The 288358-nt window shown below is 44.7% G+C and overlaps 1 pseudogene; it reads right to left on the bottom strand.

Annotated features, from left to right (window-relative positions):
* Positions 1 to 14666: 14666 nt before the first annotated feature.
* On the bottom strand, positions 14667 to 232543 carry LOC132086128 (protein patched homolog 1-like; annotated as a pseudogene).
* Positions 232544 to 288358: the final 55815 nt, after the last annotated feature.

Below are 288358 nucleotides of genomic sequence, written 5' to 3' on the forward strand. Positions count from 1 at the left end.
GATTGAAGAAGTGAAAATAATTGGAAACTCAAGGCAATGTAAAGCTAATTTTCTTTATCTGCCTAACTTAGAAAAAAGTTTGTTAGGAAGGGATCTGCAAGTCCATTTGGGGGTTGGGATTGTTCCAAGGGAAGGGAGAATGGTAGTACAAGTGATGAAGCTGTCTCAAGGAGATGTTGCAGAAATAAATCCTGAGGTATGGGCTGAGGGGGGAAAGAGAGGCTTATTAGACATTCCACCGATAACAATAAAAATGCAGGATGATACCTCACCCATACGGGTTAAACAGTATCCGATTTCCCTAGAAGGGAAGAAGGGGCTTGCTATAGTCATCGAGCAACTGTTGCAGGAGGGAATTTTAGAACCCTGCATGTCACCACATAATACCCCTATACTGGCAGTTAAAAAGGCTGAAGGGAAATATAGGCTGGTACAAGATTTGAGGGAAGACAACAAAAGAACCATTGCCAGACATCCAGTTGTGCCCAACCCATATAGTCTCCTAAGCAGAATTCCAAGAGAACATGCTTGGTTCACTGTCATAGATTTGAAGGATGCTTTCTGGGCGTGTCCTCTGGCAACAGAATGTAGGGATTGGTTTGCCTTTGAATGGGAGGACCCGAGTACGAAAAGGAGGCAACAGCTAAGTTGGACCCGATTACCACAGGGGTTCACTGAATCCCCCAATCTCTTTGGACAAGCTTTAGAGAGTTTGTTGGAACAATTTGTCCCTGAACAAGAAGTGCAGATCTTGCAGTATGTTGATGACCTGATGGTATCAGGAAAGGAAAAAGATCAGGTCAGACAAACTAGTATTAAACTTTTGAATTTTCTGGGGGAGAAAGGACTAAAAGTTTCCCAAGGGAAACTACAATTTGTGCAATCAGAAGTAACATACTTGGGGCACATAATAGGGGGAGGGTATAAGAAACTAAGCCCTGACAGGATTTCAGGTATTTTAGCTCTCCCAGCCCCAAAAACGAAAAGAGATGTGAAAAAAACTCCTGGGCTTGTTTGGATATTGTAAGTTATGGTTGGATCAATACACACAGAGTGTGAAATTTCTGTATAATAAACTAGTAGATCCAGAACCCCTAATTTGGACAGATGAAGATGATCAACAATTGGAAAACTTAAAAAACAAATTGTCTTCTGCCCCGGTCCTAAGCTTACCAGACCTCAGGAAGGGCTTTGACCTGTTTGTGAGTGCAGAAGGAGGTATAGCCTATGGAGTATTAACTCAGGAGTGGGGAGGGTGCAGGAAACCCGTGGCATACATCTCCAAATTGTTAGATCCAGTGGCTAGAGGCTGGCCAGTTTGTATACAGGCAGTAGCAGCAACTGCAATCCTGATAGAGGAGACTCAAAAATTGACCTTACAGGGAAAAATTAAAGTGCATACTCCTCATGATCTTAAGGCAGTACTGAGACAGAGAGCTCCGCAGTGGTTAACCGATGCTAGAATATTAAAATATGAGATAATACTAATGAATACAGAGGACTTAGAATTTATCACATCAAATGCCCTCAATCCAGCACAATTCTTAATGGGAGAGCCTATAGAGAATTTAGAACATGACTGTCTAGAATTGGTTTATCTCCAAACAAAAGTAAGAGAAGATTTGGAAGATCAGCCTCTAGCAACTGGAAGAAGCTTATTCATAGATGGCTCTTCGAGGGTAGTAAATGGAAAAAGAGCTTCAGGTTATGCCATTATAGATGGAGAAACATTACAAATTGCAGAAAAAGGGAAACTATCCCCAAGCTGGTCAGCCCAAAGTTGTGAAATATATGCCCTGAAAAGGGGACTGGACTTACTGGAGGGGGACCGGGGAACCATTTATACGGACTCCCAATATGCATATGGGACAGTTCATACATTTGGGAAAATATGGGAGGAACGTGGGTATTTAAGTTCAAAGGGAAAGGGCTTAGCCCATGAGAACCTAGTCCGATCAGTACTAGAGGCCCTACAAAAACCTATAGAAATAGCAGTGGTCCATATAAAGGGGCACCAAAGAGGAGACAGTTTAGAAGTTAAAGGAAACCGACTGGCTGATCAGATAGCCAAAGAAGCAGCTCTAGAACCAGGAGATCCAGTAAAAATTTTGAAGACAAAAATGACACCTGAAAAAGGGGAGGAACCTATATTTAGTGAAGAATTAGAAGCAATAAAAGATTTAAAGTTACATCAAGGACAACAGGGAGAGTGGTTAACCTCAGATGGACGGGTGTTTTTGAATAAAGCACTGGCTCAGACAGTGCTAACAGAACTACATAAATTAACTCACTGGGGAGTCCAAGGACTATGTGATCATTTCCTAAGAAATAACCTATGCATCGGGGTATATAGCCTGGCTAAAGCTGTTACCAGAGGGTTTATCATTTGTCAAAAAGTGAACCAGAAAGTTATGAGAAAAGTAGCACCTGGAGGAAGAGAATTAGCCTTGAGACCCTTCCAAAGCATACAGATAGATTTCACTGAAATGCCCCCAGTGCAAGGGTACAGATATTTACTGGTTATAGTTGATCATCTCACACACTGGGTAGAAGCCTTCCCGACCAGGAGGGAAACAGCTCAAGTCATGGCAAAAGCAATCCTAGAGAATATTATCCCCAGATATGGTATTGTGAACACCATAGACTCAGACCGAGGTCCACATTTTGTGTCCCAAACATTACAAAATATAATTGAGGCTTTAGGAATGAAATGGAGGTTGCATACTCCGTGGCACCCCCAGAGTTCTGGGAGGGTGGAGCGAATGAACAAAACTCTCAAAAATGTATTAACTAAATTGATTGAAGAAACAAAGATGAATTGGCTGAAGTGTTTGCCCCTAGCGCTGTTGCGCATCAGAACAAGACCTCGGGCTGACATAAGAATTTCACCTTATGAAATGATGTTTGGGCTGCCATTCTTGTTAACACCTTATAGCACAGGAGACTATCTGGAAGGGGAAGAAGCTACCAGAAAGTATTTAGAGATAATTGGAAGAACTCTGGAGGGACTTAGAAAGAAAGGATACCTTCCTCAAACTTCCCCTCTCGACACAAAAGTTCACAACATTAGTCCAGGAGATTGGGTTTTGATAAAATCATGGACTACGGGAACATTAATGCCTAAATTTGAAGGCCCCTTCCAGGTGCTCCTGATCACAAATTCAGCTGTGCGGACCAAAGAAAAAGGTTGGACTCATATCACAAGAATAAAAGGGCCAGTCTCACCCCCAGGTACGGGACCAGATCCAACATCAGCTTCCCCCTCTGGCATTGGACCAGAGTCCACACCACTCTCACCCCCCGGCGCTGGACAAGATTCATCTGCTTCACAAGCTAAATCACCTGAGTACACTGTGGTAAAAGGACCAAAAGATTTAAAGTTGACTCTCAGAAGGAAGAGTCAAAAAGACTGAACTGTATGAAAAAAATTGTTTGTTAAGAGTTCTAATATTGCTTAAAATGTTTTAAGACCGTTCTGTGTAAACTATGTTGGTAAAAAGTTTAAGACTGTAAATAAGTAGTTCTGGTTAAGTTCTCCAATTTATTTCTAAAGACTCCAGGTTAATCCTCTACAGGACACTCCCCTGGGAGGGGAAGCCAAAATTGGCGGGGAGCAGACCAAGAGAGGTTTAACCAGAGAAACGGGTAGAAGGGACTCTAAAGAGCTTGGAAGCTTTTCCTCAGTAAAAATTCCCCAAGAGGCAAGGCCGGGTGGGCAGGAAGATGGCCCATACCGGACTCTTGGGAAGGGTAGTAATGATGGCTCTGATTGCTGGTGGTGCTCAGGGGAGCCCAGCTGAGCCGTGCAATGAATGCTACCAACCCCTCTGTGAGGAGGAAGTGAGCTCCTTGTTGAGAGTCCACATCAGTTCTAACCCTGATTGTGTTAACCTCTCCCAATTGGTCCTTTATCAGAAAAATAAGAGAGTGTATTGGATAGCATACAATACTGCCACTTTTAGGCAGCCACTCCTAGGAGAGTGCCCTATAGGGGAAGCCTGGTTGTGCTTTGAATGGGATACTGCTGAAACAAGCTCAGCAGATCTAGTAAAAAGCAAAGAAATGGTGAAAATGGTAAGAAAAATTGTTTCTTACAAGTATTTATATGAGTGTACTGGAAAAGAGATAAACCCCTTTTGGAACACATTTCAGGGGAGCCTTAAACCCCTAGATTTGATCTCATCTGGCAGCTGCACCGCTAGAGTGATAAAACCAATTTTCTTATTACCCAAAGAAACTGGATCAAGTTTGGGAGTTCCTATATATAATGATTTGGGAGAAATTAAACAGAACAAGCAAAGTGGAATAGAAATTGAGAAAATCCAAGACTGTAAAAGCCAAATTCGGACCCCAATATCCATGTTAAACAAAGTTATCCGGCTCCAGGCAGTATTAAAAATAAAGAATTCAATTATTAAGAACATTTCAAACGAAATAAAAAGGTTAGCATGTGTAAATAATGAAGATCAAACTCCTACACTTGATCCCAGTGGGTGGGAGAACCTGGAGATTTTCAAAAAGGATGTGTGGGAAAAGGTAGTTTTTCTCGCTGTGTGTGTACTTGGAGGATTGCTATTTTTACTATGCTTATTTATGTGTTTCAGTAAAATAGTGTTTGCCGTGACGACAAACCTGAAGAAACCAAGGAAAGTAACAAGGTTAAGTAACCATGATTACCAAAGTGCACAAGAGATTTATAGTAGATTCAAAACAAAAATCGGGAGTTGATGCGAGCTTAAAATTTAAGCTCGATCAAAGAAAAAGAGGGGGGACTGTTATGAACAAAAATTCGGTTTATTTTTTTTTTTTGTGAGAAAAGGTTACAAAAAGGCAGCCAGATCACTGTCGCTGCCGAAGTTCTGCGTGTTTTGTTATTGTAATCACGGGTCGTTGTCGTTGATGGTTGTTTTTGTATTAGTAAAAGCCCTGGCTGGGGCGAGTTAATGGCCCTTCTCCTGAGACTGTAACGGGTGGGGACCTTCCCGAGGCTAAGTTGTACCTTTCTCATAGTGAAGACACCTGAGAAGGTAGGGGGGGGGTTATGCAAAGTGACTCCAAGACCACAATGCAGCATGGGTCCCCCACTGCACGGAGAAAACCCCAAAAACAACGAGCCAAATAAGAGTTGAGAGACTGGAGTGATGTCTGGATGTGAGGAGCAGGGCGCTGGGCCTGCAGAGATGCGGGAAACCTTCGTCGTTCCTCACCCTGTTCTCGAGATCCCCCGGGCCAGGACTGGGAGGTCTGGAGACCCGGACCGAACTAACATCTGACGGGGACATCCCTAAAGGCTCCCACGAGGACCGAATTCCCCTAGCTCTGCCCCAGGTGGACAGAGCTGCGCATATCCTCCTCCTCTGAGTCGCCCTGGGAGACGACGGGACGCTGCAGACCCGCCGAGCCGCCCAATCCTGAGCTGATCACTTTTAATAAAGGCATTAAAAAGGAGAAGAAGTCTCCTAGCCCTTGTTTATTTCAGGCTTCTGCAACTGCATCTCCGCAGCTAACTCCAGAGCCAGAGGCAGAAGACGCTGCCAACCCCGTGCTGTGCCTGCTGCCACTCCCGGAGCCAGGTGAGACAGCAGCGGTGTGTTCCCGCGCATCCCCGCCGCCTCAAGCCGAGCCATTGCCTGTTTGGGATGATGCTGAATATGGCGCCGAACCTGTGGGACCCTCAGGGTAGCCTGCGGTGGCTCCTGTATCCAGCGTGGCTTCCCCCCGGAGTTTTTCGGGTTGTCCCGGGGCTGCCCCTGCGGGGGGAAGCTGGGACAGGGGAAGAGGGCACCGGTCTCTCCTTCCAGGGAGGCGTGGCTCGCCAGCTGGCTGTGGGTGCAGCCCGTCTGTCAGCTTTCAAGATCAGCATTCTCAGCGGGTTGGGGGGTGTTTGGTCACTTGCTTCCCCTTGGAGGTTGCCATCTCTGCTGCCCCTCGTGCGCCCCAGCGGCGAGGGGCAGGTGGGTCCCAAAAGTTCTGCCTTTGGTCCCCAGCCCGGAGGGGGTGGTACCATGAGGCAGATGGGAGACACACGTGTTGCATTTGCATTGCAGAGGCAGAGGGAACAGCAGGAAGAGATCATGGCTTGCTTGCTGTGGGGAAGAAACATTCCTAGACCGGAGATGAGGGCTTTTGGGGCTGCTTCTATTCACTCACTGCTGGCATGCTTCAGTGATTTTGGGGAAAGGAAGCATCTCACCACCCATGCTGCGATTGTGGCAGCAGGGTGCAGGCCTGTGGGAATGCAGAGCCTGCCTCGGGGGCTGGGCCTGGGCTGTTGGGCACAGGCCCCTCGGACAGGGCCACCGCCCAGCCTCCTGATGGCTTTGGGGGTTTTGCTTTCCCCTACTGGTCCTGACCTGCCTTTTGTGGGGGTTCCTGGTCCGTCCATGGGCCAGGGCCCCCCAGGGCCTTTCTCTGGCTCTGCTCTGCTGCTCTTTTCGATCACAAAAAAAAAAAAAAATTAATTAAATAAAAAGACTTGAAATAGCTGGCAGCAGCTCTGAAGTGTTGAAAGGCCAAAAAAGGACATTCCAGAACTTTTTTCAAATTGTGTGAAATTGTTTGAAATTGTTTGATGACTGTCAATGGCTTTTGATAACTATTGATGGACTTTTCTGCAGCAAGCCGGTTTCAGGACCAAAAAGGACTTTCAGATATGTCCAACAGGAACATCTTCAGTCCATGGATTTTTCCTGAAGCTCAGCTGCTTGGACTTCAATTTTCTTTACACTGTTTTTTGCATTTTCTTAGACTGTAAGATTGTTTTAGTGATATGTTGGTATTGTATGTTCTACAGGTGAAGAAATTCCCTGTTCATTCCACACCAGCACTTGATTGAGATTTGGATTGGCAACAGATAACCTGTCAGGTGTTTGTTCTTTCCTCTGCATGTGCCCAGCAGAGAAAATTACAAACATTTTTCTTTCTAATTTAATTAAATAAAAAAGGGTGATATGTCACAGACATCTTTTCATAAAAATCCTTTCTTTAGGATTTTTCCCCCTTCTGTGAAGCTGTGGCCTCAGCAACAAAATGTAAACAATGGTTATCTGCTGCTGTGGAATGCAACAGGTGGATGCCTGATTGGTCTTGGGTGAATGTTTGGATTTACTGACCACTCACAGCAGAGCTGGGTCTCACTCTGAGCTGAGACACAGACCTTTGTTTATTCATTCCTTTTCTATTCTTAGCTTAGCTAGTTTCTGAGAACTTTTCCTTCTATTTCTTTTTAGGGTAGTTATAATGTAATATATATCATAAAATAATAAATCAAGCCTTCTGAACATGAGGTCAACATTCTCGCCTCTCTCTTCACCCTGAAAAACCCTTGCAAGTGCTGTAACATATCCCCATTCATGTGTTCTGTTTATGCTGGATATTATGTTCTGTGCCTTCAAGCCTGGCTCTGAAGAGTGAAAGTTTTGTTTGAGTTTTCTTATCAGCCTGGCGGGACACAGAGACGGGCAGTACATAGTGGTGCTTTTGATTTTTTGCTATTTTGCTTTTGCTTTTTGCTTTGCTCTCTCGCTCTTGCTTCTGCTCATTAGCTAGTTTACCTAAACAGTCCAAATTTCTTAGTGGACTGTTTCTCCTTCCTTTTTTTTTTTTTTGACCATCTTGAACCTGCGCTGGACTGGGACCTGGGAACACCGAGAGTTTGCACCTTGTGGCCTGCAGCAGCTGCTCCAGCGCCGGTGGGACTGATAACAGAGCGACCACCCGCGAGAGAGACTTTCTGAATTTGTCATCTTTTTCAGAGTGGTGTCATCCGGTATTGTTCATTTTGTGTGCCGGGGGGTGCTTTGCCTGTTAAATAAACATGTTTTTTTCCACTTCTCTCTGAAGAATTCTTCCTGAACCGGTTGGGGGGAGGGGCTGTGTAGGTTTTCTTTCTGGAGGGGCCCTCCTTTGGAAATTCTCTACCAATTTTGCCCTAAACCTGGGCAAAACCATTCCACCTCTTATCCCCGTAGCATCAACATAGTACCACACATCATGCATTTATTCACACAAAATTTCCATCTGTTCCCCCAAAATTTACAAGCAGTACCCATCATGCCCTCATCACGTCCCCACAATGGACCACTGAATCCAGGCCCTATACTACAGAGCTGCAGGATTCCCCCCTTTCACTTTACTCACTCAAAGCTCCATCTATCACTTGCTCAGATATTCGACACTTGCACATTTCCTTCTCCATCTTCCACTTGCTCAGACCTTTGACATTTACACATTTCCTTCTTTCTCATGTCTGTATGGTTTAATGTACAGACAATGGCAGTAACATCCGATGAACAGTGATATTTGCATATCATTCTCACCCCACAATCAGATCTCCCTGAGGTACACATCGTGTTGTTCCATCTCTTTGCATTATCCACCATGTGCAACTTGGTCTCTGAGCAAAGACAACCCCAAGAATGGGTTTGTCTGTACTCAAGGCAGAATTGATACACACGGACTTCCCTAGCAAACCTCTGACATGTACCACTGGGACTTTATCTCCATCTGTTATATTCAGGGACTCAGACTGGGAAGGACCTGCTCGGTTGGTGGAACCTCGAGTGTTAACTAACCAAGTAACCTTTGCTAAATGCTGCTCCCAATTTTTGAAAGATCCCCCACCCAAAGCTTTCAGCTGGGATTTTAGTAGTCCATTGTACCTCTCTACTTTTCCTGCAGCTGGTGCATGGTAGGGGATATGGTACACCCACTCAATGCCATGTTCCCTAGCCCAGGTGTTGATAAGGCTGTTCATGACATGAGTCCCATTGTCTGACTCAATCCTCTCAGGGGTACCATGCCTCCAAAGGACCTGCTTTTCAAGGCCCAGGATGGTGTTCCGGGCAGTAGCATGAGATACAGGGTAGATTTTCCACCATCCAGTGCTGGCTTCAACCATGGTCAGCACGTAGCGCTTGCCCTGGCGTGTCTGGGGCAGTGTGATGTAGTCAATCTGCCAGGCCTCCCCATACTTGAACTTGGGCCACCGCCCACCGTACCACAGGGGCTTCACTCGCTTGGCCTGCTTGATGGCAGCACACATCTCACAGTCATGGATGACGTGTGAAATACTGTCCATGGTTAGATCCACCCCTCGGTCTCATGCCCACTTATAGGTGGCATCCCTGCCCTGATGGCCTGAGGCATCATGGGCCCATCAAGCTAGGAATAACTCTCTCTTGTGTTCCCAAACTAGGTCTATCTTGGACACCCCTATCTTTGCAGCCTGGTCTACCTGCTCATTGTTTTGGTGCTCCTCATTAGCTCTACTCTTGTGGACTTGGGCATCTACATGGCGGACTTTCACAGGTAGCCTCCCTACCCTGGTAGCAATGTCTTTCCACTCATCAGCAGCCCAAATTGGTTTTCCTCTATGCTGCCAGTTAGCCTTTTTCCACCTCTCCAGCCATCCCCACAGAGCATTGGCTACCATCCATGAATCAGTGTAGAGGTAGAGCTTTTGCCATTTTTCTCTTTCTGCAATGTCCAGGGCCAGTTGAATGGCTTTCAGTTCCGCAAGTTGACTTGATCCACCTTCTCCTTTGGTAGTTGTGCAACCTGTCGTGTGGGGCTCCATACAGACGCTTTCCACTTCTGGTTCATCCCTACGATGAGACAGGAACCGTCAGTGAAAAGAGCGTAGCGTGTTTCCTCTGGGGGCAGTTGGTTATATGGAGGAGCCTCTTCAGCCCATGTCACTGGTTCTTGTTCTTCATCTGTGACACCAAAATTCTCACCTTCGGGCCAATTTGTAATGACCTCCAAATTCCCAGGGTGATTCAGTTTACCTATACAGGCGTGCTGAATGATAAGAGCAATCCACTTGCTCCATGTAGCACTGGTGGCATGGTGAGTGGAAGGAACCTTGCCTTTGAACATTCTCCCCAGCACCGGTAGTCGGGGTGCTAGGAGGAGTTGTGCTTCTGTACCAATCACCTCTGAAGCGGCTTGGACTCCTTCATAGGCAGACAAGATTTCCTTCTCTGTTGGAATGTAGTTGGCTTCAGACCCTCTGTAGCTTCGACTCCAAAATCCCAGTGGTCGACCCTGAGCCTCCCCAGGCACCTTCTGCCAAAGGCTCCAGGACAAGCCATTGTTCCCAGCTGCAGAGTAGAGCATGTTCTTCAAATCTGGTCCCGTCCTGACCGGGCCAAGGGCTACTGCATGAGCGATCTCCTGCTTAATCTGAACAAAGCCTTGTTGCTAATCAGGGCCCCACTGGAAATTCTTCTCCTTGCGGGTGACCAGGTAAAGAGGGCTCACGATCTGACTATACTCAGGAATGTGCATCCTCCAAAAGTCTATGGCACCTAGGAAAGCTTGTGTCTCCTTCTTATTGGTGCATGGAGACATTGCTGTGATCTTGTTGATAACATCTGAAGGAATCTGACACCGTCCATCTTGCCACTTCACTCCTAGGAACTGAATCTCACGAGCTGGTCCCTTTACTTTGCTCTTTTTAATGGCGAAACCAGCTCCCAGGAGGATTTGGATGATTTTCTTTCCTTCCTCAAACACTTGCGCAGCTGTGTTCCCCCACACGATGATGTCATCAATATACTGCAGATGTTCTGGAGCCTCACCCTTTTCTAGTGCACTCTGGAGCAGTCCATGGAAGATGGTAGAACTGTGCTTCCACCCCTGGGGCAGTCAGTTCCAGGTGTACTGCACTCCCCTCCATGTGAAAGCAAACTGAGGTCTGCATTCTGCTGCCAGAGGAATGGAGAAAAATGCATTGGCAATGTCTATAGTGGCGTACCACCTCGCTGCCTTGGACTCAAGCTCGTACTGGAGCTCTAATGTGTCTGGCACGGCAGCACTCAGTGGTGGAGTCACTTCATTGAATGCACGGTAGTCCACAGTCAATCTCCATTCTCCTTCAGATTTATGCACAGGCCAAATGGGGCTGTTGAAGGGTGAGTGGGTCTTGCTGACCACCCCTTGGTTCTCCAGCTCTCAGATCATCTTATGGATGGGAATCACAGCATCTCGAGTGGTTCTATACTGTCGTCAATGCACTGTGGAAGTGGCAATTGGCACCTGTTGCTCTTCTCCTGTCAGACGTCCTACTGCAGATGGATTCTCAGACAGTCCAGGCAAGGTATTCAACTGCTGGATGGCCTCTGTCACTACAGCTGCTATCCCAAATGCCCACCTGAGCCCCTTTGGGTCTTTGAAATACCCACTTTGAAGGTAGTCTATGCCCAAAACACATGGGGCCTCTGGGCCAGTCACAATAGGATGTTTCTTCCATTCATTCCCAGTCAGGCTCACATCAGCTTCCACCAGAGTGAAATCCTGTGATCCCCCTGTCACACCGGCAATGGCGACAGACTCTGTCCCCACATGTCTCTACGGAATTAATGTACATTGCGCACCAGTGTCAACCAAAGCTTTGTATTCTTGTGGTTCCGATGTGCCAGGCCAACGAATCCACACAGACCAGAAAACACGATTTTCCCTGGCCTCTACCTGGCTAGAGGCAGGGCCCCTCCAAGCCTGGTTATCCTTCTTTCCCTGGGCATATGTCTTGGAGGTTCCTTCAAGGGGATCAGACATGTCATCATCATCATACCTGGCCGTTCAGCTACGGGCTACTGGAGCTGCTTTCCTTTTGGTGGAACTCCCTCTCTCAGCCCTCTCTTCCTTCAATTCACACACCCGTTGTGCCTGAACATCAGTAGGTTTTCCATCTCACCTCCTCATGTTTTCTCCACAATCACGCAGGTAGAACCACAGCTCATTTCGTGGGGTGTACCTTCTCTCATCATCTGGGAAACGTCTGCCTTGGATACCAGAACCTCTGATCTGTACTGCCGAGATTGGGAAAAGATCTTCTTTAATCTCCTCTCTGAGCTTCTTGTGGTTCTCCTCTATCTTATCCTTTAATTTCTGCAGACATGTTTCTACTGCTGCAATTCTGGCATGTGTTGGACCATCCACAGCATCTGCATATGCTCAGAGCTTCCTTGCTATATCCAGCACAGTCTCATCCCTCTCATCCCTCTTCATTATGGCTAAGGCAGAAGCATATTCATTTGGTCCAAGTCGCAAAAGTTTTCGCCACATCACAGATGTGCATGGTACCGTCTGCGTTCCTAGTTGTTACATCATCTGAGAAGATTATCTCTGCCACTGCCATTTCTCTCAGGCGTTGAATCTCTTGCTCGATGGTCTTCCACTATGTTTGCTGCATATAAAGATCATCTGCACACAGGTATCTTTGTGCAACACTTTCTAAGACCCATGCCCAGAGGCTGTGAGAGTTAGCCCTCCTCATCATTCCTTGGTCGATGACAGGATCATGTGACAGGGATCCCAAATGCCTGGCTTCAGTGCCATCCAGAATTGTAGCCTCACCTGCAGTATCCCAGAGACGGACTAACCAACTAATTATGGATTCATCAGGTCATCGGATGTAATCCTTCCGTAAGCCATGAAGGTCCTTCAGGGAAAAGGACTCAATATTTGCATCTGATCTTGCACCTGCTGCTTTGACTCCTGATTTTATGTCAGGAGGCATTGAGGTTCCTTCTCCTGCATCATCATCATCATCATCATCATCATCATCATCATCATCATCATCATCCACTGGTTGATTAGTCTTGTCCGTGCATTTCTCGCTTCTAGTGCTGGTAGCAACAGCCATTGGTTTAGCTGATGGCTTAGGCTCACTATCTGGTTTGGCTGCTGGCTTCGAGCCTGGGGTGTTGGCTGTAGCCTGAGTGACTGGGATAGCTGCTGATTTATCTCCCTGCCCCCCTGCCTCTGTCTGCTGCCCTACAGTCTCCAACAGAGTGCAATAAGCATATGCCAAGGCCCAGCTCACTGCAATGATCTTCCTCTCCTTAGGCTCATCCTGGTACTTTCAAATATTTCCCCACCTCAGCTGGGTTCTGAATTTGTTCATGGGGAAAATCCCAGACTATAGGGTCAGAGAATTCCTTCAGGATTTGGCCCATATCCTCCCATTTCCCACACCACTTAGGATTTTCCACACCTGGGTCTTCTGAGTCAAGGGTCTCATCAGCCCATCTAGAAATCTCAGCCCTCATTCAAGAGAAACAGCAGACTGTATAGAGGAGGGTTACCGGAAGGAATACCAGAAAGATGGTTTCTTTAACATTCAGGGGAAACTGAACATTCTCCAATAGCAATGTAACAGATTCATAGGAGAAGAAGGAAAGCAAAGGCTGAAAAGCCTTATCCCGTGCTCCTCCTCTAACAAACTGGATGCATAACCATAGCCACGAACCATTCATACCTGGAGCAGACCCCAGCATGTTTATAAATTTCTTACAAATCATTGCCACCAAGCCCAGCAGGAGAGCTATTCTGGTCACTGCCCCTCTGCTATAAAAACTATGTATTAGGGACAATACTAGAGCTATTTCTGGATAAGGAAATAAACCTAGGGACCATAGAGGTATTAAAATCTCAAAAAACCCTAGGGACCAGAAATGTATGCATGCCTTCACCCCAATAGACATTATGAATTCAAAAAGCATGGCTATTAACTGCTTTAAACAAACACAGAATAATGGCGACCAAAATGCACTCAAAAAAGGGTTTTTCCACTCTCTCTCCCACCCCACGTGTTGGGCGCCAAGGTTTTGTCCTGGTTTAGGGCAAAATTGGTTGAGAATCTCCAAAGAAGGGCCCCTCCAGAAAGCAAACCCATATGGCCCCTCCCCCCAACCGGTTCGGGAAGAATTCCTCAGAGAGAAGTGAAATAACCTTTTTATTTAACAGGCAAAGCACCCCCCGGCACACAAAATGAACAATACTGGATGACACCACTCTGAAAAAGATGACAAATTCAGAAAGTCTCCTTCACGGGTGCTTGCTCTGTTATCAGTCCCTCTGGCGCTGGGGCAGCTGCTGCAGACCACAAGGTGCAAACTCTCAGTGTTCCCAGGTCCCAGTCCAGCGCAGGTTCAAGATGGTCAAAAAAAAAAAGGAAGGAGAAACAGTCCAGGAAGAAATTTGGACTGTTTAGGTAAACTAGCTAATGAGCAGAAGCAAGAGCAAGCAGAAGCGAAGCAGAAGCAAGAGCGAGAGAGCAAAGCAAAAAGCAAAAGCAAAATAGCAAAAAAGCAAAAGCAGCACTATGTACTGCCCGTCTCTGTGTCCCGCCAGGCTCATAAGAAAACCAAAACAAAACTTTCACTCTTCAGAGCCAGTCTTAAAGGCACAGAACATAATATCCAGCATAAACAGAACACATGAATGGGGATACAAGCATCATAACGTCACCCTAGGACAGACCTTATTGTGACCTTCAAGTACCTAAAGGGAGCCTACAAGAAAGATGGAGAGGGACTTTTTACAAGCCCATGTAGTGACAGGACAAGGGGGAATGGCTTTAAACTAAAAGAGAGTAGGTTTAGATTGGCTATTAGGCAGAAATTCTTTACTCAGAGCGTGGTGAGGCACTGGCACAGGTTGCTCAGAGATGTGGCTGCCCCATCCCCGGAAGTGATCACGGACATGTTGGGTAGGGTCCCGAGCAACCTGGTTGTCCTGGGTTGACTGTATGATGCTTTTATCTCCAATCGTCTCATTCTGTTATGCTGAATAATAAGTTTTGTACCTTTAAGACTTGTTGCAGAGAGTGAAGGGGGGAGACAAGTGCACAGTTTAGTTTTTTTTTTCAGACACTGCTCTCATTCCTCCTCCCGGACTGTTGTTCTCTGCGGATAGACAAACAGCAGGACAGAGCTCTCATTTGCTTTTAGATAGTTTAGCTAGCTGAGGCAAAGAAGTTCCCTGGACTGTGTTTTTTTTTCCTTTTCTTTGGACCTCTTGAAACCTGCTCTGGACTGAACACCTAGGGGATCACCGGCAGCTCACATCTCTGTCCCACTGGTCCGGGCCTGGCCTGCAACATTTCCAGCATCGGAGGGACTGATAAGAAACTGAGTGAGCTGAGCTGCAACCTGGGGATGGGGTTTTCTCAGTTTTTCATCTCTTTTGGAGTGGCAAGGGGTCTTATTGTTTAATATTGTTTAGGTTTTATTGTTTAATAAACATTTTTTTTCCACCTTTCTCCAAGGAGGTATTTTCTCCCAGACCGGTTGGGGGGAGGGGCTGATTGAATCTGCTTTTCCTAGAGGAACCCCTTTGGGGATTCTCTGCCAAATTTGCCCTAAACCAGGACACTGGTCTAATGTAAGGTGTCCCTGCCCATGGCAGAAGCGGTGGAACTAGGTGACCTTTATGGTTCCTTCCTACCCAAACTGCTCTGATTCTATGATTTTAGATGTTTGGGGAAGACAAAAGATGTTTGTTTATTTTCTTTGAAAAATAATTGATTTATTTTATGGGGAATGCTTTAAAGGAGAGGCATAAATTGACTTTTTTATTCCTAAAGCTTTCTGGGGCTTGTGGTTGAAAACTGATTTCATTATTTTAACTACTTTTTTCTTCCTCATTTGAGGGGAAAATGCAGGTGTTAAATCCTTACTTAGCTCTCGGTCCCTATTTTCTTGCTCTGCTTTTCACAGCTTTTCAGTGGCGGACACTAGTTTGACCTAAGCAAGGCATTTAATTTTGATTGCGGAAATATTTTACAAACACATATGCAGATTTACACGCATATATGTGCAGAATTTTGATGGAAATTTTTTTATGATTCCTGATAAAACCACCTTCTGATTTATAAAACTTCTCTCCAAACATCTCAAAGAGCAAATAAACCTGAATTCATTTATACTCAGAGTCTAGGAATATAGTAAGTGATAGTATCCTCAGAATAAGGAAATGTTTGGGCTCAGATTTTCCAAGCTGAAAAGCAGACAAATATGAAAATCTTAACTGTGTCCGGTATCAGATACAGCTTTTTTCTCTTTGACGTTTCCATTGGTTTTGACTGAATTTGTGGCATTCAGAAATCAAGGCATTTAAATCTTTTTTGATTGGCATCAGGATTTGTTACCAGGAAGTCCATGACTGAGGGAAGAAGAGTCCACACTGCCTGACTGCTAACTGTAACCACAAGAATAATGAAATAAGTGTTGGATTAGCTTGATTTGTTTCTTTTTCTTGAACTTTAATTAATGTTTGGATTTTTTTCAGTTGTTCAAGGGACTGGTGGATGGGACCCCCTGGGAAACTGCTCTCAGGGATAAAAGAGCTGAACAGAGCTGGAAGCTATTTAAAGACATTTTTTTATGAGAGCACAAGAACTATCAATTCCCATATGCAAGAAATCAGGCAAGGAAGGCAGGAGTAAGGCATGTCTGAGTAAAGACGTCCTGGTCAAACTGAAACACAAGAGGGAAATGCACAAGCAGTGGAATCAGGGACACACATCCAAGAAAGAATATAGGGATGCTGCCCAGATGTGTAGAGATGGGATCAGGAATCCTTCACAGCTGGAGATAAATCTGGCAAGGGATATGAATAATAATAATAAGGGCTTCTACAGGTATGTTAGTCAGAAAAGGAAGGGAAAATAAATTGTATCTCCCCTGATAAAATAGGAGATCTGGGGACAATCCACATGGAGGAGGCTGAGGGTCTCAACTTTTTTGCTTCTGTTTTCAATGGCAATCTCTCTTCCCACATCTCTCAAGTCTCTTAATCTCAAGGCAGTGACTGAGGGAAGGAAGTCCTACCCATTGTAGGAGACAATCAGGTTTAAGACTACCTGAGGAACCTGAACATGTACGAGTCCATGGGACGCGGTGAGATGCATCCCAGGGTCCTTAGGGAATTAACTGATGTAGTTGTCAAGCCACACATATTTGAAAAGCCATGGCAGTCAGGCAAAGTCCCCAGTGACTGGAAAAAGAGAAACATCATGCCTCACTGCTAACTGTGACCACAAGAATCACAAAATGAGTGTTGAGATAGCTTGATTTCTTTCATTTTCTTGAACTTTAGTTAATGTTTTGATATTTTTCCTCTGTATTTGTAAAGGGTAATAACTGAAGCAAAGAAGAGGCCAAAGATGGAAAGGGGTACAGCTTAAAGAGAAGTACTACTCAAAGTTGTGAGAAAGGACATGCTGCATCAGGACAACAATTCAGTGTTACTGCAACCTATTGTATTATTTTGTAAAATATTTCCATAAATATTTAAAGAGGTACACATATACAATATACAAAAGAACACTGTAAAGCAGTATAATCTGGACTCATTTGCCTCCACTTAATAGAGTGAGGACAATATTGGGTTTGCTCTGTACTTCTTGTACTTTCATATCTTTGCCACAACATTATCTAGTTCTAAATTTCAGCTTAAGTCTCTGCTGCTTAAATATTGTTTGATTTACTTGTATAATTCAATGAAAATATTGCTTATGTAATAGGGTTTTTTCTGTAAAGGTACATATTTGTTTAAAATATTTTAAATTGGCATATCACAAACTGTCGTAGTATGAAATGTTACTGTTAATTTTCAAACACACTATGCACAATATTTTTTTAAAAATAAGCAGATATGAAGTAAAATATGTCAGTCTTGGAGAATTAAATAGTTTTAGCTGTGTACAGGTTTTGTTTTGCTGTGTGTATTGATGTGTGCATCTCAAAGTGTGTCTGTCAGTGTGTGTATGTTCCCAGTGTACTGTAGTTTCTCTTTTACTGTATGGTAACCCTTAATGGACTTATGAACCCACTGATGCTGGTGTGAGTCTGCCTTTCCCTGTTAATAGGCACTAATGAAAACCGCACTGGTGTTAACTAACATGTACCATAGACTACCATTATCAAAGGGGCAACATAAAATAGAAGACAGGAAGTCAGAGTTTGGGAGTGTGGTTCAGTTTCCCACTTGATTAATGACTTGGTACACATGATTTTGGTCAAGTCATGCAACTGCCCTGTGCCTCAGTTTCTCAGTCAGTAAAATGGGCATAATTGTACTTATCCACTTCCCAGGAGAGTTAGTTGCAAGGCTTAATTACTGTTTGCAAGTGTTTTGACATTTTTCATAAACAGTGCCAAGTGTGTGCAAACACTATAATCATTATTTTTTCACTTCAAAATGTGCTGAACATTGAGAGGTGCTGGTGGTTATAGAAATTCAAAGAGCATATGCCTTATTTTGATATTGATACTGTTAACTGAGTGGCATTAGAAGCTAAATAATGTAATTTTTTTCTTGGTAAGCCACAGCTCAGCTGTCTCCTTATAACATTCAAAGCAGTAACCTCTGTCACCTTATTTTAATTGCAGGGAAGAAGTTAATAAGAAGTGAGAAAAATCAAATGGAAGAATTTAAAATAACCCTTTTATTTTTACTTATTAAATATGAATGACTTTCTGTTGGATCCAGGACTAATGAGTGCCACTTTTCCTCTGTTGTTTTGATTGGTTTTCCCATGCTGCATTGGCACTTTTAATTGAAACAGTTAAATTGGGATGTCTTTGTGAAACTAATTTATCTTTTTTTTTTTTTTGTTATGTTTTAGTCTAAAGATTAATTGCTGCAAGTGAAGGTGATGCCTTAGGTTTTAGCCTTTATATTTTTCAGATTCTGTACTGCTTTGGTGTGTAGTTCTAAGCTTCGTATTAAGGGATGGTAAGATCTCTTCACAGAGTAGCTAGACAAAACAATTCCTTTTCTAGCATGGGACCAAGGACAACTGATCCAAATTTCAGGCCCAAGAGCATAAACAACGTGGACTGAAGAGAGAAAAACAAGAAGGATGGGACTTCATAACCTAAAGCTATAATTGGACAATTAACTTCAATATGCTAATGGACCAGAACTTATAAAAGTGAGAGACCTTGTGATCAGTCAACCATTTTGTGTCTATTTTGGTTCATCTTGGGTGTAGCCCTGGCTGGGCTCTTGTACTGCCCAAGATGTATCCATTGAGGCCTTTTAATAAATACCTAGTTTATTCTTTAACTCCGTCTAGCCTCTGTTCTAAGTCAGCCTTCACGAGGCATCAAAGGGGCTGAAAAAATGCTTCAATCTCTGTATTCTGTTTGAAACCAAACCATAAGGATGGAGAACCTTAACTTAAAATACTAGAACAGAAGTTCTCATTATTCCTCTCTTCATCTTTCTCCATCATTTTTCTGCCCCTGCCCAATTCCTCGTCCTGCATGTCATGTGCAGGTGACCTGTCTGCTGCTTCACACTTCAATAGTCACATTGACAAAGAGAGAACTTGGTGGCTGACAACATTTATTTTGGTTTGCTTTGGGGATTTTTAAAACTTTTTAAATTGTGAATGATATTTATATTTTTGTATCATAAGAATGCTTTCTTACAGTATTTGTCATGACAGTTTATACCAAACAAAATGCAGGGACCTTATTTCTATTGCAAACACTATGAGAGCTATGTTTTTTCCTTTTAAATGCATTTTTATTTGCATAGAATGCTCATTAATGTTAAATAGGAAAGAGTATATAACACATTAAAGGTTCATCATACCTTTCAGCATAAGGAGGTAAAAGAAAAAAATATTCAAGATGGGTCTCATCACCTGTCTATTTTGATTAGAAGTAGGTTTTTGTCTGTCTTGGGGTGCCTGTACAATACTGTATCCCCTATCATCTGCTTTATGCCCAGGAATGGGTCCTGTAACTTTAAGCTAGGTCAGAGAGAGGGAAGAGGTGAAGCAGGTGGAATTCTTTCTGCGTGGTTTTCACACATCCTCCCCCGGGTTTACTCAGCTGTGTTGTCAGCACGGACAGAGGAAGTACATCTTTGCTTTTTAGCTAGCTTCTTGTTTGTTAGCTAAGGCAATAAGTTTTCCTGGGACTGTGGCTTCTTCTGGAACTGTTCAGCTTTGCTCCAGTCCAAAAAAACAGACCATCACCGGGAGGCCCACGCAACAGCCCAGCAGGGGGAGGCTTCAGGGACACCACATCCTGGCTCCAGAACTCGGGAGAAGCAGAGCATGACTCTAAAAATTCACCAGCTTTCTCTGCAACGAGAAGCTTTATTATCTAACATTATTCTTTCTCTTTTCCTGTGCCTGTGGGCACTCTGCTTGTTAAATAAACAGATTTTTTCACTTTCCTACAAGAAATTCCTTTTGAACCTGTTGGGGACAAGCTGCCAAAACCTACCTTTCTTTAGAGGAGACACCCTTTCAGGACGTTTCCTTCTAATTTGTCTCAAAGCAAGACAGTGTCATTTCAGTTACAAAGATAAAATTATGACATATAATTTATGTGAAAACTTATTTTTATAGTGTACATAGAAGTCAATCAGTCTTTTGACAGAAATATATTTTTTAAGAGTTTATATGCAATGATGATAGCATTATGTTTTAGAACACTGCTGAAATGTGATTATAGTGCATGCTTTTCCTTGAATGCCCCATGGCAGAAAAGAAAGTGTGAAACAGCATTAAGAGAGAAAGAGAGTGTGAATATTCATACAATTCTGGACTGTCATTTAGCTACCATTTGTGATCTGGAGTGGTTCTCAGTTAAGCCTTGAAAAGAAATACTACAAACCCTCTAAATATTAATGCATGGTGTTTCACCTGGGTTAGAGCAATCCCCAATACTGATACAGCCTGGTGGATGAATGGATTGAAAACAGACCTGCAGAGAAGGACTCAGGGATACTGGTGGATGAAAAATTTGATATGTACTGGCAGTGTGCACTTGCAGCCCAGAAACCAAATCATATCCTGGGCTGCATCAAAAGAGGAGTGGCCAGCAGGTCGAGGGTGATTATTCTGCCTCTCTACTCTGTTCTTTTGGGACCCCACCTGGAGTACTGCATCCAGCTCTAGGGTCCCCAGCACAGGAAAGTCATGGACCTGTTAAAGTAGGTCCAGAAGAGGGCCACAAACATGGTCAGAGGGTTGGAATGCATTTCTGATAAAGACAGGCTGAGAGAGTTGGGGTTGTTCAGCCAGGAAAACAGAAGGCTCCAGGGCGGCCTTGTGGCCTTTCAGTATATAAAGGGGGCCTATAAGAAAGATTAAGAGAGACTTTCTAACAAGGTCTGTTGTGACAGGACAAGGGGGAAGCATTTTAAACTGAAAGAGGGTAGATCTGAATTGTGTATAAAGAGAAATGCTTTATGATGAGGGTGATGAGACACTGGAACAGGTTGATTAGAGAAGTTGTGGATGCCCCATCCTGGGAAGTTTTCAAGGTCAGGTTGGAAAGGGCTTTTAGCAACCTAATCTAGTGAAAGAAGTCTGCCCATGGCAGGGAAGTTGGACTCAATGATCATTAGAGGATTATTTTAGTATAACTTAGCCTTAGTAGCTAAATTTTCTGAAGCCTTAGGCTGCAAGACTAGATACCCTGAACTTTTACCTAGTTTAGTAAAAGGAGGTCTCAGAGCCAGTTCACAATGAAAGATAAGGAAGCAAGGAAGGCCACTACCCCTTCAGCAGAATCTGCAACCTCACAGATAAGAAAAGAAATGGCCTTCCTAGAGACAATTAAGAGAACCAATGAAGAACAAGAAGACCCCAGACCTAAATATTATTATTGGACCAAACTGTCATGTGAGGGCTGGGAAACTTAGACTGTAAGGGTATAACAGCCCAGGTATTTCTTTGTTCAGGGTCCCTCTCTGGAGGCACCTAGTTTGAGCTGTTTCTACTGCTGTACCACTCAAATAAATTACCTTTCCATATTTAAAGCTTGAGACTGCTACAAGATACCTAGGGTAGAGAAGTATTAACAGTTTGGAGACCCAAATCAGACCCTAGGCTACCACTTTTGGATCCTCTCATCTTCAAACATCCAACTGCTGGCAAGAATGTGATTTCAGCTGGAATCCTTTACATGGGAGGCATCAAAAGGTAAGTGTTAAAACTCCCTGAGCTGATTTGGTGTAAATACTGAAGTGGGTTTGAGTTCCACTCAGTATTGGGTTGGGTTCAAGTCCCTCCCCTATTATGTTCCAAATATTTGGCCATCACCAGTGTGCTTGGATTCCTTTTAATTATCAGCTCCTTTTCACTGTTACAAGAGCCTCTCAATAGTCTACCCATCCTCCTGCTGAGTCTAAAAGTTCTATTAAATCTCCATCCAATCTCTCAATTTCTCACCCCATTTTTCAGTCCCCTCCTTTCATTTTTTTTTGATTGCTATGATACCAATATACCACAGAATATAGTAGGCTCCAAACGTCTTTTTCTTGAGCTGATATTATATTGACTAGACTCATCCATTCTTACCTTTTAATATGGTAAGATTCAAATCCATAAAGACAATGACATTCTTAAATAACATTCTTCTGGAAAATGGATTAGAAGAGTCTTACAGAAAAAGGATTTATGTTGAGTGTGTGAAGAGACCTTTCCCTATGTAATGTTGAGAGTTCTGAGATATAACACTACTAAGAACAAATAAATGGAAAATGTTTTAAAACATAGGTAGCTTTTCATTTGTAGTATATAAACATTTAAATTCTGAAATTCCCTAATTTCTAAGAAAATGTCTGAATCCTCCAACTTAGTATAAAAATTGCTTAATTGACAGAAAAAAGAAATAAGGCCTTAGTCTAAACTTATCCTTAACATCAGTGCTTCCAGTGTCAAATGTGAACACAGAAAAATAGCCCTTTATTCCATCCAGTCTTGGTTGCCAAATAAAGCAGGAGTTTTGCATAACAAACATCCAAAACTACTCTCATGCAAGAAAACTGTCATTTTTCTGCACTTCTGTATATCAGGTTGACTAAGTTGGATGATTAGGTGCACTCTAGATTTGAGCACCCTAACTTTGAAATTGTTGAAAATGTTTATATAAAACATTCAAGCATTTATTCCTCTCTGCTTTTCTTTATTACATTTGAAAACTCTTTCCCTACAGATTGCACATTTGAGCTCATTATTAACAGCTGCTGGGTTTTGAAAAGAAGGTGATTTTTAAATGAAGAATTAAAAACATTCAAATTTTAGTGTTCCAGAGAAATTAAATGAAATTATATCATTCTGAATATCTCCCTTTGAAGGTTTCTTTACCACAAGATACAGAATCTACACACAAGAGGGCATAAAGAACTACATAGCACTGAGAGTCAACAGCAAGGCTGCAGAAGGTGAATGAGTGTGGCCTAAAAGAATGAATATTAAGAGTTCTGCTTTGTCTACATATTTGTGTCTCACACAATCAGATACCACATTTACCCATAATCTTATTAAATCAGTCTTAAAAAAGCATTATTAATATTAAAATATTGTTATCTGTTCCCTCTTATCTTCTAGGAGACTGACTCAACAGTTAGGAACATTTTCTTCAGATCAGATATACTCTACCATGACAATCCAAATGGCACAAAGAACTTTGTGGTAAGTTTGACTGATACTTTTCTGAAAATTATGCCACTGACTTAGGAGTTTAGGTAAGGATTTGGAATTATAATAGTTACCATTTTATTTTTAAATACTTTGAAAATGTTTTCCAGTTTTACATACCAAAGCAGTATGAACAGTGAATTCCACACCAATGCCAACAGAAGCAACCAGGATAACCACAAGCACTGCACTCAGCTTTATTCCAGTTAGACCCATCATACCAAACAGCTCCACAGTCATCAGAGCCAGAACCACCACTTAGATGATTTCAAACAGCTGTTAGTAACTTCTCATACTCAAGACAAATTTCAAACAGCTGTTAGTAACTTCTCATACTCAAGACAAATGAAGAAGAATATTATAAAACAATATGGGGACTATAAAATATATTCCTCACATCAGTCCTTCTCTTATCCTCAAAGACAAGCCATTTTTCTTTGTTTCATTGTGTTCAATGGCAATGACCCTCTAAAGTGTCAACTGAAATTATTATCCCAAGAACCATTTAAGAGATCAAGCATCACTTTTCTATTGGTAACAATTTATCAATGTGATTTAAAAAATAGTTTTTTCTGTAAGGTTTTTCAGGGAAATGGGTGAAAAAGAGAAAAATAATGTTCCAGTGAATATCCATGAGAAAGAAGAAAAAAATTAACTTTCAAATAACTGCATTGGAATTATTTTTGTAGTACTCCAAATGTGAGGATGACTCCAGAAGAGGTTTAAAGCTCAGAAGAGGGTGAATGTCATAATTAGCTGATGAGTCTCGAGTTACAGGGGGCCTTTGAGCTTTAAAGATACTTGAAGGGATTCATATGGACAATGCAAATAGATAAATATAAGAGAAAGCTTTTATTTTTCTTTCATCTACCTTGTAAAAAACAATAAAGGAGGGGAGGAAATCCATGGACTCAACTTCAAAGTTTCTAAAGCCAAGCAGGAAAAAGAGACAAAAAGCAATGTTAGACTCTGAAAATAAGCCACCTTTCCAAGGGATAAAAGCATGCACTGTAATAAACTATTTTATAAGCTAACAAATCAAGAAAAACAAAGTAAATTGCTTGATTCAGTGCTATGAAAAGTATTCTAGACTAAACATTTACCTTTTAACATACTTGTTATATAAATGTACAATACAAAAACTAGCAACTATTTTACATTTTTGTAAGCCACGCAACATTTATGAAACCATACACATAAACCATATAACAGTTTATGGAATGTAAACATAGGAACATCATAATCCAGTTTAACTTGAATGTTTACTATGAGGCTTAGGGTACCTTGCAGAAAGCTTGAAGGAGTATTCTCTTCACTTTATGATTTTATAAGTCTTTTTCCTCAGTAGCCCAGTTACACTCTTTTCTCAGTGTGTATTGTACAACCAAACCATTTCAGTCCTTCCAGAAAGACTGCATTCAGAAACCAGTCGGTAAATATAACGGCAAGTTAGTCACAAGCAACTGCCTTGAAAACCAACACTGATAAAAAAGAAGGAAAAACTAAATAGAAATAACTTTAATATTTAATAACATTCTAAATTTTCCTAAGTATCTTTATTTCTCATGTTAATGGGCATCTGAACAACGATAAAAATTCATGTATCCTTATAACAAAACCTTTCAATCTGCAAAAAGTTGGACAAAGGACAAAGGTTATTAAAGTGGACAAAGGTTATAAAGGTTTGTATCTTTAGCATGAACTCTACCCCTTCAAGCTGAATGAAAATATAATGGATGATGCTATATACATACTCTATTAGATGCCCAGACATAATCACAACCTTCCTGATTATAGCAAGAGCTATGCTGAAAGGAATTTGACTTCAACAAAGACCGCTATAATAAACTTACAATGATGCCACATGTCCAAGGGTTCAGGAGGAAGGGGGCACACATCAGAAATGTGCAAGCCAAAACCACACTAATGGATAAGAGAAGCCAGTGACAAAGTCCACTATACTGCTCCCAAAATAGAAATGGATAACCATTTCGGTAGCTAGCAATCCCCATACCAGCATAGTTATTACATATAGCTCACACTTTCTTGATTGCTTCCACAAAGTCAGAAGTTTCATGCAATCCATTGAGGTAGAAAGGAAACTGAGCATATTGCATGGGCTCAGCTGCTGGAACTAGGAAAAGTATGGCAATGTTTTAACATGTTTGGGAAGGAGATACACAGACAGCATGGTTAACAAGACACTTGTTCTCTATAGCAGAATGCTTAAAGGTGTTGAATTTAAATTTTTGCATCTTTGGAACAATTGACACTTTAAAAACTCCAAATAAAGGAAATTACTATTTTTCTGATAAACACAGTCTTTATCAAGTCCCCAAACAATTCTATATCATTTAACAACTACAGATTTCAATATATGTATGCAATCTTCACCAGCTTTTTACTGAATATCCATCCTAGGATTTGGATACATTGAAGCACAGCTAGCTTGTTACCCACTCACATTTTCAAGAGTACCAGTCCTCCCCCACTATTAGAATTAATACTAATATAGCCGGACGGGACGTGCCTGGGCTTGTCCGGCCCTTGCTGCTTGACCAAAAGGCAGCAAGAGTGGTGTTTTCACCTCAGAGACACCTTTGGCAAAGCTGGATGCTGCAGCTGGGCACTAGAGACAAGTCCAGACATGCAGGAGCTCAGGTTTAGCTCTGTTGGAGAAGCTTTAAGGTGGGGTGAAGTAAAAGGAGTCGGGTTCTGCTGGAGGATTTCGATCCAGAGCTTTATTCCTGGCCCACAGGCCTCTGAATCCAGTAACTGCTCTAACAGAACCTCCCAAACCACGTGGTTGTTGTTCCTTTTAACCCTGGGGAGAGGGGTAGGGAAGGGGTAGGGATCTCACCAACCAGGTAGGGGAGGGGAAGTCTCAGGGGACAAATGACACCTGGATGGCCCAATGTCCTCCGGGGCTGAAAGACATCTTTTGAACTCTGCCAATCACTTGACGCCCTTCTGGAATGCCAGGACTGACAGACAGCACTCAACAAGGGTCAGGGTGGGGGAAAGGAGAGGTGATTGACAGACCTGGGGAAGAAATCTACAGGGAGAAACCTGAGGTATCTGACGCAAACCATGACATCACACCGCAACACCCCACATGTATGCTCCCATTCTCCACTGGTGTCCAACTAGCAGTCCACCCAATAAATTACTGAAGTGAAGCAAGGTGAACCAACATTGCTGCTCAGGATGCAAAACAGTGAAGAGCACAGAGTGGGAGGGACAGAAGGAGAACACCCACTCACACAGATTCCTCCCCATAATGGCTCTTGTACCATATTGGTGTTGGTATCTTATACATATGAGCTAACTTGATGAAATTTCCTTACATATCAAAAATTGAGGTTAACATGATGAAATTCAGGAATTTAATGCAATCTCCAGGTTTCTCTTGCATACAGAACTATCCAGTGACATTAAGAACAATACTCCTTATAAGTTCATAGAGCTTTGCTAGAAACTGTTATAAAACTCATTTTTCAACATGATAAAACCCTTCAGTGGTGCCACATTACACTAGATTCAACAACTGCATTTGTATCCTGCGTCTACAGAGTAGCACAATATATTGTTCTGTTTATGCTTCTGAGCCCTATACAATATCACCCAACTATAGTTGCCAGGTCTTAAAGGAAAGAGTGAGACTGTGACAGTGGTCACAAGGGTTGCAGGATGAAGAGAGAGACGAGAATGTTGACCTCATGTTCAGAAGGCTTGATTTATTATTTTATGATATATATTACATTATGACTATACTAATAGGAATAGAAGGAAAAGTTCTCAGAAGGCTAGCTAAGCTAAGAATAGAAAAGAATGAATAACAAAGGTCTGTGTCCCGGCAGAAAGCGAGAACAGCTCTGCAGTGAGTGGTGAGTAAATCCAAACATCCACAGGAGACCAACCACGGATCCACTTGTTGCATTCCACAGCAGCAGATAACCATTGTTTACACTTTGGTGCTGAAACTTCTCAGCTTCAGCAGGAAAAATCCTAACGAAAGGATTTTAATGAAAATATGTCTGTGACAGTGAGACCACATATATAAACTATAAGACATTAAGATTAAATGTTACTTACTTCTCAGCCTTGTTTCTGCCATATAGTCTGCTGTCGAGGGAGGGAGACCAGGACACCAGATGGTCATCAACAGGTCCCGTTTATTGAAGAAAGCATCAAACACTTATACAGCAAGTAATAAGCTTATGAATATTCTGTAAGCCAAGCGATCTATTGGTTAAACTATACCATCAACTCTTCCTCATTCCTTTGGGCCTACATTCTCTACTTCTCACGTCTCTCTGTCCACTTCGTTATCATACTCAGCTAGGCCCAAGGACACGCTATCTTGCAGGTGAAGGACTTGGAATTAGCCACGGCCTTGTACTTTCCCAGTCTCTAGTCAGCTAAAATCCCAACAGTCTGCTTTGTCATAGACCCATTCTGGGTGGAGAGGCCAGATGTTGGCTTGTGAGGCAGCATAGGCCATAGGGTCATTACTAACCCAGGCTGTCGGGTAGATATAAAAAGCGTTTGGGTTAATGATTCCATCTGCATCCACCAGACATTGTTTAGTCAACTGCAAAATGGAAAGATTAGAAGCCATTCAGAATGAGTTTTGCTTTCAGGGCTCTTGCTGCAAAGCTTATGAAGCTTATGACAAAAAGCCTAGAGATGCAACACACACATATAGGAGGGGGAAAGAAAAAGACAAATAGCATTAACTTTCACTTGAAGTGGCTTACCAGCAAGCTGTTGTTTGAGAATGAAGAAAAAAATCCAAACAACTACAGCAACAGTGGAAACTGGTTATTGATAAACTAATATTTATATAATTTTCATAACACCCACTATATCAGCAGATGGTTCCAGAACAAACGGAACAATTGAAATACAAATTCAAAAACACTATCTGTAACTGAGGGCGAACAACAACAGAATTGAAGAAATGTATGTTAAGGAAAGGGAAAAAAATTGGCAAGAGTGCCTATACATGCCTGTGTGCAGTTAAACTCTGTTGTTAACTTTGAAGAACATGCTACCAAGTAAATGGAGAGCTATAAAAATAAAACAATGTCTGTATAAACTTTTCTAACACTTGTCTCCCATGATCTATGTGTTTCAGAAAATGCCCAGTGCAAAAAAAAGCCAGACAAGTGCACTGTGTTATTTGGATCACTGTTGGCAAATGTATCTATGGGGTAAAAAGCAGTGGTATGCCTCTAGGGTTCTTCAGCCAAATACTGCACAGCTAGAGCTATGACAGAGAACTCTGGATTAAACATGTTACTGTGGAGTTTCTCTGTTTGATTTGTTTATTTAAAACTCTGACTTAGATACAGTTTCAGGTCCTTTTAATGAAATGAAGAACATTACTGACAGCAGTTAAAAAAAGTCAACCTTTCTCTCCCTCAAAAAAAATCCCACACCCCTCAACTAGATTCCAAGGATCTGGATTCAGTTAATCCCCAAGATATGCATCAACTGTATGTCTTTAAGATGTCTTTGGAATTGTATGGTACAGTACTCAGCCCTTGTGGGTGCACCACATTTTTCTCCCTCCCAGGTACAGGAAATTGTATCAACAGCTGTAGTCTGATCACATTTGTTCTGCAGTGTATGTGGCAGACACTGCTAAACAAAATCTCATAAAGGTTTTCTCTTTGGCTGCCTGTCTTTGCTTAATTCATAGCTAAAGCATCATTCAAACCTGACAGCATGCTGCATGCTGCCATACTGCCACATAGCAATGTATTTTACACACCATAGTAACTGAACAGTGCAATCCATAAATTTGTCACCTTTAATGTCAGAAAAAAAATGAAAATAAGCAGATCTACTGAGAAACTCAAAACTCACTGAAGAGAGTATTTTCTGCCTGAAAGCACTGAGTCAATGATTCTAGGAGAGAAGAAACTAGGATACTGCACGATTTTTTCTTAAAAGGGTTAAAATAAAATTTTGGCATAAGGAGTTAAACCCAGCATATTTCACCTACCTATGTGATACTAAAGAGCAGCAAAAGCAGTCATATGCTGTGATAACCTCGTGAAAGAAGCTAGGATGCATTTATTTAGGCAGCTCAACCAACTGCCATTCTGCATTCTACTACCGTATATCTATATTTAGTAATGACAGTACAACAATATTGTACAGCATATAGTTATTTCAGTACCCTTCCATTCACTATCATTTGTAAACACCTTTCTTTAAAATGTGTGTGTTGAATAAATTCGTAGGAACTAACCAAATAATTGCGAATGCTAGATTCAAAGCCACAGCAGAAGGCTGAACAAAGGTCATCCCTATATAAAAATCTGATTCAAATCAGAAATGATGCCACTTAGGGCAACAAGACTAACACTGACTTTATGTCATGCACCCATTTCCACCTACCTAAGGATGCAGAGTAGCATCTTCCATACCAGTTGCAGAGGAAACTGTGTGTGCATGTGTATATGAGACAGGAACAGCATTTAACCCATGCCAGCCAATAATCATGAAGGACAGGCATTCTTGGTATTGATTTTAAAATACTTCTCAACACAGGCCAGACTCTGCAGCTAACATGCAGCTCAAAGTCAGTGAGACTATGCAATTAGGTACAACTCAGAAATTTCAATTCATCAAGATTGAAAAAGGAACAATGGCATTTTTCTTGCATCTGTCCCAACTCCTGATGGAATTGTGTGTTCCTGTATAAACCACTATGGACTCTTATACAGTACCTGGCTGATGTCAATGGGCTTTGCTTGGTTGCCTGTTTGTACCAAGAGTTTGTAAGCCAGAACAGCATAATCATATCTATTTTTATAATTGTTGTAAGTGATTTTCCCAGCTTCCCAGTCACTGTCAAATGCATGCTGAAGTCCTAAAGAGTTCAGGAAAGTGCAAGGAAGATAGAACAAGAAAATGAGAAAATGATCTTTGAAACAAATTTCAGTGGGAAGAAACTGGGGAAAAAAATATTTTTAATATGAAGTATGATTATAGCTGAAGCAGTGTCCTGGTTTAAGCTGGAATAGAGTTAATTTTCTTCCTAGTAGCTGGCACAGTGCTGTGGTTTGGATTCAGTAGATTAATGCTGATAACACACTGATGTTTTGGTTGTTGCTGAGCATTGCTTACCCTGAGTCAAGGGCTTTTCAGTGTCTCAGGCTCTGCCAGAGAGGAGCTGCACAAGAAGCCAGGAGGAAGCATGGCTGGGACAGCTGACCTGAACTGGCCAAAGGGATATTCCACAACACAGAACGTCATGCCAAGTATATAAACTGAGGGGAGTTATCCAGAAGGTGGGTTTGCTGCTTGGGGACAGTCTGGGTATCAGTTAACGGGTGGTGAACACCTGTATTGTGCATTGTGGGAAAGACATTTCTGTGCTGTTCTTGTGAGCCAGCGAAGGCTTCCTGAAGATAAGGAAAGCCTCATATCTCTCTCAGGGAATTTATCAAGGCCATCACCATGACAACTCGAGGAATGAGAGAGAAAAAAGTGTAAGCAAGAAGATCTGGACTTTGGTTGGCTTACGCAGTGGCGTGGTTCCTTTCACCTATTGAAAGTTTTGTTTCTTCTTTATGACCAATGGGTAGTGTATGTGTTCATTAAGTAAATGTAAACATCTTGTAAAACTATAAAAGAAACATGCTGCTTTAATAAATAAGTCTAAACAGCCTTCTGACTGAGCCCTGGTGCGTTGCGCCGTGTGGGGCTCAATAGCGACAGCGCATAATTTGTTTTCCTTGGGTTTTATTCCTCTCCCTTTCTCCTTTTCAGTACAATTATTATTTTTTTTATTATTACTTTTACTTTGTTTAAATTAATAAACTGTTCTAATCTCAACACGAGTTTTTACTTTTTTTCTGATTCTCCTCCCCAGGGAGGTGGGGGTGAGTGAATGATTGTATGTGGTACTTAGTGCTGACTGGAGTAGACAGTCTTTTTTGGTGCCTGATGTAGGGCATGAAGGGTTGAGATAATGACAGATTTTACCAAAGCATGTTAAAACAAATTTGTTATAGGCTTTTATTGTATTGGTTTAATAGTCACTGGTCGCAATGTTGATTTATTTTCTCAGAGCTGTTGCGCTTGTTCTCAGAGTTACATTATGTACCTACGTACTTGCAGCGTTTGCTCCTTTGGTATTTGTCGTCTCTGGGGCCTGGGCTAAGTTTCTTGTTTTGTTGTACTTTGTAATACTGGCTTGTGATATGATAGGATTGCTGGTATGTCTACTCAGCATTGCTGTCACCTCTATACTTTGGGAGTCATTTATTGGGATTTGTCCTGGGGTGACTGTATGTTCTGGTATCCGGTAGTCTGCTCAGAAATGGGTCCTGTAGCTTTAAGCTAGGCCCAGAGAGAGGGCGAAGGGGGAGAGGGTGGGGGGGGTGGAGAAGCACCTCGCAGTTTGTCTGCAGAAGCTTCACTTTACTCCCCCAGAATTTCTCTCTCTCAGGGACTGTGCTGCCTAGCCCAGACAGCAAGAGAGAGATAAGACTCAATGCTCTCCTGGTTCTCATCTTTTGCAGAGAGAGAGAGACAGGGAGTTTTTCTTTGCTTTTTTCGCTGGTTTTCCTCGTTAGCTACTGCAAGAAAGGTTTTCCCAGGACTGTTTTTTTTTCTGGAACCATTCAGCCCTGCTCCGGACTGAAAACCCAGAATAACACTGGGAGCTCATGCCTGTGGCCCATCAGAGGTCTGGAAAGGTGCATCCCTGTCGCAGACATTTCTCCACAGAAATCCTTCCTTTTGGATTTCTGTGTCTTCGGGAGGCCAGAGGCCTCTGAAGACAAGGTAAACAATTATTATCAGCTGCTGTGGAATGCAATAGGATTCACCTTGATTGGCTCATTTTCTATGTTTATAATTAAGAGCCAATCATCAGTTCAAGCCAGGGGACTGAGTCCTTGGCCACAACTTTGTTGTGGGTTCTTTTTCTATCTCTTCTTAGCTTAGCTAGCTGCTCTGCAAAACCTCTCTCTATATTCTTTTTAGTATAACTATAATGTATTATATCATATATTAATAAATCAAGCCTTCTGATTCAAGAAACAAGATTCACCGTCTCTCTCTCACCAGCTGCGGCCCACTCAGGTCGCAGTAATATCTGGTGACCCCTCGTGTAAGAGCAAAAAATTAATCTGATAAGACCAGAGGAGCAAAATTGCTGCACTGGGTAAGAATCCTGTATGTGTGGCATTTGATGGTTGCTCTGAAGTGATCAGAAAGTGGATTCAAGCCAGGAGCTGAAGAACTGAAGATTTGGACAGAGTTCACAGCCAAGGCTGACCACAAAGAGAACTTTCTTCTGGAAAACCATCAGGAAAGATGATGGAAAAGAGCAGCAGACCTGTGGAGCTGGCCCGAGCAAGCTGGACTCTTTCAAAAGGTACTGTTCACTTTTCTATCCCTGATGAACCAGCCCTTCGTAGCTTGTGGCTGTTCGTATGGCAGACACATGCCTTGCCAGAAGAGATTCAATTCTCCCCTTCAGAGGAAAAACTCATAGCCCTCTGGAAATATTGGTGCAGAGAAGATGGTTGCTTTTTGTCAGAAACAGATATCTATGAATTCTTTCGATGGGCAAAGCTTTTTGGGTTCTTTACTGATATTCTGTATGCTTTGGATGCTTTTGTCTGGGAGTGCATGGACTCCATTATCCAGCGCGTCTACATTGAGGGACGTGTCCTGCCTTCTATCTACCCAGCATTTATAAAGCTTTTCCCTGTCCTGAAGCGCAGAGCAGCTTGTTTTCAATGGATTTCTAACTGTTATGGCCAAGCTCCGTTTCCACCACCTTTGGCAGAAGACGCGGTGGGGGAGGACATTTTTCTTCCCAGCCCCCCCTGCTTCACGGCGGGGGGGGGGGCAAAACTTCGCGGCGCGAAGAAGTTTTTTTTACTCTTTCTCCGGAGCATGCTCAGATGGAGCCTTCTCCTCCCCCCCCTTCTCTCTCTCCGGGGGGATGGGAGCGGCCGCTCAAGCCAGCGCCGGCCTCTCAGACTCCGCCTTCAGAAATGGGGGCGGCACCGGTCTCTGAGGTTTCCTCCACGCCCCTGCTAGAGCTGTCACTCCAGGAGATCCCGCCCCCGCCAGAGCCTGTGTCGGAGAAGGCCGAAGAGACAGCACCTTCGGCGATTGACCTGTTGCTAAGCAACAGCGACGCTCCGCCGCTCCTCCCAGCTCCGCTGGTGCCCGTGCCGTGTCTGCCACCGCTTTCAGAGCCAAGGGACGCAGCAACAGCGTGTTCCCGCGCGTCCCCGCCGCCTCCGCAGCGGACCCCAGAGTCAGCAGCAGAAAACGGAGTTGAGCCCACGGGACCCTCGGAGCAGCCCGCGGCGGATCCCACGCTCAGCGCGGTTCCCCCCCCGGTTCCGGCTCCCTCCCCGATGCTTCCACCGGACGTCCCAGCAGTCGCTCCGGCGGGGGGTCTCTCCTTCTGTGGAGCGTGGGCTGCCCGCCAGCTCACTGTTGCGGCAGTCCAGCTGCCGGCTTTCAAGCTCGGCAGTTTGGGGGGTGGTGTTTCGGTTGATGTCCCATGGAGGCTGCCATCTCTGCCGCCCCTCTTGTGCCCTAGCGGCGAGGGGGAGGGGGCTCCTGAAAGTTTTGCCTTTGGTCCCCAGCCCAGTGGGGGTGGTGCCGTGATGCTGTGGGAAACAAACATTCCCAGACCCGAGATGAAGATTCTCGGGGCAGCTTCTATTTCCCTGCTGCTGGCATGCCTCAGTGGTTTAGGGGAAAGGAAGCGTCTCACTACCCGTGCTGCCATTGTGCTGGCAGCAGGGTTCAGGCTTGTGGGAATGCAGAGCCTTCCTCATGAGTTTGGCCTGGGATGCTGGGCTCAGGAGGTTCCTGGGCCAGGGCCATCATTTGGCCTCCTTGTGTTTCTAGGGGTTCTGGTTTGTCCTAGCGGTCCGGGTCCCCCTGTGTGAGCCAGTTTTGGGGTTCCTGGTCCAGTATGGGCCAGGGCCCCCAGGGCCTTTCCTTCTCTGGCATTGCTCTGCTCTGCTGCTGCTCTTTTGCTTTTCGATCAAAAAAAAAAAAAAAAAAAAAAAAAAAAAAATTAAAAATTAAATAAAAAATATTGAAAATAGAGGGCAGCAGCTCTGAAGCGCTGAAAGCACTGAAGGGCCAGAAAAGGACATTCTAAAAATTGTTCAAATTGTTTCAAATTGTTTAAAATTGTGTTATGCTGTTTCAGGACAAAAAGGACTCTAAGGACTCTCAGATGTCCAAAAGAAACAACTTCAGCTGATGGACTGTTCCTGAAAGTCAGCTGCATGGACTCAAATTCTCTTTACATTGTATTTTGCAATTTTCTTATATTGTAGGATTGTTTTAGTGAATTATTAGTCTTCTATATTTATAGGTGAAGGAATTTCCTGTTCATTCCACATCAGCATTTTTCTTTTATTTTTATACAATTTAGAAAGGTGAGATGTCGCAGACATTTCTCCACAGAAATCCTTCCTTTTGGATTTCTGTGTCTTCGGGAGGCCAGAGGCCTCTGAAGACAAGGTAAACAATTATTATCAGCTGCTGTGGAATGCAATAGGATTCACCTTGATTGGCTCATTTTCTATGTTTATAATTAAGAGCCAATCATCAGTTCAAGCCAGGGGACTGAGTCCTTGGCCAAAACTTTGTTGTGGGTTCTTTTTCTATCTCTTCTTAGCTTAGCTAGCAGCTCTGCAAACCTCTCTTTATATTCTTTTAGTATAACTATAATGTATTATATATCATATATTAATAAATAAGCCTTCTGATCAAGATACAAGATTCACCGTCTCTCTCTCATCAGCAGTGACCCACACAGGTCGCTGTAATACATCCCAGCCCCGGAAGGACAGAGAGAGGCTGAAGAGACCAAGACACACTCACAGAAGACTCTCTCTCTGAACCACAGAAGAACTCTCTGAGTTTGCCATCTTGTCAGAGCAAAGAGAGGTTTTATTGTTTAATATTATTCATTTTCCCATGTTTGTGAGTACTTTGCTTGTGAAATAAACAGCTTATTCCACTTTTCTCCAAGAAGATTATCTCCCGAATCAGTTGGGGGAGGGGCTGCTGAAATTTGTTGTCTTAGGTTGGAAATAGGGGTGTGTATTCTATTCCTATCTGTTAGAAGTGGGGCAGTTATCTTCTGTTAATTGGGCAGTTTTCTTTATCTCTTCCACAACCAATCCTCCCTCTGGGGAGATATCTTCTGTTAATGGGCCATTGAGTCTCACTGCATGACTGATAAAGTTACATCATCCCATTTTGAGATGCTCTGCCCAGAGGAAGCTATCCTACCTGGATATAATCAGAGATTTGGAAGACCACAGCCAGCCTTCTCCACTGGACTCCCAGAGGAAGACAAGGGCCATTTACACCACCACTGGACCTTCAGAGGAAGACTACACCCTTCTACAGGATCACTGCTTAAATGGAACCACATTTGTCACTCCGGGAGGACTGCAGCCACCATTTAATCAGACTGCTACCAACACCCTGACCAACAGGGTGTCAGGTCACATTATGACTCTGTCAGTGTTGTTTTGTATTACTGCATTGTGTATTTTATTTTTTTATTTTCTTCCCTAATAAAGAGCTGTTATTCCTGCTCCCATATTTTTGCCTGAGAGCCCCCCTTAATTTCAAAATTATAAGAATTCAGAGGGAAGGGGTTTACATTTTCCATTCCAGGGGAGGCTCCTGCCTTCCTTAGCAGACACCTGTCTTTTTCAAACCAAGACATTTGCTTTCTAGAGACCTCTTTGCAGAGTTTCCTCCTAAATTTTGTCTCAAACTGGGACAAATAATTAATTATTTGTCAAATTAATTCTTTTACAAAAATATTTATTTCTAATTAATAATATAAATTACATTCATAATTAATAATTACACCTTTTGCCTTTTCTCCTTAGAGAATTGACCCATGGGGAAGACATCTTCTTACATCTTCCCTTTCTCCTCCAGGCTAATTCCAGAACTGTCTGAGAATTTTGACAGTTTTTTAAATCCCTGGAATGTTGAAACTAGGCTATTTCTGGTCCTGGTCCTATTGCTAAGAATGCTGAATGTGCTTCAGATCTTGTTTCAGGTTAAGCAACTACCTGTGGCTATACCAACCCCCGCAACAGGCCCTGCAGCTACTCAGACCCTGGGGATGAATGATGCAGCTGAAGCAAAGAACCAACCCTTGTTGGTATCATTTGCCCGTACACGCAAGAAGAAATGGACACAAAAAGTGTGAAAAATGCATATGTTATGATTGGCTTTTCGCAAATATTAAAATTAATAGTATATATGTTATGTTAGAAAGTTATGCTGTATTCATTTTCTTAAGTAGTGTGTTAAATATAGTTTTAGGTTATAAAAAATGTTAAAATAGAAACTATGCTATGTAGGATACTTTTTTTAAAAAGAGAGGAATGAGGTACTCCCACCGAGATAGCAGCCACAGGACACCTAAATCTTTCAGAGAAAGAGAATTTATTGCTCGCTTACCAGAAGAAATGAACTTCTTCCTGCCTCGCTCAGCCCTGAAGATGCTGTCAGGATTAAGAGGAAGAAGCTGACACTGACCAGCTGGACTCCTTTGTTTGAATGGAATTTATGCATCATGTATGAGATGTATGAATATTCAACGGGCTATTGCTTTTAAGGGTTAATCCTCTGTTAATGTGTGTCCTTTTCCCTGGCTTATTTTGCCCAGAAAGAGGTATCCGGACTGTCCATAACTCTTTGTTTTTATTGTCTCGTATTGTCCTAATCCTAATTGTCCAAATTTTTATTACTCTAATTATATTACTATTTTTATAACCATTTTATTACTATTAAACTTTTAAAATTTTAAAAACAATTGATTTGCATTGTTCACAAAAAGCATCTCATTTAATAAAGGAGGACAAAGGAGAGCCAGCACAGGAATAGGAGGAAGAGACAGAATAAGAGGTAACCACTCAATCCCTATCCCTGAGTGAGCTGCAGGATATGCAAAAGGATTTCAGATCTTGTCAGCTGAGCATGTTATCACCTGGCTGTTCCAATGCTGAGACAACAGGGCTAGCAGTTTAAAATTAGAAGGTAAAAAAGGCAAGCAGCTGGGATCACTTTCTACAGAACATGATTGGAAAAGGGACACAGGTCTTTGGCCTCTGGAGCTGACTCCTGCTATAAGTGTGAAGGAAAGGTACCCCTTCAAGAAAGATGTGTTGCCCAGGTAAATAGACTGTAGTAGAGGCGGGGGGAGTTAGTCATGCTAGAGATGATTTGACTCAAATAATGTGCAGTCACCCACAGATCCAAAGTCCAGTGCATACAACCCATGGGGCAGAAATTTGTTCAGAGCGCATCATTGTCATATGCCAACTCACTGGCAGTAATGACCTGGAGAGACGAAGAGGCACCAACAGTGGATGAAGTTGCTCACCAACTCCAGGAGTACAAAGAAAATGACTCTTCCTCTCTTGTCTAGGCTGTGAAAAAACTGTCCAAGGAGTTACAGAAATTCAAAGAGAATATGTTCTACTCCTCACCTGTATGGACTCACAGCTAAATGTACTTTTGCATAAGAGGGAGAATATACTGGGTATACACCTTGGGGTACCCTGTGGTTTTACCTGCAGGACCATGGAAAGGACATGAGTAATTGGAATGGAAAATTTACCTCAACCCTAGAGGCACAGGTATGTGAATTGCAAAGATAATCCCAAATGGGGTTTCTTCCAGGAAAGTTGCCACTCAAGTGTCCATTGGGTCGTTCCCCAGGCCGAGTGAAAGGACTGATCCTACTCCTGATCCTATGGAAAGGTATTCTAATCTATTTCTACAAGAAGTAAATGGAGAATCCTATGACCAGGACTAGAGGGGCCCTACCTCCAGCCAGATGGAAGAGAGGGACAACTAGGTTTACTGTGTGGTGTGAATTCAATGGCCTGGCACGTCAGACCCACAGGAGTACAAGTCTCTAGTAGACACTGGTGAACAGTGTACCCGAATGCTATCAAGCTATACAGGGGCAGAACCCATTTGTATTTCTTTAGTGACAGGGGGATCCAAACAGCTGACTATTGGAAGCTGGATTAGCCTGACTGGGAATGAATGGCAAAAGCACCCCATTGTGACTGGCCAGAGGCTCTGTGCATCCTTGGCATAGACTATTTCAGGAGAGGGGATTTCAAAGACCCCAAAGGGTACCAGTGGGCTTTCAGTACAGCTGTCCTGGAGATGGAGGAAAATAAACAGTTGTCTACCTTGCCTTGTCTCTTGGAGGACCCTTCTATTTGTGGAGTTCCTGAGGGTTTAAGAACAACAAGTGCCAATTGCTACCACAGCAGTGGCAATACCAGACCAACTGAGACTCCCTGATTCTCATCCATGAACTAATTTGTTGACGGGAGAGCCAAGGAGTGACCAACAGGACCTGCTCACCCTTTAACAACCCCATATGGCCAGTGATAAAGTCTAACAGAGAATGGAGGCTTACAGGAGACTATCATGGCCTGAATGAAGTCATGCCACCTCTGAGTGCTGCTGTACAGGACATGTTGGAATTTCAAGATGAACTGGAGTCAAAAGCAGACAAATGATGCCACAACTAATATCACTAATGCATTTTTCTCAATCCCTCTGGCAGCAGAGTGCAGGCCACAGTTTGCTTTCACTTAGAGGAGTGTCCAATATACCTGGAATCAACTGTCTCAGGGGTGGAAACACAGCCCAGCCATCTGCCATGGACTGATCAAAACTCAATTATTAAATTGTCAATCTCAACCCAAGAGTTTCCTCACTTTTACTCATCTGATTCTCTCTTCCATCCCACCAGGGGTGGTGGGGGGAGTGGATTATCACCCTGACATAGATGGTACCAAAACAGAAGGGGCTGAGTTCAGCCCTGATTGAACCTCACTGGTTACCATGGAGTTAAAACCAGGAAGAGATTTAGTCCATTACCCAGAAGAGAAATACACTGTCCATACTCCCTCCTCTCTCACCAACAGCACATTAAACCACAGAAGGGGAAACACCCCACTGATTAACTGTCTGAGGCTACTGCAGAGCACTGAGACAATAATTTCTATGATAAAATCAGAAATTCTACCACAAGGGAAAAAAGCCCATCACACTCAAACTTTCAGCTTCAAACAGACACTCAGCTGCTTCTTGAGTACAGTGTGAGAGCTAAATTTATTCCATCTGTTCAAATAGTATACCAAATATGTGAAAAATGCGTATTTTATGATTGGCTTTTCGCAAATATTAAAATGAATATTATATGTGCTTGTGTTAGAAAGTAATGCTGTATTAATTTTCTTAAGTAGTGTGTTAAATATAGTTTTAGGTTATAAATAATGTTAAAATAGAAACTATGCTATGTAGGATACTTTTTTTAAAGAAAGGACTTGCAGCAAGATAGCTGCCAAAGGACACCTAAAATCTTTCACAGAAAAAGAATTTATTGCCCTCTTATCAGAAAAAACGGACTTCTTCCTGCCTGGCTGAGGATTGAAGGCGCCTTAGGATTAGGAGGAAGAAGTTGACCGATGACCAGACAGAATCCTTTGTTTGAATGGAATTTATGCATCATGTATGAGACATATGAATATGCAACAGATTATTGTTTTTAAGGGTTAATCCTTTGTTAACAGGTGTCCTTTTTCAGGCTTGTGCTGCCCAGAAAAAGGTACCCAGACGTCCGTAACTCTTTGTTTCTATTGTCTCATATTGTCCTAATTCAAATTGTCCAAATTATTATTACTCTAATTGTAATACTATTTTTATAACCATTTTATTACTATTAAACTTTTAACATTTTAAAAGCAAGTGATTGGCGTTTTTCACAATTATGGTAGCAGAGGATGGTTAACACCTCGCTGCCGGTACTTTAGGAGAATCAGAGTGGGGAAGGCGTGCCCTGCCCTATTTGGCAGCCTCGCTCTGTTTCCCCTGGGGTGACCGACAGGCGCAGGTTACAATCGGTGGACAAAGGGAGGCAATAGAACAAAGAGAAGGAAAAAAGGCTCCCTACAACCGCAGTAATTGGCCCCCTAAGACTAGTAGTGTGCACAAAGAACCCGGGAAGGAAAAGGGAAGTACTTCTCGGGAGGGCAGTGGGGGGAGATGAATGTGTGTGAATGAGAGGCGGGCTGGTTGTCCCACACCTGCCAAGTGAGTGCTGGAGTCTGCCATGCTGCGTTTTCAGCTTTTTGCAAGAAAAGCGGCCAGTAAAGAGATGAAGACAGTGATAAAAGGAGTGAAAGAATCCCCCGGGGTAACTGGGACTGGGTCTCAGGGAGGGGTTGGACCCCTCCGAGGTAGGGAGCAATGTTTCCTAGCCCAATCCACTAGGAAATGGGACAGGAGGGGCCCCTAAAACAACCTGCTGGGTTGCGGGATTAACATTCCAATAGCATTCAGGGTTGAGCAGAAATCTGCCAGAGTGAGGATATGCCCAAGAACATCCAGGGTTGGAAAATACAGCTAGATTGAGGGATAAAAATTTTATCCAACAGCATCCGGGGTTAGATGACACAGCTAGATTAAGGGATAAAAAATGCCCCAAAACATCCAGGGTTGGACAACACAGCCAAAAAAAAATTAAATGCCCAAGAGCATCTGTAGTTGTACCACACCACTGGGTTGAGGGACAGAAAAATGCCCAAGAGCATCTGGGCTTGGACAACACAGCTGGATTGAGGTAAAAATGCCCAAGAGCATCTGGGCTTGGACAACACAGCAGGACTGAGGTAAAAATGCCCAAGAGCATCTGGGCTTGGACAACACAGCAGGACTGAGGGAAAAATTGCCTAAGAGCATATGGGGTTGGACAACACAGCTGGGTTGAGGGATATCCAATAGCACTGGGACTGGCCAGTAACACCTAAACTTGTAATAGGTGATGTGAAAGTAAAAGGTACCTTATAATTGTCTTGTTGTGTGTGTGAGAGTGAGTCACACACAAAATCAGCCTCAACTTCCTGGGTGGGTGGGAAGGGGGGGCAGTGGAAAAGGAGTGTGTGACCCACAAAATAAGCCATTGTTTCCCTGGGCAGGTGGGAGGCTGTGGCATAAGGTGTAGGTGACCCACAAACAGGCTATTGTTCCCCCAGGCATGTGAAGGGGCCGTAGCTGAAGAGTGTGAGTGACACGCAGACAGCCTCACAGGTGAACGTGCACCGGAGGCGATCAGAGTCAGGGCCCTTCCAGGAGGCCCGGAGATACTGAGACCCAGAGGCCAACCCCAAGGCAAGGGGGGGCCACAGGGACCCGTGATTTTCTAGCGATAGGGATCCACTTTGTGTCTTGAGGGTGTGAGGGAATGTGTGAAAGTGAATGAGGAATAAAAGTGAGTGAATGTAGACAAATGGAAGCATATGTAATGTAGAAGCTTTACCATATCTCCTCAGAGGGAGGTGTATTGTATTGAAAAGTAGTGTGAGAAAAAGGTTATTTATTTTTGGGTGTGAGTAGTTGAAAGAAAAGTGGTATTTAAGCTGTTAGTGAAATTGAGAAACAGAGGCAGGGGATGAATACATAAGATCTTGAAAATGGAACAGAAAACCAGTAAGTTGGATACAGGGAAAAAGAAGGGAATAAAAGCATACTAGAAGAGATACCCCCAAGGTAGCCCTTTAGGAGTTATGTTAGCTAACAGAAATACAACTCCTTCTAAAATAGAGGGTATGCAGAAGTTGATGAGAAAAACATGCAAACTATGGAAAAAGGGAAATTAACCTTAGGCTAGAAGTCTCAAACTTGTGAATAATATACTTTAAAAAGAGCAGTAGAATATTTAAGACAAAAGAAAGGAGTTATATATTGATTCAAGGTATGCCTTTAGAGTAGTGCATACCTTAAGAAAAATTTTAAAAGGGAGTTTACTTAATTCAAGAGGAAAAGTATGAGTACACGCGAAACTTATTTTAGAGGTTTTAGAGGCATTAAAATTACCTGAGAGATAGCTATAGTACATATTAAGGGACACCAAAAGGTAAAGACCCCAGAAATAAGAGGAAATAATTTGTCAGATCAGGAAGCTAAAGATGCAGCAGAAAACAGAGCTGAAAGAGTTAATATTAACTCCAAATGAAGAAAAATTGGAAATTCCAAAGTTTAGGGAAGCAGAGAAAAAAAGAATTAAAACAAGATAGGTGGTGAATAAGATAAATCAGGGAAATAGAAACATCTTGATGGAAGACAATTAGTTAATAAAATGCTGACTAGGGAATATTAGAAGACATGCATCAGAAAACCCAGTGGGATACTGAGGCTTTGTGTGATCATTTTTTAAAGGAACTATGGGTGTGTAATATGTTATGAAATAATTCATGCTTATAGAGAAAATGTATTTTATAATTTATTATAAAATTTATTATTATATTTATAAGATTGTGAAATCCAAACGAGCCTCTGACCACAAGCAGCCCAGGGACAGATGTCTACTTCAGAATGTCAAAATTCCTGGAGGCAACAGGAGAACAATACCCCGTTCACCTATGAATAGATGAGGCCTCCGCTGATGCGATCAACACCAGCTACCGCTCAGGAAACAGCGATTGTCCAGCTCTGCACAGTGAATGAAACTGTCTTGAATATGCAGAGCTACAAAAGAAATTGGGACTCCTCTGCATCAGGCATAAAAAACTGTATAAAATAGCCCCGCAAGAAGAGGCATTCATGAACAGAGGGAGATATGAGGTGATAGAGGTCAGATCTAGGTTCACCCAGCGCCCATCCCGGGCTCTACGCTGTCTCTTTGGCTGTGGGGATTTGAGGACCATATTTTAGTCGCGGAAAAATAAAAAAATAAAATCTTTTTCGCATTTTGATACATTTGGCATTTCGATTGATCATTTATAACAATTCTGGTGATCCCCGACGTGATCTAAATTTGGAGTTTGGCGACCCCACTCCGGTCAGGAGGCGCCCCGCTGATTTCTGTGGCCTGAAAGGATTGAGAGTAAACAAAACAAATCAGACACCGAACCAAAGACAGAACCACAGCCAAAGAGGGATAAAACGGGGCCAGAGCTCTCGGGAAACTCAAAGTGATCCAGAGAGGGCTCTCCGAGGCCATGGTGCTTTTTCACTCAGAAAATCGACGTGCACAAAGAATCCACACAGGAAAAGGAACCGTGAGTACCGTGTGGTTGAGTCAGGTGTGATCGAGAGTGTGTGAGTGAGACGTGATTCTAACACGAAGCAAGTGTGGACCCCAAAATTGCAGTTCCACTCTGCCGCGAGGGAAGTGGTCGCAGGGGAAGCGTGTGCTTTGGCTTGCCACACACGTGGGACCTGAGACTCGTATGGAGTTCGGGAGGGTCGATCACAGGTTTGGATCAGGAGGGAAAGGACATTCCCAAAGAGATCAAACCAGTACCAGATAAGAGACTCTGGATTTGTGCCGAGAATCCCAGCCAAAAAGGACTTGAGATAAGGAAAATATTGAAAGGGGTTTTTTTCTAAAGATGAGACTGAAAAAGAGTAAGTGACAGAGAAAGCCCCAGGGAAACCCTCCCCAGGTTACCGAAAAGGTTTTGCCAGAAAGCCCAAGGGGAAGCCCGTTGGGGTGGATATTAGAACATTGGGAAGACAGCCCCAGGAGGGTGAGGAAATCCATGGAAAAGATGATTCATTTTTGTATGGAAAAGTGGGGAGGAAAGGAGATCACAAAATACGTGGTCTGGCTGGTTTTTTGGTGCAGCGATGACTGGCCGGAGACCCTGTGACCTGGCTAGCTGAGAAGGTGGCCAACAGTCCCACTGCAGCAGGGGGTGTCAGCCCCGGTGGCAAGGCCCCAGGGCTGGCAGCTTCAAGCACCCCTCGGCAGTAATAGCCTTGGGCTGTGCCTGCAGGACGAGGTCTCGGGGTAGAGCTGCTGAATAGGGCGGAGCAGAAAAGAGCCGGACACTCTCTGGGGTCAAACGAGTTTAATGTCCCGGGGGGCGACCAGCAGGGAGTGACCGCGCGAGAAAAAAAAGTTGGGCATGGGATTATAAAGGGAGGTGGTAACTGGAGGTGGGATTTACAAAAAACCAATCAGGGGAAGTCAGGGGACGTGCTTAACATAATAGACTGTAAGGGAGAACTAATCGATACATTATAAAGGAGGGGCCCCGGGACCTCAGCCAATCACTACTCCCACTGAGAGGAACATTCTGGAAGACTGGGAGTGGTGGGGAGTGATTGACTGGGCCCAGGGAGGAGGGAAAATAATACATATTAGGAGATACAGGGTGGGGAAATTACATGACATGGGGGCGACCATAGCAACTAAGTAATAGACAGAAACTAGGGTGGGGAAAACTGGGAGGACAGAACCATCGTAACAAAGGGGGGGAAGAAACAGAACATACCAACACACCACAACATCTCCCCGTTTTTTGTTAAATAAAATTGAAAAGAACGGAAAAATCTGTACTAAAAGGTTCAAAAGGCTGGATTCCGGGGCTGATCAGTCCAGGCGTCTTCTTCTTCGAAACACAGCTCCTGGTGGTATAAGGGAGGCGCAGCGAGCTCTTCTTCATCTGCGGTTTCCTCTGCCTCCGAAGGATAGGTGTCTCCCTCTGCAGATTCTCCCGCTACCACCTGGTTGACACTTGGAGCTGTGATCTTATTAACAAGTCTTTGGACCAGCCCACGGACCAGCGAAAAGCAAATCAAAAGTAAAAATAAAACTAAAACAACTTTCATAACCGATTCTAGAACAGAACTGGCCCAACTGCCCAAGCCCCAGCCCTTAAAAATGTCCCTCAGCCAATCTGATGTTTCTTGCTCCATCCGATGGACTTGGTCTTTCATCTTCAGGATGGTGTGTCTGACGTTCTCAGCTCTTGATGACAAATTCATGCAGCAGAGGCCCTCAAACTCCTCACATTGATGATGATGGAGCAGCAATAGGAAATCTATTGCTGCCCTGTTCTGGAGTGTCGCCTTCCTTGTTATTTCCTCGTCTGTGAGGAGGTCGTATATAGCAGCCGAAGTCAAATTGGCTTGCTTAACCACCCAACACTCTAGGCGGCCCAATTCACCTAGAGACTTCGCCACTGATACCCACGGCAACAGAATGGTAAAAGCGACGGTTTTGGAATGGGACCAATGTGTAATTTCATCATCACAGTCTTCTGGGAGATCTTTAAGATCTCTTTTGGACCTGGCCAATTCTGCTGTGATGTTAGTCTTCTTCCAATTCACAATTTGAGTCATGTTGGGGGTAAACAGCGTCAGCTTGCCTAATGTGCACGGCCCTCCGATCAGACCAGAGGGGATGCCTGCCCACGCTCGGTCGCCACAAATTAAGAATGCTCCCCTGGGAAGGGCGTATGGGGTGCGGCCCGTGGTGGTGGGGCCGCTGATCTTTAAAATGGCCTTGCACCACTGGTAGGCTTGATATTCAGCTTTATTCTGTTGCACCACCTCACTGCCCTTCTCAATAGAGGAAAAGGTATACTCAAATTGAAAACAAATAGAGGAATTGGCGGAACCGAGCAGGTGGAGTTCAGTGGGCTCGGAGGGCAAAGGATCCAGCTTTACCACTCCGTCTCTCCAAGCGTTGCTGGAATCAAAACTAGGAAGGATAGTAAGACTCCGTGCCAAAATCGGGGAAAGGGCTGACTGAAAAGCGGAGGGGAATTCACCTGGAGAGAAAGGGATCCCCACAAGGCACGACGACATCGGGTCCTCTGCTGATGCTGCGTCGAGGCAGATATGATCTTGCCCTAACGCCTGAGCCAAGGTACGCCAGACATTCACCTTTGGCTGAGGGACGATCCACGCTGCCCAGGGTGGAAGGAGGAGGCAGAAAATCAGGAGATGTAAAGGAGCGCTTGGGCGCTGCCACAGTTGAGGGCTGAGCTGGGCCATTCTGGCGTGGTGTGGGCCAGGCAAAGGGAGACAAACTGAAAAAACAAAACAAGCATGGTTATAACTTAAATATTTTCTTAAAGAGATGGTTCTGTCTCAAAAAGTAAATTAAGTTCGGGGGAAGAATCTGAGACAGGGGAGGAAGGTCGGGAATCAAGAACGACTCGAAAAGGGGCGCGAATCAATGGTGGAGAGGAAGGGGACCCGGTCGGAGGGAACCTGTGGAGAAAATAAAGGTGAGAGAAAGTGAGAGGTTTCCTCCTCCGCTGCCAACATGCCTCCTGCACCTGTGGCACAGTCTCGGATGTTTTTGCCTGCTTGGGGAGGAAGGGCTTGACCCATTTTGATGGTATCCATTTCGGCCCTGAGGGAGTGGACACGCAAGCGTATCCCCTCCCCCAGGTAACCAGGTCATATGGCCCTTCCATCCGCCAGGTCTCCGGATCCCTTATCAGAACCGGAGGCCTGGCCTTCGGCTGCAGCTGTTGGTGACTGCCGAAGTGCCGGACAACTGGAGGATTCAGATTGTCAAAAGAACAGTTTAGGAAGTTTAAGGTGTACAAAGCTCTCGACAACCGGACGTGGGGGGTCTCCACCTTCACTGCCGCACGTTGTTTCTCCAAGATCCTTTTCAGGCTCTGGTGGGCCCTCTCCACCATGGCTTGGCCTGTCGGGGAATAGGGGATGCCGGTCTTATGCTCTATTCCCCATTGTTGCAGGAAGCTCCGCAGCTCCTTGGAGGTATACGCTGGGCCGTTGTCAGTTTTTAAAGCCCTAGGGATGCCCAGGACAGCGAATGCCAGAAGCAAGTGCTTCTGGACATCCGCCGCCCTCTCACCTGTGTGGGCAGAGGCAAAGATAGCTCCTGAGAAGGTATCGATGGAGACATGGACGTAACACAACCTCCCAAAGGATGGGATGTGTGTCACGTCCATCTGCCACACTTCACAGCTCGCCAAGCCCCTGGGGTTTGCCCCAGCTGCGATGGTAGGCATTTGATGGGCTTGGCATTGGGGACATGTGGCCACAATCGCCTTGGCCTGATCCTGCGTGAGATGGAATTGCCTGACCAGGCCTGGTGCATTTTGGTGAAAGAGCTGATGGCTGATCTTAGCCTGGCCAAACACATCTGGGAGCGGGCCCACCGTGACAGCAGCCGCAGCCAAAGAATCAGCCCGACGGTTGCCCTCAGCGATGAACCCTGGCAGATCAGTGTGTGATCTTACATGCATTATAAAAAACGGATGCTCTCGGTGGGAGACTAATTCTACGAGTTTTGAGAGCAAATTAAACAATTTTTGGTTAGAGACCTCCTGCAGAACTGCTGATTCCGCTCTAGATACTACACCAGCCACATATGCGGAATCTGTGACCAAATTGAAGGGACCAGGAAACCTCTCAAATGCTCGGACGACTGCGTCTAATTCAGCTACTTGTGGAGAGGCCTCCACAATGGCAACATCAGCCTTCCACCGCTGAGTCTGAGGATCCCTCCAAGTCATTACAGACTTGTGGGATGCCCCGGACGCGTCGGTAAATATTGTCAGAGCATCTAGAGGCTTCTTACTCTGAATTCCCTTGATTGATAATTTAAACTCCGAATTAAAAAGTTTATGGGCCGGCCGATCGACCGCAACGCGGCCAGTGTAGCTGTCTAATGCGAATTGAAGCATTTCATTGGTTTCCAGCAGTTCATTAAAGGTCTTTAATTTGAGTTGGCCCGAAACCAATTGAATTGGAAGGTGAATGCATGCAAAATCACAGCCTGCCAGCTCCCTGATCCGAGATCTTGCCTTTCGGATCAGTTCGGCCATCAGCTCTTGTGGCCTTGTCATCCTTTTGGACCTGTGGTGGCTGAGGAACACCCACTCTATGATTAAGAGGGGGTCGCCCAGACCCTGGTCCTTTAAACTCTTGTCCCACTGATGGATCAAGCCGTGAAGATGTGGCAGCTTCCCCAGAATAATGAATTTAAATGGCAGGCCCGGATGGTAGCGGTGGGCCTGCCTGGCCGAAATGATTTTCTGAACCTTCTCCAGGGCTACCTGAGCCTCTGGGGTGAGTTCCCTAGGAGAACTCAGCTCCTCTCCCCCTTTCAATAAATTGAAAAGGGGGGCTAGGTCTTCTGTTGGTATACCTAACCAGGGTCTCACCCAATTTAAAGACCCACACAGTTGGTGAACATCCGCTAGGGTCTGGACTTTCGTCCGGATGGCCAATTTCTGCGGAACAATGGTCCGCTTGGTGATTTCAAGGCCCAGGTACCTCCAAGGTGGCATCCTTTGAATTTTTTCTGCTTGGAGCTCGAACCCTGCAGCAACCAACGCACTGGTTGTCAGGTCAAGCGCATGGGCAAGTAGATCATCTGTTGGGGCACAGATGAGGATGTCATCCATATAGTGATGTAACAGGACGACATCCCCGAGGGCTGTACGGACAGGAGACAGCAGCGAAGCAACATACCACTGGCAGATCACAGGACTATTCTTTAATCCTTGCGGAAGAACTCTCCAGTGATAGCGCTTGGCCGGGGACTCACGGTTGATGGAGGGAACCGTGAACGCAAAACGCGGGGCATCATCAGGATGCAGAGGAATTTGGAAAAAACAATCTTTTATGTCGATTATAGCCAAATTCCAATTTTGGGGGAGCATTGTAGGGGATGGCATCCCTGGTTGGAGGGGACCCATGTCAATTATTTGTTCATTAATTTGGCGGAGATCGGTCAGGAGCCGCCACTTGTCTTTATTAGGTTTTTTGATAACAAACACTGGGGAGTTCCAAGGTGACATGGTCTCCACCAGGTTGCCTTTGAGCAGCTGCTCCTGAACGAGCTCATTGAGCGCCTTCAATTTTTGTTTATTAAGTGGCCACTGCACTACCTGTACTGGCTCATCTGATCGCCAGTCCAGCTTCCAGGTAGGGCGCTCCTCAGTGGCCACTGCCCGAAAAACCTGGGGAGCCTTTGGGAGGTCAATTCTGGCTCCCCATTGGGCTAGCAGGTCCCTTCCCCACAGGGGCTCGGTGTAATCTAAAACAAATGGGCGTACAGAAGCCAATTGCCCATCTGGCCCCGTAATTTGTACAATGCTCTTTGACTGCTTCGCCAATTTTAGACCCCCTACACCTTGTATGTGTCCGGCTGCGTTTTGCAAATCCCAATGTGACGGCCAATCCCTAGAGGGAATGATCGTCACATCTGCCCCTGTGTCCAGTAACCCCCGCACGATTTTACGGTCTGAGCCCAGGGACAGTTGACATGTCAGCCTGGGCTTTTCTCTTCCCACAACTTGGGCCCAAGCAACCGTTGGAGGTGAGGACCCCTTAGATGACTGGGAATCCTGTACCTCCTCCGGCACTGGAATGGCTTGGGCGATGATTTGGCCCTTGGGGAGAGAAAGCGGGGGCTGGACGCAGTACAGCCCTAATGCAAATCTGTCCCGGTCAGTTGTTACTAACCCCGGGACTATGTGAAGATTGAATGGTGTGTGTTTGGTGTCCCCAACAATGATCCACCTGCTACGTCCAAGTCTCCTCCAGCTGCCGGGATGTTGAATGTCGGCAGTCACCAGGTGGAAATCAGTGTCCGGGAGATGTATTTCGCGGGTCAGCTGCAGCCTAAAGGGAGAAAACGAAGAGGTGGTGGTTAAAGCAGGTTGAGGCTGAGGCCAACAGGTACAGTAAGTCAAGTCCGGTAAGGAAAAGTCAAGTCCAGTAGAGGCATGTGGCGGGCTTCTCCCTGTTCCCTCCTCCCTGCCTGGTGCAACCTTGCCCGCCTTATTTGTATCATGGCGCAGGGAGGGGCTGCGCTCGCTTTCTAGTTTTTTTGTTGTTTTACTTCCTGCTTCCCAGCAGGACACTCCTTCCTTTTAAATGTTAAAAATTCTTGCCGCAGTGGGCAGTCAGGCATCCAGTGCCCCGTTTTTCCACATAGATGACACGGGTGGGTCTCTGGATGTCTCCTTGCAGCTCCTGGGGTAGACGTTCCAGCTGCTGCCGCGCTGTAATCCTCCTCATCGGCGCTGGAGGTCGACGCGAACGCCACTGAGTTCCTCTTGTTCTTCAGCTTGGAGTCAGGCGCTCCTGGCAGTGGGACTTCTCGTGCCACGACCTCCATCATTTGCTCGATGGTAGGTCGTGGACTACGGGGGAGGGTTCGGATGGCTCTCCGGCATTCAGAGTTTGCGTTCTTGAACGCCATCCGCTGCAACAGGTTTTCTCTTTCTCCCTCCTCGGAAGCTTGAGTCTCCACGTATCTGTAAAGTCTTTCTAAAAAACGTAAATAGGACTCGTGTGGCCCCTGCTGGGGCTCTTCCTCGTCTTGCTGAGAGAAGACCGCTGGGAGCTTGAAAAAGGCCCTCTCTGCAGCCCGACAGGACTCGGTGATCTGCGTCGGGAAGAGCACCCGCGCCTGAATCGCCCCACTGGCCCATGCCCCTGTACCCACCAGATGATTCGTGGATATCAGTTGGCCATCTGCGTCATGTGCAGTCGCTTGGTTCTCCCAGAGAGCTGGGAGAACTTCCGCGACTTCCCTCCCCCACTCTACCGCCCAGGCCCTAAACTCCATAGGTCCTAAAAGGCTGGAAAAGAGAGCTCTCAGGTCAGCAGGGATCAGATCTCCCGGTGCAAGGGCCGAACAGAGAAGTCCCCGGAAATACTCCGATTCCCGGGAGTACTCTCTCTGGGCCTTGCACAGATCTTTGATCCGATCTTGTGCAATTGGCACCCACTGAGCCTGGGAGCTCCCCTCCCCGCTCAGGCGGTAGGTAACCGGGGCAGCTTCAAAAACAGGGGCTCGCCCTGGCTTCCAGTTACCCACACCCCCCCCCCCGGAACACAAAGCGTGGGAACCAGAAGGGAAGGCGTGGGAACCGGAAAGGAGGGAGGCAGAGGCGGGGCCTGGCATCTGGGAGGGGCCAGCTGATGGGCATGGTGGAACTGGAGGTGGCAGCTGGGTTTTCTCCGCCTCCAAAGTGGAGTCCGGAGGCGGGGCGGAGACAGGAGGCAGGGTGAAGGAGGAGCTATTGAGGGGTGGAGCGCAGGGAGGAACAGAGGGTGGAGGCAGGGGAGGAAAGGGTGGATCTTGGGATAGGAAAGGATTTGACTGAGGGGTGAAGGGATTATGGGAAGGAGAAGAAAAATCGGCGGGAAAATGCACGTGGCCGCCCCCATCTTGGGCTCCATAGGAGCCATCTTGTGGAGGCGGTGGGACATTAACCGGGGGGACATTAAACAGAACACTCTTGGGAACGTCAACCGGGTACTGGGGAGGTTGGGAAAAGGGGTAGGAAAACCTGCTCCGAGGAGTCTGGCCAGGATCTCCTCGGAGTCCTCCTTTTGGAGGGCCAGGTCGGACCGATCGAGAGGGGGCAGAGGGAAGATGGAGCCTCTGCTGTGGGTTGGCCTTGAGGACCCCCCTCAAGGGCTCCGACCGAGGGACACGGGGTGAGGTAGACGGGGTAGGGACAACAGAACCGGGGGAACTGGGATTCAACCGCGACACTGATGAATTTTTTCGCAGTTCCCTCTGCTGAGACAACAATTGCAAAACTTTACCCGCCCAGTAAGCGGCCGGGTAAAGCTTTGCCTCCCCAGAGCTGACCTCTTGATCTAATTTTGCTAAAACAGCTTTCCAATAGAGAGGGTCTCTAATTTGCTCTGGGGTAGTGTTGGGGAACTGAGAAAAAATCCACTTTACTAAACTCTTTAAAGCAACCTTCGGGGGATCTAAACCTCCCCCAAGCAACAAACTTCTAACCTGGTGAAAGGCTCTTTTTAGAGGGGAGCTCTGACGCGCACCCATCGCGTAAATTAAAAGAAAACGACAGAGAAAGTAAAGAAAAGAGCACTCCTCTGATGACACTGACTGCCTAAACCGAAGTAAAAAAAACAACTAAAACAAGAACTGCCCGTCCGCCCGCTCCCACGCTGCCGCTTGCCTAGAAGACTGGTCCCAGAGCAGGCATGAGCCCCCAACAGCAAGACAGCAGGAAAGTGAAGGAAAAGAGGGGTTGGGAGCTGTCCCCAAAGCAGGGCTCAGGTCCCGGGAAGATTAAAAAGGTGGGAGGGAAGACCCCCAAGGCAGGGGCTTACCAATCAGACGAACGGCGAAAAGAAGATCCGGTAGAGGCAGAACTCCGCCCTCGGAGCTCTCCTTGGGTGAGAGGAGTTGTAGCTCCGGGTCCACCGGGAGCGCTGCTCCTATAATGGAGCCTGCTGCGACCGGTGGTAGATTAGTGTCCAGAGGTCCGATGACCTCGTCCACGGGGTCCGAGCAAGGGCCACGCGGTGGGCGCCAATCTGCAGCGATGACTGGCCGGAGACCCTGTGACCTGGCTAGCTGAGAAGGTGGCCAACAGTCCCACTGCAGCAGGGGGTGTCAGCCCCGGTGGCAAGGCCCCAGGGCTGGCAGCTTCAAGCACCCCTCGGCAGTAATAGCCTTGGGCTGTGCCTGCAGGACGAGGTCTCGGGGTAGAGCTGCTGAATAGGGCGGAGCAGAAAAGAGCCGGACACTCTCTGGGGTCAAACGAGTTTAATGTCCCGGGGGGCGACCAGCAGGGAGTGACCGCGCGAGAAAAAAAAGTTGGGCATGGGATTATAAAGGGAGGTGGTAACTGGAGGTGGGATTTACAAAAAACCAATCAGGGGAAGTCAGGGGACGTGCTTAACATAATAGACTGTAAGGGAGAACTAATCGATACATTATAAAGGAGGGGCCCCGGGACCTCAGCCAATCACTACTCCCACTGAGAGGAACATTCTGGAAGACTGGGAGTGGTGGGGAGTGATTGACTGGGCCCAGGGAGGAGGGAAAATAATACATATTAGGAGATACAGGGTGGGGAAATTACATGACATGGGGGCGACCATAGCAACTAAGTAATAGACAGAAACTAGGGTGGGGAAAACTGGGAGGACAGAACCATCGTAACAAAGGGGGGGAAGAAACAGAACATACCAACACACCACAACATTTTGGCACCTTCAAAATGTGGACGTGAGAGACCCTGTATGACCATGTAGTCGATCAGTACCCACAGAATTTTGAAAGGGATTGAGTATCCTGAGATGTGGAAAGTTGCTTGCTTGGAATTGTACCCGATCAGAGCCCACAGGCGCTCAGCAACCTGGGGCAGGGAATGGGAACCACTGGAAAACCTTCCACCTCCCTATCTAGTCCCTCCGCCCCAGCCCGCACAAGCCCAAGTACCTCAGGTATCCGCGCTGCTCCCAGAGGCATCGCTCCTGCAGGGACAGGCTTTGTCACCTCCGCTCTCACCGGAGCTAGCCGTGGTGCCTCTGAGTCCACCGGAGCAGGCCATAGCGCCTTCCCTCCCACGTGAACAGGCATCGGTGCCTCCGCTCCCATGCGAGCAGCCCCAGACCCCGCCACCGCCCAAATTTGACGAGAAAGAGATCCTTCCCACGAACAAAGCTAACTCTCCTCCAGCCCATCAAACGAGGTGAAGGACGAGGAAAGTGACCACTGGCGGTAGTGGAGATGAGGAGGAAAAGCCCAATCTCTTCCCTTAAAGGGACGTACCAACAACTCCAGGAGTCATCGGCTTTGTACACGCGCCGATCGACACTGGAGATGTGAGGGCTTTCAAGAAAGAAATGGGAAAACTGATGGACGATCCATTGGGGGTGGCAGAAAGATTAGACAAGTTCCTAGGGACCAGCATCTACACTTACGAGGATCTCAATGCAATCTTGAGATCGCTGTTCAACAACGAAGAAAGGGAAATGATCAGGCAAGCCGCGATCAGAGACTGGGAACACAGGAACCTGCAGGGGGAGTGAGGGGATCAGAGGTGGCCAGACCAGAAGCCGTCGTGGAATGCCCAGATGGAAGAAGGTAGACAGAAAATTATAAATCTTAGAAATATGATGATACAAGGTATTCGGGAGGCGGTGCCAAAAGGGCAAAATATAAGCAAGGTGCTCAGAGAATGCCAGGGAAAGGACGAGACACCCACAGAGTGGCTGGAAAGGCTCTGGAAAAGCCTCAGAATATATTCTGGGAAGGTCCCTGAATCCCCGATTGGGGCGGTCTTGTTGAAAACCCAATTTGTGGCAAAATCATAGGAAGACATAAGGAAGAAATAAGAAAAGATAGATAGATGGCAGGATAGAGAATTTCAGGAATTGCTCCGGGAAGCCCAGAAAAAAAAAGCAGAAAATGCAGGCGAAAGTGCTAGTGGCTGCAGTGAGGGAGGCACAGAAACAGAAGCAGGTCCAGGACTCAGCAAAGTCAGCGCTGTCGAAGAAACAGATCCCTTCCCAAGGCAAGGGCTGAAACAATCAGAAAAAGGACTTTGCGTGCTATTACTGCAAGCAGAAAGGATACATTCGGAGGAATTGTCCCAAGAAAGAAAAAGATGGGAAAATGTTTAAGGAAGATTAGGGGTGTCAGGGGCTTTTTAGTCTGGGGTCTGGAACACCGAGGAAGCACTTGATAAAATTGAGACTAGGACCCCACAGGCAGGAGGTATGGCTTTTAGTAGATTCTGGAGCTGAACAGACCACAGTGCAGCTGTTACCACGAGGGTGCTCTCTGAGCGATGATGCAATGATGGTAATCAGAGAGAAGGGGGAACCATTTAAGGTTCCAATCATAAAGAATGTCTAAATAGAGACAGAAAAAAAAAAGTGTATAGGAAACAGGTTATTAATAAAAAGTGGCAGATTTCAATTTGCCAAGAAGGGATTTGATGGTGGCGTTGGAAATCAGTTTAGCAGTGCAAGATTCCCAGCTCAAGGTGAGATTGTATGAACTCACCACTCAGGATGAGGAGAAAATTGATCCAAAGGATTCGTATGTCCAAAGGGAGACTGGAAGTTTGGACATAGAGCCAATTCATATTGAAATTGAAAGGCCAGAGGACCCCATTCAGGTCAAAAAATACCCCATCCACATGGAAGGGAGGAAGGGGTTGAAACCAGTGATTGACGAACTTGTGAAAAAGGAATGTTGGAGCCGTGCATGTCCCAGCACAACACCCCGATTTTGGCAGTGCGGAAAACAGATGGTAGCTACAAGCTAGTTCAGGATTTAAGGGCTGTGAATCAGAGGACTAAGACACTGTTCCCCACGGTCTCGAATCCTTACACTCTGCTGAATAACATCTCTCCCGAGGATACATGGTACAGTGTGATTGACTTGAGAGATGCTTTCTGGACTTGTCCTTTTAGCGAAGGACAGCAGAGATAACTTTGCATTTCAATGGGAAGACCCAGAAACGAACAGAAAGCAACAACTCAGATGGACATTGTTGCCTCAGGGCTTCGTAAATTCTCCAAACCTGTTTGGACAAGCACTCAAAGGAGTGCTGAGTCACTTTGTGCCAACGAAAAGAACAAAATTGTTAAAGTATGTAGACGATTTGTTGATTGCAGGTCTGAGAGAGGAGGATGTAAGGACGAGTACCATTGAGCTTTTAAACTTTCTTGGGGAAAAAGGACTAAAAGTGTCTAAGTTGAAGCTGAGGTTCACAGAGCCCGAGGTGAGATATTTGGGACATTGGTTAACCAAAGGGAAAAAGAAGTTAGATCTTGAAAGGGTGGCGGGGATTATTGCCCTGCCACCCCCATGGACAAAAAGAGAAGTGAGGCAGTTACTGGGGTTGTTGGGATATTGCCGGCAATGGATCGAAGGATACAGTGAGAAGGTGAAGTTTTTGTATGAAAAACTCACCACGGACAGAATCAAATGGACAGAAAAGGATGAGGATGAATTTAGGGGAGTCAAGGAAGCACTCATGGAAGCACCAGTGTTGAGCCTCCCCGATATGAAACGGCCATTTCAGCTGTTTGTGGATGTGAGCAGTCACACAGCCCACGGCATGCGAACACAGGAAAGGGCTGGGGCCAGGAAACCAGTTGGTTACTTGTCTAGGCTTCTGGACCCTGTAAGCAGGGGTTGGCCCACGTGCTTGCAAGCTATCATAGCGGTGGCATTGTTGGTGGAAGAAGCCAAGAAAGTAACTTTTGGAGCACCATTGGTAGTATTTGCGCTGCATAACGTGCAGGTTATACTACAACAAAAGGTAGACAAATGGCTCATGGATGCTAGGTTGCTCAAATATGAAGCCGTTTTGATTCACTCACTGGATTTGGAATTGCTGACAACAATCGCGCAAAACCGGGCTCAGTTTTTGTTTGGGGAAGCCTCGGAAAAGCTCGTTCATGACTGTGTGGAAGCGGTCAAATTGCAGACCAAGATAAGACCAGATTGAGCTTTTAAACTTTCTTGGGGAAAAAGGACTAAAAGTGTCTAAGTTGAAGCTGAGGTTCACAGAGCCCGAGGTGAGATATTTGGGACATTGGTTAACCAAGGGAAAAAAGAAACTAGATCCTGAAAGGGATTATCGCTCTGCCTCCCCCACAGACAAAGAAGGAGGTGAGACAGTTAATGGGGTTGTTGGGATATTGCCGGCAATGGATTGAAGGATACAGTGAAAAGGTGAAGTTTTTATATGAAAAACTCACCATGGACAGAATCAAATGGACAGAAAAGGACGAGGATAAATTTAAGGGAATGAAGGAAGCACTAGTGGCAGCACCAGTACTGAGCCTCCCTGATGTGAAACGGCCATTTCAGCTGTTTGTGGATGTGAGCAGTCACACAGCCCATGGCGTGCTAACGCAGGACTGGGCTGGGGCCAGGAAACCAGTTGGTTACTTGTCTAGGCTTCTGGATCCTGTCAGCAGGGGTTGGCCCACGTGCTTGCAAGCTATCATAGCTGTGGCATTGTTGGTGGAAGAAGCCAAGAAAGTAACTTTTGGAGCACCATTGGTAGTATTTGCGCTGCATAACGTGCAGGTTATACTACAACAAAAGGTAGACAAATGGCTCATGGATGCTAGGTTGCTCAAATATGAAGCCGTTTTGATTCACTCACTGGATTTGGAATTGCTGACAACAATCGCGCAAAACCGGGCTCAGTTTTTGTTTGGGGAAGCCTCGGAAAAGCTCGTTCATGACTGTGTGGAAGCGGTCAAATTGCAGACCAAGATAAGACCAGATTGAGCTTTTAAACTTTCTTGGGGAAAAAGGACTAAAAGTGTCTAAGTTGAAGCTGAGGTTCACAGAGCCCGAGGTGAGATATTTGGGACATTGGTTAACCAAGGGAAAAAAGAAACTAGATCCTGAAAGGGATTATCGCTCTGCCTCCCCCACAGACAAAGAGGGAGGTGAGACAGTTAATGGGGTTGTTGGGATATTGCCGGCAATGGATTGAAGGATACAGTGAAAAGGTGAAGTTTTTATATGAAAAACTCACCATGGACAGAATCAAATGGACAGAAAAGGACGAGGATAAATTTAAGGGAATGAAGGAAGCACTAGTGGCAGCACCAGTACTGAGCCTCCCTGATGTGAAACGGCCATTTCAGCTGTTTGTGGATGTGAGCAGTCACACAGCCCATGGCGTGCTAACGCAGGACTGGGCTGGGGCCAGGAAACCAGTTGGTTACTTGTCTAGGCTTCTGGATCCTGTCAGCAGGGGTTGGCCCATGTGCTTGCAAGCTATCATAGCTATGGCATTGTTGGTGGAGGAGACAAAGAAAGTAACTTTTGTGGCCCCATTGGTAGTATTCGCGCCGCATAACGTTCGACGTTTACTACAACAAAAGGCAGATAAATGGCTCACGGACACTAGGTTGCTGAAGTATGAGGCCATTTTGATCCACTCACCAGATTTGGAATTGCCAACAACACAGTGCAAAATCCGGCCCAGTTTTTTTCGGGGAAGTCTTAGAAAGGCTTGTTCATGACTGTGTGGAAAGGGTGGAATTGCAGACCAAAATAAGACCAGATTTAGAAGAGGAGGAATTGGAAGACGGAGAAAAGTGATTCGTGGACGGATCGAGCACAGTGATCAAGGGAAAAAGGAAATCAGGATACGGGGTTGTGGACGAGAGAATGGGAAAAGTGATAGAAGCAGGTCCTCTGAATGCAGGATGGTCAGCACAAGCTTGCAAACTGTACGCAGTCTTGAGGTCTTTGAAAGGGCTGAAAGAAATAAAGGGAACAATTTTTATGGATTCAAGGGATGCCTTTGGGGTGGTCCACACCTGTGGGAAAATTTGGGAAGAAAGGGGGCTAATCAACACTCGAGGACGGGGGCTGATGTATGGAGAATTGATCAGGCAAATTTTGGGAGTGATAAGGGAGCCAGAAGAAATTTCAGTTGTTCATGTAAAAGGGCATCAGGGAGGGATGCAGTTTCGGACCCGGGGGAACAACTTGGCAGACAAAGAGGCCATGAGCGTGGCATTGATGACGGTAAGTACCCTGGAGATCAAAGGAATTGAGGTCCCAGAGTACCCCCCTCAGCCCTCCCAAAAGGAAATTGAGAGCTATGAGAAAATAGGGGGAAAATTGGAGGAAGGTAAGTAGAAATTACCAGATGGGAGAGAATTAGTTTCAAAAGGCTTTACCAGGAGAATCTTGAGGAGACTGCACCAGCGAACACATTGGGGGCCTCAGGCCCTGGCAGAACAATTTCTAAAGTTTTTCGGATGCAGAGGAATTTACAATTTGGCAAAATAGGAGGTACAGGGATGTCTGATCTGTGAGAAAGTTAACAAAATTAAGGTATGACAGGCAGTCCTGGAAAGTCGTCCCATTGCATACTGTCCTTTCAAAAGGATTCAAGTTGATTTTACTGAACTGCCCAGGGTGGGAAGGTATAAATTTGTGCTTGTGGTAGATGACAAACTGACCCGTTGGGTGGAAGCCTTTCCTAGCCCAAGAGCAACAGCTCAAACTGTGTCCAGAAAACTGTTGGAGGAGATTGTACCCCGATATGGGGTGGTGAATTACATAGATTTGGATCAGGGAACTCATTTTACCACAAAGATCATTAAGCAGTTGGCAGAGGCACTAGGCATTCAGTGGGAATACCACACCCTGTGGCATCCCCAGAGTTGAGGACAAGCTGAAAGGATGAATCAGACCTTGAAAGCACAGTTGTCTAAATTGATATTGGAGACTCGGATGTCCTGGCTGAAGTGCCTCCCTCTTGCCTTGCTTAATATCAGGACTATGGCTCACTCAGAAATGGGGCTCTCACTGTTTGAAATGCTATGTGGAATGCCATATAATCATGGGATGCCGGTGGGACACCCCAGGCTGGATGATAGTCAGATTCAACCCTACTTGATAGCGATATATAAGAATTTAAAGGATCTAAGGAAACAGGGGATAGTATCCCAGAGCGCTCCTCTGGGGTTTGCTATCCACAAAATTCAACCAGGTGACAGAGTACTTGTGAAAGTGTGGAAAGATGTACCCCTCTCCCCTCACTGGGAAGGCACATTTCTTGTCCTTCTGACAACAGACACGGCCATTGGGACGGTGGAGAAAGGTTGGACACACACATCAAGGCTGAAAAAGGTAAAGCATCAGTAGGAGGCTCCTGAGTGGAGGATCACCTCTTCCCCTGGAGATCTAAAGATCAAACTACATCGTCCACATAAATGACTGACAGTGAATGGGTAGGTTGTATACTGTCAAATTGAGCACGCTATCCATTCGTGCACTTTGAGTGTGAATATTGTCAAGAAGTTTTTGTTGTGCATTGTAGAAGGGGACAGAGACCCAAGGGGTTGTGCACTCAGTGTTTGGAGGGGGAGCTTGAGCTGACTGACCAAATCTTAACTCTTGCCACAAATTCAGGTAATATTGAATTAGATTCACAGGAGTTGTTCCACATTTTCCAGAACGGGATGGGTCGAAAACTCAGTTCGAAGGCAGAAATCTTGGATGTCAAGTGCCGGAAATTGATCAAGGTACCGTGCAGCTCAGATGCAGTCAAGATATCCAGGTGGGGCGCCTTTAAGAGGAGGTATGCAGCACAGTCCAAAAGAGTATTCCCTGAAGAGTACTCCTGCTGCTTCAAAGATGGGGTTCCTCGCAGCTGGTGGCACCCCAGGGGGCAGAGGCAAAGGCAGAGAAGTACACCTAGTGGGAATCCTGATTGGCCTGAGCCTAGCTGTGTGCTGGACATTTAGTCTACACACTGAGACCTCACTCCACACTGGGGAACAGAGCCCCGTGGATGAGTGCAGTAAGTGCATCCAGATTGTCCTTGATTGTAGCCATGATATTTCATGAAAAATCTTTTCCTTAGGATTTTTTTCTCCTGAGAAACTGAAAGGCCTCAGGAACAAAATGTAAACAATGGTTATCTGCGGCTGTGGAATGCAACAGGTGCATCTGTGATTGGTCTCATGTGGTTGTTTCTAATTAATGTCCAAGCACAGTCAGCTGGCTCGGACTCTGTCTGAGACACAAGCCTTTCTTATCATTCTTGCCTTTTCTATTCTTTGCTAGCCATCTGATGAAATCCTTTCTTCTATTCTTTTAGTATAGTTTTAATATAATAGATATAATAAAATAATAAATCAAGCTTTCTCAAACATGGAGTCAGATCCTCATCTCTTCCCTCATCCTAAGACACCTGTGAACACCGTCACACTGGATGAACAAGGAGGAGGGGGGTGTCAGCATATCAAGCCCTGGAAAACTGCATCGTGGAGCGAGGCAGGTATTGTGCGATAAATGGCACTCAATTGAAATTATGCAAATTGGGCAAAGAAAGGTTGTGTTTTGACCCGAGAGCAAGAGTTGGGAATGCGCGGTCAGGCAAGCTCAGCCACAGAGTGCAGAAAAGCAACGTGGAACAAATGTTGATCCCTGCTTGCAACCAATGTAATCAGACAATGTGGGTCAGGGGAAAGACTGAATCGATTTTCATAGCGTGCCACCAAGCCAATCAATTGTGTTATGATAATTCTAAACTGGGAATGTGTATCATGAATGGGAGTACGTACTGGGTTGGGAGAAATGTGAAGTATGAAAGAAAGCTCACCCTAAATAGGGAACCTGTCTGTCACAGACATCTTTTGTGAAAAATCCTTTCTTTAGGATTTTTCCCTCTTCTGGAAGGTTGAGGCCCCAGAAAGAGAATGTAAACAATGGTTATCTGCTGCTGTGGAATGCAACAGGTGCACCTGTGATTGGCCCATGTTCCATGTTTACAATTAAGGGCCAATCAGGGGCCAAGCTCTGGGACAGATTCACAGAGAGCTCCCTTGTTGATGCATTCTTATTCTATTCTTAGCTTAGCAGCTTCTGAACTTCTCTCTCTATTCCTATTGGTATAGTCTTAATGTAACTTATATCATAAAATAATAAATCCAGCCTTCTGATCATCAAGTCAAGATTCTCGTCTCTCTCTTCACCCCTGAGGAACCCTTGCAAGCCCGGTAACACCTGTCATGCTGGATCTTGTCCAGGTGGACAATGACAGAGTTTATCTGCAGTATTATAGGACTTTCTGTTTTGCGAGAAATAAGGAAGGGATAGATCCTGAGGGCAAGATGAAGCAGATAGCTCAGGAACTGAAAAGAAGGGAGTCAGAGTTGAGAAAGAAGAGGTTGGAGCAAGAAAGACTGAAGATGTTAAGTGAACAGTACGAACATCTTGAGAAACAATATGGAGACAGGGGGGTACCTGCCCCTGATCGGAACCTATTCATTGATTTGGTTCAGGAAATTGCAACTGAGTTGGGATTGTCAAATTGCTGGATTTGTAAGGGGCTGAAGTCTGCTGAAAAATGGAAGGGTAAGAGTTTAGCTCTGGAACAACTTTTGAAGTGGGACAATCCATGGGTGTCGAAATTGGCACAGAGACCTGAGGGATGGGTGTTAGACCAGCAAGTGATTGGAACTATTTGCATCAGTTGAGAGGGAAAAGAATATACCAAAATGGTGGGATATACCCGATTCATATCAACTCTGGTGGTAAATTCAAATAGTAGGAGCAAAATCTGGTGACCAGAACCTCCTACAGGGTATTGGAGTCAGAAAAACAAGTCAAATTGTGAATGGAATGGTCAGATGGGACTCTGCAGGGTCAAGAGTCCTGGAGCTAACCCTTACCAATCTTTGGGGGAACTGAGAGAATACTGGAGAGAGCCAGGAAAAACTAATGTAAGGTAGAAAGCCTCAGATGGAATTTATTGGAATTAATGCAGCAGAAGTCATGGCAAAATTTGAAAAAAACAAGTCAAAAGTAACAAGAATGGTTATAATGTTTATCAAGAAATCCCGCAAGGAAAGCAAGGCATGCAGAGAGTCTAAATAAGTCCCCTTCTCTTTGTAGGAGATCCTTGCAGGTGGAGAGCAGATGTAGATAAAATATAGATGATAGTTATATGGGTTGTAGTGGGAGCATGAATTAATGTGTATATATTGAAGGGGAGAGATTGTAATATATGTAATGAAATAATAAATGCTTAAAGAGAAAATGTATTTTATAAGACTGTAAAATCCTAAACGAGTCTCTGGCCACAAGCAGCCCAGGGACAGATGTCTACTTCAGAATGTCAAAATTCCTGAAGGCAGCAGGAGAACAATACCCCGTTTACCTATGAATAGACCTGGCCATCCGATGATCTCCATCCTCCAGGGTAATCAGGAGACACTCAAGAGCAATCATCACTGGACTGATACCATCCATCAAGATAACAGAAGTCACCAGAAAAATACATCTGAATACCTGACTTCCCCAACATGATCAGCGCCTGCCACTATTCAGGAAACAGCAACTGTCCAGCCCTGCACAGTGAAAGAAACTCTCATGCATATGTGGAGTTACAAAAGAAATCGGGGCACCTCTGCCTCAGGCATAAAAAACTTTATTAAACAGCCCTGCTGGAAGTGGCACCCATGAACAGAGGGAGGTCCGATGTGATAGAAGTTGGATCTATGTTCATCCAGCGCCGATCTCGGGCTTGATGCTGTCTTTTGGCTGTGGTGGTTTTGAGGACCATATTTTGGTCACAGAAAAAAAATAAATAAATCTTTTCGCATTTTTGTTAGTTTGACTTTTGATTGATCATTTATAACACAGCCTTTTCTTTCACTGTTTTTTCTTTTATTGCTTTTTTTTTTATTGGGGATTTTTGATATTTTTAAAGATGGTATTTTCTTATGATCTTCCTCTCCCCCCCCCCCCAGCATGTAGTATGTTCTTTTTCTTCTGTATTAAATGTTTTTTTACATATAAATTCAGAGCCTAACAAATCTAAACTTCTGCTTGGATACTTTGAAATGGTTGACGAGCTACCTCATGGCCTTCTCATGTTGTTTTTTGCATCACCCTTTTATTTATCCTTTGGCTAATTATACATCTTTCAGTTCCTTGTTTTTCTACTCCAAAAATCCCAATGCACCTGCTATAAACGATCAATCGAAAAGCCAAATTTATCAAAATGTGAAAAAGATTTTATTTTTTATTTTTGATCTTGGATATGTTGTTTCTGGAAGCCAACTCCGGGTCCATGGGCACAACTGCTCTTTGCATACCCTGTACCACAGAGTGCATCAGTCTTATAAAACAAGGTCTTAGACATGGGAGGAATATGACCCCAGCTACTGAACACATTACGAAATATATCATTTTGTTCAACCAGGCTGCATCAAATAGTCTGTCCCATCAGGTTGCCTGTAAAATAGAATTCCATTTCTGGACTGGGACATGAGCCACCTTCTTTATTTCTGCTGCCAAACCCCTTATGGTTTCCCCATAATCATCGATCTCAATGCAGCATTCTGACTCGTTGAATTTTCCACACACTCCCCCTTCTTCAGCCAACAAATAGTCTAACGCTATTCAATTTTGGTACACAAAAGCCCGCACCTGAGTGTGCTGCCGGCTTAACAAGTCAAGGGCCTCTGAGGTGTGATTTGAAACTATCTCTACCACTGCCTGCAGCCTGATTAGTTGGTTCAGTAGATAAATTGGGGTCCTACATGCCCAGCTTCCTTCCTGAGCCCAAGTGGCCGGTCCATAATATTCAATTTTTCTCACCACTGACCACTCTTCCTCTCCCCAAGTCTGCCTGCCACTTATGACAGGGATCATCTTTTTCAGAATCCTCTTCTCCAAGATTAGGGTCTCATATAATGAGGCCCCTAGAAGGTTACTTTTTTGTTCGGGAAAGAGTGAATAACACAGGTTGGATCATGCCCAAAGTGCATGATCCTTTCCATCTGGGAGGTAACTCGCTGTATGCCTTTTTCCCACAAATCCAATAAATTCCATCTGGGGCTTTCCATTTTCTATTTGTTTTCCCTGGCTCTCTCCAGTATTCTCTCAGTTCCCCTAAAGATTGGTAAGGGTTAGCTCCGGGACTCTTGACCCTGCAGAGTCCCATCTGACCATTCCATTCACAATTTGACTTGTTTTTCTGACTCCAATACCCTGTAGGAGGTTCTGGTCACCAGATTTTGCTCCTACTATTTGAATTTACCACCAGAGTTGATATGAATCGGGTATATCCCACCATTTTGGTATATTCTTTTCCCTCTCAACTGATGCAAATAGTTCCAATCACTTGCTGGTCTAACACCCATCCCTCAGGTCTCTGTGCCAATTTCGACACCCATGGATTGTCCCACTTCAAAAGTTGTTCCAGAGCTAAACTCTTATCCTTCCAGGGCCATTTTTCAGAAGACTTCAGCCCCTTACAAATCCAGCAATTTGACAATCCCAACTCAGTTGCAATTTCCTGAACCAAATCAATGAATAGGTTCCGATCAGGGGCAGGTACCCCCCTGTCTCCATATTGTTTCTCAAGATGTTCGTACTGTTCACTTAACATCTTCAGTCTTTCTTGCTCCAACCTCTTCTTTCTCAACTCTGACTCCCTTCTTTTCAGTTCCTGAGCTATCTGCTTCATCTTGCCCTCAGGATCTATCCCTTCCTTATTTCTCGCAAAACAGAAAGTCCTATAATACTGCAGACAAACTCTGTCATCATTTGTCTGGACAAGATCCAGCATGACAGGCTCCCTGTTTAGCGTGAGCTTTCTTTCATACTTCACATTTCTCCCAACCCAGTACATTTTCCCATTCATGATACACATTCCCAGTTTAGAATTATCATAACACAATTGATTGACTTGGTAGCACGCTATGAAAATCGATTCAGTCTTTCCTCCGACCCACATTGTGTGATTACATTGGTTACAAACAGGGATTGACATTGGTTCCACATTTGTTTTCAGTATTCTCTGACTGAACTTGCCTGACCACACGTTCCCAAATCCAGCCTCTGAATCAAATCTCAACAACTTTCTTTGCCCAATCTGCATTATTTTGCCCAAGTGCCATTTATCTCCCAGTACCTGCCTGGGTCCCTGATGCAATCCTCCAGGGCTCGGTATGCTGAGATCCCCCCTTTTCCTCGTCTGACCGGGACAATCTGGGTGCCCTTACTGCACTCATCCATGGGGTTCTGTTCCCCGGCATGGAGTAGGGTCTCAGTGTTCAGTCTCAGAGTCTCACACAAGGCTAGACTCAGGCCAATCAGGATTCCCACTAGATGTACTTCTCTGCCTTTGCCTCTGCCCCCTGGGGTGCCACCAGCTGCGAGGAACCCCATCTTTGAAGCAGCAGGAGTACTCTTCAGGGAATACTCTTTTGGACTGTGCTGCATACCTCCTCTTAAAGGCGCCCCACCTGGATATCTTGACTGCATCTGAGCTGCACGGTACCTTGATCAATTTCCGGCACTTGACATCCAAGATTTCTGCCTTCGAACTGAGTTTTCGACCCATCCCGTTCTGGAAAATGTGGAACAACTCCTGTGAATCTAATTCAATATTACCTGAATTTGTGGCAAGAGTTAAGATTTGGTCAGTCAGCTCAAGCTCCCCCTCCAAACACTGAGTGCACAACCCCTTGGGTCTCTGTCCCCTTCTACAATGCACAACAAAAACTTCTTGACAATATTCACACTCAAAGTGCACGAATGGATAGCGTGCTCAATTTGACAGTATACAACCTACCCATTCACTGTCAGTCATTTATGTGGACGATGTAGTTTGATCTTTAGATCTCCAGGGGAAGAGGTGATCCTCCACTCAGGAGCCTCCTACTGATGCTTTACCTTTTTCAGCCTTGATGTGTGTGTCCAACCTTTCTCCACCGTCCCAATGGCCGTGTCTGTTGTCAGAAGGACAAGAAATGTGCCTTCCCAGTGAGGGGAGAGGGGTACATCTTTCCACACTTTCACAAGTACTCTGTCACCTGGTTGAATTTTGTGGATAGCAAACCCCAGAGGAGCGCTCTGGGATACTATCCCCTGTTTCCTTAGATCCTTTAAATTCTTATATATCGCTATCAAGTAGGGTTGAATCTGACTATCATCCAGCCTGGGGTGTCCCACCGGCATCCCATGATTATATGGCATTCCACATAGCATTTCAAACAGTGAGAGCCCCATTTCTGAGTGAGCCATAGTCCTGATATTAAGCAAGGCAAGAGGGAGGCACTTCAGCCAGGACATCCGAGTCTCCAATATCAATTTAGACAACTGTGCTTTCAAGGTCTGATTCATCCTTTCAGCTTGTCCTCAACTCTGGGGATGCCACAGGGTGTGGTATTCCCACTGAATGCCTAGTGCCTCTGCCAACTGCTTAATGATCTTTGTGGTAAAATGAGTTCCCTGATCCAAATCTATGTAATTCACCACCCCATATCGGGGTACAATCTCCTCCAACAGTTTTCTGGACACAGTTTGAGCTGTTGCTCTTGGGCTAGGAAAGGCTTCCACCCAACGGGTCAGTTTGTCATCTACCACAAGCACAAATTTATACCTTCCCACCCTGGGCAGTTCAGTAAAATCAACTTGAATCCTTTTGAAAGGACAGTATGCAATGGGACGACTTTCCAGGACTGCCTGTCATACCTTAATTTTGTTAACTTTCTCACAGATCAGACATCCCTGTACCTCCTATTTTGCCAAATTGTAAATTCCTCTGCATCCGAAAAACTTTAGAAATTGTTCTGCCAGGGCCTGAGGCCCCCAATGTGTTCGCTGGTGCAGTCTCCTCAAGATTCTCCTGGTAAAGCCTTTTGAAACTAATTCTCTCCCATCTGGTAATTTCTACTTACCTTCCTCCAATTTTCCCCCTATTTTCTCATAGCTCTCAATTTCCTTTTGGGAGGGCTGAGGGGGGTACTCTGGGACCTCAATTCCTTTGATCTCCAGGGTACTTACCGTCATCAATGCCACGCTCATGGCCTCTTTGTCTGCCAAGTTGTTCCCCCGGGTCCGAAACTGCATCCCTCCCTGATGCCCTTTTACATGAACAACTGAAATTTCTTCTGGCTCCCTTATCACTCCCAAAATTTGCCTGATCAATTCTCCATACATCAGCCCCCGTCCTCGAGTGTTGATTAGCCCCCTTTCTTCCCAAATTTTCCCACAGGTGTGGACCACCCCAAAGGCATCCCTTGAATCCGTAAAAATTGCTCCCTTTTTTTCTTTCAGCCCTTTCAAAGACCTCAAGACTGCGTACAGTTTGCAAGCTTGTGCTGACCATCCTGCATTCAGAGGACCTGCTTCTATCACTTTTCCCATTCTCTCGTCCACAACCCCGTATCCTGATTTCCTTTTTCCCTTGATCACTGTGCTCGATCCGTCCACGAATCACTTTTCTCCGTCTTCCAATTCCTCCTCTTCTAAATCTGGTCTTATTTTGGTCTGCAATTCCACCCTTTCCACACAGTCATGAACAAGCCTTTCTAAGACTTCCCCGAAAAAAACTGGGCCGGATTTTGCACTGTGTTGTTGGCAATTCCAAATCTGGTGAGTGGATCAAAATGGCCTCATACTTCAGCAACCTAGTGTCCGTGAGCCATTTATCTGCCTTTTGTTGTAGTAAACGTCGAACGTTATGCGGCGCGAATACTACCAATGGGGCCACAAAAGTTACTTTCTTTGTCTCCTCCACCAACAATGCCATAGCTATGATAGCTTGCAAGCACATGGGCCAACCCCTGCTGACAGGATCCAGAAGCCTAGACAAGTAACCAACTGGTTTCCTGGCCCCAGCCCAGTCCTGCGTTAGCACGCCATGGGCTGTGTGACTGCTCACATCCACAAACAGCTGAAATGGCCGTTTCACATCAGGGAGGCTCAGTACTGGTGCTGCCACTAGTGCTTCCTTCATTCCCTTAAATTTATCCTCGTCCTTTTCTGTCCATTTGATTCTGTCCATGGTGAGTTTTTCATATAAAAACTTCACCTTTTCACTGTATCCTTCAATCCATTGCCGGCAATATCCCAACAACCCCATTAACTGTCTCACCTCCCTCTTTGTCTGTGGGGGAGGCAGAGCGATAATCCCTTTCAGGATCTAGTTTCTTTTTTCCCTTGGTTAACCAATGTCCCAAATATCTCACCTCGGGCTCTGTGAACCTCAGCTTCAACTTAGACACTTTTAGTCCTTTTTCCCCAAGAAAGTTTAAAAGCTCAATCTGGTCTTATCTTGGTCTGCAATTTGACCGCTTCCACACAGTCATGAACGAGCTTTTCCGAGGCTTCCCCAAACAAAAACTGAGCCCGGTTTTGCGCGATTGTTGTCAGCAATTCCAAATCCAGTGAGTGAATCAAAACGGCTTCATATTTGAGCAACCTAGCATCCATGAGCCATTTGTCTACCTTTTGTTGTAGTATAACCTGCACGTTATGCAGCGCAAATACTACCAATGGTGCTCCAAAAGTTACTTTCTTGGCTTCTTCCACCAACAATGCCACAGCTATGATAGCTTGCAAGCACGTGGGCCAACCCCTGCTTACAGGGTCCAGAAGCCTAGACAAGTAACCAACTGGTTTCCTGGCCCCAACCCTTTCCTGTGTTCGCATGCCGTGGGCTGTGTGACTGCTCACATCCACAAACAGCTGAAATGGCCGTTTCATATCGGGGAGGCTCAACACTGGTGCTTCCATGAGTGCTTCCTTGACTCCCCTAAATTCATCCTCATCCTTTTCTGTCCATTTGATTCTGTCCGTGGTGAGTTTTTCATACAAAAACTTCACCTTCTCACTGTATCCTTCGATCCATTGCCGGCAATATCCCAACAACCCCAGTAACTGCCTCACTTCTCTTTTTGTCCATGGGGGTGGCAGGGCAATAATCCCCGCCACCCTTTCAAGATCTAACTTCTTTTTCCCTTTGGTTAACCAATGTCCCAAATATCTCACCTCGGGCTCTGTGAACCTCAGCTTCAACTTAGACACTTTTAGTCCTTTTTCCCCAAGAAAGTTTAAAAGCTCAATGGTACTCGTCCTTACATCCTCCTCTCTCAGACCTGCAATCAACAAATCGTCTACATACTTTAACAATTTTGTTCTTTTCGTTGGCACAAAGTGACTCAGCACTCCTTTGAGTGCTTGTCCAAACAGGTTTGGAGAATTTACGAAGCCCTGAGGCAACAATGTCCATCTGAGTTGTTGCTTTCTGTTCGTTTCTGGGTCTTCCCATTGAAATGCAAAGTTATCTCTGCTGTCCTTCGCTAAAAGGACAAGTCCAGAAAGCATCTCTCAAGTCAATCACACTGTACCATGTATCCTCGGGAGAGATGTTATTCAGCAGAGTGTAAGGATTCGAGACCGTGGGGAACAGTGTCTTAGTCCTCTGATTCACAGCCCTTAAATCCTGAACTAGCTTGTAGCTACCATCTGTTTTCCGCACTGCCAAAATCGGGGTGTTGTGCTGGGACATGCACGGCTCCAACATTCCTTTTTCACAAGTTCGTCAATCACTGGTTTCAACCCCTTCCTCCCTTCCATGTGGATGGGGTATTTTTTGACCTGAATGGGGTCCTCTGGCCTTTCAATTTCAATATGAATTGGCTCTATGTCCAAACTTCCAGTCTCCCTTTGGACATACGAATCCTTTGGATCAATTTTCTCCTCATCCTGAGTGGTGAGTTCATACAATCTCACCTTGAGCTGGGAATCTTGCACTGCTAAACTGATTTCCAACGCCACCATCAAATCCCTTCTTGGCAAATTGAAATCTGCCACTTTTTATTAATAACCTGTTTCCTATACACTTTTTTTTTTCTGTCTCTATTTAGACATTCTTTATGATTGGAACCTTAAATGGTTCCCCCTTCTCTCTGATTACCATCATTGCATCATCGCTCAGAGAGCACCCTCGTGGTAACAGCTGCACTGTGGTCTGTTCAGCTCCAGAATCTACTAAAAGCCATACCTCCTGCCTGTGGGGTCCTAGTCTCAATTTTATCAAGTGCTTCCTCGGTGTTCCAGACCCCAGACTAAAAAGCCCCTGACACCCCTAATCTTCCTTAAACATTTTCCCATCTTTTTCTTTCTTGGGACAATTCCTCCGAATGTATCCTTTCTGCTTGCAGTAATAGCACGCAAAGTCCTTTTTCTGATTGTTTCAGCCCTTGCCTTGGGAAGGGATCTGTTTCTTCGACAGCGCTGACTTTGCTGAGTCCTGGACCTGCTTCTGTTTCTGTGCCTCCCTCACTGCAGCCACTAGCACTTTCGCCTGCATTTTCTGCTTTTTTTTTCTGGGCTTCCCGGAGCAATTCCTGAAATTCTCTATCCTGCCATCTATCTATCTTTTCTTATTTCTTCCTTATGTCTTCCTATGATTTTGCCACAAATTGGGTTTTCAACAAGACCGCCCCAATCGGGGATTCAGGGACCTTCCCAGAATATATTCTGAGGCTTTTCCAGAGCCTTTCCAGCCACTCTGTGGGTGTCTCGTCCTTTCCCTGGCATTCTCTGAGCACCTTGCTTATATTTTGCCCTTTTGGCACCGCCTCCCGAATACCTTGTATCATCATATTTCTAAGATTTATAATTTTCTGTCTACCTTCTTCCATCTGGGCATTCCACGACGGCTTCTGGTCTGGCCACCTCTGATCCCCTCACTCCCCCTGCAGGTTCCTGTGTTCCCAGTCTCTGATCGCGGCTTGCCTGATCATTTCCCTTTCTTCGTTGTTGAACAGCGATCTCAAGATTGCATTGAGATCCTCGTAAGTGTAGATGCTGGTCCCTAGGAACTTGTCTAATCTTTCTGCCACCCCCAATGGATCGTCCATCAGTTTTCCCATTTCTTTCTTGAAAGCCCTCACATCTCCAGTGTCGATCGGCGCGTGTACAAAGCCGATGACTCCTGGAGTTGTTGGTACGTCCCTTTAAGGGAAGAGATTGGGCTTTTCCTCCTCATCTCCACTACCGCCAGTGGTCACTTTCCTCGTCCTTCACCTCGTTTGATGGGCTGGAGGAGAGTTAGCTTTGTTCGTGGGAAGGATCTCTTTCTCGTCAAATTTGGGCGGTGGCGGGGTCTGGGGCTGCTCGCATGGGAGCGGAGGCACCGATGCCTGTTCACGTGGGAGGGAAGGCGCTATGGCCTGCTCCGGTGGACTCAGAGGCACCACGGCTAGCTCCGGTGAGAGCGGAGGTGACAAAGCCTGTCCCTGCAGGAGCGATGCCTCTGGGAGCAGCGCGGATACCTGAGGTACTTGGGCTTGTGCGGGCTGGGGCGGAGGGACTAGATAGGGAGGTGGAAGGTTTTCCAGTGGTTCCCATTCCCTGCCCCAGGTTGCTGAGCGCCTGTGGGCTCTGATCGGGTACAATTCCAAGCAAGCAACTTTCCACATCTCAGGATACTCAATCCCTTTCAAAATTCTGTGGGTACTGATCGACTACATGGTCATACAGGGTCTCTCACGTCCACATTTTGAAGGTGCCAAAATGTTGTGGTGTGTTGGTATGTTCTGTTTCTTCCCCCCCTTTGTTACGATGGTTCTGTCCTCCCAGTTTTCCCCACCCTAGTTTCTGTCTATTACTTAGTTGCTATGGTCGCCCCCATGTCATGTAATTTCCCCACCCTGTATCTCCTAATATGTATTATTTTCCCTCCTCCCTGGGCCCAGTCAATCACTCCCCACCACTCCCAGTCTTCCAGAATGTTCCTCTCAGTGGGAGTAGTGATTGGCTGAGGTCCCGGGGCCCCTCCTTTATAATGTATCGATTAGTTCTCCCTTACAGTCTATTATGTTAAGCACGTCCCCTGACTTCCCCTGATTGGTTTTTTGTAAATCCCACCTCCAGTTACCACCTCCCTTTATAATCCCATGCCCAACTTTTTTTTCTCGCGCGGTCACTCCCTGCTGGTCGCCCCCCGGGACATTAAACTCGTTTGACCCCAGAGAGTGTCCGGCTCTTTTCTGCTCCGCCCTATTCAGCAGCTCTACCCCGAGACCTCGTCCTGCAGGCACAGCCCAAGGCTATTACTGCCGAGGGGTGCTTGAAGCTGCCAGCCCTGGGGCCTTGCCACCGGGGCTGACACCCCCTGCTGCAGTGGGACTGTTGGCCACCTTCTCAGCTAGCCAGGTCACAGGGTCTCCGGCCAGTCATCGCTGCAGATTGGCGCCCACCGCGTGGCCCTTGCTCGGACCCCGTGGACGAGGTCATCGGACCTCTGGACACTAATCTACCACCGGTCGCAGCAGGCTCCATTATAGGAGCAGCGCTCCCGGTGGACCCGGAGCTACAACTCCTCTCACCCAAGGAGAGCTCCGAGGGCGGAGTTCTGCCTCTACCGGATCTTCTTTTCGCCGTTCGTCTGATTGGTAAGCCCCTGCCTTGGGGGTCTTCCCTCCCACCTTTTTAATCTTCCCGGGACCTGAGCCCTGCTTTGGGGACAGCTCCCAACCCCTCTTTTCCTTCACTTTCCTGCTGTCTTGCTGTTGGGGGCTCATGCCTGCTCTGGGACCAGTCTTCTAGGCAAGCGGCAGCGTGGGAGCGGGCGGACGGGCAGTTCTTGTTTTAGTTGTTTTTTTTACTTCGGTTTAGGCAGTCAGTGTCATCAGAGGAGTGCTCTTTTCTTTACTTTCTCTGTCGTTTTCTTTTAATTTACGCGATGGGTGCGCGTCAGAGCTCCCCTCTAAAAAGAGCCTTTCACCAGGTTAGAAGTTTGTTGCTTGGGGGAGGTTTAGATCCCCCGAAGGTTGCTTTAAAGAGTTTAGTAAAGTGGATTTTTTCTCAGTTCCCCAACACTACCCCAGAGCAAATTAGAGACCCTCTCTATTGGAAAGCTGTTTTAGCAAAATTAGATCAAGAGGTCAGCTCTGGGGAGGCAAAGCTTTACCCGGCCGCTTACTGGGCGGGTAAAGTTTTGCAATTGTTGTCTCAGCAGAGGGAACTGCGAAAAAATTCATCAGTGTCGCGGTTGAATCCCAGTTCCCCCGGTTCTGTTGTCCCTACCCCGTCTACCTCACCCCGTGTCCCTCGGTCGGAGCCCTTGAGGGGGGTCCTCAAGGCCAACCCACAGCAGAGGCTCCATCTTCCCTCTGCCCCCTCTCGATCGGTCCGACCTGGCCCTCCAAAAGGAGGACTCCGAGGAGATCCTGGCCAGACTCCTCGGAGCAGGTTTTCCTACCCCTTTTCCCAACCTCCCCAGTACCCGGTTGACGTTCCCAAGAGTGTTCTGTTTAATGTCCCCCCGGTTAATGTCCCACCGCCTCCACAAGATGGCTCCTATGGAGCCCAAGATGGGGGCGGCCACGTGCATTTTCCCGCCGATTTTTCTTCTCCTTCCCATAATCCCTTCACCCCTCAGTCAAATCCTTTCCTATCCCAAGATCCACCCTTTCCTCCCCTGCCTCCACCCTCTGTTCCTCCCTGCGCTCCACCCCTCAATAGCTCCTCCTTCACCCTGCCTCCTGTCTCCGCCCCGCCTCCGGACTCCACTTTGGAGGCGGAGAAAACCCAGCTGCCACCTCCAGTTCCACCATGCCCATCAGCTGGCCCCTCCCAGATGCCAGGCCCCGCCTCTGCCTCCCTCCTTTCCGGTTCCCACGCCTTCCCTTCTGGTTCCCACGCTTTGTGTTCCGGGGGGGGGGGTGTGGGTAACTGGAAGCCAGGGCGAGCCCCTGTTTTTGAAGCTGCCCCGGTTACCTACCGCCTGAGCGGGGAGGGGAGCTCCCAGGCTCAGTGGGTGCCAATTGCACAAGATCGGATCAAAGATCTGTGCAAGGCCCAGAGAGAGTACTCCCGGGAATCGGAGTATTTCCGGGGACTTCTCTGTTCGGCCCTTGCACCGGGAGATCTGATCCCTGCTGACCTGAGAGCTCTCTTTTCCAGCCTTTTAGGACCTATGGAGTTTAGGGCCTGGGCGGTAGAGTGGGGGAGGGAAGTCGCGGAAGTTCTCCCAGCTCTCTGGGAGAACCAAGCGACTGCACATGACGCAGATGGCCAACTGATATCCACGAATCATCTGGTGGGTACAGGGGCATGGGCCAGTGGGGCGATTCAGGCGCGGGTGCTCTTCCCGACGCAGATCACCGAGTCCTGTCGGGCTGCAGAGAGGGCCTTTTTCAAGCTCCCAGCGGTCTTCTCTCAGCAAGACGAGGAAGAGCCCCAGCAGGGGCCACACGAGTCCTATTTACGTTTTTTAGAAAGACTTTACAGATACGTGGAGACTCAAGCTTCCGAGGAGGGAGAAAGAGAAAACCTGTTGCAGCGGATGGCGTTCAAGAACGCAAACTCTGAATGCCGGAGAGCCATCCGAACCCTCCCCCGTAGTCCACGACCTACCATCGAGCAAATGATGGAGGTCGTGGCACGAGAAGTCCCACTGCCAGGAGCGCCTGACTCCAAGCTGAAGAACAAGAGGAACTCAGTGGCGTTCGCGTCGACCTCCAGCGCCGATGAGGAGGATTACAGCGCGGCAGCAGCTGGAACGTCTACCCCAGGAGCTGCAAGGAGACATCCAGAGACCCACCCGTGTCATCTATGTGGAAAAACGGGGCACTGGATGCCTGACTGCCCACTGCGGCAAGAATTTTTAACATTTAAAAGGAAGGAGTGTCCTGCTGGGAAGCAGGAAGTAAAACAACAAAAAAACTAGAAAGCGAGCGCAGCCCCTCCCTGCGCCATGATACAAATAAGGCGGGCAAGGTTGCACCAGGCAGGGAGGAGGGAACAGGGAGAAGCCCGCCACATGCCTCTACTGGACTTGACTTTTCCTTACCGGACTTGACTTACTGTACCTGTTGGCCTCAGCCTCAACCTGCTTTAACCACCACCTCTTCGTTTTCTCCCTTTAGGCTGCAGCTGACCCGCGAAATACATCTCCCGGACACTGATTTCCACCTGGTGACTGCCGACATTCAACATCCCGGCAGCTGGAGGAGACTTGGACGTAGCAGGTGGATCATTGTTGGGGACACCAAACACACACCATTCAATCTTCACATAGTCCCGGGGTTAGTAACAACTGACCGGGACAGATTTGCATTAGGGCTGTACTGCGTCCAGCCCCCGCTTTCTCTCCCCAAGGGCCAAATCATCGCCCAAGCCATTCCAGTGCCGGAGGAGGTACAGGATTCCCAGTCATCTAAGGGGTCCTCACCTCCAACGGTTGCTTGGGCCCAAGTTGTGGGAAGAGAAAAGCCCAGGCTGACATGTCAACTGTCCCTGGGCTCAGACCGTAAAATCGTGCGGGGGTTACTGGACACAGGGGCAGATGTGACGATCATTCCCTCTAGGGATTGGCCGTCACATTGGGATTTGCAAAACGCAGCCGGACACATACAAGGTGTAGGGGGTCTAAAATTGGCGAAGCAGTCAAAGAGCATTGTACAAATTACGGGGCCAGATGGGCAATTGGCTTCTGTACGCCCATTTGTTTTAGATTACACCGAGCCCCTGTGGGGAAGGGACCTGCTAGCCCAATGGGGAGCCAGAATTGACCTCCCAAAGGCTCCCCAGGTTTTTCGGGCAGTGGCCACTGAGGAGCGCCCTACCTGGAAGCTGGACTGGCGATCAGATGAGCCAGTACAGGTAGTGCAGTGGCCACTTAATAAACAAAAATTGAAGGCGCTCAATGAGCTCGTTCAGGAGCAGCTGCTCAAAGGCAACCTGGTGGAGACCATGTCACCTTGGAACTCCCCAGTGTTTGTTATCAAAAAACCTAATAAAGACAAGTGGCGGCTCCTGACCGATCTCCGCCAAATTAATGAACAAATAATTGACATGGGTCCCCTCCAACCAGGGATGCCATCCCCTACAATGCTCCCCCAAAATTGGAATTTGGCTATAATCGACATAAAAGATTGTTTTTTCCAAATTCCTCTGCATCCTGATGATGCCCCGCGTTTTGCGTTCACGGTTCCCTCCATCAACCGTGAGTCCCCGGCCAAGCGCTATCACTGGAGAGTTCTTCCGCAAGGATTAAAGAATAGTCCTGTGATCTGCCAGTGGTATGTTGCTTCGCTGCTGTCTCCTGTCCGTACAGCCCTCGGGGATGTCGTCCTGTTACATCACTATATGGATGACATCCTCATCTGTGCCCCAACAGATGATCTACTTGCCCATGCGCTTGACCTGACAACCAGTGCGTTGGTTGCTGCAGGGTTCGAGCTCCAAGCAGAAAAAATTCAAAGGATGCCACCTTGGAGGTACCTGGGCCTTGAAATCACCAAGCGGACCATTGTTCCGCAGAAATTGGCCATCCGGACGAAAGTCCAGACCCTAGCGGATGTTCACCAACTGTGTGGGTCTTTAAATTGGGTGAGACCCTGGTTAGGTATACCAACAGAAGACCTAGCCCCCCTTTTCAATTTATTGAAAGGGGGAGAGGAGCTGAGTTCTCCTAGGGAACTCACCCCAGAGGCTCAGGTAGCCCTGGAGAAGGTTCAGAAAATCATTTCGGCCAGGCAGGCCCACCGCTACCATCCGGGCCTGCCATTTAAATTCATTATTCTGGGGAAGCTGCCACATCTTCACGGCTTGATCCATCAGTGGGACAAGAGTTTAAAGGACCAGGGTCTGGGCGACCCCCTCTTAATCATAGAGTGGGTGTTCCTCAGCCACCACAGGTCCAAAAGGATGACAAGGCCACAAGAGCTGATGGCCGAACTGATCCGAAAGGCAAGATCTCGGATCAGGGAGCTGGCAGGCTGTGATTTTGCATGCATTCACCTTCCAATTCAATTGGTTTCGGGCCAACTCAAATTAAAGACCTTTAATGAACTGCTGGAAACCAATGAAATGCTTCAATTCGCATTAGACAGCTACACTGGCCGCGTTGCGGTCGATCGGCCGGCCCATAAACTTTTTAATTCGGAGTTTAAATTATCAATCAAGGGAATTCAGAGTAAGAAGCCTCTAGATGCTCTGACAATATTTACCGACGCGTCCGGGGCATCCCACAAGTCTGTAATGACTTGGAGGGATCCTCAGACTCAGCGGTGGAAGGCTGATGTTGCCATTGTGGAGGCCTCTCCACAAGTAGCTGAATTAGACGCAGTCGTCCGAGCATTTGAGAGGTTTCCTGGTCCCTTCAATTTGGTCACAGATTCCGCATATGTGGCTGGTGTAGTATCTAGAGCGGAATCAGCAGTTCTGCAGGAGGTCTCTAACCAAAAATTGTTTAATTTGCTCTCAAAACTCGTAGAATTAGTCTCCCACCGAGAGCATCCGTTTTTTATAATGCATGTAAGATCACACACTGATCTGCCAGGGTTCATCGCTGAGGGCAACCGTCGGGCTGATTCTTTGGCTGCGGCTGCTGTCACGGTGGGCCCGCTCCCAGATGTGTTTGGCCAGGCTAAGATCAGCCATCAGCTCTTTCACCAAAATGCACCAGGCCTGGTCAGGCAATTCCATCTCACGCAGGATCAGGCCAAGGCGATTGTGGCCACATGTCCCCAATGCCAAGCCCATCAAATGCCTACCATCGCAGCTGGGGCAAACCCCAGGGGCTTGGCGAGCTGTGAAGTGTGGCAGATGGACGTGACACACATCCCATCCTTTGGGAGGTTGTGTTACGTCCATGTCTCCATCGATACCTTCTCAGGAGCTATCTTTGCCTCTGCCCACACAGGTGAGAGGGCGGCGGATGTCCAGAAGCACTTGCTTCTGGCATTCGCTGTCCTGGGCATCCCTAGGGCTTTAAAAACTGACAACGGCCCAGCGTATACCTCCAAGGAGCTGCGGAGCTTCCTGCAACAATGGGGAATAGAGCATAAGACCGGCATCCCCTATTCCCCGACAGGCCAAGCCATGGTGGAGAGGGCCCACCAGAGCCTGAAAAGGATCTTGGAGAAACAACGTGCGGCAGTGAAGGTGGAGACCCCCCACGTCCGGTTGTCGAGAGCTTTGTACACCTTAAACTTCCTAAACTGTTCTTTTGACAATCTGAATCCTCCAGTTGTCCGGCACTTCGGCAGTCACCAACAGCTGCAGCCGAAGGCCAGGCCTCCGGTTCTGATAAGGGATCCGGAGACCTGGCGGATGGAAGGGCCATATGACCTGGTTACCTGGGGGAGGGGATACGCTTGCGTGTCCACTCCCTCAGGGCCGAAATGGATACCATCAAAATGGGTCAAGCCCTTCCTCCCCAAGCAGGCAAAAACATCCGAGACTGTGCCACAGGTGCAGGAGGCATGTTGGCAGCGGAGGAGGAAACCTCTCACTTTCTCTCACCTTTATTTTCTCCACAGGTTCCCTCCGACCGGGTCCCCTTCCTCTCCACCATTGATTCGCGCCCCTTTTCGAGTCGTTCTTGATTCCCGACCTTCCTCCCCTGTCTCAGATTCTTCCCCCGAACTTAATTTACTTTTTGAGACAGAACCATCTCTTTAAGAAAATATTTAAGTTATAACCATGCTTGTTTTGTTTTTTCAGTTTGTCTCCCTTTGCCTGGCCCACACCACGCCAGAATGGCCCAGCTCAGCCCTCAACTGTGGCAGCGCCCAAGCGCTCCTTTACATCTCCTGATTTTCTGCCTCCTCCTTCCACCCTGGGCAGCGTGGATCGTCCCTCAGCCAAAGGTGAATGTCTGGCGTACCTTGGCTCAGGCGTTAGGGCAAGATCATATCTGCCTCGACGCAGCATCAGCAGAGGACCCGATGTCGTCGTGCCTTGTGGGGATCCCTTTCTCTCCAGGTGAATTCCCCTCCGCTTTTCAGTCAGCCCTTTCCCCGATTTTGGCACGGAGTCTTACTATCCTTCCTAGTTTTGATTCCAGCAACGCTTGGAGAGACGGAGTGGTAAAGCTGGATCCTTTGCCCTCCGAGCCCACTGAACTCCACCTGCTCGGTTCCGCCAATTCCTCTATTTGTTTTCAATTTGAGTATACCTTTTCCTCTATTGAGAAGGGCAGTGAGGTGGTGCAACAGAATAAAGCTGAATATCAAGCCTACCAGTGGTGCAAGGCCATTTTAAAGATCAGCGGCCCCACCACCACGGGCCGCACCCCATACGCCCTTCCCAGGGGAGCATTCTTAATTTGTGGCGACCGAGCGTGGGCAGGCATCCCCTCTGGTCTGATCGGAGGGCCGTGCACATTAGGCAAGCTGACGCTGTTTACCCCCAACATGACTCAAATTGTGAATTGGAAGAAGACTAACATCACAGCAGAATTGGCCAGGTCCAAAAGAGATCTTAAAGATCTCCCAGAAGACTGTGATGATGAAATTACACATTGGTCCCATTCCAAAACCGTCGCTTTTACCATTCTGTTGCCGTGGGTATCAGTGGCGAAGTCTCTAGGTGAATTGGGCCGCCTAGAGTGTTGGGTGGTTAAGCAAGCCAATTTGACTTCGGCTGCTATATACGACCTCCTCACAGACGAGGAAATAACAAGGAAGGCGACACTCCAGAACAGGGCAGCAATAGATTTCCTATTGCTGCTCCATCATCATCAATGTGAGGAGTTTGAGGGCCTCTGCTGCATGAATTTGTCATCAAGAGCTGAGAACGTCAGACACACCATCCTGAAGATGAAAGACCAAGTCCATCGGATGGAGCAAGAAACATCAGATTGGCTGAGGGACATTTTTAAGGGCTGGGGCTTGGGCAGTTGGGCCAGTTCTGTTCTAGAATCGGTTATGAAAGTTGTTTTAGTTTTATTTTTACTTTTGATTTGCTTTTCGCTGGTCCGTGGGCTGGTCCAAAGACTTGTTAATAAGATCACAGCTCCAAGTGTCAACCAGGTGGTAGCGGGAGAATCTGCAGAGGGAGACACCTATCCTTCGGAGGCAGAGGAAACCGCAGATGAAGAAGAGCTCGCTGCGCCTCCCTTATACCACCAGGAGCTGTGTTTCGAAGAAGAAGACGCCTGGACTGATCAGCCCCGGAATCCAGCCTTTTGAACCTTTTAGTACAGATTTTTCCGTTCTTTTCAATTTTATTTAACAAAAAACGGGGAGATGTTGTGGTGTGTTGGTATGTTCTGTTTCTTCCCCCCCTTTGTTACGATGGTTCTGTCCTCCCAGTTTTCCCCACCCTAGTTTCTGTCTATTACTTAGTTGCTATGGTCGCCCCCATGTCATGTAATTTCCCCACCCTGTATCTCCTAATATGTATTATTTTCCCTCCTCCCTGGGCCCAGTCAATCACTCCCCACCACTCCCAGTCTTCCAGAATGTTCCTCTCAGTGGGAGTAGTGATTGGCTGAGGTCCCGGGGCCCCTCCTTTATAATGTATCGATTAGTTCTCCCTTACAGTCTATTATGTTAAGCACGTCCCCTGACTTCCCCTGATTGGTTTTTTGTAAATCCCACCTCCAGTTACCACCTCCCTTTATAATCCCATGCCCAACTTTTTTTTCTCGCGCGGTCACTCCCTGCTGGTCGCCCCCCGGGACATTAAACTCGTTTGACCCCAGAGAGTGTCCGGCTCTTTTCTGCTCCGCCCTATTCAGCAGCTCTACCCCGAGACCTCGTCCTGCAGGCACAGCCCAAGGCTATTACTGCCGAGGGGTGCTTGAAGCTGCCAGCCCTGGGGCCTTGCCACCGGGGCTGACACCCCCTGCTGCAGTGGGACTGTTGGCCACCTTCTCAGCTAGCCAGGTCACAGGGTCTCCGGCCAGTCATCGCTGCACCAAAAAACCAGCCAGACCACGTATTTTGTGATCTCCTTTCCTCCCCACTTTTCCATACAAAAATGAATCATCTTTTCCATGGATTTCCTCACCCTCCTGGGGCTGTCTTCCCAATGTTCTAATATCCACCCCAACGGGCTTCCCCTTGGGCTTTCTGGCAAAACCTTTTCGGTAACCTGGGGAGGGTTTCCCTGGGGCTTTCTCTGTCACTTACTCTTTTTCAGTCTCATCTTTAGAAAAAAACCCCTTTCAATATTTTCCTTATCTCAAGTCCTTTTTGGCTGGGATTCTCGGCACAAATCCAGAGTCTCTTATCTGGTACTGGTTTGATCTCTTTGGGAATGTCCTTTCCCTCCTGATCCAAACCTGTGATCGACCCTCCCGAACTCCATACGAGTCTCAGGTCCCACGTGTGTGGCAAGCCAAAGCACACGCTTCCCCTGCGACCACTTCCCTCGCGGCAGAGTGGAACTGCAATTTTGGGGTCCACACTTGCTTCGTGTTAGAATCACGTCTCACTCACACACTCTCGATCACACCTGACTCAACCACACGGTACTCACGGTTCCTTTTCCTGTGTGGATTCTTTGTGCACGTCGATTTTCTGAGTGAAAAAGCACCATGGCCTCGGAGAGCCCTCTCTGGATCACTTTGAGTTTCCCGAGAGCTCTGGCCCCGTTTTATCCCTCTTTGGCTGTGGTTCTGTCTTTGGTTCGGTGTCTGATTTGTTTTGTTTACTCTCAATCCTTTCAGGCCACAGAAATCAGCGGGGCGCCTCCTGACCGGAGTGGGGTCGCCAAACTCCAAATTTAGATCACGTCGGGGATCACCAGAATTGTTATAAATGATCAATCGAAATGCCAAATGTATCAAAATGCGAAAAAGATTTTATTTTTTTATTTTTCCGCGACTAAAATATGGTCCTCAAATCCCCACAGCCAAAGAGACAGCGTAGAGCCCGGGATGGGCGCTGGGTGAACCTAGATCTGACCTCTATCACCTCATATCTCCCTCTGTTCATGAATGCCTCTTCTTGCGGGGCTATTTTATACAGTTTTTTATGCCTGATGCAGAGGAGTCCCAATTTCTTTTGTAGCTCTGCATATTCAAGACAGTTTCATTCACTGTGCAGAGCTGGACAATCGCTGTTTCCTGAGCGGTAGCTGGTGTTGATCGCATCAGCGGAGGCCTCATCTATTCATAGGTGAACGGGGTATTGTTCTCCTGTTGCCTCCAGGAATTTTGACATTCTGAAGTAGACATCTGTCCCTGGGCTGCTTGTGGTCAGAGGCTCGTTTGGATTTCACAATCTTATAAATATAATAATAAATTTTATAATAAATTATAAAATACATTTTCTCTATAAGCATGAATTATTTCATAACATATTACACACCCATAGTTCCTTTAAAAAATGATCACACAAAGCCTCAGTATCCCACTGGGTTTTCTGATGCATGTCTTCTAATATTCCCTAGTCAGCATTTTATTAACTAATTGTCTTCCATCAAGATGTTTCTATTTCCCTGATTTATCTTATTCACCACCTATCTTGTTTTAATTCTTTTTTTCTCTGCTTCCCTAAACTTTGGAATTTCCAATTTTTCTTCATTTGGAGTTAATATTAACTCTTTCAGCTCTGTTTTCTGCTGCATCTTTAGCTTCCTGATCTGACAAATTATTTCCTCTTATTTCTGGGGTCTTTACCTTTTGGTGTCCCTTAATATGTACTATAGCTATCTCTCAGGTAATTTTAATGCCTCTAAAACCTCTAAAATAAGTTTCGCGTGTACTCATACTTTTCCTCTTGAATTAAGTAAACTCCCTTTTAAAATTTTTCTTAAGGTATGCACTACTCTAAAGGCATACCTTGAATCAATATATAACTCCTTTCTTTTGTCTTAAATATTCTACTGCTCTTTTTAAAGTATATTATTCACAAGTTTGAGACTTCTAGCCTAAGGTTAATTTCCCTTTTTCCATAGTTTGCATGTTTTTCTCATCAACTTCTGCATACCCTCTATTTTAGAAGGAGTTGTATTTCTGTTAGCTAACATAACTCCTAAAGGGCTACCTTGGGGGTATCTCTTCTAGTATGCTTTTATTCCCTTCTTTTTCCCTGTATCCAACTTACTGGTTTTCTGTTCCATTTTCAAGATCTTATGTATTCATCCCCTGCCTCTGTTTCTCAATTTCACTAACAGCTTAAATACCACTTTTCTTTCAACTACTCACACCCAAAAATAAATAACCTTTTTCTCACACTACTTTTCAATACAATACACCTCCCTCTGAGGAGATATGGTAAAGCTTCTACATTACATATGCTTCCATTTGTCTACATTCACTCACTTTTATTCCTCATTCACTTTCACACATTCCCTCACACCCTCAAGACACAAAGTGGATCCCTATCGCTAGAAAATCACGGGTCCCTGTGGCCCCCCCTTGCCTTGGGGTTGGCCTCTGGGTCTCAGTATCTCCGGGCCTCCTGGAAGGGCCCTGACTCTGATCGCCTCCGGTGCACGTTCACCTGTGAGGCTGTCTGCGTGTCACTCACACTCTTCAGCTACGGCCCCTTCACATGCCTGGGGGAACAATAGCCTGTTTGTGGGTCACCTACACCTTATGCCACAGCCTCCCACCTGCCCAGGGAAACAATGGCTTATTTTGTGGGTCACACACTCCTTTTCCACTGCCCCCCCTTCCCACCCACCCAGGAAGTTGAGGCTGATTTTGTGTGTGACTCACTCTCACACACACAACAAGACAATTATAAGGTACCTTTTACTTTCACATCACCTATTACAAGTTTAGGTGTTACTGGCCAGTCCCAGTGCTATTGGATATCCCTCAACCCAGCTGTGTTGTCCAACCCCATATGCTCTTAGGCAATTTTTCCCTCAGTCCTGCTGTGTTGTCCAAGCCCAGATGCTCTTGGGCATTTTTACCTCAGTCCTGCTGTGTTGTCCAAGCCCAGATGCTCTTGGGCATTTTTACCTCAATCCAGCTGTGTTGTCCAAGCCCAGATGCTCTTGGGCATTTTTCTGTCCCTCAACCCAGTGGTGTGGTACAACTACAGATGCTCTTGGGCATTTAATTTTTTTTTGGCTGTGTTGTCCAACCCTGGATGTTTTGGGGCATTTTTTATCCCTTAATCTAGCTGTGTCATCTAACCCCGGATGCTGTTGGATAAAATTTTTATCCCTCAATCTAGCTGTATTTTCCAACCCTGGATGTTCTTGGGCATATCCTCACTCTGGCAGATTTCTGCTCAACCCTGAATGCTATTGGAATGTTAATCCCGCAACCCAGCAGGTTGTTTTAGGGGCCCCTCCTGTCCCATTTCCTAGTGGATTGGGCTAGGAAACATTGCTCCCTACCTCGGAGGGGTCCAACCCCTCCCTGAGACCCAGTCCCAGTTACCCCGGGGGATTCTTTCACTCCTTTTATCACTGTCTTCATCTCTTTACTGGCCGCTTTTCTTGCAAAAAGCTGAAAACGCAGCATGGCAGACTCCAGCACTCACTTGGCAGGTGTGGGACAACCAGCCCGCCTCTCATTCACACACATTCATCTCCCCCCACTGCCCTCCCGAGAAGTACTTCCCTTTTCCTTCCCGGGTTCTTTGTGCACACTACTAGTCTTAGGGGGCCAATTACTGCGGTTGTAGGGAGCCTTTTTTCCTTCTCTTTGTTCTATTGCCTCCCTTTGTCCACCGATTGTAACCTGCGCCTGTCGGTCACCCCAGGGGAAACAGAGCGAGGCTGCCAAATAGGGCAGGGCACGCCTTCCCCACTCTGATTCTCCTAAAGTACCGGCAGCGAGGTGTTAACCATCCTCTGCTACCATAATTGTGAAAAACGCCAATCACTTGCTTTTAAAATGTTAAAAGTTTAATAGTAATAAAATGGTTATAAAAATAGTATTACAATTAGAGTAATAATAATTTGGACAATTTGAATTAGGACAATATGAGACAATAGAAACAAAGAGTTACGGACGTCTGGGTACCTTTTTCTGGGCAGCACAAGCCTGAAAAAGGACACCTGTTAACAAAGGATTAACCCTTAAAAACAATAATCTGTTGCATATTCATATGTCTCATACATGATGCATAAATTCCATTCAAACAAAGGATTCTGTCTGGTCATCGGTCAACTTCTTCCTCCTAATCCTAAGGCGCCTTCAATCCTCAGCCAGGCAGGAAGAAGTCCGTTTTTTCTGATAAGAGGGCAATAAATTCTTTTTCTGTGAAAGATTTTAGGTGTCCTTTGGCAGCTATCTTGCTGCAAGTCCTTTCTTTAAAAAAAGTATCCTACATAGCATAGTTTCTATTTTAACATTATTTATAACCTAAAACTATATTTAACACACTACTTAAGAAAATTAATACAGCATTACTTTCTAACACAAGCACATATAATATTCATTTTAATATTTGCGAAAAGCCAATCATAAAATACGCATTTTTCACATATTTGGTATACTATTTGAACAGATGGAATAAATTTAGCTCTCACACTGTACTCAAGAAGCAGCTGAGTGTCTGTTTGAAGCTGAAAGTTTGAGTGTGATGGGCTTTTTTCCCTTGTGGTAGAATTTCTGATTTTATCATAGAAATTATTGTCTCAGTGCTCTGCAGTAGCCTCAGACAGTTAATCAGTGGGGTGTTTCCCCTTCTGTGGTTTAATGTGCTGTTGGTGAGAGAGGAGGGAGTATGGACAGTGTATTTCTCTTCTGGGTAATGGACTAAATCTCTTCCTGGTTTTAACTCCATGGTAACCAGTGAGGTTCAATCAGGGCTGAACTCAGCCCCTTCTGTTTTGGTACCATCTATGTCAGGGTGATAATCCACTCCCCCCACCACCCCTGGTGGGATGGAAGAGAGAATCAGATGAGTAAAAGTGAGGAAACTCTTGGGTTGAGATTGACAATTTAATAATTGAGTTTTGATCAGTCCATGGCAGATGGCTGGGCTGTGTTTCCACCCCTGAGACAGTTGATTCCAGGTATATTGGACACTCCTCTAAGTGAAAGCAAACTGTGGCCTGCACTCTGCTGCCAGAGGGATTGAGAAAAATGCATTAGTGATATTAGTTGTGGCATCATTTGTCTGCTTTTGACTCCAGTTCATCTTGAAATTCCAACATGTCCTGTACAGCAGCACTCAGAGGTGGCATGACTTCATTCAGGCCATGATAGTCTCCTGTAAGCCTCCATTCTCTGTTAGACTTTATCACTGGCCATATGGGGTTGTTAAAGGGTGAGCAGGTCCTGTTGGTCACTCCTTGGCTCTCCCGTCAACAAATTAGTTCATGGATGAGAATCAGGGAGTCTCAGTTGGTCTGGTATTGCCACTGCTGTGGTAGCAATTGGCACTTGTTGTTCTTAAACCCTCAGGAACTCCACAAATAGAAGGGTCCTCCAAGAGACAAGGCAAGGTAGACAACTGTTTATTTTCCTCCATCTCCAGGACAGCTGTACTGAAAGCCCACTGGTACCCTTTGGGGTCTTTGAAATCCCCTCTCCTGAAATAGTCTATGCCAAGGATGCACAGAGCCTCTGGCCAGTCACAATGGGGTGCTTTTGCCATTCATTCCCAGTCAGGCTAATCCAGCTTCCAATAGTCAGCTGTTTGGATCCCCCTGTCACTAAAGAAATACAAATGGGTTCTGCCCCTGTATAGCTTGATAGCATTCGGGTACACTGTTCACCAGTGTCTACTAGAGACTTGTACTCCTGTGGGTCTGACGTGCCAGGCCATTGAATTCACACCACACAGTAAACCTAGTTGTCCCTCTCTTCCATCTGGCTGGAGGTAGGGCCCCTCTAGTCCTGGTCATAGGATTCTCCATTTACTTCTTGTAGAAATAGATTAGAATACCTTTCCATAGGATCAGGAGTAGGATCAGTCCTTTCACTCGGCCTGGGGAACGACCCAATGGACACTTGAGTGGCAACTTTCCTGGAAGAAACCCCATTTGGGATTATCTTTGCAATTCACATACCTGTGCCTCTAGGGTTGAGGTAAATTTTCCATTCCAATTACTCATGTCCTTTCCATGGTCCTGCAGGTAAAACCACAGGGTACCCCAAGGTGTATACCCAGTATATTCTCCCTCTTATGCAAAAGTACATTTAGCTGTGAGTCCATACAGGTGAGGAGTAGAACATATTCTCTTTGAATTTCTGTAACTCCTTGGACAGTTTTTTCACAGCCTAGACAAGAGAGGAAGAGTCATTTTCTTTGTACTCCTGGAGTTGGTGAGCAACTTCATCCACTGTTGGTGCCTCTTCGTCTCTCCAGGTCATTACTGCCAGTGAGTTGGCATATGACAATGATGCGCTCTGAACAAATTTCTGCCCCATGGGTTGTATGCACTGGACTTTGGATCTGTGGGTGACTGCACATTATTTGAGTCAAATCATCTCTAGCATGACTAACTCCCCCCGCCTCTACTACAGTCTATTTACCTGGGCAACACATCTTTCTTGAAGGGGTACCTTTCCTTCACACTTATAGCAGGAGTCAGCTCCAGAGGCCAAAGACCTGTGTCCCTTTTCCAATCATGTTCTGTAGAAAGTGATCCCAGCTGCTTGCCTTTTTTACCTTCTAATTTTAAACTGCTAGCCCTGTTGTCTCAGCATTGGAACAGCCAGGTGATAACATGCTCAGCTGACAAGATCTGAAATCCTTTTGCATATCCTGCAGCTCACTCAGGGATAGGGATTGAGTGGTTACCTCTTATTCTGTCTCTTCCTCCTATTCCTGTGCTGGCTCTCCTTTGTCCTCCTTTATTAAATGAGATGCTTTTTGTGAACAATGCAAATCAATTGTTTTTAAAATTTTAAAAGTTTAATAGTAATAAAATGGTTATAAAAATAGTAATATAATTAGAGTAATAAAAATTTGGACAATTAGGATTAGGACAATACGAGACAATAAAAACAAAGAGTTATGGACAGTCCGGATACCTCTTTCTGGGCAAAATAAGCCAGGGAAAAGGACACACATTAACAGAGGATTAACCCTTAAAAGCAATAGCCCGTTGAATATTCATACATCTCATACATGATGCATAAATTCCATTCAAACAAAGGAGTCCAGCTGGTCAGTGTCAGCTTCTTCCTCTTAATCCTGACAGCATCTTCAGGGCTGAGCGAGGCAGGAAGAAGTTCATTTCTTCTGGTAAGCGAGCAATAAATTCTCTTTCTCTGAAAGATTTAGGTGTCCTGTGGCTGCTATCTCGGTGGGAGTACCTCATTCCTCTCTTTTTAAAAAAAGTATCCTACATAGCATAGTTTCTATTTTAACATTTTTTATAACCTAAAACTATATTTAACACACTACTTAAGAAAATGAATACAGCATAACTTTCTAACATAACATATATACTATTAATTTTAATATTTGCGAAAAGCCAATCATAACATATGCATTTTTCACACTTTTTGTGTCCATTTCTTCTTGCGTGTACGGGCAAATGATACCAACAAGGGTTGGTTCTTTGCTTCAGCTGCATCATTCATCCCCAGGGTCTGAGTAGCTGCAGGGCCTGTTGCGGGGGTTGGTATAGCCACAGGTAGTTGCTTAACCTGAAACAAGATCTGAAGCACATTCAGCATTCTTAGCAATAGGACCAGGACCAGAAATAGCCTAGTTTCAACATTCCAGGGATTTAAAAAACTGTCAAAATTCTCAGACAGTTCTGGAATTAGCCTGGAGGAGAAAGGGAAGATGTAAGAAGATGTCTTCCCCATGGGTCAATTCTCTAAGGAGAAAAGGCAAAAGGTGTAATTATTAATTATGAATGTAATTTATATTATTAATTAGAAATAAATATTTTTGTAAAAGAATTAATTTGACAAATAATTAATTATTTGTCCCAGTTTGAGACAAAATTTAGGAGGAAACTCTGCAAAGAGGTCTCTAGAAAGCAAATGTCTTGGTTTGAAAAAGACAGGTGTCTGCTAAGGAAGGCAGGAGCCTCCCCTGGAATGGAAAATGTAAACCCCTTCCCTCTGAATTCTTATAATTTTGAAATTAAGGGGGGCTCTCAGGCAAAAATATGGGAGCAGGAATAACAGCTCTTTATTAGGGAAGAAAATAAAAAAATAAAATACACAATGCAGTAATACAAAACAACACTGACAGAGTCATAATGTGACCTGACACCCTGTTGGTCAGGGTGTTGGTAGCAGTCTGATTAAATGGTGGCTGCAGTCCTCCCGGAGTGACAAATGTGGTTCCATTTAAGCAGTGATCCTGTAGAAGGGTGTAGTCTTCCTCTGAAGGTCCAGTGGTGGTGTAAATGGCCCTTGTCTTCCTCTGGGAGTCCAGTGGAGAAGGCTGGCTGTGGTCTTCCAAATCTCTGATTATATCCAGGTAGGATAGCTTCCTCTGGGCAGAGCATCTCAAAATGGGATGATGTAACTTTATCAGTCATGCAGTGAGACTCAATGGCCCATTAACAGAAGATATCTCCCCAGAGGGAGGATTGGTTGTGGAAGAGATAAAGAAAACTGCCCAATTAACAGAAGATAACTGCCCCACTTCTAACAGATAGGAATAGAATACACACCCCTATTTCCAACCTAAGACAACAAATTTCAGCAGCCCCTCCCCCAACTGATTCGGGAGATAATCTTCTTGGAGAAAAGTGGAATAAGCTGTTTATTTCACAAGCAAAGTACTCACAAACATGGGAAAATGAATAATATTAAACAATAAAACCTCTCTTTGCTCTGACAAGATGGCAAACTCAGAGAGTTCTTCTGTGGTTCAGAGAGAGAGTCTTCTGTGAGTGTGTCTTGGTCTCTTCAGCCTCTCTCTGTCCTTCCGGGGCTGGGATGTATTACAGCGACCTGTGTGGGTCACTGCTGATGAGAGAGAGACGGTGAATCTTGTATCTTGATCAGAAGGCTTATTTATTAATATATGATATATAATACATTATAGTTATACTAAAAGAATATAAAGAGAGGTTTGCAGAGCTGCTAGCTAAGCTAAGAAGAGATAGAAAAAGAACCCACAACAAAGTTTTGGCCAAGGACTCAGTCCCCTGGCTTGAACTGATGATTGGCTCTTAATTATAAACATAGAAAATGAGCCAATCAAGGTGAATCCTATTGCATTCCACAGCAGCTGATAATAATTGTTTACCTTGTCTTCAGAGGCCTCTGGCCTCCCGAAGACACAGAAATCCAAAAGGAAGGATTTCTGTGGAGAAATGTCTGCGACATCTCACCTTTCTAAATTGTATAAAAATAAAAGAAAAATGCTGATGTGGAATGAACAGGAAATTCCTTCACCTATAAATATAGAAGACTAATAATTCACTAAAACAATCCTACAATATAAGAAAATTGCAAAATACAATGTAAAGAGAATTTGAGTCCATGCAGCTGACTTTCAGGAACAGTCCATCAGCTGAAGTTGTTTCTTTTGGACATCTGAGAGTCCTTAGAGTCCTTTTTGTCCTGAAACAGCATAACACAATTTTAAACAATTTGAAACAATTTGAACAATTTTTAGAATGTCCTTTTCTGGCCCTTCAGTGCTTTCAGCGCTTCAGAGCTGCTGCCCTCTATTTTCAATATTTTTTATTTAATTTTTAATTTTTTTTTTTTTTTTTTTTTTTTTTTTTTTGATCGAAAAGCAAAAGAGCAGCAGCAGAGCAGAGCAATGCCAGAGAAGGAAAGGCCCTGGGGGCCCTGGCCCATACTGGACCAGGAACCCCAAAACTGGCTCACACAGGGGGACCCGGACCGCTAGGACAAACCAGAACCCCTAGAAACACAAGGAGGCCAAATGATGGCCCTGGCCCAGGAACCTCCTGAGCCCAGCATCCCAGGCCAAACTCATGAGGAAGGCTCTGCATTCCCACAAGCCTGAACCCTGCTGCCAGCACAATGGCAGCACGGGTAGTGAGACGCTTCCTTTCCCCTAAACCACTGAGGCATGCCAGCAGCAGGGAAATAGAAGCTGCCCCGAGAATCTTCATCTCGGGTCTGGGAATGTTTGTTTCCCACAGCATCACGGCACCACCCCCACTGGGCTGGGGACCAAAGGCAAAACTTTCAGGAGCCCCCTCCCCCTCGCCGCTAGGGCACAAGAGGGGCGGCAGAGATGGCAGCCTCCATGGGACATCAACCGAAACACCACCCCCCAAACTGCCGAGCTTGAAAGCCGGCAGCTGGACTGCCGCAACAGTGAGCTGGCGGGCAGCCCACGCTCCACAGAAGGAGAGACCCCCCGCCGGAGCGACTGCTGGGACGTCCGGTGGAAGCATCGGGGAGGGAGCCGGAACCGGGGGGGGAACCGCGCTGAGCGTGGGATCCGCCGCGGGCTGCTCCGAGGGTCCCGTGGGCTCAACTCCGTTTTCTGCTGCTGACTCTGGGGTCCGCTGCGGAGGCGGCGGGGACGCGCGGGAACACGCTGTTGCTGCGTCCCTTGGCTCTGAAAGCGGTGGCAGACACGGCACGGGCACCAGCGGAGCTGGGAGGAGCGGCGGAGCGTCGCTGTTGCTTAGCAACAGGTCAATCGCCGAAGGTGCTGTCTCTTCGGCCTTCTCCGACACAGGCTCTGGCGGGGGCGGGATCTCCTGGAGTGACAGCTCTAGCAGGGGCGTGGAGGAAACCTCAGAGACCGGTGCCGCCCCCATTTCTGAAGGCGGAGTCTGAGAGGCCGGCGCTGGCTTGAGCGGCCGCTCCCATCCCCCCGGAGAGAGAGAAGGGGGGGGAGGAGAAGGCTCCATCTGAGCATGCTCCGGAGAAAGAGTAAAAAAAACTTCTTCGCGCCGCGAAGTTTTGCCCCCCCCCCGCCGTGAAGCAGGGGGGGCTGGGAAGAAAAATGTCCTCCCCCACCGCGTCTTCTGCCAAAGGTGGTGGAAACGGAGCTTGGCCATAACAGTTAGAAATCCATTGAAAACAAGCTGCTCTGCGCTTCAGGACAGGGAAAAGCTTTATAAATGCTGGGTAGATAGAAGGCAGGACACGTCCCTCAATGTAGACGCGCTGGATAATGGAGTCCATGCACTCCCAGACAAAAGCATCCAAAGCATACAGAATATCAGTAAAGAACCCAAAAAGCTTTGCCCATCGAAAGAATTCATAGATATCTGTTTCTGACAAAAAGCAACCATCTTCTCTGCACCAATATTTCCAGAGGGCTATGAGTTTTTCCTCTGAAGGGGAGAATTGAATCTCTTCTGGCAAGGCATGTGTCTGCCATACGAACAGCCACAAGCTACGAAGGGCTGGTTCATCAGGGATAGAAAAGTGAACAGTACCTTTTGAAAGAGTCCAGCTTGCTCGGGCCAGCTCCACAGGTCTGCTGCTCTTTTCCATCATCTTTCCTGATGGTTTTCCAGAAGAAAGTTCTCTTTGTGGTCAGCCTTGGCTGTGAACTCTGTCCAAATCTTCAGTTCTTCAGCTCCTGGCTTGAATCCACTTTCTGATCACTTCAGAGCAACCATCAAATGCCACACATACAGGATTCTTACCCAGTGCAGCAATTTTGCTCCTCTGGTCTTATCAGATTAATTTTTTGCTCTTACACGAGGGGTCACCAGATATTACTGCGACCTGAGTGGGCCGCAGCTGGTGAGAGAGAGACGGTGAATCTTGTTTCTTGAATCAGAAGGCTTGATTTATTAATATATGATATAATACATTATAGTTATACTAAAAAGAATATAGAGAGAGGTTTTGCAGAGCAGCTAGCTAAGCTAAGAAGAGATAGAAAAGAATCCACAACAAAGTTGTGGCCAAGGACTCAGTCCCCTGGCTTGAACTGGTGATTGGCTCTTAATTATAAACATAGAAAATGAGCCAATCAAGGTGTTCCTGTTGCATTCCCCAGCAGCTGATAATAATTGTTTACCTTCTCTTCGGGGGCCTCTGGCCTCCCGAAGACGCAGAAATCTGAAAGAAAGGATTTCTGTGGAGAAATGTCTGCGACACCCCGTGACCAACCACTTCCCTTGTGGGAGAGTGGAACTGTGATCTTGGGGTCCACACTTTCTTCGTAATAGAAGCACGTCTCACACATACACTCAATCACACCCCACTCAACCACACAGTACTCACGGTTCCTTTTCCTGTGTGCATTCTTCGTGCACGTAGATTTTCCGAGTGAAAAAGAAACACTGCGGCCCCGGAGATCCCTCTCTGGATCTCTTGGATTTCTTGAAATCTCTGGGCCCATTTATATCCTCTCTTTGGCTGTGGTTCTGGCTTCGGTTTGGTGTCTGATTGGTTTTGTTGACTCCCAATCCTGTCAGGCCGCTGAAATCAGCGGGGGTGCCTCCTGACCGGAGAGGGGTCCCTGAATGCCAAATTCAGATCATGTCGGGGTCACCATGATTGTTCTAAAGGATCAATCAAAAGCCAAATTATCAAAAGTGCGAAAAACATTTATTTATCTTTTTCCCGTGACCAAAATATGGTCCTCGAAACCACCACAGCCACAGAGATAGCGTCGAGTCCGGGATCGGCGCTGGATGAACATAGATCCGACTTCTATCGCATCGGACCTCCCTCTGTTCACGCCTGCCGCTTCAAGCAGGGCTGTTTTATACAGTTTTTTATGCCTGAGGCAGAGGTGCCCCGATTTCTTTTGTAACCCCACATTTGCATGAGAGTTTCTTTCACTATGCAGGGCTGGACAGTTGCTGTTTCCTGAGTAGTGGCAGGTGCCAAACATTTCAGGGGAAGTCACATATTCAGATGTATTTTTCTGGTGACTTCTGTTATCTTGATGGATGGTATCAGTCGAGCGATGATTGCTCTTGAGTGTCTCCTGATTACCCCGGAGGTTGGTGATCATTGCCATGGCCACATCTATTCATAGGTAAATGGGGTATTGTTCTCCTGCTGCCTTCAGGAATTTTGACATTCTGAAGTAGACATCTGTCCCTGGGCTGCTTGTGGTCAGAGACATGTTCGGATTTTAGAGTCTTATAAAATACATTCTCTCTTTGAGTATGAATTATTTCACAACATACATTACAACTGGAAACAAAAGATTACCTCCTCCGTTCCATTTCTTCCCCCACCCGTTCGTGGCTGTAACACCCCCCCCAGCCCCTGTGTCAGCTTCAGCACAGTCCATCTGTCCCAGTCCCGGCCGCCTGGCCCGCGGCCGCTCCGCGGCTCGTGACGGCGGAGGTGAGGGTCTGTCCTGCTGTGCGAAAACGTGGCCACCTCGTGGACCGCACCGAGGGGGGGTCCTGTCTTCCCCGTCTGTCCCATCCCCAGCTGCCCTGCCCGGGCCGGCTACCTCCGCAGCAGCGGGGTCTCTCGCCGGCTTTGTCTCTGGCAGACCAGCTGCCATTGGCCATGTGGGGGGCTATCCACACTCCAGCTTGGTCTGCACCGGAACACCCTCCTCGGGCGATTCCGCCTGCAGACCCCGCCTTCGGATGACCAAGACTTGGCACTATGCTGAGCCCCCCCATCCTGCCCCGAGCTCCATTCCCTTGGTAACCCCAGCTCCGGCTGGTCAGGGGATCTCTCTCTCTCTAAAGGAATCACCTTATCAAAGCATTAAAAGTCCAGTTAAAAGAAAGCCCTCTCCTGATTCTTCCTAAAAATACGGGAGATAGGCTATAGAAGATAAAAATCCAAAAAGAATGGGATAAAGGGATTGGTCTATTTCAATTAAGAGAGGTTCCCATAGGAGGGGGCAGACTGGGGTTTCTAAATGCCTCTTTGGCTTTGTCTGAGGCCAGAAATTTTAAGAAATAAATAAAAGGGATATTTTGAGGATCCCATAGGCATAGCTGAACAATTAGACCAATTTGTAGGTTCAAACATTTATACTTGAGAAGAGATGCGGTCTATAATGAAAATAATATTTTTCTCAGGAAGAAAGGCAATTAATCAGAGCAGCTGGAATAAAATCTTGGGAAAAAAAATAATCCGCAGGGACCCTCAGAGAAGGGAAAATGCCAACTGTACCTCCTGAGTGGGGTCAAAATAATGAGGAGGGGAGGAAACACATAAATAATTATCATAATTACATAATCAAGGGAATAAATGAATAAATGAGGCAGCATATCAAAGGTGAAACGCAAAAAAAAAAAAAAAAAAGGTTTTTAAGGGACAGCTTTTAGAGGGAAAAGAAGAAACTCCAGCTAAATAGATAAACAAATTTAGGAGAAATAGGAAAATGGTCCTAAGCAAGCGGAGGAACACCTGAAAATCTTTAAAGAGATGGGCACAGAGGAGGAATAGGGAGGTCATAAGCTCTATTTTTTAAGGGGAAAAATACCATCTGGGGCCTGTGAGAACTTTAAAAGTGGATCCCCAAGAAGAAGAATTGGAATTTGTAGTAGACATAGGGGCAGAAAGAACCTGCCTGTTAAATATTCCAAAAGGTTATAGTGTGAGCAAACATACAATGAAAGTAACAGGGGCAAAAGGAGAAAGTTTTACAGTTCCGGTCATTAAAGATGTGGTAATTGAGGGGGAAACTAAAATTTGGATGGGAGATGTCTTATTGGTCCCAGGGGCAGGTAGCAACTTATTGGGGAGAGACTTAAAATTGAAATTAGGAATAGGGGTTATACCAGAAGATGGGAAAATGACAGCTAGAGTTTTAAAACTTGGCCAAGAGGATGAAGAAAAATTAACAAGGAAGTTTGGGCTGGGGAAGGAAATAGGGGAGGATTAAATATTGACCCCATAAGGGTTACAATTGAGAGAGAAGATGGTCCTATACGTGTATGTCAGTATTCTATATCTTTAGAAGGAAGGGAATGTTTGAAGCCATTAATAGAAGGACTAATAAAGGATGGGACATTAGAACCTTGTATGTCTCTTCATAATACCCCTATTCTCCCAGTAAAGAAGCCCGATGGGAGTTATAGACTAGTGCAAGATTTAAGGGAGGTTAATAAAAGAACTTGGACTCGCTACCCAGTGATATCAAATCCTTATACGCTTCTAAGTAAAGTCCCACGCCAGCATCAGTGGTTTAGTGTGGTGGACCTTAAAGATGCTTTTTGGGCTTGCCTACTAGCCAAGGAGAGATGAGATATTTTTGCCTTCGAATGGGAAGATCCAAAAACTGGGAGAAAGCAGCAATTAAAATGGACAAAGTTACCACAGGGGTTTACAGAATCCCCAAACTTATTTGGGCAAGCTTTAGAAGCAATACTACAAGATTTCCCTACTCCTCCTGGAATACAATTTATCCAATATGTGGATGATCTTTTACTATCTAGGGAAGCTGAAGTGAGAGAGGCTACTATACAACATTTACATTTTCTCGGGGAAAAGAAGATTAAGGGTATCAAAAGGGAAACCGTAATTTGTAGAACCAGAGGTAAAATATTTTAGGCACTTAATAAATAAAGGTAGCTGGAAACTCAACCATGAGAGAATTGCAGGAATTTTATCCCTTCTCCCTCCCTCTTCAAAGAGGGAGATCAGAAAATTACTGGGGTTATTGAAAAATTATAGATTTGGATTGAAGGGTACACAGAGGCAGTAAAATTTGTGTATGAAAAATTGACAGAGGGACATGATATAAAATGGACCAAGAAAGATATTGTTAAATTAAAAGAGTTGAAGTTAAAACTAGCCTAAGTAGCAGCTTTATGCTTACCCTTGTTATAAAAATCCTTTATCATTTATATATAAATACAGAAAATGGAGTAGCTCATAAAATTTTAATTCAGGAGTGAGGAAGAGTAAAAAAATTCTAGTAGCTTATATATCAATGATGTTAGACCCAGTAAGCCACAGCTAGCCAGTATGTATTCAAGTTATAACAGCTACTGCAATCCTAGTAAAAGAAACTTGTAAGCTTACTTTTGGAAGTAAACTTGTTGGGTACACCTCATACAGCCTGAGGTGTGTTGAATCAAAGAAAAAATGAAAGTAAGAAGAGAAGAAAGAGAGAAGTTGAAGTAGGGGGGTGGTTAGCCGACTCTGGGATGTTAGAATGTGGAGTGATGACATCTTGGTGCTAGAAGAGAGCAGAAGTGTGAATGCAGGGGTTTTTTGCATGAAAGGCAGGGAAGTGTCTTAACACATGGTTGTTAAGAGCTGAACTGGGGTGCGGAAAGGGTTTAGCAGAACCGGCCCTCCTTGAAGGGAAAAGAGGATAAGTTGACTAAAGAAAGAAAAAGAATGTCAGGAGCACCTGAGAACTCCAAGTTTGGGGTTGTCAAGGTTGGGAGGTGTCTGACCACTCCCTACGAGCAGCAGGGTCTCGGGGACTGCGTCAGGGACCGATTGATAGAGGTGATCTGGCAGCGGTGCTGGGAGCAGATTACACAGGTTTGCCGGCCAGGAGCAGGCTGGCCCAGTGGCAGAGCTGCCAGGGTGGCTTCCAGACTATCGGGATCTCGAGTCCAGGATGGCAGCGTTGGCCCTGGTAAGTGGGTCGAGAGAGAGAGAGAAGAAAGAGAGAGAGAAAGAGAGAGAGAAGGAAAGACAGAGAGAAGGAGAGAGAGGGGGCAAAAGGGACCCAAAGCATGCCCCCAGGGTCCCCATGCCCGTGGCTGTTCTCCCCTGCTCCCACCGGCTGGGGCCCTGCAGTTAAGTGGCAGCAGCAGGGGAAGGGTGAGGAATAGCGGTTTGACAGCAAGGCTGTGAAAAGAGGGGGAGGGGGCTAGCACTAAAAGATAAAATCAAAGCAGAGATTGCTGACTCTCCAAACCTCACAGTGGTTTATTTTTCTTAAGTAAGAAGTTTTTTGTTTTGTTTACTGTTAAAAAGAAGTTGTTTCTTTTTTCCTGAAGAATGTGTTTGTAAGGCTAAAACAGTTAAATGTTGCCAAAAAAGTAAAAAGCAATAGATGTGATTCATCTCATGTTAAAATCAGCCTGGCCTTTCTTGTTTAACTAACTGTAACTCACTGAAATAAGACTTTGCCTCTGCAGCTATTAGTACAGCTGGATATAAGAAGAAAAGGCTGCTGTGAAGAAAGCTTTTAGCTAAACCCAGCAAGTTTGGAAGGAAAGCAAATGGTAAAAGTTAATGCAGTATTGTCTTTTTTATTACTATGCTATTAAGAAGTCCTTTCCAGGTACTACTGAAGCAACAATTGGAATCACAGAAAGAGGGTGAATTCATGCCAGCAGAATCAAAGGACTTGTGAAGAAACCTGATAAATGGACTATCACATTTAAACCGGGTGATACCAAACTGAGTTTCCAATGGGGGCTGAGTGGTAATAGTTTGGGAAAACCCAAATGATCCAAGAAATGTACAAAGAATAACACCTAATTAAGAAATAAGGCAATGCTTGTATCACTGGTTCCAAGCACTGCATGAATAAAACATCTGCTTGGGGAGGAATACTTCAGACAGAAGGATCAAGACTGTTTTTGTATTCTGACCTTAGCCTGTGAATTGTACAGGGAAGAAGGGGAATTACCATTTCCATCAGTAAACTTTATTTGATTCATTCCAATACTGGACATGCTATCTGGGTTATAAGTAAATGTTTGAATTGTGGGAATAATTAGTATTGTAGTTCACAAAATTGATGGTCTTATTGGAAGAAGTGTTAAAGTAATAATTTAGTTTTGTGGATGAGAATTATTAGTGCTTGTTGAATAAGATACCTGAGGAACGGTGGGAAACCACAGTTAAGGGGTGTCAAAAACAATTTGCCTGGAAATTAGCTAAGAGAAAGTGACAAGGAAATAGAGGGCAAGACCAGATTGGCCTCTTTATTTCATCACCAAGAAGATCAAATACACCTGCTGTGGGTTGCAACCTCACAGGCATGGGAGGTGGGAGTATAAGCCATACTGGACCTCTGTTATTCCTGTTTCTGGCACTCATTTGTTGTCTTTTCCCTTTTGGGATACCAGCAAGATCATGTCACAAATGCTACAGAAAGCATCACATAGAAAGAAACCAAAGTTCCTCTTTTATTACACACACCCCTGTCAACAGCCACTGTTATAACCCATCCAAATTAAGAACCTTTACGCAAAACAGAGAAAATTATTGGATTACAAAAAACTTAGGAAAAAGTGGTAATAGATTTGGAATTGAATGTCCCAAAGGAGAGAGATGGATTTGTTTTACATTTAATCTTAAAGATACAGTTCAGGATTCGGTAAAAAAACAAATAGTAAACAAAAAGGTAAAACCAGCACAGCAATTTAACTCTGTATTGACCCCAAATTATATGTTGGATAGTCTTACAAGACTCCAAGCAGTTATAGAAATGATAACAAATAAAGCCACCCAGGCATTAGACTTGATATCAAGTCAGCAAAGCCAAACAAAAACTGTAGTGCATCATAATAGATTGGCTTTGGACTATTTATTAGCTAAAGAAGGGGGTGTTTATGGAAAGTTTAATATATCAGATTGTTGAAAATTTATGGCCACAGAAAAGTCATTCTAGAAAACGCAAAAGAAATTAAAGAAAACAAAATACATATAATAACCCAGGTACCAGTACAAAAAATTAGAAAACAATGTTAAAACCTGGCTGGTGGGGTAATGTATTAGAAGAAGTTAAGATTTTTCATTTTATGTGTTACAACTGTTTTGATATTTCTTCCTTGTGGAATCCCCTGTTTTATTTTGCCAGCATAGTCCTGAAGATGCAAGTAGACAAGAAATATTGCTCAAGCCAAATGATATACAAAGAATAAGAGAGGGAAGTGTGAAAAATGTGTATTTTATGATTGGCTTTTTGCAAATATTAAAATGAATATTATATGTGTTGTGCTAGAAAGTAATGCTGTTTTAATTCTCTTAAGTATTGTGTTAAATACAGTTTTAGGTTATAAATAATGTTAAAATAGAAACTATGCTATGTAGGATATTTTTTTAAAGAAAGGACTCGCAGCGAGATAGAAGCCACAGGACACCTAAATCTTTCAGAGAAAAAGAATTTATTGCCCTCTTATCAGAAGAAACAGACTTCTTCCTGCCTGGCTGAGGATCGAAGGCGCCTTAGGATTAGGAGGAAGAAGTTGACCGATGACCAGACAGAATCCTCTGTTTGAATGGAATTTATGCATCGTGTATGAGACGTATGAATATGCAACAGGTTACTGTTTTTAAGGGTTAATCCTTTGTTAATGGGTGTCCTTTTTCGGGCTTGTGCTGCCCAGAAAATGGTACCCGGAGGTCCCGTAACTCTTTGTTTCTGTTGTCTCATATTGTCCTAATTCAAATTGTCCAAATTATTATTACTCTAATTGTAATACTATTTTCATAACCATTTTATTACTATTAAACTTTTAACATTTAAAAAACAAGCAATTGTCGTTTTTCACAAAATACAAGTCATAGAATCTGCTACTGGCACATGTGAAGATCACAGACAACAGCTATCCACTCTCAACTGTTATTTTCCTCTTTGCCACTCTTCAGAGGGGAAGGAATACCTCACAGCACTAATTTGGATCAGATTTAGAACAGAAAGCCACAACCTAGTACAAGGAAGTTCTGTGAGAACAGATCAAAACCTTCATGTTCAAAGAAGGAAAGAAAAAGGCTGGGGATGGGGTGGTGGTGGAAATCACCAACTCACCTCACAGCTGCACTGAGTAGCTGTAATGAACAGCATAATTAGAGATAAGATAGGCTAGCCACAGCTGTAAGGAGATAAGAGTGAAAGAGAAAACACAACCTTACTGATACCCACTCAGGGCTCCAGTATTCCTTCCTGTTTATAAATTCTTTCCTCCTCAGTTGCAAAACTGCCTCCCAGGTCATCCTACAAAATCATACCCACTTGTAAAGCTAACAAGTTGAGAACAAAGGGATTAAATAAGACTGCCAAACTTGCTATATGCAGCCCTTCAGTGCCAGCCCAGAAAGAGGATGACTTAATAGTAGATATTCTGACATCCTTGAAGGCACTTCAAAGTCCCTGTGACAGGACCTTTCACCCCTGAGACTTACCTACTTCCTCCATGGCTAAGTCAGCAAAATGGTTTGTCTTGTGATAAAATATCTTGGCTGAAAACACCTTTAGCCAGCAATAAACATCCTTCCTTGAATGCAGGGAAAACGACAAGCAAAAATTCTGACTGACAGACAAGCATTTTTACAAACTATAAAAGACCACTATGATTTTCGTAAAATCAGAAAGCTCTTATGCACACTCTGAGTGTGTGGAGTTATCCTCGATAGTGAGATGTTGGTATCAAGATACTTCCCTAGGATAGTGTGGTGGTTTGGAATGGGAGGAAAATTTAGGGAAGTGATGCTGAAGCTTTTTGTGTAACTGACAGTCTGTTGAACCACCGAGAAGCTGGACACGCCTCTGTGAAACACACATGTTAAAGATGAAAAAACCCGGAAACCTTCTCTTTCTTTTCCGGTCGGTGAATGTTATAAATGATCAAATCGTGAGCCAAAATTATCAAGAATTTAGCAAAGATTTATTAATTTGTCTGCGAGACCGAAGTTTGGTCTCCGAAACCACCACAGCCAAAGATACAGTGTCGAGCCCGGGGTTGACACCAGGTGAACCTGGATCTGACCTCCAGAGTGTCAGAGTCTCCCTCTCAGTTCACAAATGCTGCCTCTTGCAGCAGGGATTTATACAGTTTATTTTGCCCGAGGCAAAGATGACCAAATTTCCTCTGTATCTCTTTACATGCATAGCTGAAAAAAGGCCGAGTCCAGGTGTGCCACTGATGTCAATTGGCTTCTGGGAAGCCATAATGTTTTGGGGAGAAAAGAAAAAGTACCCTACAATTTTGTGAAAGTTGTAAAGCTGATATGTTTATTACAGTGCTTGGACGCATGCGGAGATTGCTCTCTTCAAAAAAGGCATGCCTACCTCTGAGAACTTCAGGTCCCTTTTTATCTCTCAAATACATATGCATAGTTTCACAATAGGTTCATACATATTCATTTTTATGGATTTTGCATAACATTTGCATCTAGTTCCTTTTTATCAGAAAGAATTCTTAGGTCAGGTTGACCTGCTCTTATAACAACTTTTGTCTCTATCATCTTCTGTTTCCTTTCTTTTATCACTGTCTTTCACTGAAGTAACTTCACTGACCTTAGGCTTTGCAGTCAGGCTAAATAAGTATGTTTTCTAACTACAGACTCAACTCAAAAATGTACATTTCACTTAAATCAAAATGGATTTCTATCTTGGAAAATTTCTACTTTGCCTCATTCTTCCCTTTCTTAAAAGGAGGAAGTAATTGTTTTTACTTTGTACAAATTCTTATGACAACAAGTGTACTTTAGTGCTTTACCATGTACATTTGATAATGGATAATCTTAAACTTATTCTAACTAATATTAATAAAACTACAGTAGGATGACACAACTTATTAAAGATTCTATTTGCAGTTGGTGACTACTTAAAGACTACATCTCACTAGTGATGATCTGCATGTTGTTTTATTCTTTGCAGAATTATAGTTATTTCTTTTGTATCATGCTGGACAGTTTTCTCTGCTTCTTTGAGTTTTTCTTCAAGATCTCCAGTAGGTCCTGGTGCTTAATTAATTGTTTTACTAATGTAAGGTCCATCTCAATAGGGGTAGGTGATAGTCTGTGATACATTGTATAATTGGTTTTAACCAGCTGGTGGGATGTCGCTGGGGCCAAGTAAGAAAAATCACACCCAATAATCTTAACAAAATCACAAATACAGAAATAAGAATGATTTCTACTTGACAAAATAACATCATTGCTATCAATTTTTACAGCAGCATAAGCAGTTCTCAGGCACACACGTTCTTTTCCAGTATATACAAGCACGGTTTTCTGGTCAGTGACTAGGTGAACTTCAAAGTGACAAATACTCTGTTCAGTGTCTAAAAACACATCTTGGGCATTGATAGTATTGCTTTCACAAATGAATCTCATCTGTTTTTTAGTAATGCAGGATTCTAAGTTTACTGTCTGCCACTTTTCATTCTTCTTTTGTGCCCACACTCTATGTTCTGAAGGGTATTGTTTTTCATGCTTTAATCTTAGTGCAATGATGGGATGGATAACATAAACAGTGGCACTACATATCGTAAGCACAAAGGCAGTGGCCACATTAGAAGCAGGATCATAGGTAAAATTCATCATAGTTTACCAGGATTGAAACATCTTTTCAAAATCAATCGCATTATCTCAAACAATTTTCTGAGCTGGAAAATTACCTTCACTCCCTTTGCGTATGATCAGAGCTGCTGTTGCCTGCATCCATAACTGTGCTTGTATACAACTGAAAGCTAAAGACACATTATCTTGAACTGTACTAAGTGCTTCTACTATTAACTTGTGGTCTTGGTTCCCGGCTTTTTGTCACTTGGGCAGTACCTTTGAAATTTGCCACTGACTAGTTCTTAATGCTAATAGAGATGACTGTAAAGGCTGCTTCAATTTTGTTAGGCTACTTGCTGCAGTGGCTAGTTTATTCATCAGTATTTCTGAATCAATTCTATTTAAAATTCCTAATCTTGTCCCTAATATCTCAGTTAGATCTTTTCTGCTCTTGAGATATACTTGTCTTTGTAACTACATTGTCCAGCCTTCAAATAATGTATTTCGGAAGGAGGAGTAGGATGGTTGGATTTTTGAGATGTTAATTTGCATTATCAACTCAACACATTTGAGAGACCATTCTGGATTGAACAATAGTTGTTGTTCACCGACATTCTTTACTACGTAGGGGCCTGTGGGCCTATTTAGCATCTTGAGCCCAAAGGCAGGTCACTTCTACAGGCTGTGTCAAACTGAAATTACACCAACAGTCTGATTCACTGAAGCTATCACAAACTTCGTGATGTTTGAATACACCAGAAGAGGTTGAGACACTAATTGCATCTGGTCTCTCACAAGCTGTCCCATTAATGACTTGGCACCTTACTTTGATTTCTTCTCCTCTGATTCTTTCAAGTGTCTACAATTCTTGTTCCTGCTATTCCTGCTCTTCATATACCTGATTCTCATTGATTACTACAATGGATAGGTTGAAATCTTTTATCGTAGAAAGTTCTCTCATGGATCCAGTATACTGATTAAAAGCCTGGGGACCAAAGCCATTCATCATCGCTTTGGATAGAGGTACTCTCTAGTTCTAAAACTTCAGTTATAATTACATACAAAGCAATTCTGTAAAACTGAGTATGACTTAACTCCGACTGCAATATACTCATTTTGACTGAATAAGTTCTTATTGAAGTGAAGGGAGACGACCATCCGATTGATGCATCGAACTCCAATTTATTGATCGATCAGTCACTTCATATAACAGTGTTAATTAACTTCATGCATATTGCAAAATCCAAGCTCATGATAGGCTAACAGAGAAAACTCTAACCACTCCTTTTTTTTTACAATACCTATAATTGTTTATTAAAAACAGAACCAGTGTTCCCACTGTGATATGAAAGGTTCCCAAAACTTCCATATCTGTTCCCAGGGAGCTATCTTTTCCCAGAGAGCCCAGGGACAGAGTTCTTGCTTGTTATGGGAAGACTGTCTGAGAACCTTATTGTTTATAAAGTGAAGCTTGAGAGAGCCTAATTGTTTATAGAATCAAGCTTGGGAACTGCTTTACAACTACCTTTTTACTTTTCTCTCAACTGTATGCCTTCACGGCCTTTTTCTTTAAGCCATGCTTGAACCAGACTCTCCACATTTCCCCCGTCTTTTTCTTTTTGAGAAAGGAGGTTAGTTTGCCAGGTTTTCTCTGTCATCCTACCAACCATATTTTGGATACAACTAAAAAGATAAGGTACAATAAGTAAAAGCACTTAAAAGCACACTCAGTATCTCTATAAGGTTCCCCAGCCATGGTCCGAGCAACGGCCTTTATCCCAAAGGGTTAAAACCACCCCTAGCTGAGCCATGATGTCCGACCTTATCAGGCATTGCATGGTAGGTGGTAATTGGACTAAGAAAAGAAGGCTGTTAGCTGTTTTCATTCATGCGAACCTGGAGAGGAGGCGAATGGCAAGCCTGAAAATGATCCTTTCTGTCCTTGAGATCTTCACATCCACCCCCCCCAGGTCTCCCAGAAAAGTTCAAAATCAGTTTTTACAGTCTGTAATCCTTTAGTCATTTGTCTCAAATGGCATCAGCTGGGCAATTCTCAGTCCTTTGTTGATTTGGAGTGGTGGGAAAATAGTATGCACCTAAAGCACTTAAAATATTTAAACTTAGCACACTTATTTTCAAATCAACAGAACTTAACTGGCTTCAAATTCTACACAACTTAAACCTAATATAATTTAATCTTAACAGTATTTAATATTTACTGGCACTTAATAGACAATTTAACTTCAACTACTTAACAACAAATAGAACTTATAAAAATAAAATATAGCATTCACTATCACTCACCCACAGGCCTGACTCCAAAACACTAAACCAAAACAACCTTTCTCACGTTTTTGCTGCAGCATTTATACCAAAAAACACATTCATACAATCTCACTCATACAACCAGTCCAACACATCTTAAAATTTTTAAATTTTTCAAAATATAATTTTAGAGTCTGATGTTCCACCGACTGAGCCATCCGGGCTTCTGATGTTAAAGTCTATGTCAATGCAGGTGATTCTGACAGCATAACCAATGCTGAGCAAAATCGGCCGAAATTTGACTCCCGCATTCATTTCCACTGATTTCTGTTTCACAGTCTGCTGGGAAGAACAAAAGTGCCTTTAACTTCACTTGTTTACCATCACTGGTTTCTCAATTTCAGCAGGGATCTTTTCCTTTTTTTGACAAAAGGTCACATCCATTAGGCTGTTAGGTCCAAAACTGAGGCTCTTTGCCAGCTGCGGGGCGTAGAGACAAGTTCTGGCGCAGGAAAAGCACTTTGGTCGCCGCTTGTGCCGGAGCGGGCGGGCCTCCCCCCCCCCGCTCCACGCTGCGGGTCACTCCCTCTGTGGCGGCCCCGGTCCCCCTGCGTCGGCTCCCTGTGGTGTCGGGTTGGAGACAGCGTGCGCTGCAGACGCCACTGCACCCGTGGCTCCCCCCGCAGCGGCTCCGGTCGCTCCCCCAACAGCGGCGCGGCTCCCGTGGCGGCGGCTCCGCTCCCCTCCCGGGGCGGCGCGTCGCGGCTCCTGCGCGGTGGCTCCGGTCTCCCCGCCGCTACAGTGCAGCATTTCAGGCGGTCGCTCACCGCGGCTGCTCCCCATGGCGGAGCGCCCATGCCGAGTTCGGAGTAGCACAGCGCTGCAGGCGCCACGAGCTGCAGCCGCTGTCTTGCACTCAGAGACATAGTGAAAAAGTGCACCGTACATCACCCGCCATGGCTTGCTTAGCTTCTTGACAGTTTTATCACCATCTAAAGCAGCCTCCCATAATAAATCACCGAATTCACGCCATTCCGTTAACTTGTAAACCACACGGAGTTTAAGGAAAACCCCTTTACCGTAGCCGTAAGTCCAAAGTCCTGTTAATTCTTTCTGTAAATCTATCCCCTTAATCTGCCTTTTTTGCAAGAAAGTAAGAAAAAGTTCATATGCAGCTTGCCTTTCCATACCTATATCGTAAGTGCGCACTTTGCAGCTCTTCAAGGTCGCGGCCGCACGTATCAGCCAGGCCGGTCTGTACGGTTCGCCTAGGGCATTGCGTGTCTAGGCGGGTTTCCCTCCGCTTTTTTATTTGCCGTTCCGGCTGCTTCGGAACCCGACCCGTTCTTCACTTCCCGTGGTGTTGGCTATCACGTCGAGATGGTCACCATTTATTGAAGGGGAGACAACCATCCGATTGATGCATCAAACTCCAATTTATTGATCGATCAGTCACTTTATATAACAGTGTTAATTAACTTCATGCATATTGCAAAATCCAAGCTCATGATAGGCTAACAGAGAAAACTCTAACCACTCCTTTTGTTTTACAATACCTATAATTGTTTATTAAAAACAGAACCAGTGTTCCCACTGTGATATGAAAGGTTCCCAAAACTTCCATATCTGTTCCCAGAGAGCTATCTTTTCCCAGAGAGCCCAGGGACAGAGTTCTTGCATGTTATGGGAAGACTGTCTGAGAACCATATTGTTTATAAAGTGAAGCTTGAGAGAGCCTAATTGTTTATAGAATCAAGCTTGGGAACTGCTTTACAACTACCTTTTTACTTTTCTCTCAACTGTATGCCTTCACGGCCTTTTTCTTTAAGCCATGCTTGAACCAGACTCTCCACAGTTCTAGCCTTAGTTCATTGTTTCTTGGTGTCACTCTCCAAGGGGTTTCTGGGGCCTTCTTCACTCAAAAATGATGGATTTACGCATTCTGTTCTTTGATTTTGGTTGCAATGAAGGTGGTGAGAAGTAAGCTAAGCTAAGAATAGAAAGAAAGAAACTATAACAAAGTTGTGTCCAGGGACTCTGTCCCTAGCTTGCACTTTGTGATTGGCCCTTAATTATAAACATGGGAACATGAGCCAATCAAGGTGCCCCTGTTGCATTCCACAGCAGCTGATAATAATTGTTTACATTCTCTTCTGAGGCCTCTGCCTTCCAGAAGACGCAGAAATCTGAAAGAAAGTATTTCTGTGAAAAAAATGTCTGCGACAGCTGGAAGCAGTTCAGCTACCTGAAAAAGCATATTAAGGCACACCAAAGAGTGAGCTTACAATTAGAAGAAATGAATGAGCTGGCGGATGGAGAGGCAAAGAAAGCAGCAAAAAGTGAGATAATTATGGACAGATTTTCCTCGAGGTTAAGCTATAATACAATAATACTAATCAAAAGAGACGTACAACTGCAAGGGGTGGGCTACCATTGAAAGAGAGCTAGTAATCCCTTCCCATTTTCGTGGTTACTAGTGAAGGAAGAGCACTAGAAAACACACTAGGATCTAAATACTTAAAAACTTTTTATAGAGTGTGGCTCCTTTCCCAAAATGACCAAGGCTGCCAGTGATACAGACTGCATGGAAATGAAGTGTTGACTTTGAAGTAGTAGTTTCCACAGGCTTTCTAGAACATACATCTGATTGAAAGAAACGTTGTCAGGAATTTATATGCCACTATCACTCAGGTAAGCTGACAATGTGATCCTTCCCTCCAGACTAACCCCAAAATACCCCCTGGCCAAAACTCGGTCAGACTGGGAGAGGCCATGGGCCTGGACAGCAGTGGCAAATTAACTTTTCAGAACTCCCAAGGAAAGGGGGATATCAGTATTTATTGGTATTGACAGATACATTTTCAGGGTGGCCAGAAACATTCCCCACCAGAACTGTCAAAGCTCAAGAGGTGACCAGAGTATTATTACAAGAAATAATACCACGCTTCAGAGTTCCAGCCAAAATGTCCTCAGATAAAGAATCATATTTCATTTCCAAAGCAGTGCAACAGATTAGTAGCCAGATTAGGAACTTCACACTCCATACCGCGCCAATCAAGTAGCCAGGTAGAGAAAATGAATCATCTGATTAAGCAGCAGATTGTAAGACTGGGGCAAGAAGTTAATCAACCCTGGCCCCAAGCTCTTCCACTGACACTACTGCAAATTCAAACTAAACCTTGAGCTAAAGGAATGCTGAATCCTTTTGAAATGCCTTATAGAAGACCATATGGAATACAAAGGGAATGTCCACCCACATTAGGGTGATAACACTGGCCACCTACATGGTGGCTTTAAGCAAACAGCTCAGAGAAATTGAGAAACACGTGGCTAGAACTAAGCGCAAGGAGTTAGATAGACCAGTATGTAACATAGAGCCTAGAGATTATGTATATGTTACGCCTCTTACAGAGAAGATTTTGGAACCACAGTGGGAGGGACCACTGCAAGTACTTCTCACCACCTTCATTGCAACCAAAATCAAAGAACAGAATGCGTAAATCCATCATTTTTGAGTGAAGAAGGCCCCAGAAGCCCCTTGGAGAGTGATACCAAGAAACAATGAACTAAGGCTAGAACTTAGTCAAAATGAGTATATTGCGGTCGGAGTTAAGTCATACTCAGATTTACAGAATTGCTTTGTATGTAATTATAACTGAAGTTTTAGAACTAAAGAGTACCTCTATCCAAAGCAATGCTGAATGGCCTTGGTCCCAGGCTTTTAATCAGTATACTGGATCCATGAGAGAACTTCCTGAGATAAAAGATTTAAATGTATCTACTGTAGTAATCCACAGGAATCTGGTATATGAGAAGGAAGAATGGCAGGAATGAGAACTGTGGGCAGTTCAAGGAATCAGAGGAGAAGAAATCAAAGTAGGGTGCCAGGTCATCAATAGGACAGCTTATGAGAGACCAGATGCAATTAATGTCTCAACCTCTCTTGGTATATATGAACACCAGGAAGTTTGTGATAGCCTAAGTGAATCAGACTGTTGCTCTAGTTTCACCTTGATACAGCCGGAAGAAGTGACCTGCCTTTGAGCTCGAGTTGCTATCAGTCTTCCATTTAAATTCAAAGTAGACACTGCACATTTTTCAACCACAGGGCCTTATACAACCCATACTAGGACTCAAACAGTTCAGACTCAACCCAAACTTGAACCTAAAGTGTATGAAATAGGCCTCTACATCGCAAAGAATGTGAGTGAACAACAACAATTATTCAATCCAGAATGGTCTCTCAAAAGTGTTGTGTTGATAATGCAAATTAACATCTCAGAAATCCAACCAGCCTGCTCCTCCTTCCTAAAAACATCCTTTGAAGGCTAGACAACGTAGTTACAAAGACAAGTACATCTTAAGAGCAGAATAAGAAAGGATCTAACTGAGATATTAGGGACAGGATTAAGAGTTTTAAATGGAATTGATTCAGAAATACAGAAATACTGATGAATAAACTAGCCACTGCAGCAAGTAGCCTAACAAAATTGAAGCAGCCTTTACAGTCATCTCTATTGGCATTAGGAACTAGCCAGTGGCAGATTTCAAAAGTACTGCCAAAGTAACGAAGTACAAAAAGGCCAGGGACCAAGACCACAAGTTAATAGTAGAAGCACTTAGTACAGTTCAAGATAATGTGTCTTTAGCTTTCAGTTGTATACAAGCACAGTTATAGATGCAAGCAACAGCAGCTCTGATCATACGGTGTGGAGAGTTTTGTTCAGAAATGGCTTAGAGAAAAAGGCCATGATCCTATACAGCTGGTTAAGCAGTAAAAAGCAGCTGTAAGTACTAAGTTCTCAGCCTTTTTCCTTATGAGAAAAACAACAACACTGCGTCCTTGATCAAATGATGAGAAAAACACGGTGAAAAACATGGAGTCCTTGAATGTAGTCAATAACAGTCAACAGCAGGATGTAAAAACAAGTATTAGCATCAACAAAAAAACCACAGGTATTAGCAACAAAGGAGGGGTTGGCATGTAATCTGTAACCAATGATGAGCTCGGTTTTTGCAATATGTATGAGCTTAATTAACACTACTATAAAAGTATGCAAGCTGGATCAATAAATCCGAGACCGATGATCATCAATAGGATGTGCAAGTCTCCCTTCACTTTCGTCAAATGGTGACCCCCGATCGTGATACGGCGAAACACCACGGAGGAGTGAAGAACCAGGTCGGGTCCTGAAAGCAGCCGGGACAGCAGAAAAGCGCGGAGAAAAAAATGAGAAAAAAAGAAGCTGAGACGCGCCGTGCCCTGGGTGTCGTAGAGACAAGCCCAGCCGATACGTGCTGCCGCGACCTTGAAGAGCTGCACAGCACTGAAGATTTTGGTATGGAGAGGCAAGCAGCATATGATTTATTTACTGCCTTTTTACAAAAATGGCAGGTTAGGGGAATAGATTTGCAAAAGGATTTACCAGGGCTTTTGGCTTATGGGTGCGCTAAGGGAGTTTTTATTAACCCCCATACTGTTCACGAGTTAACAGAGTGGCGTAAATTCGGTGATTTATTGTGGGAGGCCACTTTCGAGGATGATAAAACTGCCAAGAAGTTAGGTAAATTATGGAGGGTGGTTCACAATGAGCTATTACAACATCAGGCCGAAAGAAAGGCTGCCAAACAGGCAACAGCTGCACATGGCCGTAATAAAGATTATAATCAGGATGCGGGTACTCCCCTAGCCCCTGCAGTTAGGATGGTGTTTTTGCCTGCCTCGCCGTCCTCCTCGGCTTCGCCGGGACTAGGTATAGAGCGCGCTTCTGAGGCTTCCGCACCCCCTGAAGAACAGGAGTCATGGCCAAAACCACCTGATAAGCTCCCGCAAATCAATGAGCCGATCCCTGGGGCGGAAAATGACCTAGCGGAGGCTATTGCGAGGGAGCGCAGGGGGATTTGGGCTGCGCTGGCAAGAGAAGCCATGGAGAAAGGGCATGATGAGGTTATTAGCTCTGCTACCCAACTGGCTTGTCCTGTTGTATTCAATCCGCAGGAGGGAGGGGCCATGCAGGCTACCATTACAGCCCTGGATTGGAAATTACTGTCTCAGCTGAGGTCTACTGTCAGTCAATTTGGAGTGAAAAGTGAGCCAGCCAAACAAATGTTAGACTATATCTTTGATACCAGTCTTCTCTTGGTAAATGATTGTTGGGGAATAGCTAAATTGATATTTACTCAACATCAGCAGTTGTTATTCAGTGCTCATTGGCAAGGGCTCGTAAATGAATGTGTAGCGGTACAGCGACAGCAGGGAGATCCTCTCCATGGTATAACTGTGAACGAACTTATGGGCTTGGGACCTTTCCTTCATACCGAAGCACAAGCCTTGCTGGGGCAAGAGAAGTGCCGGGAGGCTATGAGGTTGGTCAGGCTTGCTATAGAGAGGGTAAAAGAGCCGGGAGGGGTACCCGTGTATATGGGAATTAAGCAAGGGCGAGAAGAATCATTCGGCTCATTTATTGATAAAGCTGCTGCTGTAATTGAAAGGGCCGGGGTACCAGAATATATGAGGGGGGCATTACTCAAGCAGTGTGCTCTTCAAAATTGTAATTCTACTACTAGGAGCGTGCTTAATACTCTGGGTGCCAATTGGACTATAGAGGAGGCATTAGAGAGAATGGCCTTGATGCCAACAGGACCGCAAGCCTTTGTGGTAGATGCAGTCAAACAATTAGGGCTAGGCTTACAAGAACAGGCAAAGACCTCTCAATATCAGGTGTTAGCTGCTCTTGCACCACTTCAAGCGTCAGCTGCACTGGCTCCAACAAATAGAGGGAACCGCATGAAATGTTATCGATGCGGAGGCATGGGTCATATGCGCCGGGAATGCCAAGCCACAGGACTTTGGTGCCAAAAATGCCGCTCGGACACCCATAATACGGGCGCCTGCTGGCGGAGGTCAGGAAACTTACACAGGAGCGCAAAACGCAGCGACCGCGCCCCAACACAAGTCGTCACTGCAGCAGCAACACCCCCGCCTGCCCCCAACTCGCCACAACAGGGAGCCTCCACCTGGACCTGGCAGCCGCAGTAGATGTTACGTTGATGACCCCTTTTCCCCCACTCCAAATTAATAAGGGACAGAGGATTGCTCAGCTGGTGCCACTTGAGCAAATGACTAAGAAATTACAGGCTATAAAAGGACAAGAGAGGGGGGAAAATGGTTTTGGATCTACCGGAGGAATTACCTTGTTGACTTTAAACCTTTCTGAGAGACCCAAGAAAAGGGTGGAAGTGGAATTCCAAGGACAAAAAAGGTCATTTTCAGGCCTGCTGGACACTGGAGCAGATTCCAGCATCAATAGCCCTAGCTGTTGGCCTCAACACTGGCCTTTGCAGCCAGCAGCCACCACAGTGACTGGGGTCGGAGGCTTTACCCTGGCTAGCCATTCGCCTCCTCTCTGAGTTCGTATAGATGGAAAACAGCTAACAGCTATTTTTTCAGTAGTCCAATTACCACCTACCGTGCAATGCCTTGTAGGGCGGGACATTATGGCTCAGTTGGGTGTGGTCTTAACTAATGAACACCCTTTGGAGTAAAAGCCATTGCTTGGACTTTCCCGATTCCCATCACCTGGACTGTTAACACCCCAGTAAAGGTTAAGCAATAGCCCTTAAAAGAGGAAAGTCTTCAACACGCACATCAACTGGTATCAGAACAATTTTAACAGGGACACCTGCGGTTATCTACCAGTCCCTGGAATACACCAATTTTTGTGATAAATAAAAAATCTGGGAAGTACAGGTTGCTCCATGATTTGCGTGCTGTTAATGCTCAAATGGAGCCTATGGGCGCATTACAACCTGGATTACCTAACCCTGCAATGATTCCAAAGGATTGGCCTCTACTAATCATTGATCTGAAGGATTGTTTTATCACTATTGCCCTTCATCCACAGGATATGCGACGGTTTGCCTTTACATTGCCCGCGATTAACGGGGAAGGGCCTGATCAAAGGTTCGAGTGGACCGTACTCCCGCAAGGTATGTGCAACAGCCCCACCTTGTGTCAGCTTTATGTTAATGCAGCATTGCAACCATTAAGAAAACAATGGCCAAGCACAGTGATATATCACTACATGGATGATGTCTTGTTTGCTCAGCCCGTGCCTTTTACAGAACAACAAATCCATAAAATAAGGACCACGCTGGCACAGTATTCTTTGGTGATAGCTCCTGAGAAAATTCAAACAACAGCCCCCTGGAAATATCTGGGATGCTCCATGTCGGAGCAAACAGTAAAACCTCAAAAATTTGAGTTAAAAACAAAGATGGCGACTTTAAATGATGCTCAAAAACTTTTGGGTGATTTGCAGTGGCTACAGCCAATAGTGGGAATACCCAACGAACTACTGGATGAGTTGCGCCCGCTACTAAAAGGAACTGACCCAACCTCCCCGGTGCGAATCACTGACAAACAACAGCGGGTCATTCAGCAAATTCTGGACTGTGTTACACATGGACAGGTTTATCGAAGGGATCCAGAACTACCCATAGACTTGACCATTTGGAATGGTCCAAAATATCTTCTTGGAACGCTAACGCAATTCAAAAAGAAAACGGGGGAGACACAGATACAAGAATGGATTTCCCCTCCGTTACAACAAACTAAAACTCTTTTTCAAAAAGTTGAAATGTTAGCAGATCTAATAAAGAAAGGTAGAGAAAGGATGTTACAGGTGGCTGGGGCGGAACCAGCTATCATCAGGATGCCAATGAAGAAGGACACTTTGGATTGGTACCTGAACAATTCAAAAGAACTGCAGGAAGCTCTTCTAGGTGCATGTTGCCCCATTGAAACAGACAAGCTTCGACCAGCTCTGGTTCAGTGGATAGGGGACTGGGACTGGATAACTCGCCCAAAGTGAGAAAACTCCCCTATACTAGATGTTATTACTGCATTCACAGATGCTGGCAGGAAGTCAAGAACTGCTGCAATAACTTGGCAAGAAAAGGGAGTATGGAAACATCAGATTTTGCAAGCAGAGGCAGTGGACAGCTTACAAACCATGGAACTGTTAGCAGTGGTATGGGCAATGGCACAGCTTAAGGAACCATTGAATGTTGTTACAGACTCTTTGTATGTTGCAGGAATTGTAGCAAGAATTGAAGATGCTTCCATAAAGGAGGTACAAAATCAGAGACTGTACGAACTGTTCATGCAGCTGAAGAAAGCTACAAAATCAAGGGAACACGCTTATGCTGTAATTCATGTTAGGAGCCACAAATGGAATGTTGGTTTAGGAGAACCGAATGATAGGGCAGATAAATTGGTTACTATAACCCAAAACACACCCCTGTCAAATCACCAATTGCCACGAGAAGCCCACTCAATGTTTCACCAAAATGCAAAAGGCTTAAGTAGAGAGTTTAAGGTAACACTTGCAGAAGCAGAAGCATTCGTGAGGGCCTGTCCAACTTGTAGTCACCATAATGGGGGTAGTGGTTTAGGCCCAGGAGTAAACACACGAGGCCTACAAACAAATGAGTTATGGCAAATGGATGTCACACATGTCCCTAGTTTTGGCAGGCTAAAATACGTACATGTGTCTATTGATACCTATAGCAAATATATTTGGGCAACGGCTCAGACAGGAGAAAGAGCAATACATGTGGAAAGGCATTTGTATAGTTGCTTTGCAGTAATGGGTAACCCAAAAAGAATTAAGACGGATAATGGTTCTGCCTATATCAGTCAGAGGATAGGGAAACTTTTAAGAAATTGGGGAATTGAACATGTTACGGGCATTCCAAACTCCCCAACAGGGCAAGCTATCATTGAAAGGGCAAATGGTACCTTGAAAAGGTATTTAGCCAAACACGAGGGAGTAACTGACCCCCAGACGAGGTTGCTAAAAAGTTTGTTTGTGATCAATCACTTGTGTGTATTTGGGGACGCAGGGCAACCCCCGGAAGAACTGCATTATAAGCCAAAAGAGGTTACTGAGCAGGAAAAGGAAATATGGGTAAGATACAGAGACCCCAAGACAGGGTTGTGGAAGGATCCTGCTAAGGTCCTGTTCTGGGGAAGGGGATATCTCTGTATTTCCACCCCTGCAGGAGCACTGTGGGTACCTGCCAAGTGGACTAAACCTGTTCTTGATGCAGCGATTGGTGGACCACCTCACGGAAGGGGACAAGGAACGTCTGGAGAAGAAACTGCCCCTGATCCTACGACCACTACTGCTACAGCTGAAGGGACACTCAAAAGCGATCGACAGGGCCGTGACACGCCGCTGCCGGACGGCCAAGGAACTGATTGACACCGTTGAATCGTTATCATCTTTCCACATAAGGGGACCGGCAAGGGAGAACTGCCTTGAGTGCCGCAGCCCGGATTGTGCCGCTTGGGTAGCACTATATTGTGGGGGTTGTGGTAGGACCTTTTGGGTGAACAGTCATTGCTTTGGTGCTTGTGGTGTAACACCTGTGACCATGAACACACATGGGGCAATGATTGGCAAAGGGAACTAAGGAGACAGACAGGGCTAAATACAGCTTCAGCTCTAGATCTTTATGAGTCTCTTGAACAGAAAATTTTGGCTCACTATCGGTGGGAGGTGCAGTACATTTTAAAAGGGGTTAATGCTCAAAGTAGGTCATACATAGCCTCCGCAAGGTGTAGAAAATTGGTGCCCTTAACACAGCGTTCTGTTGTAGGACCCGTTAAAGGAGATCCTGATAAGGCATTACATCACTGCATTAAGGAACTACAGGAGTGGAGACTACAAGTGTCAGGAGTGGTAAAGTTAAAGGATGATAAGAAAAAGAAAGCAAGAAAGAGAACAGAAAAATGAGGCTTATTTTAGTTATACTGCTTAGTGCAGTGGTGGCTGGAGTAGTAGGGGTAACACACTTTAATCAACCAAGAGATAATATATGGATAACGCTTGCTAATCAAATTAACCAATCATCGCTTTGTCTTAGCCTTAGAGGGGTTACTAACCCATTTCGAACATGCTTGGTGGGACTCCCAGTGTGGTCTCCTCGGGAATTTTGCAGTCTGATTACTAACCAAACTCTATGCATGCATAATATGACAAACATTAGGTTACCTGCGTGACAAGGGTATACTGCAAGTCAAAGTGACGGCTACCGCCAATGCTTAATAATCTTATCAATTAATACTACCTTGCACTCTCCTCCAGAGGAATTGGATCTTTTCGGAAGTGCAAATGCCAGTATGACTAACACCTCAAATGGTGGATGGTTCAGTTTTGATCCCTTAGATCTTCAGAAGTTGAATCAGCATAAAGGAACATGGGCTACCTTAGATTCATCCCTGAGTCTGGGCACAGTGTCTCAGCAGCTTTACAGCCAATGTGACAGCACTAACATCATGGCACTGATGAAATTACCCACAGGGATATTTTTAATTTGTGGAGACAGAGCCTGGAATGGTATACCAGCCCGGCCACAGGGTGGACCTTGTTATTTGGGAAAATTGTCATTATTTCACCCCAATGTGTCTATATTAATGCAACTAAGCCAAAATGCAAGCAGACAGAGACGTAGCCTACATGACTTAGACTGCAGTCAGATAGGAGACCCATGGTTCTGGAGTGAGCTGAAGCAAGTAGTGGTTTCAACTATCTTGCCAGGAGGTGCTGCAAACAAAGCTATGAACTTAGCAAAACAACTGGGGTGCTGGGCTAAGGGTGAATTAAACAAGACGTCACAAATTTTAGATATGTTAACCGCAGATGTACAAAGTGTTAATCATGCTGTTTTGCAAAATAGAGCCGCTAAAGATTTTTTGCTTTTAGCACAAGGGCACGGATGTGAAGAGTTTGAAGGGATGTGCTGCATGAATTTGTCTGATCACTCTATATCTATTCATGCTAAGATAAAAGAACTGCAGCAGGGACTTCACAATCTCAAAGAAGAAGAAGGACTGGGAATTGATGAATGGCTTAAAAGTTTGGGACTTGGACCGTGGCTGAGGAACCTTGTGACATATGCTATAGGGATACTAGGTGCACTTTTAATGCTTTTGCTTATTTTACCTTGTATTTTTAATTGTATTCAAAATATGGTCAGTAGAATGATAGAAAAAACTTGGCAGACTAACCTCCTTGTGCAAAAAGAAAATGGGAGAAGTGTGGAGAGTTTTGTTCAGACATGGCTTAGAGAAAAAGGCCATGATCATATACAGCTGGTTAAGCAGTAAAAAGCAGCTGTAAGTACTAAGTTCTCAGCCTTTTTCCTTACGAGAAAAACAACAACACTGTGTCCTTGATCAAATGATGAGAAAAACACGGTGAAAAACATGGAGTCCTTGAATGTAGTCAATAACAGTCAACAGCAGGATGTAAAAACAAGTATTAGCATCAACAAAAAAACCACAGGTATTAGCAACAAAGGAGGGGTTGGCATGTAATCCGTAACCAATGATGAGCTCGGTTTATGCAATATGTATGAGCTTAATTAACACTACTATAAAAGTATGCAAGCTGGATCAATAAATCCGAGACCGATGATCATCAATAGGATGTGCAAGTCTCCCTCCACTTTCGTCAATACAGGAAAGGGGGTGAAGGTAATTTTCCAGCTGAAATTTGGAGAATTGTTTGGGATAATGCAATTGATTTTGAAAGGAAGTTTCAGACCTGGTAGACTATGGTGAATTTCACCTATGATTCTGTTTCTAATGTGGCCACTGCCTTTGTGCTTACCATGTGTAATGCCACTGTTTATGTTATCCATCCCATCATTGCGCTAAGATTAAAGCATGAAAAACAATACTCTACCCTTCAGAAAATATAGTGTGGGCACAAAAGAAGAATGAAAAGCGGCAGTCAGTAAACTTATAATCCTGCATTACTAGAGAACAGATGAAATTCATTTGTGAAAGCAATACTATTAATGCCCAAGATGTGTTTGTAGACACTGAACAGAGTATTTGTCACTTCGAAGTTCATCCAGTCACTGACCAGAAAACTGTGCTTGTATATACTGGAAAAGAACGTGTGTGCCTGAGAACTGCTTATGCTGCTGTAAAAATTGATAGCAATGATGTTATTTTGTCAAGTAGAAATCATTCTTATTTCTGTATTTGTGATTTTGTTAAGATTATTGGGTGTGATTTTTCTTACTTGGCCCCAGCGACATCCCACCAGCTGGTTAAAACCAATTATACAATGTATCACAGACTATCACCTACCCCTATTGAGATGGACCTTACATTAGTAAAACAATTAATTAAGCACCAAGTCCTACTGGAGATCTTGAAGGAAATCCAAGAAAGTGGAAAGAAAACCTTAATTACAGTCCAACATGATACAAAAAGAAATAAATAGAATTCTGCACAGAATAAAACAAAATGCAGATCATCACTGGAGGGATGTGGTCTTTAGGTGGTCACCAACTACAAATAGAACCTTTAATAAGTTGTGTCATCCAACTGTAGTTTTGTTAATATTAGTTAGAATAAGTTTAAGATTATCCATTATCAAACGTACATGGTAAAGCACTAAAATACACTTCTTGTCATAGGAATTTGCACGAAGTAAAAGAATTTGCTTCCTCCTTTTAGGAAAGGGGGGAATGAGGCAAAGTGAAAATTTTGCAGGATAGAAATCCCTTTTAATTTAGGTGAAATGTACATTTTTGAGTTGAGTCTGTGGTTAGAAACCATAGTTATTTAGCCAGACTGCAAGGCCTAAGCTCAGTGAAGTTACTTCAGTGAAGGACAGAGATAAAGGGGGGAGGCAGAAGATGATACACACAGGGACTGCTGAAAGGGCCAGTCAGCCTTACCTCGGAATTTTTTCTGATAAAAAAGAACTAGAGGTAAATGTCACACGAAACCCATAAAAATGAATATGTATGAACCTATTGTGAAATTGTATGCATATGTATTTGAGAGAGAGATAAAAAGAGACCTGAAGTCCTCAGAGGTACGCATGCCTTTTTTGAGGAGACCAATCTCTGCATGCATCCAGCGCTGTAATAAACATACCAAACTTTACAACTTTTACAAAGTTGTGAGGTTCTCTTCTCCACAAAACAGTGCTTCTTGAATATTCAGCACGACTACTGCTTCACCTTTGAGGCAACCTGGCCATCTTTTGGCTATTGCATCTATTTGCTTTGAGAAGTAAGCAACTGCTCTCTGGTATGGACTCAAGTCCTGAGCCAGTATTCCCAGGGCAATTCCTTGCATGGAAAAATAGAAAGATAGGTTTACTTACATCTGGAAGTCTCAAAGCTGGAGCTGACATGAGGGCACTCTTAGCTGGTGAAAGGCCCGTGTGGCTTCTTTTGTCTACTGGAGATCTCTGTTTCCATTGGCAATAAGAGCATAGAGGGGTCTGACGAGCAGTCCATAATTATAAACCCACAGCCGGCACTACTTTGCCATGCCTAAGAAGGTTCGGAGTTCCTTTGTTGTCCGGGGTTTTGGAGTTTGGCATATGGCTTCCTTGCTTCAAAGTCTGCTGCTCAGCACTCACTTCTTACCCAAGGTAGATTATCTTCTGTTTCACTACCTGAGCCTTTTTCTTTGATACTCTGTATTCTTGGAGTCTTAGGAAATCTAAAAGGCTTACCATCCAGACTACACATGCTTACATGCTTCCCTCGTCTAAGTGGCTATTAGAAGATCATCTACGTACTGCAACAGCCTCCTTTCCTCTTGTGGAGCTTCCCGGGACTCTGGGTCTGTGCAAGCTGTTCTCCAGTCGGAGTGGGAGAATCTTTGAAGCCTTCAGGCACATGGACTATGTGAGCTGTGTTTGAATGCAAAAATTTTCTGGCTGGCTTCGTGGATAGGGAGGCAAAAGACGGCATCTCTGAGGCCTAAAACAGTGAACCAGGTTAGCTCAGGTGTTAAACAAGTTAGTAAAGTATATGGATTTGCCACCACAGGGTATAAATTCTTTCTCATCTTATTGACAGCCCTCAATCTAGTACTATCAATTATTGGGCTGATTCTTTCCCTATCTTCTTTTTGAGGGAGTACTGCTCAATCCTCACTGGTTGTGTTCTTTCCTTAAGCTTGATTACTATGTGGGGGCATTTTTCACTCTCCTTCGTACAGCAGAGGCTTATACCCTCGAAAACACTTATTTACTTATTCTAATACTTCTTTACTAATGTCTTTCTTAATTTCAATGGCTGTTAATGTTAAGCCTAACATCTTTATATAATTTGCTTCAAGAGTAACCTTTCTCATTTGAGAATGTTTAGAGAATTGAGCAAATTGTTCAAAAGCATCTAAGTACACATAGTACACATGTTACTTTAAAGGTTTGCAAAAGTATGCCTTCTCAGACTGGCCAGTTGTTCCTCACACTACAACCTAAACATTCTCCACAGGTACTAAAGCTTTATTTAAAACTGAATATATGGCCCTTGTGTCAACTAAAATACTACCCTTTTCTTTCTTCTGATCTCACTGCTTCTCGCAGAGGGGTCTGTTACATCTTAGTTCTGGATGAAATTGAACTGCCAGGAGGGGGATGGGTTCAAGTGGGTATACTTTTGGAGTCTAAGTCTTTTTCTCTTTTGAGGAGGTCATCTTTATCTTTCCTCCCTTACTTGAGGAGGAGCTTTTAACAAATCATATGTACTCATTTTGCGAACTGTAATCGCTTTGCGTTTCAGCATGATAATCTTTGTCAGATTTCATACGTTGCTATCTTATGCTGCATGCTGAAAAACATGTTTGATTTGCCTTTTCTTTGCCTTGTTTTCTTTTTCAAGGGCCAAGACCCAAGGGCGGTCTGATCTCACAGTCTCTTTGCCATTTTGGGAGACTTCTTAAAATAAAAAACATATCAGCACACAAAACCCATCTCATTTACCTTCTCATTTTAAAACAGTATTAACTGCAATGAAGTATTATAAATATTTTTATTTTCTGAGCTGCTCCTACTGGCAGCTTTCTCCCAGTGAGCCCCTCCTAAAAGGGGCTAGTTTAGGAACTTCTTTGCTCTGGTCAGTTCTCATTATCTCTTTCTCCTTGCCCTGTCTCGCTTCTACCCAAACTTCTCTTTACAAAGCTTCACAGTAGTTTCTTAGTCTTCTTCTTACACACAACTCCAGGTGGAAGGTATCAGATGTGATTTCCTACACACAAGCTTTAAGATCTTAGGTTCTGAATCAGCTTGATCAGAAACATTTAATTTACACTCGGGGCATGTGCCTTGATGCTTATTAGAAAAGCAATACCAGCGTCTCTGACAAACTCTGCATTGCACATAAGGTGCCAGCCTCTCAATGCACCAAAAACTCTCCGGAATTGCAGAGGCAGGCTATTCCGTTTATTACTGGTTGTTCCCAGTCCAGACTTACTATAGTACTAGCTGAAGTCTCATAAACTCATTCATCTCTTCTATCTAAGCTCTGCTTTACAAAATGTCAGTCTTCTGTATTTCTCTTCTTGAACTATCTAATTAAAGAATTTTCTGTACTGCCTTGCAAAAGGCTTGTTACAGCAAAAATTCTGATATGCTCACAAACACAGGCAGACACACACACCCCTTATCTCAAATTCACTAGAGCCAGGGCTTGAATTACCGTGGGGGGGAGAATTCTTAGAATTCCTTCAATTTGCTTTACCATAGTTAAACATAAATCACCATACCATAGTTCTTCTGTGAAAAATGCTACTCTTGTTGCAAACAAAATCTTAAAATCTCCACAAAAACCACTATACAATCTGAGAATCTAATTACCATAATGCAGTGGAAGAAAATCACCACACAAAATCACTGGGAAAGGGCCTATCCCTCAAAGTGCCCACTTTTCTTAACACAACACAGCATACCATAATTCAGCATTTACTCACATCAGCTTTCTATGGACACAATCAAAATAACAGTACACAGTAAAATTCCAGGGATCAAGTTCAAACATCTAGGGCAAAGAAACTCTCTGAGCTTGTACTCACAGTTAAAATGTACCAAATCTACACAAATCACTACATTTAAACACAATAAATACCGTCACTGATGTTTCTCCACTTGTTCCACTTCTCCGTGGGGCACTTCTCTCCCTCCCTGCCCCCACTGCCTGCTGCAGCCAGCACCTCAGGCCTCACTCGGCTGCTTCAAACATGGGTAGTACTCACCTCCCTGCACCATCGGTGAACTCAGTTGTTCGCTTTCTTTTTCATATACCACACACTCGCACAATTACAGAGACATTAACATTAACCACACAATGCATTAACCATACAGTGATACAGTGTCCAGATACCACACACACACACACACACACACAGGTTCACTCGCTCCACCCTCAGGGTTCCTAGCAGCTGCTCTATCAGGACAATGAACTCTCGTCTCTAATCTAGCTGCTCCATCAGCTGCATCTACAGGCAGAGCACCCAGATGTCTCTGAGTGACTTACACTCTATCTCTTTTTTCCCCCGGGGGCCCCTCAGTACATACTGTATCCTCCGCAGGCCAGCAGGTCCTTGTCTGTCCTTGCAGGAGGCAAGCTGAGATGAGCGGAGCCCTACCAGGAAAAAAAATGCTAGGGCGTGCTTTGGAGGTCCGTCAATCCCCCCTGCCCCTGCGGGAACAGAGAACTCACATCTGGGGTGCCAGAATATTTTGCAGAGAAAAGAAAAAGTACTCCACAACTTTGTGAAAGTTGTAAAGCCAGTATGTTTATTACAGCGCTGGACGCATGCGGAGATTGGTCTCCTCAAAAAAGGCATGCGTACCTCTGAGAACTTCAGGTCCCTTTTTATCTCTCTCTCAAATACATAAGCATAGTTTCACAATAGGTTCATACATATTCATTTTTATGGATTTTGCATAACATTTGCCGCTAGTTCCTTTTTATCAGAAAGAATTCTTAGGTCAGGTTGACCTGCTCCTGTAACAGTTTCTGTCTCTCTTTATCATCTTCTGTCTCCCTTCCTTTATCTCTGTCCTTCACTGAAGTAACTTCACTGAGCTTAGGCCTTGCAGTCAGGCTAAATAACTATAGTTTCTAACCACAGACTCAACTCAAAAATGTACATTTCACTTGAATCAAAATGGATTTCTATCCTGGAAATTTTCTACTTTGCCTCAGCCGTGTATTCAGATGTATCAGTTTGGCGCCCACTGACTATCTTGATAGATGCAATCGGCAAGGCGATATTCTTATGTTAAGACGTCTATCATTATCTTGTGTCCGGGAACTAGTTGACTCTGAATAGGTCAGCTGCTCCCGGTCGGGGTGGTCAAAAGTCATGGTTTCAATTTCACAATATTTTATACCATACATTAATAGCATGAATTATCACTATTATATACTACAGTGAGGATATGGTGGGTCCTGGGCCCGGCCCCCATCTCGGCCGGGCTGAGCCCCTTCCCCCAGGCCACTTGCCACCCCCCTCTCCTCCATCAGCCATGTTCTGGCTGGGCTGGGCCCCAGCAGCTACCAGTCAAGAAGGCGGGGGAGGCTGCAGAGCCCAGGCTGGGACAGGGCTGGCCGCGATTGTTAAGATCTTACTCTCAAGTGCCCTCCCCCCAGCGCAGCTGAAATTAGAGGCCCCTGCAGACTGCAACCTGCGCAGAGTAGCCCTGTGGCTGGAGTTGAACGCAGAAAGACCAGGGATCAACCATGAGGCTGAGCCTGACGCGGCCCCAGCCACAGCTCCCACCACAAGTTACCGGTGGGTCAGATAGGCCCCAGGCATGATGTTAACCGTTTCAGTGCTACAATCTTCCCTCGAGTGAGAAAAAAGAACTAGATGGAAGCATATAAAGGAACCAGGAGAAGATCTCTGTTCCCAGAGACAAAGACAATTTTAGAAATAGATAATAAGAACTTTTACCTTTAAATGGGTAAACTTTTACCTTTAAACATCTCATCTTTAAAACAATACCCCATAAGTCAACATAGCCGATCAACAAGCTGTGGGAAGGCTTGTAGCAATAAGGACTTCACAACAGCAAGGTTCCCTGGGCAGCTGTTATTCATGACAAAATTGAGAACCACAAGAGAACTATTTTTTTCCTCTTGTGGAGAAGTCTCCATAACCTTAACAAGAGGGACTTCTCTCCCTAAGTGAACTAAAGACAGACTAGTTTAGAGAGGGTAAACTAACTAGAATTTTAGGCTTTATTTCTTTACATTATCAGTGGGGGGAAAAAAAAGGTTGTGGGGGGAGAAGAACTGTTCTGAATGGTTTGTTTTGGTTCTTACTAATTTTTTTCTTTCTCTTAGTTACTTTTAATAAAACTTTCTTTATACCCTTTTAAAGTTTTGAGCCTGCTTTACCTTTCTCCTAATCCTATCTCACAGCAGGAAATAAGTGCATTAGTGATTACCCAACACCAAAACCTACCACACTTTAGTTCATTAGACCAAAAAAATCTTAACACTAAAAAAATCTTAAATTAACAAATCCAAACAACCACAGATTTAGAGAAATTAGTAGACTTCTGCACACCACTGTCATTCATTGGTAGGATACATTGGCTCCTAATTGATACTATTTCTTCACTAGCTGTAATACAGGTACCTTTATTATCATGCACTGTCTTATGAACCTACTAGCAGTGTTTATTTTTGTTTATCCTGTGTAGTAAGTAAACCTGTTAAAGTCCCATGTCTGTCTTTTTCTTGTGTCTATTCAATAAATAATTCATATTGTAAAAGACTTGATTGGTCATGATTATGAACTCGCAAGCAAGAGTGGGTTTTGGGGTGCTGGCCACCTCTATAAAGCTGTTGTCTACTGCCAGAAACCTGGGCAAAGGCAGGGACTTGTCTAAGCTCTCCCCTCTCATTCGCAACAAATTAGCACAGTGAGCAGGGTCATGACAAACAATCTGAAAAAACAGACCACAGATTCAACAGATTGCTCACAGTGGCACAGTGATCATAATCCTTGGTTGGTAGATAACTGGTTTGAGTGGGGAAAAAATTCAAGAGAAAATAAATGAACAGCTGGAATCACTGACAGGTAAAAATGGAAAAAATATAATTTCTCTTGCACTTGCATTAGGCTTAAAATCTGCTTGCCAATGGTAGGAACAAAGGATAAAAGAATATGACAAATTGAAACAAGAGCAAAAAGAATCCAAGGAAAAAACAAAACCCTTGGCATGTGAAGGACAAGAAGGTAATTGGGAGCAGTCATCATGACCAAGGGGAAATCATGCTTGATCAACATGATAACCTTCTACAATGAAATTACCAGCTTATGAGACAGAGTAGAAATTCTCTAGAGTAGAAATCCATTCTGATTTAGGTGAAATGTACATCTTTGAGTTAAGTCTGTAGTTTGAAAACAAAGCTATTTAGTCTGACTGCCTGTTCTGGTAAAAAGCCTAGGCTCAGAGAAACTGCTTCAGTGAAGGACAGAGATAAGGAGGGGAGACAGACTGCTGTGAGAGCAGGTCAACCTGACCTAGGAATTCTTTCTGATTAAAAAAAAGAACTAGCAGCAAATGTCACGCGAAATTCGTAAAAATGAATAGGTATGAACCTATTGTGAAATTGTATGCATGTGTATTTGAGAGGGGGATAAAAAGGGACCTGAAGTTCGCAGAAGTACGCATGTCTTTTAAGGAGAGTAATCTCCACATGCATCCAGCGCTGTAATAAACATACCGGCTTTATAACTTTCACAAAAGTTGTGAAGTTTTTTTATCTCTGCAAAACACTTAGTAGACAAGTCTACTTTGTCTACCTTGACTTGAGAAAGGCTTTTGACACTGTCCCATAAGATCATCACAGAGAAGCTGATGAAGTATGGGCTGGATGAGTAAAGTAGGCTGGAAACTGGCCAAATGGCTGGGCCCAGATGGTGGTGATCAGTGGCATGAAGTCTAGTTGGAGGCCAGTAACTATCAGTATACCCCCAGAGTAATTATTGAGTCCTGTCCTGTTCAACACCTTCATTAATGATCTGGAAGATGAGGCAGAGTGTACCCTCAGCAACACTGCAGATTACACAAAACTGAGAAGACTGGCTGACACACCAGAGGGTTGTGCTGTCATCCAGAGGGACCTGGACAGGCTGCAGAAATGGGCTGACAGGAACAACATGCAATTCAACAAGGAGAAGTACAAAGTCCTCCCCCTGGGAAGGAACAACCCCATGCACCATTACATGCTGTGGACTGACCTGCTGGAAAGCATCCTTGCAGAAAAGGCCTTGGAGGTCCTGGCAGACACAAAGCTGAACATGAGCCAGCAGTGTACCCTTGCAACAAAGATGGCTAATGATATTCTGGGCTGTATTAGACAAAGTATTGTCAGCAGGTTGAGGGAGGTGATCTTTCCCCTCTACTCAGCCCTGGTGAGGCCACACCTGGAATGCCTTGTTGTCGTGGTTTGAGACATTGACAGGAAGTAGGTTCAGGGGGGGAATCTCATCAATGTGCATAAATACCTCAAGTGGGAATGCAAAAAACACAGTCAGAGTCTTTTCAGTGGTGCCCAGGGAGAGGACCAGAGGCAATGGGCACAAACTGAAATGCGAGAGTACCATCTGAACATAAGAAAATCCTTTTTCAATGTGAGGGTGACTGATCACTGAAACAGGTTGCCCAGGGATATTGAGGAGTCTCCCTCCTTGGAGATATTCAAAAGCCATTTGAACATAGTCCTGGGAAACTGGTTGGAGGTTGAGCATGGGGCTTGGACCAGATGACTTCCAGAGGTCATTTCCAATCTTAATCATTCTGGGATTCTGTGCAGTGCATAAATACAAATTCATCCTTCCTGAATACATCTCTAACTCCATTTCAGCCTCTTAGAAAGTGCTTATGTGAAAGCATTTCTGCTATCATCATAATCATGTAGAAGATCACTGGGAGTTAAGAGGAGGGTGTTGAAGAATGTAGGAAAAAATGAGAGATCTTCAAAGGACAGTTTCAGAGGAACAGACAAGTTGCTATGCTAGACAATATATGGAGGCAGAACTTTCAGACTAATATCAAACTCCTGACACAGAGGTAAGTAGACACAATACCAAATATATTCATTTGCATGCAACATTACCAATTAGTGGTTGCAAGTTACATTTTACATTACTACAGTGTGTGGAAACTTAGCTATATCACCTCTTTTTTCCCTTCCAGTATATGCTACAGTTCTTACAAGTTTGATTGTGGGAACCCAGGAAATTCCTCTGGCTGCCCTGGAGGACTCCAGACCCTGTCAAGGGGCTCAGAGACCTTGGCACAGAGCCCAAAACCCCTGTGCCTTTGATTTAGCCCTTGGAAAAAACAATTACCAACCTTGTATGAAGAATTAAAAGCCACAAAAGTTTAAGTAGAATGATAGTGAATTTATCACAGAGTGGAAAAATAGATTTTTGGGGTTTTTAGAATGGGGGTTCAGGGTGAAAGATGGAGGAATCTGGGCATTTCCAGCCTTTCTCCTTCTTCTTCTTGGCCTCCATCTTCTGCTGTGATGTTGGCAATTTTAGATTGGTTTAGATAGAAGCTCACTGTCTAACATAGATGATAGGTATTGGAAAGTAATTGTACATATTGTACACATAGTTTTTAGTATAAAAAGATAACACCGCCCTGGGGGAGGCAGAGTGCCTCAGACTGTCTTGCTGAGCGGACGTCGGCAGGACAGGAGAAAGAATGTTATAGATAAGATACAATAAACAATCTTGAGACCAAGAACTGAAGAGCTCTGATTCCTTCGACCACCAGGCTGGGAAAAGAGACTTTTTAACATTTCTCGGGTATTACAGCGACCTGATGAGGTCTTCAGGGTGAGAGAAGTGAACAAGAATCTTAGTTCATGATCAGAAGGCTGGATTTATTGATATATGATATATAATACATTATAACTATACTAAAAGGAATAAGGAGAGAAGTTGCAGAGGCTGCTAAGCTAAGAATAGAATAGGAAAGAATGAATAACAAAGTTCTTTGTCCAGCAGAAAGCAAGGACAAACTCTTCTGTGAGTGGTCAGCAAATCCAAACACTCACAGAAGACCAATCACCGCTGCACCTGTTGCATTCCACACCGGCCGATAACAATTGTTTACATTCTTATTCTGGGGTCTCAGCTTCCCAGAAGATGAACAAATCCCAAAGAAAGGATTTCTATGAAAAAATGTCTGCGACACTCGGGGTCACTCTGACCAACTAGAGACCCTGAGACATTGGTGTTCCCTGACTGGGCTCCAAGAGGGCACCCAGGTGGTCAGTTGGCAAGCAGCCACACCACCAGCCATCAGCTGCTGAAACCCAGCTCAAGAAGAGGCACACTCAAGGAAAAATCCAGAGAGAACATCTCAATCTCTGCCAAGAAGACTCATTTCAAAGCTCGACCCGGAAGGAGGAGGACCAGAAGCCAAACTGGAAATCCTCACCTGCGAGCTGCTGGACAGTGACCAGGGCAGATGATTCAGCTTCTGGTAAGAAAGGTCAAAATGGAGAACATGGGGGATGCATGCTCCCAGGAACAACTCAGCATCTTGTCAGCCCTACAGGGCATGGCAGCCACACACCCTGTGAAAATCTCTGAAAAAAAGATAAAACGGCCTTGAAGCTTTTATCCCCAGCAAGTGTAATGCTAGAGGCAATTTCATGGAATTCCGCGGGGTCTGCCAGCTATCAGCAGGCAGCAAGTATTCCCCTAAGGGTGGGGGGAGGGAAGTCATCCTGCCATCAGCAGGCGGCAGTTGCTCTTACCGACCAGAGAGGGGCAGAAACAATCCCTACCAAACAGGTGTGGGAAGAATTGGCATCATCTGCAGAGTCCCTGGGGTCCCCAGTGTCTCCTGGATCCCCAGAATTACCCCCACTGCTCCTGGGAAAGCTTAGGCTAGAGATTTTCCCAAGCAAGTTGGAGGACTTGGATTTTGCCTTCTTTGAGGAATGTTCTCCCGATTCGCAAAAACCACTGCAGAGCCTCACCACGGAGGCGGTGGTGGAATTGTTGGGGAGGGGGGCAGGGGGCAGAGAAGGTCGCGGGATCTGGGGGAGAGCCGCTTCTCGGGGACTGGCAAATCCATGCCACGGTGGCGCCAGCCAGCCAGCAGCCCGGGGGGACCACAGAGGCAGCTGTGGGGGTTGCGGAGGCCGATGGGGGGGCCACAGGGGCAGCGGGGGGAATAGCAGACACAGCAGCAGTGGAGGCGATAGTGCGCACAGCGATGGCGGTGGTGGTGCACGCGATCACAGCAGCGGGCGGTCACCAGCTGTCCAAAGCATGCTCAGCAGCTGCGAGGGCACGGCCGGGAAGCACAGAAGCTGCGGCGGTGAGTGCGTGCGCGATGCCGGCGGCAGCAGTTTCGTGCAGAGCGGTGCCAAAGACGTGTGCGAAGGGGACAACTCACGCGACTGCGATGGTACACGATCAGCGGCCACTCGGGGAACGCTCACGGGTCGCGGCAGCTACACTGGGCGGGACTAAGCGAGCCGGGATGGGACGCGAAGTCGCAGGAGCCGAATACACGGTCGTGACACGCTCAAAGTCCACGGCGAGGAGCGCGGTAAGACGCGGTGAGCACGCGATGATGACGCAAAACCCGGAAGTTGGAGCAGGGAGGGTTCTGTCCCATTTCGCAGACGCATCACAGGCACCGGCCGAGCGGGGACCGCGCACACTGGTTGCGGGGGTTGGCACGGAGCTGGAATGGTATGTGAGCAGTTTGGGTGTCGATCTGGGAGAGAAGGACATTCCTGAGATCGCGCCTGCGCCGAGACGAGCACAGGGGAGGCGCTGTCAGGGCGGGGTCGTCCACATTCCCGTGACAACACAGGCAGAGAGGGGGCGTGGTCAGGGTGCAGAGGGTTCCTTAGGTACCACCCCTTCTCCGGTCCCATGACAGCTCTACCTGAATGGAGTGATTGACAATCAGCCCAGATGTTTTCTGCGTCAAAAGGTATTCAAGTCCTTTTGACTTGGTGATTTGACCATATATGACAGCTGAGCCTGTTTTCAAAGGGAGTTTGGAAAAACATGAATCCAGACATTGATTATAAAGCAGAACTCCTCATTAGCCATTTAGAAATTAATGGCGTGAGATGACCTCTCATGGATATAATCTTTTAAAGTTCCTTTAAAACCGCTTTATTGGGGAGTAACCTTAGCCACAAAGAATTTAAGTGTTGGAGAAACAGTGGATTGATTTCTGAGTTCAGATCAGAGCCTCAGCATATGTCCTGGATTGCCAAGGAAATTGTATTCTACTTGCCATCTGTATGGCAGTTGTCTTCTGTTAAGTGGGCAGTTGTCCTTATCTCTTCCACAACCACTCCTCCCTCCGGCAAGACATCTGCTGATAATAGGCTATTGAATGTCACTGCATGACTGATAAGAACTATAGCATCCCATTGTGGGATGCTCCTCCCAGGGGGAAGAGCCAAGCATTCCTACCCAGATATAATCTTGAGATTCTGGAGCACCACCATGGCTTTCTCCACTGGCTTTCCCAGAGGAAGAAGTGCCTCTTCCACTGGATCTTCAGAGGAAGACTACACCTTTCTACAGGATCACTGCTCCAACCGAACCACACCTGATGCTCCAGGAGGACTGCAGCTACAATTCCAATTGGACTGCTACGAACACCCTGACCAACAGGGTGTCAGGTTGTGTTCTGACTGTCAGTGTTGTTTTAGTTTACTGCATTGTTTATTTTATCTTTTTATTTTCTTCCCTATTAAAGAACTGTTATTCCCGCTCCCATATTTTTGCCTGAGAGCCCCCCTTAATTTCAAATTTATACCAATTCAGAGGGAGGGGGTTTACATTTTTCCATTTCAGGGGAGGCTTCTTCCTTCGTTAGCAGACACCTGTCTTTCCAAACCAAGACAGCGTACTTTAAAGCATGTGACTGTATTGGAAGAGAAGGTCGTTACTACAGTGAATAATTACTTGCTACTGTAGAATTAAAAAGAAAAGTTCATGTAGTTCTCTCTCTTACCTTGCAGTCAGTCTCAAAAGCAGTGCAACCACATTTTGGGAAGCTGCTTATCATCTTCCAACAAAATGTATGTCACATTACTGAAACTTTTGTGAAGTTCATAAAGTAAGTGCTGGACATATGGACTGAGATAGTCTGCTTTCTGTGTCACTATATAAATGTTGTAAAATGAGAAATACTTGAACTATGCTGCAATAAAGTCATATTCCTGGGTTTCTCATGGTACAATGTCTGTGAGATTAAGTCCATCTCTAGCCCGGGTAGTTCCATATAGGCTGAGCCCAAGTAAACCCAGAAAAAGAAAAATAACCACAATCTGCAACAGAAAATGGAAATGCCTTTGGTTTTATGTTCCTAAAGAAATTAGGAACTCATAATAGCACAGAGAACCAGGATCAAAATTAATGCCCATGACTATTTTTTTAAGCTTTTGTATATTTATGCACACATACACACACTACAAGGCCAAACTAATTTGTGTTTTAGTGAACAGGAAATTTATATGGTGATGAAGATAAAAAGTAAATTGGGTTTCAGTCTTCATGAACTTAGGTTACCAAAAGTCGCCAAAACCCTTAAAACAACTTGTGTTAAAAAGTATGCCATTATAGCACTACCAAGATAAAACTTTTAAAGTGTGAAATTGTGTAAAAATATTAAGAACTGTAATTCCAAAATAATTCCATTAATTGCTGATATTTAATACTATTGTCAGGATAATTGTCCTACTGGGCAAGGCAGAAGTCTATTTTTGAAAAACAGGTAAATAGTTTTCTGATTACCTTAGTGTAGGTGTGATGGGGGTCATGTACGGTTGGCACGGACGGAGACGAGAGATCTCTGCAGCCAAGTCGTGAAACTATCGGTTTATTACAAAGGGCATGGGTGCAGGGCCCTGTTGCGAGCTGCCAGCCGCAGCTCAGAGCAGGGCCGAGAGAAGAGAGGCTTAAAGTGTAGGAGAGTCAATGGCAAAGGTTTAAGAGCGGAGAGCATGTAGAAAGGAGGGGGTGAAGAAGTGCAGAGGTGAGCACAAAAAGAGAAGAGAAGAGGAAGAGCGGAGGAAGAGCAGTGGAAGAGCGAGGAAAGAGAAGAGAAAGAGAGCGAAGTTCCCGTTACAATACAATAAATCATCTTCAGTGTTGAATATTCAGATTCTCACTAACCAATCTACTACAGCATGCATATCCTATAACATTTCCATACAACCTATAAGAATCACTACATTACCATACTGTGTTACATTTTAAACCCTAAATCTTACTCTTTGGGCCCTATCTGCCAAGCTGCAGGGTCTTCTCTGACCCTTGGACCTGCCTGCTTGCAGAGGGTATTGTTTCATCAAGAGGGGATTACCTTCGGCTGGCCACACCATTGTTTTCCAGTTGTTCAGTAACTAAGGGGTCTCAAAACTTGCTTTCATTTCAATCTCACTTATAGTTTCTATATTCTCAAAATCTTTTGCCAGGCAATCATATTTATAAGGCTTTCCTGTTCCATCCTCACCAACACCTTAGATTTTGGGTTTAGCAGAAATGGAGCATAATGCTTTTCTGAAAAAGATGGGAGTGTCCATTTCATACAGGGTGGCTCAAGGCAATTCATACTGGAATCTGAGAACTGGGAAAGCAAATCTCTTGTTGAGTTTGTGCTTTCTGGGCTCTGGCAGCTGATATTATCTTACATCACTGTCACTTGGCTGCACAGATATTGCTGAGCAAGGTTCTGCTGTGGTGTAATACACCTGTGAGTGAGGATCATATTCTGTGTGTTACTGCACTGTAGACTGCATTGTAATCTGAGTTTCATGTATGAAACTCTGATGGCTTTATGAGGATGTACTGTAGTAAGTATTATCACTATTTTTCACATATGCTTGAGGCTCAATCTGAATCACTCTAGTGGCACACGGACTGCAAGAGAAAAACATTGTTCACATTTTGATAGGTATTCATTTTAATCAGGCTAGACAGGATAATCTGCTTCCATCAAAACTGCTTCCACTACAGTGAAATTGTTTATGTTAATTAAGCATAATTTTTTGATGAGGATTTCCTTCTGCACTTTTAGAAAGTATTTCCTAGATATGGTTTAAAGTGTGGGCCTCTGAGACTGTTTCTGCATGTTTTTTGTGCCCAAGAAAGAAGGAACCAGCATGTCTGAAGACACTGGTATCCACTTAAATCACTCTATTTATTACATATACTAATCAGGTCAATAACCAGGTAGTTGCACACAGTCTGAAAGCATTATATATGTGTGTGAATTACATCTACATGACCATGCTGAGAATGAAACTTTTTAGAAGATCAAAATGCATGACATGCTGAGTTCTTCTGTTGAAAACTATTGAAGCAACTGAAAAATAGTATTTGGACCTTCTGAATAACATCTCAGACTTTTGTGAGGCAGGTTGAAGCCACCTGCCATACACTGACTCTGTATTTTAAAATTTATGTAAACATATATGAGTATTAGTTGCCAGAAAGGACAGGCAAAATGAAGAGACAAAATTACAGAAGCATTTTTTGAAGCATTTATTTTAGTTGATACCTAGTTTATAAGAAAAAAAGTCATAAGCAAGCTTCCTTCTGTAAATAAAAGCAAATTGCTGATAGAAAACAGTATCAGAGATTTTTCACCAAGTGGAAAAATCTTACGAAAAGGAAGAAAATGTTGCCTACCTAAACAAACAAGCTCTTATTAACTGAATTTCTTCATATGTACATCAGCTCAAATTTTCATTCTCATTTGGTACAACTTTAGATGTAGGAATAAATAGAAGGCCTGGCAGCCCTGGGCTTCTGAGAATTGGGCCTCCAAAATTCAAGCACATTAGACCATCCAGTGAAACTGTGGCTGAATCAGAAACAGAAAGAGGGAGTCCTGGCTTCCAATCAACTCCCTGTTCTAATGACTACCTCAAAAGCATATTTAGGAGAGCACTTTCTCTCTCTGACATCAAAGTTAAAAAGGTCAGACTATGTCTGCTCCCCCGTGGGTGCAAAAGGCTGAGAACAGAAAGGCATTTCTCTACATACTGATTATGAGATGCATGTGGGAGTACATGTATAGAAATGCAGGTTATCCTCTTCATTGCTGGCAAAAGTAAAAACTAATGTAGAAAATCACAGAATCACAGAAATTCTAGGCTGGAAGAGACCTGTAAGATCATCGAGTCCAACCCATGTCCACTCTTTCTGTAAAATACTTCCTCCTTAATTCTAGCTTGCATCTCCCTTGGCGCAGCTTGAGACTGTGTCCTCTTGTTCTGTCTGTTGTTGCCCGGAGAAAGAGACTGACCCCCAGCTCATCACCGCCACCCTTCAGGAAGTTGAAGAGAGTGATAAGGTCATAAAATATGCTTTATCTCTAAGCAGTGGTTCTGCTAATGGCAGTAGATTCCTCCTAGTCTACCCATGACCTCAGAACTGGATGTACATTAGTTAAGAGTGTGCATACTACCATTCTAAATTACTATTGAAGCCATAACAGAAAAATTACCAATCGTTACCTTGCAATGGTACTGATAATTCTGAATTCTTCATAGTCCTATGAAGAAGTAGGCTAAAGAGAAGTAATTTTATAGTTTTTACATTATTTTTATGTATTTAGGTTTCAAGGCACAAAAAGCAAAAATATTTGCACAGAGTGATTAAGGAAGGCTTCTGAGTAGCCCTAGTTATTTACAGTCTTCCATAAGAGACTGGAATTAAGTCTTCCAAAGTTTACCAATACCAGCCATACCCCATAAAATTCAAAAAATACAGCTATTACTAAAGCATGGCTCTTTTACATGCTTCCAGAAAGTTGTCTTCCAATGGCTAAAATGGATGTAGGTATGAATAAAGGAAAAAATGTGTGTGTGTGAGTGTAGCAATGTAATTCAGCAATAAAAACCATGGCAATAACATACTGACCCTGCTGCTGTCCCGCTGCAATGAAGAACTCCCACTCTTGACAAGGGACATTAGCACTGATTGGTAAAGACAAAAAGGACGCATCTCATATACTGTAATTGTATTACACATTCTCACCTTGTAAAACAGCAGAATATATCCAGTCTCCTGTCTTCCCGACAATAAAGGTCCATGCTCAGGATAGCAGGAAAAATCCGCAAAACCATAGCAAAGTTGAATACCATCTCAACTGCTGCCTAAATGAGCCTTAATTTGGTCTTATCTTAGGGCAAGCTGTGACAGCTCCAGAGCTCAGCTCCCAGGGGGACTGAGTGCCAGAGGCCAGCTCGCTCTCAGACCAAGGCCGCGGGTCAGCCCCAAGCAAGCAGGGAATATTCAGCTCTTAGTGATGAGCCAGCTCTTGTGATTTCAGCTTTGCTTGCTAGGTAGCTTTTCCCTTGGCTTAAGGCTCCAGCAGACGGTAGAGAGAGGAGAAGGAGAAGACGCTGGCTGTTCCACGTGTATGGCTTTATTGTACGGGTTCCGTGAAGGGTCTCAGCTCTTCTTCTGAGTTAGTAGGGGTACAGTATGCTACTTTTATAGCCTTGGCCCAGATCCAATCCTGACCAATGGCAAAGGTGTTAGAGTGACCATAAGTGACCAATAGTAGGGTTAACAAGATATTGTCTTACATGGCTATAGGGCTAAGGTATAAGGCGGATGTCCCTGGAGACAGGAAGCTTCTTTGCCGCTGTGTCAGCATTCTATTCTCCAAGGGGCCCTGGCTAAAGCTGAGGGGTTTACTACAGCTGCCTAGAGATCAATCACAAGAGAAGTGAAGTACTTACTAAACTTCATTTAGGGCAATGTCTTTATAAAGCATAAAAACACCTTTAAATTTTCACCCATTCACCCATTTTTCATGTTTACTCATCAGACACTTTCAAGCTTCTCCCTGAGGGAACTGGGAGGTATATTTTACATTCCAGTTTCATTATGGTGAGCCTACTGTAGTTCATTCGTTTTATTTTAATAATAGTTTTCTTAAGATTTTTGATATCTCTATATCTAGATATGTGGTGGCATCAACATTTTTTAAGTGGAAAAAACAGAGTTGTCAATAAATTGCACTTTTATATGAGATCCTGCCCTATTTAGTCTCAGTACAAAAAGATGGAAGCAAAAGCAAATCTGGAACTAGGACCGAAGATCTCACATTTAAGGGATCTGAAGTAATTGAAGTACCACAAAAACATTAAAGCATATTTTGAAATCAGTAATGAAATAAAGGCTTAATTAAATTTTAATGAATTTGCTCTATTTAGTAAAACACTATGCATTTGATGCACTTTAAGTCTAGCAAAAAACCCCCAAAAAAGCCCCAAAAAACCATTTTGTGATTATCTGTTGAACTGTCCTGCTCGTATTTAACTTGATTTAATGAGCTGGTCTACCAAAATTAGCCTTATATTGGAACAAGAATAGTCAATTTGCAAAGTGATCATTATTTAAAGAAAAACAACCTCTCCTTCAAACTGTAACCCTTTCTTACACAGAGATTCACAGACAATCTGTATAAACATATGTAGTGCAGCATCTATCATTATTCTTAATGATATTTATTTACAATAAAACATAGCTGGTCACTCACCTTACAAGGGGAAAAATTGGGCACAGATGGGTTTGAAAGATAGCAGTAGATAAGGACAAGTCACTGAGGGTTGTTTTTCTCCCAAAAAATGGAAGAAAATAGTAGAGGCATCAAGAGAAAGAAAAGAAAAAGAAACCTTTATATTTTACTCATTATATAATTAGTAGGCATCTCTATATTAGCCCAGTTTCAGGATGAAGAAAGCATATAAATTATCAAGTGCCTCCACCTGCAAACTTCTGAAGTAAACAATGCTTGGGTGCTAACACTCAAAAATATGACTAAAATTTGATTACACAAATGGAGTGCCTGACCTGATGTAAATGAGCCCTCCTTCCAACACAGATCAATGTCTGCTTTTGATGTTGAAAACCAGCCTTTAAATTTGGCAACTCAAAAGAAAATACATCCAAAGTTCATATTTTAAAAATATTCAACTTATGTGACCCTAAATAATGCAATTTTGCATTTTTCTGTCTCTTATTTGTGAAAATCTGTGGTGGGTTGACCCTGGCTGGATGCCAGGCACCCACCAAAGCTGCTCTATCACTCCCTGTCATGGTTTGATGCTGGTGCAACGCCAGTGCCCCCATGAAAATACACTCTCCCTGGTGTCTGCTGTGAGATGTGACCAGGAATAAGCAAAGTAGGCCCCCACTTAGAAATAAAGAAAACTTTATTAACTAAACTACAACTATATGTAAAAAGAAACACACAGAAAAAATGAAAACCTTCCAAAAACATTTCCTCCTCCCCCCACCAAATTTCCAACACATCCATCCCTCAGATCACCAACTCTCAGTCCATCACCACCCTTTAGATAAGCAATTCTCAGTTCATCAAGAGGAGAGGAGCCTTTCTTGTGCCATAGGCTTCCCCAGGAAACACAGTTGAAATCTCATGTGTTTCCATGTCACTCGTGGCACCGCCCGGAGAACATTTGCCATCATGACCTCTTTCTTCCATGTCCAGTGTTCTCACCACTGCACATGGACCAGAGCTGCTTCTAGGGTTTTCCTTTTAAGGATGCTTTTTCCCGTTCCAAAAAGAGCACAGTCTCTCACCTTCGGGACACTTGTCCCCCCCAAATTTCACCCCCTGGGGCCGAGGCGTCTCAACACTGAACCCTCTTAGCTCTGAGCCATTGCCTCCCCCTGGATACAGTCTCTGTGTCACAGGAAAAATGGTTCTGTCCATGGCTATACAAGAAAAGTCCAGCCAAGGCCACTCCATCACCTCCTCCCACCTAAGATTCTTCTCCACTCTTCCAACATCTTTCACTTGCACGGACTTTCATCACACTGTTGCCTTCAAGGCGTGGCGACCTGGTTCTTAGTCCGGCACGGTGGCCCAAAGCCCAGGGTCACTCGGTCCATATGCTCCTGACACCAACGTGGTGGACAGCAAATGGCGTTTATTGAGGGGTCTCAGGGGTTTTTATAGCTTGGGCCATCAGTGTCATTTCCTTCTGCTCACGTCCGGCTGGGTGCGGCCAGGTACGGAGCAAAGGTCTGACTGCAGGGGGGAGGATGTCATGACTGACCGTACAGCCCGAATTCTTCCGCACGCATGTCCCTAACTCTCCACATTTCCCCCCTTCCTCATGATTAGTAAAAATCGTATAAAATTATAAAATGTAGACATTACGAAATTTCATGGGTTAGTAAAATTAGTATAAAATTGTAAGTGTGGTAGTAACTGGCACGCCTTAAAGTAATTGTCGGCGCTCGAGAAACATAATGTTAACCTTTTCTAAACGCTTTTTAATGAATAGCACCAGTTTGTTTAATATGCAAGGCCCGAAGATTAGGGTTAGTAAGATTATAGTGAGTGGGCCTATTAGGGTAGAAATCAGGGTGGTGAGCCATGGGGACCGGTTGAGCCACGACTCGAACCAGCCCTGTTGAGCTTCTCTGTCCATTTTTCTTAGGCTTAGTCGGTTTCTCAGTTCGGCCATGGAGTCTCTGACGACTCTGGTGTGGTCCCCATAAAAGCAGCATTCCTCTTTCAAGGCAGCACACAGGCCTCCTTGCTGCATGAACAAAAGGTCCAGTCCTCACCTGTTTTGGAGAACAACCTCTGAGAGCGAGGAAAGGGATTTTTCTAGGGAAGAGATGGATTTCTCAATCCTTTGCAAGTCCTCGTCGACAGTCATCTGCAGTTGTGCCAGTCCTTGATGTTGAGTTGCAAGGGCCGAGATGCCTGTGGCAGCGCTTGTAGCTCCTAAACCGAGGAGCATTGCGATGGTGATGCCTGTTATCACTTCTCGTTTGTAGAGCCGATTGGGTTCCTCAAACAAGCGGTACACCTCTTCCTGGCGATACAGAACTCTGGGGACAATTAGAACTTGGACACAAAAGTCAGTAGAATGATCGAATTTGTCAAGGAGTACACATGGGCTTACCCCGGATCGTTGACAGACCCACATTCCCAATGCAGCTGGGATCACCCACTGGAACTTCCCTCCCTTAAGCTTGATGAATTCCCGGCAGACATTGCCCATCTGCTTTGCCAAGGTTGCATTGCCAAAGCATTTGCCTTGGCCCGTAACCTGACTTAGGGTAATGCCTCTCCAGGGGGTGTCCCATCTGCATTGGCATGGATTGTCTGACTTTGAGAAGATGAATGGGAAATCGAGGGCAACTCCTTCATAAAAAGGGGGTTGTGCATCATAGCATAACCAGCATGACTCTGTGAGGTTCGGGTTGGATTGGTTTAACATAAGAAGGTCGCATTTAACACGCTTAGGAATGGATTGGAGAGGGTTGGTTTGGCTAAGAGATCAGATGGGGAGGTAAGTTTTGCCATCTGTGTTTTGTGGCTAGAACTACCGTTAGCTGCGATCCCCTTCCTGGGTCTACTCATTGCAAGAATCGGATTGGGTCCGACTGATTGGGATATTGGAGGTGGGAATCTGATAATTTGTTTGTTCGCCCAGATGCGGCGAGAGAGATAAACAAATGCTGTCCACACTTTGCCCGTGGCCCAGCCATCATGGGTCGGCTACAGGATTGTCATTATATAGCCTGTGCAGGTGTGCTGTTTCCTGCCTTGGGGCATGATCACGAACCCATCCATACCAAATTTTGGTTCGAGACAGCCGTGGGGAGTATACTTAATTTGCAGGAACTTATCAGGCTGTTGTGGTTTCCATGCATTGCCTGTCACAATAGTTTCACACCCCCAATATCCACAATATCCATACCCCAGGTAATTACAGTAACTTTTTCCTGGGTTGGAAGCAGGGCACCAGTAGGTCTGAAATAATGTCGTCTCCTGAAATTTGGGGTGCCCTGTATGCGAGGGAAAATGTCTTTTAGCCTGAACTTGAAAGATGGGGCGTCGGCTGCAACAATTTCTTTGATGACCCCCTCACCTGAGAGATGGCGTAGAACCCACCTGAATGGCTGGTGAGGGTAATGTTTTGTGTCTGCCTGTCCTCTGCCTGATAACCCTAGAAACAAGATCACACTGATTATTGCAGTGCGAACTGCTGCTTGGATGGGAGCTAGGTGTTCTTCCTTTGCAATGTGTCTGATCATGGCAGCTATATTAGACCCCTGCGGCAGTGATCCTAAAATGTCCTTGGTGGCTGAGTTGCATTGCTGGCGTAGGCACTCTGCCAGCACAGGACCCTTCGCCTCTGAGGGTAATGCAGAGGAATATAATGCTGCCTGAAGGCGCTCCACAAACTGAGTGAAGCTCTCACTCTCACTCTGCTTTATAGTTGACCATGGTGATGGTCTGGCTATTACTTTGGAAGCAACACGGATGGCTTCTCGGGCAGCACAGGTTGTTGTCATAACCTCATGGGCCCGCAGGCCCTCAGCCTGCGCCTGGGGGGTGATCATAGTGGGGTCTGTGCCCATTAGCCTCTGTATGCTGGAGCTGTGCAGTGGGTGGTCTGCCCCTGTTACTAAGGCTAGCTGCTTTACACAATTCTCCTCCCATTCCTGTTTAAAAACTATCATCCCCACCCCATCGAAAATCAGCCTGCAAGTCTGTTTGATATCAAAGGGAAGCATATCATCGCCTCCAAAAACGCTGTCAATGAGTGTGGAAACCATGGCAGAATTAATCCCCCTGTCTGCAATCGCTTTAATAATTGCTTGTACGTCTTTCGGGTTTACCGGGGAGTAGGTTCTTTGATTTCCGCCTGCCCCCCCCCCCACACGGACCGGGAAAACCAGTGTGGCAGACAGACCCCACTCAGCGCAAGCCATTTTTATTTTCCCCCAGTCTGTAAGCGGGGTTTGATCTTTCTCTGATATCCCCTTAACCCACGCAAGAGCGCTGTGGCTAGTGATCTTATATGCTGCTGCTCCCTTTTTGTTAAAGCCTGAATCTGTGTTGGAATCCTCCAACCACCCTTCGAGCCCATCCCAGCTCGAGTCAGAGTCCGAGCCGGAAGTCGACTGGCCGGACATTTCCGGGCTGCTCTGCCGTTTTCTAGGGCTCCGATCCCGCCCCTTCTTGCAGGGGTCGGGCCTTTCCCTCCCCTTGGGCTCCCCCCGCCTCCTGCTGGAGGAGGTCCTTGCCCTATAAGGACCTAATTTGAATTGAGCGCTCTGATCGGTCTTAAGTCCCTTCTCGGGGGCCGCCCCTCCTCCCCGCTCACCCACGCTTGCGCTGTTCCCCGAGCCTTCTGCATTTCCACCCCTCATGTTATCATTCCAGCCCTGGTCACGCACTCCGGCACCATTTTCAAACACATATGGCGGGGGTGCGTTTTTATCAACCGCTTCGAGGTCCGATATTATGGCAGCCTCCTGCGCCTCCTCTGCTAGCCCCTGCCAAAACGTCCGCGTGCGTTCCTCCCCCTCTGATGGTGAGTCCGTTCGCTGAGGGAGTTCCAGCGTTCGCGCCTCTGCGCGCCCGACCAGGTCAAAGTCCTCCACGGTTTGCGTCGCTGCCCCTACCCTCAACTGCGGCATGGCTAATAAACAAGTTTGCGCGGCTTTCCAGGTTTCTTGCTCTTGCCGAGCTTTTTGCAGAGCCTGGATAACTCTGCCCCACGATTTGAGGGCTTTCCCTGAGCCTGAGGACATGGTTTCCTCGGCCAGAGCCTTTGTGCAATTATCCCAGATCTCCGGATGGAGAATTTCTACCAGGCTTTCTATAGCCCCAAGCTTAATCAGTCTCGGTATTGCAAGACATAAATCTTTAAGCTTACACTCGATAACCCACTGCACGTGGATCTGACTTATGACCTTCGCGATAGCGTCCATGCTCCTCGCTGGTCCGGGGGTGTACCCCCCGCTGCACTAGGCCAGTTGTGCAGCCGCCGGTCCCTCGTCCAGGCGATCCATGAACCCTGGGTGCTGATCCATCCCGGGTTTTCAGCACCAGATGTTGCCTTCAAGGCGTGGCGACCTGGTTCTTAGTCCGTCACGGTGGCCCAAAGCCCAGGGTCACTCGGTCCATATGCTCCTGACACCAACGTGGTGGACAGCAAATGGCGTTTATTGAGGGGTCACACGGGTTTTTATGGCTTGGGCAGTCAGTGTCATTTCCTTCTGCTCACGTCCGGCTGGGTGCGGCCAGGTATGGAGAAAAGGTCTGACTGCAGGGGGAAGATGTCATGACTGACCGTACAGCCCAAATTCTTCCGCACGCATGTCCCTAACTCTCCACGTCACACTTGCCCATTTCCTCCTCCATTTCATCTCTATCTCTCTTCTCATTCAGATCCAGGAGGATCAGCATTTGTAAGGTTTCCATTATTCAAGAAAGGGGTTAAAACCTCAGGCTCTGCCTGCCCAGGACTCCCACGCTGCCCTGCAGGCATCTTCTTGCCGCACCCCCCCTTCTCCTTCTCAGCCGGCCTGCTATTGAATTTCAAGGTGGCACAAGCCCAGGCCCAGGCTCGCTCTCTCTCTCTCTCTCTCTCTCTCTCTCCTGGGGGGGGCTGCCCAATGCCTCTCGGTGCTCTTCCACCCTTCCATTCTCGGGGCCAGGCCTACCTCAGTTGGCTGCATGGCTTCCCCTCTCCCGCCCAGCCAGCAGCTGGGCAGGGGAGATCTGACCTGTTTCCCTCCCTGGAACCCAAGAGAGCTTCCCCCTGGGAGTTCTCTGCTTTTAACCCCTGTGTTCTCAGAGGCGTGTCCATGTCCTCAGTGGCCACACCAGGTGCCAATATTCAAATCTGAACACCTATTGGCTTGACCACAGCATCCCAGAAAACTCACTTCCTTTTCAAACCATGACACTCCCCTCCTCAACTGGACAAGGGAGAGAAAATATAACTGTCCTGGTTTAGGGCAAATTTGTTAAAGAATCTGCAAAGGAGGGCCCCTCCAGAAAGCAAAACCCACATGGCCCCTCCCCCCAACTGGTTCAGGAAAAAATTCCTCGGAGAGAGGTGGAAAGAACCTGTTTATTTGACTGGCCCAGCACCCCCCAGCACACAAAATGAACAATACCAGATGACACCGCTCTGAGAAAGATGACAAAATCAGAAAGTCTCTTTCGGGGGTGATTGGTCTGTTCTCAGTCCCTCCGGCGCTGGGGCAGCTGCTGCAGGCCAAAACGGTGCAAACTCTCGGTGTTCCCAGGTCCCAGTCTGGAGCAGGTTCGAGATGGTCACAGAAACAGGAAAGGAGAAACAGTCCAGGAAGGATTTTGGACTGTTTAGCTAAACTAGCTAATAAGCAGAGGCCAAAGCAGAGCAGAAGCGAGAGCAGAAAAGAGAGCAAGCAAAGCAGCAAGCTGAAAGCAAGAAGTGAAAACAGCCCTGTGGAGAGCTTTGTTCAAACATGGCTCATAGAAAGAGGCCATGAAAATATACAGCTGATGGAAAAGTAAAAAGGCAGCTGAAAGCAGCAATTCTCAAGCCTGTTTCTGTAAACAACAGAGTTCTCAGGCTGTTTTTTCATAACAGGTAAACATTCTGTCCTTGGCTGGTTTGGGAAAGCAAAAGTGACAAACATGGAGGCCTTGAGAACAGTTCATATCAGGGTGAGAAAACAAATCTTGGTCTCAATAACAAACCACAGGTATTGAAAACAAAAGGAGGGGTTAATGTGTAATCTGTAACCTATGATGAGCTCGGGTTTTGCAATATGTATGAACTTAACACTGTTATAAAATGTGCCTGGTGGATCAATAAATCGGAGTTCGATGCTCATCAATCGGATGGTCGTCTCCCTTCACTTCATCACAGCCCTATGTACTGCCCGTCTCTGTGTCCCTGATAAGAGAAACCCAAACAAAACTTCCACTCTTCAAAGCTGGTCTTAAAGGCACAGAACAGATGAATGGGGATACAAGCATCATAACGTCACTCCAGCATTTTGTTATAAAAGGCTCTTGGGTTGAGACAAGGACAGAGAGAGATGACTCACCAATTACCACAATGGGCAAAACAGACTTGACTTGGGGAAATTATTTATCACTGATCAAATCAGAGTATGGTAATGAGAAATAAAACCAAATCTTTAAATGCCTTTCCCTCCATCCCTCCCTTCTTCCCGAGCTTAATTTTATTACCGAATTCTCTACCTCCTCTGGCCTCAGTGGCACAAGGGAATAGGAAATGGGTGTTGTGGTCAGCTCATCACACCTTATCTCTGCCACTCCCTCCTCCTCCGGGGAAAGACTCCTCACACTCCTCCCCTGCTCCAGCATGAGGTCCCTTTCCATGTGAGACAGTTCACCATGAACTTCTCCAATGTGAGTCTTTCCCATGGACTACAGTTGTTCACATACAGCTCCAACATGGGTCCCTTCTAAAGGGTCACAAGTCCTGCTCGAGTGTGGGCTCCTCTCTCCATGGGTCCACAGGTCCTGTCAGGACCCTGCTCCAGCGTGGGCTTCCCACAGGGTCACAGCTTCCTTCAGGCATCTACCTGCTCCAGTGTAGAGTCCTCCATAGGCTGCAGGTAGATCTCTGCTCCACTGTTAACCTTCATGGGCTGCAGGGGCACAGCTGCCTCACCATGGTCTTCACCACAGGCTGCAGGGGAATCTCAGCTCTGGTGCCTGGAGCACCTCCTCCTCCTCCTTTTCCACTGACCTTGGTGTCCGCAAAACTGCTTCTCTCACATATATTCTCACTCATCTATTCTCTGGCTGCAGTTGTTCCTGTGCAATAACTTTTCCCCTTTTTAAATATGTTATCACAGAGATGTTACCACCATCACTGATTGGCCCAGCCTCGGGCAGTGGCAGTTCTGTCCTGGAGCCAGGTGTCATTGGCTCTATCAGGCATAGGGGAAGCTTCCAGCAGCTTCTCAAAGAAGCCAGCCATGTCCCCTCTCTGATACCAAAACCTTGCCACGCAAAAACAATGCAAAATTATAGTAACATACTGAATGATTTTCAGGGTTTTGAAGCTGTAAAGTAAAATCAGAAGACTAGTTCTTGCTTTTACTTTTCTGATAATGATGCAATGAGTCATGTATTCAAACATTTTATAGTTATTTCAATCCTATATATACCATATATATAGTACATAAAAGTGGTTTCTACTGATGTTTCACGTTTGTTATCTCCAGGCTGTTTAAAGTAAGATTTTGATCCTGCTGATTGGCTGAAGACATAACTACTAAAATTGTAGAATTACAAAATTGTTAAGTTTGTAAAAGACCTTTAAGATGATCAAGTCCAATCATCAACCTAGCATCACCACCATGTTCACCATTAAAACATGTCCTCAAATAGTTTATCTATTGTTTAAAGCCTAAGTAGCATTTAAACATTGCTGTGGAGAGCCTGGTTCAAGCATGGCTTAAAGAGGCCATGAAGGTATACAGCTGATGGGAAAGTAAAAGGCAGCTGTAAAGCAGCAGTTCCCAGGCTTGATTTTGTAAATAACTAGGTTCTCAGGCACCTTTTCTATAAACAGCAGGATTCTCAGACAGTCTTCTCATAACAGTCCTTGGCTGCTCTGGGAACAGATATGAAGGTTTTGAGAACTTTTCATATCACAGTGAGAACACTAATTTTGGTTTCAATAAATGACCACGGGTATTGTAAACAAAAGGAGGGGTTAGAGTTTTCTCTGTAACCTATCGTGAGCTCGGATTTTTCAATATGCATGAAGTTAATTAACACTATTATAAAAAGTGACTGATTTGATCAATAAATCGGAGTTGATGCTGATCAACAACAAGATGGGTCGTCTCCCTTCACTTTCAACATAATGGTGACCCCGACGTGATACAGCAATGCACCACGAAGAAGCGAAGAAACGGGTCAGGTCCTAAGCAGCGGGATGGCAGAAACGCAAAAAGAAGCTGAAGACGCATCGTGCCTCAGGTGACCGTAAAGGCGAGACTGACTGATACGTGCTGCCGCGACCTTGAAGAGGCTGCATTCAGCGCTGATTAATTAGGTATGGAAAGGCAAGTAGCATATGAATTATTGACTGTCTTTTTACAAAAAAGGCAAATTAAGGGGGTAGATTGGCAAAAGGATTTAACAGGACTTTGGACTTACGGCTACGGTAAAAGGGTTTTCCTTAAACCCCATATGGTTTACGAGTTAACGGAATGGCATGAATTCGGTGATTTATTATGGGAGGCTACTTTAGAGAGTGATAAAACTGCCAAGAAGCTAAGCAAGCCATGGTGGGTGATGTACGGTGCACTGTTTCACTATGTCTCTGAGTGCAAGACAGTGGCCGCAGCTCGTGGCACCTGCGGCGCTGTGCTACTCTGAACTCGGCACGGGCGCTCCGCCATGGGGAGCAGCCGCGGTGAGCGACCGCCTGAAATACTGCGCCGCAGCGGCAGTAGCAGAGGCAGTGGCGGGGAAGCCGAGCCGCCGCGGGAACCGAGCCGCAGCCGCAGGGGGAGCCACGGGTACAGCGGTGTCTGCAGCGCCTGCTGTGATCCAGCCCGCCAGCCAATCTTGCGAAACAAAAAGCCCAGCGCAGGGGGGGGATTTTTCACCGGCTCTGACACAAGCGCCGAGGGACCAGAGCGCTTTTACAGCGGGAGCGCTTCTCCCTCCGCTCCGCAGCTGGCAAAAGCTTCAGTGTGAGACCTAACAGCATAATAAATGTGATTCCTGTCAACAAAAGAAAAGATCCCTGCTGCAAATGGGAAACCAGTGATAATAAACAAACGACACCAAAGGCTATCAGGACGTTTTCCACCTAAGTCAAAGGGACTTTTGTTCTTCCCAGCAGACTGTGAAACAGAAATGAGCGTAAATGAATGCGGGAGTCAAATTTTGGTCGATTTTGGCTCAGCATTGGTTATGCTGTCTTGAAATCACCTGTATTAACATAGACTTTAAACATCAGAAGCATAGACTTTAATCGGTGGAACATCAGACTCCAAAATTGTATTTTGAAAAATTTAAAAATGTTAAGATGTGTCGGATTGATTGTATGAGTGAGATTTTATGAGTGTGCTTTTTGGTATAAATGCTGCAGCAAAAGTGTGAAGAAAGTTGTTTTAGCTTAGTGTTTTGGAGTCAGGCCTGTAAGTAAGTTATAGTAAATGCTATATTTTATTTTTATAAGTTTTATTTGTTGTTAAGTAGTTGAAGTTGGATTGTCTATTAAGTGCCATTAAATATTAAATACTGTTAAGATTAAATTATATTAGGTTTAAGTTAAGTTAGATTCTGTTAAGTTTGAATTATATTTGGTTTAAGTTGTGTAGAATTTAAAGTCAGTTGATTTTGTTAAAGTTTTATTAGATTTAAGTGATTTTACATTATTTACAAATAAGTCTGTTAAGTTTAAATATTTTAAGTGCTTTAAGTGCATACTATTTTCCCACCATTCCAAATCAACAGGGGACTGAGAATCGCCCAGCTGATGCCATTTGAGCCAAATGACTAAGGGATTACAGACTGTAAAACTGATTTTGAACTTTTCTGAGAGACCCAGGAGGGGGGTGGATGTGAAAATCTCAAGGACAGAAAGGATCATTTTCAGGCTTGCCGTTGCCTCCTCTCCAGGTTCGCATGAATGAAAACAGCTAACAGCCTTCTTTTCTTAGTCCAATTACCACCTACCGTGCAATGCCTGATAGGGCGGGACATTGTGGCTAAGCTGGGGGTGGTTTTAACCCTTTGGGATAAAAGCCATTGCTCAGACCGTGGCTGGGGAACCTTATAGAGATATTGAGTGTGCTTTTAAATGCTTTTACTTATTTTACCTTGTCTTTGTAGTTGTATCCAAAATATGGTTGGTAGGATGATAGAGAAAACTTGGCAAACTAACCTCCTTTCTCAAAAAGAAAAAAAAAATGGGAGAAGTGTGGAGAGCCTGGTTCAAGCATGGCTTAAAGAGGCCATGAAGGTATACAGCTGATGGGAAAGTAAAAGGCAGCTGTAAAGCAGCAGTTCCCAGGCTTGATTTTGTAAATAACTAGGTTCTCAGGCACCTTTTCTATAAACAGCAGGATTCTCAGACAGTCTTCTCATAACAGTCCTTGGCTGCTCTGGGAACAGATATGAAGGTTTTGAGAACTTTTCATATCACAGTGAGAACACTAATTTTGGTTTCAATAAACGACCACAGGTATTGTAAACAAAAGGAGGGGTTAGAGTTTTCTCTGTAACCTATCGTGAGCTTGGATTTTGCAATATGCATGAAGTTAATTAACACTATTATAAAAAGTGACTGATTTGATCAATAAATCGGAGTCGATGCTGATCAACAAGATGGGTCGTCTCCCTTCGCTTTCAACACATTGCTTTAATATTTGAAAGAAAAGATCCCATGACCATTTCATGATTTATGAATTCTGACACACAAAGGTATGCAACGTCATAGACCATAGACAAGACTTTAAAACTATGTTATTTCCTTCTGATCCTCTCTAGAATAGACTGAATCTCTCAGGAAAATGAATGGCTGCTGTTTTGAAAAATATGAAATATGTAAAAATTCTCTTAACAAAGGATGTTCTTTAATGTGTTTTGCAGAGACAAAACTCTACAACTTTGTGAAAGTTGTAAAGATGGTATGTTTATTACAGTGCTGGACGCATGTGGAGATTACTCGCTTTAAAAGACATGCGCACCTCTGGGAACTCCAGATCTTTTTTTATCCACCTCTCAAATACATATGCATGCAATTTCACAATAGGTTCATAAATATTAATTTTTAAAAATTTTGCGTGACATTTGCCACTAACTCTTCTTTATCAGAAAGAATTCTTAGGTCACGTTGACCTCCTCTCACAGCAGTCTTTCTGTTTCTCTGTCTTCCCTCTCTTTATCTCTGTCTTTCAGCTGGAGCACAGCCTTTCTCAGAGCTTAGGCTTTTTACGAGAACAGGCAGTCAGAGTAAACAGTTATGTTTTCAAACTACAGACTTAAAGATGTACATTTCACCTAAATCAAAATAGATTTCTACTCTGGAAAATTTCCACTCTGTCTCCTTTCTCTCCTTTCCTGGAAAATAAGTAAATTCTTTAACTTAATGCAAATCTCTACAACAGTAAGTGTTGCTTAATGCTTTACTATGTTTGTTTGATAATGAGGTTAACACAGCTACTTGCTGTAGTATTCTCTAATTCCAAATTAGCAATATAATGGATCACTTTAGACTTATTCTAACTAATATTAACAAAACTACAATGGGATGACACAACTTATTAAAGATTCTATTTGCAATTGGTGACTACCTAAAGATCACATCTCACTAGTGATGATCTGCATTTTGTTTTATTCTTTGCAGAATTCTGGTTATTTCTTTTGTATCATGTTGGACAGTAATTAGGGTTTTCTTTCTGCTTTCTTGGATTTTTTTCAAGATCCCCAGTAGGTCTCGGTGCTTAATTAATTGTTTTATTAATCTAAGGTCTATCTTAATAGGAGTAGGTGATAGTCTATGATACATTGTGTTAGTGGCTTTAATCAACTGGTGGGATGCCACTGGCACAAAGTACAAAAAATCACACTTGATAATCTTAAAAAATTACAAATACAAAAAAATAGAATTATTTCTACTGGACAAAATGACATCGTTGTTATCAATTTTTACAATAGCACAAGCAGTTCTCAAGCACACACAACCTTTACTAGTATATACGAACACAGTTTTCTGATCAGTGACTGGATGAATTTCAAAGTGGCAAATACTCTGTTCAGTGTCTAGACACACATCTTGGGCATTAATAGTATTGCTTTCACAAATGAATCTTAGTTGTTTTCTAGTAATGCAGGATTATAAGTTTACTGACTGCCGCTTTTCATTCTTCTTTTGTGCCCACACTATATTTTCTGAAGGGTAGAGTATTGTTTTTCATGCTTTAATCTTAGCGCAATGATGGGATGGATAACATAAACAGTGGCATTACACATGGTAAGCACAAAGGCAGTGGCCACATTAGAAACAGGATCATAGGTGAAATTCACCATAGTCTACCAGGTCTGAAACTTCCTTTCAAAATCAATTGCATTATCCCAAACAATTCTCCAAATTTCAGCTGGAAAATTACCTTCACCCCCTTCCTGTATGATCAAAGCTGCTGGTGCTCGCATCCATAACTGTGCTTGTATACAACTGAAAGTTAAAGACACATTATCTTGAACTGTACTAAGTGCTTCTATTAACTTGTGGTCTTGGTCCCTGGCCTTTTCTTACTTTGGCAGTACTTTTGAAATTTGCCACTGGCTATTTCCTAATGGCAATAGAGATGACTGTAAAGGCTGCTTCAATTTTGTTAGGCTACCTGCTGCAGTGGCCAGCTTAATCATCATTATTTCTGAATCAATTCCATTTAAAACTCCTAATCCTGTCCCTAATATCCCAGTTAGATACTTTCTTATTCTGCTCTTGAGATGTACTTGTCTTTGTAACCAAGTTGTCTAGTCTTCAAAGGATGTTTTTAGGAAAGAGGAGCAGGGTGGTTGGATTTCTGAGATGTTAATTTGCATTAGCAATTCAACATGTTTGAGAGACCGTTCTGGATTGAACAACAGTTGTTCTTCACCTACATTCTTTACTACATATGGGCCTATTTCATACACTTCAGGTTTAAGTTTGGGTTGGGTCTGAACTATTTGAGTACTAGTGTGAGTTGTATTAGGTCCTGCTATTGTAAAAAGTGTAGTATCCATTTTAAATTTAAATGAGAGCCCGATAGCATCATGACCTTAAAGGCAAGTCACTTCTACAGGCTGTATTAAGGTGAAATTGCACCAACAGTCCGATTCACTTGGACTATCACAAACTTCTTGGTGTTTGCATACAGGAGAGGTTGAGACACTAATTGCATCTGGTCTCTCATGAGTTGTCTCATTGACTACTTGGCACTTTACCTTGATTTCTTCTCCTCTGATCCCTTGAAGTGTCTACAGTTCTCATTTTTGCCTCTCTTGCTCTTCATATACCTGATCACTGTGAATTACTTCAGTGGATAGGTTTGAATCTTTTATCTCAGAAGGTTCTCTTATGGATCTAGTATGCTGATTAAAAGTTTGGGGACCAAGGCTATTCAGCATAGCTTTGGATAGAGGTACTCACTAATTCTAAGACTCCAGTTATAATAATATACAAAACAATTCTCTAAGTGAAATTATGAACTACTTCTGACTGCAATACACTCATTTTGCTTGAGTAAGTTTTAGTTTCAGTTCATTGTCTCTTGGTGTTACTCTCTAAGGGGCTCCTGGGGCTTTCTTCACTCAAGAGTGATGGATCTAGGCATTCTGCTCCTTGATCTTGATTGCAGTGAAGGTGGTGAGAAGCACTTGGAACGTTCCTTCCTACTGTAGTTCTAGAGTATTTTCTGTAAGAGACTAAACATATACATCATCTCCAGACTGTATGTTATGTACTGGCCCATCTAGCTCTTTGCTCCAAGTTCCAGCCACGTGTTTCTCAATTTCTCTGAGCTGTTTGCTTAAAGCCACCATGTAGGTGGCCAATTTTATTTCTCTAATGTGGGTGGACATTCAATTTTGTATTCTATATGGTCTTCCATAAAGCATTTCAAAGGGACGCAGCTTTTCTTTAGCTCAAGGTTTAGTTCGAATTCGCAATAGTGCCAGTGGAAGAGCTTGGGGCCAGGGTGGATTAACTTCCTGCCTGAGTCTTACAATCTGCTGCTTAATCAAACGATTCATTTTCTCCACCTGGCCACTTGATTGGGGGTGGTATGGAGTGTGAAGTTCCCAATCTATACCCAGGTGGCTACTAATCTGTTGCACCATTTTGGAAATAAAATGTGATCTTCTATCTGAGGACATCATGGCTGGAACTCTGAAGCGTGGTATTATTTCTTGTAAAAATAATCTGGTCACCTCTTGAGCTTTGACAGTTCTGGTGGGGAATGCTTCTGGCCATCCTGAAAACCTATCTGTCAATACTAATTAATACGGATACCCCCCTTTCCTTGGGAGTTCTGAAAAGCCGATATGCCACTGCTGTCCAGGCCCATGGCCTCTCTCAATCTGACCAAGTTTCGGCCTGGGGGTATTTTTGGGGTTAGTCTGGAGGCAAAGATCACACTGTCGGGTCACTTGAGTAATAGTGGCATATAAATTCTTGGCAAAAATTCTTTCAATCAAGTGGGTATATAGGGCATCTATTCTTTAGTGTGCTTTCTGGTTTTCTTCCCTTACTAGTGACCACAATAAATGGGAAGGGATTACCAGTTTCTTTTCAATGGTAGCCCACTGTTCCTGGTTATACGTTCCTCTTTGATCTTCAATTAATTTTCTATCTCTCTTATTATATTCTGGCTAACCTTCAAGGGAGATTTGTCCATCTGGAATTAGGGTTCCTTCAATAGTTACCTCACCTTTTGCTGCTTCCTTTGCCTCTCTATCCGCCAACTCATTTCCTTCTTCCAATTCTGAGCTGACTCTTTGGTGTGCCTTAACAGGCATAGTTGCTACCTTTTCAGGCAGCTGAACTGCTTGCAGCAGCTGGATTATCTCTTATGCATGTTTGATGTTCTTTCCCTGTGAGGTCAGCAGTCCCCTCTCTTTCAAGATGGCTCCATGTGCATGCACAACTCTGAATGCATACCTGGAGTCTGTGTAGATGTTTATTGTCTTTCATTTTGCCATTTCCAAGGCACCCGTCAGGGCAATTATCTCGGCCTTCAGCGTAGAGGTGCCTTTTGGTAAGGGTCTGGATTCTATTACCTCTCTGCAGATAGTAACTGAGTACCCAGCATGTCACTTTCCGTTGGCAATGTAGCTACTCCTGTCAGTGAACCAGGTCTCTGCATCGTCCAAAGGAGTGTCCTTTAAGTCTGGGTGGCCGGAGTAGGCAGCTTCAATGGTCTCTAGGCAATCGTGGTGTACTATTTCTCCTTGATTTCTACTGAGAACAGAAGCTGGGTTGACAATATTAGTTACCCCTGTCTCTACATCATCTTGCTCTACCATGATGTCCTGATATTTCAGAAACCTCTGTGGTGAAAGCCAGTGGCCGCCCTTTACTTCTAGTACTGCGGACACTGTGTGGGAAACGAGCACAGTCAGTTTTGTCCCAGGGTAAACTTGCGTGCCTCTTGAATATTCAGCACGACTGCTGCTACAGCTCTGAGGCAACCCTGCCATCCTTTGGCTGTTGCATGTAGTTGCTTGGAGAAGTAAGCAACTGCCTTCTGGTATGGACCGAAGTCCTGAGCCAATATTCTCAGGGCAATTCCCTGTCTTTCATGGGAAAATAGAAAGTATGGTTTACTTACATCTGGAAGTCCCAAAGCTGGAGCTGACATGAGGGCACTCTTTAGCTGGTGAAAGGCCAGTGTGGCTTCCTTTGTCTACTGGAGATCTTTGTTTCTATTCGCAATAAGAGCATGGAGGGGTCTGACAAGCAGTCCATAATTATAAACTCACATCCGGCACTACTCTGCTATGCCTAGAAAGTTTCAGAGTTTCTTTATTGTCAGTGGTTCTGGGGTTTGGCATATGGCTTCTTTGCGAGCCTGCCCTAAAGTCTGTTGCCCAGCACTCACTTCGTACTCCAGGTAGATAACTTTCTGTTTCACTACCGGTGCCTTTTTCTTTGATACTCTCTATCCTTGGAGTCCTAGGAAATTTAAAAGGTTTACTGTCCAGGCCACACATGTTTCTCTCGTCGGAGTGGCTACTAGACGATCATCTACGTACTGCAACAGCCTTCCTTCTTCCTGTGGATCTTCTTAGGACTCCAGATCTTTTGCAAGTTGTTCTCTAACCAGAGTGGGAGAATTTTTGAATCTTTGAGGAAGCACGGACCATGTGAGCTGGGTTTTGTGCCCACTTTTAGCGCTTTATCATTCAAATGCAAAAATTTTCTGGCTGGCTTTGTGGTTAGGGAGGCAAAAGAAGGCATCTTTTAGGTCTAAAATGGTAAACCAGGTTAGCTCAGGTGTTAGACAAGTTAAAGTATATGGATTGTCTACTACAGGATACAAATCTTCTGTTACTTTATTGACAGCCTTCAAATCTTGTACTATCCAGTATGACTCATCAGATTTCCGAATGAGTAAGATGAGAGAATTGAAATCAGATTGGCATTCTTTCAATATTTCTAACTGCAGAAAATTTTCAATTATTGGGCTGATTCTTTCTCTGTCTTCTTTTTTTAGGGGGCATTGCTTAATTCTTACTGGTTGTGTGCCTTCCTTAATCTTAATTACTATGGGAGAGGCATTTTTCATTCTCTCTGGTACATCAGAGGCTCATACCCCGGGAAATAGTTGACTTAGTATCTCTTCATCAATTTCCTCCTTGATCTCAATAGCTGTTAAGGTTAAACTTAATACTTCTATGTACTTTTGATCATTTACCTCCAGAATAACCTCTCCATGTGTGAATGTAATGGTTGCTTGTAACTGCTCCAATAAATCTCTGCCTAAAAGTGCCTTTGGAGAATTGGGTATATACAAAAACTTATGAATACCCCATTGTTTTCCCAATTTATACCTCAACAGTTTGCAAAAATATGCCCTTTCAGACTGGCCAGTTGCCCCCTGCACTAAAACATAATCATTTTCCAGAGGTACTAAAGCTTTATTTAAAACTGAATATGTGGCCCCTGTATCAACCAAAAATTCTACCCTTTTCCCTTCTTCCCCCAGCCTCATTGTTATAAGCAGAGGATCTGCTGGGGTAGAATCCCCCGGTCCTCCTCAGTTGTTTTGTACGTGTGCAGCCACTTGCTGGTCACCTAGTCTCCATTCTGGGCATTGATCTTTCCAGTGACCAGTTCTTTTGCAGATTGCACACTGCTTCCTGCTCAGCCAAGGTAATCCTTGTATGGGTGGTCTTTGATTGCGTTTTCTTTGCCTTTCTTCTTGTACCACTGCTACCAACTTTTTAATTCTTTGTTTATGTCTTTCTTCACGGTTACTAAATACTTCCTATGCCTCTTCTAGGTAGACTTTGAGATTTCTCTTTTCCGGCTCCCAAATCTTCTGAAGTTTACATCTACTATCTCTAGCAGAGTGCCTCAAAAATGAATGAACTAGCTGATTCGTCCCTATCTCAGACCCCGGATCTAATGATGTATGAAGGCTCATAGCATCCCTTAAATGCTCTAGAAACTCAGATAGAGTCTCAGAAGGCCCCTGCTTAAGGGAATATAAGGCAGACCAATTTATGGTTTTTGGAATAGCTCTTTCTACCCCTGTTGCTATCTACTCTTAATAATCTGCTAATTTCTTTACCTCTGTTGATACATTAGGATCCCATTCTGGGTCTTGGAGGAGGAAATATTCTTTTACATCTTGCTGCTTGGCCTTGCAGTAATCCTCTGCCAAAGTCCCTGCTGTCTTTAAGATCAGCTGTTTTTCTGTTTCACTGAAAGCATCCAGTAGAAACTGGATGTCAGCCTAATCTGGATTGTGTTGCTTGATAACATATCGTAGACGTTTGGCAGTAAGTATCGGATTGATACAATAATTCCTAGCAATCCTTTCTCATGCCTCTAAATGAAGAGTGGCAAATGGCACTTTAATCATTAACTTTCCTCCTTCTGGTCCCACTGACTCTCGCAGAGGGGTCTGTTACACTGCTTGCCTCCTAGTTCTAGATGCAACTGGACTGTTGGGGGGGGGGTTCTAGTGGATGTGCTTTCCCAGCCTGAGTCCTTCTCCTTTTTGGGGAAGTCCTCTTCCTCTTCATCTTCATCTTCAACCTCCCTTCTCCTAGGAGGAGCTTTTATCAAATCAAATGTATCTCGTTCTTGCCTTTTAGAATTATAAACCTTGTCTGATCTCATACACCATTGTCTTATACTGCATGCTGAACAACAACGTTTGATTTGCTCCCTCTTTGCTTTGTTTTCCTTTTCAAGGGATAAGACCATTGGGTCAGAGGGGGGTCTGAGCCCACAGTCTCTTTGCCATTCTTGGTGATTTCTTAAAACAAAAACATATCAGTATACAAAACCTCATCCCATTTACCTTCCCATCTTAAAAACAACATTAATGGCAATAAGGTATTATAATCTAAAGTTCAAGTGGGTGGCCACTTTGCCCCGTCCTCTAACCTGTATAATGGCCACAAGCGCGTGCAATATTGGATTAGATCTTTTTATTCTCAGAGGCCCCCTACTGGTGACTTCCTTCCAGTGGGCCAAGATGCACCCCAAGGGGCTAGCCTGAGGAACTTCCTTGCTCTGGTTAGTTCTCATGATCTCCTTCTCCTTGCCTTATCTCGCTTCCACCTAAACCTCTCTTCACAGAGCTTCACAGTTGTTTCCTAGTTTTCTTCCCACACACAACTCCAGGTGGCAGGCATCACATGTGATCTCCTACACACAAGCTTTAAGATCTTAGGTTCTGAATCAGCTTGACCAGGAAACATTAATTTACACTCAGGACATATGCCCTGATGCCTATTAGAACAGTAATACCAGCGTCTCTCACAAACTCCGCACTGCAATAGTACCCCACCGAGGGTGCCAGCCTCTTGATGCACCAAAGGCTCTCAGAAATTGCCCGCAGAGGCAGGCTATTCCGTTTATCACAGGGAACTCTAAATCTTCTACGGCAGGTTGTTCCCAGTTCAGACTTTCTATAATACCAGCTGAAGTCTGATAAAGCCCCTCTAAATGAACTTGTTTGTCTCTTCTATCTATCCAATAATTCACAGGATTCACAACCTCCTAGAGGTCGAGTCCAAACCACTGGGGCAGAGGAACCCCTTGAGTTCATCTAGCCATGGTAAAAGCGTGCACAATCCACACAAATCACCACCTTTACACAATAAATGTCCTTACCCACACTTCTCCACTACCTGCTCCACTTCTCTGCCAGGCGCTCCCTGCCCCCACAGCCTGCTTTATTCAGTGCCTCAGGCCTCACTCAGCCCCTTCAGTCACAGGTATAAACCCCCCCGCAGTGTAGGTATACTCACTCGCTCGCTCTCTTTTGTACACCACTCACTCGCACGATTACAAACACATTAACATTAATCACACAATGCATTAACTATACAATGATACACTGTCCAGGCACCACACACACACAGGTTCACTCGACTCTCCCCCAGAGTTGCTAGCGGTAGCTCTGTTGGACAGTGAACTCCCATCTCTAGTCCAGTCGCTCTATCAACCAGTCTGCCTGCAGGCACAGGAACGAGGCTGAGCACTCAGAGGTCTCTGAGTGACTTAGTCAGCCATCCTATCTCTCTTTTCCCCCGGGGGCCCCTCGATACATACTGTATCCTCCGCACACCAGCAGGTCCTTGTCTGTCTCCGCAGGAGGCAAGTCGAGACGAGCAGAACTCCTCTGGGAAAATCCCGGGGCGTGCCTCAAGACGTCCATCTATCCCTCTTCCCCTGCGAGGACAGAGACGGTCTCTCCTGGCTGGCTCTTTATTACAGTGCTGGACGCATGTGGAGATTACTCTCTTTAAAAGACATGCACACCTCTGGGAACTCCAGATCTATTTTTATCCCCCTCTCAAATACATATGCATGCAATTTCACAATAGGTTCATACATATTCACCTTATAAATTTCATGTGGCATTTGCTGCTAGTTCTTCTTTTTCAGAAAGAATTCCTAGGTCAGGTTGACCTGCTCTCACAGCAGTCTCTGTCTCTCTGTCTCTGCCCCCCTCCCCTTATCTCTGTCCTTCACTGAAGCAGTTTCTCTGAGCCCAGGCTTTTTACAAGAACAGGCAGTCAGACTAAACAGCTATGTTCTCAAACTACAGACTAAACTCAAATATGTACATTTCACCTAAATCAAAATGGATTTCTACTTTGGAAAATTTCCACTCTGTCTCAAATGTTTGATCTTTGTGTACTTTTGTCTTTGTTCAAAACAATTATACAGGGTGGAGGCTCTAAAATGACTTACCTCCCTTATTAGTTGTAACAAGTCCCCTTTCACCAAAAAGGAGACATGAATGTGAGAAAAGATATGTGAAAAAACAACAGTTTATTAAAAAGGAAAACAGCAACAATCAAGATAACAGCAATAATCACTAGATACAAAGGTGCTGTGGTCTCCCTGGGAACAAAGAAAACAAGATGGTGGATAAGTCCCTCCTCCCAAGATGGCAGCCACCACAGCAGCCAGCGTGGATCAGAGGACAAAGACAAGATGATGGAGAAGCCTCCAGTTCCACCTTCCCCCGGAACAACAACAACAACAACAACAAAAAATCGGGAAGGCAGGGTATTATGAAGCAATTCTGGTGGCAGATGAGGGGGTGCTGGTGTTGACTGGGGCAGCTCCGGACTTGTGGTGTCAGTTTTCCTCCTCCTTCTCTGCAACAGCACTGGTGTGTGTGTGAGGTCAGTGCTGCCACTTTGCTGCCTCTTCCTGCCACCTGCTGGACTTGGTGTCAGTACCACTGTCTCAGGTCACTGCCCTATTGTGGGGCAGAAGGGGGGGTAAATGGCTTATCTCATTGGGCACTGAAGAACAACAGCCCCAACCCTACCGGTCCTGGCTGCAGTTACATAGTTGTCATTTCAATGCCACACCTTGTCCTGCAGAAGCATCCTAGAAGACTCAAATGGGACTTGCAGGTCATACAGTGCCATTATCTGCTGATCCCTTCACTCAAGCAAGCCAGAAAAAATGGACCCCCTTCCAGTTGTGTTCACAATTTTTTCCCTGCTGAAACCATGCCCATAGCTGTGGCGCTAAGAGTATTTGAATAGACAGTGCTGAAAACTCTACATCCTTGTCTTTGTACCCAAGACAACTTTCAAGCCTAATCAACCAGAAGGGAGATTTAATCCATTAAACAGAGATCAGCAAACAAGCTGTAAGTGATGTCCAGGTGTTAGGAAAAAAAAATCACTTGGTAGAATTTCCTTGTTAAGGTTTAGGGCTAGACATGCTTCAGGGAACTCAGACCTCAAGGGAGGTTAACAAAGCTTTGACTGTATAGAAGTGGTACCTCTAGAAGAACACTCAGGGGACTCCCACTGCCGAGAAGTCCAGAAGAAGGGCCGGCAGGACACCACAGAAACCCATGTGGTGGTTACTATCTTTCTACTTAATCTGCCTCTCTCTCCTTGTCTTGCTCTCTCTCTCTCTCCCACTCTCCCCCACTTTGTCTCTCTGCTTCACATTTACTGTTGAATAAAATACATACTATTGACTTTTGCATATGATCTCATTTGCATCTTAATTTGGGCAGAGGCATCTTTTAATAATCAGAGCCTATCATTATTCCAGTGGATCTTAACATTAAATTGGTGTCAGAAGTGGGATTACCAAAAGAAAAGAAAAACTGAGCAAGCAGAGTAATTAACATGAGAAGTTAGAGAACCATTAACCAGTAGAAGATAGGATACTAATTATAAAGAGAACTATGTAACTTGTAGCCAATGAACACTAATCCCTTCGTTTGCTAAAATATATAAATAGAAAAAAGTCTTGATAGTTGGGGTTCTTGATTTGCAGAATATCACAGAGCACCCAGGCTTCTGCAGCTCTGAAACAAATAATCAGTGTAATTATTGGCTTGTTGCACACCAGGTAATGAATCCAATTTTAATGGACAACACTACTGGAAGCAAGATGTTTGTTTCACCTAGTTCATACAACTGCTTTTATTGCTGCTAAACCACAAAAATTGAATCACCCATAAATCATGAGTAATTGTGTCTAACCAAGAGCATTCATAAAGGATCAGCAATGAATTGCTGAGATTTGGAAATAACAGTTGAGACCTGGTCTAAGAATTCTTATACCTCTCAGCATGCCTGAAAAGCTAACTTAAGTTCTCTACTTCTGTTTACTTCTATAAACACTTCCTGCCTTATCAGTTCTTCGTAGACCCTAGTGACCTTGAATCCAAAATGCTGCTAAACCCAAAAATTAATACTTAAATGTGTGGCAGAGATGTCATAGTTATGTTTACATTTGATTTCTGAAAGAGAATCAAAAGTATCCCAGCAACACATAGTAAATCCACCTGTTAACATGGCAACTCTTTTTTGTTGGGATACCAGTTGTTGATGTCTCTGGGTCTGGATTGAAGGCACTTGAAACAGTAGTTCATGTTCAGACTCAAGTGTTTATTATTTTTTGTCAGTAAAACAGTTTCACTACCATGAGTTCGGCAGCTTTTCATTAGAAGGCACAAAATGGCTAACAATCTCTTGTTACAAGGTCTTTTAAGACTAAATTATCCAATTAAGAACTGACACCTAGATTATTTTCCCTTTTATCCCAATAACTGACCCCAAAGAGCCTGCAATGTGGACTTTTCTGCTCAATTACAAAATGCCACCCAAACCCATGAAGAAGAAGGAAGAAGAAGCATGAAGAAGAAACCTAGGACAACACCCTGTGCCCTCCATATTGCTAAATATCCCAAAACCTAAATTTCTCACCAAATGATACACCTACACTACTCTCTATAGTCTATTTCCCACTTTTGTGGATTCTAATCTATCCTGAAGTCTAGGAAACTTTCTCCTCCATGTTGAGGGTCAAAGTCAGTGCTCCCCTGGGGGTCAGGACACCCCAGAGCAGACAGAGAAATATTCCCAGTGCTCTGGGTTTCCACACTTTTTAGAGCAACTAGATTTCCCACTGTGCTGTACTGGAGTTAATGTACTGATACTGCAACTCAAAGATTTCTAAACAACCCTCTCTATCCTGACTTGTATTTTGATGGATTCCTATAGCTTAACACCACACTTCCTATGTATATTATACTTTCTCTCACTTGTCCTCCCCCCAATATCTCAAGGACATACCATTTCACAGTTTTCAGAATTAAATACAGAAAATATTGTTTGTATATAAATTCAAATGTGTTGTCTCATCAAAAAATACCTCATGAACTGATAAGGAGCAGTGTGCCTTCCAGTTTCTGCTATAAATCCCCAACTTAGGGGAACTTGGAAGTGAGTGAGACAAGAGGAGGAAGTGGTTTGAGATCCATATTAGCAAGGGAGGAAGGAAGAACTGTTGAGAAGTGATTGAATCTCTGACCTGATGCATCAGCCACCACCTTCCCTTCCCAATAGTATTTAGAAGTCTGGTGGCTGGGAACGGGAACATATTAAAAGAGGGGTATCTTGGCAATACCTGCAGTCTGTAATGGTGACATTGATCAGGAAAGCACCAACAAAAATTTAAGGTAGTAGATCTCCCAATGTACAAGCAATCTAGAAACAGCTGAGCTAAGAGCAAATAGAGGATTTTTTTTAACAGGCAGGGCATCTGCTTTCACCCTTTCAGAGGGGAATGGTCAAATGAGAAAGAAAAGGACCTCAGAGTTTTTAGTTGAAAAACCAATAAAGGTAAGATTAGTACTAGAGCAGGGAAAACATGGAGTTTACTCAAAAGTATTAACTGAAGGAGTTTAATGAAATAGGAACATCAGAGAGAAGTAAAAAAATAATCCATTAAGCAGACAAAACCTAATCACTTTCTGAGAAAAATGCTCAAATTTTACATTTTATAATAATGTACAGCTTAAAATATTACTGCTGTTGCTGCAACTGCTAACTGAAACAGAAGAATGAACACAGGTATCAATGAACTGCATTAGCTGACAGAACAGAATCTGAAAAAGTAAAGCATTGATATGCAAAACATACGTTTCTAAGTAAAAATTTGGTTTCCACATGCAAGGCTAGTCAGGAAACCATTTATTTTCCCTAGCAGATAGGTAATTTACAGATACTTGTCCTCAAAAGTTATGGTGGATATTTGACAGTTATCTCGCAATATCTTAAGAAAAGCAAATTAGGAGCAAAATAAGATCAAGAACAATCTTTTTAATCTGCTAAAAATTCACTATCTAGATAAGAAAGCAGCATCTGTGAGAAGTAAACTGCAGTATTTCATTGCTTTTTAAGTTTTTCTAGAAAGCTGTCAAACATATCAAGGAAGCCTAGTTTAAACAAGCCTGAATAAGAGGGAGGAAGAGGACTGTGAATAAACAAATCCATATATAAACATCACACACACCAAAATCTGTTATTATTATCTCATTCTGAATGCTATGATTGAATGCATTACCCAGTGTTTATAATATTTGTTGAAATCAGACAATTGTGCTGGTTTTGCATCATGGAAGTGATGTTTTGGGAGAGGCTGCTGGCTGTTTCCTCCATGTCTGACAGGAAACTAATCAGTGGTTGGCTTTGGGAATTGACAATCTGTTGAACCACTGGAAAGCAGTACACGCCTCTGCAAAAAACACATGTTAAAGACAAAAGAAACCTGGGAACTCTCTCTTTCCCTTCAAGCACCTGTCCACAGTTCCTGGCACAAGCTATGGAGCCGGGCTGGGGTCACATTACCATCTGCAGGCCCCATGAGAGATATTAACTCTTTCAGTGTTTCAATCCTCCCTCGAGTGAGAGAAAAGGAGAAGTGCAGGCACACAGAAGAGTAACATGAAGACACCAAGGTCAGTGAAGAAAAAGTCAAGTCCCAGATGGGAGGCATGAGGAGATGCCTTAGTCTTGGGGCTGAAATCCTCCTGTAAAGCTATGGAGAAGGATGTAATTGATACATCTGACTCTTTTTCCCTGTAACGCATGCAAGTATGGAGACATGACTTGCTCAAATTGTAGGCAAAGGCCTCCATGCTAAAGTAAGCAAATGTTGAAGTAGCTGTGATCCCATGAGAAGTTTCAACAGAGAGAGTGATGAAGACCCTGTGCCCCCAGGGTGAGAAGAAGACTTCTGTTCTCAGAGATGAAGATGATTCCAGAGATAGATGAAGAGAACCTTTGCTCTTGAACAGCTCATCTTTAAACTATTACCCCATAAGGTGACATGGCTCATAGACACAGGTGTGGGAAATAAATGTGAAAAAAGGGGAGGGACTTAATGATTGCAGATTTTTCCAGGCAGCTGTTATTCGTGGAAATTGAGAGCCACGAGAGAACTGTTTTCTTGTGGAGAAGTCTCCATGACATTAACAAGAGGGACCTAAATGACCTGAAGAAAAGACTATTCTAGAGGTGGTAAACTGATTGAAATTTTTAGGTTTTGTCTCTGTACATTGTCAGTGGGAAAGAAAAAGTTGTAGGGGGAGGAGAAGTGTTCTGAAGGTTTTGTTCTGATTCTTATTATTCTTTCTTTTAGTTACTGTTAATAATTTTTTCTTTATACCCCTTCAAAGTTTTGAGCCTGCTTTGCTTTCCTGCTAATCCTATTTCACAGCAGGAAATGAGTAAGCACATTCTAGTGGGTGCACTGGCATTTGGCCAGCACTGAACCCACCAGACTAGCTGGTGAATTGGCCAGGAAATCTCAAATTGTCAAACCAAAACACCTACAACAATACAAATCATAGATGTTCCTTTCTAACAATATGGACTGTAATTTAGGTGGTTCCTAACTTATATACACAGATTTCTCCAGTACTATTAAATCCTAAGTATGGGTCTCTGGTTGGCCTTTTGCACATTTCTCCATCTCATATACATATAAGCAGTTACTATGTGTGAGGAATGACAGATTACAGATGCATCTGAGGAAAGACCGGGACACTCAAACATTAATTTCTGGACACTCAAATATACCAATAAATATATTCAATGTCAATCACTGCCTTAATAATAACTTTTATCATGATGTCATTCTGAATAAGAGCATTTTCATAGATGAAGATATTGAATTCTCATTGGAACCTTAGTCTTTTGTTTGACTTTTGGAATGCACCATGCATTTGACAACATGGGCTTCTTTTTCTGAACTTCTGCTGATTCAGTTTACAGCAAGTCATAAGATACAGCAGCAAGCAAAAAAAAAACCTTTAGAAAGGATAAATTTAATTTATACTCAAATTACAGCAAGAGTTACAGCTGTTGTCTCCACATATATTTGAAATTTTAACTTACCATGATCATCTGTGAGAAGTGAGAACCGGCTGAGGAAAATTTGATCAAAGAAAGTAGCACAGTAATGTGACTAGGAAAAAATGACCCATCTATATTGGGTTCTTATAAGCAAAGTGGCATTTAAACTGAAGTAGCTTCTAAAAATCACAGTCACTGCAAAGCCAGACAACGGGAAAATAGGACCTCTCTTCGGATTCCTAGTGAAGATCTCCAGTACCCTTTCTGCTGCTTAAAATATGTTAAAAGTTTGAGTATGGGCCACAGATTATAGAACAGAATTATGTATCATAGAATCATTTAAGCTGGAAAAGGCCCTTAAGATCATCAAGTCCAAACATTAAACTACCAAGTCCACCACTAAACCCTGTCCCTAAGTGCCATGTTTACACATTTTTTAAATACCTTCAGGAAAGGTGACTCAACCACTTCCCTGGGCAGTCTGTTCCAATGTTGGGCAACCCTTTATGTGAAGAAATGTTTCCCAGTAGCCAATTTAAACCTTCTCAGCACAACTTGAGGCCATTTCCTCTTGCCCTATTGCTTGCTACTTTGGAAAAGAGACCAACATCCACCTCGCTACTGTGGGAACTCAGCACATCACTTCGGATGTTCAGAGTTACCGAGAGAACCCTTGGGGGGCTCGGAGGTCCTGGAATGTTGCCAAAAGTGCCTGGTGGCTTGACTTTGACCCTTCTAGGGATGTGCCACCTGTGTGTGGGGACATGGGAATCACTCGGGTTTGAATGGCGCAGGGATGACATATTTACAGGGTGAAATGAAGATTTTAGGGTTTTGGTACAGGGGGGTAATGGAGACAAGATGGAGGAATCGGGGCCAGTCTCGTGGTTCTTCTTTCTTCTTCTTGTCATCCATCTTCTGTGGTGACGTTGGCACTTGTGGATTGGTTCATGGTGAAGGTGCACTTACTAACAAGGGTGAAACGTATTGGAGATAAAAGGTAAATATGCTGTACGTAGTTTTTACTATAAAAAGACACGACCACCCCATGGGTGGGCAGAGTGCCTTTGGCTGCCTTGCTGGTCCGATCCCGGCTGGGCAGAGAGAAAAACTCCATAGATAAGAAATAATAAACAAGTCCGAAGACCGAATAACTGAAGAGTCCAGTCTTGTCCTTTGAAGCGCGGGCTGCCCCAGAACCATCCTAAGCGTGTCTGGCAGAGACAGACAGCTGACTGGACAGCTACAACCTCCTCTCAGGTAGTTGTAGAGAGCGATAAGGTCTCCTCTGGTCCTCTTTTTCTCCAGGCTAAACACCTGTCCTGAGGTGACAGGATATGATGATATGATGTTCCTATCCCCATTTGTCTGTTTAGCCCAGAAATAAGTTTTTGTCTTGGGTTGAAAAGACAGGTGTTTGCTAAGGAAGGAAGGAGCCTCCTCTGAAATGGAAAATGTAAACCCCCTCCCTCCGAATTATTATAATTTTGAAATGAAAAGGCTCTCAGGCAAATGTGGGAATAGGAATAACAGTTCTTTACTGGGAAAACAAAAAAATACAAATGCAATAGAACAACAAAAAAAACCTCACTGACAGAGTCAGAATATGACCTGACACCCTGTGGCTCAGGGTGGTAGTAGCAGTCTGATTAAATGGTGGCTGCAGTCCTCCTGGATTGACAGGTGTGGTTCTGTTGAAGCAGTGATCCTGTAGAAGACTGTAGTTTTCCTCTGAAGGTCTAGTGGTGGTTTAGATGGGCCTGGTCTTCCTCTGGGAATCCGGTAGACAAGAAAGCTGCTTCTCTGGGAATCCAGTGGGAAAAGGCTGCTTGTGGTCTTCCAGAATCTCTGATTATATCCAGGTAGGAATGCTTGGCTCCTCTCTCTGGGCAGAGCATCTCACAATGGGGTGATGTTGTTTTATCAGTCATGCAGTAAGACTCAATGGCCCATTAACAGAAGATATCTCCCCGGAGAGAAGATTGGTCATGGAAGAGATTGTTTTGCGGAGAAAAGAAGAAACCTCACAACTTTGTAAAAGCTGTAAAGCCCGGTATGCTTTTATTATGACGCGTGCCGGACGCAAGTCCCCCAAAAAGGCATGCGTACCTCTGAAGACCTCGGGTCTTCTTTTATCCCCCTTCCAAATGCATATGCATACAGTTTCACAATAGGTTCATACATATTCATTCCGCGTGACATTTATCGCCAGTTCTTCTTTATCAAAGGAATTTCTAAGTCGGGGGCAAATCGACCTTGTGGTCATTTCTGTTTTTCTTTTTCTGTCTCCTTGCTGTCTCGGCATGCGAGTTTTTCCTTCAGCTTTGGCCTCACAGACTTTTCACCTTTCTTAGACACTTCACCTAATTCAGAATGGATCTTTACTCTGTCTCATTCCCCCCTTTCCTAGGAAATAAGTAAATTCTTTTACTTAATGAAAACCTTCACAACAGTAAGTGTCTTTTAGTGCTTCACCATGTACGTTTGACAAAGATGTTAGTACAGCTATTTGTTGTAGCATCCTCCAGTTCCAAATTAACAATATAATAGATAATCCTAAGCTTATCCCAACTAATATTCGTAAAATTACAATGGGGTGGCACAACTTATTAAAGATTCCATTTACAGTTGGTGACCACCCAAAGATCACATCTCACCAGTGATGATCCATATTTTGTTTTATTCTTTGTAGAACTCTGGTTATTTCCTTTGTATCATGTTGGACAGTAATTAAGGTTTTCTTTCCGCTTCCTTGGATTCCTTTCAAGCCTTCCAATAGGTCCTGGTGCTAAATTAATTGTTTTACCAATGTAAGGTTCATCCCAATTGGGGTAGGTGGTAGTCTGTGATACATTGTGTAATTGGCTGAAATCAGCTGGTGGGATGTTACTGGTACCAAATACAAAAACCACACCCAATAATCTTAACAAAAGTACAAATACAGAGATTAGAATGGTTTCTACTAGACAGAATAACATCATTGCTATCAATTTGTACAGCAGCACAAGCAGTTCGCAAGCATACACCCTTTTCCAGTATATACGAGCACAGTTTTCTGGTCAGTGACTGGATGAATTTCAAAGTGACAAATACTCTGTTCAGTGTCCAAACACACATCCTGAGCATTAATAGTATTGCTTTCACAAATGAATCCCATCTGTTCTCTAGTAATGCAGGATTCCAAGTTTACTGTCTGCCACTTTTCATTCATCTTTCGTGCCCACATTCTATGTTCTAAAGGATAGAGTATTGTTTTTTCGTGGTTTAATCCTAGAGCAACGATGGGATGGATAACATAAACAGTGGCATTATGTATGGTAAGCAGTAAGCACAAAGGCAGTTGCCACATTAGAAACAGGATCATAGGTGAAATTCACCATAGTCCACCAGGACTAAAACTTCCTTTCAATATCAATTGCATTATCCCACACAATTTCTTGAATTTCAGCTGGAAAATTACCTTCACCCCTTTCCCATATGATCAGAGCTGCTGTTGCTTGTGTCCATAACTGTGCTTGTATACAACTGAAAGCTAAATACACATTATCTTGAACTATACTAAGTCCTTCTACTACCAACTTGTAGTCTTGGTCCCCGGCCTTTTCATGCTTCCTTACTTTGGCAGTAGTTTTGAAATCTGTCACTGGCTAGTTTCTAATGCCGATAGAGATTACTATAAAGGCTGCTTCAATTTTGTTAGGCTACCTGCTGCAGTGGCCAGTTTATTCATCAGTATTTCTGAATCAATTCCATTTAAAACTCCTAATCCTGTCCCTAATATGCCAGTTAGATGTTTGTTATGGGGAACAGGAACTGCTTTCTGTCCATGACCATCCCTCCCTGCCAGAGGGATGTGCTGGGCTCACACTGCAAATTCAGACACACTTCACAAGTGTATCTGACAGAGGTTTAGGTCATATTTGAGGCAGATGTTTGTTCTGAAATGTAGAGACCTCAGGGAATCTCCTTCCCCCTCCAAAGTACCTGATTTCCCAGATGTGTGGCAAGCAGGAATGTCTCTCCTGGTCGACAAAACCTCACCCACCTTGCCCCTAGCTTCAGGTCCAAGCCTCAAGTAAATAATGAAGGGGAAGTCTGAGAGAAGAGCCTAAATTCATTGCAGTGCCTCAGAAGAAACTGGGATCTGGTTTCTGCTACTTGAAACACTCAGCACAAAAGTGATGCTCAAAATCCTACAGCCTGCTGCTGAGCTCTGAGGGGGGTCTCTCTCTCTGCCTCTTTTAAGCAGAATCCAACCGCCTCAGACTGGGACAATCACTGATCCAGATCTCAGTAGGAAAAGGGATAGCTATAAATAAAGAAAATCACCTTCCTTGCTTGGGTTAATTTACCACCTGCAGTTCAGCACCCTTTACCAGCCATTGCCTGAGTGTTCAGCCAACCAGCTTGGGAAATGAGCTAAGGAAACTGATTTCTTGGTGTTCCTGGTTTTAGGTACCAGGAGAGCTGGCTCCTTCCTTTCTTGTTCTGCTCCTGAGATATGCCTCTTTTGTAACCATGTTGTCCAGCCCTCAAAGGAAGTTTTTAGGAAGGAGGAGCAGGCTGGTTGGATTTTTGAGATGTTAATTTGCATTATCAACTCCACACATTTGAGAGACCATTCTGGATTGAATAATAGCTGTTATTCAGTCACATTCATTACTACGTTAGGTTCAAGTTTGGAGTTTGGGTAGAATCTGAACTAGTATGGGGTGTATAAGGCCCTGCTGTGGTAAAAAGTGCAGTGTCCATTTTGAATTCAAATGAAAGTCTGATAGCAACTCGAGCTCAAAGGCAGGTCACTTCTACAGGCTGTATCAAGGTGAAATTACACCAACAGTCTGATTCACTTAGGTTATCACAGACTTCCTGGTGTTCATATACACCAGGGGAGGTTCAGACACTAATTACATCTGGTCTCTCATAAGCCGTCCCATTTATCATCTGGCACCCTACCTTGATTTCTTCTCCTCTGATTCCTTGAAGAGTCCACAGTTCCTGTTCCTGCCATTCTTGCTCCTCATATACCTGATTCTCGTGGATTACTACAGTAGATATGTTTAAATCTTTTACCTCAGAAGGTTTTCCTATGGATCCAGTATACTGATTAAATGCCAGGGACCAAGGCCATTCAGCATTACTTTGAATAGAGGTACTCTCAAGTTCTGAAACTTCAGTTATGATTACACACAAAACAATTCTACAAACTAAAATACGAGCTACTCCCGACCGCAGTGTACTCATTTTGCCCGAGTAAGTTTTAATCTCAGTTCATTGTCTCCTGGCGTCACTCCTTAAGGGGTTTCTGGGCCTTCTTCACCCAAGAGTGATGGATCCAGGCATTCTGCTCCTTGATTTTGATTGCAGTGAAGGTATTTAGAAGTACTTGCAGTGGTCTCTCCCACTGTGGTTCTGAAGTCTTCTCTGTAAGAGACTTAACATATACATCATCCCCAGGCTATCCAACTCCCTGCTCTGAGTTCCAGCCACGTGTATTCTGAGCTGTTTGCTTAATGCCACCATGGAGGTGGACATTCTGGACATTCCCTTTGTATTCTATATGGTCTTCTACAAGGCATTCCAAAAGGACTCAGCATTCCTTTAGCTCAAGGTTTAGTTTGAATTTGCAATAGTGGTAGAGGAAGAGCTTGGGCTAGGGTAGATTAACTTCTTGCCCCAGTCTTATTCATTCTCTCCACCTGGCCGCTTGAGTGAGGGTGGTATGGGGTGTGAAGTTCCTAATCTATGCCCAGATGGCTACTAATCTGTTGCACTATTTTGGAAATGAAATGTGATTCTTTATCTGAGGATATCGTGGCTGGAACTCTGAAACGTGGTATTATTTCTTGTAAAAATAATCTGGTCACCTCTTGAGCTTTGACAGTTCTGGTGGGGAATGTTTCTGGCCACCCTGAAAATGTATCTATCAATACCAGTAAATACTGATACCCCCCTTTCCTTGGGAGTTCTGAAAAGTTAATTTGCAACTGCTGTCTAGGCTCATGGCCTCTCCCAGTCTGACCGAGTTTCGGCTGGGGGGTATTTTGGGGTTAGTCTGGAGGCAAGGATCACATTGTTGGCTTACCTGAGTGATAGTGGCATATAAATTCCTGACAACGATACAACGATTCTTTCAATCAGATGTGTGTTCTAGAAAGCCTGTGGAAACTACTACTTCAAAGTCAACACTTCATTTCAATGCACTCTGTATCACTCGCAGCCTTGGTCATTTCGAAAAAGGAGCCACACTCTATAAAAGGCTTCTAAGTAGTTAGGCCCTAGTGTGCTTTCTAGTGCCCTTCCTTCACTAGTAACCACGAAAATGGGAAGGGATTACTAGCTCTCTTTCAATGGCAGCCCACCCCTTGCAGTTGTACGTCTCTTTTGATTAGTATTATTGTATTATGGCTCACCTTTGAGGAAAATCTGTACCTCACCCTTTGCTGCTTTCTTTGCCTCTCCATCCGCCAGCTCATTTCTTTCCTCCAATTTTAAGCTCACTCTCTGGTGTACCTTAATATGCTTTTTCAGGTAGCTGAACTGCTTCCAGCAGCTGGATTGTCTCTTCTTTCCCTGTGAGGTCAGCAGTCCCCTCTCTTTCCAGATGGCCCCATGTGCATGTACGACTCTGAATGCATACCTGGAGTCTGTGTAGATGTTTATTCTCCTCCCTTTTGCCATTTTCAAGGCACGGGTCAAGGCAATTATCTCAGCCTTCTGTGCAGAGATCCCTGTTAGTAAGGGTCCAGATTCGATTACCTCTCTGCAGGTGGTCACTGCATACCCAGCATCTTGCTTCCCATTGGCAACGTAGCTGCTCCCGTCAGTGAACCAGGTCTCTGCATCGTCCAGAGGAGTGTCCTTTAAGTCTGGGCGGCTGGAGTAGGTAGCTTCAATGGTCTCTAGGCAATCATGGGGTACTGCTTCTCCTTGATTTCCGCTGAGAAAGGAAGCTGGATTGACAGTATTAGTCACCACTATCTCTACATCATCTTGCTCTACCATGATGGCCTGGTATTTCAGAAACCTCTGTGGTGAAAGCCAGTGGCCACCCTTTACTTCCAGTACTGCGGACACTGTGTGGGAAACGAGCACAGTCAGTTTTGTCCCAGGGTAAACTTGCGTGCATCTTGAATATTCAGCTGCTACAGCTGCTACAGCTCTGGGGCGACCTGGCCATCCTTTGGCTGTTGCATCTAGTTGCTTAGAGAAGTAAGCAACTACCCTCTGGTATGGACCCAAGTCCTGAGCCAATATTCCCAGGGCAATTCCTTGCATGGAAAAATAGAAAGAATGGTTTACTTACATCTGGAAGTTTCAAAGCTGGAGCCGACATGAGGGTACTCTCTCTAGCTGGCGAAAGGCCCGTGTGGTGTCTTTTGTCCACTGGAGATCTCAGTTTCCATTGGCAATAAGAGCATAGCGGGGTCTGGCGAACAGTCCATAATTATAAACCCACAGCTGGCACTACCCTGCCATGCCTAATAAGGTTCAGAGTTCTTTCGTTGTCTGGGGTTTCAAGGTTTGGCATATGGCTTCCCTGCCTTAAAGTCTGCTGCTCAGCACTCACTTCTTACCCAAGGTAGATTACCTTCTGTTTCAATACCTGTGCCTTTTTCTTTGAGACTCTGCATTCTTGGAGTCCTAGGAAATTCAAAAGGCTTACCGTCCAGGCTTCTCTTGCTTCCCTCGTCCGAGTGGCTACTAGAAGATCATCCATGTACTGCAACAGCCTCCTTTCCTCTTGTGGAGCTTCCCGGGACTCTGGGTCTTTGCAAGCTGTTCTCCAATCGGAGTGGGGAATTTTGAAGCCTTCAGGTACATGGACTATGTGAGTTTGTGTTTGAATGCAAAAAATTTCTGGCTGGTTTCGTGGATGGGGAGGCAAAAGAAGGCATCTCTTAGGCCTAAAACAGTGAACCAGGTTAGCTCTGGTGGTAAACAAATTAGTCAGGTCTATGGATTTGCTACCACAGGGTATAAATTCTGTGTTATCTTATTGACAGCCCTTAATCCAGTACTATCAGTTATTGGGCTGATTCCTTCCTTATCTTCCTTTTGAGGGTACTACTCAGTTCTCACTAGTTGTGTTCTTTCCTTAAGCTTGATGCTCATGGGGGAGCATCTTTCACTCTCCCTGGTACAGCAGAGGCCCATACCCTTGAAAACACTTATTTACTTATTCTAATATCTCCTTACTAATGTCTTTAATTTCAGTGTCTGTTTATGTTAAGCCTAACATCTTTATATCATTTGCCTCCAGAGTAACCTTTCTCATTTGAGAATGTTTAGCAAATTCAGCAAATTGTACAAAAGCTTTGAGGTACACATAGTACACATGTTACTTTAAAGGTTTGCACAAGTATGCCTTCTCAGACTGGCCAGTTTCATTCCCCACACTACAACCTAAACATTCTCCACAGGTACTAAAGCTTTATTTCAAACTGAATATATGACCCTTGTGTCGACAAAAATTCTTCCCTTTTGCGGAGGTCATCTTCACCCTTCCTCCCTTACCTTGGGAGGAGCTTTTAACAAATCATATGTACTCATTTTGCGAATTGTGATTTCTTTGCATTTCAGCATAAAAATCTTTGCCTGATTTCATACGTTGCTATCTTATGCTGCATGCTGAACAACATGTTTTGATTTGCTTTCTCTTTGACTTGTTTTCCTTTTCAAGGGCCAAGACCAGAGGATGGTCTGATCTCACAGTCTCTTTGACATTCTGGGTGATTTCTTAAAACAAAAAGACATATCAGCATGCAAAAACCTAATCCCATTTATCTTCCTATTTTAAAACAGTACTAACAGCAATGAAGTATTATAAATCTTTTTATTTTCTGAGCTGCTCTTACTGGCAACCTCCTCCCAGTGAGCCCCTCCCAAAAGGGGCTAATTTAAGAACCTGTTTGCGTTTGCTCTGGTCAGTTCTCATTACCTCTTTCTCCCTGCCCACAGGTCATTCCCGTGTTCCCTGGGGAGACAGAGCAGCCAGAGCTGTCCCTGTGCCCAGGGCACAGCCACTGTCACCTCATGCAGCGTGTCAGCCTCTCGATGCACCAAAGGCTCCCCGAAATTGCCCACAAAGGCAGGCTATTCTGTTTGTTACAGAGAACTTTAAATCCCTACAGATTGTTTCCAGTCCAGACTTACTGCAGTACCAGCTGAAGTCTCAAAAATCTCATAAGTCTCATTAACTAATTCATCTCATTCATCTCTTCTATATAAACTCTGTTTTCCAAATATCAGTCTTTTCTCGTTCTCTTCTTACACAATCTAATTAAGCACTGTGCCTACTTAAACTTGTTTTACTGCTTTGCAAAAAGGCTGTGCTAGTCACAGCCGAAACTCTGATATGCCCACAGACACACGCACCCCCCCCCCCTTTATCTCAAATTCACTAGAGCCAAGGCTTGAATTGCTGTAAAGGGGAGAATTCTTGGAATTCCTTTAACTCGCTTTATCGTAGTTAAGCATAAATCACCGTACTATAGTTCTCCTGTGTAAAATGCTACTATTGTTGCAACAAAATCTTAAAATCTCCACAAACACTACTATACAATCTGAGAATTAAATTACCACAATGCAGTGGAAGAAAATCACCACACAAAATCACTGGGAAAGGGCATATTTCTCAAAGTGCTCACTTTTCTCAACACAACACAGCATACCATAATTCGGCATTTACTCACATCAATTTTTCCTGGACACAATCAAAATAACAGCACACAGTCTAGAGATCAAATCCAAACGTCCAAGGCAAAGGAACTCTCTGAGCTCATACTCACGGTTAAAATGTACCAAATCTACACAAATCACTACATTTAAACACGATAAATACCATCACTGACATTCCTCCACTCGCTTCTCCGCAGGGCACTTCTCTCCCTGCCCCCACAGCCTGCTGCAGCCGGCGCCTCAGGCCTCACTCAGCTGCTTCAAACACGGGTAGTACTCAGCCCCCCCGCACTGTAGGGCACTGTAGATTTATTCTCTTTTATACACCATACACTTATACACTTGCACGATTAGAAACACAGTGCACTGACCACACAATGCACACATTAACCATACAGCAACACAGTGTCCGGACATCGCACACACACACACACACAAACAAAACACACACGGGCTCAGCGGTTCTGCTCCATCAGAACAATGAACCCCCAACACACACATACACGGGTTCACCCGGCTCACCCCCAGATCCGCTTGCGGTCTGCTCTATCAGAACGATGAACCCCATCTCTAATACAGCTGCTCCATCAGCTGAACCCAGACGTCTCTGGGTGGTTTACTCCTTTGCTCTCCTTTCCCTCCCCCGGGGGCCCCTCAGTACATACCATATTCTCCTCTGCAGGCCAGCAGGTCTTTGTCTGTCCTCGCAGGTGGCAAGTTGAGACGAGCGGAGCCCCACCAGGAAAACAAAACCTAGGGCGCGCCTTGGAGGTCCGTCTATCACCCCTGCCCCTGCGGGGACAGAGAACTCCTGCCTGGCTCACCATAATGTTTTGCAGAGAAAAGAAGAAACCTCACAACTTTGTAAAAGTTTTAAAGCCCAGTATGCTTTTATTATGACGCGCGCCGGACGCAAGTCCCCCAAAAAGGCATGCGTACCTCTGAAGACCTCGGGTCTTCTTTTATCCCCCTTCCAAATGCATATGCATACAGTTTCACAATAGGTTCCTACATATTCATTCCGCGTGACATTTAGCACCAGTTCTTCTTTATCAAAGGAATTTCTAAGTCGGGGGCAAATCGACCTTGTGGTCTTTTCTGTTTTTCTTTCTCTGTCTCCTTGCTGTCTTGGCATGCGAGTTTTTCCTTCAGATTTGGCCTCACAGACTTTTCACCTTTCTTAGACACTTCACCTAATTCAGAATGCATCTTTACTCTGTCTCAAGTTAAAGAAAACTGCCCAATTAACAGTAGAGAACTGCTCCACTCGTAACAGATAGGAATAGAATACTCACCCCTCTTTCCAATCTAAGACAGTTTTGCACCTTGAAGATTGGTTCTGAAAGCAAAAGGGGGGTAAGGAGAAGCACAATTTGTTTTCAGAAACTGCACTCACTCATGGACATTGCTGTTCCTGGACTGTATTGTCTGCAGACAGACAGATGGCAGGACAGAGTTCTCCTTTGCTTTTAGTTAGTTTTTAGCTAACTGAGGCAGAAAAATTCCCTGAACTGTAGTTTGTCTTTTTCTTTGGACCTATTTAAACCTGCTCTGGACTGATCATGCAGAAGAGCACCAGCAGCTCACACCTGTGGCTCACCACACCGGGCTGGGGCTGCAGCATTTCCAGTGCCAGAGGGACTGATAAGAGACTGAGTATGCTGTGCTACAACCCATGACAGGGACTTTCAAAATTTGTCATCTCTTTTGGAGTGACAAGAGGTTTTATTGTTTAACGTTGTTCATTTCTTGTGCTGGTAAATGCTTTGTCTATTAAATAAACAGTTTTTTCCGCTTTTCTCCAAGGAAATATTTTCCCAAACCGGCTGGGGGAGGGGCTACTTGAATCTGCTTTCTAGAGGAACCCCTTCAGAGGTTGTCTCCCAAATTTACCCTAAACCAGAAGAAATACAACACCCCCAGCTCCCTCAATTGCTCCTTGTAAGACTTGTGTTCCAGACCCTTCACCACCTTCCTTGCTCTTCTTCAGATACACTCCAGCATCTCAATGTCTTTTTTGTAGTGACCGGGACTGAAACTGAACACATTATTCAAGTTGCAGCCTCACCAGTGCTGAGTATAGAGGGACAGTAACTTCCCTAGTCCTGCTGGCCACACTGTCTCTGATAGAAGCCAAGATACCATTGGCCTTCAGTACCACCTGGGCACACTGCTGGCTCATATTGCTATGAATATTTTGATCAAATAATCAGTTAAATAATATAAAAGGGTGAGCTATGATTATAAGTAGAAAACTGTGAAGTATAAGGTATAGAAATATCAGGAGTGCTAAGTATGGAATGTGTAATGGCAGAAACTTCACCAAGAAGTTACTGGACCATTCTGTTTCAATTAAGAAGCTATGGACACCATCATGCTTACCACTTATGCTGCTTGGAAACCCACTAGCTGTCCCATCTTGATTTGAATATTAAGCATTCCAATCAGTAGACCTCTGGAGAGATGACCAATGATTGTTTTAGGATAAGAATATTGATGAAGTTATTAACTATTAGAACCAATCAATGTAAAGGTTAAATTTAAAAGCAAGCATAGTATGTAAAAGAACTTATGTAATGATAATTTATCAGAAAAGGTATATTAAATGGATGAGTTTTGTTTGTTAAGTGGAACACATTTTTGGAGGAGCTATCTCCCATGTTCCCAGCACCTGAATAAAGAAGTGTCTGCTTATTCACATCAAATTGATGTTGGATAAGTTTCTTTTGTCCTATTTGGTGACAATATTAGCCACTTGTGACTGACACCCCCAGCTTTCCAACCACTCTTCCCAAAGCCTGTAGCATGGCATAGGGTTGCGTGAGAAACTGACATGGTTAATAGCTTAAACATGGCTGAAATCATCAGAGGACTTTTGCCCACTGCATCAAACTGCAAAGAAGCAGCTGTTCATCTGGACCACCTGTCGCAGACATCTTTTCATTAAAATACTTATTTAGGATTTTTCCTTCTGAGAAGCTGTGAGGCCTCAGAAACAAAACGTAAACAATGGTTATCTGCTGCTGTGGAATGCAACAGGTGGATCTGTGATTGGTCTCGTGTGAATGTTTGGAATTAATGACCAGTCACGGCAAAGCTGGCTCTCTCTCTCTGTCCGAGCCACAAACCTTTGTTTTCATTCCTGCCTTTCTATTCTTAGCTTAGTTAGCCTTCTGAGATGAAACTTTTCCTTCTATTCTTTTTAGTATAGTGTTAATGTAATATATATCATAAAATAATAAATCAAACCTTCTGAACATGGAGTCAACATTCTTGTCTCTTCCCTCACCTGAAAACCCCTGTGAACATCGCCACAATCACCAAAGCCTACCCTTCCCCAATATGCCTACTAACTGGAGTTTGGACTGTGACTGATGTGCAAAGCAATCTCCCAAGTGCAGAGGGCAAGCAAACCCCACCACAGGCTACAGCTGGATGCTGAATAAGGAAAGAGGCAAACCCTGGGAGGCAAGGTGGGTACTGTCTCTTTGTCCTTACTCAAGTGAACTCAGCTGTTATAACTCCCCTGCTGGGAAGTACCAGGACATTCACACATAGCCTGAAGGTGTTCACCTCTACTGATGGGCCGTAAGGGGCCATTATGAACACAACTGCACTGATGTAATAGGCAGCTGTATTGTCTTAGAAAGAGTCAAAGACTCCTGAAGTGTCCTGTGATCCGTAACATTACATCATCCAGTTAAAACTCCCCTCCTCAGGGAAGATATCTGGATGTTCCTACCAGAACCTGAGTGAATATAAACCAAATAGATTTTGTGTTCTGCGAATGTCCCTGGGATTTTTCCCCACCATCCGATGGATCCAGTCTGCAACCAGTCCTTTGACCAGACATTAAAATTGCAACAACCAAGTCTCATCATGAGGCCTAAAGGTGGTGAGATCTTTCTACTCTTATCCATTTCTTTCTCTTTCTTACACATTTTCTCAAGTAATATTTCTATACTTTTGTATTGTCATATTAGTATAGATAAAAACAACCAAAAATTGTCACATACCTATTTTCCTGTATAACTAAGTTATTCTACAATAAACCCTACGTATATTTATTTACAAACACGGATCGGTGTTGTTTGACTGTAATCCACCCCAAGGGATTTATTAACAATGTGATAAACAACCCTCACTTTTAAAATTTTAAAAGGCATATTAAATCTTTACAAAAATTACAAAGGACTGAATAAGGAAAAATCACAGCACTAGGTGCCCACCCACCACCACTCTACCCCCTTGTGGCTACTAGCAAAGTAGCTCGTTCACAAAATGGCTGCTCCCCCTTATATACCCTTGGTGTTGCATCAGGTAACCCTAGCCCCTCCCAAAGCCTGTCAGTTAACTCTTCATCGCCATCCATTGGTGGAGACTGCTTTCTTGTAACTTGACTGGAGGTCAGGTGTTGCCATGCCGTGCCTCTCCAGTAACAAGCTTGCCCTCCCCTCAAATGCCCCTACTACTAAGGCTATTATGAGGGGAGGGGAAAGAGGACTATGGGGGACATATTACAATAACATCACTACACATCTTAACATACACATAATATCTAGCTCTTAATTGTGAGAGCCAACTATTGCATTACTTTTCTGTAACAACAAGAACCTGGATTACCCACACCTTCTGCAGCAGGTCATAACAGGTTGTTGTGATCTAACTGCGGTAAGTGTCACTGAGTCTTCATGAATCTTATACAATTGGCCTCAACCCCTCAATCCAGCCTGTCCAGATGCTTCTGCAGAGCCTTCCTATACTCCAGCGTAGCAACACTCCAGCCCAACTTGGTGTTGATACCAAAGGGTTAACCCAAGAATAAGGAGTTCTACTGCATTTGTATACTTTTAGCAATGAAAGAGGGTATGCAGGATCTGGTTTCTCAGCAAGGACAGGAGGAAGATAAGAGGAAGTCATCTGGCTTGGGAATGCAGCCACAGCCAAAAAAAGACTGTAAAAAAATGGAACCTGGGAACCTGGGGAGGGTTTTATGGTAATGAGGAATTATAATATGCATGTGGTGACTGTATATAAACAACACACTTGCAGTGGATCCTGTGCATGCTAGGTAGAGCAAATCCCCTGCCAACCAGACCTGTAATAAATAATGTCACTTCTTAATGCTACATTGGTGTTAAGGAGTTTTATTTACTCGGTTTTCAGTGATTTTTGGTGACAGTGTTGTGAAAGATGCATATTATATTATTGGCTCTTCACAAATATTAAAATGAATACTATATGTGTTATGTTGCAAAGTTATGATGTATTAATCTCTTTTAAGTACTTTGGAAAATATAGTCTTTAGGCTATAGCATAATATTAAAGTAGAAACTATGTGATATAAGATACTTTTTGTAACTAGCTCAAGGACTGGAAAAGATAATCAAGAAATTCTTCACATTATCCTATCTGGATAGAGATAATAGCAACAAGACACCAAAATTCCAAGAAAAGAATTATTGCCTCCTTATTGGGAAAGCTCAGACTTCAAGGAACCAAGAAGATTGATTCACAACATGAGGGGGTGTCGGGGTTCAGGGCAAATTTTGGAGACAACCCTCCAAATGGGGTCCTCTAAGAAAGCAGATTCAATTGGCCCGTCCCCCCAACCGGTCTGGGAGAAAAATACCTCCTTGGAGAAAAGAGGAAAAAAACTTGTTTTTTAAACAATAAAGCCTAAACAATATTAAACAAAAAAACCCCTTGCTGCTCCAAAAGAGATTGCAAACTCAGAAAGTCCCCTCCCCGCGTTGCAGCTCAGCTCATTCAGCCATCTGGTGCTGGAAATGCCGTGGCCCAGGCCTGGCTGGGTAGGCTACAGGTGCGAGCTGCAAGTGCTCTTCTGGGTCTTCAGTCCAGAGCAGGTTTAAACAGGTCCAAAGAAAAGTGAGACAGAGTAGAGATCCATTCTGAATTAGGTGAAGTGTCTAGGAGAGGTGAAAAGTCTGTGAGGCCAAAGCTGAAGGAAAAGTCACATGCCGGAGACAGCAAGGAGACAGAAAAAGAAAAACAGAAATGACCACAAGGTCAATTTGCCCCCGACCTAGGAATTCCTTTGATAAAGAAGAACTGGCGATAAATGTCACGGGGAATGAATATGTATGAACCTATTGTGAAACTGTATGCATATGCATTTGGAAGGGGGATAAAAGGAGACCTGAGGTCTTCAGGGGTGCGCATGCCTTTTGGGGAGGCTTGCGTCCGGCGCGCGTCGTAATAAAAGCATACCAGGCTTTAAAACTTTTATAAAGTTGTGAGGTTTCTTCTTTTCTCCGCAAAACATTTTGGCGAGCCAGGCAGGAGTTCTCTGTCCCCGCAGGGGCAGGGGGGAGAGACGGACCTCCAAGGCGCGCCCTAGGTTTTTTTTTCCTGGTGGGGCTCCGCTCGTCTCGACTTGCCACCTGCAAGGACAGACAACGACCTGCTGGCCTGCAGAGGAGAATATGGTATGTACTGAGGGGCCCCCGGGGGAGGGAAAGGAGAGCAAGGGAGTAAATCACTCAGAGACGTCTGGGTTCAGCTGATGGAGCAGCTGTATTAGAGACAGGGTTCATCGTTCTGATAGGGTGCAACTGCTAGTGGCTATGGGGGTGAGCTGGGTGAACCCGTATATGTGTGTATTGGGGGTTCATTGTTCTGATAGAGCAGAACTGCTGAACCCACGTGTGTTTTGTTTATGTGTGTGTCTGATGTCCGGACACTGTGTCGCCGTGTGGTTAATGCATTGTGTGGTCAGTACACTGTGTTTCTAATCGTGCAAGTGTATAAGTGTATGGTGTATAAAAGAGAATAAATCTACAGTGCCCTACAGTGCGGGGGGGCTGAGTACTACCCGTGTTTGAAGCAGCTGAGTGAGGCCTGAGGCGCCGGCTGCAGCAGGCTGTGGGGGCAGGGAGAGAAGTGCCCTGCGGAGAAGCGAGTGGAGGAATGTCAGTGATGGTATTTATCGTGTTTAAATGTAGTGATTTGTGTAGATTTGGTACATTTTAACCGTGAGTATGAGCTCAGAGAGTTCCTTTGCCTTGGACGTTTGGATTTGATCTCTAGACTGTGTGCTGTTATTTTGATTGTGTCCAGGAAAAATTGATGTGAGTAAATGCCGAATTATGGTATGCTGTGTTGTGTTGAGAAAAGTGAGCACTTTGAGAAATATGCCCTTTCCCAGTGATTTTGTGTGGTGATTTTCTTCCACTGCATTGTGGTAATTTAATTCTCAGATTGTATAGTAGTGTTTGTGGAGATTTTAAGAATTTGTTTGCAACAAGCGTAGCATTTTACACAAGAGAACTATAGCATGGTGATTTATGCTTAACTACGATAAAGCGAATTAATGGAATTCCAAGAATTCTCCCCCTCACAGCAGTTCAAGCCTTAGCTCTAGCGAATTTGAGATAAAGGGTGGGGGGTGGTGCGTGTGTCTGTGTCTGTGGGCATATCTGAGTTTTCGGCTGTGACTAGCACAGCCTGTTTGCAAAGCAGTAAAACAAGTGTAAGTAGAAAGAGTGCTTAATTAGATTGTGCAAGAAGAGAACTATAAAAGACTGATATTTTGAAAAACAGAGTTTATATAGAAGAGATGAATGAGATGAATTAGTTAATGAGACTCATGAGATTTATGAGACTTCAGCTGGTACTGCAGTAAGTCTGGACTGGAAACAATCTGCTGTAGGGATTTAAAGTTCTCTGTAAAAAACAGAATAGCCTGCCTTTGTGGGCAATTTCGGGGAGCCTTTGGTGCATCGAGAGGCTGACACGCTGCATGAGGTGACAGTGGCTGTGCCCTGGGCACAGGGACAGCTCTGGCTGCTCTGTCTCCCCAGGGAACACGGGAATGGCCTGTGGGCAAAAGCTGGATTTGCAGGTATTATTGCAGTGCGGCGTTTATGAGAAACACTGGTATTGCTGTTTTGCTGTTCTTATAAGTGTCAGGGCACATGCCCTGAGTGTAAATTAGAGGTTTCTGATCAAGCGGATTCAGAACCTAAGGTCTTAGAGCTTGTGTGTGAGAATCACATCTGATACCTGCCACCTGGAGCTGTGTGTGTATAGGAGGAAAACTGAGAAACTACTGTGAAGGTCTGTAAAAAAGCTTTGAGTGGAAGAGAGATAGGGCAAGGAGAAATACATAACCAGAACTGACCAGAGCAAACAGGTTCCTAAATTAGCCCCTTTTAGGAGGGGCTCACTGGGAGGAGGTTGCCAGTAAGAGCAGCTCAGAAAATAAAAAGATTTATAATACTTCATTGCTGTTAGTACTGTTTTAAAATAGGAAGATAAATGGGATAGAGTTTTTGTATGCTGAAATGTCTTTTTGTTTTAAGAAATCACCCAGAATGGCAAAGAGACTGTGAGATCAGACCATCCTCTGGTCTTGGCCCTCGAAAAGGAAAACAAGGCAAAGAGAAAGCAAATCAAACGTGTTGTTCAGCATACAGCATAAGATAGCAATGTATGAAGTCAAACAAAGATTATCATGCTGAAATGCAAAGCAATCACAGTTCGCAAAATGAGTACATATGATTTGTTAAAGGCTCCCCCCAAGGTAAGGGAGGAAGGGTGAAGATGACCTCCGCAAAAGGGAAGAATTTTTGTCGACACAAGGGCCATATATTCAGTTTTAAATAAAGCCTTAGTACCTGTGGAGAATGTTTATGTTGTAGTGTGGGGAACAACTGAACAACTGGCCAGTCTGAGAAGGCATACTTTTGCAAACCTTTAAAGTTTGTACAATTCGCTCAATTTGCTAAACATTCTCAAATGAGAAAGGTTACTCTGGAGGCAAATGATATAAAGATGTTAGGCTTAACATGAACAGTCACTGAAATTAAGAAAGACATTAGTAAGGAGATATTAGAATAAGTAAATAAGTGTTTTCAGGGGTATGGGCCTCTGCTGTACCAGGGAGAGTGAAAAATGCCCCCACATAGTAATCAAGCTTAAGGAAAGAACACAACCAGTGAGAAGTGAGCAGTACCCTCAAAAGGAAGATAGGGAAGGAATCAGCCCAATAATTGATAGTACTGGATTAAGGGCTGTCAATAAGATAACACAGAATTTATACCCTGTGGTAGCAAATCCATAGACCTGACTAATTTGTTTACCACCAGAGCTAACCTGGTTCACTGTTTTAGGCCTAAGAGATGCCTTCTTTTGCCTCCCCATCCACGAAACCAGCCAGAAATTTTTTGCATTCAAACACAAACTCACATAGTCCATGTACCTGAAGGCTTCAAAATTCCCCACTCCGATTGGAGAACAGCTTGCAAAGACCCAGAGTCCCGGGAAGCTCCACAAGAGGAAAGGAGGCTGTTGCAGTACATGGATGATCTTCTAGTAGCCACTCGGACGAGGGAAGCAAGAGAAGCCTGGACGGTAAGCCTTTTGAATTTCCTAGGACTCCAAGAATGCAGAGTCTCAAAGAAAAAGGCACAGGTATTGAAACAGAAGGTAATCTACCTTGGGTAAGAAGTGAGTGCTGAGCAGCAGACTTTAAGGCAGGGAAGCCATATGCCAAACCTTGAAACCCCAGACAACGAAAGAACTCTGAACCTTATTAGGCATGGCAGGGTAGTGCCAGCTGTGGGTTTATAATTATGGACTGTTCGCCAGACCCCGCTATGCTCTTATTGCCAATGGAAACTGAGATCTCCAGTGGACAAAAGACACCACACGGGCCTTTCGCCAGCTAGAGAGAGTACCCTCATGTCGGCTCCAGCTTTGAAACTTCCAGATGTAAGTAAACCATTCTTTCTATTTTTCCATGCAAGGAATTGCCCTGGGAATATTGGCTCAGGACTTGGGTCCATACCAGAGGGTAGTTGCTTACTTCTCTAAGCAACTAGATGCAACAGCCAAAGGATGGCCAGGTCGCCCCAGAGCTGTAGCAGCTGTAGCAGCTGAATATTCAAGATGCACGCAAGTTTACCCTGGGAAAAAACTGACTGTGCTCGTTTCCCACTCAGTGTCCGCAGTACTGGAAGTAAAGGGTAGCCACTGGCTTTCACCACAGAGGTTTCTGAAATACCAGGCCATCATGGTAGAGCAAGATGATGTAGAGATAGTGGTGACTAATACTGTCAATCCAGCTTCCTTTCTCAGCGGAAATCAAGGAGAAGCAGTACCCCATGATTGCCTAGAGACCATTGAAGCTACCTACTCCAGCCGCCCAGACTTAAAGGACACTCCTCTGGACGATGCAGAGACCTGGTTCACTGACGGGAGCAGCTACGTTGCCAATGGGAAGCAAGATGCTGGGTATGCAGTGACCACCTGCAGAGAGGTAATCGAATCTGGACCCTTACTAACAGGGATCTCTGCACAGAAGGCTGAGATAATTGCCTTGACCCGTGCCTTGAAAATGGCAAAAGGGAGGAGAATAAACATCTACACAGACTCCAGGTATGCATTCAGAGTCGTACATGCACATGGGGCCATCTGGAAAGAGAGGGGACTGCTGACCTCACAGGGAAAGAAGAGACAATCCAGCTGCTGGAAGCAGTTCAGCTACCTGAAAAAGCATATTAAGGTACACCAGAGAGTGAGCTTAAAATTGGAGGAAAGAAATGAGCTGGTGGATGGAGAGGCAAAGAAAGCAGCAAAGGGTGAGGTACAGATTTTCCTCAAAGGTGAGCCATAATACAATAATACTAATCAAAAGAGACGTACAACTGCAAGGGGTGGGCTGCCATTGAAAGAGAGCTAGTAATCCCTTCCCATTTTCGTGGTTACTAGTGAAGGAAGGGCACTAGAAAGCACACTAGGGCCTAACTACTTAGAAGCCTTTTATAGAGTGTGGCTCCTTTTTCGAAATGACCAAGGCTGCGAGTGATACAGAGTGCATTGAAATGAAGTGTTGACTTTGAAGTAGTAGTTTCCACAGGCTTTCTAGAACACACATCTGATTGAAAGAATCGTTGTATCGTTGTCAGGAATTTATATGCCACTATCACTCAGGTAAGCCAACAATGTGATCCTTGCCTCCAGACTAACCCCAAAATACCCCCCAGCCGAAACTCGGTCAGACTGGGAGAGGCCATGAGCCTAGACAGCAGTTGCAAATTAACTTTTCAGAACTCCCAAGGAAAGGGGGGTATCAGTATTTACTGGTATTGATAGATACATTTTCAGGGTGGCCAGAAACATTCCCCACCAGAACTGTCAAAGCTCAAGAGGTGACCAGATTATTTTTTCAAGAAATAATACCACGCTTCAGAGTTCCAGCCACGATGTCCTCAGATAAAGAATCATATTTCATTTCCAAAGCAGTGCAACAGATTAGTGGCCACCTGGGCATAGATTAAGAACTTCATACTGCCCCAGTCAAGTAGCCAGGCAGAGAAAATGAATAATTTGTTTAAGCAGCAGATTGTAGGACTTTGGCAAGAAGTTAATCTACCCTAGCCCAAGCTCTTCCACTAGCACTATTGCAAGTTCGAACTAAACCTTGAGCTAAAGGAATGCTGAATCCTTTTGGAATGCCTAATAGAAGACCATATAGAATATAAAGGGAATGTCCAGAATGTCCACCTACATGGTGGCTTTAAGCAAACAGCTCAGAGAAATTGAGAAACATGTGGCTGGAACTCAGAGCAGGGAGTTAGATAGCCTTGGGATGATGTATATGTTAAGTCTCTTACAAAAATACCTTGGAACCACAGTGGGAGGGACCCTTCCAAGTGCTTCTCACCACCTTCACTGCAATCAAAATCAAGGAGCAGAATGCCTGGATCCATCACTCTCAGATGAAGAAGGCCCTGAAGCCCCTTCAGGAGTGACACCAGGAGACAATGAACTGAGACTAAAACTTACTCGCGCAAAATGAGTATATTGCGGTCGGGAGAAGTTCATACTTTAGTTTACAGAATTGTTTTGTATGTAATTATAACTGAAGTTTTACAACTAAAGAGTACCTCTATCCAAAGCAATGCTGAATGGCCTTGGTCCCAGGCGTTTTATCAGTATACTGGATCCATAGGAAAACCTTCTGAGGTAAAAGATTTAAACATATCTACTGTAGTAATCCACGAGAATCAGGTATATGAGGAGCAAGAATGGCAGGAACAGGAACTGTGGACACTTCAAGGAATCAGAGGAGAAGAAATCAAGGTAGGGTGCCAGATGATAAATGGGACGGCTTATGAGAGACCAGATGTAATTAGTGTCTGAACCTCCCCTGGTGTATATGAACACCAGGAAGTTTGTGATAACCTAAGTGAATCAGACTGTTGGTGTAATTTCACCTTGATACAGCCTGTAGAAGTGACCTGCCTTTGAGCTCGAGTTGCTATCAGACTTTCATTTGAATTCAAAATGGACACTGCACTTTTTACCACAGCAGGGCCTTATACACCTCATGCTAGTTCAGACTCTACCAAAACTTGAAACTAAAATGTATGAAATAGGCCTCTACGTAGTAAAGAATGTGAGTGAACGACAGCTATTATTCAATCCAGAATGGTCTCTCAAATGTGTGGAGTTGATAATGCAAATTAACATCTCAAAAATCCAACCAGCCTGCTCCTCCTTCCTAAAAACTTCCTTTGAGGGCTGGACAACATGGTTACAAAAACAGGCATATCTCAGGAGCAGAACAAGAAAGGAAGGAACCAGCTCTCCTGGTACCTAAAACCAGGAACACCAAGAAATCAGTTTCCTTAGCTCATTTCCCAAGCTGGTTGGCTGAACACTCAGGCAATGGCTGGTAAAGGGTGCTGAACTGCAGGTGGTAAATTAACCCAAGCAAGGAAGGTGATTTTCTTTATTTATAGCTATCCCTTTTCCTACTGAGATCTGGATCAGTGATTGTCCCAGTCTGAGGCGGTTGGATTCTGCTTAAAAGAGGCAGAGAGAGAGACCCCCCTCAGAGCTCAGCAGCAGGCTGTAGGATTGTGAGCATCATTTTTGTGCTGAGTGTTTCAAGTAGCAGAAACCTGATCCCAGTTTCTTCTGAGGCACTGCAATGAATTTAGGCTCTTCTCTCAGACTTCCCCTTCATTATTTACTTGAGGCTTGGACCTGAAGTCTTTCTACCCAAATCCCATTTGTTCCAGCCAGTTTTATTCTCATCTGTTTGACAAATGCTCTTATCCTCTGCCCTGAACACAGTCCACAGCTTGATCTTAGCTAGGGGCAAGGTGGGTGAAGTTTTATAGACCAGGAGAGACATTCCTGCTTGCCACACATCTGGGAAATCAGGTGCTTTGGAGGGGGAAGGAGAGGTTAGATTCCTTGAGGTCTCTGCATTTCAGAACAAACATCTGCTTCAAGTATGACCTAAACCTCTGTCAGATACACTTGTGAAGTGTGTCTGAATTTGCAGTGTGAGCCCAGCACATCCCTCTGGCAGGGAGGGATGGTCATGGACAGAAAGCAGTTCCTGTTCCCCATAACAAACATCTAACTGGCATATTAGGGACAGGATTAGGAGTTTTAAATGGAATTGATTCAGAAATACTGATGAATAAACTGGCCACTGCAGCAGGTAGCCTAACAAAATTGAAACAGCCTTTACAGTCATCTCTATCGGCATTAGGAACTAGCCACTGGTAGATTTCAAATGTACTGCCAAAAGTGGGAAACGGCCGGGGACCAAGACCACAAGTTAATAGTAGAAGCACTAAGTACAGTTCAAGATAATGTGTCTTTAGCTTTCAGTTGTATACAAGCACAGTTATGGATGCAGGCAACAGCAGCTCTGATCATACGGGAAGTGGGTGAAGGTAATTTTCCAGCTGAAATTCGGAAGATTGTGTGGGATAATGCAACAGATTTTGAAAGGAAGTTTCAATCCTGGTGGACGATGGTGAATTTCACCTATGATCCTGTTTCTAATGTGGCAACTGCCCTTGTGCTTACCATACGTAATGACACTGTTTATGTTATCCATCCCATCATTGCCCTAGGATTAAACCATGAAAAACAATACTCTGCCCTTCAGAACATAGAGTGTGGGCACCAAAGATGAATGAAAAGTGGCAGACAGTAAACTTAGAATCCTGCATTACTAGAGAACAGATGGGATTCATTTGTGAAAGCAATATTATTAATGCTCAGGATGTGTGTTTGGACACTGAACAGAGTATTTGCCACTTTGAAATTCATCCAGTCACTGACCAGAAAACTGTGCTCGTATATACTGGAAAAGGATGTGTATGCTTGAGAACTGCTTATGCTGCTGTACAAATTGATAGCAATGATGTTATTCTGTCTAGTAGAAATCATTCTAATTTCTGTATTTGTAATTTTGTTAAGATTAACGGGTGTGATTTTTGTACTCAGCCCCAGTGACATCCCACCTGCTGGTTAAAACCAATTACACAATGTAACTCAGATTATCACCTACCCCAATTGGGATGGACCTTACATTAGTAAAACAATTAATTAAGCACCAAGACCTATTGGAAATCTTGAAGGAAATCCAAGAAATTGGAAAGAAAACCTTAATTACTGTCCAACATGATACAAAGGAGATAACCAGAGTTCTACAAAGAATAAAACAAAATATGGATCATCACTGGTGGGATGTGATCTTTGGGTGGTCACCAACTGCAAATGGTATCTTTAATAAGTTGTGCCACCCTATTGTAGTTTTACTAATATTAGTTGGGATAAGCTTAGGATTATCTATTATATTATTAATTTGGACCTGGAGAATGCTACAATGAATAGCTGTACTAACCTCTTTGTCAAACGTACATGGTGAAGCATTAAAAGACACTTATTGTCGTAAGGGTTTTCATTAAGTAAAAGAATTTACTTATTTCCTAGGAAAGGGGGGAATGAGACAGAGTAGAGATCCATTCTGAATTAGGTGAAGTGTCTAGGAGAGGTGAAAAGTCTGTGAGGCCAAAGCTGAAGGAAAAGTCGCATGCCGGAGACAGCAAGGAGACAGAGAAAGAAAAACAGAAATGACCACAAGGTCAATTTGCCCCCGACCTAGGAATTCCTTTGATAAAGAAGAACTGGCGATAAATGTCACGCGGAATGAATATGTATGAACCTATTGTGAAACTGTATGCATATGCATTTGGAAGGGGGATAAAAGGAGACCCGAGGTCTTCAGGGGTACGCATGCCTTTTGGGGAGGCTTGCGTCCGGCACAGGTCGTAATAAAAGCATACCGGACTTTACAACTTTTATAAAGTTGTGAGGTTTCTTCTTTTCTCCGCAAAACAAAAGGGAAAAAAAAACCCCACAGTCCAGGAAACTTCTTTGCCTCAGCTAGCTGAAACTAACTTAAAAAAAGAGGGCTCTGTCCCGATGTCTGTTCATCCACAGACAACGCAGTCCAGGAGAAGGAATGTGGAGGAGTGAATGCAGTGTCTGAAAACAAACTGCGCACTGTCACCGACATCTTTTCATAAAAATCCTTTCTTTCGGATTTTTCCCCTTTCTGAGAAGCTGTGGCCTCAGCAACAAAATGTAAGCAATGGTTATCTGCTGCTGTGGAATGCAACAGGTGCGTCCGTGATTGGTCTTGGGTGAATGTTTGGATTTACTGACCACTCACGGCAGAGCTGTTCTTGCTTTCTGCCCGGACACAGAACTTTGTTATTGATTCCTTTTCTATTCTTAGCGTAGCCAGCTTCTGAGGTTTTCTGTCTCTCTATTCCTATTAGCATAGTTATAATGTAATATATATCATAAAATAATAAATCAAGCCTTCTGAACGTGATGTCAACATTCTCATCTCTCTCTTCACCCTGAAAAACCCTTGCAAGCCCTGTAACAGCGCACTTCTTCTCTCCCCACTTCACTCTCTGGAGCAAGTCTTAAAGGTGCAAAACTTATTATTCAGCATAAACAGAACAAGACGATTGGGGATAAAAGCATCATATAGTCAACCCAGGATGGGGGAGAAGCTAAAATTAAGCAGAAACACCCTAGTGTGAAAGGAATGTTTGAATCATGTATGAGGTATATGAATATGCAATACTCTATTGCTTTTAAGGTGTAATCCTTTGTTAGCAAGGTGTGCTTTGTGGCAGAGTGACAGGCACCCAGACATCCGTAATTCTTTGCTTTTTATTGTCTCCTATTTTCCTAATTTTTATTGTCCTAATTTTCATTATTATTTTCATTACTATTAAACTTGTAAAATTTTAACACAAGTGAATGGCATTTTTCAGTGTCATCTGGAAACTTACAGTGGATACACTCCATCTCCTCCTCCAGATCATCAATAAAGATATGAAGCAGAACTGACCCAAATACTGAGCTCTGGGGGACCCCACTTGTGACTGGCCACCAACTGGATTTACTCCATTTACCACCACTCTCGAGGCCCACCCAACCAGGCACTTTTTTATTTGGCAATCAGTAGACGCGTCCAACCCATGTGCAGCCAGTTTCTCCAGGCGAACACTGTGAGAAACGGTGTCAAATGGATTACTGAAGTTTGTGTAAATCACATCCTCAGCCTTTTCCTCATCTACTAAGTGTGTCACCTTGTCATAGAAGAAGATCAAGTTAGTCAAGCAGGACCTGCCTTTAACAAACCTGTGCTGAATGAGCCTGATCACCTTGGTGTCCTGTATGTACCATGTGATGACACTCAAGATGATCTGTTCCATAAACTTTCCTGGCAGCAAGGTCAGACTGACAGGCCTGTAATTCCCTGGATCCTCCTTCTGGCCCTTCCTGTATCTGGGCACCACATTTGCTAACCTCCAGTCAACTGGGACCTCCCTGGTTAGCCAGGATTGGTGGTAAATTATTAAAATAGTTTGGTGAGCACTTTACCAGCTCCCTCACCTCCCTTGGGTGGATCCTATCCAGTCCCCAAGACTTGTGTGTATCTAAGTTTTGTAGCAGGTCATTAACCATTTCCTTTCAGATTATGAGGGCTTCATTCTGCTCCCTGTCCCTGCCTTCCAGATCAGGAGGCTGGGTACCTCAAGATTTAGATGACATAAATCACTTCAAAATATTTCACATTCTCAAACTGGTCTTTGCCATTATATAAATGAATTAACTGTCATACACCCTGTAAGAAGAGAGAGATAGGTTTTGGCAAGTCAGCAGAACTAAATACTGCTAACTATTTAGGACTAAAGATAGAGTTTAGGATGTCACAGTATCCTGGTTATAGGAGTAGGGTGCCAATTAAGCACTGTGGGTGTAACCAAACTGTATTTTACTCCCCTCTAGGTCATTCCTGATGAACAGTTATGGATGGATCATTTGCAGTAGCTGCCCAGAGCACACTCGACACCTCAGGCTACAAGCTGGGCCTTTAATGAGATAAGGGAAAAGAGGCAAACCCTGCAAGACAGGGTAGTGTTTCTTCACAAATGACTCAGCTGTGACAACTCCCTCTGAGGAAGCACCATCACAGTCACATGCAACCTTAGGGGTCATATCTGCTAATGGGCCATAATGGACTCAACGGCACTATCAGAATTGGCAGCTACAATGACTATCAAGGACTCCCAGAAATATTCCATGACTCACAGTATTACATTATCCATTGTGAAACTCCTTACCCCAAAGGAGGTACTGAGCATTTCCACCAGAACATGAGCATATATAATCTTTGGCCTTGGGGATTTGGGCCACTGACGAAGTGAAGGGAGACGACCATCCGATTGATGAGCATCGAACTCCGATTTATTGATCCAACATGCATGTTTTTATAACCGTGTTAATTAAGTTCATACATATTGCAAAACCCGAGCTCATCATAGGCTACAGATTAAACACTAACCCCTCCTTTTGTTTTCAATACCTGTGGTTTGTTTATTGAAACCAAGATTTGTGTTCTCACCCTGATATGAATGGTTCTCAAAACCTCCATGTCTGTTCCCAAAACAGCCAAGGACAGAATGTTTACCTGTTATGAGAAGACTGCCTGAGAACCCTGCTGTTTATAAAAATGTGCCTGAGAACCTAGTTATTTACAGAAACAGGCTTGGGAACTGCTGCTTACAGCTGCCTTTTACTTTTCCATCAGCTGTATATTTTCATGGCCTCTTTCTTTAAGCCATGTTTGAACCAAACTCTCCACAGGCCACCACCACTAGATGGATGCAGAGGAGGACCAGAACTTCAACAAGACTTACCACCGGTTCCAACAAGACTGCAACCATTTCTTTAACAGGACTGTGACCATCCCTTAATAGGACTGCAACCATCACTCTGACCAACAGGGTGGCAGGTTGTACCCAGACTTTGTGGGTTAAAACCAGTTTTCTCTGTATCATTGTATTTGCTGTAAACTCTAGTAAATTGTAACTCCAACCTGTAATCTCTCTTGGGGTAGTTAAGTGAGGTTCACTTCTCCCGTTGGTTTACTTTTAAGCCAGTACACACAGATATCTGCTCAAATATGCAGCAGACCAATGTCCTTATTCTCCTTTACTTTCTGTTATTGACTACCAAAATGCCTATTTAAAAGAAAACGGTAAACAAGTTAGTAATGTTGGTCATGTTGCTGCAATCATGAACACTACCATTTAATAGCTTGATGCAGGCATGCTTAAATTGCTAAAAACATCAATAATTACCTCAGGTATTAAGAAAAAATGCAGCTCTTACTTCCTTTGGGAAAGTCAGGAGCTCAAGGAGAATTAAAAATGTTTGGAGAACCAGGTTATAACAGAGAAAAAAATGACTACTGGAAAAAGTTTGCTCTGTACCAAGGTCAGCTAATGCTATAAATTCCTTATGTGTTAAAAATGTTCCAGAAGAGAACTTCTCAGAGCTTTCTTCAAAGAGCCCTTGCTTTCAAAAGAAACTCTCTTCAGCATCCTTAATATTTCATCTTCTTAAAGGTATACTATTATAAAAATATATGAGAAGAAAAAAAAAGAAAGGGAAAAAAAGCGATACATAGAATCATGGAACCATTAAGGTTGTAAAAGACCTCCAAGATCATTGAGTCCAACCTTTGACTCAACACCACCATGCCAACAAAACCAGAGCACTGCATGCCATGTCCAGTAATTTCCTGAACACTTTCAGGGATGGTGACTACACAATCTCCATGCACAGTCCATTCAAATGCTTAACCACCATTTCAGTGAAAAAATTATTTCTCATGTCCAACCTGAATTTCCCCTGGTGCAGCTTGAGTCTATGTCCTCTCATCCTGTCACTGATTGCCTAAGAAAAGAGGCAGATCCCCATCTTGTTACAACCTCCTGTCAGGGAGTTGTAGAGAGCAATAAGGTTTCCTCTGAGCCTCCATTTCTCCATGCTAAACAACCCCAGCTCCCTCAGCTGCATCTCATATGACTTACTCTCTAGATCCTTCACCAACTTCCTTATCCTTCTCTGGACTTCTTCCAGCACCTCAATGTCTTTCTTGCAGTGAGGGGCCCAGAACTGGACACAGCACTCAAGGCATGGCCTCAGCAGTGATGAGTACAGGGGGACAATCACTTCCCTAATTCTGCTAGTCACACTATTCCTGATACAGGCCAGGATGCCACTGGCTTTCTTGCCCACCTGGACACAGGCTGGCTCATGTTCAAACAGCTGTTGACCAGCATCTCCAGATCCTCTTCCACTGGGAAGCTTTCCAGCCATCCTTCCCCTAGCCTGTAGTGCTGCAGGGGTTCGTTGTGATTAATCCAAGGGCAGGACTCAGCACTTCACTTTATTGAACCTCATACCATTGGCCTTGGCCCATGGATCCAGCCTGTCCAGATCCCTCTGCAGAGCCTTCCTACCCTCCAGCAGATCAACACTCCTGTCCAACTTAGTGCTGTCTGTAAACTTACTGAGGGTACTGAAACAGAGTGGAAATTTAACAGGGTAGAAATCCATTTCAGATTTAGGTGAAATGTGCCACTTTGAATTATTAAGTCTATAGCTTGCTAGCATAGGTGAAATACGCTGTTTTAACTTGTTTAGTTTGTTAGCTCTGCTGCGCTCACAAAAACTGCCACAGCCAAACACGAACTTTCAAGCTAAAGAGATGAGGGGCCCCTTGAACTTTGAAACAAAGGCAAAGAGCCAAAGCTGAGTCTGCAAGAGACAGACAAAGTGACCAGAGAGTTCTCTGTACAAGGACTAATTGCAAGTTGTAAGGGGAAACCAGTAAAATGAATATGCACGAACCTATTGTGAAACTCTATGCATATGTACCAGTAAGGGGGGATAAAAAAAGATCGGGAATTCTCAGGGGCGCACATGTCCTTTAGGGGAAACTATCCCCATGTGTCCAGCGCTGTAATAAACATACCGGCTTTACAACTTTTACAAGTTGTGGAGTTAGTTTGTTCCGCAAATCAGTGCACTTGATTTCCTCATCTAGATCACCGATAGAGATATTAAACAGGATACCTGGATGTTCCTTTCAGCCTTTTTTTAGATGGGTATCACATTTACTAACTTACAGTAACCTGGGACCACACCAATGAACCCAGACTTCTGGTAAATAAATGAAAGTGGTTTGGTGAGCTCTTCCACCAGTACCCTGGGGTGGATCCATCTGGTACCATAGACTTCTGAGTGTCTAAGTGGCACAACAGGTCACAAACTACTTCATCTTGGATTGTAGGGGCTCTGTTCTGCTCCCCATCCCCATCTGCCAGCTTAGGTGGCTGGCTGCCATGAGGATAACACATCTTTCTGTTCAGGACTGAGGCAAGGAAGGCATTAAGTACTTCAGCCTTTTCCTCATCCTTGGTTACAATGTTCCCCTCTGCATCCAATAAAGAATGGACATTTTCCTTGGCCCTATTTTTCCTGTTAATGTATTTATAAAAATGCTGTTATGCACATGTGGAATGTGTTATGGAGATTTGTTTACCAAAGGGTAATTTCTTAATTGGACACTGGATGGTGTTTTGGATTCATTGACAAATTGGATCTGTCTGTATTGGACTGTCTGTAAGGGTGCTGAGTTTCTTAATAAGTATAGGATAATATAGTAGAATAAAGCAATTGATCAGCCTTCTGGAATCATGGAGTCAATGCTAATTATTACCCAACTGGGGGACTGCGACGACATAAAAACACTTTTTATTGTCTTACACAAGAGTGGCCAGATGGAGTTCTAGCAGTTTTCTCCTTTCAAATTTTCTCTCTACATAGAATCATATAATATAATATACTAGGTTAAAAGGGACCCATCAGAATCATCAAGTCCAACTCCTGACCCTGCACAGGACACCCCAAGAATCACACTATGTGCCTGAGAGTGTTGTCCAAACACTTCTTGAACTCTGTAAGGCTTGGTGCTGTGATCACTTCCCTGGGGAGCCTGATCCAGTGCTCAACTATGCTCTGGGTGAAAAACTGTGGTATTCACATGTCCTCTGAACAGAGAGAAGCTGTGAGACAAGCAGAGAAGAAGTGAAGTGAAAATTTTCCAGGATAGAAATCCATTTTAATTTAGGTGAAATGTACATTTTTGAGTTGAGTCTGTGGTTAGAACCCATAGTTATTTAGCCAGACTGCAAGGCCTAAGCTCAGTGAAGCTACTTCAGTGAAGGACAGAGATAAAGGGGGGAAGACAGAAGATGATAGAGAGAGACAGGGACTGCTGTATGGGCAAGTCAAGTCAAACTGACCTCGGAATTTTTTCTGATAAAAAGGAACTAGTGGTAAATGTCACACAAAAGCCATAAAAATGAATATGTATGAACCTATTGTGAAACTGTATGCATATGTATTTGAGAGACGGATAAAAAGAGACCTGAAGTTCTCAGAGGTAAGCATGCCTTTTTTGAGGAGAGCAATCTCTGCATGTGTCCAGCGCTGTAATAAACATACCAAGCTTTACAACTTTTACAAAGTTGTGGGGTTTTCTTCTTTTCTCCGCAAAACAAAGGAAAACACAATTCTTATCTCGCTTGCTGTGCCTGTGTTGTGCTAAAGTAGAATGCAATATGGAGATTGTTTACCCAAAGTGAGGATGTTTTGTTCCCTTGGCCTATCAGGGCCAAGAAGTGTGTGTGTGTCGGACTGCCACGGGACAGTCACAAGAGAATGAGAGATGAGTGCAGTTCTGAGTGTTGTGAGCAAGAGTGAGTGCATGGCAAATTCAGTTTAGATACAATGTACATAGTATAGTATAATAAAGTAATTCTTTACCCTTCTGATGATGGAGTCAGATGCATCATTCTCTCTCCCCTTTGGTGGAGTCGCCTTTGATTTACAATAAAAAACCTTTTCCTGATATCCAAACTAAACGTCCCCTGACTCAGCCTGATGCAATTTCCTCAAGTCCTGTCACTGGTCACGAGGGTGAAGAGATTGATACCTGCCCCTCCACTTCCCCTCATGAGGATGTTGAAGACCACAATGAGGTCTCCCCTCAGTCTCTTCCAATCTGAACAGACCAAGTGACCTCATCCACTCTGCATAAGGTTTCATTTCCAGACCCTTCACCAGCCTCATGCCTCATGGCCCTCCCTTGGATACTCTAATAGTTTAATAGTTTTTCATATTATGGTGCCCAAAACTGCCCCCAGAACTCGAGGTGAGGCCACTCCAGTGCCAAGCAGAGTGGGAAAATCACCTCCCTTGAATGGCTGGCAATGCTGTGCCTGATGCAGACCAGGGCACAGTTGGCTCTCCTGGCTGACAGGGCCCACTTTTGATTCATATTCAACTTACCATCGACCAGGACCCCCAGGTCCCTTTCCACAGCATTTCTCTCCAGCCTCTAGTTCCCCAGTCTATGCACACATGCAGGGTTGCCCTGTCCCAGGTAAAGAATCTGGCACTTGCCCTTGTTAAACTTCATAGGGTTGGTGATTGCCCAGTCCTCTAATTGGTCATGGTGTCTGCAGGGGCTCTCTGCCCTCAAGGGAAATGACAGCTGCTCCAAATTTAGTGTCACCAGCAAACTTAGCATTCCTTTGAGTCCTGTGTCCAAGTTATGAATGAAGATGTTGAAGAGCACAGGGCTGATGGGGGAGCCCTGGGGAACTCCACTAGTGACAGGTCACCAGTCTGATGTCACCCTATTCACTATAACCCTTTGTGCCTGACCTGTGAGCCAGTTCCTCACTCATTGCATGATGTGTTTATTCAGCTGTGTGCAGGAGGATCCTGGGAGAGAGAGTATCAAAAGATTTGCTGAAATCCAAAAAGATTCCCTCAACTGGCTTCCCTTGATCAAATAATTGGGTTACCCTGTCGTAGAAAGAAATCAGGTTCAACAAGCAGGAAGCAGAGAAGCTGCTTACTGAGGAAAAGGAAAAAAAATGCAGGCAGAGGCTGCTTGTTGCTCAGCATAGTTGTGTTAGGAGGCTTCAAACAAAGCTTTGGAATGTGCATGAAAGAGAGAATCTTATGGGAAGAACTGCAGGATGTAAAGCCTGTAACATTCTCAGACATACAATCTTGTAACTCAGACCTTTTGTTGTGTTTGGTGGAGAAGATGGAAGACAGTGAGCAAATCTGTTGTTCTGATAAAGAGTGAGATGTAGTGTTTGCATTGGCATCTGATGATGAGAAAGCAGCATTACACGCCTTAATTAAAATTGAAACCATAAATGATTGGCAAGGTGGGAAAACTGCTACTAAAATGGTGCCATGTACTACATAAATATCTGGCCATAAATCAGGCAAGAATGAAATCCAGGTAGTATTAATGCAGTGGGATGCTGAAATGCCAGGTGGACAGCAAAGAGTTAAAATCACTGGAGTAAATTGAACAAATGTTATCTATGAAACTGATAACATTCATGGCCCCCAGATGAGAAGAGGAAATCTGTTAACCCTAAAAAAAGCCCCAGAGACTGCATTCCCTAATTCTAGTATGTCGTAATAGCAGATGTTTGCAACAACACAAAGTAAAATTTCTTAAGTTATAACTAGTTTGGCTTTATCAACAGCTGCAGTATTAAATATTGCAAACCTAACAGTCAAAATACTAACAGCTGCAGTCAGCAGTGATGAGATGGTCTTACACTTCTCTTCTAATTCTTTTATCTGTCCTGTTTATTCCAGGCAATTGAATAACAATGCTCCAACTTTAACCGCTGCTGTGCTAAACAGAGGAGATTCCCCTGAAAAAAAAGGGGGATTTGTGTTGTTTTCTTTTTCTAGGAATGCCAGAACTCCCCCACCCACTAAAATAAAAGGAATGAGTTCAGAGGAGGGCAGCTACCAAAGGATTTACATGAGAAGACTGTCTTGGATTGCTAAGCAAATGGTATTTTATTTGCTATTTGTGTGGCAGCTGTCTTTTGTTAAGTGGGCAGTTGTCTTTATTTCTTCTACAATCAATCTTCTTTCCAGGGAGACATTTGCTGATAATAGGCTATTGAATGTCACTGCATGACTGATAAAAATTATAGCATCTCATTGTGAGATGCTCTGCCTAGAGGGAGGAGCTAAGCATTTTTATTCAGATATAATCTTGAGATTTTGGAACACAAGCATGGCTTCTCGACTGGAATTCCCAGAGGAACAGCTACCTCTTTTACTGGATTTTTAGAAGACTACACTCTTTTACAGGATTACTGTTTTAATAGAACTACACTTGACACTTTAAGAGGACTGCAGCCACAATTCCAATTGGACTGCTACTAACACCCTGACTAACAGGGTGTCAGGTTGTATTTTGACTTTGTCAGTGTTGTTTTGGTCTACTGCATTGTTTATTTTATCTTTTTATTTTCTTCTCTAATTAAAAAAATATTATTTTACTCTTATATTCTTGTTGGGGAGCCCTTTATTTCTAAATTTATAACAATTTAGAGGGAGGGGGTTTACATTTTTCCATTTCAAGGGAGGCTCTTGCCTTCCTTAGTAGACACCTGTCTTTCCAAACCGAGACAGATTTTGGCGCCCAACATAGGGCTCAAGGGCATACAAACAAAAAGGGAATAACAGTTCTTGAGTAATCTAATTTTTGTGTGCTGCTATAGAAACCTCATTAAATGACACCATGTGGTCTAGCTTACCCTGGTTTGGGTGGCATGTGATCGTGGCTGTATTTCTCCCATTTGCAGGCCCTTATCTAAACAAGAGTCCTGTAACCAAGGCTACTGTGGCTGTTATCCGGTTTGTTTTATGGGTGAATAAGGTGAGGAATTAATGGATTTTTAACTTTCTCTAGAAAGCAGGCACATGGATGCACAGCTAACACACACTAACTGTATGTTTTTGGGGTTACTTTAATAATGGCACCTACCGTAAGGAAATTACACTGGGGGAAATTTTCTCCAGACCCTTTAACCATCTCTTTGGGTCTGCCCCACCAGTTTCTGAAGGGTTCAGATCCACTCTAAATAATAATGATATCATACAGTGGCTGGCGTTGCTGATAGGCCTGTTCTATTTAGCATTTAGAGAGAAGGGAAGACTAACCCGGATAACCACCCTGACACCTACCCCAGAAGCTGACACAGCCCCAGAGCCTAGGGATGTCCTGCCCCAGAGCCTGACCCTACCCCACAGCCCACCCAAGATATGAACTACCAAGATTGGGTGGGGGGTCTGGGGAAGGAGATGCATGAGATGCTGAAGGAGTACATTTCCCCAGCTGGTGAGAAGCCCTCCCCCTGCCTCGAAGAGGGAGAGTCTAATAGTGCAGCAGTGGAACCCACAGATGTCACAACTGTCCAGGTTCCAGCTGAACTGCAAAGACAGTCACAGCCAGCAGCAGTTGCCCCGGTAAAAACAAGGAGATCTAAGATGAAATCAGAGCACCCAGGTAGGGGAGGGCCCTCACAACCCACAGGGGAGCCAGAGGTTGCAATCATCACCGAGTCCCTGACGTACAAAAGTCTCCGTAATCTGCACAAAGACATTGTACGATGAAGACGTGAGGCTTCTACAACCTGGCTACTTTGGGTCTGGGACCTTATGGGTACAGGTGTGTTCCCGGGCTTGCAAGGGTTGCAGGGTGAAGAGAGAGGCGAGAATCCCGACTCCATGATCAGAAGGATGGATTTGTTATTTTAAGATATATATTACATTAAGACTATACTAAAAGGAATAGAGAGAAAAGTTCAGAAGCTTGCTATGCTAAGAATAGAATAGGAATGCATCAACAAGGGAGCTCTCTGTGAATCTGTCCCAGAGAGCTTGGCCCCTGATTGGCCCTTAATTGTAAACATGCAACATGGGCCAATCACGGGTGCACCTGTTGCATTCCACAGCAGCAGATAACCATTGTTTACATTCGTTCTCTGGGGCCTCAGCTTCCCAGAAGAGGGAAAAATCCTAAAGAAAGGATTTCCATGAAAAGATGTCTGTGACACAGGTGTCCAGCTGGATGGTGGTGAGGCAAGGAATTGGGGACCCTTAACCCAGGACTCAGGTATGAATCAGATTTTTGTAAGAGAGCCAGTCTCTTTCCCTCTGGGAGCAGCTTTTAATGAGTGCAAGAGAGAAGTTTGTCCACAGAGACAGAATGCAGGAGCACCACCATAGAATGAGCTGGAAAACCCTTGAGGAAGGGATCCAACAGCTGAGAGAAGTGGCAGTATTGGAAGTACTCTTTGGGAGGGATGGACAGCATGATAATGACCCTGACAAGGCCATGTGCACAGGGCAAATGTTGTGGAGTCTGGCAAATCTAGGGCCATCTCAATACACCACCTTCATTGCAACGATTAATACCGATACCAACCAAGAGACAGTGGGTTCTGTTGCCAACAAGCTTAGAAATTATGAAAGTATGATCAATGGCCCAATGCAGGCTCATGTCTCTGCCATGGCCAAGGAACTCGAAGAGGAGATAAGGGAGGTGGTGAGGGAGGAGGTGAGGAAGAACAGTTCCCATATGACACCAGTAAGAGTCACAGTCCCCAAAGTCAGAGCTCAACGTTCCCCAGCTAGAGAGAGAGGGTACACCCCATGGGATGACCTATGGTTCTTTCTGTGTGACCATGAGGAAAACATGGGAAGGTGGGATGGGAAACCCACTTCTGTCCTGGCAGCATGGGTGCCTCAACTCAAGGAGGGAAACACTAACCGAGGGAATTCCAGTAAAGTGAAGGTAGCCTCAACCTCCCATGACCAAGATGCCAAGTATGATCTGTCAGATCCCCTTGAAGGTACCTCTACTATGTACGTCCAGGAAAGAAATAATAACCAGGGTTAGAGGGGCCCTGCCTCTAGCCAGGGAGAGGCACGGGAAAACTGGATCTTCTGGATGGTGTGGATCCCATGGCCTGGCACATCAGAACCACAAAAGTACAATGCCTTAGTTGATACTGGTGCGTAGTGTACCCTGATACCATCGGGACATGTGGGCGTGGTAACTGTTTCCATTGCCGGGGTGACGGGGGGATCACAGCAATTGACCCTGTTGGAAGCCGAGGTGAGCCTTACTGGGAAAGAGTGGAAGAAATATCCTATTGTGACCAGCCCAGAGGGCCCATGTATTCTAGGCATAGCCTTCTTCCGGAAGGGCTATTACAAAGACCCAAAGGGACTCAGATGGGCTTTTGGCATAGCTGCTGTAGAGGTACAGAACATTAAGCAGGTGAACACCTTGCCTGGACTTTTAGAAAACCCATCTGCAGTAGGACTCCTGAAGGTGGAAGAGCAACGAGTGCCAATTGCCACCTCGACGGTGCACCGTGGGCAGTATTGGATGAATCGAGATGCCGTGATCCCCATCCACAAAATGATCCGTGAGCTGAAGAGCCAAGGGGTGGCCAGAGAAACCTACTTACCCATCAACAGTCCCATCTAGCCTATGTGCAAGTCTGACAGAGAATGGAGATTGACCGTGGACTATCGTGGCTTGAATGAAGTGTCTCCACCATTGAGTGCTGATGTGCTGGACATGCTGGAACACCAGTATGAGCTGGAGTCCAGGGCAACAAAGTGGTATGCCACAGTTGACATTGCTAATGTGTTTTTCTCCATTCTTCTGGCAGCAGAATGCAGGCCTCAGATTGCTTTCACCTGGAGGGGGACGTGCAGTACACCTTGAACCAACTGCCCCAGGGGTGGAAGCACAGCCCCACCATCTGCCATCGACTGATCCAGGCTGCACTGGAAAAGGGTAAAGCTCCAGAACACCTGCAGTACATCAATGCCATCATTGTGTGGGGGTACACAGCAATGGAAGTATTTGAGAAAGGAGAGAGGATCATCCAGATTCTGCTGGAAGCTGGCTTCGCCATCAAGAAGAGCAGTCAAGGGACCTGCCCGAGAGATGCAGTTCCTGGGAATAAAGTGGCAAGACAGCGTGAGATTCCAACTGAGGTCATCAACAAGATCACTGCGATGTCTCCACCAACCAGCAAGAAGGAAACGCAAGCTTTCCTAGGCACCATAAGCTTTTGGAGAATGCATATTCCTGAGTTCAGTCATACCATGAGCCCTCTTTACCTGGTCACCTCCAAGAAGAACAAGTTCCACTGGGGCCTTGAGCGGCAACAAGCCTTTGCCCAGATTAAGCAGGAGATCGTTCATGTGGTAGCCCTTGGCCCAGTCAGGACAGGACCAGAGATGAAGAATGTCCTCTACTCTGCAGCTGGGAACAATGGCTTGTCCTGGAGCGTCTTGCAGAAAGTGCCTGGGGAGACTCGAAGCCGACCTGTAGGATTTTGGAGTCGAAGCTACAGAGGGTCCGAAGCCAACCACACTCCCATAGAGAAGGAAATCTTAGCCACCTATGAAGGAGTTCAAGCCACCTCGGAGGTGACTGGCATGGAAGCACAACTCCTCCTGGCACCTCGACTACTGGTGCTGGGGTGGATGTTGAAAGGACAGGTTCCCACTACCCATCATGCCACTGACACCACATTGAGCAAGTGGATTGCTCTCATCACGCAGCATGCCTGTATTGGAAACCTGAATCGCCCTGGGATCTTGGAGATAATTACAAACTGGTCAGAAGGTGAAAACTTTGGTCTCACCGATGAAGGGGAACAAGAGCAAGTGACACGTGAGGAAGATGCTCCACCGTACAACCATCTACCAGCAGAGGAAACACGCTACGCTCTTTTCACTGACAGTTCCTGTCGCATCGTAGGGATGAACCAGAAGTGGAAAGCAGCTGTATGGGGCCCCACGTGACAGGTTGCACAAGCTACCGGAGGAGCAGGTGGGTCAAGTCAACTTTCTGAAGTCAAAGTTTTCAGCTGGCCCCGGACATTGCTGAGAAAGAGAAGTGGCCAAAGCTCTACCTTGATACTGATTCATGGATGGTAGCCAATGCTCTGTGGGGCTTGATGGAAAGGTGGAAAAAGGCCAGCTGTCAGCGTAGAGGAAAGCCAATCTGGGCTGCTGATGAATAGAAAGACATTGCCACTCAGGTGGAGAAGCTACCTGTGAAAGTCCATCATGTAGATGCCCATGTCCCCAAGAGTCAGGCTACTAAGGAATGTCCCATTCTCGGCTGTTTTTTATGGCCTGGAAAGGCTCGGGATGGTCTTGGACAGCCCGCGCTCCAAAGGACGAAAAGAGTCTTCAGGTTTTTTCTCGGTCTTCAGTGTTTATTAGTTTTTTATCTACAAGATTTTCTCTCGGCCTGACAGAGGTCTGCACAGCACGCCAGCCATGAGCACACTGACTGCCCCCGGGGCGGTCACTTATCGTTATATCCAAAACTACGTATAAGATATTTACCTATTTTCCCCAATACCTTTCACCCTTATTGACAAGTGCACCTTTAGTAAGAACCAATCCCAAAGTGTCACCACCACCACAGAAGATGGAGGCCAAGAAGAAGAAGAAGAAGGACAGGACACGCCCCAATTCCTCCATCTTACTTCTCTAGACCCCCCTGTACCGAAATTCTAAAACCTATGTTTCACTCTCTAATTAACCTATCCCTTCACCATTTATCCCAGTGAGATCCTCCCATCCTCATACAGGTGTCGTCTCCTGTGCAGGATCAAAGTCCAGCCACCAGACACTTCTGGCAACATTCCAGGACCTCCGAGCCCCCCAAGGGTGGTCTCGGTGACTCAGCACATCAGTCCTGATGTGCTGAGATCCTACAGAGGAACATGAAAACAACAAACAGGTAGATCAGGCAGCAAAAACAGAGGTGTCAAAGATAGACTTAGATTGGCAACATAAGGGGGAGTTATTCCTAGCTCAATGGGCCCATGATGCCTCAGGTCATCAGGGCAGAGATGCCACCTATAAGTGGGCATGAGACCGAGGGGTGAATTTAACCATGGACAGTATATCTCAGGTTATCCATGACTGTGAGACGCGTGGTGCCATCAAGCAGGCCAAGTGAGTGAAGTCCCTATGGTATGGTGGGTGGTGGTCCAAGTACAAGTATGGAGAGGCCTTGCAGATGGACGATATCACAATGCCCCAGACATGCCAAGGTAAGCGCTATGTGCTGACCATGGTAGAAGCCACCACTGGATGGTTGGAGACCTACCCTGTGTCTCATGCTACTGCCCAGAACACCATCCTGGGCCTGGAAAAGCAAGTCCTGTGGAGACATTGCACCCCTGAGAGGATTGAGTCAGACAACGGGACCTTATCAAGAATGGCCTTATCAACACCTAGGCCAGGGAACATGATATTGAATGGATCTATCATATCCCTTATTATGCACAAGCTGCCAGTAAAGTTGAACACTGCAGCGGAGTACTTAAGACTACCCTGAAGGCACTTGGTGGGAGAACTTTTAGAAATTGAGAAATGAACTTAGCGAAAGCCACCTGGATGGTCCAACACCCAAGGGTCCATCAATTGAGCTGGTCCTGTCCAGTCCGAACCCTTGCACACAGTGGATGGAAATAAAGTCCCTGTGGTACATATGAAAGGTATTTTAGGAATGACTGTTTGATTAATCCCACCTCAGACAAAGAGAAATGTTGCAGTGTGATGTCATGGTTTGCCTCAGTTTCCCGTTCCTTCCCCAGGTGTGCCAATCACCACTCCTTTCCCCCTCCCTTGCCCCCTGCTGAGTGCTGTCTGTTAATCTTGGCATTCCAGAAAGGGCGTCGAGTGATTGGCAAAGTGCAAAAGATGCCTTTCAGCCCTGGGGGACATTGGGCCATCCAAGTGTCATTTGTCCCCTGAGACTCCTCCCTCTTACCTGGTTTGTGGGATCCCTACCCCTTCCCTCCCCCTCTCCCCGGGGTTAAAAGACACAGCAACCACGCGGTTCAAGAGTTCTATTACAGCTGTTATGGGATTTAGAGGCCTGTAGGCCAGGAATAAAGCTCGGGATCGAAACCCTCTAGCAGAACTTGACTCCTTTCCTTCACCTCACCTCGAAGCTTCTCTGCCAGAGGTAAACCTGAGCTCCTGCATGCCTGGACTTGTCCCAAGTGCCCAGTTGCAATACCCAGCTAGCCAAAGGTGTCTCTGAGGTGAAACCACCACAGCTGCCACCTTTGGTCAAGCAGCAAGGGCCAGACAAGCCCAGGCACATTCCATCTGGATATATTGGTATTTAATTCCAATAGACAAACCCATCCGTGGGATTGTTTTTGCTCAAGGACCTGGTTACACTTGGTGGATAATGCAGAAAGATGGAGAAAGCCGTTGTGTACCACAAGGAAACCTAGTCTTAAGTGAGAACTGTGTGTTTCATTGTGATGCAGATGGAAATAGAATAAGGGGTGGATAATGTCCTGGATTGCCAAGCAAATTGTATTCTACTTGCCATCTGTATGGCAGTTGTCTTCTGTTAAGTGGGCAGTGGTCCTTATCTCTTCCACAACCACTCCTCCCTCCAGCAAGACATCTGCTGATAATAGGCTATTGAATGTCACTGCATGACTGATAAGAACTATAGCATCACATTGTGAGATGCTCCGCCCAGAGGAAGGAGCCAAGCATTCCTACCCAGATATAATCTTGAGATTCTGGGACACCAGCACAGCTTTTTCCACTGGCTTTCCTAGAGGAACAAGTGCCTCTTCCACTGGATCTTCAGAGGCAGAATACACCTTTCTACAGGATCACTGCTCCAACAGAACCACACCTGACACTCCAGTAGGACTGCAGGCACAATTCCAATTGGACTGCTACCAGCACCCTGACCAACAGGGTGTCAGGTCCTGTTCTGACTCTGTCAGTGTTGCTTTGGTTTACTGCACTGTTTATTTTATCTTTTTATTTTCTTCCCTATTAAAGGACTGTTATTTCCTGCTCCCATATTTTTTGCCTAAGAGTCCCTAATTTAAAATTTATAGCAATTCTGAGGGGAGGGGGAGCTGTTTACATTTTCCATTTCAAGGGAGGCTCCTGCCTTCCTTAGCAGACATCTGTCCTTCCAAACCAAGACAGGTGGGATTAATCCAAACAGTCTTTCCTAAAATACCTCTCATGTACCACAGGGACTTTATCTCCATCTACTGTGTGCAAGGGTTCAGACTGGGCAGGACCAGCTCGGTTGATGGAGTCTCATGCGTTGACCATCCAGGTTGCCTTTGCTAAATTGAGTTCCCAGTTTTTGAAGGTTCCCTGGCCAAGTGCTTTCAAGGTTCTTATAAGTAGTCCATTGCACCACTCAACTTTTTCGGCCACTGGTGCATTAAAGGAAATATGACATTCCCACTCGATACCATGTTCTCTGGCCCAGGTGTTTATGAGGCTCTTCTTCAAATGAGTCCTCTTGTCGGACTGAGTTCCCTCAGGGGTGCCGTGTCTCCACAGGACTTGCTTTTCCAGGCCCAGGATTGTGTTCCAGACAGTAGCATGAGGCACAGGGTAGGACTCCAACCATCCAGTGGCTGCTTCCACCATGGTCAGGACATAGTGTTTGCCTTGGCGGGTTTGGGGAAGGGTATTGTAGTCTATTTGCCATGCTTCCCCGTACATATAGTTTGATCTTTGTCCATTGTACCACAGACACTTCACCTGCTTGGCCTGTTTGATTGCAGCAGAGGTCTTGCAGCTGTGGATGACCCGTGAGATACTGTCCATAGTTAAGTCTACCCCTCGGTCATGAGCCCATCAGTATGTTGCATCTGTTCCCTAATGACCAGAGGCATCATGGGCCCAACAAGCTAGAAATAATTCTCCCTTGTGCTGCCAGTCCAGATCCACCTGTGATATTTTCACCTTGGCAGATTGATCCACCTGCTCATTGTTATGATGCTCTCCATTAGCCTGACTCTTGGGTACATGTGTATTTACGCGTTGAATCTTCACAGTAAGCTTCTCTACCTGGACAGCGATGTCCTGCCAAGTCTCAGCAGCCCAGATGGGTTTCCCACTGTGCTGCCAGTTGGCCTTTCTCCAGCGATCCAGCCATCCCCACAGAGCATTAGCTAGAATTCACAAATTGGTGTAGAGATAGAGACTCGTCCACTTCTCTCATTCGGCGATATCCAAAGCCTGCTGGACAGCTTTAAGCTCTGCAACCTGACTCAATCCACATTGTCCCTCAGCAGCTAGTGCAACTCGCCGTGTGGGGCTCCATACAGCAGCTTTCCATTTCAGATTTCTGCCTACAATTTGGCAGGAACTGTAAGTGAAGAGGGCATATCATCTTTCACTCTCAGGTAGCTCGTTATATCGTGGGGCTTTCTCAGCCCATGTCACTTGCTCCTCCTCTTCTTCAGAAGATAATCCAAAAATATAATTTTTGGGCCAGTTTGTTATAACTTCCATAATCTCAGGGCAATTTGGATGTCCTATCTGAGCTCGCTGTGATCAGTGCAATCCACCCGCTCCATGTGGCGTTGGTGGCATGATGCATGGAAGGAACCTTTCCCTTGAACATCCAACCCAGCACTGGTAGCCAGGGTGCCAGAAACAGCTGTGCTTTGGTGCCAATTATTTCTGAGGCAGCTTGAACCCCTTCAAAAGCTGCATGCATGTCTTTCTCATTTGGGGTATAGCTGGTCTCAGATCCTATATACCCCCAACTCTAAAACCTGAGCAGTCATCCTTAAGTCTCTCCAGGTCCCTTCTGCCACAGTCTCCAGGAAAGAACCATTCTCCCCTGCCACAGTGTAGAGCGCATTCTTCACATCCTGCCCCGTTCTGACTGGCCCAAGGGCTACTGCATGGGCAATCTACTGCTTAATTTGCTCAAATGCTTCTGTTGTTCAGGGCATCACAGGAAATCATTTCTCTTTCCTGTCACAAGATAAAGAGGGTTTGCAATCATCCTGTACTCCAGAATATGTAACTAATGAGCCTTAATTGGTCTTATCCTAGGGCAAGCTATTACAGCTCCAGAGCTCAGCCCCCAAGGGGACTGAGTGCCAGAGGCCAGCTCGCTCAGACCAAGGCTGCGGGTCAGCCCCTAGCAAGCAGGGGGATATTCAGCTCTTATAGTGATTAGCCAGCTCTTATGATTTCAGCTTTGCTTGCTAGGTAGCTTCCCTTGGCTAGAGGCTCCAGCAGACGGTAGAGAGAGGAAAAGGAGAAGACGCTGGATGTTCCACGAGTATGGCTTTATTGGAGGGGTCCGTGAAGGGTCTTAGCTCTTCTTCTTCTAAATTAGTAGGGGTACAATATGCTACTTTTATAGCCTTGGCTCGATTCCAATCTTGACCAATGGCAAAGGTTAGAGGGACCATAAGTGACCAATAGTAGGGTTAACAAGATATTGCCTTACATGGTTATAGGGATAGGTTATAGGGCAGATGTCCATGGAGTCAGGAAGCTTCTTTGCTGCTGTATCAGCATTTCTATTATTCAGATTCTCCACAGGGCCTTGGCTAAACTTGTGGGTTTCACTACAACTCCACTTTCTGTTTTTACAAAAAAGGCAGTCACGTATCGTATAATCTAGGATCACAATTTTCATCGAATTCAGTGTAGGACCTTTTTTGCCATTTTTATTCACTTTCTTTTTTCCAATTATGTAAGAGGGTGATGTTTGGAGTAAGGGTAGAAAGTTTTCCAAGGGTACAGGGACCTCCCTGGAGTCGGGAGGGGATCCCAGCCCATACTCTGTCACCACAGATGAGAAACATTCCCTTGGGTAATACTTTGGGATGGAGGGAGGACACAGAAATCACACGAGCCGTGTAATTGCACCAGTCATGAGGGTTATAGGCTTTGTTAATTGGTGATACATCTTTTCGATATGTGTTTTTGTGTTGGTCAATTTCTGGCCAATCGTTTTTCGGACGCCTAAAGTAAAATTTGACACAAATATGTGGTCTTGGAGAATCCCAATAGATCCAATTCTTGGGGTTCCTCTCGAGCATCTGGCATAATTTTTGTCCACTCGTCCCAAGTATCAGCCCCATTGGGTCTCTTACCTGTGGTGTGGAGAACCTCGGAGTTATAGACAGGCCAGTCGTCTGCTACAAAGGGAATTCCTACTAGACATGTAGAAAGTGGATTATCAATGCTTCCCATGGACAAGCACATGTTGTCTTGTTTTAGTGTTTTTGCTAAGGTTACCCAAACATTTTGGCTGGGCTGAGGGCTAATCCAGCTGAAGGCACGCGGTACGGTGTAGAGCATCCAGGCAGCGGTGAGGACAGCACTGACGGAGATATTTTTCATCTTTGGGCAGGAATAGGGCTTCTGATAGGGAATATAAGCAGAATTTGTTATCTTTATAATGAGAGGGATTTCTGCCTTGTTCTTTTCTGTGTTCCCCTCCTCCCCCCCTTTTTCTTTGAATTTCTAAGCTACACTAAGGGAGGAGGAGTGGGTAGAAGGTTAAGGGGTTTTAAAGGTTAGGAAGAGGGAATAATAAGGTTTTTAAAATACAAAACAGTGTAATAACACATAATTCAGAGAACACTTTTGTGTTAAGGCTATCTATGGCCTGGTACAGCAGACTGTTGTTTAAATTTGTGTTTTGTCTGCTGCCTTGTAATGGGGCGGTCTGTTCTTGTGTTTGTGGGTGTTCGGCGACGTCTTCATCTCCAGGCTGAGCTGGTTTGGTTTTGAGGTGGTCTTGTGTTTGCCTCAGGAGAGTTCTTGTCTTCATCTGCAGGAGTAGTGTTCGCAGTGCCTAAGTATGGTTTTACGTATTTTCCTGGGTACCACCTTGGACCCAATGGTAGTAGCACACACGCATGCCCTCTACCCCAGGTAATCAACTGATGAGGCCCAGAAATTTGGTGTGTTTCAGGGTCCTTCATGAGCACTGGTGGTTTCTCAGTGAGCTTTGCTTAAGTGGTATTTGCAAAGTGGGAATGTATTGGTGGGTCAGGCTCTGATGCTGTACAGTTCAGGAAGTTGATGACATAGAGAGCCTTGCAAAGTCTTTCCACTGGAGATGTGATTTTCGTGTCCCTGTTCTGTTGATCGAGGACTCTTTTGAGGGTTTGATGTGTCCTTTCCACGATGGATTGTCCTGTGGGGTTTACAGGTATGCCGGTCTTGTGTGCCATGCCCCATTCAATGAAGAACTCCTTTAACTTGTGGGAGGTATAGGCTGGTCCATTATCTGTTTTAATCTCCTTTGGTACACCCAGGGTGGCAAAAGCGAGGAGAAAGTGTTTTATTGTGTGCATGGTCTTTTCTCCTGCATGTGATGATGCACATACTGCTCCTGAGAACGTGTTGACCGAAACATGCACATATTTTGACCTTCCAAAAGGTGCAAAGTGAGTTACATCTGTCTGCCACAGCTGGCAGCTATTCAGACCTTGGGGATTGACTCCCGTCCCCATAGATGGTATCTGGTAGTTTTGACAGTTCGGACATGTAGCCACAATAGCTTTTGCCTGATCCTTTGAGAGCTTAAACATTCTCATAAGGGCAGGTATATTTTGATGAAAAAACGCGTGTGACAACTTTGCCTGAGCAAAGATGTTAGGAACATTAGCAGTTTCTACTGCCATTGCTAATGCATCTGCTTTCCTGTTGCCTTCTGCAACAAAACCTGGGAGGCCTGTGTGAGACCTCACATGCATTATGTGGTAGGGTTGCTTTCTGTAGGAGATCAGGTGTATTAATTTAGAGAGCAGTTGGTATAACTTTGGGTTAGAGACCTCTTTGAGAAGAGCATGTTCTGCTCTCATAGCTATACCAGCAACATAAGCTGAATCTGTGACCAGATTGAAAGGCTCGTTTTTAAATTTTTCAAAGGCTCTGACGACAGCTGCTAATTCTGCAATTTGTGGCCATCCTTCTACTATTTGTACGTCAGATTGCCAATCTTGTGTTTGGGGGTCTCTACAAGTAATCACCGACTTGTGGGAAGACCCTGAGCCATCTGTAAAGAGGGTTAGAGCCTTGAGAGGTTTTCTACTTTGGATTTGTTTTGGAATCAAATGGAAAGTTTCATTCTGGTTAAAAAGATCGTGTTTGTGGGATCTCCGCTGAAGTTTGGCACATATAACTGTCCAGAGCAAACTGGAGACTCACATTGGTCTTGATCAAATCCTCAAAGTCTTTAAGGGTTACTGGGAAACATATGCATTCGAAATCACAACCTGAAAGAGAGCAAAGGCGAGTCCTAGCCTTTTTTATTAAATGTGCTATAACCTCCTGGTAGGTGGTAAGTGTCTTTGTAGGCTGGCTACTTGTAAAAACCCATTCCGGTATCAACAAAGGGTCTCACAGTTGAGGGTCCCATTGGAAAATCAGTCCATGGAATCGAGGTGCTTTTCCCAGGATGATGAACTGGAAAGGCAGGCTGGGCTCGTAGCGATGGGCTTTGCGTAAAGACAGGGCTTCCTGGACTTTGACGATGGCACCTCTGGCTTCCTCTGTGAGAGTGCAGGGAGAGTCCAGTTCATTGGGTCCACGAAGAAGGTTGAACAAGGGAGCAAGGTCCTCTGATGCAATTCCTAGCAGTGGACGTACCCAGTTGATGGATCCGCACAGGCTGTGTAAGTCCCTGAGGGATTTTGGGTCATCGTTGATGGCGATCTGCTGAGGTACGATGGTTCTTTCCTGGATCTGGACTCCAAGGTAGGTCCATGGCTCAGTGTACTGGATTTTGTCCTCACGAATTTCCATTCCTGCCTTTTCAATGGCTTCAATAGTCTTTTTAACCGTTTTGTCCAAGTAAGCTTTGTCTGAAGCACACACCAGAATGTCATCCATATAGTGATAGATGGTGGCGTCTGGGAATGATTTCCAAATGGGAGACAGGATGTGAGCCGCGTACCACTGGCAGATAGGGGTGCTGTTTTTTAGTCCCTGAGGCAAAAAACGCCAATGATATCTTTTGAGTGGAGCCTCCTTGTTAATAGCGGGAACGGAGAAAGCAAACCGTGGAGCATCCTCAGGGTGCAGTGGGATGCTGAAGAAACAGTCCTTAATGTCTATGATAGCAAGTGTCCAGTCTCTAGGCAGCATTGATGGGGAGGGCAGGCCAGGCTGAAGAGGGCCCATGTCCTCTATGACCTCGTTGATTCTGCGAAGGTCGTGGAGAAGCCTCCATTTGTTTGTACCAGGCTTTGGTAGAACGAAGACTGGATAGTTCCAAGGGCTGTCGGACTCCACTATGTGGCCTTTTTTGAGCTGTTCTTCCACAAGGGCATTTAGGGCGGGCAGCTTGGCTTTCTTTACGGGCCACTGCTTGGTCCAGATTGGCTCATGGCTTTTCCAGGTGAGACGGGGCATTTCTGGCAGCACGCTCAACTCAGTGGCCCCAGTTAAAAATCCTGAATTGGAATACGTAGGGAAGCACCCCACTGGGATAAAACGTCTCTGCCCCAAAGGGTGATGGGAGCCCTTACCACAAATAGACAGATGGTTGCCAGCTTGCCTTCTGGCCCTTCAACGAGGATGTTGTTCTTGCTTCTCATGGATACTGTAGCTTCACCAATCCTGGAAATCATGCCTGCAACAGGTTGTAGATCCCAGTGTGCTGGCCAATCTGAACAGGCAATGATGGTCACATCTGCACTGGTGTCTAGCATCCCTGGCGGGTGGGTCTTCTCTCCTTTGTAGGAGAGGCCACACTTGATGGTAGGCTTGGATGGTCCCATGACTTGTGCCCACATAGCTGTAGGGTTGAGAGGAATCTGTTCCCTGTGATTCTTTGGGAGTAAGAAGGCCGGAGCTATTGGAGTTCCCTTAGAAAGAAAAAATGGTAAGTCTATGCAGTATACCTGCACGAGGATCTCTTGTCCTGGCTGCACTGTCAGCACTTCCGGAACAATGAAGATTTCCTTTGGAGTATTAAGTGAGTCACCTGTAATTAGAATGTCTGAAGGACTCCCTTTAGGTCCTTATTTTCCTGTGGGAACACGGTGAACATTCTTATCATTAAAGTGAATGGACAAAGCAGTTACCAATTGCTGGCGGGTACCCATCTGGGCTGTCCCATGGTTTGGGGCTTCTTTGGGTCTGGAGCAGCCTGGGTTTGTGCGTGATTGGGTCTGGGTGGCCTTTGATTTATTTGCTGCACCCGAAGGTCCAGCGGGCGGTTCAAGGAGTTTAAAGGACGCGGCTGATAGCGTTGCTGATTTTGGGGTCTTTGATAATTGAGGAAGTGAAGGGAGACGAGCACATCCTATTGATGATCATCGGTCTCAAATTTATTGATCCAGCTTACATTCTTTTATAGTAGTGTTAATTAAGCTCATACATATTGCAAAAGCTGAGCTCATCATTGGTTACAGATTACATGTCAACCCCTCCTTTGTTGCTAATACCTGTGGTTTTCTTGTTGAGACTAATACTTGTTTTTCATCCTGCTGCTGACTACATTGAAGGACACCGTGTTTTTCACCGTGTTTTTCTTGTTATTTGCTCAAGGACGCAGTGTTGTTGCTTTTCTCGTAATCAGAAGGCTGAGAACTTACTGCTTATAGCTGCATATGATCATGGATTTTTCCCTCAAGCCACGTCTGCACAAAAACTCTCCAACAGATAATAATTACGATGGTATCGAGGGGGTGATCTCTCTGGGCAGTCTTTTATATAATGTCCAAGCTCCCCACAGTGATAGCATTTAGCTTGTTCTTTAGAGGTTATGACTGCATATGCACCCGAAACTCCTTCAGCAATACCCTTAGCAACTGCTTGGGCCACTGTATTTTCAGTGGACATGTGACGTGTACAGCATTCTAGCATTTGCTCTATAGTAGGGTCTGAATCCACGGGTAGACACCTCAAAATGGCCTTACATTTCTCATTTGAGTTGCTGAAAGCAAGCTTACATAAGAGTTCCTTCCTTGCCTCTGCGCTCTCCGTTTCTCCAGAGCATCTCTAAGTCTGTCCACAAATTTTATAAAGCTTTCTTCAATGCCTTGTTTAATAGTAGAAAAATGCATTGTTGGCATTGACTCATCCTGCATAAGAAGGAGGTTTTAGCTGCAATTGCGACATCCTGCAGTGCTTCTTTATTCAGAGTTTCCATTTGTTCAGCTGGCTTTTGTAAGTCTCCTTTGCCGGCCAGCTGTTCTACTGTGAAGCTAGTCTTAGTAGCATCAGCAGTATATGAATCTGATAACGTTTTTAAGTGTTTCTTCCAATGCCTGTCCCATAACAAATATTCTGCCGGGGACCGGAGGCATTGGGAAATATTTTTTACATCGTGAGGAAGCAAGACATGTGCAGAGAACATGGCTTCTAAGAAATTTCTAAAGATATGTGAACTATGTCCATGTTCTTTGGCTATATTTCTCAATTGCACTAGTTCCTTATTAGAAATTGGTTTCTGTGTCTTAATATTAGATTCCCCACCGTTCCTTCCTTGTCTGTATTCAACCAGAAAGGCTGTGATTTTCTGCGCTAGGTCCCAATTCCCCGACTTCGTGGTTTCTATCTTAATCAGAGCCCATGGGTCTACGTTAATAGTATCAAAATCAGATTCATCGGAAGAGCTCTCATCGTCTGAGGAAAGCTGTGAGGGATTTGCTACCTGTGAATTCCTTTTTTTTTTCGTTTAGAAGCGCTTTTCAAGGTTTTCAATGACTGGCCAGGAGTTGGCGCTATTGGACGAAGGGTAGCAGCACAGCAATGACTGGATTGGGTGGGGGGGGGGGGGGGGGAGTGACGCCACAGCGGGTCTCTGATCCGTTCGGGTGGCAGAAGGGTTGGGTGGGGGGTTGGAGGGACGCGTGGCGGTAGAGAGGGTGGGCGGGCTGGGGATGCACGCCTGGGGAGTTTGGGGTTGCGCACACAGTGCCGCTGGTTTGGGGTACTACAGGTATAGGGGGAGCTGGTGTTACTGCGCATGTGTGAGGCTCGGTGCAGGGGGACAGGGTGTGGGCGCGGTTCGGGAAAGCACCGGGAGGGGCCGGCCCGCTCCCAGCCAGGGCTGGGAGGGGCAGGAGCGGGGGCAGTGACGGCCGGGAGGGTGGTCGCGGGAGCGGGGGGTAGCACCTCGGGGTTGGGGGGGACGGCGGCGATAATGGGGCCAGGGGGCATGGTGGGCGCGGCAGGGGGAGCAGGGGGCAGGGCGAGGGCAGCAGCGGGAGTGGGGGATATGGCGATGAAGGAAGCGGGGGGCGGGGAACGGCGGCGCGGGGGTAGGGAGGACTGGGATCGCGGCGATGGGAGGCGGCAAAGGCAGCACAGGGGCGGGGTAGTGGGGAGGGAGTAGACCGGCGCAGGGGGAGGAGTGGCCGCAGCGGGGGCTACGGCGGCAGGGGCAGGGAGCCGGGCCCCTGGGGCCAGAAGCGGGAAGGAAGCGGAGCCGGGGGGGGGGCTGAGGCCAGAAACGGGAAGCTGGGCAGCGCGGGTCCCGCAAGGCAGGGGGTGTGGGGGGGGGCGTGGTGAGCACTGCCGGCTCTGAAGCACGGGAGAGGAGGTCCAGGGGGGACTGCTTGGCCTCTGCCTGCGAGGCGGTATCTGCAGGAAGCTCTGCAGAGCCCAGCGACTCTGTGGCCTGCAAGGCACATACCTCTGTTATCTTAGCGCAATTAGCATATGAAGAGGAGAGATCTGTTAATGTGGAGCTTTTTTCAGAGTTGGATTTTTCAACAGTCTTTGTTATTATATGAAATAAAGGTAAGAAGTTAGTAACACAAAAGTCCTGTTTAATTTGAGACATATAAATAGTGTTTCCAACCGTATCCCAGAAAGAATTTTCAGTAATTGTGGTCTTATCAGTTTCAGGGAATTGCACCACAATCCAGGTTACAAATTTTTTAAGAGTCTTTTTTGACAGACTACCTTTAGAAAAAAGAGAAATTATTAACAGATAAGGTTTCTACAATGGTTAAATATAACTCTCTCTCAAGTGTGGTTAGTTTTAAGGTGCTTAAACAAGAACCCATTTTTTTTCAAGCCCTTTCCACAGAAAAACGAGAAAAAAAAAGAAAAAAAAACGAAAAAGATTTTTTAGAGCACCCAAAGGTATGCGCGCAATACTTACGTCCTTCGGGGTCAGGGGTCTGTGGAAGGGGGTCTGCTACTCAGTTCTCCTCGAACGTTATCTCATCCAGATGTATGTGTTGAGGGTTGTATCGAGCCTTCTGCAAAGAGGATTTTCTAAAACAAAAAGTCCTTGTGCAAAAGGAGCAGCTTCCCGAACAGGCAATAACAGGAGACCCCGAAAAGGCTCCGATGCTCCAGTGAGGTTTCGCCCTGGGGGAGGGGTTCCGACGACACGTTGGGCAGCCACCGAATGAGCCTTAATTGGTCTTATCCTAGGGCAAGCTATTACAGCTCCAGAGCTCAGCCCCCAAGGGGACTGAGTGCCAGAGGCCAGCTCGCTCAGACCAAGGCTGCGGGTCAGCCCCTAACAAGCAGGGGGATATTCAGCTCTTATAGTGATTAGCCAGCTCTTATGATTTCAGCTTTGCTTGCTAGGTAGCTTCCCTTGGCTAGAGGCTCCAGCAGACGGTAGAGAGAGGAGAAGGAGAAGACGCCGGATGTTCCACGAGTATGGCTTTATTGGAGGGGTCCGTGAAGGGTCTTAGCTCTTCTTCTTCTAAATTAGTAGGGGTACAGTATGCTACTTTTATAGCCTTGGCTCGATTCCAATCTTGACCAATGGCAAAGGTTAGAGGGACCATAAGTGACCAGTAGTAGGGTTAACAAGATATTGCCTTACATGGTTATAGGGATAGGTTATAGGGCGGATGTCCCTGGAGTCAGGAAGCTTCTTTGCTGCTGTATCAGCATTTCTATTATTCAGATTCTCCACAGGGCCTTGGCTAAACTTGTGGGTTTCACTACATGTAACGTCTAAAAGCCCATAGCTCCTAGAAAAGCCTGGATTTCTTTCTTTTTGGTAGGTGGGGACATAGAGGTGATTTTGTTGATTACCTCCGCCATGATTTGGCGATTTCCATCTTGCCACTTAAATCCTAGAAACTGAATTTCTTGAGCTGATTCCTTAACCTTACTTTGCTTAATGGCAAAACCAGCTTTCAGGAGAATATGGATAATCTTCTCTCCTTTCCTGAAGATTTCCCCTGCTTTGATTCCCCATACAATGATGTCATCAATGTATTGAAGATGTTCCAGAGCCTCGCCCTTTTCCAGTGCAGTCTGGATCAGCCCATGGCACCTGGTGGGACTGTGCTTCTACCCCTGAGGCAGTCAGTTCCAGGTGTATTGCACATCTCTCCAGGTGAAAGCAAACTCGGGCCTTCACTGCTGCCAATGGAATGGAAAAAAATGCATTGACAATATCGATGGTCACATACCACTTTGCTGCCTTGGACTCCAGCTCATACTGAAGCTCTGACATGTCTGGCACAGCAGCACTCAGTTGTGTGACTTCATTCAGGCCACAGTAATCCATCGTCAGTCTCCATTCTCCACTGCACTTACACACTGGCCGTATGGGGCTGTTAAAGGATGAACGAGCCTTGCTGACCACCCCTTGGCTCTCCAGTTCACAAATCATCTTACGGACAGGAATCACAGTCTTGGTGTGGTATAACTGACAGTGCACTGTTGCTGTGGCAATTGATACTTGTTGTTCTTCCACTCTCAGCAGTCCCACAGCAAGGGGGTTGTCTAAAAGCTCAGGCAGGGTATTCAGTAGTCTGATTTTCTCTGTCTCTAGAGCAGCTATCTCAAAAGTCCAGCGATGTACTTTTGGGTCTTTGAAATATCCATTTCTGAGATAGTCGATGTCAAGCATGCATGGGCCTTCTAGGCCCATACAATGGGGTGTTTCTGCCACTTGTTTGCAAACTCACTTCAGCTTCCAGTACTGTAAGCTTCTGGGGTCCCCATCACTCCAGAAATAGAAATGGATTCTTCTTGCACATACTTTGATGGCATCAGGGTACATGGAGCACCAGTGTCAACCAAAGCCATATATCTTTGTAGGTCAGACATGCCAGGCCATTGGATCCACACAGTGCAATAGATCTGATTGTCCCTTTCCTCTACCAGGCTAGAGGCAGGGCCCCTGTAACTTGGTCATGGTACAGGTTGCTCTCCTCCTGTAAATATGTTCCCAAGGTCCCTTCAAGGGAATTGATCATATTATCATTCCTATACCGCCAGGAATTCTGTCAATGAGAGACCAGAGTGGCATTGACCCTAGATGAGCTTCTTGTGGTAGATGTTCCTCTTTTCAATTCATGTACCTGGGCTGCCAAGGAGGAGGTGGGTTTTTCATCCCACTTCCTCATGTCTTCTCCATTCTCCTGAAAGAAAAACCAGAGCTTACCTTGTGGAGTATATCCTCTCTCCTTTGCTGGGGGATGTCTGCTCCAAATGGCAGAGACTCTTGTTGGTTCTGGCTAGATGTAGTAAATTCCTTCCTTAAGCTCCTTTCTCAGTTTCAGGTGGCTCTCTTCAATTTGCTCTTCCAAGCTCTGGACGTGCTCATCCAGCTTTGTTTGCACAGATGAGATATGGGTGTATAATGGTGCAGTGACAACATCCTCGTAAATTCTTGGTTTGTTGACCAACATGCCTACCTTGCCCTCTCCTTCCTGCCATTGCAGTATCACTAGGTAACAGGAGTATCTCAGGTCCAAGCTTTGCGAATTTGCACCACATTTGCGACACGCACTGGACACCATCTGGGCTCTTAGGGAATCTCATCTTCTGAAAAACTCATCTCCAGCACAGCCAATTCCCTTAGGCATTGTATACCTTCTTCTACTGTGCTCCATTTGCCTTGTTGCATGTGGAGGTCTTCTTTACAAAGGTATTCTCTCAGTTTTGAGACAAATTAGGAGAAAATGTCCTGAAAAGGGTGTCTCCTCTAACGGGTAAGAAGGTTTCAGCAGCCCTTCCCCCAAAGCAGGCTTGGAGGAAGGTGAAAAAAACCTGTTTATTTAATAATTTAATAAGCAGGGTGATCACAGGCACGGAAAAAAAAAATAATAATGTTAGATAATAAATCTTCTCGTTGTGGAGAAGAGCTGGTAGAGTCAGAGTCCTTTCTGTAGGTGTGTCTTGGCTCTCTCCAGGATCCGGAGCTGGCCTCTGGGCCGTGGCATGAGGGGCCCCCAGTGATGTTCTGGTGTTTTGGACCAGAGAAAAGCTGAACAGTTCCAGAAGAAGAAGCCACAGTCCTAGGAAAACTTCTTGCCTCAGCTAACGAACGAGAAGCTAGCTAAAAAGCAAAGACGTCCTCCCTCTTTCTGTGCTAGAAAATACAGCCGAGAGAGAGCCTGGGGAGGATGTGCGAATAAAAATGCCAAAAGAATTCCACCAGTTCCCCCACCCTTCCAGATCTAGGTTAAAGGTACAAGACCCATGTCTGGGCATAAAGCAGACGATAGGGAATACAGTATCATAACATCACCCCAGGACACTATCTCTTACACTCACCAGCAGTCACCACCAGAGGCTGAGTTTCCTGGGTTCTCCTAATCCCCTGGTCAATGACCACATCCCGGGACAGGGATCCCAGTTTCCCAGTTGCCTGACCTCACTTCCATCCAGAATGGTGTCATAAGCTGCAGTGTTCCAGATGTGGAGCAGCCAGGTCAGGATGGACTTGTTTGTCTGGCAGGTGAACTCCCTCTGCAAGTCATGCCGCTCACCCAGGGGTAGAGAGTGAGTGATGATCTCTGTCTCTTCTGCTGGGTGCGAATGTCCAGCCACCTCCTTGTCAGTCACTATGTGGACTGATTTGCTCTTTGATTTCTTTTTCTGAATGGGGGCAACTGCTACCCACTTAGGCTGTCTGGGCTCAGTGATGGTTTGTGTGGACACATCGACTGTTCCTTTGGTTCCTTTTCTCTCTGTGACAGTTTGCATAGACATGGTGCCTGTTGCTTTGCTGCTTTTCTCCTCCTCATCCTGAGGATGCTGTGCCACACTGAGCACTGTTCTGACTCTAAGCATGGTATACACGGTGCAGGTTGTAAAGAAAAGAGAAAGCAGAACTGATAACAAGATTATGCTGTCCTTGACATCCAGAGGAAACTCAATATTTTCAAACCCCGCTGTGTCAGGCCTGAAAGGCTGGAAAAAAACACTCCGTACTCTTCCCCTCAGGGGCTGGGTGAGATTGTGTAGGCGACCCCAGAGGTAGCAGCCCAGACTAGGACAAGAGAACTGAACTGAAAATATATTCTGAATGACGTTCATAGCCTTGGAAGTCATAATGCAATAGACATAATAAACCAATAAAGCGATTTGCATACCATTCCCTGTTTTCAAATGGAGCATCAAAGTCAGCAAATGGTTCCCCATGTGGGGAAAAACATAGAGAGCAAGGTACAGTACCTATGTAAAGACACTGAACATCATGGTGAATAGGTGGTTTCTGTAGTACAGAATTTTAATTCTGACTTCTCCCAGGACTGCCTCACACTGGGTGCCAAAATATGTACTAGTTTGAAAGCAAACCTGTGGGAGATTCCAAGTCAGAACTACAATTTAATAGGAAAATTAAAATAAAGGCAATAGTACAGAAACACTGGCTTAACTTGACTGAGTCAGAATATGACCTGAGACCCTGTCAGTCAGGGTGGTGGCAGCAGTCTGATTAAATGGTGGCTACAGTCCTGTTGGAGTGATGGATGTGGTTCTGTAGAAGTGGTGATCCTGTAGAAAGGTCTGGTCTTCCTCTGGAGGTCCAGCTATGGTTATGGAGCTCTTGTCCTCTGGGAATGCAGTGGATAGTGTTGTTTGTGGTGTTCCAAGCCTCTGATTATATACAGGTAGGAATGTTTGGTTCCTCCCACTGGGCAGAGCATCTCACAATAAGATGATGGAATTCTATGAGTCATGCTGGGAGACCTTGATGGCCCATTAGTGGAGATAGCCCCTCAGAGGGTGTTATCAGGGTTGACTCATGGAGAATATAAAGAACACCGCCTCTCTATCTCAACAGCTGATGTAGATGTCAATAGAATAAATACTTTTGGTTACATTCTACATTGTAACCTAACACATTTGTCTGCCCCTTGATTCTTACCCAGAGATTCTCAACTGTACCACTGCCAACTGTGAGCTCTATAGATTCTAATCCTTCTATCACGTACAGTGCCACCCTCTGCCTCTTCTGCCCTATATATCCCTCCTGAAGAGCCTGGACCTATCTAGCAGGGCATTCCAGTCACAGGACTCATCCCACCAGGTTTTGCCTATGACAGTGATGTCATATCTCTGAGACTGGGTCAAAGCTTTGAGCTAGTCCTGTTTGTTTCTCATGCTGCGTGTGTTGGTATAGCAACATTTCAAGTGCAGTTCGTTATAGCCAACACTTTGTGGAGCAGATTGAGGGATCCCACTAGTGCTCAGTTCCTCAGGTTTTGGTGTGCCATCCCATTGCTTGTCATCAGCAAGACTGGTTTTGTCCCTTTCCCCCTTCAAATCTAATTTAAAGCTCTAAAAACAAGCCCTGCTAGCTCCTGCTCTAGAACCCTTTTTCCCCACTGAGAAAGGTGCATCCTGTCAGGTGTTAGTAGACCAGTCATTGAATAGACATCCCATGGTCAAAAAACCCCCAAATTTTTCTGGTGACACCAGCCTCAGATCCATGTGTTGACCTGATGGGTCTGCCTGTTCCTTTCAATATTTTTCTTTGCTACTGAAAGGCTCTAAGAAAACATTACCTGTGCTCCTGATCCTTCAACTAACCATCCCAGGGCCCTGAAATCCCTTTTGATTGCCCTTGGATTTCTTTTTCTTATCTTGTCACTTTAGGAACCAATACCAATTAGTAATCAGAGGGCCATACTAGACTGGAGAGTTTCCCAGTAGTGTCCCTTATCTAAGCCCCTGGGAGACAGCAGGCTTCCATGTGAGTTAGGCCCGGTCTGCATATTAGGCCCTCCATTCCCCTTAGAAGGGAATCTCCTATTACAACTACCCTTCTCTTATTAACAGAGGAAGTTGTGATGTGCATATAGTTGGGGTTGCTTTAGGAGGCCCCTCTATCCCAGAAGGACTTTTGCCCATCTCATCAGTTGTCTGGCCTTCTAGTTCCAGAGCCTCATACTTGTTGTAGAAGGTGCCAGTCCTACTTGTCAAGTTCTGAGAAGAAGGAGGAACTTTCTTCCTGTGCAGGGACCTGCTTCTAGCCTTCATCTTCAACAAATCCTTGACTAACAGTCCCTTGACCGTACAGGGTTCTGAGTCCCCCTACTTCTCCACTACAATGGAGGTTTGAGACTCCTGAGAGTCTTGAGACTGTAGCACCTCTGAAAATACCCAATCTCTTGCTCGTTCACTCAAATACTACATAACCTATTCACTTCCTCCTGTAGCTCCTTCACCTGGCAACACAGGTCCTCAACCACAGTACACCTTCTGCAAAAGATCTGCTTGTCTGCCCCAGTCTCACAGAGGCATCACACACTCCTGGCAACCTATGACCTGGAGAGCTGCATTTACCATCAGCAGGTCTGTCTGGCTGGAGGCCTCTGACGTGGCTGGGTCAGTGACTCTAGCAGCTACAGGAGATCGAGCTTTACGGCATGTCAACACCATAAATGAGAAAGCTTATGCTAGTATGCTAATAAGGCTGGGAATGAAAGGATGTCTTAATGATCTTCTCCACTAGCCACTGAGTCTGTTTACCTGTCTCTATTGGCTCCTTCCAGATGGTTAGAGAGGAGCTCTGCCTGCTCACCCTGCCTGGCAAACTTCCTTGCCAAGCTCCTTTAAAGATGTTTAAATTGCCCTCGCTGTTCCCAGCAATGCCCCCTCCATGCCTGAACTAATGACATGCTTTTACTCTTCCTGATGTGAGAGACAACTGCTCACTTTAAAAATTTTAAAAGGTTAATTAAACCTTAATAAAAATTCAACAAAAGGACTAAATAAGGAAAAATTGCAGCGCTGAGAACTGCCCTCGTGGCTGCCTACCATGTGGCCGGTTCATCTTCAAGATGGATGCTCAGTCTTTTATACTCCTGGAGGTTGCATCAGCCAACCCTGGCCCCTCCTAAAGTCTGTCAGTTAACTCTTCTTTGCTATTTATAGGTGGAGACTGCTTTCTTGTAACTTGATTGGAGGGTCAGTGTTGAAGTGAGGGGAGAACGACCATTGTGCATCGAACTCCGAATTTATTGATCGATCAGTCACTTTAAATAACAGTGTTAATTAACTTCATGCATATTCCAAAATCCAGGTTTACGATAGGCTAACAGAGAAAACTCTAACCACTCCTTTTGTTTTACAATACCGTTGATTGTTTACACAAAATAAAACCAGTGTTCCCACTGTGATATGAACGGTTCCCAAAACTTCCATAACTGTTCCCAGGGTGCCATCTTTTCCCAGAGAGGATGTTACCTTTGTTATGGGAAGACTGCCTGAGAACTTTATTGTTTATACAAGGATGCCTGAGAGAGACTAATTGTTTATAGAAGTCAGGCTGGAAACTGCTCTGAAGCTGCTTCACAGCTACCTGTTACTTTTCTCTCAGTTGCATGGCTTCATGGCCTTTTTCTTTAAGCCATGCTTGAACTAAACTCCTGACAGGTCAGGTGTTGTCATGCCATGCCTCCTTAGCAACAAGCTTTTGCATTCCCAACTGCCCCATGTAAGGGGCACATGTACACGCCTTCTTTCTACCTGTCCTAGGCAACCCAGGCTGTCTGATGGCAACAATACAGTGAGGGGGAGGGGAGGAAGGGAACTATGGGGAGAACAGAAGACATCTAAACTACAATAACATAACTAAAAATCAATAAAGCTTCTCTTAATAGTCACTGTTATATGTAGTAGAAATAATTCATGCTATAAGAAATAGGCATATGTATGTATAAAATATTAGTAGAGCTTAAACCTATGTTTGTGTATAAAATGTTGGTGAAGGTTAAACATATGCTTGTGAAACCACCCTGTCCAGGAACAGAAGCTATTCATATTGTTACTAGTTCCCGGACAGAGTTAAGATAAAATCAAACCCTGTTTACATATGAACAGAGTAGCTCTGAGCCATGGCCATTATCAGAGGCAAGAGACAGGCTGGAGTCGATTTACTCTACACCTGGGAGATATCATCTGGAATTTCCTGGGTGATGATGAATGGGACATCTCAGGAAGCCCACGAGGTCTCGCACCTGGACTTGAGATGGCATCACCTACTACATGTGAATAGTTCTTCCTCTGGAATACTCAGACATTCGTCTGGGCTGTGGACACTGATTCTACACATGTATGGACCCAAGTTTACATGCCAAGAGAGACAAAGAACTATGTGGTCATCTCTGCCTCAGGTGGAATAAACTGTATATAAACCAGCTGCTGAAAGCATTCGGGGTGTACCTTTCGGGGGAACGCTGCCACTCTGTCCGCCAGATCCCAAAAGGGCATCCAGCGGCTGCTCCCAGGGCTGACGCTGTCTTGGTTGTGGGAAGGTTTTCAAATTTTTTATTTTTTAATTGACTTAATAAATCTTTGTCAAATTTTTATAAATTTGGCTCTCAATTAGATCATTTATAACAGTCACACAATATTCATCCCTTAATTGCAAGAGCAAATAATCTCATTATCCATCTATAACACTGAGTTACCTGTCCCTTCCTCTAAAGGTCATAAACTCTCTTTTTTAGCCTGACCTCCAACAAAAGCTCCCTGTTCTTCCAGGCCACTCCTCTTCCCTGCTGGCTCATCATTTGGCACATAGGGAGGGACTGCTCCTATGCCTTTAAGATTTCCTTTTTAAAGTATGCCCAGCCTTCCTTGACCCCTTAGTTTTTAAGAACTGTTTCCCAAGGGAATCTCTGAACCAGTGTCCTGAACAGGCCAAAGTCTGCCCTCCATAAGTCCTAAGCAGTGGTTTTGCTGACCCCCTTCCTTACTTCACCAAGAATTGAAAACTATAATTTCCTGGTAGCTATGCCCAAGTGTTGGAGATTGGGATTTTTCCTTTTTTTCTTTCCCTCATGGAATTTTGTCCCATCTGTTGCTATGAGACAATTACTACCAATACTTAAGAGAACAAAAGATGTGGCTGGGAGGAGGAGGGTGAAGGATGCAGCTGGCTAATCTCCTATATGAGGGGTTTTCTCTTGGGAAGGGCAGAGTTGCTGTGAGATTTTGGGCAGGGGGGAAGGGGCCAAGTGCTGCTTCTAGCTCTCTCTCTCTCTCTCAGCATTGGAGGAGGGACAGCCGGTGTGTGGTCACTGCCCAGAGGATTTGCTGCCACTATGGAGCATTTGTCCTCCCATTGCTTTTCCTACCATGGGTGAACCTTTCCTTGTTATAGCAGTTGTTGAACTGGGACCTTATTAACATCTGATCTGACTGGAAAGGACTCTCTCCATCTTTTTGGGTGCCTCAGGGAAAAGCCCGGGACCATGACCCCATCCCCCTTCCAAGGGGTTACATTTCCCCAGCTGCGTGCGGCATCTGCTATGGAGAAGCCCGGCTGTTGCTGCCCAGCCCTGCTGCTTTCTGCCACTGCCTCGGGCTTTCTCACTACACTCTAATCCAATACTCCGTATCTGCCCAACCCCTGCGGCTCCTGCTAAGGTTGCAGAGTTTTCTGTGACATTTTGTTTGCCACCCCAGGGAGTGTGCCTGCCTCTGCCATTCCAGCCACCGCTCCGAGGTTCCTGCTGCAGCCCATTTTTCTCCATCCAACCCTCCTGCCATTACCACGTGAGGGAGATGCAACTGAACTCGTGCAGCAGTGCCCCCTGCAGCCATAGGGGAATCAATGCAACTGCCCTGCCCAGTGCCAACAGTGCCCCTGCTGGCTGTGACCATAACTACACCAAAGGGAAGGTGCTTGACAGTCAAGAGAAGGCTGTTATTGGATTTCTGGTTTTGTTTGTTGTTGCTGCCATTGTTGTTTGGTTGTCTTGTTATTATATACACACTATAAACAACTATTATTCCTTTTCCCATATCTTTGCCTGAAAGCTCCATAATTTTGGAGTTATAATAACTGGGAGGGAAGGGGGTCACATTTTCTGTTCCAAGGGAGGTTCACATCTTCCTTGGCAGACACCAAGACAGCCTCTGACCACCACATCTCCCACCAGCCCTTCTCTGTTTATAAACAGCAGGTCCAGTGAGGCACCTCCCTTGGTAGGCTCACTTACCAGTTGTGTCAGGAAATACATGCTTCAGCACAGAAAAATCACATTTTCTCTCAAAACAGAATAGAACAGAAAATTATTGATGAATTTTTCTCCAACATTTTGCTAAAATTACATTGGGAAAAAGAACAAACTGCATTGGTAATTATTAATGTAGCACATGCATTTTTGCTGCTGTCATTGAACTTAGATTATGGTTTTTAATAGCAGCAAATTGGACAAACCTCAGTGAAAGGAATAAATTTTTACTTATGAATGTGATAGTGTAAACTAGAGTACAGAATACTGGTCTAGACTGCCTTAAGAATTCAAATCTTGCCAGAGACTTGTTTCTGCTTAGTTGCATACTTCTTGGTTTTTGCACTCAACTTAGTTGGGATGGGGCAGGATATTCTTTCACCTATGTACAGGATGTGAAAGACTCAAGGTGTGAGAAATGGGGGGAGTAGAATCAAGAGGAGAAAGCAGTTGGTTATCATCAAGAACTATACTAAACAGTGATCCCATATTGGTTGAGTGAACTGCAGAAGCACTGAACATAGTCTAACATTATCATTCATTTTCACAATGACACTATCTACAAGAGCTAACAAAACAACATTAAAACTTACTTGGAGTGAAAATGCTCATAAAGCAGGAATAGGGATTAAGGCAGCCATAAAGAAAGCAGTAACATTGCTGATACATGTGAGGGCTATACTTGCTCCTGTTTGCCTCAAGCAGTCACCTGTTCTGTCCTGTAAAACAAAGTCAAATGAATACGGTAATGTCCTGCAAATGAAGGGATCATCCTACAGATATAACATGGTAACAGTGAAAACTATTACAAGGAAATTCTGAATAAAAATATGCACTTGACAGTTTGCAAGAGTAAAAAATATACTAAGTACACTGTCCAGGAGAAAAGCAGATAACGTATTAAGTGCTTAGATTTTTTGAGGGCAGCAAACATTATCAAAGATGACACTGGCTCTAAAAGTCAAAGCTAAATGGATACTGATATGATATCAAATACATCAGTTAAGTAGGATGTGGTTTTATTTGTGCAGTCACTTGTTGTTCTTAACATTTTTCATTGAAAAGTAACATACATTAACAGTGTAGATACATAATGTGTTAAAAAGGCATGTAAGGAAAAAACCCAACTGACAGAAATCCCAGGAACCACAAAAAAGCCAGAGACAATCAAACATAGGACCCTTTCCTAATGCAGTAGGTTATTTTGAAGCATATGAAGGTTACTGAACAATGGGTTTTTATTGCCTGCATGCCAAACCAAATGAAAAGAGCACATGGAAGACATTGCTTGTACAAAACAAAACTGACAAATATATATTGCTTTTAAATTATTTGTGCTTTGGATATGAAACTCTGGACTGACAATAAAAGTGTCAATAAAACTAAAAGATTAAAAAAGTGAGTAGGATCTCAGATTGCATTATGCGAATATGTGAATGTCATGGTTATTTATAAATAAAAGGAAAAAACACCAGGCCCTAGGACAAAGATGTCTAGAACAGAAGATTTTCTAAAAATAATTACTAACTAATTCTAGGTTTATTTTCCTCTACGAGGCTTTTTCTTTTACTTATTCTTTTATTGTCCCCCAACACCCCATTTTTTCATTACCTCAAATGGAATTCTCTTATTCTGCCCTGTTTCCCTAAATGTATGTACCAGAAGGAATATATAATCTACACCAACTCCAAGAGCAAGAAAAGGCAAAACCTTTAGGAAGAAACAAAACAAGCAAAAAAAACCAGTAACACTTTTATATTATTCTTATGATTTACCATTAGCTAGTCATTACCTAATCAAAATAACCTTTACTCTTCATTCTGAACAGAACTCCAAGGCTAAAATGAAAATCGATATGATGCAATACAGCTATTAACTTTCATTCTGAAAAAACAATGAGAAACTTGCAGTATATAATTTACAAGTACAAAACCTCACTAAAAATAATTCAAGTTTTTGGTAGGAAAAGAATAACATAATATTTCAAGCTATCTTCAAAATATTATCAGAAGTTGAACATCCTGATATTTTCAGATGTAAGGGAAAAACTTGCATTTTTTTTGTGTGCAACTAGATGCTTGCACTCATATTGAGACAGAAAAACAAATATCCTAGAATCTACATAATTAAACTGCAGGATACCTGCCTTTTTCTTAAAATCATTTGGCAGCACGTTCTCTTAATTTCTTACAGTACAAGCTACTAGATAGGAGAAAGTATTTTGATTTTTCTATTTTTACTTGTATCTTTCTCAACTTATGTTTTTCGTCAAATATCAATTCAGATGTGTTTATTTACTAACAAAGTTCTTGTAATTTAGCAGCAGTCTTTTGGCTCCTTAATACCTGAGTTGTGGCAGCATTAAAGAAAATTCCAATCAATGAACACAGACCCAGTCCTGCAGCCACTGAGAGAGCAACCAAGAAGATTCTTGCCAGCCCCACAGCACCCTGAGACTTTGCACAGTCCCACTGCAGCATTGTTAAACAGGCATAGGCAAGCTGAAAGCAAAGTAAGGATTGGATTAGAATGGATCCTTCTCTACTGGCTAGCTCGCCCAAAAATATATATAGCTCACAAGTGTTTTTAAACAGAACAGACATATTAGAAATGCCACATAGAGGGATAGGTGACAATCCCGAGGCAAATGTTTACGAATTGCAATTTTTATTTTAAGTATTCTGAAAATGTTATGGAGTGTTGACTGGTAACAAGAAGCTAGCCATTTGAGCCCTGGTATACTATTGGAGTGAATTAATAAATAGAATTTAATTTCTTACCATCAGCAAGTAGCTACTAGCTACTCTAATTGCACTGACATCAGAAAATTACTTTAGAATATCATCCAGGGTAGTTGTAGTAAAGGAAAGCACCTTTTGAGTAGAGTTTTGTGCAACACTTTGATAAACAACCTATAGAAATAAAAATAAAACCTAGTGTGGCTAAGAAAAAAGCCCATCATCATCTTCTACAGCACATATCTGAAATGAACTACATTTGCCTTAATGTTCCTATTAAAGCACACACTCTATAACAGAGATTTCACTGAGGCTACATGAAATATTTATTTTTGGTAATTATTTCCTGCAAGCTACTGATTATCAAACAAGAATTTGCGTCTTCATTAAAGGCCACTGCATTCACAGTTCATCCAAAACATTCTTCTTTCCATAACTCTGTCTTTGATTTGCTGTTGTATGAGATGAGTTTTGCCTTTAATCCAAGGTCTAGCAAACAGTAAAACCTTCATGGCTTCTCATATGTGAGTAAGCAAGCAGCTTCTTAATTAAAAAAAAAAAAAAGAAATCAGCCTTTTAAAATAGTTTGTTGCAGCATAAGGATAACTTTAAAACCAGGACACAACACTCAGTTTTAGTTTAGCATTTTCCTTAGAGAAAAAACTATAAAAAGCCACAACTAAAGGCAGTGAATCTTGGTAAAGTTATATAGCAAGACATTTCGGTTATTGTCTGTTTTACCTCCACATTTATCCGCTGCCAGGCTTCCAGGATTGCTGCTGCCTTATCCTCACTCCAGTTGATATATGAAACAAATTCATGACCCTTGAAGTGCTCATACATTTGCTTAGGCATCATTAACTGAAACATGGTTTGCAAAGCCTGGGCACTGTAACAGGGAGAGAAGAGAGAGGAGAAAGAGGTATTAAGCATTTTCAAGAAATGTTTTTTCACTGTGTAAAGGCTCAAATAAAAGCCTAATAGGAGTGTGGAGAGTTTTGCGCAGACGTGGCTTGAGGAAAAGGGCCATGATCATATACAGCTGGTTAAGCAGTAAAAAGCAGCTGTAAGCAGTAAGTTCTCAGCCTTTTTCCTTATGAGAAAAGCAACAACACTGCGTCCTTGAGCAGATAACAAGAAAAACACGGTGAAAAACATGGTGCCCTTGAATGTAGTCAACAGCAGGATGAAAAACAAGTATTAGTCTCAACAAGAAAACCACAAGTATTTTGAGAAAGTAGCCACAAAAGGAGGGGTTGACATGTAATCTGTAACCAATGATGAGCTCAGCTTTTGCAATATGTATGAGCTTAATTAACACTACTATAAAAGTATGTAAGCTGTATCAATAAATTTGAGACCAATGATCATCAATAGGATGTGCTCGTCTCCCTTCAATTCCGTCATAGGAGCTTGAAAAAATTCTTGATTTTTTTAGGCTACATGTTGATATTAAAATTGACCAGAGTATAATTATTCTACCATGTAACTGGTGAAGCTGTTCTAGTCTATATAGTACTGATGTTAAGTCTATATTTCACTGAAGTTAGTGAGTATTTTGCCATTATTTTCAATAGGATCAGTTGCAGGATCAAAGAAGGTAACCCTACAAATAAATCACTTATCACGATCATGACTGACAGACAGATTGCTATGAGAACGACACAGGAACAGTTATTCCTATAAAATCTTGCAAATGCTGTTGGCAATTTGTCATTTGAAGACCTTGGCTTTTTCCTACCTTGGAGAGAAATGCCAGACTAAACTCCTGACACCTGACAAGCAGCAAACAATACACAAAAGGCAATAACTATCCACTATAAATTTACACAGTATGTAACTGTATCCAACAATTTTAGAAGCTTAAGGAACTATTTAATTTTTCACCAAGAATAAATTCTTTGGCTATTTTTTAGAAAACACTAAATGCATTTTCAGTATTTAATGTCAAAGGAAAAAACCATAAAAATCCATATAAAAAGTTCTAGCAAGAATTATCTGTATTAAATATTCAAGAATTATACTTATTTTTGTTTCATATAAATTTGGATTCAGTGTATACATCTAAATAATGTTTTTATATGTCCTTTTTTTAAACACAGTTCTATTTCAGAGGGTTTCCCCCCAAAGTACAGTGTTCCATGACTTCTTCAACAAGTCTGAAACAAAGGGTTTTATTTTGTCATTCAAAAATGTATTCAAGATACAGTAACATAAAGAATATACTTTTCTTTTTATTGACCTTAAACAAACAGTTCAATGGAGATTTTGGTTTTCTGATAAAAGTCAAACAAGTGGGCACATTACCAAAGTTATATTTCCCCTTTTTTTCCTTTGATGATATTTCAAAAACACAAAGTTGTTCATTATTTTAAATACTGTTTAATGCTTTATTCATACACTCTAAACAAAAAGTTGCCAGGAAAAAAATGATTTCTGAGAAATGTAGGCTATCATTTTTAGGTTTGAAGTAGGAACCAATGACACCTCCTTAAACAACTGATTAATAATCACTCTTTTAAATTCTGTCCTCATCAGGGATGTTCTTCTATACCCGGGTTCATAATATACATCATTCATAGACTTTGAAAGACAGTTGATTTTGCATGATCTGTCCCCCTGCCAAAAAAATCACAAACTCTAACAAAGAAAAATTAAAAATTCTTCTGTAAACATTTGTTTGCATACCTGACAAGTTTACCAGAACTATTCTTGACTGTACCACCTATAATTGATTCCTCCTGCCAATGCATGTATTTTCTTCAGTCCATAGTATCTACCACACAAAACAAGAGCTACATCAAGAGGCTAGAAAAGTTTTAAAGAAGCAATTAATCAGTTGCACAACTTAAGACAAATCCTAAATCAACACCTAGTGTACTGAAATAACAGATATTGAGGATCATCTAGGAAGTCTACCAAGAGAAATGTGTTCAACAAACAGAAGTAGACAAACTAATCAGATACTTGTTCACCAGATAGCAACTTCACCAAAGCCAAAGTGACTGAGAAACAGATACATAAAGTTGGATCAACAAAACTGGCCCTACTTGAAGGAAGACCTCACTGCAGTGTCAGTGTACAGCAGTAGCTCTATTCCAGGAGTGTCTGCCTGAGGCATGTTGCCGGCTGAAATAATGTGTCTACATTGCCACACCTAGCCAGTAGCTGAGAACTGTAATTTCACTTTAAATATGTGTGATTACAATTGCATCACAGGCTGAAGGAAAGTTAGTTACCCTGGGCTAATGGTATATAATAGAAACCAAATAATTAAATCACTGAAGAACATAAAACATATATTACTTGGAAGGGAATGGCACCCTTTTCTCTCACCACACATACAGAGCTTCCCTTGAAAAGATTTACACAAAGGTAAGCAAACTTACTTTGGTGGAATTATTGTTGGGAGCTGTGATTGGGCAATCAGGATCAGCAAGATTCAGACACTGTCGATCTATATAACCATGACCAACCTCTACTTTTTTCAGCACTTCTCAGCTTTCCACTTGGTAATATTTTTTTAAACTCTTTTAAGAATTCTAAGGGGTCAAAGTTGATCCACTGCAAAGGAGGTTTCCTGTAGGAATGTGCCCCCTGTCGATGGAGTGACCAAATTATCCCTTGTCCCCTTAAAAAGGAAATAAGCCCAGAAGTTTCTCTCCGCGATTAGGTGAAAAAGGTATCTCATAGGACCCGGGGGACTTCACCTCAAACTTAAGGATAGCTAATTTTTCAGGAGCCAAAAAGTCTCGCCTGGGCAATTGACTAGAAAAAGAAGAGAACAAAGAAACTAATTGCTTTTGTGAGGTGTTTTACCAGGGGCAGGAAGGTCTCTTGCACCCGGATTGGTTTTTCTCTGGAAAGAGTTTGTTATTTTGCCTTTCATTAAAACCTTTTTGTTTCCAACACTGCAACAGAAGCCATCCTGCTGATTTTATGCCTCCAAAGGTAGCTGAGATACCTTGGGTATGAAACAGACCTCCAAGAGCTTATGAAACCTGGCTCAAGGAGGCTCCTATATCGCGTGGCCCTCGGATTGATGATTTCTCATATTGAGAGACACAGTCCGGGAATATTTTGATTGCCCTCTATCAAAATTAGGACATTTTTTCCTTGGTCTTGTGTTTTTAGAGAAGCAGGCCTGTGGCTGGGTTTTTTGGGCGCCTTGAAAGAAAAACCTAGGAAAGAAGGATCTGAGACCTAGAGGGGGTCAGAGATCAAAGCCTCACAGCTGGTGAAAGGAGGCTGGAACTGGGGACAGTACTGGAGAACGCACTGCGAAATCCTAGAAAGAAGCTGCTATTTGGCTGAGCCAAGACATCGCTGCATTTCCAGCATAAGGGAGTCAGACCAAGGAGGACAACTCGTCTGAAAACCACCCTAAGGTGAGTAAGAAATGGGAAACCAGTTGTCTTGTATCTGAAAAGGATCTTTATTTTTATTTGAACGATAAGCTAGAAATTCAAGATATAAAGTTTGAGAAGAAACAGCTTAAAAAACACATCAGATGGGTTTCCACAGAATTCCCAACCCTAGATATGTCTGAGAGACTTACACTAGAGTTCTGGAACATGGTGGGATTGAAGTTATATAATATGGAAAAAAATAAAAAGTCCAGCTTAAAGCTGTGTCCAATATTCCGGATGGTGTTACTGTTTTGCGGAGAAAAGAAGAAACCTCACAACTTTATAAAAGTTGTAAAGCTCAGTATGTTTTTATTATGGCGCACGCCGGACGCATGCAGAGGAAATTCTCCTCAAAAGGCATGCCTACCTCTGAGGATTTCAGGTCTCCTTTTATCTCCCTTTCCAAATACATATGCATACAGTTTCACAATAGGTTCATACATATTCATTCCGCGTGACATTTATCACCAGTTCTTCTTTATCAAAGGCATTCCTAGGTCGGGGGCAAATCGACCTTGTGGTCATTTCTGGTTTTTTTCTCTGTCTCCTCACTGTCTCTGCTCTGCAGTTTTTCCTTCAGCTTTGGCCTCACAGACTTTTCACCTCCCCTAGACACTTCACCTAATTCAGAATGGATCTTTACTCTGTCTCATTCCCCCCTTTCCTAGGAAATAAGTAAATTCTTTTACTTAATACAAACCCTTACGACAATAAGTGTCTTTTAATGCTTTAACATGTACGTTTGGCAAAGAGGTTAGTACAGCTATTCATTGTAGTATTCTTCAGTTCCAAATTAACAATATAATACATAATCCTAAGCTTATCCCAACTAATATTAACAAAACTACAATGGAGGGACACAACTTATTAAAGATACCATTTGCAGTCGGTGACCACCCAAAGATCACATCCCACCAGTGATGATCTGCATTTTGTTTTATTCTTTGTAGAACTCTGGTTATCTCTTTTGTATCATGTTGGGCAGTAATTAAGGTTTTCTTTCCACTTTCTTGGATTTCCTTCAAGATCTCCAGTAGGTCTTGGTGCTTAATTAATTGTTTTACTAATGTAAGGTTCATCCCAATAGGGGTAGGTGATAGTCTGTGATACATTGTACAATTGGTTTTGATCAGTTGGTGGGATGTCACTGGTACTGAATACGAAAAATCACACCCAATAATCTTAACAAAATTACAAATACAGAAATTAGAATGATTTCTACTAGACAGAATAACATCATTGCTATCAATTTGTACAGCAGCACAAGCAGTCCTCAGGCATACACACCCTTTTCCAGTATATACGAGCACAGTTTTCTGGTCAGTGACTGGATGAATTTCAAAGTGACAAATACTCTGTTCAGTGTCTAGACACACATCCTGAGCATTAATAGTATTGCTTTCACAAATGAATCCCATCTGTTCTCTAGTAATGCAGGATTCTAAGTTTACTGTCTGCCACTTTTCATTCATCTTTGGTGCCCACACTCTATGTTCTGAAGGGTAGAGTATTGTTTTTCATGGTTTAATCCTAGGGCAATGATGGGATGGATAACATGAACAGTGTCATTATGAATGGTAAGCACAAGGGCAGTTGCCACATTAGAAACAGGATCATAGGTGAAATTCACCATAGTCCACCAGGATTGAAACTTCCTTTCAAAATCTGTTGCATTATCCCACACAATTTTCCAAATTTCAGCTGGAAAATTACCTTCACCCCCTTCCCGTATGATCAGAGCTGCTGTTGCCTGCACCCATAACTGTGCTTGTATACAACTGAAAGCTAAAGACACATTATCTTGAACTGTACTAAGTGCTTCTACTATTAACTTGTGGTCTTGGTCCCTGGCCGTTTCCCACTTTGGCAGTACTTTTGAAATCTGCCACTGGCTAGTTCCTAATGCCAATAGAGATGACTGTAAAGGCTGCTTCAATTTTGTTAGGCTACCTGCTGCAGTGGCCAGTTTATTCATCAGTATTTCTGAATCAATTCCATTTAAAACTCCTAATCCTGTCCCTAATATGCCAGTTACATCCTTTCTTGTTCTGCTCCTGAGGTATGCCTCTTTTTGTAATCATGTTGTCCAGTCCTCAAAGGAAGTTTTTAGGAAGGGGGAGCAGGCTGGTTGGATTTTTGAGATGTTAATTTGCATCATGGATTTTTGAGATGTTAATTTGCATCATCAACTCCATATGTTTGAGAGACCATTCTGGATTGAATAATAGTTGTTGTTCACCCACATTGCTCACTACGTAGGGGCCTATTTCATACACCTCAGGTTCAAGTTTGGGTTGAGTCTGAACTATTTGAGTCCTAGTATGGGTTGTATAAGGTCCTGCTGTGGTAAAAAGTGTAGTGTCTACTTTGAATTTAAATGAAAGTCCGATAGCATCCTGAGCCCAAAGGCAGGTCACTTCTACAGGCTGTATCAAGGTGAAATTACACCAACAGTCTGATTCACTCAGGCTATCACAAACTTCCTGGTGTTCGTATACACCAGGGGAGGTTGCAACACTAATTTCATTTGGTCTCTCATAAGCCGTCCCATTGATCATCCGGCACCCTACCTTGATTTCTTCTCCTCTGATCCTTTGAAGTGTCCACAGTTTCTATTCCTGCCATTCCTGCTCCTCATATACCTGATCCCCGTGAATTACTACAGTGGATAGGTTTAAATCTTTTATCTCAGAAGGTTTTCCCATGGATCCAGTATACTGATTAAACGCCTGGGACCAAAGCCATTCAGCATTGCTTTGGATAGAGGTACTCTCTAGTTCTAAAACTTCAGTTATAATTACATACAAAACAATTCTACAAACTAAATATGAGCTACTCCCGACCGCAATATACTCATTTTGCCCGAGTAAGTTTTAGTCTCGGTTCATTGTCTCCTGGTGTCACTCCTCAAGGGGCTTCTGAGCCTTCTTCACCGGAGAGTGATGAATCCAGGCGTTCTGCTCCTTGATTTTGATTGCAGTGAAGGTGGTGAGAAGCACTTGGAACGGTCCCTCCCAGTGTGGTTCCAAGGTCTTTTCTGTAAGAGACTTAACATATACATAATCTCCAGGCTCTATGTTATGTACTGGTCCATCTAACTCGCGGCTCCAAGTTCCAGCCACATGTTTCTCAATTTCTCTGAGCTGTTTGCTTAAGGCCGCCATGTAGGTGGCTAGTGTTACCTCTCCAATGTGAGTGGACATTCCCTTTTGTATTCCATATGGTCTTTCATAGAGTATTTCAAAAGGGCTTAACTTTTCTTTAGTTCGAATTCGCAACAGTGCCAGTGAAAGAGCTTGGGGCCAGGGTAGATTAGCTTCCTGCCCCAGTCTTATGATTTGCTGCTTAATCAAATGATTCATTTTCTCCATCTGGCCGCTTGATTTGGGGCGGTATGGGGTGTGAAGTTCCCAGTCTATGCCCAGGTGGCTACTAATCTGTTGTACTATTTTGGAAATGAAATGTGATCCTCTATCCAGGATATTGTGGCTGGAATTCCAAAGCGTGGTATTATTTCTTGTAATAATACCCTGGTCACTTCTCTAGTTTTGACAGTTCTGGTGGGGAATGCTTCTGGCCACCCTGAAAATGTATCTGTCAATACCAGCAAATACGGATACCCCCCTTTCCTTGGGAGTTCTGAAAAGTCAATTTGCCACTGCTGTCCAGGTCCATGGCCTCTCCTGATCTGACCGAGTTTCGGTCTCGGGGTATTTTTGGGGTTAGTCTGGAGGCAAGGATCACACTGTCGGGCCACTTGAGTAATAGTGGCATATAAATTCCTACCAACAATTCTTTCAATCAGGTGTGTGTATAGGGCATCTATTCCCCAGTGTGTTTTCTGGTGTTCTTCCCTTACAAGTGACCACAATAAATGGGAAGGGATTACCAGTTTCTTTTCAATGGTAGCCCACCCTTCTTGGTTATATGTCCCTTTCTTATCTTCAGTTAATTTCCTGTCTCTCTTATTATATTCTGGCTTACCTTCAAGGGAGATTTGTCCATCTGGAATAAGGACTCCTTCAGTAGCTACCTCACCTTTTTCTGCTTCTTTTGCCTCTCTATCCGCCAGCTCATTTCCTTCTTCCAATTCTGAGCTCACTCTTTGGTGTGCCTTAATGTGCATAATTGCTACCTTTTCAGGCAGCTGAACTGCTTCCAGCAGCTGGATTATCTCATGTGCATGTTTGATGTTCTTTCCCTGTGAGGTCAGCAGTCCCCTCTCTTTCCAGATGGCCCCATGTGCATGTACGACTCTGAATGCATACCTGGAGTCTGTGTAGATGTTTATTCTCCTCCCTTTTGCCATTTTCAAGGCACGGGTCAAGGTAATTATCTCAGCCTTCTGTGCAGAGATCCCTGTTAGTAAGGGTCCAGATTCGATTACCTCTCTGCAGGTGGTCACTGCATACCCAGCATCTTGCTTCCCATTGGCAACGTAGCTGCTCCCGTCAGTGAACCAGGTCTCTGCATCGTCCAGAGGAGTGTCCTTTAAGTCTGGGCGGCTGGAGTAGGTAGCTTCAATGGTCTCTAGGCAATCATGGGGTACTGCTTCTCCTTGATTTCCACTGAGAAAGGAAGCTGGATTGACAGTATTAGTCACCACTATCTCTACATCATCTTGCTCTACCATGATGGCCTGGTATTTCAGAAACCTCTGTGGTGAAAGCCAGTGGCCACCCTTTACTTCCAGTGCTGCGGACACTGTGTGGGACACTAGCACAGTCATTTTTGTCCCAGGGTAAACTTGCGTGCCTCTTGAATATTCAGCACAACTGCTGCTACAGCTCTGAGGCAACCTGGCCATCCTTTGGCTGTTGCATCTAGTTGCTTAGAGGAGTAAGCAACTGCCCTTCGGTATGGACCCATGTCCTGAGCCAGTATTCCCAGGGCAATTCCTTGTCTTTCATGGGAAAATAGGAAGAATGGTTTACTTACATCTGGAAGTCCCAAAGCTGGAGCCGACATGAGAGCATTCTTTAGCTGGTGAAAGGCCCGTGTGGCTTCTTTTGTCCACTGGAGATCTCTGCTTCCATCAGCAATAAGAGCATAGGGGGGTCTGACAAGCAGTCCATAATTATAAACCCACAGCCGGCACCACCCTGCCATGCCTAAGAAAGTTCGGAGTTCTTTTATTGTCTGGGGTTTTGGAGTTTGGCATATGGCCTCCTTGTGAGCCTGCCCTAAAGTCCGTGTCCCAGCACTCACCTCGTACCCCAGGTAGATTACTTTCTGTTTCACTACCTGTGCCTTTTTCTTTGATACTCTGTATCCTTGGAGTCCTAGAAAATTCAAAAGGCTTACCATCCAGGCCACACATGCTTCCCTCGTCCAAGTGGCCACTAGAAGATCATCCACATACTGCAGAAGCCTTCCTTCTTCCTGTGGAGCTTCCCAGGACTCCAAATCTTTTGCAAGCTGTTTCCCGAACAGAGTAGGGGAATTTTTCCAGCCCTGAGGTAGTCTGGTCCATGTGAGCTGGGTTTTGCCCCCACTTTTAGGGCTTTCCCATTCGAATGCAAAAATTTTCTGGCTGGCTTCGTGGATGGGGAGGCAAAAGAAGGCATCCTTTAGATCTAAAACAGTAAACCAGGTTAGCTCAGGTGTTAGACAAGTTCATAAAGTGTATGGGTTGGCTACCACCGGATACAAATCTTCTGTTATTTTATTGACAGCCCTCAAATCCTGTACTATCCGGTATGACCCATCAGATTTCCAAACAGGTAAAATAGGAGTATTGAAATCAGATTGGCATTCTTTTAGTAACCGTAACTGCAGAAAATTTTCAATTATTGGGCTGATTCCTTCTCTATCCTCTTTCTTTAGGGGGTACTGCTTGATTCTCACTGGTTGCATTCCCTCCTTGAGCTTAATTACTATGGGGGGGCATTTTTCGCCCTGCCTGGTACATCAGAGGCCCACACCCTGGGAAATACCTGACCTAGTATTTTTTCATCAATTTCTTCCTTAATTCCAATAGCTGTTAGGGTTAAACTTAATACCTCTATGTACTTTTGATCATTCACCTCCAGAGTAATTTCCCCATTTTTGAATGTAATGGTTGCTTGTAATTGCTCCAATAAATCTCTGCCTAAAAGTGCCTTTGGTGAATTAGGCATGTACAAGAATTTATGAATACCCCATTGTTTTCCCAATTTATACCTCAAAGGTTTACAAAAATATGCCCATTTAGACTGGCCAGTTTCCCCCTGCACCACAACATAATCATTTTCCACAGGTACTAAAGCTTTATTTAAAACTGAATATGTAGCTCCCGTATCAACCAAGAATTCCACCCTTTTCCCTTCTTCCCCCAGCCTCATTGTTATAAGCAGTGGATCCGCTGGGGAAGAATCCCCGGGTCCTCCTCAGTTGTTTTGTACGTGTGCAGCCATTTGTTGGTCACCCCTTCTCCGTTCTGGGCATTGGTCTTTCCAGTGACCAATTCTTTTGCAGATTGCACACTGGTTCCTGCTCAGCCGAGGTGGTCCTTGTCTCAGTGGTCCCTGGTTGTATTTTCTCTGCCTTTCCTCCTGTACCACTGCCACCAACCTTTTGATTCCTTGTTTATATCCTTCCTCCCTGTTACTAAATACCCTCCAGGCTTCCTCTAGCAAGGCTTCGAGATTCCTCCCATCCGGTCCCTGAATTTTCTGAAGTTTACACCTGATATCTCCAGTAGACTGCCCCAAAAATGAATTAACTAGTTGATTTATCCCTATCTCAGACTCCGGATCCAATGATGAATGACGACACATGGTATCCCTTAAACGCTCTAGAAACTCAGAGGGAGTCTCAGAAGTCCCCTGCTTAAGGGAATGTAAGGCAGACCAGTTTATGGTTTTTGGAATAGCTCTTTCCACCCCTGTTGCTATCCACTCTTGATACTCTGCTAATTTCTTTACCTCTGCTGACACATTAGGGTCCCATTCTGGGTCTTGGAGGGGGAAATGTTCTTTTACATCCAACTGTGTGGCTTTGCAGTAATCCTCTGCCAAATTCCCTGCTGTCTTTAAGATCAGCTGTTTTTCTGTTTCAGTGAAAGCATCTAGTAGTAGCTGGATGTCAACCCCGTCTGGATTGTGTTGTTTGATAACATATTGTAGGCGTTTGGCAGTGAGTATCGGATCAACACGATAATTCCTAGCGATCCTTTCCCATGCGTCTAAATCAAGGGTGGTAAATGGCACTTTAATCATTAACTTGCCCCCTTCTGGTCCCACTGCCTGCAGCACTACTTGCCTCCTGGTTCTAGATGCAACTGGACTCCCACGGGTGGGGTGGGTTCTAGTAGATGTGCCTTCCCCACCTGAGTCCTCCTCCTTTTTGGGGAAGTTCCCTTCGTCCTCATCCTCAGTTTCAGCCTCAACCTCCCTCCTTCTAGGAGGAGCTTTCATCCACTCAAATGTATCTTGTTTTTGCTCCTCAGAATGATAAACCTTATCTGATCTCATACACCGTTGTCCTATACTGCATGCTGAACAAGAGCGTTTGATTTGTCCTCTCTTTGCCTTGTTATCCTTTTCAAGGGCCAAGACCAGTGGGTCTGAGGGTGATTTAATCCCACAGTCCCTTTGCCACTCTTGGTGATTTCTTAAAACAAAAAAATATATCAGCATATGAAACCTCATCCCATTTACCTTCCTGTCTTAAAAACATTAGCTGCAGTAAGGTATTATAATCTAGGGTTCCAGTGGGTGGCCACCTTGCTCCATCCTCTAACCTGTATAAGGGCCACCAGAGTGTGCAATATTGGATTAGATCTTTTTTGTTCTCAGAGCCCCCCCTGCTGGTGACTTCCTTCCAGTGGGCCAGGATGCACCCTAAGGGGCTAGCCCGAGGGACTTCCTTGCTCTGGTTAGTTCCCATTATCTCCTTCTCCTTGCCCTGTCTCACTTCCACCCAAACTTCTTTTCACAGACTTTCACAGTAGTTTCCCAGTCTTCCTCCCACACACTCCAGGTGGCAGGTATCAGATGTGATTTTCCACACACAAGCTTTAAGATCTTAGGCTCTGAATCAGCTTGATCAGAAACCTCTAATCTACACTTGGGGCACGTGCCCTGACGCTTATTAGAACAGCAGTACCAGCGTTTCTCACAAACTCCACACTGCAATAATACCCACGCAGAGTGCCAGCCTCTTGATGCACCAAAGGCTACCCGAAATTTCCCGCAAAGGCAGGCTATTCCGTTTATTACAGGGAGCTCTAAATCCTCTACGGCAAGCTGTTCCCAGTCCAGACTTACTAGAGTGCCAGCTGAAGTCTGGTAGAGCCCCTCTAAATAAACTCGTTCGTCTCCTCTATCTATCCAATAATTCACAGGATTTACAAACTCCCAAGGGTCGAGTCCTAACCACTGAGGCAGAGGAACCCCTTGGGTTCGTCTAGCCACGGTGAAAGCGTGCACAATCTACATCACAATTTACCACCTTTACTCAATAAACGTCCTCACCCAGGCTTTTCCACTGTTTACTCTATTTTCTCCGTTGGGCGCTCCCCGCCCCCACAGCCTGCCCCGGCCGGTGTTTACTCAACCTCTCCAGTCGTGGGTAGGAACTTCCCCCCCGCCCCGCACTGTAGAGTGCTATAGATCTACTCTCTTTTATACACCATACACTTATACACTTGCACGATTACAAACACAGTGCACTCACCACACAATGCATTAACCATCCAGCAACACACTGTCCGGACACCACACACACACACAAACAGAACACGCACAGGTTCAGCAGTTCTGCCCTATCAGAACAATTAACCCCGATACACACATACAGGGGTTCACCCGACTCACCCCCAGAGCCACTAGCGGTCTGCTCTATCAGAACGATGAACCCCGTCTCTAATACAGCTGTTCCATCAGCTGAACCCAGACATCTCTGAGTGATTTACTCCCTTGCTCTCCTTTCCCCCAGGGGCCCCTCAGTACATACCGTATTCTCCTCCGCAGGCCAGCAGGTCCTTGTCTGTCCTTGCAGGAGGCAAGCTGAGACGAGCAGAGCCTCCTCCAGGAAAATCCTGGGACGCACCTAGGAGTCCGTCAGCCCCCCCCCCCCGCCCCTGCGGGGACAGAGACAGAGACGGAAGGTATCTCTCCTCCTCCTGGCTGGCTCGCCAGAATGTTTTGCGGAGAGAAGAAGAAACCTCACAACTTTTATAAAGTTGTAAAGTTTGGTATGTTTTTATTACGGCGCACGCCGGACGCATGCAGAGGAAATTCTCCTCAAAAGGCATGCCTACCTCTGAGGATTTCAGGTCTCCTTTTATCTCCCTTTCCAAATACATATGCATACAGTTTCACAATAGGTTCATACATATTCATTCCGCGTGACATTTATCGCCAGTTCTTCTTTATCAAAGGAATTCCTAGGTCGGGGGCAAATCGACCTTGTGGTCATTTCTGGTTTTTTTCTCTGTCTCCTCACTGTCTCTGCTCTGCAGTTTTTCCTTCAGCTTTGGCCTCACAGACTTTTCACCTCCCCTAGACACTTCACCTAATTCAGAATGGATCTTTACTCTGTCTCATTACAATTTGTAACCTTGGAAAGTGAAAAGCAAGCGAGAAACAGCCACAGAACACCACAGAGCAGAGATCAGACTGCAGGCTGCAGCAGAAGGAGGGGAGGGGGGATCCCAAACCTTTTCCCAAATCGATCCGAAATGCAGAAACCCCAGGGAAGCAGGAGGGAGTTGGCCAGACCAGATGCTTCCAACCCCCCACCCCCTCCACCACCCTCGGAGAGAGGACAGACTAGTCCCAGTCAGATGAGTCTGAAAACTACTTCTCCTAAATTACCTACCCCAAAGATTTCCCCTTGGTTTCCTCTCAAAAGTAGTCTCCAATGCACAAAATTGGTGAATTTTGGCAGTAAAATAAAAAAAAGCCAAGCAGACTCTATGCTCTGTGAGAAGGGGGGAGCACGTGGTCGACACCATTTTTCCGAGAAGGACAGCTTTTCCCTTCCTGGTGGTGTTCCACCATCCTCCTCAGGCTCCCAGGATTCCCTTTCTGATTTGTCATTAAGCTCCTGCCCATCAGACGAGGGACACACCTCTTTTGTGAATTTTTTATTAGTTCTCAATAAAACTTGTATAACTCATTCCCACTTGGGGTATGAGTCATTTACAACAAATTCCTCTGAAGTCTGAAAGGCAAAAGGAACTGCATTCTTAAACCTTGGGGGGGTGTCAGTTCTACAGAATAGGATCCTCCTCTTGCCCTTTCAATAATCGGTAGAGAAGGGGCACTTGTCGCGTATTAGTCTGGTATGGTTTTGTAAAAATGCTGAGTGAAGGCCTGGCTACACTAAAGTAATTCCAAGTTCTGCCACTGCTTTCAGTGAGTTCAGGTTTCACCCTTTACCTTTTCAGTGACCAAAGAATAGTTGCACTATTCTAGACTAAACTAGAGTTTCCCTGACTTAGAACTCTTAAAAGATGAAAGAATAATTTTAAATACTTTAATTTTTCTTTTAATGCATGAGCTTTCAGCAATGAGCATCAACCGTGAAGAGTGATGTAGATACCTGTTTAGATAAAACTTGACAGAGATCTATCAATGATTTAGAATGTAATAGATACATTGGCAGGGGTTTGGTGAGGGGCAAGGTGAAAGGGGGTGGTAGGGTATACCCACTCTGCTCTGCACTGGTGCAGCTTCACTTCAAGTACTGGGTACAGTTGTGGGTGCCAAAAAATAAGGATATAAAGCTACAAGAGAGCATCCAAAGGAGGGCCATGAAGATGGTGAAGGGTCTTGAGGGGAAGCCGTATGAGGAGCAGTTGAGGTCACTTGGCCTGTTCAGCTGGGAGGAGACTGAAGGGAGACCTCATCACAGTCTACAGCTTCCTCACAAGGAGAAGCAGAGGAGCAAGCACTGATCTTTTCTCTCTGGGGACCAGCCACAGGACCCAAGGGAACAGCTTGAAGCTGTGTCAGGGGAAGTTTAGGTTGGCTATTAGGAAAAGGTTCACACAGAGGGTGGTTGGGCACTGGAACAGGCTCCTCAGAGAAGTGATCACAGCACCAAGCCTGACGGAGTTCAAGTGTTTGGACAACACTCAGGCCCAGGGTGGGATTTTTGGAGCTGTTCTATGCAAGGCCAGTGTGACGGTGTTCACAGGGGTTTTCAGGTGAGGGAAGAGACAAGAATGTTGACTCCATGTTCAGAAAGCTTGATTTATTATTTTATTATATATATTACATTAAAATTATACTAAAAAGAATCGAAGGAAAAGTTTCATGTCAGAAGGCTAGCTAAGCTTAGAATAGAAAGGAATGAATGAAAACAAAGGTCTGTGGCCCAGACAGAGAGAGAGAGCCAGCTTTGCCGTGACTGGTCATTAATTCCAAACATTTACACAAGACCAATCACGGATCCACCTGTTGCATTCCACAACAGCAGATAACCATTGTTTACATTTTGTTTCTGAGGCCTCTCAGCTTCTCAGAAGGAAAAATCCTAAAGAAGGATTTTAATGAAAAGATGTCTGTGACAGGCCAGGAGGTGGACTCGATGATCCTGGTGGGTCCCTTCCAACTCAGGATATTCTATGATTCTATAGTGAGCTCTGAAGGAGATCATGAACTGCCTTTTGTTGTATGCAACAAGTTCCAACTACAGATCAATGGAGGTAACCCTTTCCCTTTATTCAGCACTGGTGAGGCCACACATAGAATACTGTGTCCAGTTCTGAGCTCTCCAGTACAAGAGACACATACTGGAGAGAGTTCAGCAAAGGGCCACGAAGATGGGACTGACTGGAATATCTCACATATAAGGAAAAGCTGAGAAAGATGGGACTGTTCAGCCTAGAGCAGAGAAGGCTCAGGGAAGAATCCCATCAATGTATAAAAATACCTGAAGAGAGGGTGCAAAGAACATAGGCTCTTTTCAGTGGTGCCCAGACATAGGACCAGAGGCAATGGGTACAAATTGAAATACAGAAAGTTCCATCTGAACATAAGAAAACCCTTTTTCACTGTGAGGGTGACAGCTGGAACAGATTGCCCAGAGTGTTGGTGGGCTCTCCCTTCTTGGAGATATTCAAAAGTCATCTAGACAACATCATGGGCTCTAGATGGCCCTACTTGAGCAGGGAGGTTGGAACATAGAACCTGCAGAGATCCCTTTCCCCTCATCAATTCTGTGGGTTTTTTTTTCCTCAAGAATTTCAGTTTTGGTGCTGCGCCAGTTGCATAGGTATTGTCAGCAAGCATTTTCTTTTATTAAGCTGTCAGGAGAAGCAGTGTGTCCTGGTTTAGGGCAAATTTGTTAAAGAATCTGCAAAGGAGGGCCCCTCCAGAAAGCAAAACCCACACGGCCCCTCCCCCCAACTGGTTCGGGAAAAAAATTCCTTGGAGAGAGGTGGAAAGAACCTGTTTATTTGACTGGCACAGCACCCCCCCCCAGCACACAAAATGAACAATACCCGATGACACCGCTCTGAGAAAGATGACAAAATCAGAAAGTCTCTTTCGGGGGTGGTTGCTCTGTTCTCAGTCCCTCCAGCGCTGGGGCAGCTGCTGCAGCCGAAGAGCGTTCCCGGGTCCCAGTCCAGAGCAGGTTCGAGATGGTCACAGAAACAGGAGAGGAGAAACAGTCCAGGAAGGAATGTGAACTGTTTACCTAGAACTAGCTAATAAGCAGAGGCCAAAGCAGAGCAGAAGCAAGAGCAGAAAAGGGAGCAAGCGAAGCAGCAAGCTGAAGCAAGAAGTGAAAAAACAGCCCTATGTACTGCTCGTCTCTGTGTCCCTGATAAGAGAAACCCAAACAAAACTTCCACTCTTCAGAGCCAGTCTTAAAGGCACAGAACAGATGAATGGGGATACAAGCATCATAACGTCACCCCAGGACATTCCACCCCTTATCCCCATATCATTCTTACCCCACAATCAGATCTCCCTGAGGTACACATCGTGTTGTTCCATCTCTTTGCATTATCCACCCTGTGCAACCTGGTCCCTGAGCAAAGACAACCCCACGAATGGGTTTGTCTGTACTCGAGGCAGAATTGATCCACACAGTCTTCCCTAACAAACCTCTGATATGTACCACTGGGACTTTGTCTCCTTCTATTACATTCAGGGACTCAGACTGGGCAGGACCTGCTCGGTTGGTGGAACCTCGGGTGTTAACTAACCAGGTGGCTTTTGCCAGATGCTGCTCCCAATTCTTCAAAGATCCCCCACCCAAAGCTTCCAACTGGGTTTTTAACAGTCCATTGTACCTCTCCACTTTTCCTGCAGCTGGTGCATGGTAGGGGATATGGTACATCTACTCAATGCCATGTTCCCTAGCCCAGGTGTTGATAAGGCTGTTCTTGAAATGAGTCCCGTTGTCTGACTCGATCCTCTCAGGGGTGCCATGTCTCCACAGAACTTGCTTTTCAAGGCCCAGGATGGTGTTCTGGGCTGTAGCATGAGACACAGGGTAGGTTTCCAACCATCCAGTGGTGGCTTCCACCATGGTCAGCACGTAGCGCTTGCCCTGGCATGTCTGGGGCAGTGTGATGTAGTCAATCTGCCAGGCCTCCCCATACTTGTACTTGGACCACCGCCCACCGTACCACAGGGGCTTCACTCGCTTGGCCTGCTTGATGGCAGCACATGTCTCACAGTCATGGATAACCTGAAAAATACTGTCCATGGTTAGATCAACCCCTCGGTCTCGTGCCCATTTATAGGTGGCATCCCTGCCCTGGTGGCCTGAGGCATCATGGGCCCATCGAGCTAGGAATAACTCTCCCTTATGTTCCCAATCTAGGTCTATTTTGGACACCCCTATCTGTGCAGCTTGGTCTACCTGCTCATTGTTTTGGTGCTCCTCATTGGCCCTACTCTTGGGTACATGGGCATCTACATGGCAGACTTTCACAGGTAGCCTCCCTACCCTGGTAGCAATGTCTTTCCACTCATCAGCAGCCCAAATTGGTTTCCCTCTACGTTGCCAGTTAGCCTTTTACCACCTCTCCAGCCATCCCCACAGAGCATTGGCTACCATCCATGAATCAGTGTAGAGGTAGAGCTTTGGCCACTTCTCTCTCTCAGCAATGTCTAGGGCCAGTTGAACAGCTTTGAGTTCAGCAAGTTGGCTTGATCCACCTTCTCCTTCGGTAGCTTGTGCAACCTGTCATGTGGGGCTCCATACAGCTGCTTTCCACTTCTGGTTCATCCCTACAATGCGACAGGAACCGTCAGTGAAAAGAGCGTAGCGTGTTTCCTCTGGGGGCAGTTGGTTATAGGGAGGAGTCTCTTCAGCCCGTGTCACTGGTTCTTGTTCCTCTTCATCTGTGACACCAAAATTCTCACCTTCGGGCCAATTTGTAATGACCTCCAAAATCCCAGGGCGATTCAGTTTACCTATACGGGCGCGCTGAGTGATGAGAGCAATCCACTTGCTCCATGTAGCACTAGTGGCATGGTGAGTGGAAGGAACCTTGCCTTTGAACATCCACCCCAGCACTGGTAGTCGGGGATCCAGGAGGAGTTGTGCTTCAGTGCCTATTACCTCCAAAGCAGCCTGGACTCCTTCATAGGCAGCCAGGATTTCCTTCTCTGTTGGAGTATAGTTGGCTTCAGACCCTCTGTAGCTTCGACTCCAAAATCCCAGTGGTCGACCCCGAGTCTCCTCAGGCACCTTCTGCCAAAGGCTCCAGGACAAGCCATGGTTCCCGGCTGCAGAGTAGAGCATGTTCTTTACCTCTGGTCCTGTCCTGACTGGGCCAAGGGCTACTGAATGAGCAATCTCCTGCTTGATCTGGACAAAGGCCTGTTGCTGCTCAGGGCCCCACTGGAAATTGTTCTTCTTGCGGGTGACCAGGTAGAGAGGGCTCACGATCTGATTGTACTCAGGAATATGCATCCTCCAAAAACATATTGCACCCAAGAAAGCTTGTGTCTCTTTCTTATTGGTGGGTGGAGACATTGCTGTGATCTTGTTGATGACATCTGTAGGAATCTGACGCCGTCCATCTTGCCACTTCACTCCCAGGAATTGAATCTCACTAGCTGGTCCCTTTACTTTGCTCTTTTTAATGGCGAAACCAGCTCCCAGGAGGATCTGGATGATTTCCTTCCCTTTCTCGAACACTTCCACAGCTGTGTTCCCCCACACAATGATGTCATCAATATACTGCAGATGTTCTGGAGCCTCACCCCTTTCTAGTGCAGTCTGGATCAGTCTATGGCAGATGGTGGGGCTGTGCTTCCACCCCTGGGGCAGTTGGTTCCAGGTGTACTGCACTCCCCTCCATGTGAAGGCAAACTGAGGCCTGCATTCTGCTGCCAGAGGAATGGAGAAGAATGCATTTGGCAATGTCTATAGTGGCATACCACTTTGCTGCCTTGGACTCAAGCTCATACTGGCGCTCTAATATGTCTGGCACGGCAGCACTCAGTGGTGGAGTCACTTCATTCAATGCACGGTAGTCCACAGTCAATCTCCATTCTCCTTCAGATTTTCGCACAGGCCAAATGGGGCTGTTGAAGGGTGAGTGGGTCTTGCTGACCACCCCTTGGCTCTCCAGCTCTCGGATCATCTTATGGATGGGGATCACAGCATCTCGAGTGGTCCTATACTGCTGTCGATGCACTATGGAAGTGGCAATTGGCACTCGTTGCTCTTCTCCTGTCAGGCATCCTACTGCAGATGGATTCTCAGACAACCCAGGCAAGGTGTTCAATTGCTGGATGCCCTCTGTCTCTACAGCAGCTATTCCAAATGCCCATCTGAGTCCTTCGGGGTCTTTGAAGTACCCACTTCGAAGGTAGTCTATGCCCAAAATACATGGGGCCTCTGGGCCAGTCACAATAGGATGCTTCTTCCACTCATTTCCCATTAGGCTCACATCAGCTTCCACCAAAGTGAAATCCTGGGATTCCCCTGTCACACCAGCAATAGAAACAGACTCTGTCCCTACATGTCTTGATGGGATTAGTGTGCATTGCGCACCAGTATCGACCAAAGCTTTGTACTATTGTGGTTCCGATGTGCCAGGCCAACGAATCCACACAGACCAGAAAACACGATTTTCCCTGGCCTCTACTTGGCTAGAGGCAGGGCCCCTCTAAGCCTGGTTATCCTTCTTTCCCTGGGTGTATGTTTTGGATATTCCTTCGAGGGGATCAGACATGTCATCATCATCATACCTGGCAGTTCAGCTACGGGCAACTGGAGCTGCTTTCCTCCTGGTGGCTTCCTTCAGTTCACGCACCCGTCGTGCCAGAACAGCAGTAGGTTTCCTATCCCACCTTATCATGTTTTCCCCACAATCACGCAGGTAAAACCACAGCTCAGCTCGTGGGGTGTACCTTCTCTCACCATCTGGGAAACATCTGCCTTGGATACCGGAACCTCGGATCTGTACTGCTGAAATTTGGAGAAGGTCTTCTTTAATCTCCTCTCTAAGCTTCTTATGGTTCTCCTCTATCTTATCCTCTAAGTTCTGCAGACGTGTTTCTACTGCTGCGATCCTGGCATGTGTTGGGCCGTGCACAGCATCTGCATATGCTTGGAGCTTCCTTGCCATGTCAAGCACAGTCTCACCCCGTCATCCCTCTTCATGATGGCTAAGGCAGAAGCATATTCATGTGGCCCAAGTCGTACGAGTTTTCGCCACATCACAGATGTGCATGGTACTAAGTCTGGGTTCCTAGTTGTTACATCATCTGAGAAGATAATCTCTGCCACTGCCATTTCTCTCAGGCATTGGATCCCTTGCTCTTGTCTTCCACTGGGTTTGCTGCATATACAGATCATCTGCGCACAGGTATCTTTCTGCTACACTTCTTAGGACCCGTTCCCAGAGGCTGTGAGAGTTAGCCCCCCTCATCATTCCTTGGTCTATGACAGGATCCTGTGACAGGGATCCCAAATGCCTGGCTTCAGTGCCATCCAGAATTGTAGCCTCGCCTGCAGCATCCCAGAGACGGACCAGCCAACTAATTATGGATTCATCAGACCTTTGAGTGTAATCCTTCCATAGGCCACAAAGGTCCTTCAGGGAAAAGGACTCAATATTTGCATCTGATCTTGCACCTGCTGCTTTGACTCCTGATTTTATGTCAGGAGGCACTGAGGTTCCTTCCCCTTCATCATCATCATCATCATCGTCCACTGGTCGATTGGTGTTGTCCATGCATTTCCCACTTCTAGTGCTGGTAGCAACAGCCATGGGTTTAGATGCTGACTTCGAGCCTGGGCTGTTAGCTGCAGCCTGAGTCACCGGGACAGTTGCTGATTTATCTCCCTGCCCCCCTGCCTCTGTCTGCTGCCCGACAGTATCTAGCAGTGTGCGATAAGCATATGCCAGGGCCCAGCTCACTGCAATGACCTTCCTCTCCTTAGGCTCATCCTGGTACTTCTCTTTCAGATATTTCCCCACCTCAGCTGGGTTCTGAATTTGTTCATGGGAAAAATCCCAGACTATAGGGTCAGAGAATTCCTTCAGGATTTGGCCCATATCCTCCCATTTCCCACACCACTTAGGATTTTCCACACCGGTGTTTACTCCTGAGTCAGGAGTCTCATCAGCCCGTCTAGAAATCTCAGCCCTCATTCTAGAGAAGCAGCAGGCTGTATAGAGGAAGGTTACCAGACTGAATACCAGGAAGATGGTTTCTTTAACATTGAGGGGAAACTGAACATCCTTCACTAGTGATGCAACTGATTCATAGGAGAAGGAGGAAAGCAGAGGCTGAAAAACCTCATTCCCTCCTGCTCCTCCTGCAAGAAACTGGATGCATAACCATAGCCATGAACCATTCATACCTGGAGCAGACCCTAGCATGTTTATAAACTTCTTGCACATTATTGCCACCAAGCCCAGCAGGATAGCTACTCTGGTCACTGCCCCTCTGATGTAAAAACTACGTATTAGGGGCAATACTAAAGCTATTTCTGGATAAGAAAATAAACCTAGGGACCATAGAGGTATTAAAATCTCAAAAAACCCTAGGGACCAGAAATGCATGCAAACCTTCACCCCAATAGACATTATGAATTCAAAAAGCATGGCTATTAGCTGATTTAAACAAACAGATTAATAGCAACCAAAATGCAGTCAAAACAGGGTTTTTCCACTCTCTCTCTCGAGCCCCACGTTTGGGCACCAATATTTTGTCCTGGTTTAGGGCAAATTTGTTAAAGAATCTGCAAAGGAGGGCCCCTCCAGAAAGCAAAACCCACACGGCCCCTCCCCCCAACCGGTTCGGGAAAAAAATTCCTTGGAGAGAGGTGGAAAGAACCTGTTTATTTGACTGGCACAGCACCCCCCCCAGCACACAAAATGAACAATACCCGATGACACCGCTCTGAGAAAGATGACAAAATCAGAAAGTCTCTTTCGGGGGTGGTTGCTCTGTTCTCAGTCCCTCCGGCGCTGGGGCAGCTGCTGCAGCTGAACGGCGTTCCCGGGTCCCAGTCCAGAGCAGGTTCGAGATGGTCACAGAAACAGGAGAGGAGAAACAGTCCAGGAAGGAATGTGAACTGTTTACCTAGAACTAGCTAATAAGCAGAGGCCAAAGCAGAGCAGAAGCAAGAGCAGAAAAGGGAGCAAGCGAAGCATCAAGCTGAAGCAAAAAGTGAAAAAACAGCTCTATGTACTGCTCGTCTCTGTGTCCCTGATAAGAGAAACCCAAACAAAACTTCCACTCTTCAGAGCCAGTCTTAAAGGCACAGAACAGATGAATGGGGATACAAGAATCATAACGTCACCCCAGGACACAGTGGCATAAGATGGGACTACCCTTACATCATGGTTTAACCCCAGCCAGCAACTGAGCCCCACACAGCTGCTCAGTTCTCCACCAGCAGGATCAGGGAGAGAATCAGAAGGGTAAAAGCTACAAAACTCATGGGTTGAGATAAACACAGTTTAACAGGGAAAGCAAAAGCACAAGCAAAGCAAAACAAGAAATTCATTCAGACCTTCCCACGGGCAGGCAGGTGTTCAGCCATATCCAGGAGAGTAGGGCCCCATCACATGCAATAGTGACTTGGGAAGACAAATGTCATCACTCCAAACATCTCCCTTCCTCCTTCTTTTCCTCAATTTATATACTAAGCAGGATGCCATAAGGTCTGGAGTATCCCTTTGGTCAGTTTGGGTCACCTATCCCAGCTGTGTCTCCTCCCAACCTCCCACACACCCCCAGGCCCCTACCCAGCATGGTAGTATGAAAAGCAGCAAAGGACTTGGCTCTGTGTGAACCCTTGTATTGGTTTGGCACAGCCTGGTTTCTGGTAGCAGGGGGGCCACCAAGATGGCTGCTGGAAGCTTCCCACTGTGTCTGGCACAGCCAATGGCTGATGACTCTGAAGATGGACATGCTGCTGGCCAAAGCTGGGCCAATGAGAGAGGTTGGTAACACCTCTGTGATGATATATTTAAGAAGAAAATCAAAACAAAGTCACAGGTTTTTCTCCTAGTCAGAGAAGAAGAGGAGGTGAGAACATGTGAGGGAAAACAACATAGCAACACCAAGGTCAGTGGAGAAGGAGGTGGAGGAGGTGCTCCAGGTGCTGGAGCTGAGATTCCTCTGCAGGCTGTGATGAAGACCATGGTGAAACAGGTTGTCCCCCTAACGCCCATGGGTCCACAGGGGATGCAGAGATCCACCTGCAGCCCGTGGGGGAGGTGCCCATGCCAGAGCAGGTGGATGCCTGGAGGAGGCTGTGATGCAGTGGAAGACCTGGTGGAGAGAGAAGACCCCTGCTTCCAAGCTGGAGCAGCCTGTCCTTGGAGGACTGCACCCCATGGAAAGAGAGACTCACATCACAGAGGTTTTGGGAGGACTGTCTGCCTGTGAGGGGAGTTCACATTGCAGCAGGTGCAGTAGGGCTGCTGCTCATGAGGGTGGACCCACACCAGAGAAGTTCATGGAGAGCTGTCTCCTGTAGGAGGGACCCCACAGCCTCACAGGGGAAGGACTCCTCTTCCAGAGCAGCAGAAGAAAATCTTGGTGATAAACTGACCAAAACCCTCATGCCCTGTCTCCCTGTGCTGTCGGTGGGAAGGGGGGAAACAGTGTTTTAAGGGCTTATTTTACTTCTCATTATCCTCCTCTGATTCTGTTAGTAATAAATTCACTTTGCAACTTAAGTTGATCCTGCTCTGCCCTTGAAATGATTCTCCCAGTCCTTATCTCATTCAAGAAGCCTTCATTATTTTTCCCCCTCTTCTGCTGAGCTGTAATGGGGGGTATGGGAGGGGGGAGGGTGTGAGTGAGCGACTCTGGTGGGTGCCTGGTGTTGGGCCAGTGTCAAACCATGCCAGCCCTGCTCAGAAATAACAAAAACATCTCTGTATTATCAACCCTGTGTTCAGCCCAAAGCCAAAACACAGCCCTACACCAGCCACCGAAAAGAAAATTAACTCTACCCCAGCTGAAACCAGCACAGCTTCTGAGTAAGTGAACCCAAATAATACAAGATAATAAACCTAAGAGACAAGTGCTAGATGGGACTGCAATCAAACATTATTCACCGAAGACTTATAAAAAAGCAGAGACAAAAATTAAGAGCAAAAATTGACCAAAGAAACTGCCACAAAAGTCTCACAAAGATTTAAGAAAAGTTCATTGGGGAAAAAAGAATGTTCACAACTATTTGCATTAGTAACTAAGGTGCACAGTTATAGTAATTTCAGGTGACCCCAACATCTGGGAATGATTGGCATCTGACTCCAAGGCTTTGGAATGCTGAACACTCACTTTATTAAAACTATATTATATTACATTACAACTATATTATAGAGAGCTACTATACCATATCATACTTGCTTCTAACTCCTAAACAACTCATGACTGTCTCCCAACAGCCAGGACACAGCTTTGACTCAATAGGCCAATTAATATAAATAGCCATCACCAGAATCCAATTACCAAATTCCCTCAGGCAAATAATCTTCCAACACATTCCACATGTGCAAAACACCAGGAGCAGCAAATGAGATAAGAATTGTTTTGATCGTTTTTTTCTCTGCTTCTCTCACAGCTTCTCTCTGTTCAGAGGGCATGTGAATACCACACACAGTACCCAAGGACCAGGTTCTGAACATACATCTCTGCCTATGGATGGGATTCTCAACACACACACAGAGGCATTTGCCAGTGATTAATTATGTCGTTTTCTGTATTAACTCTTATAATCAAAATTCTTCTTGAACATAGATACAGAGTCACTACCACTGCCAACAATATCAGTCTGGTTTTACATCAACACAGCTAAAGAGGCAGTCTTATGCTAAATAAATAGTATTTTCTCCCTGAATAGAAAAAGTGACAACCTGGAGTCATGCCTCAGACTAGAGCAACCATGAGCAGGCCCCCAGGCAGGAGGGTAGTTGCCCCGTCCCTCGGCTGTTCCAATGGCCTGGAAAGGCTCAGGATGGCCTTGGGGCAGCCCGCGCTCCAAAGGACAAAAGGAGTCTTCAGGTTTTTCGGTCTTCAGTGTTGTTTATTAATTTTTATCTACAATATTTTCCCCCAGCCCGACAGAGGTCCGCACAGCAAGCCAGCCATGAGCACACTGACTGCCCTCGGGGCGGTCACTTATCTTTATACTAAAAACTACGTATAAGATATTTACCTTTTCCCCCCAATACCTTTCACCCTTATTGACAAGTGCACATTCAGTAAGAACCAATCCCAAAGTGCCACCACCACCACTGAAGATGGATGACAAGAAGAAGAAGAAGAAGGACAGGACATGCCCTAATTCCTCCATCTTGTCCCCATAGAACGCCCCTGTACCGAAACTCCAAAACCCGTGTTTCACACTATAATTAATCTATCTCTTCACCATCTATCTCTGTGTGATCCTCCCATCCTCATACAGCTGTTATGTCCTGTGCAGGATCAAAGTCCAACCACCAAACACTTCTGGCAACGTTCCAGGACCTCCGAGCCCCCCAAGGGTTGTCTCGGCTACTCTGCACATCAGGACTGCTGTGCTGAGTTCCCACATCTCCCCCTTCTGTTTGCACTAAAAACACTTCCTTTGCTACCTGACTCATGACACGCCTTAGACATACAAAGATGCACGGAATAACAAGTATGAGGACTAAGAGAATTATTAAGACATAGAATGCTATCTTTAAAATTCCTCTCCATATGGGAGAGATACCAAAAAATCCTACCAGATAATCGATCCACGATCCTGTGATCTCGCCAAGTTTATTTATGCTGTCTTTTATTTTCTGAATACTTTCATGAATTGATCTTGAATGGTCTGAGAGATTGATGCAGCACATCCCTTCAAATTCTTCACACCCATGTCCATGAGCAAGCAATAGATAATCGATCGCTGCTCTGTTTTGAAGAGTCGCCTGTCTTACACCACTGATGTCTTTTAACATGTCACTCAATGCGACAGACACAGACTGAGCATGTTTGCTCAACCAACAACCCATGCGGTCGATTTGAGTCAAGGCCACCCCCGATGCTGCTTGAGGTGAGAAGATTGCTGTAGCAACTCTCGCTGCCTTGTCCCAAGTAAATATTTCGTCATTGCAATTTGCCACATAATGTTGTATTGATCTTTTTCTTTGTGTTTTTTCTCTCTTAGTGATTTCAAATCTGGCGACAACATTGAAATCTCCCCAATGCTGCATGGACCTCCCGTGGCATTAGCAGGAATGCCGTGCCAAATTCTGTCCCCGCAAATTAGAAACAAACCCCGTGGCAATTGCACTGGGACTTGGATCTATCCTCTGGCAGTTTTCTCTGTGTATCTGCATCAAGCTGATGCATTTTTATAGAATTCATGATTGGGAGTCACATCGATAGTTTTTGCCTTTGTGACATTCGGAGTTTCGAACTGCATGCAGAGTTCCATTGTCATGGACCCAAAAATCTCCAATTCCTGAGGTTCTGTAGAAGCCACAGGAAGAAGATGTGTCCAAGGACACCACTCCTTCACAGGATCTTTAATGACCTGCGAGATGTTAACTGTGGAGTGCCCTGGAATTGGCCATTCGTCCACTGGCAATCCAACCATGCATGCTGAAAATGGTCTCCCTGGCCTCGAATGTGTCAGACAAATACTATCCAAATTCGCTGCTTGAGCTAAAGCCTCCCATACATTTTGTTTTGGTTGATTAATAGGTAAATTGCCCCATTGCTTATTGCAGTGAATGGAAGAATGATGCACATGAGCATCGCGAAGCTCATGACTTCACTTTCATACAAAATCATTGTTATGTTTTCACTCAAGACCCCAAAGGAAAAATCCCCAAAGTCTTTAGTTCTTTTTATTTCTCTTCCGAGTCATCTTTTGCAGTCTGAGTCTCGACTTCTGTCTGAGTACTCGTCTCTTTGTTTCTCGGATCAGCGTTCTCCTGTTCTCGCATTCGAAATGGCTTCACGTGTCGCGCTGACACCCACTTCAGACCTCGATCTGTGGAAACACAAGTGAAACCCTTTCCCCAAGTGATTAGTTTGACAGGACCCTCTATTTGTCCTGTCTCTGGGTTTCTGATCAAAACTAAAGGATTTTCCGTTAGCTTTGCCTGTGCGCTGTTTAAAAAATGCCTCACGATTGGTGGATTAGGTTCTGAGGATGAACTATTTAGGAAATTCAACACATACAACGCCTTATTTAATTTCATGTGAGGTGTTGCCTCTGGCTCACCCCTTCTTTGTCTGTCCAGAAGGGATTTCAGGGTGTGATGTGTTCTTTCAATGATTGCCTGACCTGTGGGCGAATGTGGAATACCAAACGTATGTTTGACACCCCATCTTTTCAGGAATCTGTCAAGCACCCTGCCTGTATATGTTGGACCATTGTCTGTTTTTATCTCCTGAGGCACACATAATGATGCAAATGCTTGCGGAAAATGTCGACAAGCATAGTCTGCATTTTCCCCTGCATGTGCTGAAGCAAAGACTGCACCTGAGAATGTATCTACTGAAACATGAACATTTTTGAGCCTCCCAAAAGATGGATACTTCGTGACATCAGCTTGCCACAATTGAAGACTTTGCAGTCCCCGTGGATTGACTGCTCCGGTAGAAGAAGGTGGCTGCACAAGCTGACAGTCTGGACAAGCACTAATGATCTCCCTCGCCTGACTCTTTTTGAGACGAAAGGACTCCATCAGTGCCTGTGCATTCTGATGAAAGAATGCATGACTTAATCTAGCCTGCTCAAAAATGTCCGGCAGTGTTTGCAAAATGGGCATTGTCAGCCTGTCTGCCCGAGCATTCCCTTCTGCTACAAACCCCGGAAGTCTTGTGTGCGCTCTAATGTGCGTGATTGTGGTAGATAGGAAAAGGCTCTGCGGAAGATCACGCGATGTCACAGAAAGGCAGGACCCTTTGTTCCTCTAAGATAAGAGATTACCCTAAGAATGTGGCCCCACTAACAGTAATGCCAGTAACTTTCCATTCCTTACCCAGTACTTTTCCATTCCTTACTAACCATAGATAAGAAGGACAAACCCCTTTTGACATAGAGACCCCTTAGACTATAAGATCCCACGAGAAGAAGTAATAAATGCCTTTTGACCGTCCATCATATTGATGTCTGCGTGTGTCATTGGCCCGAGCGACCCTGGAGAGTGGGTCGCCGTGCTGATCCCTAGAACCAGGTTGCCTGCCTTGATCCAGAAGGCAACATTTGGTGCCGAGACCCAGGAAAGCGATCTGCGCCCGGGGAACGGGGATTCTCCTAGACAGAGGACAGCGGCTGTGGCAGCAGGTCTGACCACAGCGGGAGGGACGCCTCTGGACCAGCGTGGACCATGGAATCCACAACGAAGGTCGTAAGTCAGGCTCATGAGCAATGGGGAATTAAAGGTGAGCTCAGGAACTCTAATCTTGCTATTGCAAGGCTCCTAGAGCTGGGGACGATCGAACGTCCGGTAAATATATTATATTCGGAAGCGCGGGAGAAGTGCACTGCCGCCTCAGCAGAGGACTCTAAGTCCGCAGGCAGTGGTAAAAACCTCAAAGCGAGGGGGAAAGTAGAAGAGGACCTACACAAGACGTTAGAAGAACAGGAGACGCGGGAAGCCGCGCGTATACGTTTATTAGCTACACCAAAGCCGGGGGTGGGGGCCGCGACGCAGACCGCCTCTGAGAGCAATCGGATTGAAGGCAGGAATATGCGGGGGCCGGGCGCATTCCACCCCTTCCTGAGCCTGAGCCCAGACCCCCCAGAGCCCCCAGGAGACCCCCCGGAACCCCCAGGAAACCCCCCGACCTTCCCGCGGAGCCCGCCAGGTCCCAGCCCCCCTGCGGAACCGTCCGAAAAATCCGCGGTTTCTCTATCCGTCTCTTCCCCGCCGGCCGCCGATGCGGCACAAGAAGCAGAGCAGCGCGCGCGATGCTTCTGGCAGAGACTCGCAGAGGAGGCGCGGAACGAGGCCGGATTGTCGGACCCTGCCGGGATCGGTAAAAACTCGCCCCCGCCATGTGCGTTTAAAAATGGCGCCGAACCACATGGCGAGGGTGGAAGGGAGGAGGCGGGGGGCGGAAACGGAGTCAGCCTGCTTAACAACGCATGCGCGGGCGAGCGGGGAGAAGGGGCGGCCCCCGTGGAGGAGCGTAAAACCAATCAGAGCGTTCTATTCAAATTAGGTCCTTATAGGGCAAGGACCTCCCCCGGCAGGAGGCGGGGGGACCCCAGGGGGAGGGAGCGGCACCGCCCCCAAAGGGAGGAGCGGGGTCGAAGCCGCACAAAACGGCACGGAGCGCAGGAAGTGTACCAGCAGTCAACTTCCGGCTCAGAGTCAAGTAACAGCTGCTCAGACAGCTCGGAAGAGCTGACCGAGCCCGGCTGGGACTCGGAAACCGAGAGAGCAGAATTAATGCGGTTTCGAGCGAAATCGAATAAAGCTTTAAACAATATCGGGAAACAATCACAACACAAACTCACCGATTGGGGAAAAATAAAAGCAGCCTGTGGGGACTGGGCACCGGCAGCCTCCATGCACGCTTTCCCGGGGGGGGGGGGTTGCCGGAGCGCGGGGGAACCAACAAAGGGCATATACCCCAGTTAACCCAAAAGAAGCCAAAGCGATTTCAGAAATAGGGATCAACTCAGCTGTAGTACCCACTCTTGAGGACGACCTTTCTAGCAATAACGATCTGCTCACTTTTGATATTACGCAAATAAGCCGCCTGCTTTTTGATGGGGCAGGGCGGATTGTATTTAAGCAGGAATGGCAGGACGACCGCGTTAGCCCAGGCTTCCGGGGAAGGGCAGCAACTCAGCGAGCTGTCCCCAGCCGGCACAGCTTTCCCTGGCAGCACCCTCACTCCAAGCATCCCAGCCCCAGAGAAACGGGACGTCCTTTCCATGCTCGGATTTCGGATTACAAATTTATCATGAGGACCACTGCCGTACACCCCCCGCTGCCAATCAAATTGACTTGGAAATCATCAGACCCTGTATAGGTTGAGCAGTGGCCCCTGACAGAGCCTCGAGCGGCAGCTTTGCTGGAACTGGTCAACCGCGAACTGCAAAAGGGTCACGTAGAACCCTCCACCAGCCCATGGAACACCCCTGTATTTGTGATCTCCAAAAGGTCCGGAGAAGGCTATCGCCTCATCCACGACCTGAGAGAAGTGAACAAGACGATCCGACCCATGGGTCCAGTCCAGACACTGCTACCCGCGAACTCAGCCATCCCCGCAGGGCAGCCGTGCACAGTACTGGATATCAAGGACTGTTTCTTTTCAATACTCCTGCACCCTGAGGACAGAGAACGATTTGCCTTTTCCATGGCGTTTCGGAACGGCGAGCGGCCCAACCTTCGCTTCCAATGGAGAGTACTTCCACAAGGCCTTATCAACAGCCCGACCACATACCAAATCACCGTGGACAAAGCACTGATGCCGGTCCGACACTCCTATCCCACCGCAACCATCATCCAGTACATGGACGACATCCTGGTCGCAGCACCATCGACAAGCCAAGTAGATCACCTGGTGTCCACAATCACGGAGACCCTTCAAGCCAACGGCTTCGAGATCGCGAGCGCAAGGATCAAGAGAGGACCCTGCGTGACCTTTCTGGGAGTGGGGATCACAAGCTCCTACGTGACACCCCCCAGATGAAGGTCAACCGAGACGTCAAGACGCTCCATGACGTGCAACGCCTGGTGGGATCGCTGCAGTGGTTTCGCAACATTGTCCTGATTCCTCCCGAGGTCATGGACCCTCTGTACGACCTTCTGAAAGGAAAGCACCCCTGGGAACCCAAGGAGCTGATGCCGCAAGCAACGAGCTCCCTCGACTTCATCGAAAGCCAGATGTCCACAGGCACGCTTGCCAGGTGGAACCCAGCTATGCCACTGGACCTGTACGTCCACTTTACACCGAAGGGGGGAGTGGGAGCACTGGCCCAAGGACTTGCTGAAAAGGCCCGACCGATCCAATGGGTGGTCCTCGGAAGACCCGCTCGTGCATTCTCCCCGGGAATCGAATGCATCGCCAGCCTCATCATGAAAGGCAGGAGACTCGCCTTGAAACACCTAGGGACCGAGCCGACAAGCATCCACCTTCCGTTTCGCAAGCAGCCGACCGCGGAGTCAGCCACAATATCGGAGTACCTGGCCCTTGCTCTTTCCAGCTTCGGAGGAGAAATCTCTTACTCCTCCAAGCCACCCTGGACTAAGCTGCTGACCGTAGTCGACATGGACATGCCACTGAAGATCAAGGGCAGACCGCAGCCAGGACCAACGGTCTTCACAGACGCTTCCTCCACGACTTCAACCGCAACAGCAGTGTGGCAGACAGGAGAGCAATGGCATTGCGTCAAAGCGTGTGACCCCACACTGTCGGTGCAACAGCTGGAGGCAACAGCAGTGGTTTTGGCATGCGGACTCTTCCAAGACGAACACCTCAACATCGTAACGGACTCTATATTCGTGGCAAGGCTCTGCCTAGCCATGGCAGGACCAGGAGTGTCAACATCAGCAGCAGCCCTAATGCTGGAAGAAGCACTCTCCTCGCGACAGGGCACCGTGTCAGTCATCCACATCAACAGCCATGACCCAGTCAAAGGTTACTTCCAGATCGGCAACGACAAAGCGGATGCCGCAGCAAAAGACGTTCAGACCTTGCAAAGAGCTCGTCAACTGCATGAGTCGCTCCACATCGGAGCCAAAGCACTGGCGAAGAGATGCGAAATCTCGACGGCGGACGCAAAACATGTGGTAGCCACCTGCCCTCATTGCCAGAAGTCACCCCTTTGGACCTACGGGGTCAACCCGAGAGGTCTCAAGCCCTCAGAAATCTGGCAGTCGGACTTCACCTGGTGCGAACTGCTGAAGCCCCGAGCATGGCTTGCAGTGACAGTGGACACTTATAGCGGAACGATCATAGCCACACAGCACCCCAAAACTAACTCCAAAGCCACAATTCAGCACTGGCTGACAGCCATGGCTTGGCTTGGTATCCCCAAACAGATCAAAATGGACAATGGCTCCAATTTCACCTCCAAACCAGTACAGGAATTCGCCTCGAAATGGGGCATCACGTTAGTGCAAGGCATCCCATATAACAGTACCGGACAGGCCATAGTTGAGAGAGCAAACCAGACCCTGAAAACCAAGCTAGAAGTGTTGGCAAAAGCAGAGGGCTTTGCCAATGCCATTCCCCCAGGAGATCAGGCACGTATGCTGGCAACCGCTTTGCTGGCACTGAATCAATTCCCTAGGGGAGATGAAACAAACAGTCCCGTCCAAAAACACTGGGCCACTCGAATGCTAGAAGAGGGCCCACAGGTGGTAATTAGAAACGAGCTAGGCGAGTGGGAATGGGGTTGGAGGCTGATGCTCACGGGGCGAGGGTACGCAGCTGTCAAAAAGGACGGCAAAATCAGGTGGTGTCCACTTAAGTCGATTAAACCGGACCTTCACAGCGAGCAGAATGAGACTGACGAGAATTGCGAGTCTTTGTTTACAGGACATGCTCGTGGGACGTCCTCGTGACGCGTACATCTCGGTTCCAGATGAAAGTGACAGACCACCAAGCCACCAGGCAGCGCCCAAGAGACCCGCACGGGTGAGACCCAAGCACCAAGGGTGTCTCTGTGTGATTTTGCTGTTGGGGCTTGTCGCCAGAGGGCAAGCCAGCCCAGACCACTACCCCCATCGGCCCTTCAGGTGGGTCATGCGACACCTTAGTAGTGGCAAAGTACTCAGAGAAATCACCACACCAAACACCCCATCCTTCGTGCTCTGCATCACCGACCTGTTTCCAGGACAGCCAAGGGTAAACTCCTATTCCCCACACGTCACACACTCGTACCTATCCTACTGGTGCCCAGCTTCAAACCCTGGGAAAAGCTACTGCAATCACCCAGGGTGGGGATATTGTGGGCACTGGGGCTGCGAAACCATAGTTACAGATGCCAGACCGTCGGGGCCTGGGTGGGATCCACAAGAACCAGACAAATTCTTACAGTTCACCTGGACACCCATCGGCTGCAAAACACCCTTCTTCTCTCACGGAAACTTCCATTGAAACCAACATAAAATCCCTAGATTTCGGGGATGCACTGATTACAACATGACGGTCTTGCAGCCAGATCACCCTAGCTGCGCCACAGGCAAAACGTGGACAGTGGTCCTTCAAGGGTCAAAAGAGAGGGTGAACGTGCAAATTATCAGGCTCCAACCATCGGCACCCCGAGCGGTCGGACCCAACAAAGCGATTAAAAGCGTGCCGAAAGGGAGAAATGTAACCTACCCCAAAACCTTACCCACAGGGGTCAGCAATGTCCCGACCGGTCAAGCGGAAGCCTTTCAGGGGAGCCGCTTAACCGAGTCAGACTCAGACCAAATCCTTCGTATGTTAGAAGCTACCTTTGTATCCCTGAATGAATCCAACCCTAACCTAACCGAATCCTGCTGGCTTTGTTACGACGTCAAACCCCCCTTTTACGAAGGAGTAGCTCTAAACACTCCCTTCAGTTATTCCTCAGCCTTTGCCCCTCACCAGTGCAGATGGGATACCCCTCACAAAGGAATCACCCTGAGTCAAGTCACAGGCCAAGGCAGATGCTTTGGCAATGCAACCCTAGCTAGGCGGAAAGGCAACGTCTGCACCAAAATTGTCAAGTCTAACAGGAAAAACAACAAGTGGGCAGTCCCATCCACATCTGGGATGTGGGTTTGCTAGCGATCCGGAGTGAGTCCTTGTGTGTTCCTTCCCAAATTCAATGACTCTAACGATTTCTGTGTCCAAGTTCTGATTGTTCCTAGGGTCCTGTACCACTCAGATGAAGAAATGTACCATCTTCTTGAGGGACCCAGCCGGATCCACAAAAGAGAAATAATGACAGGTATAACTATCGCAATGCTGCTCGGCTTGGGAGCAGCCGGAACGGCCACGGGTGTCTCAGCCCTAGCGACCCAGCACCAAGGACTGTCCCAGCTGCAACAGTCCATTGATGGGGACCTGCAAAGGATCGAGAAATCCATCTCCTTTCTAGAGAAGTTGGTCTCCTCTCTCTCAGAAGTGGTCCTGCAGAACAGGCGAGGCCTGGACCTCCTGTTCATGCAGCAAGGGGGCCTGTGTGCCGCCTTGAAAGAGGAGTGTGGTTTCTATGCAGACCACACGGGAGTCGTGAGAGACTCCATGGCAGAACTCCGGAACCGACTGGCTCAGAGACAGAAAGACAGGGAAGCCCAACAGGGCTGGTACGAGTCCTGGTTCAATCAATCACCTTGGCTAACCACTCTGATTTCTGCCCTGATAGGTCCATTGGCGATGCTGTTTCTAACAGTTACCTTCGGACCATGCCTGCTGAACAAGCTGGTCTCGTCCGTTCAGTGCCGCCTGGAACGGAATAACATCCAGTTCGTAGGCCGACGACAGTTGCTGTGAATTCAACCAGGGAACACTGCCAGTCACAAGATTTTCCGAACTTGTCTGGCAAAAGCTTACTCAGGTTTTCCAAAACCCCTTTCCCTTGTCAAGTTACGACCTTATACCTCATTTTAGTACCTATGTATATGACTACCTCATTCATTTGTGAAAAAGGGGGGGGAGATGTGGTAGATAGGGAAAGGCTCTGCGGAAGATCACGCGATGTCACGGAAAGGCAGGACCCTTTGTTCCTCTAAGATAAGAGATTACCCTAAGAATGTGGCCCCACTAACAGTAGGAATGTGGCCCCACTAACAGTAATGCCAGTAACTTTCCATTCCTTACCCAGTACTTTTCCATTCCTTACTAACCATAGATAAGAAGGACAAACCCCCTTTTGACGTAGAGACCCCTTAGACTATAAGACCCCATGAGAAGAAGTAATAAACGCCTTTTGACCGTCCATCATATTGATGTCTGCGTGTGTCATTGGCCCGAGTGACCCTGGAGAGAGTGGGTCGCCGTGCTGATCCTTAGAACCAGGTCGCCTGCCTTGATCCAGAAGGCAACACGTGATAAAATATTCTCTTTCCCTGCTCTCTAGCAATGTTTTCAAACTCGCCAGATATGAGTATAAAACCTCATTACTGACTTCTTTCAAGAGCGAACCCTCCAATCGTTTGACCACACCCACAACATATGCGGAATCTGTGACCAGATTGAGAGGTTGTTTGAACGACTGAAACGCTCGGACAACGGCTGCCGCTGCCAACTCCACAATTTGTGGAGAGCCCTGAACCATCTTTACATCTGATTCCCAATCCCCTGTCGTTGAGTTTCTCCACGTTTCACACCGACTTGTGTGTCTTCCCTGACCCATCAGTGAACACTATGATCCCATCCAAAGGTTCTTCACTTATTCTTGGTTTCGCTCTGTAACATATTTGTGATTGCAGTATTCTATGCTGTGGAAAATTGATTGTGTAAATTCCCGGAAAAGCTAACAACGCAATTATAAGTCTTTCGATTGTTGCATTGCCCAATCGAAATAGTCTTGCTTCAGAGGTAATCTGATGACTGAGAATTCCCATCCTGTCATTGTCAGCAACCTTGTTCTCGCCTTTATGATGATTTGTGCTGCCATCTCTAAATCTGTGAGAATTGTCTTTGAAGGCCTGTATGGTAGAAAAACCCACTCTATGATTATCAAAGAGTCCTTTTGTGATTCATCCCATTGGAAGATCAAACCATGGAGCTGTGTTTTCTTCCCCAGCACTGCCAACTGAAAAGGCAACATTGGAACAAATCGATGTGCCTGCCTTTTCTGTATCACATCTGTGACTTTCTCCAACTCTTTCTTCGCTTCTTGCGTGAGTGTCCTGGGAGATCGAATGTCTGTGTCTCCTCTCAAAAGATTGAGCAACGCTGTAATGTCGCTGTTTGTGATTCCCAAAACCGGCCTCATCCAGTTGATCTCTCCCAAAAGCTGTTGTAAATCATGCAAATTGCTGATCTTTGTGCTGACCTCCATTTTCTGAGGTTTTATTGTTCTCTCTGAAATCTTCCACCCTAGATATTTCCAAGGCGCAACCTCTTGAATCTTTGAAATGCTGATTTCCAGACGTGCCTTTTGCACCTCTGTGATCACACAGTCACGAGCTTCTTGCAGCTCCTGTCGTGTTGACGCTGCAATGAGCAAATCATCCATGTAATGAATGATCTTCACCTTCGGAAACTTCTTCCGCGCTGGTGCCAAAGCTCATGCCACGTACCATTGACAGATCGTCGGAGAATTTTTGAGTCCTTGTGGAAGGACCACCCAATGGTACTGCTGCAGAGTCGTTTCCTTGTTGATACTCGTAACTGAAAAGGCAAATCTCGGAGCATCATCTGGATGGAGCGGAATACTGAAGAAACAATCCTTGAGGTCAATGACCACAAGCGGCCAATCTCTGGGAATCATTGAGACAGATGGAAGTCCCAGCTGAAGTGGTCCCATGTCTTCTATGACTTCGTTGATCTTCCTGAGATCATGTAAAAATCTCCATTTGCCTGATAGCTTTTTCTTGATGACAAACACTGGAGAGTTCCAAGGGCTGTCTGTTGGCTTGATGTGTCCCTTCCGCAATTGTTCTTGGACCAGGTTTTTCAAAGCACTCAACTTTTTCCACTCAAGGGGCCACTGATCCACCCAAACTGGATCGTCTGTTCTCCATGTCAACTTCAATGTGGCGAGTGCCGCAGTGACCCCTATTAAAAATCCACTTCGATCTTCGCGCCCCATTGTGCCAAAAGGTCTCGACCCCAGACTGTGATCAGCTTTTGGACGACAAAAGGACGAATGATCGCCGTCTTGTCTTCTGGTCCCATGACAACGACAGAATTCTCACTCTGCAGACACAGAGAAGCTCCCCCTATGCCTGAGAGAGAACCCAAGGGCGCGACCAAGCTCCAATTGCATGGCCAAAAGATGTACAATATTACTGTGACATCCGCCCCGTGTCGAGCATACCTCTGATTGCTATCATCCTGTCTCCACATGTCAATTGGCACATGAGTGTGGGTCGATCTCGACCTATGTGCTTCACCCATGTAGTATGTACTTCAACATGTTCTTTCATAGGAAACCCTCCTTCGTTGAAGATTGACATGACTTCTCCAATGGCATGTGGCGGCAAGGCGAAAGCTCTCGCAACCACAGTATTTTCCGGCACAGTCAATGGTGGACAAAGCGCTCTTGCCAGAACCGTCAATTCTGTATTCTTGTCTGCAGAAACAACTGTAGGATAAACAATGAGTCCAAGGATGCTGCATTTGTCTGGTCCAACTATCAAGAAATCTTGTTTTTTGTGTGAATCTCCGCGGATACCCGTTGGTATCTCTGCATGATTTTCATCTAGAAAGCATACTAGTTTTGAAGCTGCCAATGCACACTGTGCCCCTGGTGGGAGGAGGTCTGGGTTGCTATGGAATCGACTGAGGGTTTTGCTGAGGGCATCTGCTTGTCACTCACTGATGATTGCCCTGTCTGCTCTTGTGTCACCACCAGTACTTGTGTCTGAGTGCGCTGGCGATTTACAGGTGCGCTCCTTCTCCCGTTTCCCGGACACAGTAACGGATTTCCTTCCACATCTGTCTGAGAATAACATTCTTTCACAGAGTGTCTTCCTCTTCTGCACCGCGCACAAATTGGCCTTTCCGCTTTTTGTGCTGGCGCTGGTGTATGTGTCTGAGGACAATTCTTTTTCATGTGTCCAAACTCCCCACATTTGTAACACTGTCTTCCTGGGGGATTGCTCTTCTTCTGCATTGTTGCAAGAACTTTGTTGGTGTTCTCGTTCTGTTGATGAAGTATTTTTTCCAGCATCTTTTCCAATGTCTTGTCTTCTGATTGTCTCTCTGAGTGTCCCTTTATCTGTTTTTCCCATTCCTCTCTAATTCGTTCTTCACAATCGATGAGACATGCTGAGGTGTCCCCACCTTGCTGCATGCCTCCACCATCTCTGCCAAGGATGGCCGTCCTGGCATGGCACTAATGACCCGTTGACAATCTGGGTTGGCATTGCTGAAAGCTAAGCTCTCCAAGAGAGGCCTCTTCGCTTCCTCAATCGTCACCTGTCGATCCACAGCTTGCATGAGTCGATCGATGAACGACATGAATGGTTCTGCGGGACCTTGCCTGATACAAGAGAATGGAACATCCGGAGCTCCTGTTGGCGTAATCTGCATGATTGCCATTCGCGCTACTTCTTTGATGTCATTTAACACTCTTCGTGGAAGCCGCACTGCTTGTTCCCCTGGGTTGTCATCCGGAGGATCTCCTGCTAACTGCGCTTCTGTGAGATTCGCGTTTGGCCCACCTTGATATCTATTTCACACCTCTGAAAGATACTTTCTCCATCTTTTTTTCCCAGACGAGACTCTGTGTGTCAGTGAGAATCATTGCCACAATGCTTCAAATATCATATGGCGTGAGGTCATACGTGGTGAATGTCCCTCTTAATAGTTGTTTGAAATATTGTGAATCCAGCCCAAAAGTTTGAGCCGCCTTCCCTAAGTCTTTGAGTGTTTCGTGACCCATCCTTTCCCATCTCGGGTTCTGTCCCTGGGCGTCATATGTCACCGGCATTGTCAAATCTCCTGAACCTGAAAATAAATGCTTATCTTTTGCCAACGCTTTTCTGATGCGCTTCAAATCCATCGTCTTCACCGGCTCTTGAAATTCCTCCTCTGGAGACTCCATTGGAATTTGCATGAACAATGGGGTTGTGGAGGTCATCGGTGATTCGTTGTACCTCATTCTTTGCCTTGAGGTTTCCGGCCTCGCTCCTAAATCCGAAAAGGAAACTTGAGGATCCTGTTGATATCTCTTTTTTGCTGTATCAAAAGAATGCAAAAAGCTTTTTGCTGCTTCCGCTGCTGACAGCATCCACACCGGAACACCTTCCAATGCTGTAATCCGTATGTCTTCTCCTTGTTGCTGTGCTTCATCTGAATTTTCCTCGTCCTCGCGAAATCCCGAAGTTGAATGATAATCCATTTGTTGCGTTGTCATTGTTTTCTTAGATGTACTCTTCTTTTTATATGTTGTTGGAAAAAATCGCTGCATTGTTGCAGTCTTGCCACGAGATGGCGCTGTGGCTCCACCGAACAGATCCGGCATGTCGTGCACTTCGGTCATTCCCCCACGAGGTGGCGCTGTCACCGGACTGGACAGCCTTGAGGAAGACGGCACAAGCTCTACAGGAGGCCTTACCTTGTTGACTTTAAACCTTTCTGAAAGACCCAAGAAAAGGGTAGAAGTAGAGTTCAAAGGACAAAAAAGGTCATTCTCAGGCCTACTGGATACTGGAGCAGATTCCAGCATCATTAGCCCTAGCTGTTTGCCTCAATACTGGCCTTTGCAGCCAGCAGCCACCACAGTGACCGGGGTTGGAGCTTTACCCTGGCTAGCCGTTCGCCTCCCCTCCGAGTTCACATAGACGGAAAACAGCTCACAGCGATTTTTTCAGTGGTCCAGCTACCACCTACTGTGCAATGCCTTATAGGGCGGGACATTATGGCCCAGCTAGGGGTGGTTTTGACTAATGAACACCCTTTGGAGTAAAAGCCATTGCTTGGACTTTCCCAATTCCCATTACCTGGATTGTTGACACCCCGGTATGGGTTAAGCAATGGCCCTTGAAAGAGGAAAGTCTTCAACACGCACATCAGCTCGTCTCAGAACAATTTCAACAGGGACACTTACGGTTATCTACCACCCCTGGAATACTCCAATTTTTGTAATAAAGAAAAAATCTGGAAAATACAGGTTGCTCCACGATTTGCGTGCTGTTAATGATCAGATGGAACCTATGGGCGCATTAAAACCTGGATTACCTAACCCGGCCATGATTCCAATGAATTGGCCTCTGCTAATTATTGACCTAAAAGATTGCTTTTTCACTATTGCCCTTCATCCACAGGATATGCGACGGTTTGCTTTTACATTGCCTGCGATTAACAGGGAAGGGCCTGATCAAAGGTTCGAGTGGACCGTACTTCTGCAAAAAATGCGCAACAGCCCCACCTTGTGTCAGCTTTATGTTAATGCAGCATTGCAGCCACTTAGGAAACAATGGCCTAATACAGTGATATATCATTACATGGATGATGTATTATTTGCTCAGCCTATGCCTTTTACACAACAATAAATCCAGAAAATAAGGACCACACTGGCACAATATTCTCTAGTAATAGCTCCTGAGAAAATTCAAACAACAACCCCCTGGAAATATCTGGGATGGTCCATGTCAGAGCAATCCATAAAACCTCAGAAATTACAATTGAAAACAAAGATGACCACTTTAAATGATGTTCAAAAACTTTTGGGTGATTTCCAATGGTTAAAACCAACTGTGGGGATACCCAATGAACTACTCAATGAGTTGCGCCTGCTGTTAAAAGGAACTGACCCAACTTATCCGGTGCATATCACTGACAAACAACAGCGGGTCATTCAGCAAATTTTGGACTGTGTTACATATGGGCACGTTTATCGAAGGGATCCAGACTTACCCATAGACTTGACCATTTGGAATGGCCCACAATATCTTTTGGGAGCACTTACGCAATGTAAAGAAAAAACGGGGGAGACACGGATATTAGAATGGATCTCCCCTCCGCTACAGCAAACTAAGACTCTTTTTCAAAAAATTGAAATGTTAGTGGATCTAATAAAGAAAGGCAGAGAAAGGATGTTGCAGGTGGCTGGGGCGGAACCAGCTACCATCAGGATGCCAATGAAAAAGGATACTTTGGACTGGTATTTGACTAATTCAAAAGAACTGCAGGAAGCTCTCTTAGGTGCATGTTGCCCCATTGAAACAGATAAGCTTCGACCAGCTCTGCTTCAGTGGATAGGGGACTGGGACTGGATAACTTGCCCAAAGCTAGAAAATTCTCCTATATCAGATGCTATTACTGCATTTACAGATGCTGGCAGGAAGTCAAGAACTGCTGCAATAACTTGGCAGGAAAAGGGAGTATGGAAACATCACATTCTGCAAGCAGAAGCAGTGGACAGTCTACAAACCATGGAACTGTTAGCAGTGGTATGGGCAATGGCACAGCTTAAGGAACCTTTGAATGTTGTTACAGACTCTTTGTATGTTGCAGGAGTTGTAGCAAGAATTGAAGATGCCTCCATAAAAGAGGTGCAAAATCAAAGACTGTATGAACTATTAATGCAGTTGAAGAGGGCTACAAGATCAAGGGAGCATGCTTATGCCGTAATTCATATTAGAAGCCACAAATGGAATGTTGGTTTAGGAGAAGGGAATGATAGGGCAGATAGATTGGTTACCATCACCCAAAGCACACCCCTGTCAAGTCACCAATTGGCACGAGAAGCTCACTCAATGTTTCACCGAAACGCAAAAGGCTTAAGTAGAGAATTTAAGATAACACTTACAGAAGCGAAAGCCATTGTGAGGGCCTGCCTGACTTGTAGTCACCATAATGGGGGAAGTTGTTTAGGCCTAGGAGTAAACCCACGAGGCCTGCAAACAAACGAATTATGGCAAATGGATGGTACACAGGTCACTAGTTTTGGCAGGCTAAAATACGTACATGTGTCTATTGATACTTATAGCAAATATATTTGGGCAACGGCTCAGACAGGAGAAAGAGCTATACACGTGGAAAGGCATTTGTACAGTTGCTTTGCAGTGATGGGTACACCAAAAAGAATTAAGATGGATAATGGTTCTGCCTATATCAGTCAGAGGATAGGGAGATTCTTAAGAAGTTGGGGGATTGAACATATTTCAGGTATCCCAAATTCCCCAACAGGGCAAGCCATCATCGAAAGGGCAAATGGTACCTTGAAAAAGTACTTAGCCAAGCATGAGGAAGTAACTGACCCCCAGGCGCGATTGTTAAAAAGTCTATTTGTGATTAATCACTTGTGTGTATTCGGAGATGCAGGGCAACCCCCGGCAGAACTGCACTATAAGCCACAAGAGATTGTTGAGCAGAAAAGGGAAATATGGGTAAGATACCGAGATCCCAAGACAGGGTTATGGAAGGATCCTGCTAAGGTCCTGTTCTGGGGAAGGGGATATCACTGAATTTCCACCTCTGCAGGAGCACTGTGGGTACCTGCCAAGTGGACTAAACCTGTTCTTGATGCAGCGATTGGTGGACCACCTCACGGAAGGGGACAAGGAGCGTCTAGAGAAGAAACTGCCCCTGATCCTGCGACCACTACTGCTACAGCTGAAGGGACACTCGAAAGCGATCGACAGGGCAGTAACACACCACTGCCGGACGGCCAGGGAACTGATTGACATTGTCGAATCATTATCATCTTTCCACATAAGAGGACCGGCAAGAGAGAACTGCCTTGAATGCCACTGACCGGATTGTGCTGCTTGGGTTGCACTGTATTGTGGGGGTTGTGGTAGGACCTTTTGGGTGGAACAGTTGTCGCTTTGGTGTTTGTGGTGTAGCCCCAGTAACCATAAACACACATGGGACCATGATTGGGAATGGGCACTACGGAGTCAGACAGGGCTAAATACCGCCTCAGCTTTAGGTCTTTATGAATCTCACGAGCAGAAAATCTTGGCCTACTATCGGTGGGAGGTACAGTGTATTTTGAAGAGAGTTAAGGCTCAAAGTAAGTCATACATAGCCTCTGCAAGGTGTAGAAAACTGGTGCCCTTAACACAGCATTCTGTTGTAGGACCCATAAGAGGAGATCCCAATCAGGCATTAGATCACTGCATTAGGAGATTACAAAGGTGTGGACTTCAGTAAGGTTAAAAACTGATAAGAAAAAGAAGGTAAAAGAAAGAACAGAAAAATGAGGTTCGTTTTTGTTATATTGCTTGGTGTAGTGGTGGCTGAAGAATTAAGGGTAACACTTTAATCAACCTTGAGATAATGTATGGATAACACTTGCTTGACAGATTAACCAGTCATTGCTTTGTCTCCGCCTTGGAGGAGATACTAACCCATTTCGAACGTGTTTGGTAAGACTTCCAGTATGGTCTCCTCAAGAATTTTGCAGTCTTATTAATAACCGCACTTTATGTATGCGCAATATGACGAACATTAAATTGCTCGCAGAACAAGGGTATACTGCAAGTCAGAGTGATGGCTACCGCCAATGTTTACTAATTCAAACACCTAATACTCCTTTGCACTCCGCTCCTGAGGAGTTGGATCTTTTCGGAAGTGCAAACGCCAGTATGACCAGCACTTCAAGTGGCGGATGGTTCAGCTTTGATTCCTTAAATCTTCAAAAAGTGAATCAGCATAGAGGGACATGGGCTACTCTAGATTCATCCCTAAGTCTGGGCACGGTGTCCCAGCAACTTTACAACCAATGTAAAGGCTTTAGTATCATGACACCTATGAAATTACCCACAGGGATATTTTTAATTTATGGGGATAGAGCCTGGAATGGTATACCAGCCCAGCCACAGGGTGGACCTTGTTACTTGGGTAAATTATCATTATTTCACCCCAATATATCTATACTAATGCAACTAAGCCAAAATACAAGCAGACAGAGACGTAGCTTACATGACTTAGACTGTAGTCAAATAGGAGACCCATGGTTCTGGAGTGAGCTGAAACAAGTGGTGGTTTCAACTATCCTGCCAGGAGGTGCTGCAAACAAAGCTATGAACTTAGCAAAACAACTGGGGTGCTGGGCCAAGGGTGAATTAAATGTCACAGATATTAGATATGTTAACTGCAGATGTACAAAGTGTTAATCATGCTGTTTTTTTTCAAAATAGAGCCGCTATAGATTTTCTGCTTTTAGCACAAGGCCATGGGTGTGAAGAGTTTGAAGGGATGTGCTGCATGAATTTATCTGATCACTCTGTATCTATTCATGCTATGATAAGAGTTACAGCAAGGACTTCACAATCTCAAAGAAGAAGAAGGATTGGGAATTGATGAGTGGCTTAAAAGTTTAGGATTGGGACCATGGTTGAGGAACCTTGTGATGTATGCTATAGGGATATTAGGTGTGCTTTTAATGCTTTTACTTATTTTACCTTGTCTTTGTAATTTTATTCAAAATATGGTTGGTAGGATGATAGAGAAAACTTGGCAAACTAACCTCCTTGCGCAAAAAGAAAGAAACGGGGGAAGTGTGGACAGTTTGGTTCAAACTTGGCTCATAGAAAGAGGCCATGAAAATATACAGCTGATGGAAATGTAAAAGGCAGCTGTAAGCAGCAAATTCTCAAGCCTGTTCCTGTAAACAACGAAATTCTCAGGCACGTTTCTGTAAACAGCAGAGTTCTCAGGCTGTTTTTTAATAACAAGTAAATATTTTGTCCTTGGATAGTATGGGAAAGCAAAAGTGACAAACATGGAGGCCTTGAGAACCGTTCATAACAGGATGAGAAAAACAAGTCTTGGTCTCAATAACAAACCACAGGTATTGAAAACAAAAGGAGGGGTTGGTGTGTGATCTGTAGCCAATGATGAGCTCGGGTTTTGCAATATGTATGAACTTAATTAACACGGTTATAAAATGTGCATGTTGGAGCAATAAATCGGAGTTCGATGCTCATCAATCGGATGGTCGTCTCCCTTCACTTCATCATACCATAATACACCTAAGTAAAGTGCATCACCCCCCAAGCGAAATGAGTCACCCTGAACAGAACTGTAATGGGCCAATCAAGCACCTAAAACCTTCATGCAAATGAAGGATCCAAAAAGAAACCAATCCAAAAGGTCAAAAAAACAGGATAAAATGGGGCAACTGACCCAGGGAAGCTGTGCCACTCCACCTGGAACATCAGGCACATGACTGCTGGAGAAGGCCCAGCACTGGTGCTGCAGCATCCTCGACAGGAACGCTCCTGTTTAGCCCGCAAGCCCCCATGCTTTAGGCCCCTTTCTTTTTCCTGTAATAAATGCTGAAATCACTTTAGTACTGGGAGTCTACTCTCGTTTTTATCACACATCACATGGTGAGCAGTGCTGTAAAATATTTAGTGTTATAAATGATCAAATTGGTAGTCAAATTTATAGAAAAATTTAACAAAGATTTATTCGATCAATAACAAAAATTAGAATTTTGAAAAACCACCACAACCAAGACAGTGTCTCCCCCGGAAACAGGCACTGGGTGAACCAGGGTCCACTGACAAAGTGGCAGCCTTTCCCCAGGAGTTCACCCCAAGTGTTTCCAGCAGCCAGGTTATATACAGTTTATTCTGCCTGAGGCAGAGATGACCACATAATTCTTTGTCTCTCTTTGCATGTAAAGTTGGATCCATACATGTGTAGAAACAGACAAAGAGAATGCCCAAAGCCTACACAAATGTCTGAGTGCCCAAGAGGAAGAGCTATTCACATGTAGTAGATGATGCCATGTCTTTAGTAGCAGAGATTCCATCAAATCCAGGTGCATGATCTTGTGGGCTTCCTGAGATGTCCCGTTGATCATCACCCAGGACATTCCAGATGATATCTTCCAGGTGCAGAGGAAATCCCCTCTGACGGCTCCAGTCTGTCTCCTACATCTGATAATGGGTCTGGTATAGTCCCAGAGCTTCTCCAGGAACTGGTTACCATGTGAATACCTCTAGCCCCGACAAGGGCATTGCAGACATCCTGGCTCAGGGCTACTCTGTTCATGTGAGAACAGGGTTTGATTTTATCTTAACTCTGTCCAGGGAATCAGTTATAATATGAATAGGACTCTGTTCCTGGACAGGGTGGTTTCACAAGCATGGGTTTAAGCTTTACTAATATTTTATACATACATATACCTATTTCTATAGCATGAATTATCTCTACTACATATAACATTTAGAAATTCATTTCCATAGTCTGGAGATACTATGTGATCCTAATTAGGAAGCAGAGCAGCCATCTGTAAGTTATGACAATATTTGTGAATGGAAGAGTGTAGCCTCATATATTTTTTTTGCCTTTCCTCTTTTTAACAAAGCCTAGAAATTTGCTCCACAAAATTAAATGCTCTCTGTAGAAAGCCATTGTCTTTTGGGGTTGTTTGTTCTGAACGTTTTTTGTTCCACAAAAGTTAATAGTTGGGACTGTTCTGCTTCCCCTCGCAGAGTCAGGCTTCCAGCGCACTCCTGCACCTCCAGCGTTTCCATGCTAACAATAAAGCCAGTGAGCCAGAAAGACTCAGTACAACCTGCACTGAAGGCTTAAGGTATCGATTTATGTACAACTTTGAGTTTTCCTCCGAATGCTAGGATAAACGTTACAAACTTTCTTTTCTATGAGAACCCCTCTCTGGGGACAGTTGTGTTTTCAGCACTCAGTGGAGAACTTTGCAAAAGCACAACTTTTTGCCGAGAAATCAGCTGCTTATTTTATCCCCTTTTCCGGTTGAAGAAGTTGCAGAGTGCTATGAGGCAATAGAGAAGCAAAGGAAGTGGAAAAGGGAGAGGAAAAGCGATAGCAGGACACAAACTATATGGGAGGTGACACTGCCTCTGGGAAATTTAACTAGAGGAGTGCTCCTCAGCACACACACACACACACACACACACACACACACACACCAGACAAAGCATATTGTGAAAAATGCCAATCATTTGGTTTTAATTTTTTTTAAGTTTAATAGTAATAAAATGTTTATAAAAATATTAATAAAATTAGAGTAATAAAAATTTGGACAATTAGGATTAGGACAATGAGAGACAATAAAAACAAAGAGTTATGGACAGTCAGGGTACCTTTTCTGGGCAAAATAAGCCTGGAAAAAGACACATGTTAACAGAGGATTAACCCTTAAAAGCAATAGCCTGTTGCATATTCATACATCTCATACATGATGCATAAATTCCATTGAAACAAAGGATTCTTTCTGGTCAGTGTCAACTTCTTCCTCTTAATCCTGACGGCATCTTCGGGCATCTTCAGGGCTGAGCAAGGCAGGAAGAAGTTAGTTTCTTCTGATAAGGGAGCAAGAAATTATTTTTCTCTGAAAGATTTAGGTGTCCTGTGGCTGCTGTCTCGGTGTCAGTACCTCATTCCTCTCTTTTAAAAAGTATCTTACATGGCATAGTTTCTATTTTAACATTATTTTATAACCTAAAACTATATTTAACACACTGCTTAAGAAAATTAATACAGCATAACTTTCTGTCACAGACATCCTTTCACTAAAAATCCTTTCTTTAGGATTTTTCCTTCTGAGAAGCTAAGAGGCCTCAGAGACAGAATGTAAACAATTTTTATCTGCTGCTGTGGAATGCAACAGGTCCACCTGTGATTGGCCCATCTTGGATGTTTACAATTAATGGCCAATCAAGGACTGAGCTCTCTGAGAGAGCTCCTTTGTTATCATGCTTTCTTTCTATTCTATTCTTAGCTTAGCCAGCTTCTGAAGAAGCCTTTTCTATTTCTTTTTTAGTATAGTCATAATGTTATATATATATAAAAAAATAATAAATCAAGCCTTCTGATCATGAAGTCAACATTCTCACCTCTCTCTCATCCTAAAAACCCCTGTGACCACGGTCACAACTTTCTAACATAACACATATAATATTCATTCTAATATTTGCAAAAAGCCAATCATAAAATATGCATTTTTCACAGTCAGACATCTCTCTCCTTTTCCCAGCATTTTATTGGTAGCTGTTTTAATTCTATCTCTTCCTTGCACCCCTCACGAGAAAACACTTCCCCCCTAATAATAGTACTAGTGTCTATCTACATTTCTAAGAAATGCCTGAGAGATTGAATGCACCTTTGAGATCTGCTCCAAGGCTAAAGCCACATCACAGTAGCTTGGTCGTTGCAGATACTCCTGATGGGGCATCACAGTGTGCTGGTTCACTCCGGTCCTTTGCCGCCTCCCACTATCTTTCCTCGCCACCCAGCTGGGGTGGCCACCGCCCACTGCACTTACGCTCCTCTCCAATTCCAATACATTAACAGCTGAGGCCATGTTGCTGCCGCTGCCAGCGGGATACGTGGGGAACTGGTGGTGCTGCAGACTGCAGGATACTGCTGCTGCTGCCATCACTGCATGGCCGCTTCATGCAGGGCGTTGGGCTGTGGCTGCCACCATGGCCGTTTCTGATGAGTCTCACCCTGAACCTCCCATTGCCACATCGCGCACAGTCCCCGAAGTGCTGGCAACTACTCCCCACACTCAATGAGAGTGGGTGGGTATGAAGCAATACACAGAATAAATAAACTACACAACCAGATATAGTTAAGAAGTAGATATGTATGTCAGTGCCCGGCACAAGCGGATAGCTCTCATCAAAACTTGTGCCCCGAGTCTCAGTCTGACCCACATCTTTATTCACAAAGGTGTTCCATATGCAATACGTTGCACAACTTTTCCATGCATATTCAACCCCTGGTCCCGCCTGTCCTCACTTCACATGGAAATCAGATCCACACCCTTCTGGGCATGCGTTGTTTGCTGTGGTGGTCGCATGGGGGTCTCTGGTGGTCTCTGAGGCTGAAGATTGTGGTCTTCCTCATGACTGAACTTTTGAACATTCCTCCTTTGCGCATGCGCTTTTGGTCCCTTAGTACTTATCTGAGTACATCTGTCGGCCTTGATTAGCTTGGAGATGGAGGAGTCCCGTTATCTGGGCTCTTTGCATCCCTTGGTCTTCTCTGGTATTGTTCTTTATGCAGGAAGATTCAGAAATTTGCATTTTCCTATGCCCTTTGTACCATGGCGGGGGTTTCTTAAGTAAAAAGGTTAAAATACAACACATAGTTCTACAGGCTAAACTTTAAATGCTTAATTCATATTGCTAATTCAAGTGAACTCCAAAAATCTCTATTTCAGGTAAGCACGACTCCGGTCCCCTGCCCCAGAAGCCGCCACGCTTTCCTCCGCTCACATTAAAACCGCTTCTTCTGTCCGCCGCTGCCTCTAAGAAGTCACTGCCCGCGGCAGAGCTCAATGGCAGTGGCGCGGTGGTGGCACAGCAGGCTGTGGCTGCTGAGTTGTCTCGCTGCAGTGCAGCATACTGTCTCAGCACCAGGGTACTACCCGCGAGCTGCAACTCTGCACTATGCCCCACAGCAGCAGCAGGCGAGCTGCTGCCTGGCACTCTTCTTCAGTGTACGTCTGGCAGGATTGAACTGTAGCCCCACAAATTAAAAGAAGAGGTAAAGAAGAAAAAGACTCTACATTTGGATAAAGAGGAGGGGTGGAAGGGGGGGCAATGAGAGACAGAGAGAGAAAGAGAGAGAAAGAGACAGGGATGAAATAAAAGCTGACATCCCACCCTTAGGGCTGTCAGATGGCTTGGGTTTCGACAGGACGGAGGAGGGTAGAAATTACTCAGTGAACATGTCTATTATTAGCTGCTTAGCAACAGCTCGCCAAAGTAGACAGACCACCCAGAGAGGCAACCCTTGTGTGTGCATCGGCACTTTTAGGGGGAGCCTTAAAAAGATACAAGAAAAGATCTTTGCATGTAACACTTCCATTAAGGAATGCTTCCCTTCCTTTCTTCATTTTCTCTTCAAGATGTTTTTTTTCGTTCAGAATGCTTTTAGACAAATACATGCTCAGAACTTTCTTGTGATCCATGAATATTTTTCTTCTTTAAAAAAAAAGGAGGGGGGGGCGTGATATTAAAAATGACAATATAATATTGGTTTTCGCATTCATGTACTAGCTTTTGCATGTTGTTGTTGATCACAAGTATTTTGATATGGTACAATTGAATCATGATTTTAATAAGTTAAGATTTTAGCTGAGGGATAGAAACAATTTACAGTGATCAGGATGTAAGTTAGGTAGGGAGACAATAGGTTAATGATTATTAGATGCTTATGCTAAAACTGATTGTTCCATTATGAGCTTGCTTATAGAAGGGAGTGAAGTAAGTGAACCATTATTAAGAACATGTTGAAACCAGTGAAACAATGGTTAGCACCTGGGCTTTACGTCAATCAATTACAAACCAGGGGGCCTTGGCTCATACCAGAGGGTCACGGAGACCTGATGAAGACTCTCCTGACTTCATCCTTCAAGACCACTGACCCATTTCGAGACCACTGACCCAATTCAAGAGAAGAATTGCGCATGTGTGTAGGACTAATAACCTCATTTTAATACAGAGTGAGGATGGGAGGTGCTGGGGTTATGCATATGTATTGTATGTAAGATCTCGGGAAATAAATAGAGGGAAAAGAACCTTATACAGCACGGTCCCGCCTTTCGGGGATGACCCCTGTGCCACTCGCCCAGTGTAATAAACATACCACTTTCAAACTTTAACTAGTTAGAGAGTCTTTGTCCACAATCTTAGGTTTAAACGACTCACAATTTATACTTACTTTTTAACTGCTTGTGAGTATAGTATAATCTTTTAGTTTATGTATGCACAATATAGTTTATATAAATAGTAGTGTGATAAAAATACTGTATTATAGACTTTGGCAAAATGTTAAAATAGCAACTATGTAATGTTAAAATGCTTTTATGTGGCTAACTCAGACAATGGTGTAAAACAATTATGCTGTTTCTCACATCCAAAGACCAGCCTCTCCAAGAGATAAGATAACAGTGACAGAAACCAGAACCCTAGAGAGGATTTATTAACTACTTGTTATCATGGAGTGGGAAACAACAGGACAGAACTTCAGGAAGAAAGAAAATATATGGACCTAATCTACAGGATGTTATGCAAACAAGTCAGAGGTTGAAAACAAAGAAAAGAGTGCCTGGAACATCAAAAACTCAAAGGAATATTTGCATAATGTATAAACTAATGAATATGCATGTAACCCCAGCAATGTAACTGTATATAGCGAACATGATTTTAAGCTACCTGCATGCTCTTTGACCATTTGCCAAAAGCACCCCAGTGCTGTATATTTGTCCTTCTTATATTGGTTTTTAAACTTTTAAAAATTCTAAGGAGTGAACTCTGCTTTTCACACAGGAGGAAAGCTTCATTTCTAAAGCCTTTAAAAGAGAATCCTTTTCGGGGTAACTTGGCCTCAAGCTGCAATAAATACTATGAGTTCCAAGATCTTGGTGGAACCTCCAAATTGTGAAAAACAGAGTTCACTCCTTAGAATTTTTAAAAGTTTAATAATAGGATAAAAAAGGAACAATATTTCCAGCACTGGGGTGATACGTGGAAAGACTCTAAAACTGAAAGTGAGTTATAAAGTAGGTATGTATTTTTTTGGCCAAGTGCATGTGGGATACCTCCGAAAAGGCATGCACATCTACTTGCTCTCAGCATTCTTTTTTATCCTCTAAAATGTTACATATACATTAGGTTTTGCAATACATTTATGCATATTTATTTTATGGCTCCACCTTGTCCCGCTTTGTATGCTAATTAACTTATCAGTCCTTTGCACCTGCGTAGTTGTCTCTGGTGGTCTACTTGGGGGTCCTTGGGGGTCGCAGGAGGATGAAGTAAGTAGAGTAGTCTTCATCAGAGTTGACCTTCTCACCCAATCTTCTTGCGCATGCTTACTGATCCTTTGGTTACAGTCCAAACCATGAGGTTGGTTTGATCTGGTCTGGGGGTCCAGAGGAGCCTTGTAACTTTGTCCTGTTCTGATGAACATCATCCTTCCCTTATCACACATCCTTGCATTCTTTCATATTGCTCTCACATGTACACCCTGTCCCTCACATATACCCTGTCTTCCCTTTACAGGCAGTTAGCACAGTAAAATGCAGCAAATATTAAATAATATTTCATCTAAATATCTATGTCTAATCAATACCCCTCTAATTCCTAACCCAATGTCTCAGGGGTGCTTTTGACGAACGGCCAAAGAGCACAACAAAAAACTTAAAATCATGTTCTCTATATATGGTTTACATTGCTGGGGTTACATGCATATTCATTAGGTAATACATTATTTAAGTATACCTGAGAGCTTTTGATGTTGCCAGGGCTCTTCAGGGTAAGGTTTCCCATCCTGACTTACCTGAGATCAAGTCAATAAATTTTATTCCTTCCTGTGATTTCATCTCTGTTGTTTCTCACTTTTCTGATAAGAGGAGTTAACGAGCTCTTCCCCAGTCTCCTCCGGTGCTCTGTCTTGTGTCACTCTTATCACTTGGACAGGTCAGTCAGTGGATGGCCTTGTACTGTTCTTCTTAGTTACACAAAAGCCTTTTCACATCTTATGTTTTGATAAGGTCTATAGTACAATACATTAATCAAACTACTATTTCTATAAGCGATACATAGATATTATATTCATTACACTACTATTTCTATGAGCAATACAGTACATATTTAAACTGATGGATTATATTATATCATATTATATTGCAGGTAAAAAAAGGTATAATTTGCTCCACATCTAAATACTTATGATCAATAATAACATGCTTACCTGGTCATTTTTAACACCAGGGTTGCAGAAATAATGACAGGGTGGTGAATACTGCTGTAGGAAGTGCCAAATTTTTCTCTCTGACTGTAGGAATGGATGGGGGGTAGGACGGTCAGGACAGATGGAGACGAGAGATCGCTGAAGCTAGGTCTTGGAACTTGCAGTTTATTGCAAAGGGTGTGGGTGCAGGAGCCCTGCTGGGAGCTGCCAGCCACAGCTCGGAGCAGGCCCGAGAGAAGTAAAGAGAATGGTAAAGAGAGAGAAGACAAGAGTGTGGTAAAGAGGATGAGAGAGAGGAAGAGCAAAAAAGGATAAGAAAGCGAGGTTCCTGTTACAATACAATAAATCTTCTTCTGTGTTGAATATTCTAATTCTCACTAACCAATCTAATACAAGATACAAATCCTATAGCATTTACATACAGTCTATAAGAATCTTTACATTACCATACTGTGTTATATTTTAAACCCTAAAAACTACTCTTTGGACCCCTTCTGCTAAGCTAGTAGGGTCTGGTCTGACCCTTGGATCTGTCTGCAAGCAGAGGGTATTGTCTAATCAAAAGGGGATTACCTTCAGCTGGCCATACTATTGTTTTCTAGTTGTTCAGTAACTAAGGCTTGGTATCTCAAAGCTTGCTTTCATTTGAATCTCGCTTATAGTTTCCATATTCTCAAAATCTTTTGCCAGGCAATCATATTTATAAGGCTTTCCTGTTTCATCTTCCCCAACATCTGACCTCACTGTTTAGCTAAAGAGGTGACTTAGTTCCTTGCAGTAAAAACCCTGTCCAGTTAGAAAAGCAGTGTAACCTTATGACTCGAGGGATTTAAAGGCACACAGTAGCTAGCCTGTTTCAATTTAGAGCTCATTTTTTTAATGTCTTTTAGTGAATTTTAATATGGCTTAGTGCAAAAATTAATGAAATGTAGCCTGCCTGGCTGTGCTAAACACTTTTTAAGCTATACGTGGTTGCTAGGACAACCCTGCTTGAGCAGTGTTATGGATAGATAATGAGATCATTGGCTCTCACAATTAAGAGATTAATATTATGTGTCTATTAAGACAAGTTTTATTGATGTATAGTTATGTTATTGTGGTATGTTTAGATGTCCTCTGTTCTCCCCATAGTCCCCTTCCCCACCACCCCCCCGTATTGTTGCCACCGGACAGCCTAGGTTGTCTAGGACAGGTAGAAAGAAGGTGTGTACATATACCCCTTGCATGGGGCAGTTGGGAATGGAAAAGCTTGTTGCTAGGGGGGCACAGCATGACAACACCTGACCCCCTAATCAAGTTGCAAGAAAGCAGTCTCCACCAAAAAATGGCAAAGAAAAGTTGACTGACAGACTTTGGGAGGGGCCAGGGTTGGCTGATGCAACCCCCAGGGGTATAAAAGGCAGAACAGCCATTTTGTAGGTGAGCCACGTGGCAGGCAGCCACGGGGGTGGGGGCGGGGCGTAGGATGGGGACACGGGGCATGGGGCTCCCAGCACTGTTATTTTTTCTTATTTAGTCCTTTTGTTGTATTTTTTTGGTGAGGTTTAATAAACTTAAAATTTAAAAAGTGAGCAGTTGTTTCTCACAGCAGTGTGAAAAACACCAATCACTTGTGTCAAAATTTTAGAAGTTCAATAGTAATAAAAATAGTAATAAAAATTAGGACAATAAGAATTTGGACCATCAAAGTTAGGACAATAAAAGACAATAAAAAGCAAGAATTATGGACATCTGGGTGTGTTTTGCACTTTGCCACAAAAGCACACTTTGCTAACAAAGGATTAACCCTTCAAAGCAATAGCCTGCTGCATATTCATATATCTCATACATGATGCAAACATTCCTTTCAAACTAGGGATTTTTCTGTTTATTGTCAACTTCCCCCTCTCATCTTGTAAATCAATCTCCTTGGTCCCCACGAAGTCTGGCTTTTCCCGATAAGGAGCCAATAATTCTTCTCTTGGGGATTTTGGTGTCTTGTTGCTGTTATGTCTATGGGAAGAATTTCTTGATTTTCTTATCCATTCCTTGAGCTAGTTACAATAAGTATCTCACATCACATAGTTTCTATTTTAATATTATGCTATAGCCTAAAAACTTTATTTACCACACTACTTAAAAGAGATTAGTAGAGCATAAGTTTTTAACGTAACATATATAGTATTCATTTTAATATTTGCGAAGAGCCAATCATATAATACGCATTTTTCACAGCATGGAGGTTGGACCAGATAACCGCACTGTGATTCCTTCCAGCCTTCACCATTCCATGATTCTGTGTTTACTTAGCACTGCCCCTCCCTGTCTCCGTTCATTGTGAACAAGCCATTGATTACTGCCATGACAGGTGCGCACATTTTCGTCTAGTCTCGGGGCTGTGTGTACTGGCCCTTGCGCCAGGTGTATGTTCATTAAAAAAAACAAAAACAGAAGATAAAGTCGATGTGAAAAACATGTTCACTCTCTTGTGAAAATTTAAAAAGTTTATTAAAGGACAGTAGGAGACAAAGACCATAGAGCAAAGGTTATTACAGCCAGGCACATCTTGGCACTCAGCCAAGACCACCCTGTCATCTTTGGCGATACCCCTTAAATACCTTTTTCCTTACATCAGCCTGTTGCATATTCATAGACCCTTATGCATAGTAAACTTTTCCCCATGCTAGTCTACATACTCCGAGAACTGCTTAGCATATCTCCTCCTTGGATCCGCCTTTTTAGAGCATGCATATTCCTTGGTTGTGGTTCTTAGTCCATTCTTCTCACCTCCGGTTTTTGGGCCTTGGTCTACACTGTCTTCAGACAGTGAGTACTGACAGTTGGCATATCTGTAGCAGGTGTCCTCATCCTATGTTCATTGGATGTTATCCCATCCAAGCAGGCATTCCAACACTAGCACAACTATTTCACTACTATGTCTAAGCTTAATTAAGAACAAAAATAAAAACTCTATAACGTAGCTACTCCAACCTTACACATATGGAATCTATTTTAATATTTGTAAAAAGACAATATTATAATATGTGAAATAAACAGGGCAGGAGACTTTTTCTCCTTTTAATGCCTTTATTAAAAGGGATCAGCTCAGGATTGGGCAGCTCGAACTGGTCTGCAGTCTCCCGTCGTCTCTCCCAGGGCGACTCAGAGGAGGAGGATATGCGCAGCTTTGTCCACTACCACTAGGGGCAGAGCTGGGGGTCCAGTCCTCGTGGGAGCCTTTAGGGTGTGGGGACCCCTTCCGATGTTACCCCTGCCAGCTCCTTTGGCCCGCTCCCGGTCGTTCGGGACAACTCCCATGCTCAAGGTGAGAGGGACTACAAAGGTGTTCCGCCTCTCTGCCGGCTCAGCACTCCATTCCTGATGTCCAGACATCACTCCAATCTCTCAACTCTTAGTTGGCTCGTTGTTTTGGGGTCTTTTTTAGCAAGCCAGAAGCATTAGCTTCTCATGGCATGCTGGTCCTTGGAGTTATTTTGCATATCCCTCCCCTCAAGTCTCTTCACTGTTCGGGAAGTCCCCACCCTTCACTGTCTCAGAGAAGGGCCATTAACTCGGCCCCAGCTAGGGCTTTTATTGATACAAAAACAACTATTAACAACAACAACCCGTAATTACCATAACACACAAGCAGTACCCCAGCAGCAACAGCGGTAACCTTTTTCTCACAAAAAAATTAGCAGAATTTTTGTTCATAACAATATGTATCTATAACAGTCAAGGGGGTATGAGACAACATGGGATAGGATCCAATGTGTGAGCAAGAGCCTGGGACAACCTCGCCAGGCTGAACAGATGGGCGCTTCCCCCTATCTTTCTGGGTTGCAGGCAGCATTGAGGAGCTGCCAGGGTGGTCACAGCAAGGCCTCGGAGGTTCGGAGGTTTTTTCTGGTACTGTGTCTTGTGCCATACTGAGGCTGTCAAGCTTGCAGGCACCGGGCACATTTCCATTCAATCCATAAAATAGTACTAGTGCCTGGGGTTGAGGCCGTGGACAAAACTCCTGATAGAAAAGATGTGTGCTAATGTCTTTACAATTTGATGGGTGAAGGTATGGGTGTTAACATTTTTGAAATGGGTCTTAATGTCTCTACTAACTTTGGGCAGCAAGTTTGTTACAGAGCCCAGACAGCTTGACTCCTCAAATCCTCAAACAGGCAAGTGGGGTCTGCACAAGCCTGAACTTCTGAACTTTGGGGTAAAATGACAGGTTCAAGGGGAGATATATGGTAGGTGGTTCAAGAAAGCTGTACCTTCCTAGTACCTCAGCCAGTGGGAAAAGGAAGACGGCAACATGTGGCCGGGAGTTTAGGAAAAAAGTAGGCTGTGCCCTCCAAAACTTCGAGAGAAAAAGCCCCGCGGGTGTGTGCCCCAGTGGGCTCTCTCCCTTTATTTGAATAAATTTGCAGGACTCCTCTGTCTCCTTTATGGACACTGTCTTTTCATAGCATGTTTTTCCGCACACCCCTGAGCCCTGGACCACTGCCAGCGCCATCCTCTTTTTATAAATATGTAGTTGTTGGCTTTTGCTATTATGTGTTAGTGTTTGCAAATTATTATTAATCACAATTTTGATGTAGTACAGTTTGTAATCACTTTTTAACTATTTTTTATATAGTATAATTTGTCTGCTTTTGTGGCCAATGCCCTGGCCATGTGTATCTTATCTATGTATTAGTGTGATAAACTTATATTGTAGTTTAGGCTTTCGTAAAATATTAAAATAGACACTACGTACTGTTAATTTTTGTAACTTACTGACAATAGATAAGTTTGTGGAAATAGCTGAAACTGTCTGTATGATTAGATAGCACTTAAGGAACCACACAGATAACATTGAAAGAAAGGATGTGAAAAGGACTTGTGCCGCTGACCCTGCAGCTATCAATAATCCCCTGTTTGTCATTGTGAGGAAATGACATACATGACTCCCAAAAATCAAATCTACACTATTTCACGATGGGTCAGGGGTCAAACGAAGCTAAAGAATTCCCAGAACATGCAAAAGAACTCAAATTAATATGTGAATTTGTATAACCTTCATGAATATGCATCTGATCAATGCAATGAAAAAGTATATAAGGAAAGTTGTTATAGCTAACTGACATGCTTCTGGCAGTTTGCCAGGAACTCTAGCACTAGATACTGTCCCTTTTATTCCTTATTAAACTTTTAAAAATTTTACAGAGTGAGCCTTGTTTCTCACACACTCTTAGGGGGACTGTTTTGCAGAGGTGCACTGGCAGCAGGACTCCACTCCCCCAGCAGGGTTGTGAGCCACAAAAAGCCCCAATGCTAGGAGCTGCCTATGCACTTCACCACCAGTGAAGATTGTATTTTTGCAAAATTACAATGTGGCACTCATTGACAGGGATTTCCAGGGTCACTGTCACCAGTGGACAATTCCCTTTCCTCTCCTTTCCCCTGCTTTTTCCTTCACTTCCCTGTAGTCTTTAGATTGCAAGGGAAATTTGTATCTTTGAAGGCCAGGCCTTATGCTCCTTACTGAGCTGTGTCCAGGAAAACTGCTGGGAGAACCACACACATGTATATACACAAACATGAGAGAAAGAAACCTAAAAGGAGCTGAAGGCTGGTCAGTTGGAGGATTAAATACACACCAAAGATTCAAACACCTCTATTCACATTTCAGCTTGGGAAAACAACTGTGCTTCTGATGCCATTTAGGTTTTGCCTTTTTTTCTTTAATATGTTCTCTGTATTCTTCACACATATATTTGTAGCTCTAGTCTATTGTATTAGTGACTAGTTTTCCCAGTACTTTTCCATGGCCTTTCCTTAAGCAGAAAGACAAAACATTCCAGAGCTCCAAACCCCAGGGGGTGCAAGGCCCTAGTGCTATCTTGATTCTTCCTGGGAAACAAGGCTGAGAACAACTCTTCAAGATACATTCTCATGGACAAAGTACAGCTAGTGTTGAAGAGGGGCTCCAGAGAAGAGGCTTGACCTGGGGGGGGGGGGGGGGGAAATTGCATCACCACTTTTCCTAATTGGGGCCTTTTCTCAATTATACTGATTTCCTAAAACCTATAAAATGTAGTCACCCCTGCGGGGGGTGGGCTTTTGTGAACATCTTTTCATAACTGCCTCTGGAGGTCTTCAAATACTGATCCCCTTTTATATTACCTCCTTACTAAAATTATCTCAAGTTTCATTTCCAGATTGGGAAAAAGGCAACACTTCTCATTAGGAACCAGTGTGCCATTGCTCCTGCTTTTATTCAGTGTAGTCAGGTCTGATGGGGTGGCAGGGCTGAGACATGGGGATTGGACTGGTGGACTGCAGGAAATCAGGACTCCTGTATGACTAACCAATATGATTAAGCAGAAGACGTTTATTGTTTACATTATGCACTTATTTATAGATTCTAAAACTACTGCACACTCTAGTCACACACATTTCTTCATTGGTGCCTTTGTCTTGTCCATGCATTCTGCTAGCATTTCTCAGAGTATGTGATTGGTTACAGTCCAGATGGTTCACAGTCGTCTGTTACCTAGTTCTTGAAGTCTTGATATTCTGTTTCTCAGCCTCTTCTTTCTTATTTTAGAACAGTTTATGTCTTAGTAACCTTGATGCATTCCAGAGGGCCTTGATAAGAAGAATTACAAGCCGTATGGCTGGTGCACAATGTGGCCTAAATTGTTCAGATACATTGCTACAGTGGACAGGAATTTTGGCTCAGTCTTCAAAAGAGTAGAAGACTGTCTCTTCAAGTACCATGAAGCTTCAGATCTGCTCTGCCTGCCTCCTGCATGCTAGGCTGATTTCTCAGGGCTTCACAAAATAAACCAGTACACTTACATTCTGGCTCTTTGTTCCAAAACTCGATCTCAAGACTTAATTTAGCAAGTGCTATCTTAATCTCCCCTCTTTCCCTGTAATCTGGAGGGATTTTTAATTTTTATTTTATTTTAGCAAATTCAAGAGATTAGTTACTGCAGGGATTTAATTTGCCTTGTTTATTGAGTGTAGGTGGCAAAGGGGTGGGTCAACTCACCACACCTTGTTTTTGTTTATTTGCTTTATTTTTCC

This window comes from Ammospiza nelsoni, chromosome W (genome assembly GCF_027579445.1).
Source record: "Ammospiza nelsoni isolate bAmmNel1 chromosome W, bAmmNel1.pri, whole genome shotgun sequence".
Classification (NCBI taxonomy): Eukaryota; Metazoa; Chordata; class Aves; order Passeriformes; family Passerellidae; genus Ammospiza; species Ammospiza nelsoni.